We start from the raw sequence: 250,654 nt of genomic DNA, 5'->3' as shown, positions 1-250,654 counted from the left end.
ATAGCAGCACTGCACAGGCTGTTTCTTGAACATCTCCCCACTTGACAGCAAGGTGCTGCTGCTCTCCAGGAAATAGCTCTGAGCTACACAGGAAAACAAAGGGATTTTCTGCTGGAGACCCAGTCTGGTGCTGATGCACTTAAAGCTGTAGTGGAGGTGGTGAAACCACCTACACATGTCTCCATGAGGCTGGGATAGACGCCTGCCTCTGTTCAAAGTGCCCCTGAGGAGCTGCTCTGCTGCCTTTGGAGAGGCTGTTGGGAAGAGGAGCAAGTCTCTTGCTGGAAATGGGCCTCTGCAACCCAAAGGTTGGACCAGAGTCCAGCCTGAAGGACCGTGAGGAGCACACAAAGCAGCTGCCTGCAGGAGGTGGCCTGGGCTCTGCTCCTGCTCACTTGGGAACATCCCTTGAGCACTCAGCAGCTCTCCCTGTGCCTGCTGAACCCCAGACTGGCCTGGGAGCTTTGTTACTGGGATTTACTCCCTTGCAGTCCTGGAGGATGCAGGTTTGCAGCTGGATGCTGCTGGTCTAAGAGCCACTCCAGCCCCTGCGCTGTCGTAGCCATCATCCTGCTTGCCTGCCCAAGGAGGCAGTGGTACTGCCATGGGCTGTGCCATGTGCACTGCTGGAGCCAAGCCATGGCAGCTGGAGGCTGGGAGCAGCTGAGGAGTGGAGCCCCTGAGTCACAGCGGGATTTAGGATGGGCTTAAGTTGATTTTGGGTTGCACCCAGGGCCCTGCCCATGCTCATGTGTAAGGACCTGTGTGTAAGGATCTGTGCCAGAGCAGTGAGCTCTGGGGTGGAACTTCCCCCTGGGTTTGGCTGCGTTTCACATTGAATCCCTCCTGTTCCTGGGGTGGGCACAGTCCTGTCCAGGCCCTCAGAGCAGGTTTTACTCCATCACTTGAGCTCCTTTGGGGATGCTTTAACAGCTCTGGCTCTGAGCTGGAAGGGCTCAGCCTGTTTTCCTTGTCCTGCCTGTGTGTGTGTGTTGGAGCTGGTTGTTCCTAATTTATGGCAGTAAAGTGTAACAGATCCTTAACTCTGCAGCCGCAATGCAGCAGGGGGAGAAGGAGCTTGACTTGGAGCAAGGCTTTGTTGTTTCCCATTTCAAACCCACAGTTCTGGGGTTTCCCTTCCTCGCTGTAGAAGACATCCCCTCAACTGTCTGCGGATGGTTGAGGAGCATCAGATAGCAAATCCAGAGACACGCTCACTGCTCCCCTGTCCCTGCCCACACCTTGTTTGTGCTGCTTTGGAAATGAGCCTTTTATGCTGGGGGAAGATCCTAGGATCCCAGCCTGGTTTGGATGGAAGGGACCTTAAAGCTCCTCCAGCTCCAACCCCTGCCACGGGCAGGGACCCCTTCCACTGGAGCAGCTGCTCCAAGCCCCTGTGTCCAACCTGGCCTTGAGCACTGCCAGGGATGGGGCAGCCACAGCTTCTCTGGGCACCCTGTGCCAGCGCCTCAGCACCCTCCCAGGGAACAGCTTCTGCCTTAGATCCAGCCTGAACTTCCCCTGCTTCAGTTTGACCCCATCAGCCCTGTCCTGGCCCTACAGGCCCTGATGAAGTTGCTCATTCCCTGGAGCTCTCATTCCCTGGGATTTCAGCCTCGGCATCAAGCAGAAAGCTGCTGTGCACCTGGTTAATATTCATCCTGCAGCTCAGCCCTCTCCTGCTCTCTGCTGCTCCTTGTGCAAGCCTCTCCCACCGCGCAGCAGCACCGTGGGGTGATGAATGAGACACCAGCTCCTCATCAGCTCCAGCCGGTTTGGAGGCTTAGCAGGAGTAAAGTGATGGAAGACCTGTAGGAGAAATGGGAGCCATCAGCGCAGTGTCCGTTCTTTGGGTTGCTCCTGATCTTTGTGAGGATCTCAGCAAACCCTGGTGCAAAGGAAATGATGGACACAGGAGGGGTCTGAGGTGCTTCACTGAGAGAGACCTTAAGGGTTTTCCACCCATCCTCTAGTGCATCCCAGTGCCCAGTTCAGCCTCTGAGCTGGTGAGAACCAGACAGCACCAGGGACAGAACAGTGTTGGTCCTCCCACCCATCAGAGCAGAGGGAAGTGCTGGAACAGCCACGTGTAAGAACAGGTTTTGCCCCATCTCAATTCCATGGGTAACCACTGGGCACGTGAGGGCACAGGAAGGAGGAAGAGCAGAGTGTGAGGCTGCCAGAGCAAGGGATGAACCTGGTGCAGGGTCCCTGGCTCTGCAGCCCCATGTCCCGGTGAGCAGCCGAGATCGCTGTGCTCAGCACCGAGCTCCTGGGGATGTGAGCCCCTCTTCAGGCAGCTCCTGTGGGACCAACCCTGGAGCATCCCAATCCCAGAGCTATGAGTGTTGGATCTGCTCTGCACTGCCTGCTGCCCACTGCGGCTGGGCCATGTCCTGGGCACTGAGGATGTGGTCGTTCTGGTGCATTGGCTCCGTCCAATGCAGAATGGGTTGGGGGTGATGGGGTCTGGTTTGCTTGGTTGGGTTTGTTTTGGTTTCATGCATCTGAGGTTGGTCTGGTTGGATGCCCCATGGCCCTGAGGAGGCTCCTGCTGCTCCCTTGGCTCTGAGGCAGAAGCTGTTCCCTGGGAGGGTGCTGAGGCGCTGGCACAGGGTGCCCAGAGCAGCTGTGGCTGCCCCATCCCTGGCAGTGCTCAAGGCCAGGTTGGACACAGGGGCTTGGAGCAGCTGCTCCAGTGAAGGGGTCCCTGCCTGTGGCAGGGGTTGGAGATGGAGGAGCTTTAAGGTCCCTTCCACCCAAACCAGGCTGGGATTCCACAACCGAGGCCCTTACCAGAGCCTGCAGGGGCTGATGGAAGCTGCTGACAGCCTGAGGCTGGAGGTGGCACCGGGGGGGGGGGGGTCGGGATCCATCACAGGGACCCAGGGGAGGCCGTGTCAGGACCTCCCTGACCCCGGTTGCCAGCAGAGCCTCACCGGGGGCCGGCAGGAGCAGTTGCTTGGAGCCCACACTCCAGCATCGCCTCGAGCTCTGTGCGTGACTCATGAGCATCCTGCACTGCTCCCACTCATCCTCCGAGCAGGATGAGGCTCTCGCTGTGCTCCCTCAGGAACCATGGAGGAACGAAGCCCACGCTGCGCTGCAGGAACATTGAATCCTGCAGGAAACCCCAGCCAGAAACCTGCCTCTGCGCACCGAGCTGTGGGTATGAGCTGCCTGCAGGCACTGGGTCTGGGCTGGCATGGTCCCTGTCACCCCTCAGGGAGAAGAGACCTGCACCCCAAGCACCCCAACCGCCTGGCAGGGACTGAGGGAAAACCCAACAAATACGAGGCTGGGTAACTGCAAATGAATTGAAAGCAAGACAAAGCGAGGCACATCACTGCACAACACTGCACAGCACTGCACTGCACAGCACTGCACAGCACTGCACTGCACAACACTGCACAGCACTGCACAGCACAACACTGCACTGCACAGCACTGCACATCACTACACTGCACTGCACAACACTGCACAGCACTGTACTGCACTGCACAGCACTGCACATCACTACACATGACTGCACAGCACTGCACAGCACTGCACATCACTGCATTGCACTGTACTACACACTGCACTGCACAGCGCTGCATAGCACTGCACTGCACAGCAAAGTGTCCTCTCACTGAGTGATGGCTGCAGGGAGAAGGGAAGTGTTTGAGCTGCTGCCCTGAGCACAGGCAGGGTAAGAAGCACCTTTAGATGCTTTGGGGACAAAGTGTCTGCCCATCTGCTGCAGGGAACGGTCTCGAGCTGCCTGCTGGACTTCTCCTACTTGAAATGGGTAAGAGGGACCTGGCCCGGGGTCGGGAAGCAGGGATGTGCTGGATGGGAGGCTGAGCTTCCCTCCCTGCAAGAGAGGGACATGAGGGTGATGCTGCAAGGACCAGCAGGTCAGACCCTGTAAGTGCTCACACACTGTAGCCAAGGCCTCAGTTCCATGGGTCAGGGGGGGCCTTGGCAGTGCTGGGGAGAGGTTGCACTGGATAAACCTAAAGCTCTTTCAGGCTGACTCCATGGTTCTGTGATGGGTGCCGGTCGGTGCAGGCACCTTTTGAGTTCCTTGTGTTAAACACAGTCCAGACTCAGGTAATGTGGAAAGGTGCCTGTTTGTGCCCACCCAGCACAGGGACCTGCGGGTCTCTGCAGGCCCTGAGAAGTGGAACTGCAGGTGGTGCTGGCGGTGCAGGGGGTAGTGGAGGGATGGGGCAGTGCAGGGATGGGGCAGTGCAGGGATGGAGCAGTGCAGGGATGGAGCAGTGCAGGTGGTGGCAGTGCAGGGATGGAGCAGTGCAGGTGGTGGCAGTGCAGGGATGGGGCAGTGCAGGGATGGGGCAGTGCAGGGATAGGGCAGTGCAGGGATGGAGCAGTGCAGGGATGGAGCAGTGCAGGTGGTGGCAGTGCAGGGATGGGGCAGTGCAGGGATGGAGCAGTGCAGGGATGGAGCAGTGCAGGTGGTGGCAGTGCAGGGATGGGGCAGTGCAGGGATGGAGCAGTGCAGGGATGGGGCAGTGCAGGGATGGAGCAGTGCAGGGATGGAGCAGTGCAGGGATGGGGCAGTGCAGGGATGAGGCAGTGCAGGGATGGAGCAGTGCAGGGATGGAGCAGTGCAGGGATGGAGCAGTGCAGGTATAGAGCAGTGCAGGGATGGGGCAGTGCAGGGATGGGGCAGTGCAGGGATGGAGCAGTGCAGGGATGGAGCAGTGCAGGGATGGGGCAGTGCAGGGATGAGGCAGTGCAGGGATGGAGCAGTGCAGGGATGGAGCAGTGCAGGGATGGGGCAGTGCAGGGATGGGGCAGTGCAGGTGGTGTCAGTGCAGGTGGTGTCAGTGCAGGTGGTGTCAGTTCTGGGCCTTGTCAATGCTCTCCTCTGGCCAGGAGGTGCCTCCGTCGCTCCACGCCCGGTGCCGTCGGTGGCCGCTCGCCCGCAGCAGGGGAGCTCTGGGCACGCTGGGCTCCATCGCGGGCTCCTGTCCCGCTGGGCCCGCAGCGCTGCAGCAGCAGCCGAGGGAGCGGCTCCCAACCCCCCCCCCCCCCCCCCCCCCCCCCCCCCGGGGTCTGTGGTCACAGCGGGGGGGGGGCACATCTTACCCGGGAGGTGCTGGAGATGTGAGAGCATCACCGGGACAGAGACCCTGCCCTGAGCTGCACCCATGGGCACACAGGGACACACACAGACCCTGCCCTGAGCTGCACCCATGGGTACACAGCACACAGGGATGCTGAGCGGGGTCTGTCCCCAGGGCAGTGCTGTCCTAAAGGGGAAGGACTTGGGTTTGGGGGGGCACAAGCTGAAGGGTTTGCTGGGAGCTGCTGTCAGGGGCCACAAGCACCCCTAAAATGACGGCAGTGGGGACAAAGGTGAGGGCACCCCCAGCATTTCAGAACCATGGAATCATGGACTTAACCTGGTTGGGAAGGAGCTTCAGGACCATCCAGTGCAACCACCCCAGTACTGCCAAGGCCACCCCTGCCCCATGGCACTGAGGCCTCGTCTCCACGGGTGTGACCCCTTGCAGGGCCGGTGCCTGCAGCCCTGCCCTGGGCAGCCTGTTCCAATGCCTGAGCACCCTGTGGGGCAGGAATTGTTCCTCAGCTCCATCTAAACCTGCCCTGGTGCAGCTTGAGGCTGGTTCCTCTTGTCCCATCCCTTGTTCCTTGGGAGCAGAGCCCAGCCCCTCCTGGCTCCATCCTCCTGCAGGCACTTGGAGGGAGCCATCAGGTCCCCCCTGAGCCTTCTCTTCTCCATCTGAACCCCCCAGCTCCCTCAGCCCTTCCCCATCTCTCTTGTGCTCCAGGCCCTGCTCCAGCTCCATTCCCTTCTCTGGCCCCGCTCCAGCCCCTCAAGGTCTCTCTTGCAGTGAGGGGCCCAGAGCTGAGCACAGGATTCAGGTGCAGCCTCCCCAGTGCCCAGCACAGGGGCACAATCCCTGCCCTGGCCCTGCTGCTGCACTGGTGCTGGTACAGGCCAGGATGCTGGGGGCTGCCTGGGCATGAGCTGCTCATGCTCAGCTCTGTCCCCCAGCAGGTGTTGCTGGGTGGTGGAAGCAGAGGCTGGATCAGTCCCATCTGATGCACTCAGCACCGTCCCAGGGGGTAACCAGGCTCCTGGCTTGGGGAAGAGCCATTCCCAGGCTCAGGACCCTCCAGCAGTGTTCAGTGATGGAGCATCCCTGTGAGCAGTGTTCAGTGATGAGCATCCCTGTGAGCAGTGTTCAGTGATGGAGCATCCCTGTGAGCAGTGTTCAGTGATGAGCATCCCTGTGAGCAGTGTTCAGTGATGGAGCATCCCTGTGAGCAGTGTTCAGTGATGGAGCATCCCTGTGAGCAGTGTTCAGTGATGAGCAGTGTTCAGTGATGAGCATCCCTGTGAGCAGTGTTCAGTGATGAGCATCCCTGTGAGCAGTGTTCAGTGATGAGCATCCCTGTGAGCAGTGTTCAGTGATGAGCATCCCTGTGAGCAGTGTTCAGTGATGAGCATCCCTGTGATCAGTGTTCAGTGATGAGCATCCCTGTGAGCAGTGTTCAGTGATGAGCATCCCTGTGAGCAGTGTTCAGTGATGAGCATCCCTGTGAGCAGTGTTCAGTGATGGAGCATCCCTGTGAGCAGTGTTCAGTGATGGAGCATCCCTGTGAGCAGTGTTCAGTGATGAGCATCCCTGTGAGCAGTGTTCAGTGATGAGCATCCCTGTGAGCAGTGTTCAGTGATGAGCATCCCTGTGAGCAGTGTTCAGTGATGAGCATCCCTGTGATCAGTGTTCAGTGATGAGCATCCCTGTGAGCAGTGTTCAGTGATGAGCATCCCTGTGAGCAGTGTTCAGTGATGAGCAGTGTTCAGTGATGAGCATCCCTGTGCTGGCAGTGAGCTGAGCACTCCTCGCCCCAGGGACCAGCAGGATCCCAACCATCAGCCTCACAGCGCTCTGTGCACCATCCACCCCTGTGCCCTGGGCTGTGGGGCAGGACATGGGGCAGGAGCCTCCCTCAGGGTGTCCGGGGCCGCTGAGTTGTTTCCTTCCAACAAGTAGAAGTTAAAAGCAACCGAACTTTGTGTTTTCCTTCCCTCAGGTCCCTCCCTGGGAATAGCCCAATTAGTGCTAATGAAGCTGGGTGGTAATTGCAGCGCACACCGCAGGGGACCGGTGGGTGGTGATGCTGCCCACCCCCCGGCCTGACTGCCAGGGACCAATTAGTGTGTTTGCAGCTGGTGATGCTTCCCTGGGGATCGTGCAGCAGTTGCTTGGCTGTGTGTGACCTCCCTGCATCCCTGGGTCTGTGCTCTGCAGACACAGACCTGGAGCAGGAGCCCAGATCCACTTTACAGCCCCTGCTCCCCCAGTTATCAACTGCCCACCTTGAACCCGAGGGGAGCCTGAGCTGAGCTCTGAGGCAGAAGCTGTTCCCTGGGAGGGTGCTGAGGCGCTGGCACAGGGTGCCCAGAGAAGCTGTGGCTGCCCCATCCCTGGCAGTGCTCAAGGCCAGGTTGGACACAGGGGCTTGGAGCAGCTGCTCCAGTGGAAGGGGTCCCTGCCCTGGCAGGGGTTGGAGCTGGAGGAGCTTTGAGGTCCCTCCAACCCAAACCAGGCTGGGATCCATGACTGATGCAGAGAGCAGGAAGCAGACAGCATGGATCACATTTCTCTCTCTCAGTGTCCCCATGACCAGAGTTCAATGAAGCATCTCTTAGGGCATTGATGGCAGGAGCACTTTGTACCACCCCAGCACCCACAGCAGTGCTGGGCCTGAGTGCTGATAACCCCCCTTTCACTTTGCTGACTTTGCTAAGCCACATAACCAGGGTTTGTAAGGATGGGGATGGAAGGTTCTTCATCCAGGCTGGAAGCAGCCTGTGCTCTGTCCTCAGCACAGCAGAACGCTCCCAGCTTTGGGCTCACACTGCATGTGAGCTCCTTGTGGGTTCATCTAATCCCTGTCAAAGCCTGGGGAGGTGCCTGCCCCTTTCCCCTGCATGCATGAGGATGAGCAAGGAGCTTGTCTAAGGTTCTCTGCTGGGGGATTGCTTCTGTTCTGGTGCTGGGCACCTTCCTGGTAGACGTCTTTAACCATGTCTAACCTCAGGCCTCATAACCAAGATGTTGTAAGTACAATATACAATGGGCTGCCAGAACCTCAGGAGCATCTGGACAATGCTCACAGCCACAGGGTTCAGTTGTGGGTTGTCCTGTGAGGAGCAGGGAGCTGGACTCCTGATCCTTCCTTTCCAGCTTGAGGTGTTCTGTGATTCCTTGTTTTCCAGTGGCTGCATATCCGGATGGGTTGGAACTGGGTGATATTTATGGTTCCTTTCAGACCAAACCATTCTGGGATCCTGTGACTTATGCCAGTGTTGAGAAAGGTTTGGATGAGGAGAAGGGAGAAGGAAGCAAGGATGGGCAGATGCATCGCACTGTGCAGGGTACATTGGATTCCCTTATTCTGGAGCGGATCATCCCCATCTCCAAGTGGTGACACATCCGCACCACTCACTGCAGAATGATGAAGTGAGTCCCTTTCCTGGAGCAATCTGTGATCATTGCTGGCACTGGGAACTGTGGGATATGTCGGGAACAGGGAACAGCTCCCACTCCAGATTCTCTGAGCTCAGTGTAGGCAGCAGTGATGCTGCTACTCAGAGCAATGTCCCCATCCTGGGTGTCTCCTTCCCAGCTGATTCCTGCAGGGCTGGAACTTGGCTCAGCCCATTCCTTGCATTGGCCTTGGAATAACAGAGTCATAGAATCAGCCAGGTTGGAAAGAGCTTTAAGATTACCAGTTCCAACCACTCCCAGCACTGCCAAGGCCACCACTGACCCATGGCACTGAGGGCCTCATCTACACAGTGTGTGAACACTCGCAGGGATGGTGACTCCACCAGTGCCAAGTGATAGCTGGGAAAACAGGAGTGCTTTGGTCAAAGGGACAGTGGCTCAGCACCCATCAGGACTGGCCCATGGGTTTCATTCCCTTTTCCCTTTTAACCTCTCTGTCCTTACCTCCACTGTGGAGCCAGGCTGAGAGAGCTGGGCTGGGGCAGCCTGGGGGAGAGAAGGGGAGAGCTGAGAGCAGCTCCAGTGCCTAAAGGGGCTGCAGGAAAGCTGGAGAGGGGCTTGGGACAAGGGCCTGGAGGGCCAGGCCAAGGGGAATGGCTTGAACCTGCCCAAGAGAGGGGAGACTGAGCTGAGCTCTGAGGCAGAAGCTGTTCCCTGTGAGGGTGCTGAGGCACTGGCACAGGGTGCCCAGAGAAGCTGTGGCTGCCCCATCCCTGGCAGTGCTCAAGGCCAGGTTGGACACAGGGGCTTGGAGCAGCTGCTCCAATGGAAGGGGTCCCTGCCCATGGCAGGGGTTGGGGCTGGAGGAGCTTTAAGGTCCCTTCAACCCAAACTATTCTATGGTATGACACTGGTGTAGTGTAAGCCACTGCCATGTCAGCATCAGGCATCTGGTCTAGGTTTGCTTCGAAATCACTGGAGAGAGATGGACATTCCTGGAGGATAATGCTCTGTGCTTCACATCTATTCCATGATGGGATCAATCCTCTTCTGGTGGTGCCTCCTCCTCTCAGCATCTGACCTGTCCTTGTCAGCTTGTGGCACACGGAGCTGCACCAACTGCCCCAGCAGCTTCAGCATCCCTTCCTGGACCTGCTTCATCTTTAGGCCATAGATGAGGGGGTTGAGCATGGGAGGGACCATCACATAGAAATCAGCCACCAGGACTTGGACGTGAGGTGCTGAGCCGAAAGAGAACATCTGCAGGTACATGGAGAGAGGCCACCGATGTAAAGGAGCAGGATGATGGAAACATGGGACCTGCAGGTCCTGAGGGCCTTGAGATGAGCCCCTTGGTATGGCAGCCTCGCCACGGACCTGAGGATCATAGCATAGGAGAGGGCAATGAAGACAACACGTGCATGGTGAATCTGGGCTGAGAGAAACTGCAGACAGGACCATGATGCTCCAAGCATCCCAGCACTAAAGGGACAGGAGCAGCACTGACAGCCTCCAGCTGCCAGCTGCAGTCAGGAGGGTACCATTAGAATGGTGCCACCCCTCCTCCATGGAGACTGAATGCCAGATGAAAGCAAAGCAGTGTCCTGTCACAAACAGCAGAGTTTTACACCCATTTTCCCCTCTCTGGAGCCCATAACATGGGATTTGCTATCCCGTGAAACTGCAGTGGTGCAGGCTTGTGGGCATCAAGATGAGAACCTTCATTTCTTCCCTTTTGCCTCAAGTGATACTTGTCCTCACGGTTGTAACCATGTGGTTTTCTTCCCATTTGACATTACCTGTCTGCTCCTCCCACCCACAGCATCCTCCTCTACCTCCTGTGCTTGGCCAGAGAGCCCCTTATGGCCCCTTCATTGCATGAAGTTAGTACTTCCCATGACCAAGGGGTTATCCCTGGTAAAGACCCAGAGCACTGCAAGGCAATTCCTTTGAAGGCCTGAGCCTGAGCATCCCTCTACGCTGCTCTGCATAAACAGTGCTGGGGAAAGGCAAGTTAGACACAGTTTGTGCTGAATCTGGGGACAACTGCTGGAAATCCCACAGAGTCACTATGAGACTGGGTCAGCCACTGCAGAAAACAGCTGTTTGTGATGGTGCTTCTGCCAGCTTCATGTTGAGGGCTATTGATCACCCAGCTCTTCACCCCTTTACTGATGCTCCTCAGAGCTCGGGCTGTGTCAGCCCTGGCCTCGGAGCAGCGCGATGGAGACACGTTGCTGTTAGATAACTCTGTGATGATTAACTAAACTTGCCATCCCATCGGCAAATGAAATCAGGTTTGTTTGACAGCAGCTGCTTCCTGCAAATCCACCTTGATTGCTTTAATTTCATTTGATTCCAACCCTTTAATTCCTTATTGACCAAATCTCCTGCTAAGTTCTTGGGCGTTCTGTGGCCATTGACGTCAGGCAGAGCAATCTGCAGCTAATCACATCATTGCTCCTTCTCGCTGAAGTAATGGCCTGAGGAAGCGTCTGCAGGGACCACGGCATGCCAGGACTCACACAAGTTGGGCAGAAGAGGCCAAAGATCTCCTTGGCCAGCTCAGAGATGCTTTTCCCTTGTGCAGGCTCCCCAGCCCTGCTGCTCTATTTGCTTCCTGTTCCTAGCAGTACATTCATTCTATTCTAATGAAAACCCAGTGCTGCACATTGAGGTCACACCACTGGCTCCGTGGTGCCACCAGCTTCCTTCCCTGTAGCTTAAATCACAGAGTCATAGAATAGTTAGGGTTGGAAAGGACCTTAAGATCATCCAGTTCCAACCCCCTGCCATGGGCAGGGACACCTCACACTAAACCATGGCACCCAAGGCTTCATCCAGCCTGGCCTTGAACACTGCCAGGGATGGAGCATTCACAATGTCCCTGGGCAACCCATTCCAGTGCCTCAGCACCCTCACAGGGAAGAGCTTCTTCCTTATATCCAGTCTAAACCTCTGCTGTGTAAGTTTGAACCCATTACCCCTTGTCCTATCACTTCACTCCTCAGTTAGTGCTGGATGCAGAACCCTCTGATTGAAGGAGTGTTCCCTGCCCTCTCCCACAACACTTTATGTCTCCTTTGTCACATCTTCCAGTCTGAGCTCTCCCCATCTCAGCCCCTTCATCCCTTCCCTCCTCATTGCAGACACCCCAGGGGCAGTGGGAATACAGCAGCAGAGTGAATCCTTCATGGAACTACAGAGCCATGGAATGGTTTGGGTTGGAAATGACCTTAAAGCTCATCCAGTTCCAGCCCTGCCATGGGCACCTTCCACTGGAGCTGCTTGCTCCAAGTCCCCAGCATAAGAGGGACCTGGACCTGTTGGAGAGAGGCCAGAGGAGGCCATGGAGCTGCTGCGAGGGCTGGAGCAGCTCTGCTCTGGAGCCAGGCTGAGAGAGCTGGGCTGGGGCAGCCTGGACAAGAGAAGGGGAGACCTGAGAGCAGCCCCAGTGCCTAAAGGGGCTGCAGGAAAGCTGGAGAGGGGCTTGGGACAAGGGCCTGGAGGGCCAGGCCAAGGGGAATGGCTTGAACCTGCCCAAGAGAGGGGAGACTGAGCTGAGCTCTGAGGCAGAAGCTGTTCCCTGGGAGGGTGCTGAGGCGCTGGCACAGGGTGCCCAGAGAAGCTGTGGCTGCCCCATCCCTGGCAGTGCTCAAGGTTGGATGTTATAGGTTCATCCACACACACAAACCCAAGCTGACTCCTGCAGCAGTGTCTGGGTTTGGTTAAAAGGTTGGGATCTTCTTGTTCCCTTTCCTAACTCAAGTCCTGTATTTCTCTAACAAACACAGACCAGGTCTCTGCAGCTTTGGATCCACAGCTTCAGCTGAGAAAAGCTTCAAAAGCTTAAAAAACTACTTTAAAATACTTCCCATCAATTGCCTTTTCCCATCTGACTCATCCTGGGAATCAAACAGGGCAGGTACTGACATCCCACCAACCTCCCATCCTTTGGTACCCAGAGCTGTCTGCGTGCCCTGGCTGATGCCCATCCTGCCATAGAGGCACCCACCTTGCTCTCTGCTTGCTGCCACCATTGGGGATGCTCACACTGGGCAGAGAGGAAGCATCTCCTGTGTGCAGGGGCATCAATCACCCCAGGCAATGCCAGTGGGAGCCTCCTGCATGGAGACCCCCGGAGCACCCAGAGCTCTCTCCAGACACCCTCTGTAACAGCCTCAGTGGGGGGGTTGGAGGACACCAGCCTGATCCCAGCTCAGTTCCCTCTCATCTCATTCCCTTTGCAAGTGTTGGTGTCCAGAGCTGACCGAGTCAGGCAGGAATCGGCTGCAGGAGGTGTCTCCAGCAGTCAAACCCTCCCCTGTGTTCCTGCCTGGAGCAGTGCTTGGGCAGGTTCATCTCTGGCTGCGCTGGACCAGGAGCTGCCGCTCTCTCAGTGCATGAACTGTCCTTGCCCCCACCAGGCTCCCATTCCAACCAGCAGAAGGCTGAAATGGGCAATTTCTCCCCAGTAAAAGCAGTTTCAAGGTAGCACAAACATTCTGTCAAAGCTGCTCTCGAGATGTCAGGGAAAGTCCAGCAGGAAGTCACATAAACACCACAGAGGCAGGAAAACCAGTTCTGAAGCAAGGAATGACACATTCAAAGCTGCCTGGAAGCAGAAGGTGTTTCACTGAGTTTCATTGTTAAGCTAATGTAGAAATAAGGACCACGCACGACATTTTGGGTGGGATTCACCCCAACAAACATGGGTGGCTGCTGTAGACATGGTGCAGTCCATGCCTGGAGCTAGTCCTCCAGACTGCCTCCGTATCCATGGTCTCAGTGATTTTAGGGCAGTATTCATCCCAGCCTAAAGCTGACACCTGGAATAAGGCAGAGCAATGATGCTGCACCAGCACCTTGCAGTGCAGTGATGGGAGGGAGATGGTGCTGACCATGTGCACCCCTACCCTGGATGTGTCTGAGGAGGATGGGGACTGTCCCACTGCCTTGCTGTGGGAGGGAACACAGCATCTCTGAGTGCTTTCCTTCTGATCCCTTGTGTTAATGGGCACAGTCCCCCAAGTTCAACCCTCTGCTCTTCCACCACCATCAGATCCAAGTGAGGCTGTGGCTCCTCTCCTCAAGCAGAGGAGCATGAACACCTCTGAGATGAGGCCATTCACTTCTGCTGAATTCTCTCTATTTCATCACTGGTTTATCTTAAACATCCTAATGGGAGCTGTCATATAACATAATGGGAGCTGTCACATAACAACATCAGGGCAATCATAGAATCCCAGGCTGGTTTGTTGTGGAAGGGAGCTTAAAGCTCCTCCAGTTCCAACCCCTGCCATGGACAGGGACACCTTCCACTGGAGCAGCCTGCACCAGAGAAGTCTCTCTCAGCATGGCTGGATGCTGCAGTCCCTGATGGAGCCTGTGAATCCTGGCTGGACATAGCTGCCTGGCTCTGAGGGCTCAGAGGTGTCTGGGGTGCAGCAGCAGCAAGAGCTAACTGGGCTCAGGACACTCAGACCCATGGCCTGCTGTGCTCCAGGCCTCCAGGCAGCCTGGGTTTTGCTGTTCAGGTGCTTCTGGTCATCACCACAAGCAGACACAGGACAGGTGAGTGTCTCCAAACACACCCAGTGTTGATTCCCACATCTTCAAGCTGTGGCCACCAGGACACAGAGACCCCACCGAGCATCTCCCTGCTCCAGGTTCCTCAGCCCACTGCTGTGAATTGCTGCATGGACAGAACGCTCTGGAGAGGTTGGTTTGGGGATGCTCAGTTTCCATCATCACCCAGGAACGTGCAGGAGCTGCTCTGTGCTCACTGAGGATGAGCTTTTTGTGCAAGAGAGGCCCAGGGAGAGGAACCTCTGTGGCCACCGCATCGGTAGTGGTGACAGTTTCCCATTGCTGGCCCTGATAGGCCAACATGGACTAAAGAAGACAACACAGGAGACATTTCCCATTTGGAATGGAATCTGTATTGACACAATTATACCTGAGGCCCCGAAATGTCAGTTAAATGATCACAGGGATGCTGATGGCATCAGAACATCTCAAAACTCAAAGGTGGCTCTCACATCTCTGTATTACCTGGGAAGAGGGAAAGGAAATGGGACCTCATATTTGCTCATGCTCCCAGTCTCACATAACTCTCATCACAGAGCAGGGTCTCATCTGCCTATGGAGGTTCTCCCTCCTCCTCCCATTGCTTCTGTTCACCATGTGCACTCGATGGGAATGAAACTGGTGCTGCCTCTGCAGGGACTGATACAGCTGCACAACCAGTGACCCTGTGTCAGGCCTGAAGCTTCCTGGAAAAGAGCATTTTGAGCAGAGCCCCACGGATCTGCTTGGTCCTCATGCTGTAAATGATGGGGTTGAGCATGGTGGGGAGGGTGAGGTAGAGATCAGCCAACAGAACCTGTGCAGGCACAGACACAGTGCTGTCAAACAGCTGTGCACATATAGAGACTATGCCAGGGATGTAATAGAGCAGCATCACACAGATGTGGCACCCACAGGTGCTCAGTGCCTTCCGGCAGGATCGCTTCCCCAGGACAGTGTTAAGGATCATCCCATAGGAAGCAGCAATGAAAGCCACATCCGTCCCCACTATGAGAGAGGACCCAGCAACACTGTAAAGCTCACTGGGTCTGGGGTCTGCACACGCCAGCTTGGCCACGGCCATGTGCTCGCAGTAGGAATGGGGAATCACATGGGAATGGCAATAGGGGAGGTTGATCACCATCCATGATAACGGGACCATGAAAAGCTGGGCTCTGAGCACAATAGCCAGGCCTATGCGGGCAATGGTTTGGTGGCTCAGGATGGCTCGGTACCTGAGGGGGTGACAAATGGCCACGTAGCGGTCCGCAGCCATGGCCAGGAGCACTCCTGACTCCTCGGACGTGGTGGAGTGAACCAGGAACATCTGCACAAAACAGGCTGTGCCACCGATCTCAGTGGTGTTGAGCCAGAGCACACTCAGCATCTTGGGCACGATGGATGTCACCATCACCATGTCAACCACAGCCAGCATGGCCAGGAAGCAGTGGGAGGGCTGCCGCAGGGACCTGTCCACCCCAATGACCAGCAGCACTGCTCCGTTTCCTAGCAAGGCAATGATATAGGCTGAGCAGAAAAGGGTGCCCAGGCAGGAGGAGAATGCTTCCAGGTGGGGGATACCCACAAGGATGAAAGAGGAGCTGCTGTTGGAGGGATCAGGAGCCATGCAGGTGGATGTGGCTTTGTGCTTAAAGCAAGGGAGCCCACTTCTGACCCCTGCGATGCACACAGCCAAGGGGGAAATGAGGGCACTCTGGGTTGGTGCAAGAGCCAGGTCAGGATTCCAAACCCTTAGTGCCTTGTGTGCTACAGCAGCACCACAGCAGAGCATGTGTGGCTGGGGAATGGGTGAATAATGGTGAATAAATGGGATGTTATGGCTCAAGGTGGTGAAGTTCCTGTTTCAGGTGGTGCCACCAGGAATAACCAAGGGGCTGCCACAGTCCGTTGCTTGTGAAAGGCTCATTTCTGTGTTGGTTGCTCAGCTGATGCTTTGGAATGAGCCGCAAGAGGAGAGAATCAGGTCAGCATCCAGCTTCCCTCAGACAGTGCCTGGACCTGAGCAGCCGCAATGGGCACAGCACAGGGAGTTCCTCCAGACCTGTAAAGCAGAAAGCAGCCTCAGAAAGTGCCCTGGGCTGGTAAATGTGGTCACACAAGGGCCGTTTGCTGCCCTGTCCTTCAGCCATGAGGGACACCTGCAGAACCGGGCGGTGGACAGAGGAAAAGGTGAATTCCGGAGGTTTCATCTGATGGGAGGAGTCTGAAGCCAACAGAGGAGCAGCCTGGGCAGGTAAGGAGGAGTCCGAGCGCTGGGCAGCAGCATCTGTGCCCAGACTGGGCTCCTGCTGCTGCTGCTGCTTGTCCCCATGTGCTGAGCCCCCCAGACCCTGCCCTTGCCGGGATGATCCCACACCAGCAGCAAGAGGGGGGGGCCCTGGCTGACAATTCCCAAGCCGGGGACAGCATGGAGTGAATCCACATGTGCAAACCCCCACTGGAAGGTCACTGGGGCTGAACCGAACACAGGACAGGGCCAGGGTGGCAGCAGTGGAAGCAGCAGGGAGAGAGGTTCAGGGTGGGAATCAATGAGGTTTTGGGAGATAACTGAGGAAACAGCATCTGAAGGTCTCAAACAGAGCATCAGGATTTGTAGGCTTTGAACCCTGCACTGAGCTATGGCTCAGCCCCAGGGCTGGGGCTGCTGCAGGAGCTGCTGCCTGGAAAGCCTGGTCAGGACAGGAGCACTCACCTGAGCTAAACGGGTGTGAATGGGGACCCTGGTGATGGTCTGCACCTCCCACACGGATGCCTCGGGTACCGGGGGCATCCCAAGTGGCTCTGGACATCCAGGTAAGGGTCAGTGCAGTGACAGGAGCCTTCCAGTGCCTGAAGGGGCTGCAGGAAAGCTGGAGAGGGGCTTGGGACAAGGGCCTGGAGGGCCAGGCCAAGGGGAATGGCTTGAACCTGCCTAAGAGAGGGGAGACTGAGCTGAGCTCTGAGGCAGAAGCTGTTCCCTGGGAGGGTGCTGAGGCGCTGGCACAGGGTGCCCAGAGAAGCTGTGGCTCCGACATGAAGCCACATCCATGGCCACCTACCTGCAGGCACTGATGTGTGTCCGAGCCCAGAGCCCCGGGAGCCTCCAGCCAAGGCGAGAGGGAATTTGCTTCCAGAAGTCCCGTTCCACAGCAGGGGCTGGCACAGGAGGGTTCCAGTGTGGCTGCAGCCGTGGAGAGCCCTGACCATGGGATGTGGTGGCCTTGGCAGAGGGAAAGCAGCACAGGGCTTCAGAGGACGAGCAGAGGTTCCTGCTCAGCCTAGGGCTGTCACCTGCAGCAGTACATCAGCGTGGGCATTAATCCAGCCTCTGGGCATTCCCTACAGGCCAGCAGACGCAGGAGGCAGAGATCAGGCCATGTCCTCTGAGGAGATGGAGGCTGTCAACACTGCTTCCTCCTCTGTCATTACCTCTCCCCCCAGTGTCACCCCACTGGGTCCCAGGGTGCTGGTGCTCTCCAGAGCCTGGCGGTGCCCATGAGACCAATGCACAGGATGTAAACTGGGGACGTGCATCTCCAGTGGAGGAAATCCCTTTGGTTGTGCCAGAGAGAGCAAAACACTTTGCAAACTCTGTGTTTCCACTCTTGTCTGCACTCAGAACCAGCACAGCAACTGGGATGTCTCTTGAATCCCAAGCAGTGTCTGTGCTAGAAGTGGGGCAGGGAGCTGGGATCTCACTGCAGGTCCTGGGCCTTGCCTGCATCAGGCAGCTCATGGGGAGGAAGGATGCTATTGATCATGGAATCCCACACTGGTTTGTGTTGAAGGGACCTTAGAGCTCCTCCATTCCCAACCCCTGCAATGGGCAGGGACCCCTTCCACTGGAGCAGCTGCTCCAAGCCCCTGTGTCCAACCTGGCCTTGAGCACTGCCAGGGATGGGGCAGCCACAGACAGAACATCCCTGCCTGTCTTCTCAGGCACACAGACCTGATGATCCTTATGGGTCCCTTCCAGTTTGAGGTATTCTATGGTATGACTCTGCTGTCTCCTATCCAGGTACACTCGGTCCTGTCATTGCCAAGACACAGACACACGGGGTCTTCACCCGAGCCTTTGGGGTTATCTTGCCTCTCCTCCTGTGCTGGCCTCTGGCTGTTGTCTCCAGCCCTCCCTCCATAGCCTGGGAGCTACAAGGTAAAAGTTGAGCACATTTAGTTGCCATCAGTACGAAAAGCAAAGGTGGAGGAAGGGGAAGATCCAGAACTCTTTGAGGATGCAGCTCAGCAGGACTCTGGTCATCAACACATCTCTCCACTACAAACCAGACCTTCTAGTGCAAGATGCCCCTGCCCCTGTCAAGCGGTTGGAACTGGATGATCTTAAGGTCCTTTCCAACCTGTAGCAGCCCATGGCTCTATGACTGTCCCTGTTTTACAGGGAAACAAGGTTAAATCAGCTGCTGGCAGTGCAGGAATTAGCTGCATGTTTCTCAGGCACTTGTACCCTGCTTTCCTCAGTGCACCACAGACTTCATTCCTTGGCTTTCCAGACATTAGACTTCCTTGACCCCTAAATAGTTTAATCTCTTCCAAACTGCTTTGAGTCCTCCAGATGACACAAACCAAGAGGCATTTTAGTCAGTGCTATTCGCAAGGTAAGGGCAAACACTGCAAAGCCAATACTGGAAATGCTGCCAAGACTTGTTATTCCTTATGGTTCATTGCAAAGAGGACTGTCTGTGGCCAGATACCTTGGCTGTGAATCGAGGGAGGCAGAAGCCAGTCCAGCAGGAAATGTGTCTCGTGGCAGGGTTATTCATGTGGAAAGGCCAAACATCTGAGATCCTGTAATCCTGTGCTTGGAAAGAGAGCAGATCCTCCCTCCTTCCTCTCTGGCACAGGCAGCAGATCTCCAGTCCCATGTGCTGTTGGGCAGTGGTACCTGTACATCATCAGGTATAATAAGGCCACCAGGTTATTAAATAATGCTGCTCAACCACCATCAGACTCAGCTCTTAGAATCACAGAATGGTTTGGGTTGGAAAGGACCTTGAGATCATCCAGTTCCAACCCCCCTGCCATGGGCAGGGACACCTCACACTAAACCATGGCACCCAAGGCTCTGTCCAACCTGGCCTTGAACTAGGCCTAGGGTCTGCCTTCATCTGCCTGCGTCTGCCTTCCAAGACTTGGTTGATGTGGTCAGAGCATTTGCCATTCTTACTGGATTCTTTCATATATGTTCATTTCATGCTATCCCAGTCTTGTTCCTTTAGCAGGGTCTGGTTTCTCGAGTGCCCTTCAGCACAAGAAATGCCAAGCAATCAGCCTTGCTGGTTCAGTCTCTGACCACCCTATTTGGGTCATGCAAAGAAGCTGTTCCCACTACACTTGTTTCATCCCCCTTACACCACCCCTATACTCCCTGCATCCTTCTCTTGACATGCCCTGTGCCAGCAAAGGTACCCCCAGATCCTGCACACACACACAGTGACAGGCACCGACTGCTGCATCCTGTACAGAGCATCACACCTTGAGGTCTCTTTCATCTCCCCAAACCCAATCATGGACCTCTCCTCCCACCAGCCCAGCACAGCAGCAGTCACAGTCCACATACAAATGCCATGGTAGGAAGATGCTGCTGTTATTCTGCCTGGCACAGGGAGCAGCAGGGATGGGAGCAGCACTTCCAGACTTGCTGCTGCTCCATGGGCCTGTTGACACACTGATGAGTGTTTTCTTTCTGCTTCATTGGCACAAACAGCTGGTGAGTTGTATTTGTGCAGCCAAGGAGCAGTAACCGGTAAAGCCACAAGTTCTGCTCATTGCAGTAGTCAAATCCAGAGGATTTTTGAGACGAGCACCTTGACCTCAGCTTCCCATTAGATCTGTTACAAACTTGTTGTGAGTTATTTATAAAGAGTGAAACAGGTTAAAATCCCCTCAGAGCATGAGATGCTCAGGGCTGAACACAGTGAACACTGAACTGAAATCTTTAATTGCTTCCATACTGGTAAAGCTTCCCCTGACATTGTAAGGAGGGAAGAGATGTTGGTGCTTAAAGCTGAGACTTTAACTCTTTTCTCACTCATTTTTGCCAGATCTGCCTCTGCTGCTGAGCAACAACCATTGAATTTACCAGATAAGATACACTTAACATTGTGTGTGATTCTTAGACATGATCTCCCAGCCATGCAGCTTGAGCCCTCAACACCATACAGCCAACTCCTTTTGCATCCACATGCTGATGCAATGGGGCTAAAAGCCACCCAGTGCTCCTGCTCAGTGCAGCCTGCCATGAAACAAAGCTCCCTGGGTTTGGGGTTTTGATAGATTCTACATGTCCATGATTCCAGAGTAATCGCCCAGTGCATGTCCCTGCCCCAGTATAATCACAGAATGGTTTGGGATGAAGGGACCTTAAAGCTCCTCCATTCCCAACCCCTGCCATGGGCAGGGACCCCTTCCACTGGAGCAGCTGCTCCAAGCCCCTGTGTCCAACCTGGCCTTGAGCACTGCCAGGGATGGGGCAGCCACAGCTTCTCTGGGCACCCTGTGCCAGCGCCTCAGCACCCTCCCAGGGAACAGCTTCTGCCTCAGAGCTCAGCTCAGTCTCCCCTCTCTTGGGCAGGTTCAAGCCATTCCCCTTGGCCTGGCCCTACAGGTGTCCTGCCCATGTCCTTATATCCAGCCCCTCTTCACCCTCCCCTCTCGCCCTGTTTCCAGACCTGGGGGTGTGAAATGTGCCAACTGCTTCTGAACCTGTCCCGTTCCCCAGCACAGCCCCTGCCCCTGGCCCAGGGAAAGGCTCTGAGGGATCAGGGGGATCCCCTGTGCTGGTCCACAGGCAGGGCTCCTGTAGGGAACCCAAGGCACCAACAGGGCAGCTGATCACCCAGGTGCCATGAAACGCTCATGGCAGGATCCCCCTCAGGACACAGGGATGATCCCTGGTCTAACCTTGGTCTGTGTCCAGGTGCTCATTGCATTTTCTCTCAAGAGAATCTAACTTCTTGCATCCCACCCATGTACAAATCCGTGGCCCCAGATGAGGGCACAGGAACTAACCCCAGACACCTCAGTTCTGCAGGATGTACTGATCCCATTCAGATAACTCCCACCTCTTCTCACTGATCTTCCCATATTAATGACCTGAGACCTGGGAGAGGACTGTATGTATGTGCTGCAGCCCACTGCCCACAGCAAGCAGCGGGTCCTGCTTAGCAAGCTGAGGAGGATGCTCAGTCCAGAGGTCAGCATATGTAGCAATGGAAAACTCTCAGAGCAGTCAGCTTTGAGCCACTGAGCTGATGGTGAGAGGAGGTAATCAACATTCCTGCTTGAGATGCACAGGCTGCTGAGGCATGAGCTGAGGAACGCTCAGCTCCTCTCCCAAGAGCTATTGATGCTGCTGGACCATTTGACTGAAAGGGGTGGGGGGAAGAGGAACAAAACCACCTTGCATTGGTAGGCAACTGGGCAAGAGTGGGGCTGGGGGTGCTGACCCTCACTGGGGGTGATGCCCACTCCTCCATCACAGACAAACCAGCCTGAAGCACAGACCTGCTGCATGGACCTTCTCCCCCTCCCCAGCACAGGCAGAGCACTGACCCCTTCCTCCAGCCCTGTGCACACTGTGGGGTCGGGGGATCCGCTCCGGAGTCCATGGGGAGGAGCACAAACAACTGCGAGCACTGATTTTCTGCCCATCTTTTCCATTGTGGTTGTCCTCATGTGACTTGGACACGGTTTCTGTTGCCTGAGTGATGAGTTGCTGTGCGAGGTCTGATTCATAGGTCACTGCTGCAGATGCAGCACGAAGAAAGGATGAAATCCACCACATTCCTGCTGAATTAATCCATCTACCTTGTTATTTCCTCCAGGTCTCAGAATACAAAGTGAGCTCTGCGGCTCAGCTGGCATCTTTATGAATGTGGGCTCCTACCAAAGGAGATCCCTGTTTGCAGGCTCTAATGAATTTATGTGCCACAAGAGCAAGGTCTGGGCTATTTTACCAGTATCTCTGTGGCTCCTGCACCTTTGACTTGGCTTTTGCAATCAGAGCCCCCCAGATAAGAAATCCCCATGTCCAGCAGCTCATGTTTTATGGGTGGATCATTGCCCACGCTGGGTCCCTGCTTGCTCCCCCCAAGCTGTTCTCAGCAGCTCTTCTCTTCCTCCAGCACAGACATCGTGGCCAAGGAGAAGGAATAAATAGTGATTCTTCACACCTGTGGGAGGCTGTGACTTCAGCTGAGCAGGGAGCTGAGATGTGGGGCGTGCTGGGAAGGATGTGAACTGCGTTGGTATGAAGCTCCTTATGAAAGCACCATAGGCAGGGTAGTAGAGATGGGGGACTGGGGGAGAGCTTTGCAATGCTGAGTATCCTGGGCTGCGTCAGAAGGAGCGTGACCAGCAGGGCAAAGGAGCTGATCCTGCCCCTCTGCTCTGTTCTGGTGAGACCTCACCTGGAGCATTGTGTGCAGTTCTGGGGTCCTCAACATCAGAAGGACATGGAACTGTTGGAACAAGTCCAGAGGAGCCCATGAAGATGCTCAGGGGCTGGAGCAGCTCCTGTATGGAGACAGGCTGAGAACACTGGGGCTGTTGAGCCTGGAGAAGAGAAGCTGCGTGGAGACCTCAGAGCAGCTTCCAGTGTCTGAAGGGGGCTCCAAGGATGCTGGAGAGGGGCTCTTCATCAGGGACTGTAGGGATAGGACAAGGGGTGATGGGTTCAGACTGAAACAGGGGAAGTTCAGGTTGGAGATAAGGCAGAAGCTGTTCCCTGGGAGGGTGCTGAGGCGCTGGCACAGGGTGCCCAGAGAAGCTGTGGCTGCCCCATCCCTGGCAGTGCTCAAGGCCAGGTTGGACACAGGGGCTTGGGTGCCATGGTTTAGTGTGAGATGTCCCAGCCCATGGCAGAGGGGCTGGAACTGGATGATGTTAAGGTCCTTTCCAACCCAAACCATTCTATGTTTCTATGATTCTATGAAGTGATAAACTGGGCAGTAAATTTCAATATAGATTCATTAAATCTGAGCTGCTCTGGCAAAGCACAGCCCTAATTTTGTCCAACACTGTGTATGACCTGTCCATTCCCCTCAGAAACAGGCGTTATCTGAGTTATAACTGGAGTTAATAAGTGTTGGACTGAAAACGTATGACTCCTTGGGAGCATCAGAGTTGCACTGAGTCACTTCTTCACTCCAGACTCCTCCCCTTGCTACCACCACAGGTTCCCCTCAGGCCCCTCAGCAAGGTGATGGTTGTTGCAGGTCAGGCTCAGCACACAGCAGTTCCTCTCTGCTACTCCCTTCTTGCTCATTTCCAGTGGTCCATGGGCTGATCCACAGGCTGCAGTCCCGTCGGGGATGTACCTGCTCCAGTGTGGGTCCTCCACAGCCCCCAGTGGGAGTGCTCCCACCACCATGGGGCACCTCCTATTGCTCTGACCTCTGTGTTCCCTGTGCTGCTTCTCTCTGTTCACTCCTCTCTTGGTCTGACCTCTTCTGCCCTTTCCTAACTATGTTTCCACAAACACCTCTGACTGGCTCAGCTCTGGTGCAGGAGGCTGGACCTGGATGATCTTTAAGGTCCCTTCCAATTCTAACCACCCTATGACTCTGTGGTGGGTCTGTTACTGATGTAGCTGGATCATCTGTGTCTGGCACATGGCACATGGCACATGGAAGCCCTTCACCTCCCTCCTGGCCACCCCTGCAGCCCCTCTACAACCAAACCCTTCCCATCCACATCCAGTACCCCCTCAACACACACATCCTGAGCTGCTATTACAGCTTTGTGTTTGCTTTGTGTTTGCTTTGTGGTGTGTGGATAATGAGTTAATTTGTTCCTAACTCAGGAAATGAAGCTTTTAATCAGATTTGTGCTGGAAAATTCTGCTTCCACAAAGTGTTTGTCTGTTCCAGAGATAATCCCCTAAATTATAGGCAGTGAATAAATACCAGGAAGACACAGTGAAAAGTGAATGGTGGATGGAAGTGGTTCACACTGTCCGTCTGTCTCGTCCTGCCTGGGGTGCACTGGGATGCACTGCAAGGAAAGGAACAAGTCCCAGCTCAGTGTTAACTCCTGAAGGGCTCTGACCACATCCATAAAACCATCAGCGTGATGAGCTCGTGTTGCCTTTTATGACAGCACTAGTGCTTATTGCACCAAGTGTGTTTGCTCGACAATTTGCAGTCATAAAACATTGTTATTTGTGTTGTGATAGTGGCTGAGAGCCTGCCAAGGGCTAAGGCAGCACGGTGCAGTCAGAGCAGCACATTCCCTGTCTCCAAAGCCACCAATGCAAGCCAAGGGAAGTCAGGAGCTGGGTGCAGTTCAAGGGCAGTTCTATCACCAGAAACTGTCACTGAAATCAGCATCCTGCTCTGTAGCCCTTTGGTTCTCACCCTGAGGATGAGGAGGTTGAGCACAGCAGCACCAGGATCATAGGCTGGAAGGACCTCAAGGATCATCTGGTCCATGAGCTGCACAGAGGCACCCAGGAGGTAGAAGGCAGCAGGTCTCACACTGCAGAGGTTTCACAGAGCAGGGGAAAAGGGGGATTTTCTGAATACACATTTTTGCCCAAATTCTTTCTTTTTCCTCACCCAAAACTGCTTCACCCCCTTTGTCACACTCTGCTGTGTTCCCAAAGGTGAACACAGCATGAACACCATGTTCCCCATGGTGTCTGATCCCTGAAGAGCACAGAACTCGCTGTGCTCCAGGTGAGACCCATGGGGTTAAAGGCAGCTCCCCATCCCTCTGCAGTGCCTGCCTGCAGCACTCTGCACCCTGAGCTGCTCCTGGTCCCCAGCCCCTGTTCCCTGCTGTCCCCAGGTAAGTGCAGGGTGGGCTGCAGGAGGATGGCAGAACAGGGATGTTCTTCCTCGGCAAGGACAGTGTGTTTGAGGGCATCAGAACAAGGATCTGTGGGATTCTCTGGCACAAACAACAAAGCAGCATACTGGAAAGTGCTGGGAGCAAATTGCTTTAGTAAATATCACTTTTGATCTTCTATATGGGCTTGCTACAAAAAAACACCCTAAAAAACCTGACCTTGGTCAATAATTGCACATTTCCTTCATTCTCTCAAGTGTTGCACAAACAGGATGTGTAAATTCATTTCACAGAACCATAGACTGGTTTGGGTTGAAGGGATCTTACAGCCCATCCAGTTCCAAGCCCCTGCCACGGGCAGGGACACCCACTATGGTGACAGCCTGGGGCCAGGGAGCTCCTGGATGTGGGATGAGACCTGGAGATCAGCCCTGGGAATGAAGGATCAGCCTTGCCCATGTTGGTCCTGCAAGGCAGAAGCATCTGGACAGGATGTGGGGGGGATGGAGAGGGAGATGAAGGTAGAGAAAGATCAATGTTTGTGCTGAACTGAATGCAATCAGACGACAAAGAGGTAACATCTCCCTGCAAGATGAGAAGCAGCCGCGTTCTATGTGGCTCTGGATCGATTCCTTCCCTTTTAGTGTAAGCATAGCAGAATGTATAATGTTTCATAGTGTTTTATCAGCTAAAGCTGCAGGTCCATCAACCAAACCCCCCGATGGGAGGAAAATGGGTTTGTGCTTTCTGGGTGGCAAAGGTGAAATGGGAAGAAAGAAATCCAGAGGTTTGAATAAGACCAAGAACCTGAAGTGTTGCTTTGTCTGCCTGAAGCCATTGGGAAAACCAAGAGGAAACCACCAGCTTTCCTGGGCAGCTTCCCTGTCCCTGAGCACCAGCACCAGATGTGATGCTCAGCCACAGGAGGCTGGGAAGGCCGGGGAGATATCCAGGTAGTTATTCCAAACAGGCTTCTCTGCCAATGCAGTTGAATTCAGTGCATCCTAAAGGCACCAGCTGCACAGCTGGTCACAGCAGCACATCCTCAGCTCTTGCCAACAGAGCATGTCTCTATGCAGCTGGGATTCAGCTGTTTCACGTACAGGAGGAGCACAGAATGAGTGAGCTTTGTCCCGGACACACACGGATGCACTGGGACCTCACCTGCTCTCAGAGATGGGTAAGTGGAGTTTTGGCATGGCCAAAGGGTCAGACCTGAAGGGCAGCAGTGGGAGAGCAGCTCTGCCTGCATAGTGGTGCTGGGCTCACATTGGTGCTGGGCTCACAGTGGTGCTGGGCTCACATTGGTGCTGGGCTCACATTGGTGCTGGGCTCTTGGGCAGCTCATGGTGCAGGTCCTCAGAAACCACATTAGAGGAGAGAGTCATGTGGGGACAATCTAGAGCTGACTGTCTATGGGATGAGGGGAAAAAGTGCTCTGAAACTGAACCAGGCAGGGTGGGAAAGGGAGAACAGGGACAGCAAAAGAGGTAACTGAGGGTGTAAAGAAAGCCAAGGAGCTGGAGATCCCCTCTTGTCCTGGGGGGGGCATTGTACTAACCTGGAGAGGGGCTTGGGACAAGGGCCTGGAGGGCCAGGCCAAGGGGAATGGCTTGAACCTGCCCAAGAGAGGGGAGACTGAGCTGAGCTCTGAGGCAGAAGCTGTTCCCTGGGAGGGTGCTGAGGCGCTGGCACAGGGTGCCCAGAGAAGCTGTGGCTGCCCCATCCCTGGCAGTGCTCAAGGCCAGGTTGGACACAGGGGCTTGGAGCAGCTGCTCCAGTGGAAGGGGTCCCTGCCCTGGCAGGGGTTGGGAATGGAGGAGCTCTGAGGTCCCTTCAACCCAAACCAGTCCATTATCCCGCAGTTTAAAGGCTGGGGATGGAGTACAACTGGGGGAGACATGCTAAACACCTCAGTGCTCCTTCCTCTTTGTCTGCTGCTCTGCACAGCCCAGACAGTGATCCTGGCACTGCTCCGTTGTGTCTTTATGCTGATGTGATGCTTATGCATGAGGGCAGCTGCACAGGGGTTTCTGGCTATTGGAGCCTGTCCTCCCAGCTCCGCATGGGGTGTCTTGCAGCAGGGCTTTTATTCCATGACATTGTTATTTCCAGCCCCTCGACTCATCCGTTCTAGAGATGTCATCTTCCAATGGGACTGAATTCAGTCCCCTGACCTTCATCCTCACCAGCATTCCCAGTCTGCCAGAGCAGCTACTGGCTGGCATTGCCTCTGCTGCTGCTTCCTCCTCCTGCTCCTGAGCAGTGCACCTTGCTCTGGGTGATGCATGCAGACCACAGGCTCCGTACAGCCATGTACCACCTGCTCTCCATGCTGTCCATGGCAGAGCTGGGCTTGTCTCTCCCACCATGATGGCCATTTTCGGGTTGGAATCCACCTCCCTGTGTTTCGAGGCATGTGCTCTGCAGATGCACTTCATCCACTGTCTCTCTGGGGGTCCTGTGGCCTTGGCTTTTGACTGCTCTGTGGCTGTTTGCTCCCCTCTGCTCTACACCTCTGTCCTCACAAGCTCCCTCATAGTGAAGGCAAGGGGGGATCTTCATGTGGGGCATCTTCCTGGTGCTCCTGTTGCTGTCCTGATTCAGAAGATGCCTTTCTGCAGGACCTGTGCCCTGTCCCACTCCTGCCTGCACCAGGACCTGCTGGGGCTGGTGTCTGGGGATGTCCTGCTCAACAGCTTGTATGGGCTGTGACACTGACCAAGGGCCTGGAGTCCCTGACCATCCTCCTGCCTTATGGGATGGTCCTCAGGACCATCCTGAGCATCACTGCCCAGAAGCACGAGCCAAAGCTTTTAGCATGTGCATCTCCCACCTCTGAGCTGTCCTGATCTTCTACATCAGCTTGTCCATCATCCACAGGTTTGGGGAGCTCCTTACCCCCCTCACTCGCACCCTCCTGGTTGATGCTTATTTCCTGGTGCCTCCTGCCTTGAACCTACTCATGTACAGCTGGAAAACCAAGCAAATCCATGGAGGATCCTTGTCCTGCTCTGCTGGAGGGGGATCCAACAGCGGATCTAGTGCCAGAGGGGACCAAAGCAATGCCCCAAAGCCAAGTTCTCCTTTCTTTCCCCCCCAGCCTGCTGCTCATGGGCAATATCATCTCCTGGAGAAGATCACTCATTCTCCTTCACTTCCCAGGAGGAACTTGTCACCTCCCCTGCAGTACAGCCCCTTTCCTCTCCATGGGGAGATGGATTGTGGCAATTCCCACCATTCCTCTTTTGGGATGCCCAACCTCTCAGAGAGCCTGCAGGGCTGTGTGCCCTGTGGGAAGCTGTTCTCCCTGCAGGTGTGGAGAGTGAAGACTGCTGAGAGCCGCTTTGCCAAGAGATCCACTGCTGGAGCATCAGTCCTGGTCTCTGAAGGAACACAAACACTGTTGCCAGACTTGTGCTTTTAATTACAATATCCCCATGTTGGCCCATTATATGAAACAGTTCCCAGAGCTACGTGATGAGGCTTTCATTATACAAACAACGTGATTCACATCTTTGCAGCTATGGAGACAGAAGCTCATGGCCCACGGACTGCAACCTAAGGACACAGAGCCAGAGAAATGAGCCAGGTCTCATTGCAGGGCCTGCAAGGGGAGTGCTTGGGTTCTGCTGTCTCATGATATCAAATCCTCTGCTAAAACCCTTCACAGGAATCAGCCATAGACACACAAGGGTTTGGGTTGGAAAGGACCTTGAGATCACCCGAGACTGCCCTGGGAAACGCAGGGTGAGGAATTCTCTTTAGCATCCATCATTCCTGCAGCTCCCCTGACTGTCCCAACAGCATCCTCTGCCTGTCCCAACAGCATCCTCTGCCTGTCCCAACAGCATCCTCTGCCTGTCCCAACAGCAACCTCTGCCTGTCCCAACAGCATCCTCTGCCTGTCCCAACAGCATCCTCTGCCTGTCCCAACAGCATCCTCTACCTGTCCCAACAGCATCCTCTGCCTGTCCCAACAGCATCCTCTGCCTGTCCAAACAGCATCCTCTACCTGTCCCAACAGCATCCTCTGCCTGTCCCAACAGCATCCTCTGCCTGTCCAAACAGCATCCTCTGCCTGTCCCAACAGCATCCTCTGCCTGTCCCAACAGCATCCTCTGCCTGTCCCAACAGTATCCTCTGCCTGTCCCAACAGCATCCTCTGCCTGTCCCAACAGCATCCTCTGCCTGTCCCAACAGCATCCTCTGCTTGTCCCAACAACATCCTCTGCCTGTCCCAACAGCATCCTCTGCCTGTCTCCAATTCCCAGCTTCATTTAATCATTGACAGGAGCGTGTGTGTGCCCAGTGCCGCTGTTTGCTCCTCTCTGTTTGACTTTCCATCGCCAGCACCCAGAGCAATAATGTACACACCAATTCTGCTACAAGTGCTTCCCACATGTCCATCCTGTCTCTTATCTGCATTTGCTCAGCCCTGCACCTCCATTTGCCACCACACAATTCCCTTGTGCCAGCAAAATGCGTGAGCTGGGAACTTCACAGCAGCAGCTTTGCAGGCTGGCAAATACAGGAGCTCTGGTGCTGTGAGTAAATGATGCCCAGATGCTGCCTCACGTGCGTCTTATTCTGGTCAATATTTGTTTGGTAACAATCTCCTCTGTAAGTCATGTGTGAAAGGTTCCTGCTGGAGCAGCCAACCACAAACTGCCCCTGTGATGGATGCAGCTGGTTCTGTGTTAGCTGGGGTCACAGGGTTGGTCTGCCCAGAAGATGCTGCAGCAGCAGCAGAGCTTTCTATGGTAAAACCTCCTCTGCTGTGCAAGGCGTTAAAGATGGGCCCTAACTATGAAGAGTCTGCAGACAAACTGGGTCAGATCTGATGATACCACTGAGATACTTCTTTCTATTACCTTCAGTAACAACCACCCAGCTCCTCTGCTTCTGCATCTTGAGGACTTTGCAGTAAATCAGCATGAATGGGGTGACCCTGAGAAGGGCTCATTGGGACAATTTGCTTTATCTTTGGACTGGGACATGGACCAATGTTCTGACTGTGTTCAAGACCACAGAATCCTCTGTTGGTGCCTCCACACCTGTGTGTTTGTACATCACTGGCCACAGCAGCTTTTAGCTCCATGTAAACAGATTTCATACATTAATCTTAACCCTGAGAATGAAGTAGATCATGGGTGAATAGGACTTGTTAAGTACACAGAGTGGTACACCATTAAAAGGCTCACAGCTTGTCAAAGTGCTAAGGAAAAACCCAAGAATCCAGGTTCTGTGTTTCCCTGCATTCAGCTGGATTCAGTGTCCCAAACCTGGGCCTGTGTTCCAGCTCCCATGACAGTCAGAGGTCCATGAAGCCCAAGAAGCTGTGGAGCACATCTACTCTAAGGAGAGCTGAGATGCTCTCAAGGTTCAAATAAGGAAGGTTCAAACTAAATCCAAGCCCCAAAACCACATCCTGGGTAACAAACATCTTGAATTGCACCCAGTGAATGTGACCCCCTGGAGGTGTTGGCAGCTCTGCAGGTCGTGGCTGAATAAACCCTCAGCTTTGGCTCACAAGTGTCCTTCAAGGAGCTCAAGGTGGGTTTCAGGATGTGCAGAGTAATCCTGGTCTCCAGCTGTGGGAGAAAGTGAGGCTCATGAGGATCATGTTGCTGAGCCCGACCTTGCTGGATCACTGGCGGACATGGGTAGACTGTGCCTGGGAGCTGCTGCTGCTGTCACCAGGGGATGGCTTCCCTGTTCTCCTCTTTCTCCTTCTCTTTCCTCTTCCCCTTCCCCATCCCGTTCCCTTCCCCTTCTCCATCTCCTCCTCCTTTCCCTTCTTCTTCCCCTTCCTTTTCCTCTTCTCCTTCCCCTTCCCTTCCTCCTCCTCCTCCTTTTCCTTCCCCTTCCCCTTCTCCTTCTCTTCCCCTTCTCCTCCTTCCCTCTCAGCAACTCAGTTAAACATGGTGAGTCTTGGGGCTGTCGGCCCTACCATTGTATCTCTTCCTGCAGAGTTTATCCAGCCTCATTTAGAAGCCCATGAACACATTTCAGTGCGAGGGATGGACCAGATGAGCTCTTCAAGTCCCTTTTGACTGAATTGTCAATGAATTCTAGGATTGGCACAGAACAGACAGCATAAAACTGTAGCATCATGGCTTAGATGGTCCTTAGGGTGCATAGTTAGGTATTCATCTCTGCCTCCATTGAAGCACGCTGCATTACTGACTCAGCCACAGCATCCAGAAGCTATTCCCCAGCAACAGCAGCATCTTTAATCACCAGACACCCATTGTGATGAATTGGTCTCTGTGCTCTAATCTCCTTATTCTTGTTGGAAACTACACCCCCGTGTTGCAGAGGTGAAGAGAAGCTTCCATGCACACAGACAAGTTGTGTTTTGTCCTCAGACCCAGTCCTACCGGTACCCAGTGTCTGTCCTTGTGCTGCCTCATCTTCTGACCCCTGACATGGTGATGCTGACATCACAGACAATGTTTCAGAGCCCTGAAACCAGCACCTCTCCCATCAGTCTTCCCCACTTCCCACCTCTCCCCTTCTCCTGCAAGGACCTGTGCTTGTGCACAGGCTGGGGCAGCAGCAGGAGGGACCCTGAGGGCTCTGCAGGGCATCTGAAAACCGGGTTGTCCAAAAGGCAGAATTCTGCTCACAGATTTGCTTTCCAAGGGGATGTCATCCTCATAAGAACTGGAAGATCAATTAGCACCAATTCTAATGGATTTATTTCCTTTTGCTTCCACCTTTTGGTTTGGGAAATAGAAGGTGGAGGCTGTTTTTGAAGGTTTTTCTGCCTTGAGGAATTACTTCAGATTCACGTCTGATCTGTGCAGCAAACAACAACCTGTGTGTGCAGGAGCAGCAGCAGGGCTCTGACTCCACTCCACGTCACAGGTACTCGTACGTCAGTTACCAACTCCCCTTCATCCTTCCCCTGTCCCTTTTGGAAGCAGAGTCGTCTGACGGCATTTTCTCATTTGCCAGATGGGATTTCAAGCAGGTCGATGATGTCTCAGGGTTTATCCTGAAGGAATCATGTTGCAGAGCAGCAATGTAATGTCATTACTGCTCCGTGCTCAGGCTCCGCTGCTGTTACCCACATGCCAGCTGCAATACCTCCTTCAAGTCACGTCTGATCACCTAAACCCACAAACCATGTTGGTGAGACCAAACCCAACGTCTTCTCAAGCTCTTCAGAATGATGGTCTGGAATCTCTCTTTAAAGGTTCCAAGTTTAAAGGGGTAAAGACAAATGTGAAACTCCTGTGGGACATGCAGCACCTTGATCCAGATGGGGCCTGTTGGATGGATTGATTCATTGGCACAGGAAATCTTCCTGTAGAGCACACAGTGGCTGTTCCCACCCCCAGCAAGCACCTGGATCCATTTCATCCCACGTTAGGCACTCAGGGATGCACCTAAAGCAAAGTGATCTTTCCACATGCACTTTTTGGGCTCGTCTTTGGCAGAGCAGTGGTGTCAGCTGCTAATGTCATGTCCTGTCCTTCCTCTCCTTCTGGTGACCTCAGAGCAGCTCCAGTGTCTGAAGGGGGCTACAAAGATGCTGGAGAGAAGCTCTTCATCAGGGACTGCAGTGATAGGACAAGGGGTGATGGGTTCAGACTGAAATGGGAAGTTCAGGTTAGATCTAAGGCAGAAGCTGTTCCCTGTGAGGGTGCTGAGGCGCTGGCACAGGGTGCCCAGAGAAGCTGTGGCTGCCCCATCCCTGGCAGTGCTCAAGGCCAGGTTGGAAGGGGTTTGTAAGGAAGTCCCCACACAATGATGCTCATCCAGGAGCCAGGGCACTGCTGAGTTTGGGGACCAGGCACATTCTCATTGGGGTCACACACCAGCAGCGCATTTCACAGCTTTGCCTCCACATTCTTCCCCCATCAGGGTTAATTTATCACATCCCAGATGTTTGTTCAGGCAGCGTTATCCTGCTGGTGCAGGTTTGGGCCGCACTGTACACCATGCTCTGCATGACGCTGTACTCTAGCAACTTACATTCAGGTCATGTTGACCTACGCTCACCTCTGAATCACCTCTGCCTACCAGCTTTGCTTTACACAGGGAAATGAAATAGAGGGCTTGCAATGTTTGCAGATACCCCCAGGACTGTTTGATTTTCCACCCCACGCATTAAAAGCAGAGGCTCTGCTGCTTTGCGCAGCACTCCCTGTCCTCTGCTGCTTCTGGATCCCCACATCCTATTATCCACCTGATGCACCCAGCCAGGCATTAAATATGTCAATGTTTGCCCACACAAGGGCTCATTCCCTTCCTGGGCTGCAGCGCGGTGACCAAGGGTAGCAGCACAGGAGATGGGGTGGGTTGACTTCACTTCACCCAGGGCTTTGTGATGGTTTCAATCAGAGGCAGTGCTCAAACAGCCCGGTCAGCTCATCCTCTCAGCAAGCAGCCACTGCACAGGCTTAAACACAGGTTCAGCTCCACACAGGCTCCGCTGCCCTGCTCCATGCAGAGGACCATGGTGCAGTGAGGACCATGGTGCAGTGAGGCCCATGGTGCAGTGAGGACCATGCTGCAGTGAGGACCATGCTGCAGTGAGGATCATGGTGCAGTGAGGCCCATGGTGCAGTGAGGCCCATGGTGCAGTGAGGACCATGCTGCAGTGAGGACCATGCTGCAGTGAGGACCATGGTGCAATGAGGACCATGCTGCAGTGAGGACCATGCTGCAGTGAGGACCATGGTGCAGTGAGGACCATGGTGCAATGAGGACCATGGTGCAGTGAGGACCATGGTGCAGTGAGGACCATGGTGCAGTGAGGACCAGGCTGCAGTGAGGACCATGCTGCAATGAGGACCAAGCTGCAGTGAGGACCATGGTGCAGTGAGGACCATGCTGCAGTGAGGGCCATGGTGCAGTGAGGACCATTCTGCAGTGAGGATCATGGTGCAGTGAGGACCATGGTGCAGTGAGGATCATGGTGCAGTGAGGACCATGGTGCAGTGAGGACCATGCTGCAGTGAGGACCATGCTGCAGTGAGGACCGTGGTGCAGTGAGGATCATGGTGCAGTGAGGACCGTGGTGCAGTGATGATCATGGTGCAGTGAGGACCATGCTCCAGTGAGGATCATAGTGCAGTGAGGACCATGGTGCAGTGAGGACCATGGTGCAGTGAGGACAATGCTGCGGTGAGGACCATGCTGCAGTGAGGACCATGCTGCAGTGAGGATCATAGTGCAGTGAGGACCATGGTGCAGTGAGGACCATGGTGCAGTGAGGACAATGCTGCAGTGAGGACCATGCTGCAGTGAGGACCATGGTGCAGTGAGGACCACGGTGCAGTGAGGACCACGGTGCAGTGAGGACCATGGTGCAGTGAGGACAATGCTGCAGTGAGGACCATGCTGCAGTGAGGACCATGCTGCAGTGAGGATCATAGTGCAGTGAGGACCATGGTGCAGTGAGGACCATGGTGCAGTGAGGACCATGCTGCAGTGAGGACCATGGTGCAGTGAGGACCATGGTGCAGTGAGGATCATGGTGCAGTGAGAACCGTGGTGCAGTGAGGACCATGCTGCAGTGAGGACCATGGCACAGTGAGGACCATGGTGCAGTGAGGACTATGGTGCAGTGAGGATCATGGTGCAGTGAGGACCATGCTGCAGTGAGGACCATGCTGCAGTGACACTGCATGCCTCCACAATTCCTTCCAGGCTCCGTGTGGGCTCACCCTGTTATTCCCAAGGTGGTGTAGTGGAATCAGACAAGTTCCAGGGTGGATGTTGGAGCTGCAGACTGCAGTGCTCTGCGGAAGCTGATTTCTGATTGCAGCCACTGACCAAGGGGTTTTGCTTGAAGAGAAGTACGAGGTGGACGCTGAACACAGAAGCATCAATACATGAGAGCCTGGAGAGCTTGGGAGGGTTTTACCACAGCTGCTGCCTGGTGCCCTCATGGCAGGAGCTCGGCACAGGACCAAGAGCCGGTGAAGGTCTCTGCAGATGTGGCAGTTGCACAGTTACAGGAACAGTCACACCTGAGCTTCACCTCCTCTTGGTCCTGCCTTTCACAGGCTGCACAAAGCCTCACAGCCAGCTTAGATACCTCAAACACAGAGTGGAGCAGGCCTGGTGCTGACACCAGGCACAGCAGCAAGGGCATGGTCCCCTGTCAAAGCTACTTACACCTCCATGGTTGAAGGGGTGATGTTTGCAGAGGTGTCTGCAGCAGATCCTGATCCAGGGGACTCGTTTGTCCTCCCCTCTCCCATGCCCATGTACAGCTGCCCCTGGCCTGAGTCCTGGCCATGTAAGTCACTCATGCACGTACTGCAACCCAACCCGGAGCCTCCCTTCTCCATCCTTCACCAGGACTTAGGGACGTGGCTTAGGGGTGGATGTGGTAGTTTCAGGATTTGATGATATTGAAGGTATTTTCCAGCCTAAATGATTCTATGCTTCTGTGACTTCCCACCACTAAGCCTGGCCCCACAGCATCCTCCTCCAGCATCTACCCACACCTTTTGGGCCATGACTGTAGTCCTGCCCCCACCAGTTCCATCACCTTCAAGCACAACCCTCTCACACACCCAGAGAACAGGGATCAGCAACAACTGCCCCTGCTGCTGGATCTTAGGCTTCTCCCCCATCACATCCCCTGGGTGGTTACCTGGTGCCACAGCCTCATCCCTGGAGCTCAGAGGAGAGGGGATCTCCATCACAGTCCCAGAGGAGATCCCAGCACAGGAGAGCTGCCCACACTGGGGCTGTGTGGTCCTCTGGGGGATCTGAAAAGAAGTTGGTCCATGTCCAAGCTCCCTCCCCAGCTCCTTTCCTCAGAGCTATTTCTGCCCCTCAGTACATGGCTGACTTGGATCAATGTTGCTTCACTGCTGGTGATGCCAGAGCTGCCGGTGCCAACGCTGCTCTGTGGTAGGAAGTGGAAAGAGCAGCCTGCCAAGGAGCAGACATCCCTTCTGGGCTGCAATCCCCCTTCCAGGCAGCCACTGCAGCCAAAGGAGCCTGTGTGTGATCAAACAGCATTTGCCTTTTTGAAGCTATCTGAAGCAGTGGAGGATGGGACAAGGAATAGCTTGGGCTGAAAGGGCCTTCAGATTGCCCAGTCCCACCCCCTGCCATGTCCAACCTGGCCTTGAGCACTGCCAGGGATGAAGCAGCCCCAACTTTCTCAACCTGTCTCCATACAGGAGCTGCTCCAGCCCCTGAGCATCCTCAAGGCCCTAAGTGCCTACCAGCATCCCCTGCCCTGGACCTGACAGGCTGGAGCAATCCTGAGGGCACTGCTGGGCTGGCAGGAGGTGAAACCCTCACAGCAGCAGCCTTTGAGTCTCAGCATTCAGTTCAGACCCGTGTGTGGACACACAGACCATGGAATTCCTCACTAGGAAAAGAGGAAAGCCAGAACTGGTTCCAGGGTGGTGACTGGGGCTTGGAGCAGCTGCTCCAGTGGAAGGTGTCCCTGCCCCTGGAAGGGGTTGGAGCTGGAGGAGCTTTAAGGTCCCTTCAACCCAAACCCTTTCATGGTTCCATTATTCCAGGCTTTCAGGCAGCAATGATGCTCCTGTTCTCCTGGATCTTCCTCACCCCTTTCCTGTCTTTATTTGTGTTTCTCCACTGAATGTTCCTTTCCTAAATGCTATGAACAGGGTTTTATAAAGGCTATTACATGGGAAAACCAAGCTCCTCACCTTTTCCTTCCCTCCTTCCTATCCCTCCTCACTCTCCTGCCTGTGCTCATGCACTGAGCTCTGGCCTGCATAGGAGATGTGATCAGGAGTGACTCAAATTGTTGGCATTTCCAGGGATAGAGCAATGTGTGCTAAGTAGGGGCTGGGAAAGCAAAGGGGGTTAAGATGGGAAAAGAGACCAACAGATCCTGAGGCCTCTCCCTGTCTACACACATACCTGTGCTTCTGGGAAAAGGGATTAAGCAGAAAACCACTGGGAATGACTTGGTGGGAAACATCAGCTGCCTCCATAGCGGAGGTGCTCCAGCCCTGATCATCCTTGTGGCCTCCACTGGACTTGCTGCAACAGTTCCATGACAATGATTTACTGGTGTCCATCCTGGGCATGGTCTGGTTTACAACTACACACGTATCCTCAGGTCCAGTGGCTGCACTGACAATAGAAACCTCATAGGAGAACAGGCAAACCCATTAGCTCACCTGTGTCTTGGTTTGGCAGGCACAGAAATAGGGGTTAATAGTAATTTTACAGTAATCTAGATCCAACAGGGCCATCTGTGAGGGTATCCACTAATGTGTCAGTGTTTGGCTTGGTAATATTTAGCTTGGTTTTATTGTGCAATATTCCACGATTCTAATTAAACTGTCCGTGCCTCATGGGTCAGAGGGGGATGGATACAGCCTCACCTCTGTCAACCCCTCGAGGAGATGCTGCAAGCACTCTCTGCAAGGTTTATTGCTGTTTGCATTACTGACCCACTCTCACAACAAGGATGATGCGTTGCCAGCACAGCAGCGTTGCCAGCCATAAATCACAGCGAGCTGTGAACGTGTCGCCCAGAAAACCACCAGGAGCGAATCCTGCCGCTGGGAGAGCATCATAAATGGGGAAGGATCATTTCCTCCTCGCTCCATTCCCCAGTGCGGCGCACGCAGTCTGTGCGTGGGAGCTGGGGCTCTGCTGGCTCCAGGGTGATTGGGCAGGGTCAGACCTCGGGGTGAGTTATAAGTGCTGCCCTCCCAGTGCCGGGATGAGGACGTGGGTTCTTCCTCTGCATCACAACGGGGCTGTGCTGCCTGTGAAGGTCCCAAAGCCGCTGGGCCCCTGATGCTGTGCTCGGTAAGTACATGGGCAATGGGCAGCACCTCCATCACTGCACTCCTGTGGTCTATGGGGCTGGATGCCTGTGGGGAGATGTGTGTCTGAAGCACTGCTCAGAGGTCCACAGCACTCCATGGGACGCTCTGGGCTGGATGGGCTGGGGGAAGCGGGTGGCTGTGATTTCAGGCAGCGCTGGCACCATGGTGCTGATGGGGATGATGCATCCTCCATGGTGCCGCTCACTGGTGTGCTGTGGGCTTTGTGCTGTGGGCTCTGTGCTGTGGGCTTTGTGCTGTGGGCTCTGTGCTGTGGGCTCTGTGCTGTGGGCTTTGTGCTGTGGGCTCTGTGCTGTGGGCTCTGTGCTGTGGGCTCTGTGCTGTGGGCTCTGTGCTGTGGGCTTTGTGCTGTGGGCTCTGTGCTGTGGGCTCTGTGCTGTGGCTTTCTGCTCTTCCACCCTGTGGCCTGGCTCAGCTGCTGGGAATGGCACATTCCTGTCCCTGCTCGGAAAGTCAACAGAAACTTGGCTCTGTGGATGCTGCATTCCCAGAGCCCCTTTGCTGATCCTCCTCCCTTGGCTGAGCTCTCCCTTGGCTGCTTGGGTTGGCAGAGATGCAGTTGTGAAAACAGCAAAGTGTCCTCTTGGGGAAAGAGCAGATCTCTGAGGTTCAGCCTTCCCCAGGCTCCCAAGCCCCTGCTCTTGCCTATGCTGAAAGAACCCTCAAAGCACCAGCACTTTGCTTAAGCTGTAGGCGAAAATCAAAGTCAGAGACAGGCAAGAAACCAGGAGGTGGCTTTGGGGGCTGGAGCAGGAGGGAGAGCACCATGTCCTTCACAAGGAGCCTGCATCCATCCCTGTCTCCTTTCCCAGCAGCCTGGGGAGCACAAACATCTTGGGCAGGTGTTTTACTCCCTGTGGCAGGGGGCTTGGCTCGTCCAGAAGCAAACACTGCCCAGGAGCTGCCTTTAGCCTTTCAGGTATGTCCTGCACTGTCTGGAGGTCAGGGTTTGGCTGCAGTGTGAAAGGTGTATTTGCAGTACCAGGATAGTCAGCTGGGAGGTGTAACATATGTGTGTGTGCCATATGTCGTAAATACACATATAAATATATACAAACATAAATTCCCGTGCATGCTTTATATATATTTTCTATATTTTATGTATTTTATATATTTATATATATTATTTATAGTCACATGTATATATATGTGTATATATATACTCACACAGAGAAAACACAGAGGGAAAAGAAGCAGCTTGGAGTGGGATCCGTATCTGTAACACATAGGAGCATGTAACACTCCAGAGTAGCTGGAGTAGCTCTAACACTCCAGAATAGCTTAGGGAGGAGCAGAGGTAGTAGAACCCATTCCTAAATAGCTTCAAACAGCACAACAGGAGTTGACAGTGTCTGACAAAATGAGATTGCAAGCAGGTTTTCTCACAGGAGGAGCATCCCTTATGGACCCCGATGAGTTCTCACCAGTCTTTTCCCACTGTGCTCCAGCAGTCCCTCCTCCTTATCCACCTCCATCTTCCAGGAAAGCTCTTGAATCTTTGAGTGCTCTGATATGTGCCGGGTGCTGCTGGGAGAGAGGCAGTTAGGGACAAAGAGGCATGCACAGATTTGGGGGTTTCTAACACAGCCTCCAGATCCAGCTGGATTGCAGGAGGCCGCAGGTTGATTCTTGCTGCTCTGGTGCTGTTGGAGCGGCAGAAAGGGACAGCTCTGACCTTTGGAGAGCTCCAAGATGCCCCTTAGGACCAGAGGTACCTATGGACAGTTTCCTTCTGTCAATGTCAACTGTTGTCAGTGCATTAGGAAAGTGTTGGCTGCCCACCCACATCTGTGTCAGCTCCTGAATCATAGACCCACAGAATATTGGGGTTGGAAGGGACCTTAAAGCTCCTCCATTCCCAACCCCTGCCATGGGCAGGGACCCCTTCCACTGGAGCAGCTGCTCCAAGCCCCTGTGTCCAACCTGGCCTTGAGCACTGCCAGGGATGGGGCAGCCACAGCTTCTCTGGGCACCCTGTGCCAGTGCTCAGCACCCTCATGGGGAAGGGGACTGTGATCTGTGTCACTCCAGCAGCTGACACTGACTGTGGCCAGGGCAGTTCCTGACACTGATGTGTAACCTGGTGATGAAGTGGAGGAAATAAATTGACTTCAGGTCTTCCCGGGTTCCCATCAGTTACTTGGTGCTTCTGCCCTGGAGCAGGAAGATTCATCCTTGCTAAGCTGTGGGATTTATTGCTGTGTTGGAGTCTCGAGCAGGCTGAGAGGCTAATGGAGCAAAATTGTATTAGGAGCATCATACATACATCATGGATGATATGTGTGTTTGTTCAGAACTGAACTGTGTTAGAGTCAACCCTCCTGCTCATAACCGAGGCACTCCCTGGCTGCTTGTGGTCACTAAGAAGGTGCATTAAATCTGAAACCACATGTATTTCTCTTCCTTAATCAGCTCTGGTTTTGCACATTCACTGTTTCCCCATCTGCCCAGCCAGTCATTCTGTTACAGAAGGCAGAGAGGGCGCTTGGGAACCCCATCAACCACTCCAGCAGCTCAGCTAGGGTGCACTGTCATGTGTAATGTAGGAGCCTGGATTGTGTGGAGATGGTTGAATCCTCCAAGAGGACTGAAACCTCATTGATTCCTCGGCTAATCCAGGTTGGAGACACTTCAGAAGATCTCTAGCCCAGAGCTCTGCTCAAGGCAGGGCCAACTCTGAGGCCAGACAAGGCTGCTCATGACATCCAGTGGGGTCTTGAACACTTCTAAGCATGGAGATGCTCATCCTCCCTGTGCAACCTGTTCCAGTGCTTGACCATCCTCTTGGGAGACATTTCTCAACATATTGTGTCAATCTGTTCCTGTTGTCTCTGCCCTGCTGTGAACAGCCTGGCACAGCCCCTGAAGCTGCACAAAGGCTGCTCTTGAGTCCCTGCTAAGACTTCTCCTGGCTGAACAAGCCTCTTTCCTTGGTCTCTTATCCAGGGGCATTGCTCCAAACCTTACCCATCCCAGTGGCTTTCTGCTGGCCTCTTGATCTCTTACCCTAGGGCATTGCTCCAACTCCCATCCATCCCAGTGGAGCTCACCAGAGCAGACATCTGCCAGGTTTCTGTAAAGGCCTCACTCACCTCATACTGTTGATTCCTGTGTTGATCCCACCAGATCCCTTGTGCCCTTTTCCCTCCTATTCAGACCCAAAGACTTTCCATGGATACCTCCACATTGCTTCTGAGCCTGCAGCTTCTTGTGCTTTGACCTGTCATTAATGAAGTCACAGGCACCTCACAAGTGGGGTTTTGCTCCTTCATTCCCCTTCACCCAACAGCGAGGTGGATTCTGAGATGAGCATTTGCTCACTCAGTAGATCATCTCAACCTGTGCAGTCTGGGGACATCTGTAAACCAGAAACACTCCCCAGGAATCTTTTCACTTTTATGTATTCACTATAATGTATTTTTTCCTTTTAAAGAAATAATGCCCAATTCTTTCTCTCCATTTTATAGTTTAATGGTTAAACAAGAGTGTAGTCAGATGTGGCACTATGGTAGATGTACCAGTGTCCTAACCAGCATGGGTGACCTGCATAGCTTGGTGGGGAGGTGGAGGGATGTGGCACTTGTCATTACCCACTTCTGTACCCAGAGAGTCCAACTACATGGAGTTTCTGTTGTTGGTTTGTTTTAGGTATAGGTCATGTGAGAGCTGAGCTGGGATGGAGCATGGCTTACACACCATGGGGGAAGTCAATGCCTCATTCTATCAGCCCTCGGCTTTCTTCATGATGGGCATCCCCGGCCTGGAAGCCTTTCACCACTGGATCTCCATCCCTTTCTGCGCACTGTACCTTATTGCTCTATTGGGAAACTGCATGATCCTATTCATCATAAAGAAGACCCAAAGTCTTCACGAACCCATGTACTACTTCCTCTCCATGCTGGCAGTCACTGACCTAGGCTTGGCTTTCTGTACCCTGCCCACCACCCTTGGCATTTTTTGGTTCAATGTGAGAAGGATTGGGTTTGATGCTTGCCTCACTCAGACCTACTTCATCCACACACTGTCCTTCATTGAATCCTCTGTGCTCCTCGCAATGGCATTTGACCGCTTCATTGCCATCTCCCATCCTTTGCGACATCCATCCATACTGACCAAGACGACTGTCATGAAAATAGGTCTGGCAATCATGGTGAGAGGTATGGTCTCCCTTCTTCCCATCCCCTTCTTGCTCAAGAGACTGACCTACTGTGGGAAGACTGAGCTTTCTCACTCATTCTGTTTCCACTCTGATATCATGAACCTCGCCTGTGCAGATATAAAAGTCAATGTCTTCTATGGTATGATCATCCTCTTATCAACGGTGGGGATGGACTTCATCTTCATTGTGCTGTCCTACATCCTGATCATTAAAACTGTGGTCAGCCTTGCAGCCAAGGAGGAGTGTCTCAAGGCTCTGAATACATGTGTCTCCCACATCTGTGCTGTTCTAGTGTTCTTCATCCCAATGATCGCACTGTCCATGATCCATCGCTTTGGAAAGAACATTCCTCCTCTGGTTAACACTTTGGTGGCCTACACCTACCTTATCATTCCTCCTGCTCTCAACCCCATTATCTATAGCATAAAATCCAGCCACATCCGTGAGGCTTTGTTCAGGGCACTGTGGAAGAAGAGTGAATCTGACTGGTAGCTCCTGCACCAGCTCTGCCAGAAAGCACTAGTGGACTGGTTCCTTGGCCAGAAGCAGTGGACTGGTTTCTTGGTGCTCCATTCACACAGGTCACTCCAGGTGTAAGAACTGCAGACCCACTCCGATGCTGTCCCTCCCTAGAGCTGTGATCTTCCATGCTTTGTCCCAGCACGATGTCCCTTCCAGCAGCCTGAAAACTCCTGAAGAACAGACCCCAGTGATGTAGACAGAGGGAAGCCCCCATCAGAGGGAGGCAGTTAAAGTAAAATGGGCTGCATGGTTTTCTTGTTGCGAGTCAGAGAATCACAGAATCAACTTGGCTGGAAAGGACCTGTAAGATCAAGTCCAGTCAATGGACCTTTCAGATCAGTAAGTCATCCAATGGGGTGGATAAAGGACATGCAACGTGTGCTGTGCAAACTCTAGTAGCCAGATAACAGCGAGTAAGCTTCACTCAGACTCCCTTGCGTGGGGTCATCATTCCCTCACTGCATGCTACAGCATAGGCATAGCTAACCCGGGCAGCAAGCTCAGCAGGGCCAAGAGTTTGGAGCCACTTTGAATATCCCACTCATTGTCCAACTGGAAGCACCCCACAAGATGAAGCCCAACTCCAGAAGCATGGAGAGTTTTGTGAGGGTTAGGTCCTGTTAAGTTGGCCAACAGCACTCTCAGTTCTAAAGAAAAGCTCAGCCTTTATCTTTACCTGTGTTTTTGAAGTGTGGTACCATCACAGTGATGGAAACCTGCTGCTTTTGCATCTCTTTTCGATGTCGTTGAGTCCTCCCATGTTGCCAGATCTGAAGTTCCAGCCATTGTTTTGCATTGAATGTAATGTGTGTGTGCAACATGTTCAATAAACCACGTTTATTCATTGTGAAAAGGCAAAAGACCTGGTTAAGCCATTTGGTTTTCTGTCTGTGTGACACAGAGATACCAGGTTGGAATTGCTTAAAATCTTCAGTATTTGCTGTAGGTGAGCAAAGGATTGTATGGAGTGTGTATGAAGTATGTATGAAGCTTTGTATGAAGTATTGTATGAAGTAGGTCTGCATCAGGATGGTGCTTGGGGGGCTGGTGTGGTGAAAAAAGCATAATAGGAAGGGTGAACTTCTTGGCACTAAGGACCACTCCAGCCTTCCAGCTGGGATCTGCCAGGCACCACTGAACCCTTCAGAGGGATGAGATCTCCAGGGGTGGGAGGTGACAGCATGTCCCAATGTCCCATTGCCCTGCCATAGGATGCAGAAATGTTTCATGATCCCTGCCCCTTCCTCCCTCCCAGACAGAGTAAAGTGATCCCAAATCCTGTGTGCCTCCAAACTGTGGAGCTGTGTTTTTGTTGATCTTAATCCATGTTCTGGCCTGTCTTGATCATGGTGGACAATAAGAGGAAATGGTCCATGTTCACCTTGGAGGGGTGAAGCAGCAGCAGGTTTCAGGACAGGACTGCACACCAGAACTGGCCTGTCTCTGCCTGCTGCTCAGCTCTTCACACTAACCCAGGGTTAGTCTTTCTATTCTGCTCTACACAAACCAGCATCTGGAATGGAGACAAAAGAATAATGAGAGAGCATCTCCATTAGCAAATGGAAAGGGAGAAGGGAACATTCCCAAGGGGATGATTCCCAGGACACTGTTTGTTTTGTGTGAGTTACTTGGCTGAGGATCCCAGTGGGCCCTTGCACAGGGTGAAATACTCTTCAGCACATCCCCAGACCCTCTGCCTGAGCATCAACACTGCAGATCTCAGGATGGAGGTGCCTTTGCATTGATTTAGCACCCAATGGGAGCACACTTTGCTGCTGCCAGGGGGAGATCAACACAAGGGAACAAACAGCTCCCAGCAGAAAAGCCTAGAGAAGAGCTTTGCTGGAGCGATGCTTGTCTTGAGGACCCTCACACAGCCCTGCTCCCAGTCTGAAACCTTCCAGAGCCCCAGGGAATGCTCAGCCATTCCCTGAAACAGCAACAGCCCAAAGAGCCTCTGCTGCAGGAAGCAGAGGAGATACAGCACATCAGCACATGTGTGAGCAGACCTGGAGACCACAGTGGAGTGAGGCTGCAGATGTGGGGCATCTCCATCACCCACTTCAGCAGAGCTTCATCTGCTGCCCCGTGTGCTTCCCAGCCTGTGGAGCTGCAGGGGACGAGATTTGGGAACCTCTACATAAGGTATTGTCTTTTAGAAGCACATGTTCAAAAACCTTTGTGGCTGCCTCTGGGAACTGGGGTTTAACACCTGTGTGAGGGAAGAGAGATGAAACACTGAGAGCTGCTAATTCCTATTCTGTGAGGCCCTGAGATCTCCTCTTTGTGCCTTGGGATCACTGACAGTATTGCCAGAGGCACAGGAAGAGCAGTGTGAGACATATCAGAGGCACAGCAGAGAGGAGGAGAGGAGAGAAAGATGGGAAGAGGGAGGTGGATGGAAAGGGAGAGGGAGAGAGGAGGAAGGGAAGGGGAAGGGGGAGAAGGAGGAGGAGGAGGAGAAGAAGAAGGAGAAATAGAAGGAAAAAGGAGAAAGAGGAAGAGGAGCAGGAAGACTATTCCTGCCACTTCCATTTGGTTCCCACTCTTCATATCCCAGTCTTTTTCTGAGCCCTGCCCTAGGAACTCTCCTGTTACCCTCCTGCATGCAGAGCGATGCTGCAGACCCTGCTGGGCTCTGTGTCTGTGTCCACACTATAATTCAAAGAGAGATAAGAATAATCCTGTCCTGGAGACCCCTGGTGCTTCCTGTCCAGCCCCACAGCTCTTCCTCTTCTTTCCTAAGAACGAGGGCTTTACTTCACATCCAGTGGATGCTATTCTCTGCCCAGTGCTGCACACTCCTTCATTCCTGGGGCAGGGCAAGCTGGAAGCAGCCTGGGATGTCAAGGAGTGGGTTAACGGTGCAGATGACGGTGGGGTGATGCTCCAGTCATGTCCTGCTTACTTTAGTGCAGGCATCACTTGTATGATCCCAGTACAGCAAGTGCCTGCCCAGAGTGAGTGACGTGGCCAGGACTGAGCAGCACAGCTATGAGCAGGTTCAACTTTTCTGCTTACAGGTGATGACAAACAGCCAGGAAATAAAACCCCAAACTACACATTTGATCCAATCATCCATTAAGATGAATTCAATTTTGGTTGGAAAATGCTTTGAATTTGAGTGATTCCTTCTGGTTTTCATTTTTCTCTTCTCTTTTCCCTCTGAAGCAATAGTATAGTTTGGTTTATGCTTCTATTTCTGGTGAGGTAACATAGAGAAATGGCTGCATATTCAAATGGTTCCTTTTGAGGGGTACATACATTCCTCTCTCACTGCCACATTGCAGTGGATGGATGGATTGAGATGGTGCAGACAGTCCCATTGCCTGCTTCATCCTGGGAAACTGGTTTTAGGCCTATTTTGGTTCCCTGGGACAGTCTGGCCACTGTTGATGAGCATTTACTGGGATCAGCTGCTGTGGCTGCTGCTCATGGTCCTCCAGCTTGGGTAGGTTTGCTGTCTGAATGTGCTCACCTCTCTTTAAATGCAGTTACTGGGGTTTGTAAAGACACAGATCCAGTTTTCACCTCTACAGAAGGAAAGGTCCTTACAGAACCTGCCCTTCACCCCACTCCTCATCAGCAACCCAAACCCATCAGTCACTTCTGCATTTATTGATGCCAAAGAACTGAAGATGAACTGAAACATCCAGGGATTATCGACAGCCACATTCCCTGGATGCTTCCCAATGACCCTCATGCTGTAACCACACCTGGCAGGAGCTTGGCTCAGATTCTTGCTGGCAATCACTGAAGTGCTTTGTTCATTCATGGAAGAGGTTTGCTGCAGATTTCATCACTTGAATAGCTTCTAGAGGACTGTCAGTAACAGTTCACTTGCTCTGCATGTGAATTGCGTATTAAAATATAAAGCACAACTTATTTGTTATAGACTCAAGATGGAAACCCCCCCCCAGGGAAATAAATCCAGATTGCTATCTCAGGAGAAGGGCTTTGCCACAGACCTGCAGTAAGAAAGGTTAATATTGTTTTCATGGATGAATGTTACTTTAAAACCCGTGCATTAACAGCCTGCAGAGCCTGCTGTAAAACACTCTGCATCCCTGTTTTACATGGATAGGGGGGAAATAACCGTAAAGCTCAGTCATGTTGCAGACAGCAGTTATGTGCTTAGAATGACAGACAGGTTTGGGTTGAAGGGACCTTAAAGCTCCTCCAGCCCCAACCCCTGCCACAGGCAGGGACCCCTTCCACTGGAGCAGCTGCTCCAAGCCCCTGTGTCCAACCTGGCCTTGAGCACTGCCAGGGATGGGGCAGCCACAGCTTCTCTGGGCACCCTGTGCCAGCGCCTCAGCACCCTCCCAGGGAACAGCTTCTGCCTCAGAGCTCAGCTCAGTCTCCCCTGTTTCAGTTTAACTGTCCCTGTTTAAGCTCTCCCAAGCCAGGCTGGGGCTGGTGCTGCCATTGCCTCAGCCTTTGACATTCCAGCTCAATGCTTTCTAAATCCCAGTATTTAAACAGATGTGATCCCTGAGAGCAGAAAAGGACCTGGAGCAAAGGCTTCATCTCCCTGCCCGTTCTCCTCAGTACGCGGCACTCCTGGATGGTTTACAGGCACACGGTCAGGTGAATAATCAGATATTATTATCTTATTCCATCTGTTTTCAGGCCAAAGGGATGAAAATCCAATTGGTGTGTGCAGACAAATGAACACGTGTTGTCTCCCTGCAGCACTTGGGAGTGTTGGACCGTGGGAGGCAGCTCAGCCAGCTCCTCAGAGAGCATTTCCAGCAGGGCACATATGGAAAAGATGAAGGAGAACTGAAGTTTAACAGGAAACACCAAAAATCTGTTGGGTTTTTTCATGTTGCCCTTTATAAGTAAAATAAAAGTAGTTCAGCTCTTGGGTTTATCACTTAAAATGTAGATTTTAGTGTTCTGCATTTAGGAGAATCCAAGCAATTCTTGTTCAGATTCACATGCCAGCATTTTGTGGCTCCATGTGTTATTGTATGCAGCCATAATGGGCTAAAGGAATACAAGGGAAGCTCTCTGTGCTGTGGTAACTCAAAGATCCCTTTGGATTTCACAGGCACGGCCCTGTGGGATTCCCAGTCATGGGAAAGGGCTACTAAAGCTTCTGTCTCTCTTTCCCTTGCAGCAGGGGATGTGCTTTGGCATAGCATGACTGCTCTTCCCTTCACGTGCCATGCCCTTCCCCAACAGCTCTGACCTCAGCCCATCCTCCTTCATCTTGGCCAGCATCCCTGGGCTGGAGGCTGCCCATTTGTGGATGTCCATCCTCCTGTGCTCCATGTACATCCTGGCGGTCACCGGGAATTGCGTAGTGATGCTCATTGTGAAGATGGAGCCCAGCCTGCACGTGCCCATGTACTTCTTCCTCTGCATGCTGGCTGCCATCGACCTGGCCTTGTCCACATCCACAGTGCCGCGCATCCTCTGCTTCTACTGGTTTGACACCAGGGAGATCAGCTTCGGCGCTTGCCTTGCCCAGATGTTCTTCATCCACACCCTCTCGGCCATCGAGTCCACTGTGCTGCTGGCCATGGCCGTGGACAGGTACATGGCCATCTGCCACCCGCTGAGACACGCTGCCATCCTCACCAACACCAGGACAGCCAAGATAGGGCTGGCAGCCATGGCCCGGGGAGTCCTCTTCTTCCTGCCATTGCCTTTGCTGCTCCTGCCCCTTCCATTCTGCAGCTCTCGGATGCTGTCACACTCCTTCTGCCTGCACCAGGACGTGATGAACCTGGCCTGTGCCAACACCACCCCCAGCATGGTGTACGGGCTCACCGCCATCCTGCTGGTCATGGGGCTGGACGCCATCCTCATCTGCCTCTCTTACATCCTCATCCTCAAGGCTGTCTTGTGGCTGGCATCATGGAAGGAGAGGGTCAAGGTGTTCAGCACCTGCGTTGCCCACATCTGCGTGGTCCTGGCCTTCTACGTGCCCCTCATTGGGCTGTCTGTGGTGCACAGGTTTGGGAAGGACCTGCCTCCACTTGTCCACATCATCATGGGAAACGTCTACATCCTGGTGCCTGCTGTGCTCAACCCCATCATCTATGGGGTGAGGACCAAACAGATACAGAGGAGGATCCTGAGTTTAGTCCATATCTATGACAGAACTGCCCAGTGACCTGTGCTCTGCTGCTGCCTCCTGCATCCTCATACTAGACAATCTTGTTTTACACTTGGAGTCCTTCGTGCAGGACTTCTCTCTCTTTGTATGGCACATAGCACATGGCAGGAGACTGAAGTGCTGCCACAAAGACAAAAGCAAACAGCAGTTGTAAACTCCTGCCAAGAGTCTTTATGCTCACCAAGGCTGGAGAGGATCATGGAATAGTTTATGTTGGAAGGGACATTAGAGCTCATCCAGCTCCAACCCCCTGCAGAGGCAGGGACACCTTCCAACTAAAGCAGGTTCTTCCAAGCCCTGTCCAACTTGGCCTTGAACTGCCAGGGATGGAATCTACTACAGTGACCTAAACCCAACCCTGATCCAGCAGGTAACACAATGGGAAGGAAAAGGGGCTCAGCAAATTAGTAAGGACTTCTTGACTTTTTGCTTCTTTGTTCCCATATCACCCATAACAGTGGCAGAATTGAGTGAATGATACAGTGGGTTTGACTGGTTTTTGAGTGATAATTCATGGGTTTTGCATGATCATTCATGGTTTCCACTTGTGGCACATTCACTTTATGGAGGAGCTGATAGAGAAGGAGGAAAGAGGAAAGCAAAAGTTATAGAACATGTAAACCTGCACTGATGACAGCATGCACATGGAGGTCTAAGATTTGAAGTGATTTAGTGTTAGGCCAGCTTGTGCAGGGTTTTATCCAGTTGGGTTCTAAAAGCCTTCACAGATGGAAGCAGCACAACCCCCCTGAGCATCCTTCCTTTGCATTGCAAGTGCTTCTGCTGTCCCTGTACTTGCTGGAGTAATAAAAGCAAGTTTAGCTGTGAACAATCACTAAACCTTTCAAGAAGAAGAGGGAAATATGTGGCATGAACAACGAGTTGCATCAGGGAGGACAGGAGATGGGTCTAAGGGCTTCACTCAGGGGCTCTTGCACCATGTCCATAACTTCTAGGTGAGCTAAAAGAGGTGTCATACCAAAGGCAGACACTCTCTTGCCTCAGGGCCTCCAATGACACCAATACATCACGGGATTGTGCAGTTTCTCCCAGTTGCCGGCTGACACTGGGTACAACCGGAGTCCTTTGTGCAGGCTGCGCTCATGCAGCATCCACCACATCTTGTTAGAACCTCATCTGCTCAGTTAAAGCAACCTGTCGTCCACAGTGAGCACTTGGCTTTGGGTGCCTCCTGAGTCCTCACCTCCTGGGGCTTCGAGGTTATTCTGCCCCTGTCATTTTGCTGTGTCCTGGTTTATCAGAGCTGGGAGAGGTAAAACAGATTCATCAAATGAACCCAGTTTGTTCCTGCCGGGTGTGACTGGGGACGTGTGAAGCATTTCTCCAGGCGCATGATGGACCCAAGCCCTTTGTGGCACTGACAAATGGCTCCTGCTCATTCTCCAGGTGTTCCTTGGGGTTTTCTTTCCTTTTGTGCTGAGAGAAAGAATAATAAAGGAAAATGAATGAACCATCCCCAAATGTTGGGTTATTTTCCCTTGCCTGTTCCGCAGACAGTTAATGGAGCTCAGAGCATCGGGGCACAGTGAACTTCTGGGGAGAGATGAAAACCATGTGAGATCCTAATCTTCATCTTGCTTTCCAAAGTCCAGTCATGGGGACTGAAGCTGCTTCCCTTCCTTCCCTTTCCCCTTCCCTTTCCCCTTCCCTTTCCCCTTTCCCTTCCCCTCTCAGTTTTACCTGAGTTTGGCTGTTTCTTGCCTGAGACAAGCCCTTGTTGCCTCTGTTTGCCCTGGCAAACAGCTCAGCACTGCCCAATGCTTCTGTGGAGCAACAGGTGCTGATGGATCCATATGTGCACCACACACCATTCACACCAGCTGTTTCCCCGTCTCCTGGGCTGGACACCCTGTGGATGCTGGAGACTATCAGGTGTGATGCTTGTGCAGACATCCCACTCAGTGTGGTCCAGAGGTGTCTGCCGGCTCCAGGAACGCTGCACCCAGCAGGACAAGGGCTCCCAGTGGAAACCAGCAGGATACCTGCATCAGAAGTGCTCCCAAGGCAGAGCAAGCAGCTCACACTGGGATCAGGGCTGTGGGGGAAATGTGAGGTTCTAAACCTTAGCTAGTGCCTCTCTGTTCACCACTGACCAGCTCAGGTCGATGGTGGTTGATGCTTTTTTACAGGACTCAAGATCCCTCAATGTAGGCAAAAAGGGCTTCGTGTCTGTGAACTCTTGTGCCTTATCCCACACTCCCTATTGCCTACTTGTCAGCAAGCCTGTGCTGGAGAATCATAGGATCTCAGAAAGGTTTGGGTTGGAAGGTGTCCCTGCCGTGGCAGGGGTTGGAACTGGATGAGCTTTAAGGTCCCTTCAACCCAGCCCATTCTGTGATTCCATGACCCGATGAAATGGTTATGATCCTCATAGAAGGAAATGGGTAGAATTCAACTTTAAGCATTAACTTTTCTTCTGTAAGGAAGGTAAAACCTACAATAACCTTATATTAGCAAATGCCAGAAGTCCTCTGTAAACATAAAGCCTTTCAGACATACCAGCAACCCTCCCTGATGCAATTTCTTGGAGGGACCTGTCACAGATCATTGCTAACTGGGCTGCACTATGCTAATGCACATGAAATATCCCAATAAACAGGCAAACATGTTTTACAAGATCCCTGCTCTATGTCTGGGAGAGGCAGCAGGATGAGGGGGAGGTCAGACAACCCAAACTCAGTTAAGAAACTCAAGCACATTATGGTCCTTTGCTCTATTCTTAGCACTAACTGAAGGGCCCTGATGGATGGAGAGGACATCTCTGACTTGGCCCCATGCTCCTTGCAGCTCTCTATCTTCCTGAGCAGCCCTGGCTATCGTGGCCACCACGAGGAGCCTCCAGGCCCTGCTATCTCAGTGAGCTGGATCCAGTGGGGAAGCAGGAGGTGGAGCCCCAGGAAGAGGACACACACTTGTGCTGAAGCAAAGCAGATGTCGGGCTGCAGACACAACAGGAAATGAGACTTTTTGGCATGAATTCAGTAGAACACTTACATTTCAGTTCAGTTCATCCCTTTTCTGCAGATAAAGCAGAAGTAGCTTCACAGACCACAAGCGAGAGGCAAAGGGGAAGCCAGAGAAGGAGCAGTACAACTGCAGTTCAGTTCATCTAAGAGCTGTTCTCAGAGCACCCACTTCATAGAGCAGGGCTGCACCTCTCTTGTGGGCTGATGCTCACCCACTGGGGAGGTAGAACCTGGTTTTCTTAAGGCCTCACAAATGATGTTTGTTTCCTTTTCATCTCCATTAAGAACACAGGAGCTGTGTTCATGGCCAGTGTCCATCCATTCCACCACCCACCTCCTCCAGTGGAGGAGAAGGTCTTCTAAGAGATGCCTAACCCAAGGCAATTCCACAGGAGCCTCCCACTGACATTCACTCTTAATAGCAGGTTTTCATCACCCCCTTTGAGATAATGACTCAGCCAAACCAGCAGGAATCGGAGGCACCCAGTTCCCAGAGTCCTGGGTGATACAAAGATGTGCTCACTGGCAGCTGGGACTCAAGATGCTCAGATTTGGGTACAGCTCCACATTGAAGGAACAGTGATCTGCTTTTCCAGGCTGCTTCTCACACATCAGCTCTTGAGAATGTCAGATACTTTCATCAGTGGCTCTGCAAACCCTGTGTTAAAGTGACTATTAGTTCTAAAGGGAGGATGTGCCCTTCATGAAGAGGTTGTTACCTGCAGACCCTTCTGTCAGTGATGGCTGTACATTCACATGTACACCTCATCTACCTGATGGGGTAGACACCAGAGTGAACCAAACTTCCCCCCAGGCTGTGCCTGTTCCCCACTGTGGGGTCCCAACAACCCTCTGAGATGCTGATACCTGCACCCAGTGACTGTGGGGAAGGACAACCCTTGCCTGTTACATGCAGAAGTGGTTCCTGTGTGACACAGGGAGGGCCAGAGCTCTCCTCCCCTGGAGAAGGTGATGTGGTTACTGTTTACTTCATTGATGTTGGAAAACAGCACTTACATTGGTGCCCACAGGAACATCCAAGCCCCAGATCCTTCACTCTGGGGCCAGAGATGCTCAGATGCTGCCTGTTGGCAGCAGGCTGGTGGATGCTTGTTGGCTGGGTCCTGCAAAGTGCTGCTGCGCTATCTGGGTTCTCAGCTGCGCACAGCTCCAGCTCTCGAAGATGCAGAAACCACTCAGTGCAAAGGCTCTTCAATCAGGGCTTTGCTGCCAAGGTTATTTTAGGGGAGATGAAGAGCACCAAGGCTGATGCTCATGCACAGAAAGGGAGAAGATGAAGGTACAAAGAATAATAATGATAAAAAAGAGCTCTAAAACGAGAGTGAAGCTCAGAGCCAGCAGAGTCCTGCTCTGCAGCACCCACACAGCAGGGATGTGGGAATCTCAGCCTCAAAGCACTGGAAGCCACACTCAGGTGTCCATGTGAGGAGTGCCAATGCCAGAGCCCTGGTCCAGGTACCCACATGGTGCTCCTTCTCTTATTCTTCTATAGGACAAGGAAGAGCCGCAGCAAGGACCAGTGAACTCCCTTCATGACTCCCAAATCCAGGGGTGGGCTTTCTGGATGAGTCTGCTTTCACCCTCCATCCAGGATACCACCTCTTTTTGCCCTCTGGTGCAACACAGACAATACAGTATCACAGCACAGCTCTCTCCATCCTGGCACAGAGAAGCTCATAATTCAGTCATGAACCAAGTACTGTGTCCTTCCATCTCCATAAGCTTTCTGCCTTCTGGCTCCGTAGCTCTCCATGCTAAGAACTGTTCACCAAGGTAAGATGCCTTCTTGCTCTCAACAGACTCCGAAGTCTGGATCCCCATCACTGGAGTGAGGAGACGTGAAGACAGCTTTGGTTTATGGCATTATTACTTTCCTGTGAATCCTTTTGCAGGATCAGGGGGATCTCTGACTGGATGAAGATGCTGCATTAGGAAATGACCAACAGTAGCTTCCTCAGACCTTCTCCTTTCCTTTCACTGGGAATCCCAGCAATGCAATGTGGGAAGGTGTGCCTTGCCCTCCCTCTCTGCTGTCCATGCACTATTTCCACCCCGGGAAACACTGCAACCCCCTTTGGCATCAAAGCAAAACACAGCATCCATGAGCCACGCATCTCCCCCTGTGCGTGCTGGCTGCTGGCTATTGTGGAGCTCAGAGTGCTGCTCTTAGGTTCACAGGACACCAGGCTTGATCCCTGCCCCTCCCGATGTTCTTCATTTGGTGCTTCTCCACTTCTTATGGGCATTTTGGGCAGGCAGGATTCCCACTTCCCAGTGACTCCTGGGCTGCCGACCATGGCCAGGCCAGTGCTTGACACAGGAGCCAGAGGAGGTCTTTGTGAATGGGGTTGGCTTTCATGCTGCAGGTGATGAGGTTAACACAGGTGGGACACAAAGGCAGATGCTGGTCATGAGCACATGGCTGAAGGGGGCAGTATTATTCACGTACTGGTCCATCCATTGATGGGCTGACCATGGGGACATAGGATATGAGGACAACACAGACATGAGAGGGCTTTGGTCTGCTCCTCTCTGGACATGACCAGCAAACCATCCCCAGCCCTATCTTTGCAACCCTGGCACTGGTGAAGATGGAGGAGCACCTCAGCAGATGGCCATGTAATGACCAAAGGCCATGGCCAGGAACACTGGGGACTCCTTGAAGAAGGCATGGATGCAGAGCACCTGGGTGAGGGTGGAAGCTGATCTCTCCAGCCCCAACCCAGAAGACATGCAGCAGCATGGGCAGGGTGCACAGTCAGCCTGAGGTCCTTGGTGGACCATCAAAAGGATGGGCTGGTGGAGCCTTTGATGAGCAGGATGGTGCCATTCCCAGCACTACAATGAGGAACCTCAGACAGCAAGGGAAGAAGACCCAGCAATGGATATGAGCCATGCAGGGAATGCCCATCAGCAGGGAAGCCAGAGCTGCTGTTCCCTGCGGACATGCTCTGTGCTGATGCTCTGCCTCCCTTAAAGGCCCCTTTTCATTAGCAATCGGAGGTGATGCAGGATTTGATTTCCCAGGGCAACGAGAGCAGTCTGGTTTCTCAGCATGAAGATGTCATTTCTTTTCTCCTCCTTGAAGATGTGACAGAGCAGAGATGAGCACTTTGAGTTGCTGGGTCAGGTCTTTTCCTGCTTTATCTTCCCCAGGCTCCTCATCTGTATAGCAAATGATACCATCATCTATTGCACAGGGGCCACATCCCTGCATCTCTCAGCTGCTGTGAGCATCAGCACTGTCCCTCCCTGGCTCTCAGGGATGGTCTCTGCTTCCATGTGGGTCCCTCTCCAGTTCTCTGTATTGGATTCGCAGCCTTTCCTCTTCATTCCTTGCCTTTTCCACCCCTCTGCTCTCAGTCCCTAATGCACACAGCCTCACCCCATCCATGCAGGACACTGGAGCTTGGGGCAGCTGCTCCAGTGGAAGGTGTTCCTGCCTGTGGCAGGGGTTGGGACTGGGTGAGCTTTAGGGTCCCTTCAACCCAAACCAGGCTGTGGCTCTATTATTGGCAGAGGACAAGGGTCCCTCTCACCATCCCTGCCTCCGCTGGGCAGCTCTGTCCCCTGGAGCTCTGCACAGCCCTTCCCTGTGCCCACGGCTTGGACTGTGGCTCATCTCCTGGCAGATCCTGCTTGTCCTGTGCCTTCACCCTGTGCTACCCCATCACCTGCCCTTCAGTGGAAGGGGCTGCAGCCTTCTCCCTGTTCTGTGCCTGTGCAGCTCCCAGCACTGCCTCGACATGGAGCTACAGGAGCAGCAGCAGTTACTGCAGTGTCTCTGTCACCCACCTGGACCCCACGGGGACATGGTCACTGCTGCAAGTCCACGTTTGACAAAGCACTGACAACTCAGAGCATTGTCATCCCCCTTAGGAGACCATTTACTGTTCCAGTTGTTGTTGCTGTTGTTACAGCACACGGAGCTGCTCAAAGTGACAGGTATGTGTGTCACTGCTACAGCAGCTCCCATCCATAGCAGGGTGTTGCTGTTACAGCTCTCAGCTGTGGGTAAAGGCAGCAATGTGTGCACAAATCCAGCTCTCATTTCTTCTACACAACTGTCAACCAAAGGATTCCAATGCGCAGCCCACAGACACCTCAGGGAAACAAAGGCTGTGTGAATCATGGATCATGATGGAAAAGCAGTGCTTAGAGGGCTGGAGCTTTGAGCACAGGAATGGTGCCTTGTGGGGTAAGGAGTAAACTGCTCTTCCTCATGTGCTATTTATTTGCCAGGGTTTTCTGCTGCTCTTCTGGGGGCTGTGGTGGCTGATGGGGAAGAAGTTAAACTTCTCCAGCACTCGGGGAATTCACTTCCCATCTGCTGTGCAAACAGGAACGTAGCATTGTTCAATGGGGAACGTGGCATTGTTCAATGGGGGAATGTGGCATTGTTCAATGGGGAACGTGGTATTGTTCAATGGGGGAACGTGGCATTGTTCAATGGGGGAATGTGGCATGTTCAATGGGGGAACGTGGCATTGTTCAATGGGGGAACGTGGCATTGTTCAATGGGGGAACGTGGCATTGTTCAATGGGGGAACGTGGCATTGTTCAATGGGGAACGTGGCATTGTTCAATGGGGGAACGTGGCATTGTTCAATGGGGGAACGTGGCATTGTTCAATGGGGGAACGTGGCATTGTTCAATGGGGGAACGTGGCATTGTTCAATGGGGGAACGTGGCATTGTTCAATGGGGAACGTGGCATTGTTCAATGGGGAACATGGCATGTTCAATGGGGAACGTGGCATTGTTCAATGGGGGAACGTGGCATTGTTCAATGGGGGAACGTGGCATTGTTCAATGGGGGAACGTGGCATTGTTCAATGGGGGAACGTGGCATTGTTCAATGGGGGAACGTGGCATTGTTCAATGGGGGAACGTGGCATTGTTCAATGGGGGAACGTGGCATTGTTCAATGGGGGAACGTGGTATTGTTCAATGGGGGACGTGGCTTTCACTGTTCAATGGAGGCATGTGGCTAAACGCATTAGCACGCCATGAAGAATGGAATCAGGCTATTTCCAGCTGCCCCACTTCCCACACAAAGCTCCAGACATCTGTGCCTCTGCTCTCCCTTTGCCAGCTGAATCATGAGCTGGGTGAGTTAAATCAGCAGCTTTCTAGGGTGCTGCAATCATCTTCAACATGCAAATAGGTTCAAGCATTTGAGCCTGGGTGTACAGATGTGAATGTGCTCCTCATCCTCATCATTTGTAAATGTGCTCTGGATGTCCCACGGACATCTCTTATTCACTCTGTGCATCATTGGCCTGGGTGAGTAGCCATTAAACTGAGAAACTCAAGCCACAGGACTGCCCCAAGGATGGGCATCCTGCCCATCAGACCTCCTCTGTGAAGCACTTTGATTGCTCCACAGTGGGCACAAGGAAGGAATATTCCTCTTCTGCTTCTCCCTCCCTGTTGAGGCACACAGGCAACGTGTCTGCACACAGGGGGAGGATGGGTTTGCACAGCCAGGCTGGGTCTGTGCCATGGGGGAGGCTCCAGCCCTGATGGATGCTTAGCTTCTACCCAGAAGGATGAACACAGAGCCTGTAGACAGAGCATCATCCTTGCTCAGTCATGCTTTACAGAACCATCTGTCAGGCTCTCTGTGAGTAAGGACCAGAGGAGTCAGTTTCCCATCTCTGAGTGTGCTCAGCACCAGCCACTTCAGAGGCAGGAGCAAAACATCCCATTGGCACATCTGTGTTTAGTGAATGATCCTGGGAAAACACAGTTCTTAAAGCTTCACTTTGAGGCTTTAGATCTTGCCTGAAACAGGATCTGAAGAGCACCCACTGCTGTTTGGGTGTTGGTCCCCACACAAATGTCCATTCCCTCCTCCAGACACCAGCAGCTGCATCCCTGCAGTGTCCCTGTGTTCCAGCAGGAGACACCCGGGCTGTGGACAACACTGAGAGGAGATGGGTTGGGGGGGAAGAAACAGCGATGGGTGATGAAGATGTATGTGGGTAGATGGAGCAACAGGCAGCAAGGGCCGTGCTGGCCACAGCTGCCTGGGTGCTGAGGTGATGGGCTGGAGTGAATAGGGCCTGGGGCTCTTTTTCCTCACAGTAGCTCCTCTGCTGCTGTTTTGGGTTTGTCTCTGGTCTGAGAGGCACAGACATTGTCTGTCCAAGCACGTCTGTAACAGAACGTGCTGTGTAAAGGCAATGGTTGCTGCAGGGGCATGGAGCCGTTCGGTGCTGCTGCTGCTGCCTGGGGAAACAACATCTTGATTTACTTCTCAAGAGCAGTGCAGTGTGTTCTGCAGACCCCCAACAAGTACATGAGCATCCATCCTCCTTCCCCTTGGGAAAGCACCACAAGCAGATGGCGCGGATGGCTGAGCTGTGTTCTCATCACATCCCAGCCCCGTCTTCTGACACTCCTGACAGAGAATTCCCTCTAGAGGCATCGAATCCTTCCTTACACCATATATAACTCCAGCAGAGGCAGCAGAGTCACTCAAAGAGTATTTTTGTCTAATTCTAAGAAATGAACTGCCTTTTTCCCCTGCTCCTGTTATTTTGGCAAGTGTGGGATGAGGATGGATAAAAATAGTTATTCCCGATAGTCCTTTGGTTATCCTGCTCCTTCCACTGACAGGAAGCATCAAACAAGAATCCCTTTAAAGGCTCTGGGGTTTGGTTCACTCGTTACAGGTTTAAGCAGGAGGTTTGAGGTTTCCATCTCAATGTGCTGCAGCATTTAACAAGAGAAACCCCACAACTGTTTCCTAAGCACAGAAGGCACCACCGCAGCTCTCACTGTCCCAGCACAGCCACTGCCTCATTCTCGCTATTAACACCTATAAAACCTGCAAACAATGATTATTATGAGGGAAATGAGAAGTTTCATTTCCCATCCCACCGTCTGCAGACCTGGGGGCTCCGTTCTCATGATGGGTCTGCAGGAGGAGAGGTGGGGGTTAGGGTTAGGGTTAGGGTTAGGGTTAGGGTTAGGGTGGCATCTGATGGCTGAGGAGAAACACCATTTCCTAATGCTTTTCAGCACCAATATTCACAAGAACAAATCCTCCTCTCAAGGAATCTGCTCAGTAATTAGTCTGTGCTGTTGTTATGGAAATTCCCTTCCTTGCCTCCCAAAGCAACACGATGTGCTCATCCATCAAAGCTCTGCAGCACTGCCTTGGCTCTCAGAAGCTGCTGTGACAGAACAACCCATCAACCTGCTGGCTGAGCTTCCCATCATTCCAGGGCTGACATTCGTGGGCATTCAGGAGGTTTCTGTCACTTCTAAACTAGACCTGGGCTGTGCAGACTGCAATTCCTAAGCAGTGAGAGGCCACCAAAAGCCCTGGACCAGCCTCATGGTCACAGACCTTCGGTAACCACATTGCCTGGGTGTGAAGGACATCATCTTACCCCAGATTTCCACCTCGGTCTGCTCTGTTCATGGATACTGTGCTATCCTGTGGGGCAGCAAAGCAACCAAAGCCTCTGCCAGCCCTGCACAATGTCCTCTCCATGCTGGCCCTCACTGACCCTGACTGTGTCTCCATCACTCCAGGGGTGCTGTGGTCCTTGCCCATGGTGATGAGCCCCTACCCCCATGTGTTCCTGCTCTTCCTCACCTCCTTTCTCACCTCCCTGCACTCAGCAGTGCTTTTTGCCATGCCCCTTGTCCAGCTGATGGCCTCCTGCCCCCCTGGGGCTCTGACCATGTCAATGGGCACGAGGGCAGCCAACACAGGGCTGAGGCACCCACAGAGGAGCACAGTCCTGACCATACCCGGGTTCTCCATGTCCTCTGGCTGCCTGGTGACCAGGGAACACCTTTGCCTCCATCCCATGGTGACCTGCCTGCCCTCCAGAGATGGTGAACAACAGCATCTGTGTCCTGGACCTTGTTTCCCTCACTATGGGTTCAGATCTCCTCTCCATTTCGTTGTCCTCTGTTGTGGTCTGTGTGACACCTTCCAGCATTGCCTCCAGGGACAAGGGCCTGCAGGTTGCACAGTCTGAGCCTTCTTCATCCCAGAACTTGGAACCCTGCACAGATGTGGGGAACCACAACCTTCCACACTGATGGGAAAATCCGCATCCTCCCCCCCACACTCCAACCCTTTTACAGCATCCAAATGAAGCAGTCACAGAGGCACCTTCAGATGGTGCCTTTCCCTTCACAAACAAGCCATAGGTGAGAAAAGCCAGCAAACCTCTGCAGGCTCCGAGGGCAGAACCATGGGATAACGTGGTGGGAAGGGCACTGCAGGAGCCCGGCTCTGATTCCCTGCCCAAGGCAGGGTCAGCACACGCTGCCTGCGCTGCACTGACAGGAGCTGCTTGTTCTCCATGGGTCTGGCTCATGGGATGGGTTTGCTGAGCACAGGTGAGGTGAGGGCACGTTTTGAAGGATTCTAACCCAAAATAGCCATGTTCTCTGTGAGAACTCCAGAAGCTTCTATCAGGACTCTGCTGTCCCAGATGCTGTGAACAGCTCTGGTTGTCGGCCCCTTGTGCAGAGTCTCCATTCTTGGTTTACAACAGGATTTAAGATAAACACAGTCCTGACCATCTTCATGGCAGTTTTATTAATGTGCTGCATAATAAAATACCTAAAAAAGAGGAATTTGTCACCATTGTCCCAGTGAATGAACAGCAAAGCCTGACCCACAGCCGTGCTCTGTGCATCATGAAGGCTCCTCAGATGGGAGGAGGAGGGCCAGGCAGGGCAAAACGCAGCTACCAGTTACCATGGTGGGTTTTATTCACTGGCTGACACTGGGAACTGAATGCTCCATCCCTGGCAGTGTTCAAGGACAGGTTGGACAGAGCCTTGGGTACCATGGTTTAGTGTGAGGTGTCCCTGCCCATGGCAGGGGTTGGAACTGGATGATCTTAAGGTCCTTTCCAACCCAAACCATTCTGTGGTTCTGATTCTATTACAGTCTGCCAGGGGGGTCACTGGCACTGTGGGTGCATGGGATCCGGGCCTGATGGGTGCACGATAACCCCCTTGGGAAGCAGTGGATCCTTTGCAATCCCTTATTATTCCCATGCCCCCTCCTGAACCCTCCCTCACACAGACCCCTTTGCATGGGGTTTCCCTTCCCTGTCATGCACTGGCAGGGAGCGCACATGAGGGAGCACTCAGGGCCAAGGAAACTGCACCTGCAGCAGCCTCAGAGTCAATGAGCACTCACAGAGGATGGTGCTGCACTGAGAGCACAACCTCCCCATGCCCCATCCCAGCACAGACACAGGGACACTGCAGGAGTGCTGCTGGAGAAGGACTTTATTTGTGGTCAGCACCCAGGGAGCATCCCCTGCGCTCAGCAGTGCTGGTGGTGGAGCCGGAGCTCCTGCATCCCCGGAGGATGCTCAGTGGTACTTGCGCGCCAGAGCGTGAGCCACGACTCCCACCAGCTTCTGCCAGGCGAACTGGCAGGCAGGGGTGAAGTCCTTGGCGAAGTGGGAGGCCAGGACGATGATGAGGATGTCCCCGAGGAGCTGCAGGAAAGGAGGACACAGAAGGGTTCACACTGCAGGCCACGGCACAGGGACCGCAGCTGGGGGTGCCCTGTTGGACCCACAACCCTTGGAGAAGGCTCCTGCTGCACACAGCTCCACAGCCTCACCCTGTGCTCCTGTGTCCTTAGCTCTAAAGGGCTCCTTCCTGTCTGCAAGCTCTGCCTCCTTGCTCGTCCTGCTGCAGAGGACTCCCCCCCAGTCCTTCTGCTCCCCACACAGCTCCATGCAAACCACAGGCTGAGCTTCCTCCCTCCTGACTTCTCTCCCGAGGCCAAATTCCCCTCTGGAAAGGACCCTCACATGCTGCACATTCCTCTCCTTCCTCCTCAGCATCATCAGAGTGGCCCTGGGGCTGCAGGGATGGATATGGGGGGTGGTTATGGGGCTGCAGGGCTGGTTATGGGGCTGCAGGGCTGGGTATGGGGCTGCAGGGCTGATTGTTAGGTCTGGCTCTGAGGCTGCAGGGCTGGGTATGAGTCACTCCGTGTTCCCTGGGACTGTTACCACAAACACCTCAGCTTTTCCATAGAAAACTCTGGGATTTTGGGAAAGTTTCTTATGATTCCATAATTATAAACTCCTATTTGCTTCATTCTTTCAGAAGGGAAAAGAAAAACAAAAAGGAAACTTTAAAGTTATTCCCCCCATTCTGGGGATTTTAAAGCACTTTGGCCTGGGGACGAACCCTGCAAAATGATGGTTTTTTCTCTTTCTCTTTAGATGTAAATGAACAAAACGATCTGGTTTTACACGGGGGGGGGTCAGTGCACACTGGATGAGGCAGGAACCTGCTCCATGGATCTCAAGCTGCTCCTCTCACTGCAGGACCCACGATCTCTAGTGCTGTGCTGTGCTTCCCTCTGCCCCCTCCAGCCAAGCTGCACCTTCCCCTCTGTGTCTTCATCCCCAACCAGATCTCCTTCAGGTCTCCCAGGACCTCCTCCTCCCCATTGCTGTGCTGGGGCTAAAAATGGGGCTTTGGGGTCTGCAAGTCCCCGGAACTGTTAAAACCAGCCCCAAAGAAGCTGTCACCTCACATGGGAGCTGCCAGCCAAAGAGAGCACCCTCTGACAGTGCTGTGGGGTAACCCCCCTGCCCCATAGCAAAACCTGCCTCTCCCCACACGCCATCAGAAGGGGCTGGGGCTGCAAACGCTGCTCACCCTGAAGTTCTCGGGGTCCACGTGCAGCTTCTCACAGTGCAGCTCCGACAGCTTGGAGTAGGTGGCCTTGATGTTGTCCAGGTTCTTGACGGCCTCCCCGAAGGAGGTGAGAACCTTCTTGCCATGGGCACGGACCTTGGGGTTCCCGATGATGGCTGTGGGGCTGGACAGGTTCCCGAAGGAGGAGAAGAACCTCTGTGTCCAGGGGTAGACGATGAGCAGCCTGCAGGACACAAGGCAGGACACGTTAATGCTCCCGAATGGAAGCATCACAGCTCCTGCGCCCACGGTGCAGACCCAGGGCTGGACCTACCTGGCCAGGGCCTCGGCTCCGCATTCCTCCACGTTGACCTTGCCCCAGAGGCTGGCAATGAGCTGCTTCTCCTCGGCTGTCCAGTGCACCATGGTGGCGGCAGGAGGAGGACACGGACCCGTGGCTGTGCTGCGGACCCCACGCAGGCTTTTATCCCCTGGAGCAGCTCCTCCCCATGGGGCCATTGGCTGGGGGGTGCTGGGGGTCCCTGCAGGGGATGCTCAGGGTGTGGTGTGTGAAGGGGCCTCTGGTTATCCTGATCGCAAGAGCTTTATCCCTGCCCTTCTGTGCAGCATCCCCGACCAGTGTGGGCCCCTCGCAGGGAAAGGGCTGCAGGAGCCACTGCAGGGCAGTTCTAACGTGGGGCTCAGTGCGTGTGAGCCTGGAGCTGTGGCTCTCCCAAAGGCTGGATTTGCCTCAGCCTCTCCCAGCAAAACCATAGGATCAATGAACTGGGTTGGGAAGGAGCTTCAGGAGCATCCAGTCCAACTGGTCCCAGCCCTGCCAAGGCCACCCCTGCCCCATGGCACTGAGGGCTGTGAGCCCTTGCAGGGCCGGTGCCTGCAGCCCTGCCCTGGGCAGCCTGTTCCAATGCCTGAGCACCCTGTGGGGCAGGAATTGTTCCTCAGCTCCATCTAAACCTGCCCTGGTGCAGCTTGAGGCTGGTTCCTCTTGTCCCATCCCTTGTTCCTTGGGAGCAGAGCCCAGCCCCTCCTGGCTCCATCCTCCTGCAGGCACTTGGAGGGAGCCATCAGGTCCCCCCTGAGCCTTCTCTTCTCCATCTGAACCCCCCAGCTCCCTCAGCCCTTCCCCATCACCCTTGGGCTCCAGGCCCTGCTCCAGCTCCATTGCCCTTCTCTGGATGTGATGGATGCTCCTGCCCCTGGCAGAGCAAACCCTGCAGGTCCCAGCACTGCAGCAGAGCTCCAGTCTCCTTCATTCACTGGGACCTGGGGGCACTGCTGGTGTTGTTCAGAGGATGCTCAGGCTTCACCGCTGAAATCTGCCCTAACTCTGCAATAATGTGTGTGTCCCCCATAACTGGACCTGCTTTGGTTTACTGTCCCTTCCGGAGCTGGCAGAAGCTCACCCAAATGTTCTCCCTTCAGATGTGATAGGACCATCCAGGTGCTGTGCTGCTGGGCATGGAGCAACTATCAACCAGGATCAGCCTTTCCAGCCTGCTCCAGTGGAAGGGGTCCCTGCCCATGGCAAGAGGCTGGAACTGGAGGAGCTTTAACATCGGATTTTCTTCATAAGAAACCCCAAGAAACACACTCCTTGCTGGAAGCAGAGGGGTTGGATCCTGATCCCAAAGCACCTGGGGCAATCCACTGTATTCCTGTTGTTCTCCATGGGATTTGGGTTGGGCTAAGTAAGAGGTGCTGGATCTTGGCTTGGATGGGGTGTTCGGGTGGCCACAGCAGAGCTGAAGGGCTGACCAAGCTCCTCTCCAGACACCAGGGTTGCTTTCCTCCATGGGCCACCTCCTGCTAAGTGTCTTCTTGGCCTCCTACTGAAAACACAGGAACAAGAAGGAATATCAGTCAAAAGAAGAACTGAAAGAGACAATATCTCCTTTGCCCTGGAGCTGGGGACCTTTTCCCATGGAATAGGGATGAATGGTCTCTATCAGAGCTGCCTTTCCTGCAGGAAATGCAGTGCCTGCGGGCTGCTGAGCTGGAGCACGATGACAAATCACATCGAGCACCTTGCTGGGGAGAGAGCATGAAGGGAAGATGTCTCAGAGACCAAATGGGTGCAGGAAAAGCAGCACAGGGAGAGCACATCTCACAGGACCCGTTTGCTGGGCACAGGGACTGGGGTGTCAGCCCCTCACTGGGGATGGGGACAGGAATGATGCCATGGGCAGCACCAGTGGCACTCTGTCCATCCTGCCATGCTGGTGCTGGGGATGGAACCCCTCATCCCTGCTCCAATGGGTATCCTGGTGGGAATATGGACAGCGGGGAGAGCACAGCCCTCCTGCACTGACCTGTGGGGTCTCACCTGAGGGGCCTGCTCAGCTCACTTCTAGCCCATACACTTTGCTTGCAGGAGGAGAGCTGCTTGTTCAGGTAATTCAGTCTGAGGTCTGTCAACAGTCATTTCCTATGAAATCTGCAAAAACCTACCAGAAAACCCAAGAAAATTCACTAGGAACCTGCATTTTCTGAGTCTGGACACCTGCCCCTTGCTCCTGCCCAGACCCCTGCAGGGAGGAAACACTCTGGGATCAACTACAAACATCTTCTCCCCTTCCCGGTGTCTGCCTTGACACCAGGAGCTAAATCACAGAATCAGCTCATTTTATTAGACCGGATGACCTCCGCAGGTCCCTTCCAATCCCAACTGTTCTATGATCCTGTTCCTTTGAGCAAGAGAAGGGGCATTTATGGTCACCTTTAATGCCCTGCAGTGGGTCAGAGGCAGCGGGTGGGATGCCCATGGGTGTGGATGAAGCAGCAGTGGGACACGGTGCAGAGGGTGTTGGAGACACCGGCACATGGAGCTGTGCCACCTTTGTTCCCTTTAGGAATCCAGCACATCCTTTGAGCAGCACACTTGGTTCAGACAGTGCTGCCCATGCCAAGAACAAGCTCTGCCCTGGAGAAACCTGCTCTGCAGGCACTGGGCACCCACAGCACAGTGCACAGAGCATCGGCTGGTACCCACCTCCAGGGGCAATGGCAGGGCTGGACCCACAGCTGCAGCAGGGGCCATGGGGAGAAGGTGAATAAACAAAGTCTGGCCCTGTCTTGATAGCAAAATGCTTATCTCCAGCCGGTCCCACCCAGCGGCTGCTTGGCCACCATGAGTCAGCTCCTTGGCCACCATGAGTCAGCTCCTTTGGTGCAGGCTTTGGGCCAGGAGCAGGTTAAAGCACTTCATTAAAGTCTTTATTTACTCCCTAAAAACCAGGAATCCTCCAATTTGCCTACAATAAACACGCAGGTTTCACACCAGAACAGGGCTTCAAGGCAACCTGCCCAGTGCCTGACCGCAGGGACAGCAAGGCTGCACCTCCCCAATGCTCTCTAAGTGTCATTTCCAAAGGCAGATGCCACACAGCCCCAAACCCCCCCACAGAGCAAAGGGAGGGAGCCAAACACCCTCCCTGCTCAAGTAGCACCCAGACCCCCATGTCCCCCCCAGCCCTCGAGGCTCCCAAGGACACTGGGACTCAGCGGAGGCTTCACAGATGAGCTTTATTTGGCTGTTAGAAGCTGTTGGCTCCGCAGCATGGAGTCAGCAGTGCTGAGGCTGCTGCCAGGGCTCCGGTGCTGCTCTTCAGTGGTACTTGCGGGCCAGAGCGTGGGCCACGGCGCGGACCAGCTTCTGCCAGGCAGCCTGGCAGTCGGGGCTGAAGTCCTTCCCAAAGTGGGCGGCCAGGACGATGATGAGGATGTCACCCAGGAGCTGGGGGAACAAGAGCACCCTGGGTTAGCAGCACCCCACACATCCCCATGGCAAACACATCAGAGCCAGGGAAGCCTCTGGGCATCTCATAGGGTTGAAAGTGCCCCTGAGGTCCTCAAGATGGACATTAGGTTTGTTCCCTGCTCTCACTCTGAAGATCTGGGTCCTGCTGCTGCTGTGGGGAGGGTGAGCAAAACTGCTCCAGGACTTTAGTGGATTAAACCATCATCCCTCCCCTCTGGCTCTGTTGGGAGTTTTCCAGAGCAGAACTCACAGCTCCCGTTCCCCTTTTGCTTTCGGTATCTAACCCCCACCTCTCGCTCCTCACTCACGTCTCCTTCTCCTCCGTGCCAAGCTTCACTCTTGCTCCTTTGCTTTCCCTTGGCCACAACCTCAACAACTGCTTTCACTTTACTCCCCCTCCTTTTCCGCACTGAAACCACGTCCGTGTCCCCTTCCCATCTTCATCCCCCTTGCACCCTCCAACGGCCTCTCCATTACCCAGCACCTCCCAGCCCCGTTGATGCCTTCGCCCCAAGCTGCAGGTTGGTCCCTCCCCTGCAGCTCCCCCTTCCCCAGCCACCAGCCCCTGTTCCTGCACTGGCACACGCTGGGTCCATCCCTGCCATGGTGGTGGGACAGGAGCCATGGAGGGAGCCAGGCTCACCCTGAAGTTCTCGGGGTCCACGTGCAGCTTGTCGCAGTGCAGCTCGGACAGCTGGGCAAAGGTGGCCTTGATGTTGTCCAGGTTCTTGACGGCCTCCCCGAAGGAGGTCAGCACCTTCTGGCCGTGGGCACGGACCTTGGGGTTGCCGAGGACAGCGGCGGCGTTGGACAGGTTCCCGAAGGAGGAGAAGAACCTCTGTGTCCAGGGGTAGACGATCAGCAGCCTGCAGGACACAAGGCAGGACACGTTAATGCTCCCGAATGGAAGCTCCGCAGCTCCAGCGCCCACGGTGCAGACCCAGGGCTGGACCTACCTGGCCAGGGCCTCGGCTCCGCATTCGGCCACATTGACCTTGCCCCAGAGGCCGGTGATGAGCTGCTTCTCTTCGCCTGTCCAGTGCACCATGGTGCTGGGCTGAGGGTAGCGTGTGGCTGCCGCGGGATGGACGAGGTCTGGGCTCTTGCTCCCGAGGGGTCGCACGCTGGGACCGGCGCTGCCCGGCCTGGCTTTTATAGTGTGTGCCAGGCTCCTCCTCCTGCCCCACACCCCCAGTGCTGCGCCCGGGGGGGCCCCACAGCCCTGGCACCCGAGGGAGGGGACGTGGTGTCAGGGTGGGGCCCCAGGGCACGGTGCCCAGACCCACACGGGCCTGCCCTGCCCGGCCTCTGATTCCCAGCTCCCAGTGAAGGGACAGGAGAGGGTGCTCAGGCATCGGGACATGGAGCTGACGACCATTCCTGCCCCATAGGGTGCTCAGGCATTGGAACAGGCTGCCCAGGGCAGGGCTGCAGGCACCGGCCCTGCAAGGGTTCACACCATGGAGACCAGGCCTCAGTGCCATGGGTTAGTGGTGACCATGGGGCAGTGCTTGCACTGGGTGATCCTGAAGGGCTTTTCCACCCTGGCTCATTCTGGGAGTCTTCTCCACCCAAAGCCCCATCATGGTGAAGCTGGTGCCTCCTGATGGTGCAGACCACAATGGCTCCATGGGCGAAGCCAAGGACTGGGGCTTGGGGCTGTTGGGTTCTCCCTCTGAACACACCAGTGTGTGAGGGGCTGCTCCATGTCCTCCTTCAGGACGTGTCAGGCTCTGGGTTCTCCTTGTTCTTTCCTATCAGCTATTGAACACTTTGATAACTTGATTCTTCCCTGTGAGGGTGCTGAGGCGCTGGCACAGGGTGCCCAGAGCAGCTGTGGCTGCCCCATCCCTGGCAGTGCTCAAGGCCAGGTTGGACACAGGGGCTTGGAGCAGCTGCTCCAGTGGAAGGGGTCCCTGCCCGTGACACAGGTTGGAGCTGGATGGGATTTAAGGTCCCTTCATCCCAACCCATCCATGTTCCCATGATTCATGACCCCGGTTCAAGCCGGGGGTGCCCCAGTTCCCAGCCCTCACACCCAACAGTGCTGTGTTTACCATAGAGCCGCTCTGGAGCCTCTGCCTCCTCCCTGATAAGGCTGAGAGGGATTCACCGCCCAGAAACCTCAAACACTTCCTGAGCTGCTCTCGGTGCCTTGGGGATGCTGCAGCCCCAGAGGGGCAGAGCCTGGGGAGGGCTGTGGGGCTCTGCATGGCACAGAGGCTGCTCAGGGACACCCCTTTGCTCAGAGCTCTCTGTGGGCACTGAGCTGATGCTCTGTCCCTCCTGGACATGAAATTAATGTTCTTGGTGTGTTTTTTACCATAACACATAGTGGTGACTCTTACATTTAATAGTCATAGAATCACAGAATCCCAGACTGGTTTGGGTTGGAAGGGAGCTTAAATCTCCTCCATTCCCAACCCCTGCCCCGGGCAGGGACCCCTTCCACTGGAGCAGCTGCTCCAAGCCCCTGTGTCCAACCTGGCCTTGAGCACTGCCAGGGATGGTTCTCCAACCCATTCCATGACTCCACAATCAGTGTCCCTGCTGTTCTGAGCCTGAGCTCTCCTGTTTCCCAGGAGTTCATTGTATTTTGGAGCTTGGCTGCCCCGTTACTGTGTTGAGCTGATTGACTGTCCCCCAGTCTAATAACTGGGTGACACAACTGGGCATAGTTGTGAGCCTGACTCAGTCACACATGGGCTCTGCACCAAATGAATGTCCCAGCCAAGTAGGAACCATGGTTGTACTCTTAGGCTCCTGGCAGGAACACGCAGTAACCCTTGTCTGCATGGCACAGGGTGAGTGGTTCTGCTCTATCAGCCTCCAGCACTGACACGCTCCTGAGAGCGGATGCTGCTTGTGCTGCAAGAGTTCTCCTACCCCAAGAGAAACAAGCTTCATCCTGGTTGAGCTGCCGTGACCACAGTGCTTGTTCACATTGAAGGACTCAGCCTTGCAGGGCTGATCTCTCCCCTCATGCAGGATGGAGCCTGCTCCCTTGCCTCCTTGGCAGCTGTCATTACAAATCTGAGGAGCACAATGCTGTCTCTTATCTGCCTGCTCCAGATAACACTGAGTTCTTCCAGCAGATCAATACCATCCCTGCAGTTACTATAGCTTCAAATTGTGCCTTTTTTCCACCTCCTGTCTGACAGGGCAGCTCAGTCCAAGGTGTTTCTCACTAACAGGAGAGGCTGTCAAAGAATCAAAGCATTCTTACCAGTGTAATTGTGCACTGAAGGCACTAACAGATGCGCTTTAAGTCATGCAAGGAGGCTGTGGCAAAGCCTCGGGTGAGCTCTGCCTCCCTCTGTAAGGGGGACCTGGCCTGAAGCTGATTCTGTCACTGCAGCTCCAGTCCTGTCGGTCCATGCTTGTGCTTCCTCAGTTAACACAGACCTGAGAAATGAGGAGGCTGCAGTGCCAGTACCTGCTCTATGGACACAGTTTCCATGCTGTGTTAGCAGAGGAGGTGCCATCCACCCTGCACTGCCCCAGCACCATCCCATGAGTGCAGTTTCCAATGCTCATCCCATTCGTGAGGTGCTAACCAAGAGAAGCATCCAGAGGTGAGCAGCTCCTGGGGCTTGCTGAGCTTCACCTCCTCTCTCCCTCCTCTTCCAGCCCTGTCCCCACCAGCCTATGGGGCTCCTCACTCACTGCTGTGGCAGCAGCATCTCCAGAGCTCCCCATGCCACAGACAGAACATCCTCCCATCCAGGCAAGTGATTCCTCCGAAGTGCTTTTCACATCATCTCCAGCAATTACCTTAGTGCCAGAGGGCAGCCATCAGCTGGGAGAAAAGGGAGAATGGGATTAAATTCCCTATGAAAGACTTCCCGGGGCTCTTCACTTGTCACATCAGTCACCACACAGACACTGAGGCTGTTCAGCACACAGGCAATGGTCCCTAGGCTGTCAGAGGCACCAGCTCACAGCCGGATGAGGCCCCAGAGGTGCCTCAGGGATGTCAGTGTGTTCCCAGCCAGGACACCAGGAGGATGCACAGCCCCGTGTGCTGGGCACAGCAGAGGCACTTGCCAAAAGCAAAGGTCTGCGAGCCCCAATAGCCCAGACAGCCCCTATAGCCCATAGGGTGCAGACATCCCAGACATCCCTGTGCTCCAGCTGCAGCTTCTCCAGGATCCATCTCACCCGTTTTAGAGGAGGAAAGTTCATTTTAGCACATTCTAAGCAGTGCTCGATGTGCTGGGAGCAGGGACCAGGCCACCAGTGTAAGGATGCTGTGAGCTGCCAGCACAGCCCTGTCTGCTGAGGGGGCTGTTTGGTGGCACAGGGAGGGAGGGGAAATGTTCATCCCAACGGGACAGCTGGCGGCAGTGTCTGTTGCTGTCTCCATTCACAGGCAAAGGCAGATCCTTCCCCTGGTGCACCCACAGCAACACTTGGCAGCATCCTTACCCCAGAAGGAAAGCTGTCTGCCTGGATGGGTGTCACTGTCCTCCCTGGAGCATCCTGCCAGCAGGCTGAGCCCATTGGTGTGAGTGGAAGATGCCCATGGTCACTCTTCAGCTCATGGCCCCACACTGATCCATGTCCACTTCCATGGATGGGGACATTCCTTCCCACAGGAATCCCATCGATGGTAAAAGGCAAGAGACAAGCAGAGTTTATTGGTCACTGATTGCAGCAGTCCCTCACCAGAGCCCTTATCAGCAGGAGCAGTGGCAGCTCTGCCCAGCCCCCACTGCCTGGAGCCAGGCCAGACCCCACTCTCCTCCAGAACATGCAATCTCCTGTGTCTGGAGCAGCAGGGCTCGAGCTGCCTGGGTACCACTTCATGGCATAGAGTGAGTCATGGAACCACAGCCTGGTTTGGATTGAGGGGACTTAGAGCTCCTCCAGCTCCAACCCCTGCCACGGGCAGGGACCCCTTCCACTGGAGCAGCTGCTCCAAGCCCCTGTGTCCAACCTGGCCTTGAGCACTGCCAGGGATGGGGCAGCCACAGCTTCTCTGGGCACCCTGTGCCAGCGCCTCAGCACCCTCCCAGGGAACAGCTTCTGCCTCAGAGCTCAGCTCAGTCTCCCCTCTCTTGGGCAGGTTCAAGCCATTCCCCTTGGCCTGTCCCTCCAGGCCCTTGTCCCAAGCCCCTCTCCAGCTTTCCTGCAGCCCCTTTAGGCACTGGAGCTGCTCTCAGGTCTCCCCTTCAGGAGCCTTCTCTCGTCCAGGCTGCCCCAGCCCAGCTCTCTCAGATCCATTCCTGAATCACACAGAACAAGGTTTCCTCAGCCCGAGCACCATGTGTCTGCCCTTGCTGCTCTTTCAGTTACTCCTGATAAAGCACTGCTGGAAGTGATGTGCAGAATCCTCCCATTGCAGTGCAAAAAATCTCCCATTGAGCCAGTCTGGGTGAAGCAACAACCTCAGCTCAGCCCTGTTTACAGGCTGCCCTCACCCCTCCCTTGGATCATACACACTTCAGATACCTTGTTCTGATCAAGATGCACACAAGTCATGGCAGGAGCATCCTCATTGCTGATGCAGGAAGTGCTTTTGCTCAGCACTCACAGAACACACCAGCACAGGAACAGGAAGGGCTGGATTTGTGCCCCATCTGCTCCAGCTTCAGTGAACCTCCATGGATTTATCCCCTTGCACACAGCACAGGTTGGGAGGCTCAGGGCCAGAGGGGCCCTTGCTTGCCCTGCAGCTGCTCCTCTGCACCTGGGTGAGTTCAGAGGCACTGCATGGGCTGGGATGCACCCATCACTGTTTCAGAGGCCAGTATCCCCCAGGACCCATGGGAGCTCTGTATGTGATGGGCACCCCAGCATCATCCTGTGCATGATGCTCCAGCCGATCTCCCCCTTTCCCTCCCTCCTGCCCCACAGGAAGCCTGAAAGACACTGGAACACAGGAAGGATTGCAGAAAATGTGGGGTTTTATTGACTGTCACAGCCTCATTGCCCTGCAGGGGTTTAATGGTACTTGTAGGCCAGAGCATGGGCAACCACACCGACCAGCTTCTGCCAAGTGGCCTGGCAGGCAGGGGTGAAGTCCTTGGTGAAGTGTGCGGCCAGCACGATGATGAGGATGTCTCCCAGGAGCTGGAGAGGAGGAAGGGAAATGGGTCAGTGTGGTGCTGAGCACCCCTTCCCCTGCCAGGACCCCATCGCTGGGGGGGCCTGGAGGCTGTGACCCATTGTCAGTGTAGGGACAGTCCTATGCTGACAACAGACAGCAGCAGCCGCCTCCTCTGCCTCTTCCCACACCTTTTCTCCAGCTCTAGACGTTATTCCCAGACACTTTCTGTCTCCTTCCTGCTGTGAAGCCCCAGAACTATGTGGGCTTGGGCAGTGTGGGATCTGCTTCCCACATCCTGAAGCCAGGCTCGAGCAGAAACTGACCCAGAAGCTGTCAGCCCCATCCAGCCCTCTCCATCCCACCAGCCTGAACCCCCTTCTCTCCCACAGTAACATCTCCCCCCAGCACCCTCATCTCTTTTGCTTCACTCCCCTCCTGCTCCCTTCCCTCATGGGCTGACCTTGTCCCCACACTGAGACAAGTCACTTCTGTCTCTGACACCAGTCTGCATCTCTTCCCATTGGTTCCAGCCCATCCCACACTTGCTTTTCCCTCTCCTGCCCTGTCTGCCGGCCTTGGAAAAAGGGGGATAAGTGGTTAAAATCCCTGGGCTAGAAGGAGTCAGGGAGAGGATGCTTCAGCACAAGGAGACTTCCCTCTGTGCTCCCCATCCTCATCCCACTCAACCTCATGGCATCCTTCTGCTCTTCTCAAGCAGTGTCTGCAGGAGCCTCCAGGCTTTCAGAGCATCACCCCATGTCTGTCCTGTATCACTTGCCCACCCTGTCCCCCAGATCCCATCCAGGCCAGGCCCTTTGGTAACACACACTACTGATGCCTGCTGGAAACCCTCCAGGCACTGATGCTCTCGGGATGGATGAAGATCAGCCCTGAGCTCGGCTCACCCTGAAGTTCTCGGGGTCCACGTGCAGCTTCTCACAGTGCAGCTCCGACAGCTTGGAGTAGGTGGCCTTCAGGTTCTCCAGGTTCTTGACGGCCTCCCCGAAGGAGGTGAGCACCTTCTTGCCATGGGCACGGACCTTGGGGTTCCCGATGATGGCCGTGGGGCTGGACAGGTTCCCAAAGTTGTCAAAGAACCTCTGTGTCCAGGGGTAGACGATCAGCAGCCTGCAGGACACAAGGCAGGACACGTTAATGCTCCCGAATGGAAGCATCACAGCTCCTGCGCCCACGGTGCAGACCCAGGGCTGGACCTACCTGGCCAGGGCCTCGGCTCCGCATTCCTCCACGTTGACCTTGCCCCAGAGGCTGGCAATGAGCTGCTTCTCCTCGGCTGTCCAGTGCACCATGGTGGCGGCAGGAGGAGGACACGGACCCGTGGCTGTGCTGCGGACCCCACACAGGCTTTTATCCCCTGGAGCAGCTCCTCCCCATGGGGCCATTGGCTGGGGTGAGCTGGGGGTCCCTGCAGGGGGTCAGTCCCTCCATGGGGTCAGGTCCGTGTGAGGTGTGGTCTGCAGGGACAGCCCTGGCTCTTGATCAGCAGGCTCAGGACACGGCTCCCTCCTATCTCCTGCCCTGCCCTGCTGACCACAGGCAGGACCAGGTCACCCCATGGCCTGCGATAGGCACTGACCCATGGCCAGGAGCTGCTGTGAGGGCTGGAGCAGCTCTGCCATGGAGCCAGGCTGAGAGAGCTGGGCTGGGGCAGCCTGGACAAGAGAAGGGGAGACCTGAGAGCAGCTCCAGTGCCTAAAGGGGCTGCAGGAAAGCTGGAGAGGGGCTTGGGACAAGGGCCTGGAGGGCCAGGCCAAGGGGAATGGCTTGAACCTGCCCAAGAGAAGGGAGACTGAGCTGAGCTCTGAGGCAGAAGCTGTTCCCTGGGAGGGTGCTGAGGCGCTGGCACAGGGTGCCCAGAGAAGCTGTGGCTGCCCCATCCCTGGCAGTGCGCAAGGCCAGGTTGGACACAGGGGCTTGGAGCAGCTGCTCCAGTGGAAGGGGTCCCTGCCCTGGCAGGGGTTGAAGATGGAGGAGCTTTAAGGTCCCTCCAACCCAAACCATTCCATGATCCTATGTGCAAGGTTACACGCACTTTGCAGCAGCCTCACACCAGCAGCACCCAACCCTTGAGTCTCCACAGCATCTGCAGTCTCTCTAAACCCAAGGGACGTTTCTCTGATGTGAGGGATGCCCGGGTTTGAGCTGCAGCCTCCATGGACCCTTCTGCACTGGAGCACACTCCTGGGACACTGAGCTCCGCTGCTGGGGCTGCAGCTCTGGACACAGGGGATCCAGTTCCCTAAGCAGGCTCCTTCCATCGGGCAGAAGCCTGGAAAACATCAGCCTGTTGGTCCAGCCTGAGCCCTGTCTGGAGACCCACGGGTGTGCAGCCATGGGTGGTGTTAATGGAACAGAGATCACGTCCTCATGCTCCAGTGTTGAGTAATCCCTGTGGGATGCTGTGACTGGGGCCAGGCCCCTCTGCTCTGCTGAAGTGTGTACAGTGTGCACAAGGCAGAGGCTTCACTGGCCTCTCCCTGCTTGCAAGTTAAATTCCTTGCACCAGGACAGCAGGACATGTTACAACCCATCATAGAATGCAAGCTTGGAAGGGACCTCCAGGAGCATCTGATCCCATGAAGAAACCCCAAACCACACCAGGAACGTCCATTCCACCAGTTCAAGGTCTGCCCAAAGGCTTCAGTTTGTTTCCCATTGACCTACAGGGGTGGTTTTCAGGCTTCAGGTGAGGCTGTGCTCCCATGCTGAGGAACACAACACCAGGACACATGGGCTGTAGGGCATCCTCAGAGGAGCATGGACACTGGGTCTGTCTGGAGGCACTTTAGGAGGCTCCACTCAGCCCTGTCCAGTTACAGACCCATACTGGTGCATTGATCCCACTGGGGACACACTAAGCAGTGGCACGATGCCATCGCTGGGCCCAGTTGGGGCAGCTCAGGTCTATGGTCATGTCCCAGCTCAATGCCCCAGGGTGCTGGCATCATCCATGTGGGGGTGAACTGAGCCCAAGGCAATGCCCAGAGCCCTTCCCCAGGCAGTGGCTGCTCTGATAAGAGCCCTGAGCCAGGCTGCTCCCTGCAGATAAGGGCAGCAGCGCCCATCAGCCCCTCACCTCCAGAGACAGACACCATCACCCACCCTCAGCCCCTCTGAGCACACAGACACTGCCTGTGTCAGTAACGTGGGGCTCAAGGGGTGAAATCAAACACGTGCAATGCTCAATCCATTGCTGACATTCCCATCCTGCCCATGGCAGGAGCACAGCACTGACTGAAGCAGCTGCATGCTCAGCTGAGGGGACAGTGTCCTGCCATAGCCCTTCCAGCTATTCCTTCTCATCCTGCAGCCTGAATTCCGCTGCTTGCATTGAAAATGAAATCCAGGCTCCATCTAGGTCTATTATTAGGGGTGGGTTTGCCTCAGCTGCAGTCAGGGTCTCGTTTTCAGCTCTGCAAAGCTGAACTCTAAAAGAAAACACATAAATGATGCTTTTCTTCTGCATTCAAATTAGCAGCATGGGAATGTTCATGGAGGGGGGGCAGAGAGCTGGACGTGAGGCTGGGACAAGCAGGACAACGTCCAACAGAGGCGTGGAGCAAAATACCAACTGCAGCATTAAAACCAACCCGAAATGTGGTTAATGAATGCTGTTTCCTGCAGGAAACCAGGCAGAGACATGGCTCAGAATGAGCATCCTCAGGCCCAGGTCCCACGCTTCATCCCACTCAGGTGTGGAGTTGCAGGGAGCAGGACCACAGGATGGGTAATGATGGTCACAGGGAGCTGAGGCCAAGGGGAGGGCAGAGGACACAGGAGGCTGAGGCTGTTTTCATCAAGCCAAGCTCATCTGGTGCTGCTCCTCTGTATCGATCCCTTGTTAATGACTTGGTTTATACCCACTGCAATTCTTTAAGCTCTCTCAAGTCCATAGGACAGACACTATAAAACCAGGACTAATGGCAGGTGAATCAGCTGGATAATTGGGTTAGGGTCACACAGGAGACTCTGGATGTGGAGAGTCCAAAACAGCAATAAGCTGTTAGAGCCACCCTGTGCATTCCTACACGAGCTTCAGGCTGCCCCAGCCCACAGCCTCTGCTGTGCCCGCTCCAGCATGGGTGCCTTGATTTAACCTGAAGCTTCCCCTGGGCACAGCTCCTGCACTGACCCTGCCAAGGGATGCTCCAGGAACGGGGCTGGGGAGGACAAAGGGGCTTCAGCTCATGCCCAGCACCAGAGCAAAGCCTTCCCAAAGCCCGACACGAGGAACCAGAGAGCGGCTGCTCTAACACCACTGGGATGGATGTGGTCAGTGATGACTTTGGGCAGGCTGCTCTGCATCACCAACTCCCACAGCTTCCCCTGGCTGCCACTGGTGCTCTCCAGCCTGAAGAACCAAGGGAACACCTGAAGATGCAGACTTTTCCTTAGGAGAGAAAGGGGAAAGGGGAACAACCCAAACCAGGGGCACCAGTGGACATGTGGAGCAGACTGGAGTGTGCAGCCGGGTGTTAGTGCTGCAAGGAGACAGCTCCTGAGCTTCCAGCACAAAGACATTGCAAATCCCTCCTGTGCCCTAACATCAACCCGAGGGGAAGCTGCAGGTTCACTGGATCCCTGTGCCCTGAGGCGGATCCAGGTCCAACCCTCTGTACCCTGTGGGCACATGGAGCATCCCCTGCTCCGGCTGGATTTGCTGCCAGGCAATGACTCACTGACCCCACAGGCAGAGGCCTCCAGGGGTTAATTCACTTCAGAGCCTTTCACCTCATTGATCTGGGTTTGCAGGAAAGCTCCTGGGTCTCAGCCAGGACAAAATCCAAAGCACCTGGAGGTGGGTGCAGGAACGCGGAGGGGACCGTGGGTCATGGCAGATGTGACCTGACCCTGGTCATACTCCCCTGTGCCCACAGCGCTGCAAAGGGATTCCCCAGCACAGAGCCCTAGAGCCAGTGCAGTGACACAGGCTATGGGGGTCAGAGCACAGCGAGGGGAAGGAAGGAGAGGACAGGGTCAGGCATCAAGGCCAGGATATACAAGGAAAAGCTAAAGATTGAATTAAACAGCTTCTGAGGGGCCCCGAGCACCAGAACTTGAGCTTTTTTATCAATGTCTCATTGAAGCAGGTTTGTCCTGCCCATAACCAAGGGGATGGTTTGTTCTCAGCCCTCACCCTCACTGGGGTTTCCATCTGCAGCCACAGATTCTCTTCCCCCTTGTCCCATCACAGCCTGCTCCAGTGGAAGGGGTTGGAGCTGGAGGAGCTTTGGGTGCCTCAACCCAATCCCATGGTCTTTGTAAAGCTACAGAGCATGGAGCACACTCTGCTCCTGTTCCCAGAGCTCTGCTTTGCACTTCTCTGCTGGTGCAGCATCCCCAGCCCCAGCCACGCACCACAGCCACAACAGGGTATCAGCCCTGCAGAGGCTGGATGGGACCCCACCGCCCTGGCCGTGCCCAGCTCCCCTCTATCACCATAGGGCAGCCCATGGGTGCCCCACACCCTGCACGCCCCACACCAGATAGCTCCTCACCACCCTCGCTGCACCCCGAGATAAAGCTGTGCTGCAGATGGGACAGCCTGGCCCCTGCCCCTGCGTGTACCACAAATGGGCTCTATTGGTGGTGGTGCTGGGCTCCATCCATGGCACATGGGCCCTGTAAGGAACACCTCCATCCACACAGCAGCTCCCACGCAGCCTCAGCACCCTCCCAGGGAACAGCTTCTGCCTCAGAGCTCAGCTCAGTCTCCCCTCTCTTGGGCAGGTTCAAGCCATTCCCCTTGGCCTGTCCCTGCATCCCTCTTCCATCCTTCCCCTCCCCTCTGCTCATCCCCTGCTCTGCAGTGCCCAGGCCCCTGGAACACACATTTGGGGGCTTCCACATTGCTCAGTGACTGGGATCAGCTCCCACCCTCCTGAGCAGCTCTGCTGTGTGTGCTGTGCTGTGATCGCTGCCTTTGGGTGCCAGGCAGTGCTGAAGGAGACCCTGAGACCCTGTCCTGGGACACCTCTCACCTCCCCATGGGACAAAATGAGGAGAACTCCCATGGATTTACCCCATGGATACCAGGGCTGCATAGTTCATGATCCCATGGAAATCAGACCACAGTAAAGGTCCCTCCTGGGGTCCATCCAGCTGAAATAAGTATCTATAATACCTCAGGATAACAGCACCATGACTTACAGTGCCCTGGTCAGGGAACCTACAAAGCAAGAAGCCCTCAGGCAGTGACACTGCCCCATGGGTGACTCTGTCCCTGCAGTGCCCCTGTTCTGCTGTCTCTTGCTGGCAGCTCAGCTGAGCCCTGGCTAATCCAAACCCTGGTGCTGGTGATCTGCAGCATCCCTGAGGCTGTGCAGGCACAACCAGTGCCTGGAGCTGGTGCTGCTGCAGGGCTCCCACTCACAGCCACCAGCTCAGGAGAGCAGAGACTGGCCAGAAACACCCATTGCCCAGGGCTGGGCCTGGGGTGCTCTCAGTCCCAGGAAGGGAAGAGCCCCAGAGCTGAAGCAGAGCTGGCACAGGGGGTCAGGATCAGCCCATGGAGCACAGAGGGTCCAGGCTCACCCCTGTGCCCATGGGCAGGCTGGAGGCCATGCTCAGGACCTCAGGCAAGAGGCGTGAATCAGAACCATGGAACCCAGCCTGGTTTGGGATGAAGGGAGCTTGAACCTATGGAACCCAACCTGGTTTGGGATGAAGGGAGCTTGAAGCTCCTCCATTCCCAACCCCTGCCCCGGGCAGGGACCCCTTCCACTGGAGCAGCTGCTCCAAGCCCCTGTGTCCAACCTGGCCTTGAGCACTGCCAGGGATGGGGCAGCCACAGCTTCTCTGGGCACCCTGTGCCAGCGCCTCAGCACCCTCCCAGGGAACAGCTTCTGCCTCAGAGCTCAGCTCAGGCTCCCCTTGGGCAGGTTAAAGACTGAAGTTCCTGAGGTTTGTGCAGTGCTCCCAAGGCCCACATGGCTCCGGATCCAGGAGCAGCACCAGCCACATCCTTTGCTCTGTTGCCAACAGTGCCCAGTGCTGCCTCTTCCATCAGCCCTTGCCCGTGGCTGTGCCTTGGGGAGCACCCTCATACTGAAAGGTGAGGCTGCTCTGCTCCCCCCCCTCAGCTTCCCTCGTGTGTGGGCACCCATGGAGCTCGGGGCTCCCTGCGCAGGCTGAGATGAGTCTTGCTGCACAACAGCAGAGGATGCACAGGAAGGTGTTTGGTGGTTCTTGTGCTGGGCAAGAGGCAGACACCTAAACCCCAGGAGCCCCAGAGTAAGGGCAAGATGCCTCACTTCCCCCTCAGCATCCTTCCTCCAAGGAGCACGTTAGCTCCAAGGGTCTCCTGTCCTTAGCACCACTGCTGCAGGTGTAGCTGCTCTGCCTGTCATTGCTCAGCAGAACCCTCCTTTAACCGTGGACACCCACCCAAGAGGCCCTGGCACTGCATGGGAACCATGAGAGCCAGGCCCCATCCCGTCCAGGGCACCAGTGAGAGGTGTCCCTGTGAGCAGGGAAGGCTCTCACGGAGCAGCTGGTGCATTGCTAAGCTCAGACAAGGACTCTTCTCCTCCTGTCTGTGGCACAGGAGCAGCAGGGTCAGTAGCACAAGGGTGGTTACGTTCCCCTGATGCTGTTCAAGCAGTTGGTGCCGGCAATGGACAGAGACAGACCCGTTTCTGTGTTGGTACTTGGATTAGGGAGGCAGGAAGGGAGACCTGGCTCCAACCTGGCCCCAGACACTTGTTCAAGTAGGAAAAGTGGCTCTGGGAATGGGGTGACACCTGGAGCAAACCCTTTGTAGCCAGTGAGTAGCTGTCCGAGAGCTGCCTGCCCCACGCACCCCCGAGAGCAGCCCCTGCCCCAGGTGATGCACCAGAGCCTGTGCTTGGGGCAGAAGCCCCAGATGCCCTCCAGAAACCCTGGTGTTGAGCAGCTCATCCCAGCACCTCTGTGGTGCCAGCACTGCCAGGTGGTTCAGGGGCTGGCCTGGACGTGGTTCACAGCACCAAGCCCTCATCCCAGCACCATGTACCATGCATCTCCCAGAGAGCCCCAACAACACCATCTCTGTGGGACTGAGCTGAAATGAAGCTCAGGGGATGTCCCATAGACCCTGTTTCACCCCAGCCCAGAGGACACTTTATTCTGAGGGCCCCTTTCAGACATGGGATCCCAGACTGGCTTGGGTTGAAGGGACCTTAAAGCTCCTCCAGCTCCAACCCCTGCCAGGGCAGGGACCCCTTCCACTGGAGCAGCTGCTCCAAGCCCCTGTGTCCAACCTGGCCTTGAGCACTGCCAGGGATGGGGCAGCCACAGCTTCTCTGGGCACCCTGTGCCAGCGCCTCAGCACCCTCCCAGGGAACAGCTTCTGCCTCAGAGCTCAGCTCAGTCTCCCCTCTCTTGGGCAGGTTCAAGCCGTTCCCCTTGGCTCCGGCACCAGCAGCGCCCCGAGCCCCGCACCCGCAGCTCGGTGCTGAGTCACGGCCGCCGCTCCCGGCCGGGCTGCGGGGGGCGATAACTGCGGCACAAACAGGAGCGGGGGGGCCGCGATAAGAGCCGGGGGCAGCGCTCCCGTTGTGCTGTGTCAGAGCCGTGACGCAGCAGAACCGGTGCCGAGGCCCGAGCGGCGGCAGGAACGGGGATGGGAATGATGGAGTTATCCCTGCGCACCCGCACCCGGCTCCAACACTGCCCCCCACCTGCGGGCAGAGCCGCGGCAGGATCCGTGCTCCCAAAGGGGTGCAGGGGCAGAGAACCATGCGATGGTTTGGGTCCGAAAGGACCTTAAAGCCACGGCAGGGGTTGGAGCTGGAGGAGCTTTAAGGTCCTTTCCGACCCAAACCATGACTCTGTAGACCCTCCCTCTGCTGCTTTATCCCCTGGTACAGGCAGAGTTGTTCCTGCAGGAGGCTCTCCCACCGCCCCTAACGCTGCATCACAGGCAGAGGAATCAGGAGCTCAGTTCCCATACTTGGATGTGCCCCTGGCTCCAGGTACTGCTGCTGCAGATGTTCCTGGTGCTGCAGCACTGTCCTTCGGGAAGGGGCTCTTTGTGCTGCTTTGCTGTTCCCTGTGCCCACAGCTGGTGCCTGTGCCTGCAGGGTCCATCCCTCCCTTTCCATGTCCATGCAAATTGCATTGTCCATGTGTAGCTGTGTGGGATTTCCAGGCTGGAAACTTGTTCTGGTTCTCTACATTTACCTTGGGAACAGAGCAACAGCCACTGCTCCTGGGCCACCATCCCTGGCTGGCATCAGTCTGCTGCTGAGTGTCTGCCTCCAGCCTGGATTGCTCCCTTGGTCAGCAGGGGCTGTGATGCTGCAGTATCAAACCTCCATCACAGACTCAGTGGTTCAGGTCTGTAAGTACCATTTCCCCACTGGAGTTCTTCCTTGCAATAAAACCACATTCACCATCTCCCCATGCACTCTCTTTCTCATTGCTGCCTTGCTGGGGACAGGGGAAGAGACAGCCCAAGGAATACAGCACTAAATGCTCCTTCAGCTACTGAAATCTGACCATCCTCATGCACTGGGAGGCTCCCGAGCTCAGTGCTCAGCATCAATATCCCATTTCCCTTCCCCACCGAGGCCATTAAAGCATTTTGTTCCCATAATTTCCTCCAGGCACATAAAATCTTCCCAGGGCATTTATTTTATTAGTGTGTTGTTTTCAAAAGGCTTCATCCATCAGTAGTAAAACTGATGTAAAACCCATCCCAGCACACAGGGAGATGCTCAGGAACCTTCTGCTTCTCACAGGAGCCTTCCCGAGGGCTGAGATCATCCCAGACTGGTTTGGGTTGAATGGACCTTAAAGTTCATCCAGCCCCAACCCCTGCCAGGGCAGGGACCCCTTCCACTGGAGCAGCTGCTCCAAGCCCCTGTGTCCAACCTGGCCTTGAGCACTGCCAGGGATGGGGCAGCCACAGCTTCTCTGGGCACCCTGTGCCAGCGCCTCAGCACCCTCACAGGGAACAGCTTCTGCCTTAAATCCAACCTGAGCTTCCCCTGTTCCAGTTTGAACCCATCAGCCCTTGTCCTGTTGCTACAGTCCCTGACACAAGGTCTCTCTTCTCACTGTATCTCCTTGCTGACTGCCCTGGATGTTGCTGTCACATTCAAGAGAGGCCTGGGGGTCTCCATCCCTTTTTGACAAGCTTCTCTTGCAGCACATGGGGCTTACCAGTTATAACCAGTCCCCAGAAACCCCCTTTGCCCTCCTGCACAAGACTTGCACTCTAAAAGCCTCTGCTTGTGTTCAAAGGTTGGCAGCCTGGATGAGGATGTCCCTGCTCACTGCAGGGGCTGGACTGGATGAGGTTTGAAGTCCCTTCCAACCCAAACCATTCCATGATCATACAAAGCTGATGGAGCAGCCGTTCCTGCAGAGAGCAATGCAGACCTCTCTGGGTGCCAAGTTTGGAGCCACCCAGCCAGGCTGCTGCTCGAGGCACAAGCACAGGGCATAAGATTGGGCACAGCAGAAACTTAGGGCAATTGGCATCAACCTCTGCCACCTCCTGCACCTTCAAGTGGAGCCTGCACCGGGAACTGTAGCTCCTGTAGCTGAGCCTCTTGGCTCTTTGTGTCTCCTCCTTCCCTCCATGTGCTGTGGGATGAGCAGTTCCTCTGGGGGAGCAGAGGGAAAGCTCCAACCCACTGAACCTGCAGGCCCAGCTCAGTCCATGGGGCTCATTCTGTCTTTGGGGTTATCCACAGGAGCTGAACAGGGCCATAAACCTGGAGCTGGGACAGGGAAGGACAACGATGCTGTGGGGTGGAAGCTTTAGGGGTTGAGGAAAGAATGGTGATATCCTTGCAATTGTCTGAGCAGAGAAATGGGTGTTTAATATATAGATAGATCAGGTGTTTTTAATGGAATGGTTCTGCAGTTACTTCAGTTGCTTCCAAACCTGTGGAACCCATGGTAGATGGTCCTTCAAAGACAGAGGTGAGGACCAGTGTTAGGCCTGAGGAGAAACCTGCAGGTACTGTGGGAAGGCAGCTCTAGAGATTATGGTCCCTGAGCGATGTCCCCATCCTTCCTGGCAACATGAGCTCACAGAAGGGAAGGCAGTTCCTTCTCGCCTCCCTGTATTTCCAGTGCCAAGAGACATCCTTTTATATGATCCTCTTGGTATTCCAAGGCCAGGTTGGACACAGGGGCTTGGAGCAGCTGCTCCAGTGAAGGTGTCCCTGCTCATGGCAGGGGTTGGAGCTCGAGGAGCTTTAAGGTCCCTTCATCCCAAATCATTCCATGATTCCACGATTCCCTGAGCCTGGGAGCACAGCGGGACCAGCGCAGCTGGAGACGGGTTCCCCCTCCAGACACGAGCTGCGGCAGCGGCTGCTGGAGCTGTGGAGCCGGATCCTGCAGGATCCCATTCCCCTTCCGCGGACCTGCCCCCCCGGGGCCAGCCCCATAGCGCAGCTCGCGGCTTCCCTCTGCTGGGGGCCGCGGGATGCGGGACTCGGGATGCTCCCGGTGCCGCCGAGCGCACGGTGCGGAGCGGGGGGGGCAGAGCTCCTCTTGGACCCCACAAATGAGGGGGCAGACCCATGGGGCCTCCCGGGCTGCCTCACACCACACACACCCCGGTTAAGCTTCAATCACAGGGACCTGCACCCCCCAATGGAGCTGCTGCGTTCCAGGGGTGCCTGAGCTTCCTTTGACCCCCGTGTGTGCTCCTCAGGCGTGGGCACCAGTGCAGAACAGCAGAGGAAGCCCTGGAAGCTGCTGGGCGATGCCAAAACCCCCGTCCCTGGGACTGGAGCAGTACAGAACCGATTCCCAGGCTTTAGAATCAGGGCTGCTCATGCCACAGGGATGCCAGAGGGGTTACAGGGGTTGAGGACCTTAACAGAAACCATGAGCACTCAGAGCCACTCTGATCTGAGGTTTATGTGCTACATCTGCGCTGGGGCTGGGCAGCCCTGAGGATGCATGTGCCAGGAGCAGTGACAAGGACTCATTGCCCATATCCTGATCTTGATACGAGCTTGAAAATCTGCTCCTGGAATGTTGATTTTGGTCACAGTTTTCCTGAGAAAGAAAAGGAAAAAAGAAAGGAAGGAAGAAGAAAGGGAAAGTGTCTGGTGGAAACAGAGAAAACATCTGGCTGGAGTCAGCCTGTCTGGTTTGAGTCCAGCAGATCCAGTGCTTCATTTAAGGTGCCCAGGTCTGACTGCTCATTGGATCATGGAATGGTTTGGGATGAAGGGACCTTAAAGCTCATCCATTGCTCCAGGTGTTCTCCAGACACCTGCCTGATGTCCCTATGCTGCAGTTATGTGTGAGTCCCAGCAAGGGGACCCTGGAAGTGCTCAAGGCCAGGCTGGACACAGGGGCTTGGAGCAGCTGCTCCAGTGGAAGGGGTCGGAACTGGAGGAGCTTTAAGGTCCCTTCATCCCAGATCATTCCATGGTTCTCAAGGCTGCAGCAGCTGCTGGGTGCACAGGGAGGACTCTGTAGGCTGGGTCACTGCAGGGTTGGTGGGTGCACATCTGGTGCAGATGTGGCTGAAGGAGGCCAGAGCAGGGAGCTGCGGCACCGCATGGGGCAGGCAGCCTGCCTGGTGGCCAGCAGGGCAGCAGTGTGGGTGCATGTGAAACAATCCAGTCCCTGCCCGTTTTAGACTCAAATTGCTGATGAGATTTCCTGCTCGATGCTGCCTCAGACTCAACTGCAGCACTGATGAAAGAGGGGGAATGAGTGGAGAGCCACAGACCAGAATCTGGGAGAATGATGGACTTTGAGAGGCTGAGAAACGAGAAGGGAGGAATTACTCAGTCACTCTGTGGACAGTGAAAGCATCAGCTGAGGTGGGAACCCTCAGGAAATGCTCCTGCCTTGAGCAAGAAGCAGGGGGTGGAACTGGATGAGCTTTAAAGTGGCTTCAACCCAAACCATTCCATCATTCTATGATTCAAGGGGAGGTCTCGACCATTTATGTCTTGTCCTTAATCCTACCTCTGTCCTCCAAAGCTGAGCATCAGCTCATCCTGGAGGAACAGCCTGTGCAAAGCACGCTTGAGCCTTCCCATGGCTCATGCCAGGAGGTGGCAGAGGCAGAGCCTTTGCTCAGGACTCAGTGAGTGCACCCATGGTGTAATGGGTATGAAGTGCTGGGGAATGGGACACTGCAGTACCAGCAGCAGAATTAACTCCTCCCTGCTCCAAGCCCTGTTTGGTTGGTTCCATGGAAGCAGAAACACATGGTAAGTTCATAGGTTAACCGTGCATTAAAGAAGATCCCCAGTTCCCTGTGCATGGGCTGATGGCTCATCCTGAGCACAGCAGGTTTGTGTCCTGGAAACACCAACCCCATGATGCCCATAGAGAATCCCAGACTGGTTTGTGCTGAAGGGAGCTTAAAGCTCCTCCAGCCCCAACCCCTGCCTGTGGCAGGGACCCCATCCACTGGAGCAGCTGCTCCAAGCCCCATCCAGCTGCACCTCTACCTTTGTGCCCAAAGCCCAGGGCAGACCCATGGCAAAGCCAACCTCATGGTGGTCTCCAGCTCAGCCTGGGGTGATTCACCCAACAGAACCCCCCCTGAGGGCCTCCCTTGGCAGCTCACCTGCAGCCCCATGCACTGGGCTCTTGCAAGCACCCATCTCGTGCCAGCCTGTGCCCCTGCCTGCTGGTTAATCTTTAACTCCCCTTTGTACCCACTGGGAGTAACTGTTCTCACTGATAACCCTTCTGCTCCCATGTCCCTGCTGAGCTCAAGCACATTCCTGGTCCTCCTAGCACAGTATTCATTGAGATATTCAGGGCTCTGCTCCAATGTTTAATCATTGAAGCATTTCTCCCTTTTCCCACCAAGGAAAGCAGACACATCATTTCCCATTAGATGGCACTGGAAGAGGAGATGAGGTCTGGTTCAAGTATTCATGCAGTTATATTGCTCAGTTCTCTCATGTCTCCTCATTAACATCTGCCCTGTGCAATGCAAGAAGCTACCTCTGATTACACTCATGGCCATCTTCCAGCTGGAATTCCAGTGCCCAGGGCTTAGGGTTACCCAAGTGACACAACCTGAATGCTCCCTGCTGCTGTGAGCTGTGGGACTCCATCACCACCACAGGGCTTTGCCCAGGCACCCGGGGATTAACCCAAACAGCCTGGGTTTAAGAAGAGCTTTGCTGTTGGTTGTGGGAAGAACAAGGATGGTTGGTAGGAATGGGATGAAGCTTTGCTGATGTTGTCAGTGAATTGCTGCACGGAGGAGATGAAGGTGGCAAATGGATACCAGTAACAAAGGCCTTGCTGAACTGGGAGGGTCAGAGTGGACCCAGTACTGAGTGGGTGGGGAACCATCCAGCCCCAACCCCTGCCACAGGCAGGACCCCTTCCACTGGAGCAGCTGCTCCAAGCCCCTGTGTCCAACCTGGCCTTGAGCACTGCCAGGGATGGGGCAGCCACAGCTTCTCTGAGCACCCTGTGCCAACATCCCACCATGGTCATAGTGAATAAAGAGGGTTGTGCCTGAACACCCCTGTGAAAACAAGGAAAGCTCATCTCAGAGCTGGGATTCAAGGCAAGCAGCAGAACAGCATCAAAACACCAACGCCTGATCTCATAGGATGCTAAAAGCTGCCTTTGACAGAAACATGGGATACACGCCAGAGATCTCGGAGCCTTCTCCTCCAGCTATATTTAGTTGTGAGCGTTGCTGCCTTTCCGACTGGAATTGCAGCTTGGAAGCTTTTAAAAGGGTTTCTGGCTGCGGGTTCATCTAATAAAAGACAACCAGGAGCTAAATCTGTCTGACATTCACATCTCCATGCTCACAATGCTGTTTTATAGCTGCAACAAGCAGTGCCCCTGCTCACTCTGCAGCCTGAAACAGCCCTACCCATCACTTCCCACAGGCACCAGAGTCTTCCTTGGGGAGCTGTGTCCAGCAGTTCCCTTTGCACTTGCTGAATGCTGACATCAAGGATATGCTTTGGATATCCTTCAAGGGTATGCCAACCAAAGCATGTTGACATCAAGCATAAAGCTTAGGAAGGAGCTGCTTGTGTTCCACATTCATTTCCACCAAGGTCAGTCAGGGAGGGAAGGGATTCAAGTCTCATCTCCCATATTCCTCCTGCCATGAGATGAAACAGGGCTGGAGACCTGAGCAGCAGCATCAATAACCTGGAGAGGATGAGGTTTAACATCTTGTTCTCAGTTGAGCCCTGAGGCACAGGGACTCCCTGGGCTGGGAGATGTTCCTCACTCCAGAGGCTTTCCCTGGGGCATCTGTTCTCCAGACTGGCTAAAACTGTCTCACGTAATGAGTTAGGACTGTTCAAAGCCACAGGTGTTGGGGGGACAAGGCCCATGAGGGCACAGTACCTGTGAGAGCTCTCCCAGCAGCAATGAGGAGTTTCCCCCCATGGTCTTACCTGAGTGAGTAGTGTTCCAATAAACTATTGTGAAGCTGCCAAGCATCATCCAGAACACTTCAGTGTGGGATAACAACCAAGCACAGCAGAGACATCAGGAACTTCTCCTCCCTGTATGCGAGTTCCTTGTAGCAGTGATGCTCTGAACTTCTCCAGACCTCCACGAGGATGCTGGTTCTTGTCTCTGGTCTGTACCTGTCCCATCAGGTACCGCAGGCAGACAGCGAGTTCCTCACCTCAGTGGGGCTACAGCTACACCAAGGAAAGGAGAAATACAAACCTGGACCTGCACGACTGAATTCCCATTGAGTTCCCATGAGCCAGGCAAGGGAGCGATCGTGGAATCTCAGAGTGGTTTGTGTGGAAGGGACCTGCTCCAAGCCCTGTGTCCAACCTGGCCTTGAGCACTGCCAGGGATGGGGCAGCCACAGCTTCTCTGGGCACCCTGTGCCAGCGCCTCAGCACCCTCACAGGGAACAGCTTCTGCCTCAGAGCTCAGCTCAGTCTCCCCTCTCTTGGGCAGGTTCAAGCCATTCCCCTTGGCCTGTCCCTCCAGACCCTTGTCCCAAGCCCCTCTCCAGCTTTCCTGCAGCCCCTTCAGGCACTGGAGCTGCTCTCAGGTCTCCCCTTCAGGAGCCTTCTCTGGTCCAGGCTGAGGCAGCCTTCAGGCAGCTCCAAACCACTCCAGCACATGGAGCACAGCAGTGAAGGAGCTGTCAGTGCCCAGGTCTCCATCTGCCCCCGAAGCTGCATCATTCCTACCCCCTCAGACTCCTACATTACAGATCCCCACCCCCCAGCTCTCCAGCAGCCTTGTTCCACCCCAGAGCACTTCCACCTCCTCCATAGGACACAACCTGGGCACAGCAAGGCTGGTTCAGAGCAGTGGTTTATTGTCATCCCCACCCCTGAGGGAGCTGGAGCAGGCTGAAGGACCAGACCTCGGAACGCAGCAGAGGACACTGGAGCAGCACAGATGGGAAGCAGCTCCTCCATCAGAGCAAAGACAGCATCACTTTAGCACGGATGGTGAGGAGATCACTGCCTCCGTCAGCAGCTGGAAACAGAGGCAGATAAAGGTGCAAGAGCACAGCTCATGGAAGCCCTCACTGGGGTGTGCACCCAGTCTGGACAGAACCATGTTCCCTGGACCAGCTGCTCTTGCAGGGCAGCAGCAGCAGCCCTGTCCCTCTGGCAGGGGTCATGGGGACCCCCAGGCATGGGATCCACAGCTCCCAGCTCCATCCAGGAGCACCACAGTGGCCAGAGGCAGCAGGACCAGCACAGGCCATGGCAGAGCAGCCTCAGCTCCGCTGCTCTCAGGAGCCGCAGTCTCCATCCCACCAGTTCTCTTCTTCCATGCATAGTACTTGGCCACAACCACATTGGGGTTGCCGTGGGCAGGGTCAAACCACATCTGGATGCAGCGCCCGCTGCCCCTCTGCTCCGTGCTGTACCTGTACGAGTTGGACCAGATTTTCTCACACAGATCCTTTGGCCGGGGGAAGACTTGGCTGAAGGGTCTGCACATGGAGCCCCAGGGGCAGCGGTTGGTGCCTGGGGACACACCACAACAGGAGACAACAGCGTCAGCAAGGACCTTCACCATTTCACCTGTGGGGATCAGGTCACCAGCACATCCCTGCACACTGCCTGATTCCACAGCCTTTTGGTTCGCAACCCCATAGGCAAACAAGAGCTACATATAGAGCCACAGCCTGGGCCAGGGATGAAGGAACCTTAAAGCTCCTCCATTCCCAACCCCTGCCAGGGCAGGGACCCCTTCCACTGGAGCAGCTGCTCCAAGCCCCTGTGTCCAACCTGGCCTTGAGCACTGCCAGGGATGGGGCAGCCACAGCTTCTCTGGGCACCCTGTGCCAGCGCCTCAGCACCCTCCCAGGGAACAGCTTCTGCCTCAGAGCTCAGCTCAGTCTCCCCTCTCTTGGGCAGGTTCAAGCCATTCCCCTTGGCCTGTCCCTACATCCCTTGTCCCAAGCCCCTCTCCAGCTTTCCTGCAGCCCCTTTAGGCACTGGAGCTGCTCTCAGGTCTCCCCTTCCCGCAGCAAAGGGGCAGGATCCCCTCCCTGAGCTGCTGCTCACGCTCAGGGGATGAGCCCAGCACACTGAGCTCACACTGTGTGGGTCACTGTGTGGGTCACGGGGGTCTCCCATGGAGCAGTGATGGGTCCAGACTCCAGCCCTGCACAAGCAGCAAGGCACAGCCAGGGTCTCTCTCCACTCCTCCCACCAACCTGTGGCCCAGTTCCAGCCCTTGTGCCAGTTCTCCTTGCAGGTGACATAGTCCTTGCAGTCCTCCCACCACTGCTCACAGTCCTCCCGGCACAGGGGCACGTGCAGGATCCTCTCCCGACGCCAGCTGCTGTCGGCCTGCCAGGGATGGGACCACACTGGTGCTGTGACCCTTCAGAGGTAAGGGGCAGGATCTGCCGCACCCCAGACACCCCCAGAGCCATCCCTTGAGCCCCAGAGCTGATCCCAGCACAGCTTCAGCCCCAGCCTTGACAAGCAGCAGCTCTCCCATCACTCAGGGCCATCCAAGTCCTTCAGCTCTTCCCACCCACCAGGAATGTCCACAGCATCCCCAGGAAGCACATCCCCACACACCAGGGTACATAACCCATCATCCGGCCACCACAAGCCCCATTGATCCCACCTTGTCTATCCACGGCCCCAGGTTGGGGGAGCACTCGTACAAGCAGGTGTCCTGGATGAAGTGGCGCTTGCAGCGCGGGGGCATCACCCCACAGTGGTCCCAGTTGAAGTTGTACAGGTTGGACTGGTCCCTGTGGGCCTCCAGGCTGGTGTTGGCCGTGCAGCAGGCGTTGTCCTTCCAGGGAGCACACTGCAGAGGAGCAGGGCACAGGCTGGTCAGGAGCCAGAGGATGCTCAGGCACCAGCTCCCGGAGCTGGGGACATAAGAGGCTCTAAAGCTGGCAAAGAGCAGACAGCAGCATCTGTCCTTGCCATCCTTCACCTCCTTCTGACCTGGAGTACCACAGCTTGGGGAAGGGGAACCTTGTGGCTAAAGGGGGCAGGGGGGACACTGAGATGTTTGACTGCTCCTACCACAGCCATTGGTGAGGAGAGCACCAAAACCCAGTCCTCAAACCCACCACAGGTTTTCTTCCTCAGGCAAATGATTTCCAAGCACAAACCCGGCCCCATATCATCTGGGGAGGGGGATACAGGGGCTCCGACAATCCCACCCAACACATCAGCAGGGTCTTACCTGCTCATAGAGCATCCCCTCAGGGCCAGGCTTGGTCTTGTGGTGCTTGGCATCCATGCAGACATTCAGCAGTGAGTCCCTGGCAGGTACCACAGTGCAGGCAGCCAACAGCAGGAGCATCACACATCCCATCCCCATCCTCACAGAGTCAGGGAGCTGATGGAGCTGCAGGAATGGGACAGGGACAGCACAGGAGAGGTTTGCCACAGGCAAACATGAGGCTCTGTGGGGGCAGACACTCCTGAGGACACACCAGAACATCAGCAACCCACAGCACCAAGTGCAGGGCTGAGATCAGCCACACGTTATCCTCTGAGCAGCACCACAAACGGCCCTTTTAGTGCTGGGGCTGCTCAAGTGTTAATCTGAACCATCCCTGATGGGGAAGTGATGCTGTGACCCCTTCAAACTGGGTCCTACTGCACTGAGCCACCCCATAGAGCTTCCAGCTCCCAAACCTTCTGCACCCGGACACTGCCGGCTATGGGATGTCTTCAGTGAGAGGCTCAGAGGAGGGTGAAGGCACCATCACATCAACACCTCGTGCAGGTCAGGAGCTGCACTGTGCTTTGAGGGGGTGTTAAAGGGGAAAGTGTTTCCTTTGGTTCATGGGGACCTTCAGAGACCCACACCCGAGGTCCCCAAAGGAGACCAGACTTGAGCAATAAGACCCAGGTCACACAACCATGGCTCATCCTCCTCTACCCTCAGAGGCCAGTAGGGCTTCGAGTCATTTAGTGACAAAACCATAGAATCACAGAATGGTTAGGGTTGGAAAGGACCTCAAGATCATCCAGTTCCAACCCCTGCCATGGGCAGGGACACCTCACACTGAACCATATCACCCAAGGCTCCATCCAACCTGGCCTTGAACACTGCCAGGGATGGAGCATTCACAACCTCCCTGCGCAACCCATTCCAGTGCCTCAGCACCCTCACAGTAAAGAATTTCTTCCTTAGATCCAATCTAAACCTCTGCTGTTTAAGTCCAGAACAAACCCCACCAAAAACCCCCAACCCAAACCCCACAAACTGTCCAACCCCCCCTGAATAACCCCAAGCTGAGGCAGCCACCCCCCCCCCTTCTCTTACCAGCAGGGCACAAAGGTCTAAACCAAATTACCCTTTAAGAAGTACTTTGCAAAACACAGGAGGAAGTCAAAGCATTTACAGCACTAAAATAACATAAACCAGCCCAGGAGGCAGCAATTACAGAGCTGAGGATGCAGCCACAGGCAGCAGAGGACCAGGAAGCAGCCGCCCCACATCAGAACCCGACCCCCATACACCTAAACCCCCATACACCTAAACCCCATAACCCAGCACCAACCTCAGAGCCCTCTGCAGCACCTCAGCACCACTCAGCCCAGCAGCTTCCTGGGGCAGCTTTAATGGGGCAGCTCCTGACACAGGTGCTGGCACTTGGAGCTGAATGAGGTTTAACCTCTCCCAGCCCTCGTTACCTTGGGAGCAGTTGTTTTGGGGATTCCTCCAGCCCTTGCACCAGCAGCAGCCTCGTGCTTGGGAAGCAATCCAGGGTTTCCTCCCAGGGAGGGCTCTTATCGGCCCTGGCCACTCACAACAACCTCTTTTCCTCTGCTCCTGTCCTATGGGTTCTGATTTGCACCCTTGCCCCAAGGAGGGGCACATCCAGCACCCAGCACTGGATGAGCTTTGGAGGTGCCTTCCAACCCGGAGCAGTTCTCTGATGGTGTGAGCCTGCTTTGGGGGTGAATAACGACCCCACACATTCATTCTGACCCAGACATGTGCTGCTTTAACTTGTCATTAACTCTCTCATCAGAAGCAGATCTCCCCCCCCCCATCTCGGAGCCTTTCCCATCTCCCCTCCATTGCCTCTCCCAGCAGAGCCACATTCTGCTCCCCCTTTTCCCAGGGCAAAGCCTTTGCTCCCAAGGCACCAGGACTGCAGCCGCAGTCCCAATGCTCAGCATGTCCTGGCCTTGGCCTTGGCCAGGAACTGCTGGGGCTGGTTGTGTGGGGGAGTGCTGGGCACTGAGTGCGTTGGGAGCCTTCAGGACAGTGACAGCTTGTTCCTGGGTGATAACCACTGGCCACCAGCCCAAAACCTCCTGTCTGGAGGCTCCGGAACCCACAGGACATCCTGTGTTTGTCTCAATGGCTTCTTTCTAACCTCCTGGGTTGTGGTTGATGCCTCAGCCCTGCCTGGAGCACTGAGACCCTCTACAACAGCATTTAAATGCTGTTTGTTTGAGGTAGCAATAGAGAGAAAGAGAGGGTGAAGGAGACAGAATCAGGAATCATGGGATGGGCTGGGTTGAGGGGACCTTAAAGCTCCTCCAGTTCCACCCCCCTGCACTGTATCCTCATACATAAGGGCATGGGTGGGTACATCCACAGTGGTTCCATACAATGATTTTCCTTGTGCAACCCATCTCCAGGGCATGGGATTGAACTGCTTTGGATGCTTCTTCCCTGGGGTCATGTTTGGGTGAGCAGATGCTGGGGAACCACCCCAGGGTGTGCTGAGCACCCCAGGGCCTGCATCAGCAGGGACCTCAATGTTCTCACCTCCGCATCACTGCTCAGTGCCCCGGAGACCACAGCTCTCACTGGAGATGCTGCTCGTGTCCCACGCGGCTCCCACTGCCCCTGTGCAGAGCCATGAGTGTGTTGTTGTGATCAGAACCTCATTAGGGGCTAAAAGCAAACACACTCCACGTCTAAAGCCAAGAGGTAATTGGTAGTGTAGTCAAAAACAGGCTTAGCACAAGGATCAGTGAGTCCAGAGCCAGTTACTGAGGAGAAAAGGGAAGAAATTGACATTTTCCTACAGAAAAAGAAGTTGTAGCTGTAACAATAAAACTAACAGTGATAAGAATGATGATGTTATGGACACACTTCCCAGTTCCCAGCTGTCAATGAGCTGATGCTCCCACCTTCCCCTTTATCCTCACAGGGACCCAGATGGGTTTTGAGAAGAGGCAACAGAACCAAGCAAAGGCCGATGACAGTTTCCATGCAAGGAGGAGCTGCTTGAACCAGGACCTTGGGCCTGGAGGAGGGATGGGGAAGGCTGGGGAGGGACCTGTAACACCTTGGGGGGGTGGATGGAGGAGGATGCTCCGGTGTAATCACTCACTGGTGCTTCAGGAGGCATCAAGCAAGCAGCAGGTGGCAAATTGAAGCCCAATTACAGGAGATTTTATCAGGATTAAGCTTCGGAATGTTCAGTCAGAGCCAGCAGCAGCACAGCTGAGCGGGGACATATCCACAGGAGCAGGGCTCAAACCCATTAAAGGCTGTTCCACACCAAACTGCTACTGGCTCAGGAAGAGCTGGAGCCTCAGATCGATGGACATGGGCAGAGAAATGATGGCTCCCTGTGGAGGGGCTGTTCTTGCCCCCCAAGCACTGCCCAGGTCACAGCATCCCGAGGCAGACCCTTAAAATGCTGTTTACTTGAGGTAGCAATGTAAAGAGAGAGGATGGTGTAGAGAGAACCATGGAATCTTGGCCTCATTTGTGTTGAAGGGAGCTTAAAGCTCCTCCATCCCCAACCCCCTGCCCCGGGCTCCGTCAGCAGCCGAGTTAAACAGAGGAACAGGTGGATGTGCATTGTGGGGCAGGGCAGGGGGGTCTCATCCCGGTGCTGGGAGAGCGGCAGGAGCAGCCCAGGGATTGTTGGGAATGAGCAGAAGAGAGATGAGACTGAGGAGAAGGAGCCCTCGGGGTGACTCCAGAAAGGGAAAGGAAAGGGAGCGAGAGATCATTGATTTCCTGAGGAATAATGAGAGAGCATTGATGGGGCATGGGGCTGGTGCCAGGGAAAGAGCAGCAGTGAACGTGGATTTATTGGGATCAGATTGTGACAAAGCCATCTCCCCTTCCCGTGGATGGGAAGCCTGTTGTGCTGGGATGGAATAGAGAGGGAATTGAACCTGCCTGGGCTGAAGTTGTGCCTGGGACACGTTTCACACATTCAGAAGCAAGGAAGGGGGAGGGAAAGCAAAGCTCATAGGAAAACAGCCTTTTCCAAAGCAAAGTTCTCAATTACCCACTGTCAAAATGCAGCAAAAGTGGCTTGAAGGAAACTTCTCGTTCCTGCAGTGATTCATGATTGTCTTCACTGAGCTTTTAAGGGAGCAGCAATTTCCTTGGGTCTTGTCGTGTAATTTGGGGTGGTAGATCTAATCTTGCAGAGAAGACCTGGCCTTTCATCACTGCATTCCATGAGCACATTCCAGACTGAGGCATTATTATCCCACCTATTTGTCATGTCTGGTGTAGCTCCAGCATCCTGGTGTTGGGACTGGGAGATGGCTCATGAATTAGGCAGGGGAACAAGGCAGAAAGACCACAGGGGAAGGTGACATTCAGAGCATCCTGACACACTAGATGGGAAACCAGGAATGCCATTAACCTGCTGGGAATGGGAGTGTTTATGTCAGTAAACACCAGTATCAAACTGCTTGGGACTTCCTGAGGGAAACTCCTGTGTTCCAGTTTGTGCCCATCGCACTGGGAAGAGCCAGGCTCTGTCCTCTTGCTGCCCGTTCTCATGTATGGCTGATATCCCTCCCCTTTAAATACTGGGACATGGGGATAAGGTCTCTTAGGAGCCTTCTCCAGGCTGCCCCCGCCCAGCTCTCTCAGCCTGGCTCCAGAGCAGAGCTGCTCCAGTCCCTTCATCACCTTGGTGGCCATTTGCTGGACCCAGTCCAGTCTGTCCATGTCTCTCCTGTATTGGGAAGCCCAGAACTGGACACTGAATTCCAGACGTGGCCTCACCAGTGCTGAGCAGAGGGGAAGGGTCCTCTCCACCACCAGTTTTCCTCATCCCAACCCCAGCAGCAAGGAAGAGCTGGCTGGAAGTGTCCACATCACCAGCAGTGCCTAGAGGTGACTATGTGAAGACCAGTACTGGAACTAAGAACCAACAGCTCCTTGGTCTCATCAAGGCTGAAGTCACATTTGCTTACTCCAAAACGCAAGAACAGACACAAAAGGGCCTTTTGGAGAGGTGAATGACCCAAAGAACTTGAGAATAATGGAAGAAACCTCCAAGTATTCCTGGATGAGACAGGAGGTGATGGGAGGACATTCTGGTATTCCCATAACTGGGAAACAAAACTAAATCACCCACAGCTGTCTCTGCAGCAGTGCTCTCTCACAGAGGAGGCAGCTTTGGCTTATCCCACAGCAGCAGATGTGGTGCCTCTATGGGGAGGAGCTGATGTTGGCAGAAAGTGACCCCAAAACCCTCCCCCTGGCAGAGCAACCTGAGCCCATGCTCCAGGGGTGCCCTGAGCAGCACACTGGGACAATGACACCTTCATCCCTGTGCTGATGCCCTTGGGGATGTTCCTTGCTCAGCTGCTCACTGCTCACTCCTATGGGGCTGGGGTCCCTCAGGGTCCCCAGGTCCCTTCCCCTGACCTGCTCCATATGGGCACATCCCAGCCTGTGCTGTGCCCAACCACAGAACCCACCTCTGCTGCCCACAATGAGAGTGAGTAACACTTTGTGCCTCTGCCTTCACCCACTGCAGGGTCCTGAGGCTGCAAAGCCCCTGGGTCTCCTGTGGGTGACCGTGTGGCACAGTGGAGGATGCAGCCCTGGTTCCCACCGCACCATTAAGCTGCCACCATTAAACGAATGATAAAGTCATGATGAATTAACTGCACTTTGCTGTAGAGATAACAGTCAATGATAGATGAACCTGCAGCTGGAGCCGGCTCTGACTCAAACATCAGCTCCCTGGTCCCCAAGAGCTTCAAACAGGGAAACGGGGCAGGATTTACTCACAGTTTGTTCATCAAACCACAGCCCCAATGTGTTATCTGCAGGTGATGAGAAATGAAGCAAAGTCCTGCAGGAAACTCTCAGGTTCCACCTCAAAATACTAAGGTATTAAGGCATTAAATGTCTTTAGGGCTGATTTCAGTTACAGGAACTCAAATGAAAAGGGTGTTTTCTGGCAGTTAATGTGACCAGCCCCATAACTGACTGCATGGGGTGATACTCTGCAGCCTGGGGCCAGGTCTGCAGCTCTGCTCTGGGCAAAGCATCACCCTGACACCACCCGTTGCTGTGCAAAGTGATGCCCAAGAGATGTCTGAGCTCTTGGGCAGATACTGCAGGACAGCAGCCACCCTGGGGAGGTTTGGTTGGGATCTGAGGCAGAAGCTGTTCCCTGGGAGGGTGCTGAGGCGCTGGCACAGGGTGCCCAGAGCAGCTGTGGCTGCCCCATCCCTGGCAGTGCTCAAGGCCAGGTTGGACACAGGGGCTTGGAGCAGCTGCTCCATGGAAGGGGTTGGAGCTGGAGGAGCTTTAAGGTCCTTTTCAACCCAAACCTCTCTGTGATCCTACTGAGTCATAGAATTGAGTGGGTTGGAAAAGACCTGCAGACAATCAAGTCTGACCTTACCCCATCCCCACTAACCCATGTCTAAGGTGAGATGAGGTCTCACGGACAGAAGGCTGCAGCACACGACTTCACATGCACCCTGCTGCCTTTACTGTGTGCTGAGGTGGAACGCAGCCGCCCGCAGAGGAGGAGCCGCCATGGGCTCACCAGGACTAGCTGGTCATGGCATCTTCTTTGCCTGCCGAGCCTTGGCCAGTATCTCAGCTGCTGTGTGGAGCTCTCCATCCGCGTCCAGCAGTGCCTGCAGGTTTGCACCCTGGTCCTTGAAGCCCATGGCGCTGAGCTGCTCCATCTGCTGCTCAAACAGGCTCTGCAGCTCCTCCTCGTCCATCTCCATCTCATCCTCTGCTCCCTCCTCATCTGACACCACACTGGCCTCGGTGCACACTGGTGACCCATCCATGCTCCGCAGGCCCAGCTCCATCCGCGCGTCCTCGATGCTGTGCAGGAAGTCCGGAGCCTCCACGGAGAGGGTCTGGAGGCCGAGGTGGATCTGCAGCAGCGCCTGCAGCGCCCGCGGGTTCCGCAGCACGGACGCGATCTCTGCCTGCTCCAGCTCCGGTGGCAGCTCCTGCTGCTCCGGTGGCACGGAGCTCCCATCACCGGGTGCGTGTGGGCTCAGCACCTCCTGCGCGGGGCTGCCGGGCTCTGCCAGCGCGCGGCTCAGGTTGTGCATCAGCTCCGGGCTGCCTGCCAGCCTCCGGACCATGCTCTGCACCACACCGGAGTTGGGCACCGCGGCCCCCAGGTTCAACACCACGAAGCTCTCGGCAGCTCTGTGTCCGGGGAGCTCCTGTGCGGTGCCTCCGGCGCTGCCGGGCTCCGGAGCCCAGGGGTTGGGCAGGGGGCTCCGGTTCTCGGTGTGTGCCGGCAGCCGCTCTCTGCTCGGCGAGGGGCGGCTCTCTGGGGCAGCAAAGGGGTTTTGGACCATGTGCTCCTCCACCGCATCCAGGAAGGGCTCCTCGACCTCGCGGTAGAGCTGCTCCAGAGCGCTGTACCCGCCAGGGATGCTCTCGAGGTTGCTCATGGCCAGGTCCTGGTTCCTTATCATCTCCTGCATGACCGCGGGGCTGCTGAAGGCCTCCAGCATCTCCCTGATGGTGTCAGGGTTACTGAGGATGTGGCCAAGCTCAGGGTTCTCCTCCGCCAGCTGCTGCAGCTGCGGGTTGGACATGATGAGCTCCCTGATGAGGTCGGCACCATCCATGGGGCTCTGCAGCACCTCGGTGAGGAGGGTGGGCATGGACACATCCTCCTCCTGAATGCTGCCCACCAGGTCCAGCACGTCTGTGGAGTCCAGGCCCAGGAGATGGACGCCTATCACCCCGAGGAGGAACCCCATCAGAAACGTGTTGTTCCTGATGGTGGTCAGGTCCAGACCAGAAGTGAAGATCCTGGACAGGAGATCCTCCATGGTCTGTACCACGACCTCCCGGCTGGACGCCAGCATCTCAGACAGGTTGTGATGGATCAAGCCTGGGTCCCACAGGTCATCCACACTTCCCAGGCTGGAATGGCTGCGGCTGGGAGCTTGCACCAGCGTGGTCACCGTCCCTTGCTGTGCCAGGCTGTCTGCTGGTCTGTTCTGGGACCTGATGACCACATGGATGCTGACCCCATTACAAACCCCGTGCTGGCTCAGCGTGTCCTGATCCTGGAGGACCTTCCCAGCAAACACCAGGACCAGCAGCTCTGGGGGTGCTTGGAACCGCTTGGACACCTCTTCCTTGAGCTCCCGGATGGTGCTGTCCTGAGCCACCTCAAACTGCTCCTTCTGCTTGAGGGTCTTCACGCTCACCCTGATGATGCCCGAGGGGTCCGCGGTGCCGCGGGGCTGTTCGGGCTGCGCTGCCCCTCGGCCGGCGGACATCGTGGCTGGGGAGCGGGGCCGCGCTCTGCTCGGACGGCGCCGGCCACGGGGGGCAGCGGTGGCGCAGGGATGGGAGCGCTCTCCCCGCCGGATGGTGCTGAGCGCACCCACGGACCCCCCCACTGAGCCCCTGCCCGGGGCAACGCCGCGGAACCCCCTCTGTGACATCACACAGGAGCTGCGGGAGCTGCGGGGACAGAGGAGCCCACGGGGGAGCAGGGGCTGGAACAGCTCCTGTATGGAGCCAGGCTGAGAACATTTGAGCCTGGAGGAGAGAAGCTGTGTGGAGACCTCAGAGCAGCTTCCAGTGTCTGAAGGGGGCTCCAAGGATGCTGGAGAGGGGCTCTTCATCAGGGACTGCAGTGATAGGACAAGGGGTGATGGGTTCAGACTGAAACAGGGGAAGTTCAGGTTGGAGATAAGGCAGAAGCTGTTCCCTGGGAGGGTGCTGAGGCGCTGGCACAGGGTGCCCAGAGAAGCTGTGGCTGCCCCATCCCTGGCAGTGCTCAAGGCCAGGTTGGACACAGGGGCTTGGAGCAGCTGCTCCAGTGGAAGGGGTCCCTGCCCGTGGCAGGGGTTGGAGCTGGAGGAGCTTTAAGGTCCCTTGGAACCCAACTCCTTCCCTGACTCTGCAGCCGAGGAGGCAGCTCCAAACCCAGGGAGCTGCTCTGCTCCAAGGGGGATGTGGCAGTGCCCAAGTCTGGGACCAAACTGCCCAGGTCAATGTCCCATGGTCAATGAGTCACCAGCTGAGCCGTTAACATCCGCAAGGCCGTGCATAATGGGCAGTAGCTGGCGGACTGGGGGGATTTATGTCTGTGATGTGGTTAAACGTTACCTAAATAACCACAGGAGATGGAGCCAGAGCTTGTGGCTTTGAATCCCACTTCCTGCTCTTGAGGGACTCTCCCATCCCCTGAGCTCAGCTCAGCTTTGGGCAGCAAAGTCCCTCTTGAGGAGGAGGGGGGGACTTGGCTGCTTCCTTCAGCACATCCCTGAGCACCTGTGAGCAGTGAATGAGCTCCTGAGGGTGCAGGGAGAGGAGCGGACGTCAGTGGAGCCGCAGTGAGGAACACTCTGACCTCAGTGGAGGCTTGGGCAGGCTCCTCACGGTTACCAGCACTATGGGGGAGTCAACCCATTGCCTCCTGGCCTGTCCCTACATCCCTTGTCCCAAGCCCCTCTCCAGGTTCCCTGCAGCCCCTTCAGGCACTGGAGCTGCTCTCAGGTCTCCCCTTCAGGAGCCGTCTCCAGGCTGGACCAGCCTCATGGATCTTGTCTCACCCTCCAGCACTTCCCAGCACCAAAGGCTTCTTTCCATGGCCTTTACCAGCACAGACACTGACCACCCCTGCAGAGCACCACAGAGCACCTGACAGATGCTTTGTCTTCATTACATTAAAAGAGGACCAAGAACCAGCCCCAGCTGAGCACAGTGGGATCAGAGCTCTGCTCTCTCCCCATGGGCTCCCTGTGGCACAGCTGGGACCTCCCATTGGCCCCTGGGCTGAGCATCACCCAAAGTGTGCCCTCCTCCTCCTCATGCTCCTTCCCTCGGTCCTCAGCATCTGCAGAGCCACCTCCACTGCAGCCTCCATCCCTGCACAGGAGCAGGACTTGGCCTCCACCTCTGCCCAATTCTGTCTTTGCAGCCTCTACAACCCTCATTAGCAGCTGTTTTATCCTGGTTTCTGCAGCACTGGTAACAGCCGCAGAGCCATCAGCGCCCACAGCCCACCAGTGCCTGCCGGATCCCATAGGGATGGATGGAGAAGGCCCATCAATCCCTGCTGGATCCCACAGGGATGGATGGAGAAGGCTCACCAATCCCTGTCAGATCCCACAGGGATGGATGGAGAAGTGGCTCTCAGAGGGGAGCAACCCCTGAGAGAGGAGTTTGCAGATCCCAACCTCCATCAGCATCTGATTTACTCATCATTTATTGATGGCTTTGCTACAGTGAGGTAGGTTTAATAACATCTGAAGGTAAGGAAACGCTCGGGGCTGTGCTCAGGCCCTAGGAAGCTTCACCTCCCGCGTGTGGAGCTCAGCAGGAGATGAAATGATCCTGCAGCAGCTGAGCACCACAAACGGATCCTGGTTGCCATTGATCCCATCCCTGCCCTTTCCACTCTTTATTGATCAAGTCTCATATTCACTTCTCCACTGTTTCACTTGGAGCTGATGCCAAATGGAGCCCCTCAAATTTCTCTGTAGTCCCATTTTAGATGTAAGCACAAGTCAGAGACTTGTTCCTGTTTGTTTCTATCCCAGTTCTGCTGAGCCTTGGGTCATGGGATCATGGAATCATGGAATCCCAGAGTGGTTCAGGCTCCAACCCCTGCCATGGAGCCAAGAGAGGAGGAAGGAGCCAGGAGGCAACGGGGGCTCTGTCAGTTTGTGGCCTCAGCCACAGTGACCATGGGATGTGGGGTCAGGCTCCTGAGCAGAGGAAACGGGGCCTGGTCTCCTCCAGTGGCATCACCAGAAGTGATGGGAAGGGGAACACACAGGGGCAGGGTGATGGGGACAAGGAAGGACATGTTCTGTGCCTGCCAATGAGCCTCAGCACCCAGCACTAATGGTGGCTCTGGCCCCACAGTGCCAGCAGCATCTGCCCTGGCTTATGAAGAGCCCCTCCAGGGACAATCATCAGGGGCACCTCGGGAGCAGCCCCAGTTATCACCTGCACCACGTGCATGGGCACAGCTGGAGGCCAGACAGGCGCATGGGGCTCCTTGTGGTGCTGCACCACCATGGAAGGCAATGGTCCCATTGAGAAAACAGCTTCGTACCCAAGAGCTTCCACTCTCACTTGGGTTTAAACACGTCTGTGGGTGTAGTCCCTGCTGGAGAAGCTGCTGCTGCTCTCCAGAGCTTCTCAGAGCTCTTCATTACTGGCACCATTCAAAACAAGGCTCTTATTTCTAACCAGGATCTCTGCCTCCATCTCCCTTCAGACGCCTCCTCCAGAGCATCACAGCAATGCTGAGCACCAGAGGCTCTCTCCTAGGCTCCCACCCACAGTGACAGTGCCTCGGAGCTCTCTGCATCCTCATGGCTTGAGCCTTTCCTCCTGCACATCAAGACTTTCTCTGTGTCTCCTCCCTGCAGCCTCTGCTCAAACCAGAGGCCAGGAGCCAGCACCGGAGCAGGTCTGACCCCTCCAACACCATGACTGGCATTAACCTGCTCCTCTCCGGCCGTCTGAGGCTAAAACACATCGTGGGTTAGAACCAGCCCCAGGAAGGGCACCCGGCCCAGAGCCACCAGTTCATCACATCAGGGAATCACACTGGGTTGGGAGGGAGGCAGCTTAAAGCTCCTCCAGCCCCAACCCCTGCCAGGGCAGGGACCCCTTCCACTGGAGCAGCTGCTCCAAGCCCTGTGTCCAACCTGGCCTTGAGCACTGCAGGGATGGGGCAGCCACAGCTTCTCTGGGCACCTTTATGGAGCAGAATGTCCATCAGCACTGTGCTGTCAGGACAAGAAACCAACAGGTCCCATTGAGCACATGCTGCCCAAGTCAATGCCATGCGGAGCATGGGACAGGACAAGCTCTGTGCTCTGGTGATGGGAGGTGGGCAGGGGGGAGGATGCTGCAGCTCTTCCATGGTCTCGAGGAGCTCTGGTCCAGCCCAGGCTGCAGGAACCAGGAGCCTCCTGACAGGTCTGTGGCTGCTGCTCTCAGTGTCTCCATTGTCCTCCGTGTCCTAACCAGGCATCAATCCCCACCATGAAGGGCTGCAGAGCTCACACCCCTTGCACCAGAGACCTGGAACTCTGACAACGTCCCCTGAGGTCTCCAGAGCTGCCTCTGCTCCCACAGGTCCCCATGAGCATGGAGCAGGGTGCATGGGACACACCAGCAGCGCTCAGTGCACTGAGGTGAGCGTCCTGCCCTGCTCACTCATGAGGTGCACCAGAGCAGAGCTTTGGTTGGCATGGACAGCACTGCTGGGGAGGAGAGGTGAGGAAGAGCTGCTCCTTGCTGGTCACGTTGATGATGGTGTTGAACTCAGCCCTATGGAGGTGCCCGGAGCTGTCCCTGCTGCTCCTCCTGCCGTACCTCAGTGCTCCCTCTCCATGTCTGAGGCAGGAGGTCACGGAGCTCAGGGAGAAGGTTATTGGTGCAACTGGTTCTCCATCGAGGAGAGAAGCAACTGAGGTCAGGGAAGCTGTTTTGGTGTTGGAGCAACAAAGCAGAAGGTGATCACACCCACACCCCACACACCAGACATAGGGGCACAAACGGATCTTGAGGAGGAGCAGACTTCACCCTGAGCTCAACACTGAGCACAGCGCTGCTGCAATACCCTGTGGGGTGGGGGGGGTCCCTTGGCTCACACTCGAGAGGCTTGAGTTGAGCTCTGGACATTGTGGTTTGGGGGACACGTTCCACAGGACAATAAACCCTTTCCTGGCCCCCCAGGGCCCTTCAGTAAACACCAGCACAGGAGGTTCCCCAGCAGTGGAAGCTGTCCCCATGCAGACAGAAGGACAGAGCATCCTCTGTGCCACGGTCCATGTGCCAGGCTCCCATGAGGTGCTCACCACCCAGGCACTGAGGTCACAGGCGAAGGAACAGGCACGAAGCTGCAGACTCAAACCCCATCGGCAGCAGTGGTGGGAACACAGCAGATCCAGAGCCTTGGTGCTCCTGGGCTGAGCTCAGCCCAGGCTCTGCCTAAGGGACCGTTCAGCAGGAGCATGTCCAGGAGGAACCAGGAGCAGTGAGGGGGTCAGTGACCCGAGCCCACGTTCCCAGGATCCCACCACCCTCAGCTTCTCCTGAGCACCTCCTGCTCCCACACAGCGCTCAGCACCTCCTCCCGCAGGCAGGACAGGGACACCTCCCCATGGGGCAGAAGAGGCGGGTGACGCGCTCCCGGATCTGCCGCGTCCTCACCCCGTACACGATGGGGTTGAGCATCGGCGGCACCACGACATAGAGGTTGGCCAGGAGGATGTGGACGTGGCTGGGGACGTGGTGGCCGAAGCGGTGCGTGAGGAAGGAGAAGAAGGCAGGCACATAGAACATGAGGATGACGCAGAGGTGGGAGCCGCAGGTGCTCAGGGTCTTGACCCGCGCCTCGGGGGACGGGAGGCGGAACACGGCCCTGAGGATGAGCGCGTAGGACACGGCAATGAGCACCACGTCCAGCCCCGAGGACAGCAGCGCCGTGGTCAGCCCGTACCACACGTTGGCCCTGATGTCAGCGCAGGCGAGGCGCGCGATGCCCATGTGCTCGCAGTACGTGTGGGGCATGACGTTGTGGCCGCAGTAGGGCAGGCGCTTGAGGAGGAAGATGGGGGGGAACATGATGCAGAAGGCGCGGATCACCGCGGTCGCTGCCATCTTGCCGATGACCGAGGGCGTGAGCGTGGCCGCGTAGCGCAGCGGGTGGCACACGGCCACGTAGCGGTCGAAGGCCATGGCCAGGAGCACCGAGGACTCCACGATGAAGCTGAAGTGGGTGAAGAACATCTGTGTGACGCAGGCATCGAAGGAGATCTCGCGTGCGCTGAACCAGAAGATCGCCAGCATCTTGGGCACGGTGGTGGTGGAGAGCATGAGGTCGGCGACGGCCAACATGGCCAGGAACAGGTACATGGGCTCGTGGAGGCTGCGGTCCGTGGCGATGATGAGGAGCAGGACCGCGTTGCTGAACACAGCAGTGATGTACATGAGGCAGAAGGGGACAGAGATCCAGACGTGGGACTCCTCCATGCCCGGGATGCCCATCAGCACGAAGGTGATGGGGTCAAAGCTGCTGTCGTTGAGCTCGTACATGGTGCTGCCGGGCTCAGGGCCAGCTCTGTGCAAGAGAAGGGACAGCTGAGGCCTGCAGAGCCGGTCTCAGCCCATTACACATACCCAGGTGAACAAGATACAGTCTTCAATGTCTGTTCACCCTCCATCCTGAGCCATTCCTGAAGGCCAAAGCATTGATTCGCTGTGTTTGCATCACAAAGAAATCCACTCATTCGATCCTATCAACCCTACAAACTGTCTGCAAGGAAAACATCTTCTCTGTGCCTCCATTTGCACCACAAACCAGGCCGGGTGCTCCCCATTACCACCTCCCCATCACCACCTCCCCTTTGCCACCTCCCCATCTCCACTGCCATAAAAGGCTTCTCAAAGTCAAAGGAGTCAAAGAGGGGAGACTGAGCTGAGCTCTGAGGCAGAAGCTGTTCCCTGGGAGGGTGCTGAGGCGCTGGCACAGGGTGCCCAGAGAAGCTGTGGCTGCCCCATCCCTGGCAGTGCTCAAGGCCAGGTTGGACACAGGGGCTTGGAGCAGCTGCTCCAGTGGAAGGGGTCCCTGCCCGTGGCAGGGGTTGGGAATGGAGGAGCTTTAAGCTCCCTTCACCCCCAGGCACTCTGTGCCTCCATGACACAACAGTGCCTCTGTTCAGGTCAGTGACCAGGTCACCTCCAAGAGCTCCTGTATGAACCTTCAGGGTAGGAATGAAAACTGCACTGGGACCAGCACTGAGAAGTGTCTGGAATGTGGCTCCCATTGAACCCCCACCTCTGAAGGCTGTGACCATCCCAGAGCCCCCTGTAACACTTGGACGTGATGCTCTTAAACGTCTTTCCAACCTCATTGATCCCATGATCCTGCACTGGACACGTTACTCCCCATATTCCCACCTGCACAAACACGTCCACCTCATTGCAGACACCACAAAGGGCTTTTTGTTCCTCTCCCCATCCCACAGGGACCCCAGAGACACAAACACCAAGGGGGAAAGGAGAGCACAGGGCTGGAATTCCTTCCCATGCCCAGACTTCCTGATTGACCTGGAGCAGCTCTCCCACCTGGGAGATCCCTGCCTTTCCATAGGGTCCCAGCCTGCTTTGGGTTGGAGGGACCTTCAGCTCCTCCAGCTCCAGCTGCCATGGGCAGGGACACCTTCCCCTAGAGCATATCAACAGGACCTGCACCTGCACTTCCTGGGATATGGAAGCATCCTGCTCACAGGCTCCTCTATTCCCTTCCACTCTTCCCACAGGACGAGGCATCACTGCAAGGGGGGGTCAATGGAAAAGAACTCACCAAGGAGCAGGCCGAGGAGGAAGGAGGAAGCTCAGCCCCAGCTGCTGGGGTCACAGCTCTGCCGCTCCCAGATCCCGGTGGGAACATCAGCCCCACAGCCTGGTGGAGTTTTAAATGCTCAGTGCATTAACCATTAACAGCATTAACACCTCCCGCCCGGCTGCAACATTCCTGCTCCGGCATTTGCATTCCAAGATGCTTTGCTCCATCCCCACCTGGGCACCAGCCTCTGAGCACAGGCAGGGCTCAAAGGGGCACGACCAGCCTGGACAAGAGAAGGCTCCTGAAGGGGAGAGCTGAGAGCAGCTCCAGTGCCTAAAGGGGCTGCAGGAAAGCTGGAGAGGGGCTTGGGACAAGGGCCTGGAGGGCCAGGCCAAGGGGAATGGCTTGAACCTGCCCAAGAGAGGGGAGACTGAGCTGAGCTCTGAGGCAGAAGCTGTTCCCTGGGAGGGTGCTGAGGCGCTGGCACAGGGTGCCCAGAGAAGCTGTGGCTGCCCCATCCCTGGCAGTGCTCAAGGCCAGGTTGGACACAGGGGCTTGGAGCAGCTGCTCCAGTGGAAGGGGTCCCTGCCTGTGGCAGGGGTTGGAGCTGGAGGAGCTTTAAGGTGCCTTCCAACCCAAACCATTCCATGATTCTGTGATCTCTGATGTTCAGGATGTCTTTTATCCCCATGTATGATGAGCTGAACACACTTCACCTGCACCAGCACAGGGAGCATCCATCAGTGCAGCAGCAGAAGAGTCTCAATACCCAAGGCTGTGAACAAACACTTTATTTCCCACCCTAGCACCAAACGCAGGCTCCGTGAGGCGGAGCTGGAGGCGCAGGGGCAGCTGAGGGATGGGGACCGGGCCAGGCTGCAGAGCTGGGAACCTCCTGGAGCTCAGCCCTCAGGCCGGGACCTGCCCCCGGGTCAGGGCAATCCCAGCACAGACCCAGCCGGGAAGAGCTGGGATCTCACCGGTAACCGGATCAGGAGGGCCCTGCCCGGGAGCGGGCGGGGGCTGCTGCCCTGGGGGGGCGGAAACTGGGACCTGCTCCTGGGATCGGGCTCCGGTTAACGGGAGAGGTGAGGAGCTCCCGGAGGGATGGACTGACCCGACCTGACCCTGCGGGCAATGGGGCAGCCCCGGGGGACTCTGAAGGGGGATCCCGACTCCCCCCACGGCTGCTGCAAGCTCCTTCCCCCCCAGGCCCACTCGTGGCTGCCATGGGAGGGCTCAGGGATAGGAATGCCGCAGTAATGCCGCAGGAGCAGGCTCTCGGATGGGTCACACGGCCCCCGGCCCCCCGTGAAGCGGGACTGGGGCTGCTCAAACCCAGCTGGTTGGGATGAGCCGTGCCCGGGCATCACCGGACACCGTCCTCAGGGAGAGGAGGAGCCCGGAGGGGATGAAGGCTCCGGAGCAGCTCCCAGTGAGAACGTGCTCGGGAAGGGCCCGATGCTGCCAGGGCGGCACCGGCTCCGCACCCACACCCGGGAGCAGGGGACGGGGCTGGGGGAGCTCCGGGACCCCCGTTCAGCCCCAGCGGCTCCGGGATCCCCGCTCGGCCCCAGCGGCTCCGGGACCCCCGTTCAGCCCCAGCGGCTCCGGGATCCCCGCTCGGCCCCAGCGGCTCCGGTCTCGGCCTCAGGCTCAGTCCGGCCCTGAGCCCCTCCCGGCTCCGAACGGGGCAGCGGCAGCCGAGCAGTACCCACCGGCCCTTCCGGAAGTGACGTCCATCGCCCGCGCCCGCCGGGAGGCAACTTCCGGCGCCCTCCAGAATAAAAGGCTCCGCGGGGAGGCCGCGGCCTTCTTTTCTCCGCGCGGTCCAAGATGGCGGACACACAGGTGGGGAGCGGCGGAGCCAGAGCGGGGCCAGAGCGGGGCCCGATCCGGGAGCACCGGAGCCCCTCGGGCCGGGGATGGGAGCGGCCTGAGCCGTGCGGGGGGGGTGGGTGGGGGTGGGGAACAGGATCCTCTGGGTCTGGGTCAGGGTTCCCGGTGCCGGGTTGGGGTTGGGATGAGGATCCCGGTGCCGGTCGGGGATCGGGGGTCGGATCCCGGTGCCGGCCATGACCGTGTCCGTGTCCGTTGCCCGCAGACGGAGCGCGCGTACCAGAAGCAGCCCACGATCTTCCAGAACAAGAAGCGGGTGCTGCTGGGCGAGGGCGGCAAGGAGAAGCTGCCCCGGTACTACAAGAACATCGGGCTCGGCTTCAAGACCCCCAAGGAGGTGATGTGGGGCGGGGAGGGTCCTGGCACCGCCCCGGTACCGGCTCTGGCTCCTGCACTGGGGACCGGCCCTGCCCGGTCCTGGTCCTGCCCCACATCTGGACCCACCATAGGGTGGTTGTGGCCGGGGGCAGGTCCCACTCTGAGCCTGGTTCAGCCTCGTCCCATGGACCCAGACCCCTCTGGAGCCTCCTCCCCTCCTGCAGCTCAAGGCTCCCACCCAGCTCAGTGTCACCTCCGCATTGACCACATGTGGTCCTGGACGTGTTCCTCATCCATGTGCTAACTCCTCTCTCTCCGCAGGCCATTGAGGGCACCTACATTGACAAGAAGTGCCCCTTCACGGGCAATGTGTCCATCCGGGGCCGCATCCTCTCGGGTGAGTGGTGGTTCCTGGAGCAGCAGCACCCATGGGTGCTCAGCTCTGTCCTGAGCTCCGGGCAGCCCCAGGGAGGTCCTCGGGCTGCACATGATGTCTTTCTCTCACGATGGTCTTCCAAGCCCCTGGTGAAGGGGCTCTGCTGACAGTGCCATGTGGCTTTGCTGATGCCCAGCCCAAGGACCTGGTCCTGCCAGATGTGCTGCTGCCCTGGGCAGATGTTGGGGTCAGGCAGTGCAGGTGTGAGGGAGCATGGCAGGGTCTGCTGAGGGGCTGAGGGAGAAGTGATGTGGTTTAGAATCAGATGTGAAGTTTGGAGCCTGGGGGTGAGGAGCAGGAGAAGCTCGTCCATTGTGGCAGAGACCTTGAGAGCCCCCCAAGGGATCGGCCAGAGCTTGTTCTGGAGGTGAGGGAAGAGAAACTGGTGGGTGCCGAGAGCCTTGGGTTGTCCTCATCCTGCTGATCCATGGAGCTGCTGCGAGGGCTGGAGCAGCTCTGCTCTGGAGCCAGGCTGAGAGCTGGGTTGGGGCAGGAGTTGGAGCTGGAGGAGCTTTATGGTCCCTCCAGCCCATCCCACTCCATGACTCTGTAACACTGTGTCCCTGTTGTCCCAGGGGTGGTGACCAAGATGAAGATGCAGCGCACCATCGTGATCCGCAGGGATTACCTGCACTACATCCGCAAGTACAACCGCTTCGAGAAGCGTCACAAGAACATGTCTGTGCACCTCTCACCCTGCTTCAGGTACCTCCAGGCCCCGGGGGAGGTTGGGGGTCACCAGACTGTTCCTACACTGCTGAGCACTGCCTGGCACCAGCCCTGAGCCCACCCCTGCTGTGGGACCCCAGCGAGTGCCCCCCTCCATGTGGCTTCATGGCCACGTCTGAGCCAGAACCTGTCCCCAGTGGTGATGTTCAACCTCACGATGGTCTTCAGAGCCCCCAGCACGGGGCTGCTGACAACGCCAGTGGCAACTGCTGAACTGGAGCCAGGTTCTGAGCAGGGCACAGATAAGGGGGTGGCTTTAACCTGCCCCAGGAGGGGGTGGTGGGGAGTTAGGGAGTTCTTCACCAGGACTTGGTGGGACACTGGCACAGGGTGCCCAGAGCAGCTGTGGCTGCCCCATCCCTGCAGTGCTCAAGGCCAGGTTGGACACAGGGGCTTGGAGCAGCTGCTCCAGTGGAAGGGGTCCCTGCCCGTGGCAGGGGTTGGGAATGGAGGAGCTTTAAGGTCCTTTCAACTCAAACTGTTCCATGATGATCCTGTGTTCCTCACTTAAAGGCTGGGGATGGGCTCAGAGCTGGTGGGTTTTGGAGCTGGGCTTCCAGAGCAGCCTGACCTGGTGTCACAGCTCCCCTTGTCCAACTGCAGGGGTTTGAGCATCCTCCAGGCACCCCTGTGTGACCAGGAGGGAATCTCCCATCACTGAGGGCTTCCCTTCCATGCTCATCCCTCAGCCTCTTGAGCCTCAGCCCAGTGGGGAGCAATGAGCTCCATGGCAGCTGAGGTGGCCTCTGGCACAGTCACTGGGAGCACTGGGCAGCAGTGCCCAGAGGCCGTGGGGAGGGGGAGCAGCTGCGAGCCCAGCAATGTCTGTGCAGGGACGTGCAGATCGGGGACATCGTCACGGTGGGTGAGTGCCGGCCCCTGAGCAAGACCGTGCGCTTCAACGTGCTCAAGGTCACCAAAGCTGCAGGCACCAAGAAGCAGTTCCAGAAGTTCTGAGGCAGCAGCTGCAGAAATAAACGTGATGGAAGGTCCCTGTGTGTGGTGGTGCCAGGGGAGCAGCACATGGGGACTGGGGGGATCCATCAGAGCCATGGAGTGGGGCTGGAGAGGAGCTCAAGGGTGGGCAGGGCTTGGAGCAGCTGCTCCAGGGGAAGGGGTCCCTGCCAGGACAGGGCTTGGAGCTGGAGGAGCTTTGAGGTCCTTTTAACACAAACTCCTCCATGATCCCAAGTGCTGCAGAGGCTCCATCGCAGCAGCTTCTGTATCCTGATGTTCCCATCACCCAGATGGGATCCCAGCAAAACCACTCCTGGTTCTCCAGCTTGAGGGCACCAGGAGGCTCCTGTCCTCCTTGGGGAGGCTGAACTGGGGCTTCATCCAATGGAGCAGAGCAGAGATGTTCCCCCTGGGAAGGTTGGGAAAGGTGCTGTGGCCATAAGAGCCATGGGGAGACCTCTTGGAGGCCTCTGCTGACCCTCATACGGGTGTGAGGCACACGAGGTGTCACCAGAAGGGCTGGGGGTGTCCACACAAGGTGTTGCTGTGAATGTGTCTGGGTCCCTGTGAAACCAGCCCCATGGAAGGAGAACCAGGGGTTGGATCCGCATGGACCAGGGGTCCCTGTGCTCTGCCCCTGCCTCCAGTCATGGTCCTGCCTGCAGGATGTGCTCAGGCAGCTCCTGCCATCCCAACCCCATTTGCTCCACATCAAGTGGTGCCACATGGAGCATCCAACCTGCTCTGATGGGATTGAGTCCCAGGGTCCCCCCCAGAGCCCCCCCCCTGGGTCCTGCCCTGTCCCTCCCCTGCTGCTGCTGCTCCCAGCCCTGTCCTTGGGCAGTGGAGCCCAGTGCGTGGTGTGGGAGATCATCATCATCCTCATCCTGTTCCTCTCCTTGGAGGGTGTTTCTGCACCCAGATGTGTCCCTCTGCACCCCAGTAACCACCCTACCCTGTGTCACACCCCCCATACACACCTTCCATGTCAATACCCCCCCCATGCACCCCTTTTGCTGCTTGGAGGTCAGCCCCACACCCTGTTACCAGGTCCCCTTGGCGTAGGCAGCAGCCGACACATCCTCAACAACCAACCAGCCCCTTTATTGCCCCTGGGTCTGACCCCCAGAGCCCCCCATGCACCCGCCCCACACCCCTCCCAGGGCCCCACACCCCCCAGCGCGCCCCATGAGCGCCGGGGCTGCAGCCCCACGGAGGGGTCAGGGTCCTGCCCTGCTGCCCCCGGCGCAGGGGTCAGAGGGGGGGTTCACTCTCGGGGGGCTGGCACAGGAAGGGGGAGGTGACTGCATGGGCCTGGGCGATGGCTGCCAGCTCCTTGAGGAACTCACTGAAGATGACTGCGCTGTAGACCCCGTTCCGCACGCGCAGCGCGGGGCTCTGCCGCTCGCCCCACGGCCACGGGCCCCCCCCGGCCCGCGGCCCCACGGCCGGGCCCAGGCGCAGCCGTGTGGGGCTGGAGCTGGGCCGCAGCAGCAGCTCCCCCAGTGACGGCCGCCGGCTGCGGGCTGGGGGTGACGGTCAGGGGGGAGCACAGACACCCCCACACCGCAGACAGCGCCCCGAGCACCCCCTGACCCACTGCGGGGACCCACAGTGCCCAGACCCTGGACAACACCATGGCCCCATCTCATATCCCCACATCCCCCGTCCCATATCCCCTCAAGATCCCCATGCCATGTTTCCATCCCTTAACCCTTTCCCATGTCCCCATCTCATATCCTCCCATCCCACATCCCCCCCATCCCATATCCCCTCAAGATCCCCATACTATGTCTCTATCCCATATCCCTTTCCATGTCCCCATCTCATACCCTCCCATTGCACATTCCCCTATCCCATCTCTCCCACCCCACATCCCCATCCCATGCTCCCACCCCATCCCATCAGTGTCCCCACCCCACATCCCCATCCCGTGTCACCTCCGGGTCCCATCTCATCCCCCCCCATCCCATTCCCACGTCCCCATCCCCATCCCGTGCCCTCACCCGGGGTCTCGCTGCGCCGCGGGGGGGTCCCGGTGCCCTCGGTGCCCTCGAGCCGCCCGATCAGGAACTTCTTGGCCTTGAAGAGCAGCACTGGGAAATCCTCCTGTGTGGCCGCGAACGCCTCGATCTTGTTCTTGACGGAGCCCAGGACCTGTGGGGGGAGCGGAGGCCGCAGTGGGGCTGGGACCCACAGCTCAGCCCCACACCAGCCCCCCCGTGCCCCATGCCGGTACCTGCAGCAGGGACTTGACGCTGGGCTGGAACACCATGTTGGTGTTGAGCAGGAAGGAGCGCAGCAGGGGCTGGGGGTAGCAGGCGAGCTGGGCCACGAGCCCTGTCAGCAGCACGTTCACGTACAGGGAGTTGTGGGGCATGTTCTCCAGCTTGGCCAGCAGAGCCGACACGAAGGGACCTGCACCGGCAGCAGCGGCTCAGCCGGCACCGGCACCCGGAGCCGCTGGCACCACCATGAGGCTGGGGGGCCTCATGGGCAGTGGGACCCCCCCCGTGAAGGGCTGCATGGGGCAGGCCTATGGCCAGTGTGACCCCCTGGTACAGCCCCATATCCCAGCTGTGAAGGGCTGCATGGGGCAGCCCTATGGCCAGTGTGACCCCCTGGTACAGCCCCATATCCCAGCTGTGAAGGGCTGCATGGGGCAGCTCCATGTACCCATATCCCAGCCATGAAGGGCTGTGTGGGGCAGGCCTATGGCCTGGTACAACCCCATATCACAGCTGCAAAGGGTGATTTGGGGCAGCATCGCATCCTCTGTCCCACCAGTGAGGGGCTGGTTATGGGGCAGCCCCATCACCCCATGGCCTCACCTGTGAAGGGCTGGTTGGGGGGCGGCCCCACAGCCCGTGGGGGGGAAGCCACTGCTTGTGCCAGCGGATCCGGAGGCCGCGGGGGGGGGCTGGTGAAGCTGGTGAAGGTCTCCTCCTCCTCCTCATCCTCCTCCTCCTCATGCGGCACTTTGGGCTCCGTGTCCCCCTCATCCCCTTCGTCCCCATCGCTGCCATTCCTCATCCTGGCCTCGAGTCTCTGCAGCTCCTCGGTGAAGGCCTCGATGGTGCCACCGTTGGGCTCCGCGGGCGCGTTGGCCAAGAGCTCGTCCAGCACCGAGTCCACAGCCGGCAGCGGCTCCCGCGGCCGGGGCCTCCCCTCGCCCCCGTCCTCCTCCTCCTCCTCCTCCTCCCGCTGCCGCCGCCGAACCTTCTTCACCACCACATCACCCTGGGGCCGGCCCGGAGCCGCCGGCGCGTGCGTCCCGTTCAGCACCGGCCCCGGCTCCCGGCGCTCGGGGCTGGGCTCGGCCGTGCCGGTGTCACCGGCGCCGCCGCCGGGGGGTCCCTCCGGCAAACCCCGTTTCTTTGTCCGTGGGGACGGGGGATGTGGGGCAGGGGTGTCCGTGAGCCCGTCCCCATCGCTCCGCGGCTCCTCGCCGTCGTACGGCGCTGACCACACGCGGCAGGCCCATGCGCAGCGGTCGATGCTGTGCTGTGCATCCCGCAGGTATTCCAGGTAGTTCCCGTCCAGCTCGGACACCTCATCCCAGCGCCCGGCGCGGTGCCCGGGGCTGCCCGCGGGGGTGCCGGGGGAGCGCGGGGCTGTGCCGCTGCCGTCGCCTGCCGCGGTGTGCTGCCGCATGAAGAACGAGAGGCGGGATGGGGTGGACGGCTTCGGGGCTGGGGCTGTGTCCGTGCTGGGGCTGCCGGGACCTGTGCGGAGGGCAAAGGGACTCAGGGCTGGGACTGGGGGGACCTGGCAAGCCAAGGAATACTGGGCTCAGCATGGGAATAAAGGTTGACCTGGCAGCCCAAGGACATGGGGACAGCACAAAGGCAGCTCAAGGCTGGGACATGGGGTGAGCTGGGAGCCCAGGGGACACAGGGATGGGACATGGGTTGACCTGGCAGCCCAGAGGACACAGGGATAGGACATGGGGTGACCTGGCAGCCATGGGGACACAGGGATGGGACATGGGGTGACCTGGCAGCCATGGGGACACAGGGATGGGATATGGGTGCCCAGGGGACACAGGGACCCTGGTTCCGTACCCCTGCTCCAGGCAGCCGGTTCCTGGTCGCGGTGGGGCAGGGGGGGGCTCTGGGGCTGGCAGCACTGCGGGATGAGGGACAGGAACTTGGCGGCTGTCCTGCCGTAGATGTCCAGGTCTCTGACCGCTCGCTTCTGGCTCAGCATGAGGTGGCTGCAGGGCAGCAGGTACCTGGGGGGCACAGACGTCAGGGGACACGTGTGTGGGGGGAACACGCATGGGGGAGGACGCATGGGGGGGACATGCATGTGGTGGCAGGACAGGGGGTACCTGAGCACCAGCTGCAGCATCACGTCCTCACAGTTGAGGCTGAGCAGGGTCCGGAAGAGGCTCAGGGACACCATGCAGAGCTGGGGACAGCGCCACATCAGGGGACGCAGTGGGGCAGCCCATGGGGGAGCGCCATGGGGCAGCCCCACAGCGGGGCAGGGCCATGGCTGGACAGTCCATTGGGGTGTCCATGGGGTAGCCCTGCAGTGGGGCAGCAGCTCAGGGCGCTGTGGGAGGTTCTGGGGCAGTGTGTGGGGCAGCCCCTGGGGCAGCCTCGGCACTCACCCGGGCGTTGCTGTTGATGCGGGCGATGAGCGTGTCCAGGATGGTGCTGCCGTCATGGCGGTGCAGCAGGAGGAAGCGCAGGAAGGTGCGGAGCAGAGCCGGGGCGCTGGCGCTGCGCAGGAACAGCTCCAGGTACGCGGTGCTCGCCACCGCCTCCTCCACCGACGTCTGCGGACACAGCACCGTGGGGCTGCGGCTGGCCCCGCACCCAGGGCAGGAGCTGTGGGGTGGGGTCTATGGGGCAGGGTCCGTGGGGCTATGGGACTCACCTTGTGCAGTGCTGGACCCATGACGGGCACCAGGAACCCATTGTGGATGTATTCCACCAGCTGCTTCTGCACCAGGGGATGGGCGACCTGTGGGGCACGAAACCAGGGCATGGCCATGGCCAGACCCACGGCAGAGCCATGAGCCCCACAGTGGTCCCCAGACTCAGGGCCCTCCCCAGACCCCCCTGCGATACCTGGAGCACAGCATTGCAGAACTCGAGGCTGTTGATGAAGAGCACAAGTGGAGCCACCCCCAGCCAGTCCCGGCGCCGCAGCCGGTGCCATTCATCACCCGGTACATCCAGGCGCCGCGGCAGTGACGAGTACAGAGCGCTCAGCCCCGCGGCCAGCACCTGTGGGGACACAGGACAGGCATGGAGACCTGTATCCAACACCTGCGTCCACCACCTGCATCCAACACCTGCATCCAACACCTGCATCCAACACCTGCATCCAACACTTGCATCCAACACTTGCATCCAACACCTGCATCCAACACCTGCATCCAACACTTGCATCCAACACTTGCATCCAACACCTGCATCCAACACCTGCATCCAACACTTGCATCCAACACCTGCATCCAACACCTGCATTCAACACCTGCATCCAACACCTTGCATCCAACACCTGCATCCAACACCTGCATCCGACACCTGCATCCGACACCTGCATCCAACACCTGCATCCGACACCTGCATCCAACACCTGCATCCAACACCTGCATCCAACACCTGCATCCGACACCTGCATCCGACACCTGCATCCAACACCTGCATCCAACACCTGCATCCAACACCTGCGTCCAACACCTACATCCAACACCTGCGTCCAACACCTGCATCCAACACCTGCATCCAACACCTACATCCAACACCTGCATCCAACACCTGCATCCAACATCCCATCCCGACATCACAACCGAACACCTTCATCCAATCCCCACCCCTCCATCCTCTCCATCTCCATCCTCTCCATCTCCATTCCTCCATCTCCATCCTTACACCTCGAATCCTCCATCTCCAAGTCCTCCATTTCCAGCCCCTCCACCTCCTCCATCCCTTCCATCTTTATCCCTCCACTTCCATCTTGTCCATCCCTATCCCCTTCACCTCCATCCCCTTCATCCCCATCCTTCCACCTCCACCTCCTGTTCTCCATCCGTACCGGGCAGAAGTAGGAGTTGTCGGTGATGGACTTGGCCACAGCGTGGTTGTTGGCTGACATGGCCATGATGAGGAGCAGCGCATCCCTGGCCTGCTGCCCCAGGACACCCTCGTGGTGGATGAAGGGCACGAGGAGCGAGAAGATGATGATGTTGGGGGGTCCCTGCTCGGGGGGGCTGTGGAAGAACAGCTCCAGGATGGAGGGCTCCTTGGCCACGCAGACGCAGAGCTGGTTGAGCAGCAGCACGAGGCCGTGCTGCAGCGCGGGGGCCGAGGGCTGCGCGCAGAGGCGCAGCAGGCGCAGGAGCGGCGCGCGCACGGCTCCGTGCCGCAGCACCGCCTGCCGCGCCTGCGCCAGCAGCACCTCGTAGAGCCGCAGCTGCTCCAGGCGCTGCTCCTCGGGGAAGCCGCCGCGCGTGTGCCAGCGCAGCAGCCGCGCCAGCACCTGCTCCTGCGCCACGAACGCCAGGATGGGCCCCGGCTGCGCCGCGCGCGGCCGCTCCTCCGCCAGCAGCTGCAGCATCTGCAGTGAGTGGTTCCGCACTGCTGCCGCGTCATCCGGCGTCGGGGGGCAGCCGCCGCGCTCCAGCACCCGCAGCACCTGTGGGATGGGGAGCGCTGAGTGCCGGGGTCCATGGCCCCTTGTGGGGTGGGACATGACGTGACACACGGCAGTGGGGTTGGGTGCCAGAGTGCCCATCCCGATGGTGGTTCGTGTCTCCTTCTGGTGGTGAACAGGATGACAAGTGGTGGTGGCACTAAGTGCCATGGTCCCCATCCCCCTGCCATGTCCCCATGGTTATGACATGGCACAAAGTATGGCAGCAGCATTGAGTGCAAGGGTCCATGTCCCAGTACGTTGGCGGTGGGACATGACATGACACACAGTGGTGGCATCTGGTGCTGGGGTCCCTTTCCCATGCCATGTCATCATGGTGGTCCATGTCCCCATGTGGTGCTGGGACATGACATATGGCGGCGCTGTTGGGGTTCCCATCCCCATGCTATGTCCCTGTGATGGTTCCTGTCCTCATGTAGTGGTGGAGAGCCCTGACATGACCTGCAGTGGCAACACTGGGTGCCAGGGCCCATGTCCCCATGTGTTGGCACATGACAAGATGCCCACTGGCCACACTGAGTGCCGTGTCCCCATGTCCCTGTGCCGTGTCCCCATGTCCCCGCAGCTCACCTGGGCCCAGTGGTTCTTGAAGACCATGAGGCAGGTCTCGGGGTCGGCAGTGACAGGGCTCGTGGCACCGGTGCTGCGGGGGGGCCTCTGCCCGCTGGCCCGCGGGGTCAGCTTGGACAACCAGCTCATCCGCTCCATGGCCAATGCGCTCACCAGCACCGGGACGGGGCTGCCAATGCGGGGACACTCACCCCATGCTGGTGGCACACGGGGCTGCACTGCGGGGACAGCAGTGGCTCAGAGACCACAGGGACAGGGCAACCCCATAGGGCCCCCAGCTCCATTGCTCCATCCCCATCCCTGTCACTCCAACCCCATCCCAACACCTCCATCTCCTCCATCCCCATCCCAACACCTCCATCCCCTCCATCCCTGTCACTCCAACCCCATCCCAACACCTCTATCCCCATCTCTGTCACTCCAACCCCATCCCAACACCTCCATCCCCTCCATCTCTGACCCCGGCACTGCTCAGCAGCACAGGGAGCACTGGGACACAGGAGCCGGTGCCACGGGGCAGGTGGCAGCCCCATGCCGGGCCCGGCGGTGATGGGATGGCACAGCCAGGTGAGCACACGGTGCCAGAGCACCAGGGACAGCACGAGGGAGGGGATGGGCAGGTGCCAGGGGTGTTCCCAGCCCCGCACTTTGGACTGGGAGCGGCCGAGCCCTGGCATGGGGGAGCTCCCAGCACCCAACCAGATAACGGGACAAGCAGGACAGCCACCCCAGCTCCATCCCCTCACCTCCACCCTACCGGCTCTATCCCATCCTATCACCTCCATCCCAACCACCTCAATCCCACCGGCTCCATCCCGGCTCCATCCCAACACGTGTCCCTGTTGCGAGCCACGGCTCTGGCCTCCTCCGTGCTGCCGGGTGATTCCCGGTGCCCACCGGCACACAGACACCGGGACGAGCCCCGGCACAGCCGGGAGTTACCGGCCTCATCGCAGCCCCATGCGGGCAGCTCTGTGCACATCCCCGTGCCGGTGCACCCGTGCCCGCAGCAGGGTTCCGGTAGCCCCGGAAAGGCCGTGTCGGTCCCCGTGTGTGCCCGGGGCCGGTACAGGCCCGGTGCCCCGATACGCGCGGGGGCCGGTACCGGATCCCGCCGCCGCCTACCTGGGGTCAAGGTCACGGCAGCTCCGCCCCGTCAGCGCCGGCCCTGAGGGGATCGAGGAGGGGTCGGGCGGACGCGGGGCCCGGCCCCGAGCCCCGGTACCGAACGCGGCCCGGTTCGGCTGCGGCGGCGCGGCCCAGGCCCGGCCCCGCTCCCGGCCCCACCGCGGTACCCCCGGCCCGGGCCCCCCTCCCGCAGCCGGGTCCCCTCCCGCTCCCCGCCCGCAGCCGCAACCCCAGCCCCGGCCCCGGCCCCGGCCCCCGCTCCCCCCCCCCCGGCCCCGCCGCTCACCGACCGCCCCCCCCGCGGGCCGCACACCATCGCCGCCATCTTCCCGCCGCCGCCCGGCGCGCCGGACGCGCAGGACACGCCCACCGCAGGCACAGGCCACGCCCCGTGTCAGAGTGGCCACGCCCGCTGTCAGATAGGCCCCGCCCATTGCCTGCTTGGACACGCCCACCTGTGCTGAGGCCCCGCCCAGTTCGTTCCGTGGGCGGGGTCAGGCGGGGCGTTTCTGAGCGTTCATTGGCTGCTCTGAGCAAGGGGTGGGGCCAGCCAAGGGGGCGGGGCCTGAGCGCCGTGTGGTCGGGTGGGTTGAGGGACGCTGGGGACGGGAACGGGGAATGGGATGGGAACAGGGAACCCCTAAACCGGAACCCCCCTAACGGGAACCTCCCTGCACCATGAGCCCTGCACTGCCTGAACCGGGCATCCCTTGCACGGGGAACCCCCACAATGGGAATTCCCTACACCGGGTACCACCTGCACACAGCTACAGCGGGAACCCCCATTCAAAGGGCATCCCCAAAACGGGCACCCTCATCAGGGGCACCCTGGGCTCTGCTCCATCACCTGACACAGGTACCGGGAGCTGCTACCGCAGCTGGAGCAGCCGCAGCCATGGGCACCGGCTGCATCCTCAGGCACCTCCGGTGTCACCGCAGGGACCGGTGTTGCCAGGGCGCCGGCGGCTGCGTCACGCTGCCATGGGATGAGCTCGGTGTCACTGCTGGGCTGCAGCACCGGTACCGAGAGCAGGAACCGAGACCTACGGCACGGGATGAGCAGCACCGGGCACCGGCTGTCCCTGCGGTGGCTCCGGCAGCATCACCAGGGGTGAGCAGCAGCTGGGTGGGTGCTGATGATGGGGTGGTGAAGTCAGTGACCATCATAGGGTGGCCCCTGATGTCCTTCCGACCCCCTAGTACCCCCAAGCCCCACCACAACTGGACGCTGGACCCCTCCGGTGACTGGTATTACTGGTGGATCACGGTCATGGTGCTGCCCATCCTCTACAACTGCATTGTCCCCATTTGCAGGTGATGGGGGGCACACAGGGGGTGATGGGGTTCCTGGTTCTGATGGCACCGGGGTGATGGGGTTCCTGGTGCTGGTGGCACCAGGGTGATGGGGTTCCTGGTGCTGGTGGCACCAGGGTGATGGGGTTCCTAGTGCTGGTGTCACCGGGGTGATGGGGTTCCTGGTGCTGGTGTCACCAGGGTGATGGGGTTCCTGGTGCTGGTGGCACCAGGGTGATGGGGTTCCTGGTGCTGATGGCACCAGGGTGATGGGGTTCCTGGTGCTGGTGGCACCAGGGTGATGGGGTTCCTGGTGCTGGTGGCAGCGCTGACAGTGCCAATTCCAGGTTGTGCTTCCCGGAGGTGCAGGACCAGCTCCCAGGGCTGTGGCTGGGCCTGGACACCCTCAGTGACGTGTTGTACCTGGGGGACATCGGTGTGAGGCTGCACACGGGTGCGTGACCCACAGGAACCCCCACTCTGCCCTGCTGCGACCCACAGAGTGACCCATAGTGCCCCACACCTGCCCCACAGCACCCCACATACCTCCAGCCCCATCCCACACCTGCCCCTCACACCACCCCACACCTCCCCACACCTGCCCCACGCCACCCCCCCCCACCATCATCCCATAGCCCCAAAGCCCCCGCGCTGCCCCCCCCACCGCTGCTCTCCCCCCGCAGCGTTCCCGGAGGACGGGCTCCTGGTGCGGGACCGGAGCCGCATCCGCCGCCGGTACCTTTGGTCCTGCTCCTTCTGCTGGGATGCGGCATCGTCGGCACCGCTGGAGCTGCTGTGGCAGCGCCCGGCGGCTCGTGCCACGCGGTGGCTGCGGGCGCGGCGCCTGTGCGAGGCCTGGCAGCGCCGCGAGACCCGTGCGGCTCATCCCGGTGCCCTGCGCGTGGCCGCGCTGCTGCTGGGTGCCGTGGCCGCGCTCCACGGCCTCGCCTGTGCCTACTACGCGCTCTCGGTGCACCTCGGGCTCGGCTCTGATGCTTGGGTCTGCCCCAGCGGCACCGGCACCTGGCGCCGGTACCTGCACAGCTTCTACACGGCCACACTACTGCTCGCCACCGTGGGGGACACCCCGACCCCGCACCGCGTGCCCGAGCTCCTCTTTGCCACCTTCAGCTTCCTCCTTGGTGTCATGGCCTTCGCCACCATCACCGGCAGCATCGGTGCCGTGGCGGGTGCCACACGTGGAGCCTGGCACCGTGATGCCGCAGCCGCGAGGCGGCTGCTGGGGCCTGGTGAGCTGCGGCGGCGCCTGCAGCGGTGGCAGCCGGAGCCGGCGCTGGCAGCACAGCAGAGCACCCTGCGAGCGCTGCCGCCGGTGCTGCGCGAGGAGCTGGCGGCAGCCGCGCACCTGCAGGCCCTGAGCCGCGTTGGGGTGTTCCAGGCCTGCGAGCGCGGTGTCCTGCGGCGCCTGGGGCTGTGCCTGCGGCCTCAGGCCTACGGCCCCGGCCAGCCCGTGTGCCGCCGCGGCCACGTGGGACGGCACATGTTCTTCATCCGCAGCGGCCGCGTGGCCGTGCTGGGCAACGACGGCACCACCCCTGTGGCTGTGCTGGGCCAGGGCAGGTACTTCGGGGAGCTCAGCCTCATCCACATCCCAGGTGAGGGGGGCAGGGGGGGCCCTGTGGGGCAGTGTGGGTCAGCAGTGGGTCACTGTGTGGGGCAGCAGTGGGGCAGTGTGGGTCACTGTGTGGGGCAGCAGTGGGGCAGTGTGGGTCACTGTGTGAGCCACTGTGTGGGGCAGCAGTGGAGCAGTGTGGGACAGTGTGTGGGGCAGTGTGTGGGGCATTGTGGGTCACTGTGTGGGGCAGCAGTGGGGCAGTGTGTGGGGCAGCAGTGGGGCAGTGTGGGGCAGTGTGTGGGGCAGTGTGTGGGGCAGCAGTGGGGCAGTGTGGGTCACTGTGTGGGGCAGCAGTGGGGCAGTGTGTGGGGCAGTGTGGGTCAGTAGCTCCCGCTCTGCAGGGAACCGCTTCGGGAACCGGCGCTCAGCTGACATCGTGAGCGTGGGGCACTCGGAGCTGTTCGTGCTCTCCAAGCAGGACCTGCTCCAGGTCCTGGCCGAGTTCCCGGGCGCACGTGCGGCGCTGGAGGCCGAGGGTCGGCGGCTGCTGCAGCTCACGGGGCTCATGGACACCAAGGCTGAGGCGGCGGCAGCAGCAGCTGCACTGCGGGCACAGGGGCTGGAGGAGGCCCTGGCACAGCTGCGGCTGCGGGTGGCGGCACTGGTGGCACAGCTGGAGGCCACCGAGGGCCACCTGAGGCTGCGGGTGCAGCGCCTCGAGCAGCGCCTTGAGCAGCGGCAGCAGCAGCGGCAGCAGCAGCGCAGGGATGCAGTGGCCAGGGGGGCACAGTGGGGACAGGCCAAGGGGCAGAGCCCTGGTGCAGCGCCCAGGGCACAGGGTCCTGCTGGGGCTCAGGGTACCCCCAGGGCACAGGGTCCCAGTAGGGCAGCCAGGGCACAGGGCACTGCTGGTGCTCAGGGTCACCCTGGCACAGGGGGACACCCAAAGGTGCAAGGTCCCAGTGGGGCAGGCAGGGCACTGGGTTACCCCAGGGCACAAGGTCCCTCCAGGGTGCAGGGTCCCAGTGGGGTGCAGGGTCCCCCCAGGTCATAGCATCCCTCCAAGGCACAGGATCACCCCAGGCCATAGCATCCCCCATGTCACAGCATCCCCCAAGGTGCAGGGTACCCCCCAGGTCCCACCTTTGCCCCTTCAGCTCTGGGGTCCTGCGGGTGTGAGAGCAGTGTGGGGGGACCTAAGAGCTGGAGCCTGGTAATGGCAGAAAGCATCAGGATGGGATGGGATCAAGATCAGGATTGGGATGAGGACAGGAGGGAGATCAGGAAGGAGACAGGGATAAGGACAAGGATGGGGACAGGGATGTAGGATGATGACATGGGTTTGGGACAGGGATGGTGCAATGGGGATAGGAATACTGGATGGGGATGGCAGTAGGGATAAGGACAGAGATAAGGACAGGGTAAGATAGGGACAGGAATAGTGATGAAGGTAGGGATGAGGGTATGGGTAGGAATAGAGAGGGATCAGAACAGGGACAGGGGCAAGGACAGGGATAAAGACAGTGATGGGGATGAAAACAGGATAGGGACAGGGATGGGACCCTCAGGCAAACCCACAGGAGACACCATGGGAGCCACCAGTGATGGACTCCACAGTGATGGTCACACAGGGATGGACACACAGGATGGACACATGGTGTCAGACACCACAGGGATGGACACATGGGATGGACACATGGGATGGGCACAGGGTGTCAGACACCACAATGATGGTCACACAGGGATGGACACATGGGATGGACACACAGTGTCAGACACCACAGGGATGGACACAGGATGGACACATGGGATGGACACATGGGATGGACACACGTTGTCAGACACCACAGGGATGGACACACAGGATGGACACCCGGTGTCAGACACCACAGGGATGGACACACGGGATGGACACCCGGTGTCAGACACCACGGTGACGGTTGCCACCGCCCTGGCCCCGCCCCCGCCTGCGCCGCCCCCGCCGCCGTTCCCGGTCACTCTCCCGGTCTCCCGGAGCCGAGCGGAGCTGCCGCCCGGGGCCGCGGTGATGGGCGCGGGGCGGCTCTGACGGTGCCCGCCGCTGCCATGGACCCCCCGCGTCTCAACGAGTCCCTGCAGGAGCTGCTCTGCCGGCCCGGCCCCGGCCCCGGCCCCGGCAACGGCTCCGCCACCGGCAACGGCTCCGCCTGCGACCTCCTCCGCAGGGGCCTCCGCGGGCCGCCGGCCCCCCGAGGTGAGAGCGGGCGGGAGGGGACGGGGGGGACCCCGCGGTGCCGCCGTGAGCCCCGGGGGGGGGCGGTGTTTCCCGGTGCATCCCAATGCATCCCGCTGTGCCTCCGGTACTTCCCGGTGCATCCCAATACATCCCTCTGTGCCTCCGGTACTTCCCGGTGCATCCCGTTCCTCCCGGGGCTTTCCTGTGCATCCCAATACATCCCGCTGTGCCGCCGGTACTTCCCGGTGCATCCCGCCGTGCCTCCCGATGCATCCCAATGCATCCTGCCGTGCCTCCCGATGCATCCCAATGCATCCCGCCGTGCCTCCCGATGCATCCCAATGCATCCTGCCGTGCCTCCCGGTGTTTCCCGATGCACCTTGCTGTGCCTGCGGGGGCTTCCCGGTGCATCCCACCGTACCTCCCAGTACACTCCAGTGCTTCCCGCCGTGCCTCCCAGTGCCCCCCGGTGTATCCCAACACATCCTGCTGTGCTTCCCGGCGCATTCCCTGTTCCCCGCTGTACTCCCTTGCACTCGCGGTGCCTCCCGGTGCGCACTGGTGCCTCCCTGTGCATGAAGCTGTGCCTGCCGGTGCCTCCCGGTGCGCTCCCTGCTCCCCCCGTGCCTCCCATCCCCTAATGGTTCCCCCCGGTGCAGCCCCAGCACCGCTGCATCACCGCAGCCCCTGTCCCCAGTTCCATGCATCCATCCCGGTGCACTCCCTGTGCTTCCCGGTGCTTCCCTGTGCATGTTTCCGTGCCTCCTGCTGCACCCCAGTGTGCTCCCTGTGTCTCCCGGTGACTCCTGGTGCATCCTAACGCATGCTGCCGTGGCTATTGGTGCACCTCAGTGCACCCCCAATTACTTCCCCGTGCCTCCCGGTGCCTTCCAGTGCTTGTTGATGCCTCCCGGTCTTTCCCAGTGCCTCCTGGTGCCCCCTGGTGCATTTCCAGTGCACCCCAGTACACCCCAGTTCACTCCCGGTGCCTCCTGTCAGCCCCATGGACGGCGCTGGGTGCCTACGCCGTGCCCCGGCTGACGCTGTGTCCCGGTTGTCCCGGTGACCCCGGCCGGTTGATGCGGTGCCCTGGCTGACACCGTGTCTGGTTACTGTGGCTGATGCTGTGTCCGGTTGTCCCTGTGCCCTGGCTGCGGTGGCACCACCAGAGCTGGACGTGGCTCTGCGGGTGCTGCTCTATGGGCTGATCTTCGCGCTGAGCGTCGGGGGGAACGCGCTGGTGGTGGCCGTGCTGGTGGCCAACCGGCGTCTGCGCACCGTCACCAACTGCTTCCTGCTGTCACTGGCGCTGAGCGACCTGCTCCTGGCACTGTGCTGCATGCCCTTCAGCCTCCTGCCCGCCATCATGGGCTCCTTCGTCTTCGGGGAGGCCGTCTGCAAGCTCATGGCTTACCTCATGGGTACAGCAGCGCCAGGAGCGTGGGCTGGGGTGGGATGACATGAGAATGAGATGGGATGGGGATCAAGTGGGATGAGATGGGATGGGAATGGAAGGGATGGGATGGGAAGTAATGGGATGAGAGGGATGGGATGGGATGGGAAGTGATGGGATAACATGGCAGGGGATGGGATGGGAAGTGATGGGATGAGAAGGATGGGCTGGGAAGTGATGGGATGGAAAAGGATGGGATGGGATGGGAAGTGATGGGATGAGAGGGATGTGATGGGAAGGGATGGGATGCTGCATCCTGCTTGTTTCATGTCTTTACCAATGGTGGAGATGAGGGGATTGAGGGCACCCTTGGTCAATGTGAAGATGACACCAAGCTGGGTGGGAGCTTTGAGCTGCTGGAGGGGAGGAGGCTCCACAGAGGGGTCTGGATCCATGGGATGAGGTTCAACAGGCAAAGTGCCTGGTGCTGCCCTTGGGCCTCAACAACCCCACAGAAGGCTCTAAGTGGGAGGCACAAAAAGGACCTGGAAGTGTTGGTCAACAGCCAACAAGTGACCCCCCCCGTGCCCAGGGCCGGACGAGCCCACGGGGACACGGTTGGGTGGTGGTGGTTGGAGCGGGTGACGCCACAGCCGTTCCCAGGCCGCTGAGGCGCTGCCTGTTGGTGCCGCAGGGGTGTCGGTGTCAGTGTCCACGTTCAGCCTGGTGGCCATCGCGCTGGAGCGGTACAGCGCCATCTGCAAACCGCTGCAGTCGCGGGCCTGGCAGACGCGGTCGCACGCGTGTCGCGTCATCGCGGGCACGTGGCTGGCGGCGGCGCTGCTCATGGTGCCCTACGCCGTGTACAGCACCACGCGGTCGGCAGCGCGCGGCGCGCGCCCGCTCACCACCCAGTGCACCCACCGCTGGCCCAGCGAGCACGTGCGCCAGGGATGGTGAGAGCCGCGTGCAGGGATGTGCGCGTGGGGCAGGGGGGGCAGTAGGAGCGGGATGAGATGGGGGTGGGATGAGTGGGGTAAATTGGGGATGGGAGGGGATAATATGAGATGGGATGAGATGCGATGGGGACAGGAGGGGATGGGAGTGAGTTAGGATGGGGATGGGACGAGTTGCAGACAAGATGGGATCAGATAGGGGCAGAATGATATGGGATGGAATGAGATGAGGTGGGGGTGAGCATGGGGATGGGATGAGGCATGAGTGGTGCTGCATCCCCAGGTACATCCTGCTGCTCCTCATCCTGTTCTTCATCCCGGGTGTGGTGATGATGGTGGCCTACGGGCTCATTTCCCGCGAGCTCTACAGGGGCATCCGCTTCGAGCTGGACATCAAGGGGGACGCCGCAGGTGAGGGGCTGCTCGCACAGACCCCAGTGGGTCCCAATGATGCCATGGCCACGAGCGTGTCCCTCCTGTCCCACAGCTCACCATGGCGGCGGCGGGGATGAGGCATCCGCAGCCTGTGACGAGGGTGATGGGTGCTACCTGCAGCTGTCCCGGCCGGGCGCTGCGCTGGAGCTGAGGGCGCTGGGCGCGCAGCAGGACCGTGCCCGTGTCAACAGCTCAGAGGCCAAGCTGGTGGCCAAGCGGCGCGTGATCCGCATGCTGGTGGTGATCGTGGCCATGTTCTTCCTGTGCTGGTTGCCCATCTTCTCGGCCAACACGTGGCGCGCGTTCAGCCCGCGCGCGGCTCAGCGGGCGCTCTCGGGGACGCCCATCGCCTTCATCCACCTCCTGTCGTACACCTCGGCCTGTGCCAACCCCCTCATCTACTGCTTTATGAACCGGCGGTTCCGTGCCGCGTTCCTGGCCACGTGCTGCTGTCGGCACCGCGCCTGCCCACGCCACGCACGCCACGATGAGATGGCCGCTGCCACCGCCAGCGCCTCACTCTCCAAGTTCAGCTACACCACGGTCAGCAGTATCGGCCCCCCATGAGCCCCGGCAACACCGGCAGCACTGGCAGCATCCCTATCCACAACCTCACCCCCATCCCTATCCCCATCCTTGCCCTCATCCTCACCCCCATCCACTCTCACTCCATCCCTATCCCCATCCTCATCCCATCTCATCCCCATTCCCACCCCATTCCATCCCTGCCCCAGGTTGGCTGTTCAGAGTTTGGGGGTTCCGGAGCCCCTAGCTCCAGGTCCCCCCACACTGATCCTGGCTCCAGCTGGAATAAACTCACCCTGTGCCAATGCTTCCCACTGCACTCAGCACAGCCGGTACCAGGGGCCTGGGGATGGAGTGGAATGGGGAGAGAGCAGCAGGGGTGGTGGGTCCATGCCCAGCGTGGGGAATGACTCTGTATGGGACAGACACTGCACTGGCACTGGGATGCACCACGTGTTTTCCAGCTGTGTCCTACTGGCACTCCCACTGCTCCCGGTGGCTCTGGCCACACTGTGTCCAGCGGGAGCGGGATTGGACGGATACCTCCCGCACACACATGTGACATGCATGTGTCATACATGTTTCACAGCCACACGCATGTACACGCACCGGGGGCAGTAACACCTCCCTCCCGCCAGGGGGCGCCACCCCACACAGCCGCTGCTGGACTACAGTTCCCAATACGCCGGTGAAACACAGCGCCAGCCACGCCCCCGAGGCTCCGCCCCCTGTCAGCGGAAGCCCCGCCCCCTGTCAGCGGAAGCCCCGCCCCTATCACGGGAGCCCCCCCCCCCCGGCGGCGGCGTCCCTGGGCCATGGCGGCCCCGGTGCGGCCCCGGCCGCGGTGCTGCTCGGTGCTCACGGCTCTGTCCCTGGCGCTGCTGCCGCTGCCGCCGGTGTCTGCGGGGCCTCGGGACCCGCTGCTGGCGCTGCCGCCGGTGTCTGCGGGGCCTCGGGACCCGCTGCTGGCGGTGGCGCCGCGCTGGGGCTGGCGGAACGTGTCCTGCCCCGTGTGCCGGGCGCTGTTCGGGGCGCTGGACGTGGCGCTGCAGGTGGGGAGGAGCGGGGATGGGGACGGGACGGGAACGGGGACGGGAACAGAAACGGGAACCAGAAGGGGAACGGGACAGGGGGACTGGAACCGGGACACCGGGTCAAGGGCACCGGCACCGGGACAAGGGGGCAGCTGCGGGGCCACCGGGTCCGAGACGGGACCAACAGGGGCGGCACCGGGACTGGGACAGGGTCAGGAGCGGGGCGGGGACAGTGGGACCGGGGACACTGGGACCGGGGACACCGGAATGGGGACAGGGACGGGACACAAACTGGGGACGGCGGCACCGGGTCTGGGGTCAGCGACAGGGACTGGAACGGGGGCACCGGAAGCGGGACGGGGACGGGGGCGGGGACAGGGGCGGGCAGGGCTGGACGGGACCGGAATGGGGACAGGGGCAGGGCGGGGGCACCAGGGCGGGGGACAGGGGTGGGAATGGGACGGGGACAGAGCGGAGCTCCGGGACCGGCGGGGGACGGAGACACGGACACGGGGGGGGACAGACGGGACGGGATGGGCGGGGCTTCGGTGGGAGGTGGGGCAGGGACGGGTCCGGACGAGCCGGGACCTCGTGACGGGGCCGGGACGCTGACTTGTGACAGGCACGGGACAGGGATGGGGATAGGGACTGGAACAGGGACGGGACAGGGATGGGGACAGGGACGGGACAGGGATGGGACAGGGACGGGACAGGGATGGGGACAGGGACGGGACAGGGACGGGACAGGGATGGGGACAGGGATGGGGACAGGGACAGAGGGGATGGGAACAGGAGCAGGGAGGGGGCACCGACAGCGGGGATACTGGTATAGGGGCAGAGACGGGGATGGAGCAGGGACACTAGGGCCGGGACAGGGACATTGGGATCCGGACAGGGGCAGACAGGATGGGGAGGGATGGATCAGGAGCCAGGACAGGGCTGGAGCACATCGTGGATTGTGACAGGCACAGGACCGGGATGGGCATGGGAATGGGATGGGGACGGGGACGGGGACGGGGACAGCTCCACACAGAGGGATGGTGCCAGGTCAGACACAGGCTCCTTCCCCAGAACGGGAACTGGGGCCACAGGAATTGAAGTCCCCCAGCACTGGGGTTCCAAGCCAAGGGGCTCGTGGTGGCCGTGGCTGTGTTGGGTGCTGGCATCGACTGGGTGGTGACATGCCCTGAGTGATGGCATCCTGTAGGTGATGACATCCCGCAGGTGATGGCATCCGTTGGGTGATGGCATCCGCTGGGTGATGGCATCCGTTGGGTGATGCAGTCTGGTGACCGGTCGGGTGTTCCCGCAGCTGGAGCCCACGGTGTCACGCGTCGGGCACGTGGCGTCGCGGCTGTGCCAGGACCTGCGCCTGGCACGTGCCGAGGTTTGCCGCGAGGCCGTGCAGCTCTTCCAGCGGGACGTGGTGTCGGCCTGGGCGCGCTCGGTGCTGCGTCCGGCCGAGGCCTGCGGGCTGCTGCTGGGGCCGCGCTGCGGACACTGGGACATCCTGGGCGACTGGAACGTGTCCCTACCGGACACCCCGAAGCCGCCGGTGCGGCCGCCGCAGCCGCCGGCCCCGGGCGCTCCCCGCGAGCGCATCCTGTTCCTCACGGACCTGCACTGGGACCGGCTGTACGCGCCCGGCAGCGCCGCCGCCTGCCCCGACCCGCTCTGCTGCCGCGGGGCCGCTCGTCCCGGAGCCCCCGGCGCCGGCTTCTGGGGGGAGTACGGGAAGTGCGACCTCCCCCTGCACACCATAGAGCTGCTGCTGGAGCAGCTCCCGGCGGCCGCGCCCGTGGCCGCCGTCTACTGGACCGGGGACATCCCCGCGCACGACGTGTGGCAGCAGAGCCGAAGGGACCAGCTGCGGGCCCTCGGCACCGTCACCGCGGCGCTGCGGCGGCGGCTCGGCGCCCTGCCCGTCTTCCCGGCCGTGGGCAACCACGAGGCCACGCCGGTCAACGCCTTCCCCCCCCCGTACGTCCGGGGCAACCAGTCCGCAGCCTGGCTCTACGATGCCATGGCCCGGGAATGGCAGCAGTGGCTGAGCCCTGACGCGCTCCAGACCCTGCGGTGGGACACGGGATGGGATGGGGATGGGGATGGGGTTGGGGATGGGGATGGGATGGGGATGGGGATGGGATGGGGATGGGGATGGGGATGGGGATGGGTTTGGGGATGGGGTTGGGGATGGGGATGGGGATGGGATGGGGATGGGGATGGGGATGGGGATGGGGATGGGGATGGGGATGGGGATGGGTTTGGGGATGGGGTTGGGGATGGGATGGGGATGGGGATGGGGATGGGATGGGGATGGGGATGGGGATGGGGATGGGGATGGGGTGGGGATGGGATGGGGTTGGGATGGGGTTGGGGATGGGGATGGGGAGGGGGATGGGATGGGGTTGGGGATGGGGATGGGGAGGGGGATGGGATGGGGTTGGGGATGGGGATGGGGTTGGGGATGGGGTTGGGGATGGGATGGGGTTGGGGATGGGGATGGGGAGGGGGATGGGATGGGGTTGGGGATGGGGATGGGGTTGGGGATGGGGTTGGGGATGGGGTTGGGGATGGGGATGGAGATGGGGATGGGATGGGGTTGGGGATGGGGATGGGATGGGGATGGGATGGGGATGGGGAGGGGGATGGGGATGGGGATGGGGGGGGGTGAGACGGGGGCACCACAGCGACCTGGGCTGGGGGATTCCAGGCGGGGGGGACTGGGGGTCATGGGGCTGGAGTAGTTGGGTCTGGGCGTGCAAGGGTGAGTCCTACTCTTGGGAGAGGTGAGGGTCCTGGGCTGGGGGGGATTGTGGGGTTCAGTGGGGAGACTCTGAGGTGGGAGGGCACAGAGCAGCTTCCATGCTGAGGTGGGCAAACGGGGTCCCAGGTTAACAGGGTCTTGGAGGGCTCAGGTTGGGCACAGAGGGGTCACTGTGGGGCAGGGGGGTCACTGTGGATCAGGGGGGTCACTGTGGGACAGGGGGGTCACTGTGGATCGGGGGGGTCACTGTGGGGCAGGGGGGTCACTGTGGATCAGGGGGGGTCATTGTGGGGCAGGGGGATCTCTGTGGATCAGGGGGGTCACTGTGGATCGGGGGGGTCACTGTGGGGCAGGGGGATCTCTGTGGATCAGGGGGGGTCATTGTGGGGCAGGGGGCTCCCCGCTCACGTCCCACTGTTCCCCCAGGGCCGGGGGGTTCTACACGGCCCAGGTCTGGCCAGGGCTGCGTGTGGTGTCCCTCAACATGAACTTCTGCTCCCAAGCCAACTTCTGGCTTCTCATCAACGCCACGGACCCCGCGGGGCAGCTCCAGTGGCTCGTGGGGGTCCTTGCAGCTGCTGAGCGCGCAGGGGACAAGGTTGGGACGGGGATGGGCACTGGGGGGGTCCCTGTCCGCAGCGGGTCCCGGCACCCCCCGGCTCCCCTCTCCTTGCCATAGGTGCACATCATCGGGCACATCCCTCCAGGCCATTGTCTGCGGAGCTGGAGCTGGAACTACTACCGCATCGTCAGCAGGTGGGGGGGGGCTGTGCTGGGGGTCCAGGCACTGCTGTGGGGTCCCTGTGTGTCACACACATCGTGGTGCAGGTTCGAGGGCACCATTGCAGGACAGTTCTTCGGCCACACACACGTGGATGAGTTTGAGCTGTTCTACGACGAGGAGACGCTGACGCGGCCGGTGTCCATTGCCTTCATAGCCCCGAGTGTCACCACCTACATCAACCTCAACCCCGGTGGGTGCCAAACCCTCAACACACCCCCATGGTGCCGCCACGTGATCATGGACATACCTTGATACTGACCATGACCCTGACTTGGGATGGCTTTTGGCCATCATGGTTACCTTGATTATAGCCATGACCTTGACCAGGACCATTGGCCATGACCATTGCCATTACCTTTGCTATAACCATTACCTTGACAATGTTCGTTACCTTGACCATCGTGCCCATTGGCCACGACCTTGAGCATGATCATTACCTTGACCGTGCCCACTACATTTGGCCCTGACCATGCCAATGCCCATGTCTCTGCCCACAGGCTACCGCGTGTACGTGGTGGACGGCTCCTACCCCGGCAGCTCCCATGCGGTGCTGGACCACGAGACCTTCATCCTGAACCTGACGGAGGCCAACGCGCCGGGGGCTGTGCCGCGCTGGCAGCTCCTGTACCGTGCACGTGAGACCTACGGGCTGCCCAGCGCCTTCCCGGCCGACTGGGACCGGCTGCTCCGGCGCTTCCAGGACGATGAGCGGCTCTTCCAGCGCTTCTGGTTCCTGCTGCACAAGGGTCACCCTCCGCGGGCACCGTGTGGCACCGGCTGCAAGGCTGCATTGCTCTGCGCCCTGCGCTCCGGCCGCTCCGATGACCCTGCCCTGTGCCGGCCCCTGCGTCCCACACTGCCCTTCGCACGCATCCAGCAGCTCTGGCGCCAGCGGCGGCTCTGCTGAGCACCAGCATGGAGGACACAGGACATGGGGTGTGGGGTGCAGCCCATGGGATACAGGACACAAAACATGGGGCTCTGCTGGGTGCTGGGACATGGGGTGTGCGGTGCGGCCCATGGGATACAGGACATGGGGTGTGGGGTGCGGCCCATGGGATACAGGACACAGGACATGGTGCTCTGCTGGGTGCTGGGACATGGGGTGTGGGGTGTGGCCCATGGGATACAGGACATGGCGTGTGGGGTGCAGCCTATGGCATACAGAACACACGACATGGGGCTCTGCTGAGCTCCAGCATCCAGACATGAGATGCAGGATGTGGGATGCAAGACATGGGGCTCTGCTGAGCTCCAGCATCCAGACATGAGATGCAGGATGTGGGATGCAAGACATGGGGCTCTGCTGAGCTCCAGCATCCAGACATGAGATGCAGGATGTGGGATGCAAGACACGGGACATGGGGCTCTGCTGAGTGCTGGGACTGGGCACCAGGGCATGCGACATGGGACGCCCCATCAATAAAGGTGTGACAGACCCAGCACCTCCTCATCAGCATCCACCTCATCCTTCTCTGCATCCCACATCCATCCTCAAGTTCATCCTCATTGTCCTCATCCCCAACAGGCCACAGGATGTCCCATCTCCCTCCCAGTGACATGGATACCAGTACCAGTGTGGTGCAGAAGTGACACCAGTACAGGCACCGGGAAGGATTGTTCCGGCTGGCGCACTCCAGGATGGAGCAGGATGGGACAGTGCAGCAGCACAGCACAGTGTGGTGTGGCACAGGGCAGCACAGTGGGTGTGTGGTGCAGCAGCACCGCGTGGCATGGACAGATTGGCGCAGGGTGGCACAGAATGGCACAGCATATTACAGCATGAGGTCGTGTGTGTGGCACAGGGCAGCAGGCAGTGAGGGAGCAGTGCAGTGCGGCACAGCTCCACATGGCACTGACAGCTCTGGTGTGGCACAGAAGGGACAGAGCAGCACGGGACATTGTGACAGGGCACAGATGGGACAGATGGCACAGCACCAGCAGCAGGACACAGCACAGCACCAGCAGCAGGACACAGCACCAGCACAGCACCAGCAGCAGGACACAGCACAGCAGCAGGGCACAGCACCAGCAGCAGGACACAGCACAGCAGCAGGACACAGCACAGCACCAGCAGCAGCAGCACAGGGCAGGACACACAGAGCAGGACACGCTCTATCCTGGGGCAATCCCATGGTCCATCACAGACACACACGGTAAATCACGCTCTAACATCGGTGGTGTTGTGCATGGCACAGCCTGCTCGGTACAGCTCGGTACAGTCCGGTACAGCCCCGCACAGCCGGGTACAGCCCCGCACAGCCCCTCACAGCCCTGTACAGCCCCGCACAGCCCTTCACAAGCAGGTACAGCCCTGCACAGCCCCTCACAGCCCTGCACAGGCCCACACAGCCCCGCGCAGCCCCGCACAGCTCGGTACAGCCCCTCACAGCCCTGCACAGCCCCGCACAGCTGGGTACAGTCCGGTACAGCCCCGCACAGCCCAGCCTGGCACAGCAGAGCCCCCACAGTCCGGTTGGGGCCGCTGTGTGCGGGGCTCACCCCGCAGTGCTGCCGGTGCAGCCCCGGTGTTCGGGTGTAGCTCAGCAGCGCTCAGCTCGCTGGGGTTGTGCTGTGCCTCGTGCTCTGCAGCGGGAGCGGCACCGGGAGCCGGAGCAGCAGAGACCTGGACAGGGAATGGGAAAAGGACATGGACAGGGATGGGACAGGAATGGGGACGGGGATGGAGAAAGGGACAGGGATGGGGATGGGGACAAGGACAGGAACCGGGACAGGGACAGGGGCTGGACCCAACCCATCCAGAGGCCGCTCTGCAGCTCAGCCGGTCCCTGGCACAGAACCAGGGCTCACCGGGGGCCGGGCAGGGCCAGAGCCGCTCAGGGGTGTGGGGCCATGGATCGGGCACCGCAGCAGGAGCAGGTCCATCCCCCAGAGCTCCAGGTTCTCCATGCACTGGTCCCAGACCCACATCACTGATGTCACGTTGTGACCTCCATCACCTCCATCACCTCCATCATCACCACCATCTCCATCATCTTCATCATCGCCATCACCTCCATCATCTTCATCACTGCCGTCATCTCCATCCACTGCTCCATTCACTGAACTGCTCGTCTTAGTCCACACGTGTGGGAACACACAGCACAGACCATCCCAGTGCAGCAGCCCAGGGCACCACAGTGCAGCCCAGTGCAGCCCCGTGTAACCCAGTGCAGCCCAGTGCTGCCCTCTGCAGCCCAGTACAACCCCGTGCAGCCCAGTACAGCCTGGGGGGTCCTTCTATGGTCACCCCAGTACAGGGCCTGCACCCCCGGCTTCACCCCAGTGACACCCAGTGAAGGTGGAGACCCCCCTGCACTGCCCCACACAGACCTCCCAGCCCCATATCCCCCCTGCCATGGGGCTGGCACTGCTGGGGGTACTTCCAGAATACTTTATTTTGTACATAGAGTTTGTCAGCGTGCGGCCGCCCCACAGAGCCCCATAGAGACCCACAGAGCCCCACCAAGCCCCATAGAGCCCCACCGACCCCATAGAGCCCCACATGGACCCACCAGGCCCCACTCGGCCCCATAGGGCTTCACCAAGCCCCATCAGGACCCACAGAACCCCGCCGTGGGGCAGCAGGCACGTGTGGTCGCCCCATACCTGGGGCTCAAGCCACGGGGGGCAGCTCCCATGGGGCAACCCACAGCCGCCCCTCAGCCCCCAGCAGCGGCTCCCTCAGCCCCCCCAGGTCCCCCAGCTGTGGGGCTGCAGCCCTGCTGTGGGGTAGGAGGAGGGGCACAACCATGGACCAAGGATAAAGTGCACGTGAAGGCCGGGGCGGCATCTGTGGGGCAGCCCCAGCCAGTGCCATGGGGCAGCCCCAGCCTGCACCATGGGGTGGCCCCAGCCCGTGCCATGGGGTGGCCCCAGCCTGTGCCGCGGTGCTACTGCAGGTAGCGATAGGCCTTGAAGCAATGGTTGCCCGAATCAGCCACCACGACGTGGCCATCGGAGGTGAGGGCCAAGCCCTGCGGCCCATACAGAGGATCTGCTGCTGTGTTGATGTAGGACAGGAAGGAGCCCGAGGAGTCAAAGACCTGCGGGGACAGGGACAGGCCCCAGTGCCCCCAGTGTCTGAAGTGTCCCCACGGCTCAGGCAAACCCCATCTCCATGGGCACCCCTGCCATGGGGTCCTGGACCGTGTTCCTGATGTGAGGAGCCCACTCTGGGGCCACAAACCCCATCCCTGGATGGGCTGAAGGATGGGATGAGGATAGGGATGAGGCTGGGATGGGGGTGATGGGATGAGGATAGGGATGAGGCTGGGATGGAGGTGATGGGATGAGGACAGGGATGAAGCTGGGATGGAGGTGATGGGATGAGGATAGGGATGAGGCTGGGATGGGGGTGATGGGATGAGCACAGGGATGAAGCTGGGATGGGGTTGATGGGATGAGCACAGGGATGAAGCTGGGATGGAGGTGATGGGATGAGGACAGGGATGAGGCTGGGATGGGGGTGATGGGATGAGCACAGGGGTGAAGCTGGGATGGAGGTGATGGGATGAGGACAGGGATGAGGCTGGGATGGGGGTGATGGGATGAGCACAGGGATGCAGGTGAGTATGGGGCCACGGGGTCAGTACCTGGATGCGGCTGTTGCCCCAATCGGCCACGATGATGTTGCCATTGGCGTCCACGGCCACCCCAGTGGGGGCGTTGAACTGGCCATTGCCCTCCCCGTGAGAGCCGAACTTGAACAGGAACTCACCATCTGCGTTGTAAACCTGCGGGGGGGTCAATGCCAGGCACCGGCACCGCACATGGGACACAGGACACGGCACCGGCACACAGGACACGGGATGCAGGATGTGTGACACAGGATACAGGACACAGCACATGGGACATGGGATATGGCACACAGTGCAGAGGACGCATCACACACGACGTGGCACACAGGACATGGGACACGGAACATGGCATGCGGCACACGGCATGCAAGGCATGGGACATAGGACACCAGGCATGGCACATGGCACACAGGACACCATTACTCACCTTCACAGAGTGGTTGTGGAAGTCGGTCACCACAATCTCATTCTTGTTGTTGACAGCCACAAAGTGGGGCCCTGGGGGGACAGGGACAGTGAACACCATGGGCAGCCAGGGGCAGTCGGGGAGGACATAGCAAAACCCAGTGACCCAACAGAGCCCAAACCTGAGCCTGGAACCCAAAACAGCCCAAACCCAGAACCACAAACAGAACCTAAACCATGAATCCAAATCCCAAATCACAGCCCAGAACCTGACTCTGACCCTGAGACCTGAACCACAACTGGAACCCTGCCCAGAACCACCAAGAGCCTGAGCCCAGACACTGAATCTAGAGCTCAGAACTCAAACCTGGACCCTGAGCCCAGCTGCAGCCCCTGGCCCTGCCCCATGCCCTGATACTGTCTGGGGCTGTCCAGAGCACATGGTGAGGGGCACATGGTGATGGACATGTGGTGATGGACACTTGGGGATGGACACGAGGTGACGGACACATGGAGATGGACACGTGAGGATGGACACGTGGGGATGGACACGTGGGGATGGACACTTGGAGATGTACACCTGGGGATGGACACATGGAGATGGACACTTGGGGATGGACACTTGAGGATGGACACATGGAGATGGGCACTTGGGGATGGACACATGGTGATGGACACATGGAGATGGACACGTGGGGATGGACACTTGAGGATGGACACTTGGGGATGGACATGCACTGAGGTGAGGAGCACAGCATGGCTGTGGCTCATACCTGCGAACTGCCGCTCGGCTGTGCCGCGGCTGCCGAACTTGGTGACCAGTTTGCCGTTGGACTGGAAGATGAAGACGCAACAGGCCTTGTTGTCCACCACGATGATGTGCCCATTGCGATCCACAGCAACGCCCTTGGGCCCCATCAGCCGCCCAGCACCCAGCTTGGTCTGGGACAGGAAGAGGGCAGGAGTCAGGGTCAGTGTGGGGCTGTGTCCCCCTCACTGCTGTGTCCCCCTCACTGCTGTGTCCCCCTCACTGCTGTGTCCCCCCCTCACCTCACCTTGAACTTGCCCTCGGGGGAGAAGATGCTGACCCAGCGGTTGTCGTAGTCGGCGATGATGATGTCCCCGTTCATGTCGACAGTGACACCGGTGGGGCGCTGGAGCTGACCAGGGGAGCGGCCCCGCACCCCAAAGCGCAGCCGGAACTGACCCTCATTGGAAAACACCTTTTGGGGGTCCCCAGGGGAGGGTTAAGTGGGTCAGGGACACATGGAGGGGCCGGGGCTGTAGTGGGTCCTACCTGCACACACTGGTTATTGCTGTCGGCCACCACGATGCGGCCGCTGGAAGAAGTGGAGATGCCCTGGAGGTTGGTGAACTCACCCTTCTCCCGGCCTCGGCTTCCTGCAGGCGGGGGAGCCACGGGAGTCAATGGGGGTCAATGGGCATCAATGGGCTCAAGGAAGGTCAAGGGGGTTCAAAGGGGTTGAGGGGAATCAATGGGAGTCAGTGGGCATCAACAGGCATCAAGAAGGGTCAAGAGGAGTCAACAGAGATCAGGAGGTCAGTGGGATCAACAGGGTTCATTGGACATCAACTGAGGTCAATGGAGATCAAGGAAGGTTAATGGGAGTCAGTGGGGTCATGGGGCTCAACGGGAGGTCAAGGGTGGTCAGTAGAGGTCAATGAGACATCAGTGGGGCCAACAGAGATCAAGAGAGGTCAGTGGGTGTCAGTGGGAATCAATGGCAGTCAATAGAGGTCAAAGAGGGTCAAGTGAAGGTCGAGGGAGGTTAAGGAGGGTCAAGTGAAGGTCGAGGGAGGTTAAGGAGGGTTGGCGGGGGTCAACAGAGATCAAGAGAGGTCAATGGGCATCAATAGGGGCCAATGGGCATCAGTGGGTGTTACTGGGGGTCAATGGGCATTAATAGCTGTCAATAGTTGTCAATGGGTGTCAATAGGTGTCTGGTGGGGGGGTCAAAGGCAGTCAATGGTGGTCAATGTCAGTCAATGTTGTTCAGTGGGTGTCAATGTCAGTCACTGTTGTTCAGTGGGTGTCAATGTCAGTCACTGTTGGTCAGTGGGTGTCAATGTCAGTCACTGTTGGTCAGTGGGTGTCAATGTCAGTCACTGTTGGTCAATGTCAGTCAATGTTGTTCAGTGGATGTCAATGTCAGTCACTGTTGGTCAGTGTCAGTCACGGGGCCCCACCGGCGCTCACCCACACGGAAGATGAGCTCGTCCTCAATGGGGTTCTCCTTCTTCTTGCCGGTGCTGTACATGCTGGAGGGCCTGCGCACGGCCTTCTGCCGGATGTGCCCCCCGCTGCTGGGGGACTTCACACGGCGCTTGACGTCGTCGGGTGACGGTGGCACGTCGGAGGCCTTGACCGCGCGGGCGCGGAAGGGGCTGCCGCGGATGGGCTGCCCGTAGAGCAGGATGGAGAGCAGGAAGTCGCCCTCGGCACGCGGCGTGTACAGCAGCTCGTAGGTGCCGTTCTTGTTGTCCTGCACCTCGGCCTCGGCCGCGGCCCCGTCCGGTGCCGTCACCTGGAAGCGGAGCCGGGCGCTGCCGCTGCGCACCAGCTCACCGTCCTTGTCCTTGGTGGTGACGCTGAGGGAGGCGGGCTGCCCCACCACGGCGTGCCGCAGCCCCTCGCCCGTGGCCACCGTGTGGTGCGCGGTGGCGCTGGTGGTGACCAGCGCGCCCAGGTTGAGGATGGATTTGCGCAGCCCGTCCGTCTCCACCAGGTAGTCGAGCTGCGCGTTCTGCTGCGGGTGCTCGGGGAAGTCGCGCGCCGCCAGGTCCCGCAGCCGCTCGCTCATCTGCTTCTGCACCAGCAGCACCTCGGGGGCTGTGCCGTGGCGCAGAGCCTGCTCCGTGAACGCGCAGCTGCTCAGGATGCTCTCCTGGCCCCGGCGCAGAGCCTCCAGCTGCGCCTGCAGCACCTGCGGGACCAGCGCGTCACTGCAGGGCAGGGGCACGGGGACATGGGGAGAGAGGGACATGGGGGCATGGGGTAAGGGCATATGGGACATGGGGGCTTGGGGATATGAAGGCATGGGGCCACAGCAGTGCAGGGTATGGTAACATGGGGGCTTGGCAGCACAGGGCCATGCAGCACAGGGGGACAGTTGTGCAGGGACATGTGGTGTGGCAGCACAGCAATGCAGGGACCTGTGGCACAGGGGCTTGGTGGCACGGGAACAGGCAGCATGAGAGCACAGCAGTGCAGGGGCACAGGGGCACACCAGCATGCAGGCTTGGCACTGTGGGAGCATGGACACTGGCAGCACCCCCAGTGCAGCCCCCCATGCAGCTCCCCCGTGCCCCCCCCCCGCACCCGGTGCTTGGCCCCACAAGCGGCCTCCAGGTCGCGCAGGAGCAGCCCCCGTCGCTGCCGCAGAGCAGCCTCCAGCTCCTCGAAGGTGCCCCCGATCTCGGCCGCGGCCTCGTCCCGGCGCTGCAGCAGCTGTTGGCTGATGTCCGACACCAGTGCCGCGGCCGCCGCCAGCTGCGGGAGCCTGCGGGGACAGCGGGAGCCGGGGTGAGAAACACAGCGGGACCTCAAACACAGCGGGACCCCAAACACAGCAGGACCCCAAACACAGCGGGACCCAAACACAGCGGGACCCCAAACACAGCGGGACAACAAACACACTGAGACCCCAAACACAGCGGGACCTCAAACACAGCGGGACCCCAAACACAGGGGGACCCCAAACCCACGGGGACCCCAAACACAGCGGGACCCCAAACACACCGGGACCCCAAACCCACTGAGACCCCAAACAGCGGGACAACAAACACAGCGGGACCCCAAACACACCGGACCCCAACCCCCAAACCCCCAAAACCCCCCGGGTGCCCCAAACCTCCAAACCCACCAGCACCTCCAAGCGCCCAAGGCACCGAACCACCGGATCTCCCGGACCCCCCAAACCCACCTGATCCCGGACCCCCCAAACCCTCCAGGACCCCAAACCCAGCGGCATTCACAACCCCTGAACCCACCGGTACCCCAGGACCCCCCGTACCCCCCGGCCCCCCCCGGCCCCGGCCGTGCCTGCTGCGGACGGCGTCGAGCTGTCTCTGCAGCGCCGCCTTGTGGTGCTCGACGGCGTCGCGCAGGGGCGCGGTGCCGTGCTCCCGGTGCTCGCCCTCGGTGCACTCGCGGCACACCGCGGTCTCGCACGGCTCACAGTAAAACTCCATCACCTGCGGGAGGGGAACGGCGCTGACCCCATGAGCCCCCACAGCCCCCATGAGCTCTGCCAGGTCCCCACAGCCCCCCTGAGCTCTGCCAGGTCCCCACAGCCCCCCTGACCCGGCTCTGATCCCTGCAGGCCCCACACCCCTCCAAGCCCCCCCGGACCCATACAAACCCCCCTGGACCCCTACAGCACCCAGAGCCCCCGCAGACACCCCCCCAGATCCCCTACATGAGCCCCCCAATCCCTCCAGCATCCCCAGAACCCCTCAGCCGCCCCCAGTCCCCATGGCCCCCCCCCCGGCCTCTATGGCCCCTTCTCCCCTCCTGGACCCCCAAAGCTCCCCCTTGAACCCCTGCAGACCCCTCCAGCTGCCCCTGGGCCTCCCCCTGCCCCCCCAGTGTCCCCGGTGCCACCTCTCCGTGGTGGTTGGGGCAGCAGAGCGGGGGTGCAGAGCCGGTGCCCAGGGGACCGGAGCCGGGAGCCGGACCCGGTGTGGTGCTGTCGGGGTCCCGCTGCAGAACCTCCATCAGGTTGGTGATGAAGAAGTTGTTCTGCAGCGCGGGCACCCCCCGCTCCGGCAGGATCGAGGTCTGGCGGCACACGGGGCACGAGAGGGACAGGCTCTGAGCGGGGATGTAGTTCTGGAGGCACCTGCATGGACAGACAGACACACACACAGGGATGTAGTTCTGCAGGCACCTGCATGGACAGACAGACACACACACAGGGATGTAGTTCTGGAGGCACCTGCATGGACAGACAGACAGACACACAGGGATGTAGTTCTGGAGGCACCTGCATGGACAGACAGACACACACACAGGGATGTAGTTCTGCAGGCACCTGCATGGACAGACAGACACACAGGGATGTAGTTCTGGAGGCACCTGCATGGACAGACAGACACACACACAGGGATGTAGTTCTGCAGGCAGACAGACACACAGAGATGTAGTTCTGCAGGCAGACAGACAGACAGACACACAGTGATGTAGTTCTGCAAGCAGACAGACAGACAGACACACAGGGATGTAGTTTTGCAGACAGACAGACAGACGGGATCAGGGCCATGTGGGAGGAGCAGAGGGATGAGGCTGAAGGACAGATGGACATCGGGATGGATGGATGGACAGGCGGATGCAGCTCTGCAATGGGGATGGATGGACAGACAGACAGATGTGGGTCAGGATCCACAGGACGGGTGGATGGGGAGGGGTCAGGGCACACAGGGACAGACAGACAGAAGGGATGGGGTGCTCGGGGCAGCAGCAGGGGGTGGGGCTGGCAGCAGGATGGACAGATGGACAGGAGGGATCCCACTGCCTGTGGAGCAGGAGCAGAGGGATGGAGCCAGAGGCACAGACGGACGGATGGACAGACAGGAAGGATGCAGCTCTGCAGGCACCTGCCAGGGACAGACGGACGGACAGCAGGGATCAGGGTGTGCGGGACAGCAACTGAGGGATGGGGGGATGGATGGATGGATGGACAGACGGACAGACGGATGGGGGGATGGATGGAGGATGGATGGAGGGATGGATGGATGGATGGATGGGCAGACAGATGGAGGGATGGATGGACAGACGGATGGAGGGATGGACGGAGGATTGATGGAGGGATGGATGGACAGAGGGAGCGATGGATGGATGGACAAATGAAGGAGGGAGGGACAAATGGATGGATGGATGGAGGGAGGGAGGGATGAAGGGATGGATGGATAATGGATGATGGAGGGATGGATAGAGGGACAAATGGAGGGATGGATGGATGGAGGGAGGGATGAAGGGATGGAGGGATGGGTGGATAATGGATGACGGAGGGATGGCCAGGGCAGGAGCAGAGGGGTGGACAGTGGCACAGGGGGATGCAGCTCTGCAGGCACCTGGGCAGGTACAGGCAGGCGGACGGACAGACGGGGGGCAGGGCTGTGGGGACAGAGGGCCCAGGGGCTATGTTGTGGCATAGCGGGGTGCGGGCAGACAGTGGGACTGGGGGCAGGAGGGGAGGGCAGGGGGGGCCAGGCTGGGCTTGGGTTCAGGGTGTCTGAGTGTCTCTGGGTCATTGCACTGAGCCTGCAACAGGGACAGGACCCCCAAACCCCCCCAACACCGGGCTCAGGAACAGGCTCCCATGTGAGCAGGGCCCCACATTAGTGGGGAACAGGGGGGCTCAGAACTGAGGAGGTTCTGGGGGTGCAGTGCAGTGTGTGCAGTGAGGGCACAGTGCCCAAAGGGGCTGCAGGAAACCTGCAGAGGGGCTTGGGACAAGGGCCTGGAGGGCCAGGCCAAGGGGAATGGCTTGAACCTGCCCAAGAGAGGGGAGACTGAGCTGAGCTCTGAGGCAGAAGCTGTTCCCTGGGAGGGTGCTGAGGCGCTGGCACAGGGTGCCCAGAGAAGCTGTGGCTGCCCCATCCCTGGCAGTGCTCAAGGCCAGGTTGGACACAGGGGCTTGGAGCAGCTGCTCCAGTGGAAGGGGTCCCTGCCTGTGGCAGGGGTTGGAGCTGGAGGAGCTTTAAGGTCCCTTCCAACACAAGCTGGGATTCTGGGATTCTATGCAGTGCAGTGGGTGCAGTGCAGTGGGGTGCAGTGGGTGCAGTGCAGTGGGGTGCAGTGGGTGCAGTGCAGTGGGGTGCAGTGGGTGCAGTGCAGTGGGTGCAGTGCATTGGGGCACAGTGGGTGCAGTGCAGTGGGTGCAGTGCAGTGGGGTGCAGTAGCCCCAGCTCATTTCCTGCAGCAGGGACAGGCAGAGAACGCTGCAGGGATGCAGTGCAGTGCCATGTGGATGCAGAGAGGTGCAGTGGGTCACAGAGGGGTGCAGTGCAGGAGCAGTATGGGTGCAGTGTGGGGCCCAGAGTGTACAGGAGCCCCCAGCTTCCCCCTGCAGGAGCTGGGGGGGCACAACAGGGCCGGGAGCAGCTGAAGGCATGAGTGGGGGGATGCAGTGGGGGCAGCACAGCCCAGGGAAGCAGGGGGAGCAGAGGGTCCCAGTGGGGTGCAGTGGGGCTGCAGGGGGTTCCTATGGGGCCCGGGGGGCTCACCTCTCGCAGAAGGTGTGCAGGCAGGGCAGCACCTTGGGGTTGCGGTACCGGTCCAGGCAGATGCTGCACACCAGGAACTGTTGGTCGATCTGCCGCACCACGGGGCTGGCGCCGGCCTCGCGTGTGGCCATGGCGGCGGCAGCGGCCCCACGGCGGCCCCACGGCGTCAGCCTGCAGGGACGGGCAGTGGGCACCCCACAAACCCCACAGCCCCCAGCCCCACTCACCCCTGGCCCCCATGCTCGGGGGGCTCCCCCTTAGCCCCGCCGTGCCCACAGCCTAGCGCAGCCCCACATGTCCCCATGACCCCCAGCTCTGCCCTGCACAATGCATTGGGGTGAGCAGCATCCTTATCCCCCCCCTGCCCCATGGCGCCTGCTGCAGGCCCCATGGCACCTACCCCACAGCCCCATGGACCCACTACCTCACCCATGGCACCAACCCCCTTGTCCTACAGCACCCACCCCCTTGCCTACCATACGGCATCCCCTGTCTGCCCCACGGCGCACACCCTTCGCCCCACGGCACCCGCCCCTTCTCCTACGGCACCCACTGCCTGCCCCACAGCATCCCCGCCTGCCCCACAGCACCCACCCCTTTACCCTACAGCCCGCACTGCCTGCCCTATGGCACACATCCTCCCCCACAGCATCATACCCCTCCCCTGACAGCCCCACACCCCCTACCCCTCCACACACCCCCCCCAGCCCCACACCAGCCCCACTGCGGCCGCTCGGCGACTCAGGCCCGGACCCAGCCCCGCCCCGGCCGCCATTATGGGACCGGCTCTGAGGTGCTGGGGGGGGGGACATAGACACACACACAGCGCCCCACATCTCCCCATAGCGCCCCACAGCCCGTGCCCATTGCCAGCCCCACAGAGGGCACTCACCCCACACGCAGCCCCCAGCGCGCTGCGGCCCCCGGCGCATCCCGAACGCGGCAGGGATGGGCAGGGGAGGCCGGGACGTACCATGGAGGAGCGGGGGGGGAACACTCGCTTTGTCCCCTCATTTACTACACGGGATCTCCCCCTCCGGTGACCCACAACTTGGGGGGCAGACGCGACGCTTGCGTCGCGTCTGCCCCCCAAGTTGTAGGTCACCGGAGGGGGAGATCCCGTGGAAAGTGTGGGGCGAGAAGCGCATCCCCCCCCCTCGCACACAAATGGTCGCGCCCAGTGCCTCCGCAGCCCCACCGCATCCCGCGGTACCCGCCCGTCGCCACGGCAACAGCATCCCCCAAAAGATGGGATGCGGGAAGAGGGATGGGGACGGGATGGGAGCGATGGGGAGGGGAGGAGATGGTGTGGGGTGAAGGCAGGAGGAGAAGGGGATGTGGGGGGCACATGGGGTCATGGCTGCAATGGGGACCATAGGAGGACATAGTGGAGCCACTGGGGTCCCAATGTGTGACCCCCCCAGTGTGTGATCCCATAGTGAGGGGGTCCCTGCACATACAGTGATGAGCAGCAGATGTGGGGCACAGGACTCCTGATCTCCCTGTCCATGCTGACAGCTCCGGCCCTGCCTCACACGCTGCCATCCTGGGCTCATCTGGGCACTCCTGGGTATTAGACCTTCCCATTGTCCTCACTGGATCCATCAGATCCCATTATCCTGCTCTACCCAGGTCACCCTGCTCGCCCTTCCCGAGTGCAGCCCCTCAGGTTGTTGCCACCCTCAGACTCCTTCAGTTTCATTCTCTCCTTTGAATGTCACACCCTTGATCCCAACATCCACATGATGCTGATGGAGGAGAACCAGAGAAGGGAATGGAGCTGGTGCAGGGCCTGGAGCCCAAGGGTGATGGGGAAGGGCTGAGGGAGCTGGGGGGTTCAGATGGAGAAGGCTCAGGGGGGACCTGATGGCTCCTCCAAGTGCCTGCAGGAGGATGGAGCCAGGAGGGGCTGGGCTCTGCTCCCAAGGAACAAGGGATGGGACAAGAGGAACCGGCCTCAAGCTGCACCAGGGCAGGTTTAGATGGAGCTGAGGAACAATTCCTGCCCCACAGGGTGCTCAGGCATTGGAACAGGCTGCCCAGGGCAGGGCTGCAGCCACCGGCCCTGCAAGGGGTCACAGCCCTCAGTGCCATGGGGCAGGGGTGGCCTTGGCAGGGCTGGGAGCAGTTGGACTGGATGATGTTGAAGCCCTTTCCCATGCACTGGTCCTATGGCTCCACATGGAATCAGTGGGGAACTTCTCAGTGCCCCAAGAGTGCTTCTCAGTGCTCCTGCACACACCAATGGTCCATGAACCAGCAGCTGATGGAAAACTGCCTCTAGGACCAGGAGCACCAGGAGCAGCAGTGACATCAGTAGCAGCAGCAGCTTCCCTTCAAATCATGGAATGGTTTGGGTTGGAAAGGACCTTAAAGCTCCTCCAGCTCCAACCCCTGCCAGGGCAGGGACCCCTTCCACTGGAGCAGCTGCTCCAAGCCCCTGTGTCCAACCTGGCCTTGAGCACTGCCAGGGATGGGGCAGCCACAGCTTCTCTGGGCACCCTGTGCCAGCGCCTCAGCACCCTCACAGGGAAGAACTTCTTCCTTATCTCCAACCTGAACTTCCCCTGTTTCAGTCTGAACCCATCACCCCTTGTCCTATCACTGCAGTCCCTGATGAAGAGCCCCTCTCCAGCATCCTTGGAGCCCCCTTCAGACACTGGAGCTGCTCTGAGGTCTCCATGCAGCTTCTCTTCTCCAGGCTCAACAGCCCCAATGTTCTCAGCCTGGCTCCATACAGGAGCTGCTCCAGCCCCTGAGCATCCTCGTGGCCTCCTCTGGACTTGTTCCAACAGCTCCATGTCCTTCTGATGTTGAGGACACCAGAACTGCACACAATGCTCCAAGTGAGGTCTCATGAGAGCAGAGCAGAGGGGCAGGATCAGCTCCTTTCCCCTGCTGGTCACACTCCTCTTGATGCAGCCCAGGATACGGTTGCTTTCTGGGCTGGGAGCACACACTGCAGCTGCTCATGTTCAGTTTCTCATTGACCAACACCCCCAAGTCCTTCTCCTTGTGCTGCTCTGAATCTCTTCTCTGCCCAACCTGCAGCTGTGCCTGGGATTGCTGTGACTTGAGCTTGGCATGGTTAAACCCCATGAGGTTGGCATCAGCCACCTCACAAGCGTGTCCAGGACCCTCTGGATCCCTTCCCTCCAGGGTATCAACTGCACCACACATCTTGGGGTCGTCGGCAAAGATGTTGAATGAGTTCAGGTTCAACCCCGATCCCTGAGGGACACCTCTTCCTTTCCCTTCCCCTTCCCTCCCCTCCCGTGCTCCCGATGCAGGGGGAGTCCTGCAGCTCCATCCCACTGCTGGTGGCTCTGCCCTGAGGCTGCACTGGCTCCAGGCCCCGCAGTACAGGGACTGCTCCTGCAGCACCCGGTGCTGGCACAAAGCTGGGTGCTGCCGGGCCGGGGTGCTCAGCAGCTGCAGCACCCGTGGCACTGGGGGTGGCTGCACCCAGAGACCTTCCCCTGCCCCAGCTCTCCATGGGCTGTTCCTGTGCTGGGGCTGGAGCAGGGCTGGGAAGTGGGGCTGGGAAGCAGCAGCAGGGCTGGGAAGTGGGGCCGGGAAGCAGCAGCAGGGCTGGGAAGTGGGGCTGGGAAGCAGCAGCAGGGCTGGGAAGCAGCAGCAGGACCCTGTTGACACATCAGTGGCAGACATTGGGGGTGAGACACTTTATTAGCATGAGGAAAACACTCCTGAGAATCCAAGGCCCAGGGCTGGAGCCAGAGCCCAGCACGGAGCCACCAGCACCAAGTGTGGGTGGGAATCCCCCACTGGAGGCACTGGCGCTGCCATCCCCTTCCCACTGCCACCGGACAGGCCTGGCAGCTGCTGACACATTCCTGATCCCGATGGAGGGTCCCAATCCTGACGGAGGCCGCAGACCCGCATGGCCATGTCCGGAGCAGCAGGAGCTCCAGCTCAGTGTGGGCAGGCTCAGCCCAGCACCAGGCCTGGATCCATCCTGGGGCCACCCACCTGCTACGTGCCCGTCCTGGGAGCCGCCGGGGGGTCAGGGGGGGCTGCGGGAAGCGCCGGGTCTTGGGATGCTGAGTCAGCCGCACGGCGCTGCAGGATGCCTGGCATCAGAGCCACGTAGGAGCGCATGAGGCGGTGGTTGGAGTGCACCAGCTTGGAGGCACAGCTGTCCAGGCAGGATTCCTGCAGGATGGCAACCGGGATCAGCAGGTTGAGGAACAAGAGGGAAACAGGAACCATGAGATCAGGGAATCAACAATCAAGGACCAAGGGATCAGGGCCGGAGGAACAGGGGATCAGGGCATCCAGGACCAGGGTATCCAGCATCAAGGACCAAGGGCTCAGGACTAAGGGACCATGGGAATGAGGATCAGGGGATGAAGGATCAGGGGGTCAGGGGCCTGGGACCAGAAGATGAAGACAGAGAATGAAGGAGCAGGGGAACAAGGATGAGGGCCAGGGGCTCGAGGACCAGGGAAAGGAATCAGGGGATGGGGAATGAGGGGATCTGGGATGAAGGACTGGGAACAGGGTCCGGGCACCGAGCGCGGGGTTCCCGGGTCCCACCGCACCTCACGCCCGGTCAGCAGCCGGTAGTTGAGGTTACAGACACAGTGCCGGAAGCAGAGCTCGGTCATGCGGTTGTACACCAGCAGGAAGTCCCGCAGCTGCAACACACGGGCACCGGGACATCACCCACCGGCACCGGGACATCACCCACCGGCACCGGGACATCACCCATCGGCACCGGGACATCACCCACCGGTACCGGGACATCACCCACACCGGCACCGGGACATCACCCACCGGCACCAGGACAGGCACCGGGACATCACCCACACCAGCACCGGGACATCACCCACCGGCCCTGCGACATCACCCACACCGGCACCGGGACATCACCCACCGGCACCAGGACAGGCACCGGGACATCACCCACCGGTACCGGGACATCACCCACACCGACACCGGGACATCACCCACATCGGCACCGGGACATCACCCACCGGCACCGGGACATCACCCACACCGACACCGGGACATCACCCACCGGCACCGGGACATCACCCACACCGGTACCCGGACATCACCCACACCTGCACGGGGACATCACCCACACCTGCACGGGGACATCACCCACCGGCCCTGCGACATCACCCACACCGGCACCAGGACATCACCCACCGGTACCCGGACATCACGCACACCGGTACCGGCACATCACCCACACCGGTACCCGGACATGACCCCCCCCCGCGGCCGCATCACCCCACACCGCAGCCCCGCTCCCCCCTCACGCTGCGCAGCTGCTGCCGCTGCTCCTCCGCCACCGCCTCCATGCCCCGCTCCGATCCCCGCTTCCGCCGGCGTCACCTCCGGCCCGGCTCCCGGCGGCCTCCGCCTCCCGTGACGCAACGTCCGGCGTGTCCCGGCGAGCGGAGCGGCAGCGGCCGCGGCCGAGAAGGTGGGGGGGGAACCGGGACGGGAGCGGGAGGGGGCACAGGCACCGGTACCGGTACCCGCAGCCGAGGCCGCAGCGGTGCCTGCCCGGGGGCAGCGCCGGCCCCGCGTCCATCGGGGGCAGGAGGGGGCCGGGGGGCTCCGGCCGCGGAGCACGGCCCGAGCGCGGCGGGGCCGGAGCGGGGGCACCCGCAGCGCGGAGCGGTGGGGCCGGGAGCGGGGGGCACCGGAGGCCGCCTCGGAGCCATGGGGCCGTTCCCCGGTGTCCCCTCGGCCGTGCCCCCGGCCCAGCGGGGACCGGAGCGGGCGGGGCGGCCCTGCGGGAGCTCTGGAATGCGGCCGGACCGGTCCGGGCACTGCGCGGCCCCCCCGGTGCCGGCTGCGGACGTGGCTCCCAGCTGAGATCCGCCGGGCCTGGCGCCAGCGCTGACCAGGGGCAGCTCCATCACCGGGGAGGGGGGAGCCCGGACATGGAGCGCTCCGGGAGCGGCGGCTGCGGAGGCTGCAACGGGACCCGAGTCCTGGAGCTGCGGGAGCGAGGCCAGAGGAGGGCACGGAGCGAGGGCTGGAGCAGCTCTGCTCTGGAGCCAGGCTGAGAGCTGGGCTGGGGCAGCCTGGACAAGAGAAGGGGAGAGCTGAGAGCAGCTCCAGTGCCTAAAGGGGCTGCAGGAAAGCTGGAGAGGGGCTTGGGACAAGGGCCTGGAGGGACAGGCCAAGGGGAATGGCTTGAACCTGCCCAAGAGAGGGGAGACTGAGCTGAGCTCTGAGGCAGAAGCTGTTCCCTGGGAGGGTGCTGAGGCGCTGGCACAGGGTGCCCAGAGAAGCTGTGGCTGCCCCATCCCTGGCAGTGCTCAAGGCCAGGTTGGACACAGGGGCTTGGAGCAGCTGCTCCAGTGGAAGGGGTCCCTGTCCGGGGCAGGGGTTGGGAATGGAGGAGCTTTAAGGTTCCTTCAGCTTAGCCCAGGCTGTGGCTCTATCCCAAGGGGCTGCAGTGCTGGGCAGCAGCTGCAGAAGCCCCTCTGAGGGCTCCTTGGTGCACCAGGAGCTGCCCTGGTGGATGCTGCCCTGCACCATGGGGAGGTTGTCTCCATCTGGACCTGCTGCCAATCTCCATTTCTGTTCCCTGCAGGCCTTGAGGATGTCAGACGGGATCATGAGCAAAGCAGCCACCATGGAGATCCCCATCAGCAGCAACGGAGACACGGGCAGCCTGCCCGAGGACGATGGCCTGGAGCAGGTTCAGGGCTGGGGTGTGCTGGGATTGCTGGATCCCTGGTGTGTTCCGTGCTCTCCCTCACCTCCTGCCTTTGCTCCAGGACCTGCAGCAGGTGATGGTGTCAGGGCCCAACCTCAATGAGACCAGCATCGTGTCGGGCGGCTATGGGGGCACAGCCGAGGGCATCATCCCCACCAGCACCATGAAAGGTACTGGGGGTTGGGGCTGGTGCCAGGGAGGGTGGGAAGCAGAGGTCCCATCACAGGAAGATGGGCTCAGCAGCATGTCCCACTGCGTGGTTCTGCCTCCATACAACCTCTCCATCCCAGGGTGGTGGCTCTTGCTCCTTCCTCCATGCTGGGTCTTTGTTCTGCTGCCAGGAGCACCTGGGGCTGCAGCTGGTGGTGCTGTGGCTGGGTCCTCAGCTCCTTCCTTCGGTGCTGTGGAAGGCTTGGGTGTATCCTCCCCATCCCTGGGTGGATGAGGGGCTCTGCAGCTGCACTGGTGCCTGTGCTGGTACCAGAGAACCATGATTGGCTTCTCCATGGCTCTGAGCCTGGTGCTCTCCACTCTCCACTTATTCCCTCTTCTCTTTGCTCAGGATGGGTTGTGGGTGTCCTGCCTGCAGGACACAGGGGCAGGACGTTCAGGTTAAATGTAAGGCAGAAGCTGTTCCCTGGGAGGGTGCTGAGGCGCTGGCACAGGGTGCCCAGAGAAGCTGTGGCTGCCCCATCCCTGGCAGTGCTCAAGGCCAGGTTGGACACAGGGGCTTGGAGCAGCTGCTCCAGTGGAAGGGGTCCCTGCCTGTGGCAGGGGTTGGGAATGGAGAAGATTTAAGCTCCTTTCCAACCCAAACCAGTCTGGGATGTGATGAGATGTGCAGGCAGAAGTGCCACAGCCCTAATGCTCTGCAGACCCTGCGCCCTGGGTGCAGTGCCAGATGCTGCTGTGGCTCAGTGAGTCTGTGGTGCTGCCGGGCTGTGCCATGGTCCCCATGTGCCCTGGTCACCATCCCCATGGTCACTGTCCCAATGTCACCATGTGTCCTGGTCACTGTCCCTGTGTCTCCATCACTCCGACCCATCCGGTGCTCGGCTCACCGGGTGCAGTGACACTGGCTGGGACTCTGCAGCCATGTCCGAGTTCATGTCACACTCATTGCTGCTGTTGCTCTGCCTGCTGCTGCCCTGTCCCCATCCTTGCCTGCCCCTGTTCCTGTCCCTGCTCTGTGCCCATCCCTGCCCTGTCCCTGCCCATCCCATTCCACCACCGTGCTGTGCTCCCGCTGCTGGCCCCTCCGTTCCAGGCTGTCTTGTCCAGCCTCGTGCAGCCCGAGGAGCATCCAGTGTGTGCCCCAGCGCGGCCGCTGCCCGCAGGATGGCTGACCCCAACCAGGCTGCAGGTACCGCGGCTGGGCCCTGCCGGCCCGTCCTGGGTGATGGTGCTGCCGTGGCTCCGGGTCCTGGTGCTGTGGCACCGAGGTGGGACCTGGGCAGGGAGGAGCCCATGTGTGGCGTTCCCATGCTGCCAGTGCCATTTGTGCCCCAGTGAGGATGAGGATGGGCAGGATGATGCTCGGGGCAGCACCAGGACCCAGGGGGATGGAGCAGAGGCTGTTCCTGTGTGAAACTTCATGACAGGGCTTGGAGGAGCAGGTCCTGTGCTCGGTCCCACCGGGAGTGGGGCTGGAGCAGGCAGGGGGTGCTGCTCCCCACGAGGGCTCTGTGCTTCTGGAGACCCAGTGCATGCGGAGCTGTCTCTGTTGCAGGCTCGGGGCTGCACCAGGCACATCCCAGCCCTGCGGGTGGAGGGGAGGAGATCGTGCGCGGCATCGCTGTGGAGAAGTTTGACATCGTCAAGAAGTGGGGGATCAACACGTACAAGGTGAGGGCTCCGGAAAGTCACGGCCAGGGTAGGCTGGGATGTAGCCAAGGGGATCAGGTGCAATAGGCAAAGGGCTGGTCCTGCACTTGGGAGCACAGCCACCCAATGCAATGCTCCAGGCATGGAGAAGAGTGGCTGGAAACGGCTCATAGGAAAGGACTTGGGGATACTGATTGATGGAGCTGAACATGAGCAGCTCATGCCCAGGCAGCCCCCAGCATCCTGGCCTGGATCAGCACCAGTGCAGCAGCAGGGCCAGGGCAGGGATTGTGCCCCTGTGCTGGGCACTGGGGAGGCTGCACCTGGAATCCTGTGCTCAGCTCTGGGCCCCTCACTGCAAGAGAGACCTTGAGGTGCTGGAGTGGGGCCAGAGAAGGGAATGGAGCTGGAGCAGGGCCTGGAGCCCAAGGGTGATGGGGAAGGGCTGAGGGAGCTGGGGGGTTCAGATGGAGAAGAGAAGGCTCAGGGGGGACCTGATGGCTCCTCCAAGTGCCTGCAGGAGGATGGAGCCAGGAGGGGCTGGGCTCTACTCCCAAGGAACAAGGGATGGGACAAGAGGAACCGGCCTCAAGCTGCACCAGGGCAGGTTTAGATGGAGCTGAGGAACAATTCCTGCCCCACAGGGTGCTCAGGCATTGGAACAGGCTGCCCAGGGCAGGGCTGCAGGCACCGGCCCTGCAAGGGTTCACACACCAGAGATGAGGCCTCAGTGCCATGGGGCAGGGGTGGCCTTGGCAGTGATGGGGATGCTTGGACTGGATGATGTTGAAGCTCTTTCCCAGCCTGGTTGGTTCCTTACCTCCCAGGTGCAGGAGGGTGCATTGGGGCAGCACTTCCCCCCCATCCAAACCTGTTCCTCCCGCAGTGCACAAAGCAGCTCATCTCGGAGCGGTTCGGCCGTGGCTCCCGCACAGTGGACCTGGAGCTGGAGACACAGATCGAGCTGCTGCGGGAGACCAAGCGCAAGTACGAGAGCGTTCTGCAGCTGGCTCGGGCCCTCACCTCCCACTTCTACAGCCTGGTGCAGACGCAGCACGCGCTGGGGGATGCCTTCGCCGACCTCAGCCAGAAGTCACCGGAGCTCCAGGTATCGACAGAGCTGAGCCGCGCTCCCTGCTCTGCATCCCCTGCGCCACCTCCATCCCCTGTGCTGCGTCCCCTGTGCTGCATCCCCTGCACCACATCTCCTGTGCTGTCCACTGTGCTGTGGGTCCCCGTGAGCCGCAGGTCCCCTGCAGCAGCCTGGGTGCATGAGGATGAGGAGGACAGTGGCATTATCCATGAGCTGTGCTCAGTTATCCATGAGCTGATTCTGGGCTCTCGGATCCTGGTTCGTGCCATCCCGGCCCCATGTATCCTGTCCTGCAGGAGGAGTTTGGGTATAATGCGGAGACACAGAAGCTGCTCTGCAAGAACGGGGAGACGCTGCTGGGTGCCGTCAACTTCTTCGTCTCCAGTATCAACACACTGGTCAACAAGACCATGGAGGACACGCTCATGACGGTCAAGCAGTATGAGACAGCCAGGTAGGGTGTAGCTGCAGTGCTGTGAGGTGCCGTGGGGCAGGCTGGGGCCGCTGAGGTCACAGCCTGGCTCTGAGCCGTCCTCCATGCAGGCTGGAGTACGACGCGTACCGCACGGACCTGGAGGAGCTGAGCATGGGCCCGCGGGATGCCGGCACCTTGAGCCGCCTGGACGCAGCCCAGAGCCACTTCCAGAGCCACAAGGACAAGTACGAGAAGCTGCGGGCGGACGTGGCCATTAAGCTCAAGTTCCTGGAGGAGAACAAGGTGGGGACCTCACCAGGGCTTCGGGGGGGCTTTGGGGTCTGGGTTTTCTGGGCCACTTCTGGTGGAAGTGTTTTTGGAGGCTGCATTTGGGAGTCACCTTTTGGGGCTGCCTTTTAAGGATCCTTTGTTGGATCTGCCATTTGCTGCTGCCGTTTGGGGGATGGCTCCTGGGGGCTTTTTGAGGCCTCCTTTTGGGAGCCGCCTTTTGGGGATGGTTTTGGGTGTCTTCTTTTGGATTCTGTGCTTTGGAGTTGCCATCTGGGGGCTCCTTTTAGGTTCAGCTTTTTGGGGCTCCTGGAGGTGCCATTTGGGGCCTTTTTGGGTCACTCCTATTCGGGTGCAGCCATTTGGGTTCCACCCTTTTGAGGCTTCCTCTTTATGAATGGCTGTTTTGGGGGGGCTGTTTTGGGGGGGTCACCCTCTGGGGGCTGTGCTCTCGGCTGCCACCGGCTGGTGCCGGCGGTGACCGTGGTGCCCTGGCGGTGCCGCAGGTGAAGGTGATGCACAAGCAGCTGCTGCTGTTCCACAACGCCATCTCCGCCTACTTCGCGGGCAACCAGCAGCAGCTGGAGCAGACGCTCAGGCAGTTCAACATCAAGCTCAAGCCGCCGGGCGCCGAGAAGCCATCGTGGCTGGAGGAGCAGTGAGCATGGACACAGATCGGGATGGGGCCCTGGGAGCCGCCGTGGCCCCGGCCCAGGGAACCCCCCCCCGCACAGGGACCCCTCCCCGCCGCGGCCGGGACCCCCCAAACCCCCCCGGTCCCTCCTGCCCGGCGCAAGCGTCTCAGGGTCCCGGGGGTGGTGGTGCTGGGGGGCTCCGGGATCATCCCGTGTTCCTCTGGGTGAGCCCCATGTCTCCCCCAGCCCGTGGGGTGCTCCTGACCCCCCCGGGCACTGATGCTGCTCTGGGGGCACCCGGGATCTGAAGGACCCACAGAAACACACGTGTCCCCTCCCACAGGACACACGCACACGTCCCCATAGCAGAACACACTGACACGCGTGTCCCCTTGTCACAGGACACACGCACACGTCCCCATAGCAGAACACACTGACACGTGTGTCCCCTTGTCACAGGACACACACACACGTCCCCATAGCAGAACACACTGACACGTGTGTCCCCTTGTCACAGGACACACACACACGTCCCCTCAGCCGAACACACTGACACGTGTGTCCCCTTGTCACAGGACACACGCACATGTCCCCATAGCAGAACACACACGCATGTCCCCTTGTCACAGGACACACACACACGTCCCCTCAGCAGAACACACTGACATGCATGTCCCCTCCCACAGCACATGCAGAAACACGATGCCCCTCCCCGCAGAACACACACACACACACATGTCCCTTCTGCAGGACACTGACACATGCATGTCCTCCTTCCCACGGGACATAGAGGAACACGTGTCCCTTCTGCAGGACACAGAGAAACATGCATGTCTCATCTGCAGGACACACAGACACGTCTCCTCTCACCACAGGACACATAGAAACACGTATGTCCCCTCCCTGCAGGACACACACGTGTCCCCCCGCAGGTCACACACACACATACACGTGTCCCCCCCGCAGGTCACACACACACACACACGTGTTCCCTGTGCAGGACACACACACACACACACGTGTCCCCCCCCCGCAGGTCACACACACACACGTGTCCCCCCACAGGTCAGACACACACACACACACGTGTCCCCCCACAGGACACACACACACATATGTCCCCCCCGCAGGTCACACACACACGTGTCCCCCCCCGCAGGTCACACACACACATACACGTGTCCCCCCCGCAGGTCACACACACACATACACGTGTCCCCCCCACAGGACACAGGTGACTCGTGTCCCCTTGGCCCGGTGCTGGTGTCCCGGGGCCGCAGCACCGGGGCCGGGCTGGGCACGTTGGGCCGGGCTCTCCCGGCTGCACTTGGGCACTTTCTCCCGTGAGCCCCGCTCGGGATTCCGCTGATCCGCTCTGCCCCGGGCCCAGCCTCTGACACCCACAATAAACGGTACCGAGCAGCGAGTGGGGCCGCATGGGATGGGATGGGATGGGGGGGACTCCAGGGACATGGGTCCTGGGGCCGGGGGTTCTGCACTGCCCCACCCGACCGCAGGGGCTGCAGTGCCGGCACAAGGACCCGTTGTTGGTCCTGGATCTGGGGAGCTGTGACCGGGGCTGGTGCTGGACAATGGGGGCACCACTGAGGCTCTGTGAAGCATTTGGCACCAGGTGACACGAGTTAGGTTGGAGCACTGAGCTGCTGGAAGGGAGGAGGCTCCACAGAGGGTCTGGATCCATGGGATGAGGTTCAGCAGGTGAAGGGCCTGGGCCTGCACCTGGGACACGAGGACCCGGTGCAATGCTCCAGGAATGGGGAATAGCTGCTGGAAACTGCTCATGGAAAAGGGCCTGGGGATACTGATTGATGGAGCTGGACACGAGCAGCTCGTGCCCAGGCAGCCCCCAGCATCCTGGCCTGGATCAGCACCAGTGCAGCAGCAGGGCCAGGGCAGGGATTGTGCCCCTGTGCTGGGCACTGGGGAGGCTGCACCTGAATCCTGTGCTCAGCTCTGGGCCCCTCACTGCAAGAGAGACCTTGAGGGGCTGGAGCAGGGCCAGAGAAGGGAATGGAGCTGGAGCAGGGCCTGGAGCCCAAGGGTGATGGGGAAGGGCTGAGGGAGCTGGGGGGATCAGATGGAGAAGGCTCAGGGGGGACCTGATGGCTCCCTCCAAGTGCCTGCAGGAGGATGGAGCCAGGAGGGGCTGGGCTCTGCTCCCAAGGAACAAGGGATGGGACAAGAGGAACCAGCCTCAAGCTGCACCAGGGCAGGTTTAGATGGAGCTGAGGAACAATTCCTGCCCCACAGGGTGCTCAGGCATTGGAACAGGCTGCCCAGGGCAGGGCTGCAGGCACCGGCCCTGCAAGGGGTCACACCTGTGGAGAATCATGGAATGGTTTGGTCTGGAAAGGATTTTGAGATCATCCGGTTCCAACCCCCAGGGGATCCCAGCGCCTGTGCCCAGAGCGGGTGCTCAGCCCCGAGGGAGCCGCTGGGCTCCCTGCAAACCCTCACCCGCAGCAGAGCCCCACGGAGGGTTCAGCGGTGGTTCCGCAGCCGAGCGCCGGTGGCTCCGCGGCCGAGCGCCCGCAGGGGGCTCCGAACCTGCGGCTCCTCCGGCGCTCAGCGGGGCTGCTGCAATCACCGTGCGGTAAAACGGAGCTGTCCCCGCGGTCCTGACCCAGCGCACGTCCCCTGGCAGCGGGGAACAGCCCAGCGCTTGGTGGGCTCTGCTGCACACTGACAGGAGGAGCCGACATCCAAGGATCCAAAGGCGCCGCCGCCATGAACGTGTGGCCACCACAAGCCGGTTGTCCCTGGGGTAACTTCGGACAGCTCCTGCCTCAAACCCCAAAGGCAGCAGGATCCTGAGCCGCTGCTTTCACGGCTGTATTCGTACAGAAAACCAACACCAACCGAGCTTTGCCCTTCTCCATAGTTGGTTTCTGTCCCTCCTGAGCTCCCCTTGGACCCCTGCGCTGCTCTTTGGCAGCGGCACCGCCCCACTCAACCTCCTCACCTGCTGCTGCCCCCGGAGCGAGAGCCCCCCTGGAGCTCGCCCCCCGCCTCACGGGATAAGAGCAGCCGAGGTCCCCGGTGCCGTGGGTCAGTGATGGCCTCAGCAGTGCTGGGGAGCGGTGGCACCAGGGGATGCTGAAGCTCTTCCCCAGCGCAGCTGATCCGATGGTTCAATCCCAGCACCCGTCGGTCTCCGGGACTGTGCTGGGCTCCGGGTGGGTGTCAGGATTAAACCCATCCCAGGGCGCAGCCGGTGCCCCGGCTGTGGTGGGAGCTGGTTCATTCCCACCGGCATCTGCCCCTCCGGTACCTGCTCCTGCAGCGCCGCAGGGACCCGGCCGGGAGTGAGGGGGGGACACCGGGGTTCGGGGGGGGGGAGAACCCGCAGCGGGGCCGGGACCAACCCCGAGCGGGACAAAGGGACCGGCCCAGAGCCCTCCTCCGTTACCGCTGCTCGGGGCGGGGCCGGGGGCGGAGCTCCGTAGCCACAGGTGCCGTTGTCCCGTCCCGGCCATGAGCTCCCCGGTGCCGCCGCCGCCGCCGGTGCCGCCGCCCCCCCCCGGCGCCGTCGCCGGGCGCGCGGCTGCGGTCGCTGCACTGGGATCCGGTCCCCGCCTGGCGGCTGCGGGGCCGCCGCTCGGTCTGGGCCCCGCCGCCCGCTCCGCTGCCGCCGCTGGACCTGCCCCGGCTGCGGGCGCTGTTCCGGGAGCCCCGCGGGGCCGTCCCGGGGCAGCGCCCGGTGCCCGCGGTGAGAGCCGAACCCCGCACCCCGCGGGTCCCTCCCGCACCCCCTGACCCCCCCTTGCCCCCCCCAGGCAGCGCTGCTGGAGCACAAGCGGAGCCTCGCCCTCGGCGTCTTCCTCAAGCAGCTCAAGCGGTGAGCGGAGGGCCGGGACCCCCCCGCGCCCCCGGGGCCGGTCCGGGGGTCACCGGTGCCCAACGTCCCCCCAGCCCCGTCGAGCAGATTGTGAGGGACATCGAGGAGGGCGTCGGGGCTCCCTATGGGGCAGAGAAGCTTCTGGAGCTGTCCCGGCTGCTGCCCAGCGCCGCGGAGGTGGGAGCCGGGGTCCGAGGGGATGCGAGGGGCGGGGGGGGGGTTCCCTGTGCCCCCTCCCCGAGCCTCGTCCCCGCCCGCAGGTCGCCCGGCTGGCAGCGCACCCCGGCAGCCCCCAGCAGCTCCCCGAGCCCGAGCGCTTCATGGTGCTGCTCACCCGGGTGCCCAGGTCGGGGGGACACATGGAGGGGAGGGTCCCACGCACGGGTGGGGGCCGCTGCTTTCGGAGAGGGATGGTGCCACACACTGGAGTGGGAGCACACACTGGGGAGAGGGTCCTACACACCGGCGGAGTTGCCATACATTGGGGGGATGAGGGATGGGGGTGTCACTTTGGGTAGGGCACACACTGGGTCCCATTCGTCAAGGGGGTCCCACACATTCGGGGGCTCTCATGAATTGGGGGTGGTTTCCAATGCATTGGGGGGTTCCCACACAGTGGTGGTTCCCATGAGCTGGGGAGGGTCCCATGCTTTGGGTGTTCATTCCCCCATGCCCCCAGCTACGCCCAGCGCCTGGAGCTGCTGGTGCTGCAGGAGGAGTTCTCGCCCCGGCTCCGCGCCGTCCGCGGCTCCATCCAGACCCTGGCGGCCGCCAGTGCCGGTGAGCGGCCCCGTGGGGTTGGGGGGCACGGGCTGCGCCCCCTGTCCGCTGCTCACTCCCCGCGACTGCTGCCCCATAGAGCTGATGGAGTGTGAGGAGCTGCACCGCATCCTGCACCTCATCCTGAGCGCCGGCAACCACCTGAACGCGGTGAGTGCGGGTGCGGGCGCTGCCCCAGCGCTGCCGGGGGGGCTGCTCTCACCCGTGTACCCCCAGGGCGGCTACGCCGGCAGCGCCGCCGGCTTCCGCCTCGCCTCGCTGCTCAAGCTGCCCGACACGAAGGCAAACGAGCCCGGCATGGACCTGCTGCACTTCGTGGCCATGGTGAGCACGCAGCGGCCGCCCAGGGACCCCCATGGGGCCCCAGTGAGATCCCGGTGGCTCTTGCCCATGTCCTGCTCAAGGTCGCTCCCGCGGGATGCGCTGCCCGGCGCAGGGGAGGATGTTGTTTATTCACCAGCTGAGGTCCAGCACAGTTCTTCCCATGCTCTGCCCATAGAGAGATAGTGCTGAGTGTTCTGCAACAGTGCTGGGATGTCCTTGCCTCTCACCATCACCCCAGCCCCTTATGACCCCTTCTCATGGAATCCGGGCTTGGTTTGGGATGAAGGGACCTTAAAGCTCCTCCAGCTCCAACCCCTGCCCCGGGCAAGGACCCCTTCCATGGAGCAGCTGCTCCAAGCCCCTGTGTCCAACCTGGCCTTGAGCACTGCCAGGGATGGGGCAGCCACAGCTTCTCTGGGCACCCTGTGCCAGCGCCTCAGCACCCTCACAGGGAACAGCTTCTGCCTCAGAGCTCAGCTCAGTCTCCCCTCTCTTGGGCAGGTTCAAGCCATTCCCCTTGGCCTGGCCCTCCAGGCCCTTGTCCCAAGCCCCTCTCCAGCTTTCCTGCAGCCCCTTTAGGCACTGGAGCTGCTCTCAGGTCCCTTGGAAGCCCATCAATGCCCCTCAAGTGTTCCTGTCTCTCCTGGTGTGTCCTGGTTCAGCTCACTCCGGCAGGGGGTGTCACCTGCACCATGTCCCCGGGCTGTGGCCCCGCTGACGCTGTGGCCTCCCCCGCAGGAAGCTGCCCGGATGGACGGGACCCTGCTGGAGTTCCCGGACAAGCTGCGGCACCTGGGCCTGGCCTCGCGGTGAGGGGGGGGGGGGGGGGTCCCGGTGCAGCGGCCACGGGGGCAGCGGCGCCTGTGCTGACCCGAGCGCTCCTCCCGCAGCATCGACGCGGCCGAGCTGGAGCGGGAGCTGCTGCTGCTCGCGGGGCGGCTCGCGGGGGCGCGCGCGCTGAGCGCGGCCGCGCCGTTCGTGCGCGCGGCCGAGGAGGAGCTGCGCGCGGCCCGGCGCGCGCTGGAGCAGCAGCAGCGCGCGGCCGCCGCCACGCTCGAGTTCTTCTGCGAGGAGGCGGCGCCGGGCGCGCTCCCGGCGCTCTGCGCGCTCCTGCACCGCTTCGCGCTCGCGCTGCGCGCGGCCGCCGGAGACAACGGGCGCCGTGCGCAGGCGCAGCTCCGGCGGCAGCAGCTGGAGCGCGGGAAGCGCCACTCGATCGCGTGCTGCTCCGCGCGCCCCGACCCCGGCCCCGAGCGCCGCGCGCCCCTCACCCCGCAGCCCCCGCGCCGAGGCTCCGAGCCCGGCCCCCCCCACCGGGACCCCCCCGGCTCTGAGCCCCTCCCCCCCCAGCGGGACCCCCCCGGCTCTGAGCCCCTCCCCCCCCCACCGGGACCCCCCCGGCTCCGAGCGCGGCCCTCCCCAGCGGGACCCCCCCGGCCCCGGCTCCGGCCCCAGCCCCGAGCCGGCCCCGGTTGCTGCCGCCCCCCGGCAGGGCTCGGCTCTGCTGCGGCTCCTGCGGCGCCTGGCGGCGGGGCCTGGCCGCGGGGTCCCCCCCAGCTGAGCTCGCGCTGTTTTCCTGTCCCGGGTCCTTCCCCCCCCACCCCAGCGATTGACAATAAACGGTGAGAGCAACCCGGGCTCCCGCATGGACAGCGCCTCCCGCCCATGGCCCCCGCACACCCCTGCGGCTGTCACATCCCCTCTTGTCCCCGCACAGCCATGGCCACATCTCACCCCTTCCATCGTGTCCCCAGTGCTGACCCATGGCCACGTCCCCACCCGGCACTGTGCCCTTTGTCACTGCTGGTGCTGGTGGTCACACACATGGACACTGCAGGGGGCTGCAGACAGCCCAGGGTGGGCCCAGCCTCACTGGTACCATCCTCAACACCCCTGCAGATGGAGGATGCTGAACAGCCGCAGGGAACCTGCTCCAGCACTGCTGGGGTGGTTGTTCTGAATTGAACCATGGGATGGTTTGTGTTTGAACAGACTTTCCCCGGGGGCAGGAACACCTTCCAACAGCTCCATCTCCCTCTTCTGCTGAGGGCTTTAAGGTCTCTTTTAACCCAACCCATTCCATGAGATCCCAATTCCACACCCAGCCAATTGCCGGGCCCAGAGAACAGAGGCTGGAGCCCAGGCTGTGGCTCTCCAGGCAGATGCCACAGGGGCAGGGGCTGCTGCTGAGGCCAGTGCCTCCGGGAATGCTGGTGCCATCCCACAGGAGCAGAGCTCGGGGGGGGGCTGGAGGAGGAGGCCCCGATTACAGAAATAAATCGATATATTAGTGTATACAAAACATGCTGCTGTCCCCCCGCGGCCTCCACACATATAAATAACACCCCGGGGGTCAGGAGGGAGATGCCTGCGTGGGGCCCGCCCCACCGGCACCGGCCTGGCCTGCCCGGGCTCACTTGAGGTCCACATCGAAGTCCAGCACCAAGAGCTTGGTCTCCTCGGTGCCGTTGCGGCTGCCCACGGCACAAACCAGCTTCGTGTTGGAGGCGCGGATGCGCCACACGACGCCGCCGCTGCCGCCGCTCTCCAGCGCCACCAGGTTGCGCACGAACTCGCCCGTCTTCAGGTCCCAGAGCTTGACGGTGCCGTCGTCAGAGCTGGTCACCACGAACTTGGAGCTGAACTGCAGGCAGGTCACGGCGCTCTGGTGCTTGCTGGGCCCTAGGAGCAGAGGGACCACGCTCAGAACCGATGGGGGTGCCGGGACCGCTGCAGATCGGCTCCAGGCCACCCCGAGGGAAGCCACACAGCAGGGCCCAGGAATGTGTCCATGGTGGGGTTGGAACTGTCTGAGATGGAGACTCCACAAAGCCCTGTGCAGCCTGTGCCCAGGCTCTGCTGCCCGCAGTGGAAGGAAGTTCTCCCTCACATTGTTCTTCATCGTGTTTAAGGGAGACTCAGGTCAGATATAAGGAAGCTGTTCCCTGGGAGGGTGCTGAGGCGCTGGCACAGGGTGCCCAGAGAAGCTGTGGCTGCCCCATCCCTGGCAGTGCTCAAGGCCAGGTTGGACACAGGGGCTTGGAGCAGCTGCTCCAGTGGAAGGGGTCCCTGCCTGGGGCAGGGGCTGGAGCTTTAAGGTCCCCTCCAACACAAACCAGGCTGGGATGCCAGGAATCATTCTATGATTCTATGAAACTTGTGGTTTAGTTTATGGCCATTGCTCATCCTGTCACTGGGCACCACTGAGAAGAGTCTGGCACCACCTTCTTGGCACCCAACTTTGAGATATGGATCTGTATTGATGAGATCCCCTCTCAGGCTGCTCTTCTCCAGACTCAACAGGCCCAGTTCTGACAGTTTCTCCCAGAACAGAATCCCAGAGTGGTTTGGATTGAAGGGACCTTAACCTTTATCCAGTTCCAACCCCATCCCGTGGGCAGGGTCACCTTCCACTAGAAGATAATCTAGTCTTTTAGTTCTGAGACGTCCCCTCATCAGATATGCTCCAGACCCCTGACCATCCTTGTAGCCTCCACTGGACCCCTTACAGTAGCTCCTTGTCTTTCTTGTCCTGAGGAGCCCAGCACTGGACACAGGACTCCAGATGTGGCCTCACCAGTGTCAAGAAAAGGGGGAGAATCATCTCCCTCAACCTGCGGCCACACTGCTCCTGATGAACCCCTGGATATTCCTGTCCCTCCTGCCCCAAGGTCATGCTGCTGCCTAATGGTCAGCTTCTCATCCACCAACTCCACAAGTCCCTCTCGGCTGCACTGCTCTCTAGTAGTCAGCCCCAGCCTGTGCTTGGACTGTGGGATCCCTTAGTCCCATGCTCCCCCCACAACCCCATTGGGAACCCGCTTGGGCAACCTGTGCCTTGCCCCATCTGGCAGCCACACGTGACCCCAGCACGCAGCAGGAGGAGCTGCCCCATTCCAGCACTCACCCTGCAGCGTCTGCAGGCACTGGCCTGTCTTGATGTCCCAGATCTTGACGGTGGAGTCGGCATTGCCGGACACGAGGATGTTGTCCCGCAGCTCCATGCCGCTGGTGAGCGACTGGTGCCCCATGAGGGTGTGCAGACAGTTCCCGCTCTCCACGTCCCATACACGGATGGACGTGTCCAGGGAGCCGCTCACAATGTGCGTCCCATCGAACTGTCAGAGAGACACAATCAGCATAGCCTGAGGCAGGGGAAGGGGCAACACCAGCCTGCGGTCAGGGACAGGGCATGGCTGCTGGAGAGACATCCTCATGTCCCCTGCAGTGAATCTGGGTGTGCCTGTGACTGGCAGAGTATTCAGAGAACTCAAGCCTGAGTTGGGTTGGAGAGAGCTTAAAGCTCCTCCAGCTCCAACCCCTGCCAGGGCAGGGACCCCTTCCACTGGAGCAGCTGCTCCAAGCCTCTTCCAAGCCATTCCCCTTGGCCTGTCCCTCCAGGCCCTTGTCCCAAGCCCCTCTCCAGGTTCCCTGCAGCCCCTTTAGGCACTGGAGCTGCTCTCAGGGCTCCCCAGAGCATAGCAGAGGGGCAGGATCCCCTCCCTGAGCTGCTGCTCACGCTCTGGGGGTGCCCCCAGCACACGGGGGGGTTCTGGGCTCAAGCGCTCACTGAAGCTGGGTCATGGGGAGCTGCTCCTCACCCAGCCCCCCAGGGCCTTCTCCCTGCGGTGCATGTGTGGTGTCAGGGAGCAGGGCAGAGGGCTTCCCCTGCAGGGATCAGACACACCCTGTGTGTCCCTGGGACCATCAGTGGGAGGAACAGGGGCTCCAGGGTTTTACCTGCAGGGAGTAGACGCGGTTCGTGTGTCCCTGCAGTGTGTGGGTGCAGCTCTCACTCTCGGGGTCCCACACCTTCACTGTGTAGTCGTAAGCGCCGCTCACCACCTTGTGCCCATCGTACTGCACACAGCGCACGGCAGCCACGTGCCCCATGAGCACGTGCAGGCACTGCCCCGTCTCGATGTCCCACAGGCGCAGTGTCGCATCCCGAGAGCCGCTCACCACCCTGTGAACACGGAGCACGAACACGTGTGACCTCAGGCGATGGAGACAACCCCACGGGGCAGCTTTTCCTCCCGAGGAAACCTCCTCCCACACAGCCACAGATCCACCTCTGTGCCCACACCACAGCCCAGCCCAAGCCCCACATCACAGACCTACGGACTGGGTTGGGTTGGAGGGACCTCAAAGCTCAGCCAGTTCCAAACCCTCCCAACGGAGCAGGCAGCTGAAGCCTTTACCTGTTGCCGTGTAGGTGCATGCAGCGCACGGTAGACGTGTGCCCGTAGAGCGTGTGCACGCACTCGCCCGTGTCCGCGTTCCACACTTTGAGGGTCCGGTCTGTGGAGCCGCTGATGACGACACTGTCCCTCATCTGCGATGACCACACACCACCGGTGTGACCCACCAGGGTCTGCACGCACTGCGAGGGGCAGGATGGGGACACTGCCTTGGGAAAGGCTCCACAATGTGGCAAAGGAGCAGCAGAGCACAGTATGCCCCCAGCACAGCATCTGCAAGCTTCCTCTCTCAGTGATCCACTCCCCACACCAGACCCCACCAGAACCCTCTTCAGGACATGGTCCTCTGAACCCAGCTGAGTTTCCTGCCCTCCCTGCATCTCCAGGAAGATGCTCCACACTTGCTGACTTGAACTGAAAGCACAAGCGTAGCCAACTCTTGCTCATTCAGCACTTCACCATCAGACTGGTGGCTCCTGCAGCCAGAGGCGCTGTCAGATCTCCTCAGAGACAGAACAACTCATGGAACCAACCAGGCTGGGAAAGAGCTTCAACATCATCCAGTGGAACCATTCCCCAGCCCTGCCAAGGCCACCCCTGCCCCATGGCACTGAGGCCTCGTCTCCACAGGTGTGAACCCTTGCAGGGCCGGTGCCTGCAGCCCTGCCCTGGGCAGCCTGTTCCAATGCCTGAGCACCCTGTGGGGCAGGAATTGTTCCTCAGCTCCATCTAAACCTGCCCTGGTGCAGCTTGAGGCCGGTTCCTCTTGTCCCATCCCTTGTTCCTTGGGAGCAGAGCCCAGCCCCTCCTGGCTCCATCCTCCTGCAGGCACTTGGAGGGAGCCATCAGGTCCCCCCTGAGCCTTCTCTTCTCCATCTGAACCCCCCAGCTCCCTCAGCCCTTCCCCATCACCCTTGTGCTCCAGGCCCTGCTCCAGCTCCATTCCCTTCTCTGGCCCCATCCAGCCCCTCAAGGTCTCTCTTGCAGTGAGGGGCCCAGAGCTGAACACAGGATTCCAGGTGCAGCCTCCCCAGTGCCCAGCACAGGGGCACAATCCCTGCCCTGGCCCTGCTGCCGCACTGGTGCTGGTACAGGATCTCTATCAGACAAAATCCACTACAAGGCCTCTCCCACCCCCCACTCGGGCAGGACCTCACCTCGCCTGTCACAGCCGACCACACTTTGAGGGTGTTGTCATCGGAGCCACTGACGATGCGGTTGCCACAGAACTGCAGGCAGGTGATGACGTGGTCGTCATGTCCCTTCAGCACCTGCATGGAGAACACCAGGAGCGAGGCTCAGAGCCTGGTGTAGCATCTGGTGGCTACTGCTGGGGGCTACCCAGGGACTCAAAACGTGGCCAGACCCTCGTGGCTCTGAAGGCCACCTGGAGCTCAGAGCCAGCATTCTGGCCCAGATCATCTAGAAATCAGACTCACAGAACAGTCTGGGTTAGAAAGGACTTCAATGCACCCCTGGATCCTTTTCCTGCTCTAAGCCTGGAGCATTCCACAGGGTTGTGACCCGTCAGGACCCAGCCCTTTGTCTTGTTGAACCTCATCCCCTTGGCCCATCAATCCAGCCTGTCCAGATCCCTCTGCAGAGCTTCCCACACATATTTCCAGGTGGATGCCTGTGGCTGGTGCCTCCTCAGGACAGGTCAGACCTGTCTGCCTCTTCCTGAGGCACTCTGACAATTCCTAGTGTTGTTCTCATCCAGCTGTCACAGATGTTTCTCTGCTACTTCCTTTGTGCTCCAGCTTCCCACAAGGGAGAGCTCTGGAGCCTGGTTCTCACCAGGACACCCTGAAGCACCCACCTTGGGGGCTCGGAGCTCCCCGCTGCGCCAGTTCATGTCGATCTTGTGCTGCCGCATGAAGGCAAATTTCCAGGGGCTGTACATGAAGCCAGGGCTGAGCAGACGCCGCTTCCGCAGGTTCAGGGGCTCCTCGATGCCTGTGTGAGGGAACCACAGTGGGATGTGACACAGGACACGGTGGGGGCTGTGGGAGCTCCGGTGAGCACACGCTGGGGGCTGTGGGCTCCCCGGGGCTGCATGGATGAAGGACTTTACCTTCCTCACGACACTTCTCCCTCCAGAGCAGGTTGTCTTCAGCCAAGACCCTCCAGTAGCGACAGGTCTGGGCAGCACGGAGCAGGTCCCGAGGCTCCAAGAAGGAGAGGACATAAAGTGCCAGCTGCAGAGAGGACACCAAGTCACAAGGGCACTGGGAACTCCAGGAGGCTCCCATGGCTGGTGATGGGTGCCCAGCACATCCCTTGGCTCAACTCACCTCCTTGGGCAGCAGGGAAATGAAGTCTCTCTGGAACTGGGGCTCAATGACCTGCATCATGTACTTGATCTGGGAGGGCTCGCAGCGGTCGATGAGCTCATCCAAAGCAAGCAGCTTCTCTGGGCCACTCCACCGCTGAGGAGAGAACATAGGTCACGCTGCCTGCACCCAGGGCAGCCCTCACCCACCCCACAGACACCAAGCCTACAGACAACCAGCATGGGCACGAGGGGCTAGTGGGTCACTGGACCAGGACAAGGCGCTGCTACCTGGACCTCCAGGTAGAGCAGAGCCAGAGATGGGGTTGGATGCTCCAAGAGTCATGTAAGAGAACACGGATGTCGTTTGATGGTGGACAAAGCAACAACCCTCAGGTTGAAGGGAAGCAGGAGGCAGGCCAACACTACCCTGTGCTCCCTCACCTGAGGCAAAACCTCACCAAACATCCACCCAAACCCCTGGGTGAGAAGGGCTCCACGCTGATGGAACCCGCAGGGCTTGGTTCCCCTCCTGCACCAAACCCCAAGCTCCCAGCATCCCTGTGGGAGCCCTTTAGCACCAGCCTACCTGGAAGGTGCGGAGCCAGTCCTGCAGCTCAGGCGGGGGGGCCACCGAAGGGATGCAGCGGCGCCGGGCTGGGCCTGCCTTGGTGTTGCGCAGGTCCCCAAAGGTGGTGGTGGGACTGGGGGTGCAGGGCCCCAGCGTCCTGCACCGCAGCAGGGAGACACCACGTCAGCACAGCCACACCATGCCACGGGGTCCCAGAAGAGAGCAACAGCAACCCAGCCCCACCAGCCAGGAGCCTGCACGGCCTCCTGCCACTGGTAGGACATCCCAATGGCTGAGGGTGGCTCTGGTAAAGGGACACTCAGATGGCTGAGGGTTGCTTTGGTAGACCAGGTCTCCCCTCCCCAGGTGAGATTCAGGTCCATCTCACCTGCTGTACTCGGAGCCCTTGCGCAGCTTCTTGCCCGGGGACAGGGCTCTGCCATCCAGGCCATTCTCTGACTTTCTCTTCATCTACAAGGAGAACACAGTTAAACCCTTCCAGGGCAGCACGTTCCTGCCCAAAGGAGACCCGCCATGGTACCACCATGACGGCATGCCCGGAGCTGCTGAGGTCACCAACCCCCAGAAGAGCCCCACAGGCCATGTGCCAGTGCCAGCTTCAGCCACCAGTGCCAGCCTTTGGGGTGAAGCTGCAGCCTGGGGCTGTTACCTTGGGTCGCACATGCCGGAGGAGGCCACCATCCTCCGTCCTCTGCAGGTAGTCAATCCAGCGCTCGCCAATGGTGTAGTAGAAGTAGACGTTGCCACCATCTTCCCCCTCCTCGCTGTAGCAGCTCCCCTCCTCCTCCTCTTCCTCCTCGTCCTCCTCCGGCTCCCTGCAGCCTGTGGAGCTGAGCGGCTCCTGCTCCTGGTGCCCGCCGGAGCCATCAGCCTCCAGCCCTGGCCCTGCGCTCCCGGCGCGCTCCGGCTCCCAGGTGCCCGCAGCTGCTGCCTCCTCCTCAGCCCCTGTCTGCAGCGGAAGGAGGGTAGGGTCAGGTCTGGCTCTGCTGCTCCAGGGGTGCCCTGGGGCCAAGGGGTGGAGGAGCTGCCCTCTGCACTGCAGAGCATGAACAGGGAGCAGGGAACTGACTGTGGGAGTGAGGCGTTCTCAGGGGTCATGGGCACACTCTAAGGACAGGCCACATCCCAGCTCCACAGCTGCAGCGAAACTGAACCCCCCCCACATCCTGTGTTCAGCTCTGGGCTCCTCACTGCAAGAGACCTTGAGGGGCTGGAGCAGGGCCAGAGAAGGGAATGGAGCTGGTGCAGGGCCTGGAACCCAAGGGTGATCGGGAACGGCTGAGGGAGCTGGGGGGTTCAGATGGAGAAGAGAAGGCTCAGGGGGGACCTGATGGCTCCCTCCAAGTGCCTGCAGGAGGATGAAGCCAGGAGGGGCTGGGCTCTGCTCCCAAGGAACAAGGGATGGGACAAGAGGAACCGGCCTCAAGCTGCACCAGGGCAGGTTTAGATGGAGCTGAGGAACAATTCCTGCCCCACAGGGTGCTCAGGCATTGGAACAGGCTGCCCAGGGCAGGGCTGCAGGCACCGGCCCTGCAAGGGTTCACACCTGTGGAGACAAGGCCTCAGTGCCATGGGGCAGGGGTGGCCTTGGCAGGGCTGGGGTGGTTGCACTGGATGAGCTCACAGCTCTTTCCCAGTCCAGCTCAGTGTTTCCATGACTCCAAACTTCCTTGTCCTACCTGAGGCACAGGAGCTTTATTGTCCCCCTGCAGAGCAGGGGTCACTCTTGTTTCTTCTTCACTGCTTTGTCTCCTCCTGCAAGTCATCCGCTGGCTGTTGAGCTCCAAAATGCGGGTGGTGATGCCCTTGACAAGGAGAAGGTCATCCAGCGAGCTGAAACCTTTCAGTTCCTGTGAGAAGTAAAGAACCGAGGCAAAGCTGAGAAGCGCAGGGAGCAGCAGGGCCTGCTCGCTCACACCCTGGTCTCCTTCCTGCTGGCTCAGAGCTCCCAGCCTGTGCCTCTTGTGACCACCAGCTCCCTCTGAGCCTTCAGGGGACGGAGGGTTGAGATGCCATGTACAGGAGATACGTTTGTACTGCCTGTGCTCGCTGCTGCTCCCATCCAAGGGGAGGAATGCCTTCTCCCAAACCAACCCTTCCCATGTAAACCCTCCCAGCTCCCTGCCCTGAATAAGAAGCAGCCACAGCACCAGAGCTGCCACTGAGCAGGGGAGCAGCAGACCAGGAGCACAGCAGGGACGGGGACTACTGGTGAAAGGCCCAGCATAGAGAACATCCACTATGATGACTCACACAAAGAGGAAGGGTCTGACCATTCCAAATCACGGAACTCAAGCCTGGTTTGGGATGAAGGGAGCTTAAAGCTCCTCCAGCTCCAACCCCTGCCTGGGCAGGGACCCCTTCCACTGGAGCAGCTGCTCCAAGCCCCTGTGTCCAACCTGGCCTTGAGCACTGCCAGGGATGGGGCAGCCACAGCTTCTCTGGGCACCCTGTGCCAGCGCCTCAGCACCCTCCCAGGGAACAGCTTCTGCCTCAGAGCTCAGCTCAGTCTCCCCTCTCTTGGGCAGGTTCAAGCCATTCCCCTTGGCCTGGCCCTCCAGGCCCTTGTCCCAAGCCCCTCTCCAGCTTTCCTGCAGCCCCTTTAGGCACTGGAGCTGCTCTCAGCTCTCCCCAGAGCACAGCAGAGGGGCAGGATCCCCTCCCTGAGCTGCTGCTCACGCTCTGCGGGTGCCCCCAGCACACGGGGGGTTCTGAGCTCCAGCGCTCACTGAAGCTGGGTCATGGAGAGCTGCTCCTCACCCAGCCCCCCCAGTCCTGCTCCTCAGGGCTCCTCCATCCGGCATCCAGCACACATCACCCGAGTACCTCCTGCATCTGCCCCCTCAGTGTAACCGAGACACGGCTCCGGTGACCACCCCTGCCTCAGCCCGTCCCGTTCCACCACTCCCGCCGGTGCCCCAGCCCCTTGCCCGACCCCGCTCCGCCACCCCCTGCCCGGCAGAACCCAGCCCAGCTCCAGCCGCTCCTCTCTCCGGCCCCTCCCTCGCTGCCCAACACCGGCCCCGGTTCCAGTCCCGCCCAGCCCCGGTGACCGCCGGTGCAGACCCGGCCGGGCACTGGGGAGCGGCGGCTCCTCCGGCCCTCGGCTCCCGGCCCGGCTCCTTCCGCCGCCGCTGCGCCCCCGGAGCGAGCAGCCCCCGCGGCCGGGCCCGCCCCGCTCCCGGGCCCCGTCCGCACCTCTCTCTTGCGCACGATGCCGCGGGCGCGGCGGCGGCCGATGCCCTGCAGCGCTCCCTGCAGCTCCGCGGCGCCCGCGCGGTTGATGTCCAGCGGCCCCGCACCGGGGCCCGGCCCCGACATCCCGGCCCCGCCGCCTCGCAGGCCCGGCCGCTCCGCGCAGGCGCCGCTTCGCCCCGCCCACCGCGCCGTGACGCCCCGTGGAAACAGCGCGCTCATTGGTGGCCGCGCCCCCGGGACGCTGACGTCATGCGGAAGAGGCTGTTTATTGGTGCCGGCGGGGCGGGACCGGCGCTACCGGCGCTTGTAGAGGCAGGGCCGCAGGCGCAGCCCCGGCGTGGGGCGGCCACGGGGGGACCCGGTCTTGGAGAACTCGAGCAGGTAGAAGAAGGCGCTGGAGAGGTCCTGGGGCGGCACCGTCACCGTCACCGACCGGTACCGACCGGCACCGACCGGCACCACAGCGGCAGCCAACCCCGCGCGCCCAACACTGCCCCAGCCCCAGCGCACCACAGGTGCTCAGCACCACCCAGACCCCGGCACCCCACACCTGCTGCACCCCAAGCCTCCATGTGTCACCTCAAACCCAGCACTCCCTCTCCTGAGTGCCCCAACTCCATCCCAGACGGCAGATCCCATCCCTGCTGTGCCCAGTGTGCCCCAACCCAAACCCTGGTACCCCAACCCAGTGCACGCTGAGTACCACAACCCCAGCCCAGACTCCCTTTCAGACCCTGGGTGCCTCAAACCTGCTTCCAGCCCTTAGCACCACATCCCCCATGTGTCCCAAGTGCTCCCAGCCCAGACCATGACCCTCAGTGAGCCCAGCTCTCCATGCTCCCCAACACCACAGCCCCAATGGGTCCCAAGTCCCCCAGACATGCTCCCAGCCCTCAGTCCCTGCATGCTCTGAGCCCTCAGCACCCCCAGACCAGCTCCCCTGAGGACTCACCTTGGAGATGCTTTTGAAGCCCAGCTGAGCCATGGCGCTCATGAAGGCTCGCATATCCTCAAAGCGGCTGGCCACCTCGGCCACCATCAGGGTACCCCTGTGGGACACCCCAGCCCTCAGGGGCAGCACCAGCACCTCCTGGCTCCGCTAACACCTCCCGGTGCACCTGGTTCTGCTTACCCCAGCTTCAGCACCCGGTTGGCCTCCTCCAGGATCTCCTGCAGGTTGGTGCCCATCAGCGCCAGGCAGAACACCGCAACGTCCACTGACGCGTCTGCCAAAGGCACCTGTTGGGCACTCCAGGGACGCACGTCCCAGGAAGAAGATGAGGACGGCAACAGGGCTGGGGCAGCCCTTCCACAGCCTGCTAATCCCAGGCTCCTGGATCACCCGGGCATCGCTGCTGGAGAGCTGGAGGTTTCGCAGTGCCCCAGACAGACACGTGCTCCCCGAGGGGGACCCCCGACTCCCCTCTCCTGCCCCACAACATCCCCCCCAGGCACCTTGGCCATGTCGCAGACGGTGACCTCCGGGCTGAGCGGCACCAGGTCAAAGGAGTGAACTTTGTTCTTGATGCTTTTGGCGAGTTTGCAGTCCCCGCACCCGAAATCCGCGACCACGAGCGAGGATGACCTGGGGGTGGGAGCGGGGTCAGGGCGCTGCCCGCGGGGCGGCCCCGGCACTGCCCGCTGGCCCCGGCTCACCGCCGCCGCAGGGCACTCGCAATGCGCTGCACCGGGTTCTCGGGCCAGCGGCTCACTTGCTGCGTGAAGCCGCGGTGGTAGATCTGGAAGGCTTCGGGGTCGTCCCGGAAGAGCTGCGCCGCTTCCCGGCTGCTGGACGTGTAGAGCTGCTGGTTGATGTACCGGAACCGGGCGGCCAGCAGCCGCTCCTCCATGCGGGCACGCAGAGCCGCGGCCCGGCCCAGCGGCGCCGCTGCCGGTGCAGCCGGGTCCGCAGGGAGCTGCTGCTGCTGCTGCTGCTCTTGCTCCTGCTCCTCCCGGCGCCGCTTCAGCCGCTGCCGCCGGCTCAGCCTCCGCGCCGCTTTCGCGGGCTCCTCGTTCGGCCGCTCCCCGGCCCTGTGTGCGGGTCCCGGCCCCGCTGCAGGCGCTGCCCCGCGGCCGCTGGTACCTGTGTCCGGCCGCTCCCCGGGCCGCCCCCGCGGGGTCTCGCCATCAGCCCCCGGCCGCCGCCGCTTCCTCCTCGCCGCCGTGGGGCCCTGCGGAGGCCGAGCTCCAGTCACCTTTCCCCGCCCAGGGACCGGTCCCGGCCGGCCGCGGCCATCGGGGGCGCCGCGGGACCCCCATAGATCCCGGTCGGGGCCCTCGCGCCCATCGTCCCACTCTTGCTCTGCGAACATGGGCCGGGACCACGTGCATCCCCCCGCGGCGCCAGAGCGGCCCCGGCAGCACCAGCGCAAACAGCGCCCCCAGGCGGTGGGGAGGCCGAGCAGCCCCGCCCCCTCAGCCCAGCTCGCCCCGCCCCCTCAGCCCCGCTCGCCCCGCCCCCTCAGCCCCGCTCGCCCCGCCCCCTCAGCCACTCTCGCCCCGCCCCCTCAGCCCCTCTCGCCCCGCCCCCTCAGCCACTCTCGCCCCGCCCCCTCAGCCCCGCTCGCCCCGCCCCCTCAGCCCCGCTCGCCCCGCCCCCTCAGCCCCGCTCGCCCCGCCCCCTCAGCCCCGCTCGCCCCGCCCCCCCCCCCCGCCCGTTCCCGTCGCCGCGCCCCCCTCGCCGCTGCCGGTGCTCGCTGCCGGTGCTCAGTTCCCGCCCCCGGTTCCCGCCACGCCCCTTTGCCGTAGCGCGGCGCCCGTCCGGCAGGGGGCGCTGCGGTGCATGGGCGGAGCCCACCCGCGGTCCCGCTCCCGCGAGCCAGCGCCCTTCGGCGAGCGGAGCCGGTGAGCGGCGGGGACCGGAGCGGAGCGGAGCGGGGCGGGGGGGGAGGGGCCGGGAGCGGGGCCGTGGGCCGCCGATGGCGCCCGCAGCGCCGGGCGGGGCGGGTGCGGGAGCGCGCGGGCGGCGGCCGCGGTTGGACGGCTCGGGAACGAGGCTGGGCCGGGCTCCGGTGCGGCGGGGCTGGGAGCGAGGCGGGACACGGAGGCGTTGGGGGTGGAGGACGGGCAGGGACCCATTGAGGACGGGCAGGACCCACTGAGGACGGGCAGGGACCCACTGAGGACGGGCAGGACCCATTGAGGACGGGCAGGGACCCATTGAGGACGGGCAGGGACCCACTGAGGACGGGCAGGACCCACTGAGGACGGGCAGGGACCCACTGAGGACGGGCAGGACCCATTGAGGACGGGCAGGGACCCACTGAGGACGGGCAGGACCCATTGAGGACGGGCAGGACTCACTGAGGACTGGCAGGACCCACTGAGGACGGGCAGTGACCCATTGAGGACGGGCAGGACCCATTGAGGACGGGCAGGACCCACTGAGGACGGGCAGGACCCATTGAGGACTGGCAGGGACCCATTGAGGACGGGCAGGGACCCACTGAGCAGGGACAGAGGCACCGGCCCTGGGGCTCTCGGGACCCGCAGGACGTGGGGCTGGGGCGTGGGCAGAGCTCCCCCCGTCCTCGCAGCACTGAGCCAGGATGACACCGCCGCTGCCCCGGCGGTGCTGGAGCCTCGCAGCTCTGTCTCCTGCATCCCTCACCCAGCCCCACGGCTCAGCCGGGTCCGTCCTGCCCGTGTTTAACCCCTCACTGGTGTCTGTTGGGGACATCGTGCTCTGTCCGTGCCTGCACCCTCGCTGTGGGACTCGCTGAGCGCAGCCCCACGTCCCTCGATGCTGCAGACCCCAGGGAAATGGAGGCACGGCCGGACCAAGGGGTGTTGCCAGAGGGCTGCTGTCCCCGGGGGGTTAGTTCTGCAGCCGGGTGCTCTCTTTGCTGGTCTCCGGTGGTTTGAGGGGACCCTCTGTGGTCCCAGGGGAGCTGAGGCTGGGCAGAGACAGGGCTCAGGATGGTCCTGAGCTGTGGGATCCCATGGGGGTGGTGCTGGACGCTCCCGGGCCCTGCGGCCGCCGGCTGAGGCTGTGCCCGGCGATAAGCCCCCGGTGCCAAATGTGCTTCCTGGTGACACCGCAGCCCTGAGCTTCCCCTGCGGCGGCGGCTCCGGCCGGGCCTGCAGCGCTCCCCCCGTGTTCCATAGAGCTGAGGAGGGAGCAGGAGGCTCCTGTCCCGGGGGATGCCGTGTCCGGGGGCTGTGTGCGGGACAGGGGGGCAGCGAGCCCCGTGTGTGCCCCGTGTGCCCACATCCCCGTGTCCCCATAGCGAGAGCCGCAATGGACGACATCTTCACGCAGTGCCGGGAGGGCAACGCGGTGGCCGTGCGCCTGTGGCTGGACAACACCGAGAATGACCTGAACCAGGGGTGAGCGGAGGGGGGCGGGGGCCGGGGCCGGGGCTGGGGCTGGGGCTGGGGCTGGACTTAGGCTCGCTTCCGCCCCACTCCGAGTCCCGGGTGGGATTCAGCTCCTCCCCGCCGGGAGGAAGTTACGGCATCGCTGAGGCACGGACCGAGGCTGCTTCTCCTCCGGCCATTTGGGGCCGGGACTGCGCTGGGGGAGCTCGGGGGATCCCCCCGTCCCTGGGGTGGGGAACGGGGCTGGGTGAGCAGTTCCCATGGGAGCACGGCCCAGGGTTGACAGCAGGGCTGGAGCAGTGAGGGATGCTCCCACCCATCCCACCGGTTCCGTGCCCCTGTGTCCTGCCCGGGTCTGTTCTCCTGCTCCCATAGGACCTCCCATGTTTGGAGCTGACACCTGCATCACTGTGGGCAGGCAGGTTCCTGCATCCATGGCAGCATCTTCCCTGAGCTCATCCTGGACAAAGGACCTTCCCATGGTCACATTTGTGCGTCCCTTCTGGGGGTCCCAGTCCCATGGGTCATGCTGAGTACTTCTGGGGTGTTTGGTTGTGTCACAGAACCCCAGCCTGGTTTAGGCTGAAGAGACTTTAAAGCTCCTCCAGCTCCAACCCCTGCCATGGGCAGGGACCCCTTCCTCTAGAGCAGCTGCTCCAAGCCCTGTACAGTGTGTGCCAGGGCCCTGCCGGGGTTGGGGTGTCAGGTGCAGAGGGAGCCAGGGGTGCCATATCCCCGCTATGGGCCCTGGTCTCCTTTTAAGGCCCGGCTGGTCTCCTCCTCCCTTACTTGGCCAGGATGGAGCAAGGGGCTGGTGGAGGCGGGATCCAGGCTCTGGCTCCTGCCAGTGTCTGTGATTCATGGGAAGATGGGATTTGGCCTCCGGCTCCAGGGCCCCACTGGGGATGGGAGAGCGCGGGAGGAGCCGTGTGCCTGCTGCCCCCGCAGGGATGACCACGGCTTCAGCCCCCTGCACTGGGCCTGCCGCGAGGGCCGCGCCAATGTAGTGGACATGCTGATCATGCGTGGGGCGCGCATCAACGTCATGAACCGCGGCGATGACACCCCCCTGCACCTGGCTGCGAGCCACGGACACCGCGACATCGTGCAGAAGGTACCTGCAGCACCGGTACAGGAACCGGGCTGGGCTCTGGGTCAGGGAACCACAGAACCAAGCTGGCTGGTTGAGAGCAGGAGCATCCATTGCAACCGCTCCCCATCACTGCCAAGGCCACCCCTGCCCCATGGCACTGGTGTGAACCCTTGCAGGGCCGGTGCCTGCAGCCCTGCCCTGGGCAGCCTGTTCCAATGCCTGAGCACCCTGTGGGGCAGGAATTGTTCCTCAGCTCCATCTAAACCTGCCCTGGTGCAGCTTGAGGCCGGTTCCTCTTGTCCCATCCCTTGTTCCTTGGGAGCAGAGCCCAGCCCCTCCTGGCTCCATCCTCCTGCAGGCACTTGGCGGGAGCCATCAGGTCCCCCCTGAGCCTTCTCTTCTCCATCTAAACCCCCCAGCTCCCTCAGCCCTTCCCCATCACCCTTGTGCTCCAGGCCCTGCTCCAGCTCCATTCCCTTCTCTGGTCCTCCTCCAGCCCCTCAAGGTCTCTCTTGCAGTGAGGGGCCCAGAGCTGAGCACAGGATTCGAGGTGTAGCCTCACCAGTGCAGGGGCACAATCCCTGCTCTGGTCCTGCTACCACACTGGTGCTGATCTAGGCCAGGTTGTGGTGGCTTCTTGCTGTCTGGGCACAAGCTGCTCATGCTCAGCTCCATCAGTCAGTATCCCCAGGTCCTTTTCCTCCAGGTCGACCCAGGGCTCTCTCCCCATTGTCACCTCCTGGGTTCCTTGCCATGAAGTTGCTGTATTCCCACATCTGAGCTCCTTCACCCTTCCCACAGAAGTCCCTCCTCACCCTCAACTTGCTCCCAGCTCCAGACCTGGCCAGTGCCAGCGCAGGTGATGTGCTGGTGCTGTTGCAGGGCCTGGTGCTGGCATGGGGACCTGCTCTTGATTGACAGCAACTGTGGTCCTTCCCCAGCTGATCCAGTTCAAAGCAGACATCAACGCTGTGAACGAGCACGGGAACACGCCGCTGCACTACGCCTGCTTCTGGGGCCATGATCCAGTGGCAGAGGTGAGTGGAAGTGCTTGGACACAGGTGGGGCAGGGGGGCAACGAGGCAGGAGGCTCAGTGTGGCAAATGCTGATGCTTCCTTTCTGCTCCCGCAGGACCTGGTGGGCAACGGGGCTTTGGTCAGCATCGCCAACAAGTACGGTGAGACACCCATGGACAAAGCCAAGCCAGCGCTGCGGGAGGTCTTGAGAGGTAGGGGGTTCCCAGCACGGCGCGGCAGCCTCTGTGCCCTGCGCCGGCAGCGCCGCCAACCCCTTGTCCCCTGCAGAGCGCGCCGAGAAGCTGGGGCAGAGCCTCACCAAGATCCCCTACAAGGACACCTTTTGGAAGGGCACCACACGCACGCGCCCCAGTAAGGCCAGAGCCCTTCGGCTGGGCAGGGCGCTGCTCCCGGGGCAGCACCCGGGAAGGTCGACACCCGCAGGCTCCATCCCCTCCTTCTCCCGCAGGGAACGGGACTCTCAACAAACTCGCTGGAATCGACTTCAAGCAGCTCATCCTGAGCCAGAAACTCAATGAGAACCAGTCAGGGGAGGTGCGTGGCTGGGGGAGCTCTGCCTCCAGCACAGTCCTGCTCCTGCTCCATCCCCGCTGGGCACGGATGCCTCAGGGGGTGGCAGAGCCAGGGCAGGGCTGGCCAGGCGCTGCTCTCGTGCTGTGTCACTGTCACCTCATGTCACTGTGGACCCATCCTGAGGACCCCATAGCCCCAGGAAGGGGCCGGAGGTGCTCGGGGACCATGGGTCACTCACAGTGGTGTCTCCTCTGGTGCCTGCAGCTGTGGAAGGGGCGCTGGCAGGGCAACGACATCATCATCAAACTGCTCAAAATTCGGGACTGGACAACTCGGAAGAGCCGGGACTTCAATGAGGAATACCCGAAGCTGCGGTGAGCACCAGCTGTGCCTGCTCCGGGGCAGCAGCGCTTGAGGCAGGGCTCCGGCATGGGCAGGACATGGCACAGGAGCCATGCAGGGGGGCTGTGGGCAGCACCTGCCATGCCCAGGGCTGATGCTTGCCCCCCACAGGGTGCTCAGGCATTGGAACAGGCTGCCCAGGGCAGGACTGCAGGCACCGGCCCTGCAAGGGTTCACACCCTGTGGAGATGAGGCCTCAGTGCCATGGGGCAGGGGTGGCCTTGGCAGGGCTGGGAATGGTTGGACTGGATGCTCCTGAAGCTCTTTTCCAGGCTGGTTGGTTCTATGATTCTTTTGCAGGATCTTCTCTCACCCCAACGTGTTACCGGTGCTGGGCGCCTGCCAGGCCCCCCCAGCACCACACCCCATCATCATCAGCCACTGGATGCCCTACGGGTCCCTCTACAATGTCTTGCACGAGGGGACAAGTGAGTGGCCATAGGGTGACAGAGCTGGTGGCTACAGCCGGTCTCCCTGTCCCTCTGGCTCCAAGCCCAGGGCAGGCTGAGCTCGGTCCATGTCCCAGGTACTCTCCCCATGACATCAGCCCCTCCCTCCCTGCAGACTTTGTGGTGGATCAGATGCAGGCAGTGAAGTTTGCCTTTGACATCGCGCGGGGCATGGCCTTCCTGCACACGCTGGAGCCGCTCATCCCGCGCCACCACCTCAACAGCCGCAGCATCATGGTAAGGACCGGGGTCGCACCGCGCAGCCCGACCCCTGCAGGCACGGGCAGGGCCCCTCTCACCGCTGTGTGCCCCCAGATCGACGAGGACATGACGGCGCGGATCAGCATGGCCGATGTCAAGTTCTCCTTCCAGTGCCCAGGCAGGATGTATGCACCCGCCTGGGTGGCACCTGAAGGTGAGTGCCTGGCATCACCTCCCCTGGACCTTCCTCACCTCCCAGAGCCACAGAACCAGCAGGTGGGAAACAGCTTCAGGGTCATCCAGTGCAACCGCTCCCCAGCACTGCCAAAGCCACTACTGCCCATGGCACTGAGCCCTCATCTCCACAGGGTGTGAACCCTTGCAGGGCCAGTGCCTGCAGCCCTGCCCTGGGCAGCCTGTTCCAATGCCTGAGCACCCTGTGGGGCAGGAATTGTTCCTCAGCTCCATCTAAACCTGCCCTGGTGCAGCTTGAGGCCGGTTCCTCTTGTCCCATCCCTTGTTCCCTGGGAGCAGAGCCCAGCCCCTCCTGGCTCCTCTCAGGCAGTTGCTGCTCATGTTCAGCTCCATCAGTATCCCTGGGTACTTTCGCATGAGCAGTTTCCAGCCACAATTCCCCAGACCTGGAGCAGTGCAGGGGGTGGCTGTGGCCTGAGCACAGCACAGGACCCACCCAACCCTGCACTGGCTTCCCTGCAGCCCTGCAGAAAAAGCCAGAAGAGATCAACAGGCGCTCGGCAGACATGTGGAGCTTTGCTGTGCTGCTGTGGGAGCTGGTGACGCGGGAGGTGCCCTTTGCAGACTTGTCCAACATGGAGATAGGCATGAAGGTGAGGAGATGGTTTGGCAAAGGGCAGGGATAGCCAGGAACAGGCAGCCCTTGGGGAGGGCAGCAAGACCCACTGGCAGGGAGCCCATTATCACCCCCCCATCCCAGAGGTGTTTGCTCTGCCCACCCCACAAAGGGCCTGTATTTGGGATCCTGCCCCTCTCTCCCCCTGCTCAAGGTGGCCCTGGAGGGGCTGCGTCCCACCATCCCTCCCGGCATCTCCCCACACATCTGCAAGCTGATGAAGATCTGCATGAACGAGGACCCAGCCAAGCGCCCCAAGTTCGACATGATCGTGCCCATCCTGGAGAAGATGCAGGAGAAGTAGAGGGGATGCCCCCCTGCGCTGCCACGCTTCCCCTACCACCCCCAAGTGCCTTCTCTAACCCAGTGCCGGGGGGAGCAGGGACCATCCCCCTCCCGCACCAGCCACGGACACGGTACAGACACCACTGCCCTTGCTGGGGCCATGCTGCCAGCTCCAGGCACTTGCAGCACCAAGCCCAGGGCAGCACCTCTGCCTTCCCCAGAGCTGTGGGCAGCCAGGTCAGGAGGCCTGGCCATGGGCTCTGCTGCCCTGGGACTGGGCAGGGTGCTGGAGCTCTCCTCCCCAAGCAGTCAGGGGGCTCTGCCTGCTGCACACCCCGGCTTTGCGCTTCACTCCCTGGGTTTCCATCCAGGGCATGTGGAAAAGCCGCCAGCATCCCAAATAAATGTTTGTTACGAAGCTGCTGTGAAGGGCGCTGGGGGTGCAGGGAGGGTGGGAGATGGACAGAGGCTGCCAACATTCCACAGGGTCTGGGCTCTGCGGCTATGCCAGACCTCCCCCAGTGCCGGGAGGGAGGCAGCAGGGCCATCAGCACACTCCTCCCATGGGGGACAGGCCCAAGCTTTGGCTGCAGGGCTGTGCAGGACCCAAGCATCCTCTGGAGAGTCGAGAGATGCTTGGGTAGGAGAAATGTGGGCAGCCATAGTCCCACCACACCTTCCCTGCAGCCCCCTGGGGCAAGGATAAGCCTCCTGGGAAGGGCAGAGGATGCAACTGGAACGAGTTGCCAACCCCTCCCCTTCCAAAGGCACAGCAGCAACCTCAGGCACTGGCAAGCGGCTTGTGCTGTTCCACTGCAGGCAGGGCAGGACACAAAACACTGCCCCACCAAAACCCCTGTGTTTAATGGCAGAGAAGAGACCTGAAGTTCCAGTGACAACCCCTCAGTCCTCATGTGAAATAATGGGGCTTTTTCACGTTGATGCCGTACTCCGCAAGTGCTGGTGTCAGGTCTTCCATGGTCAGCGTGTACTTCTTGTCCTGCAACAACAAGGAGCCCTGTCAGTCCCAGCTGGGGCTCCTCACCCCGAGGAAGGTTTTGGGCATGACCTGCACAGGCTCCAGCACCATGAGCAGCAGCACACCAGGCTTTGGGCATTCACAAGCTCCTACGTTTGGTTTGCTCTGAGCCCTCAGTGAGCAGACAGAGGCCGAGTACTGCTCCATGTTATAAAGAGAAATCCCATTGGGACTTCCTGAGGCCCTGACCCATGACAGATGATGACTGGGAGAATCCCCGGAACCAGCCCTGTGCCCTGTTCATGTTCCTTCCCAATAGAATCCCAGACTGCTTTGGGTTAAAGGGACCTTAAAGCTCCTCCAGCTCCAACCCCTGCCCCAGGCAGGGACCTTTTCCACTGGAGCAGCTGCTCCAAGCCCTGTGTCCAACCTGGCCTTGAGCACTGCCAGGGATGGGGCAGCCACAGCTTCTCTGGGCACCCTGTGCCAGCCCCTCAGCACCTCCTAGGGAACAGCTTCGGCCTGAGATCCAACCTGAACTTTCCCTGTTTCAGTTTAAATCCATCACCCCTTGTCCTATTGCTACAATCCTCAGAGTCCTGGTTGCTGTCAGAGGCAGAACATGGCACAAGGTGCAGCTGTTCACACATTCCATGAAGCCTCCAAAGCCTGTTACATAAATCCTGCCCACCTCATTCTCTCACAGCCCCACAGCCTCGGGCTTTTTACGTGCTGTTCCTTCAAAGTCACAGCAGGTTGAGGACATTCTGCACGTCCCAGTGCTCACCGGGGGCTCTTTGAGCCCGTCCAGCCCCAGGGAATGCTTCCTCCATCCAAGCAGCTGCTCCCACCTTGCTCTTGCTGCGGGAGCTGCCCGAGGCCGTGCCCTTCATCTTGCAGTGCTGCAGAGCGTCGTTGGCGATGTCCGAGATGAACTTCTGCGCAGCCAGAGAGATGAGGCGGATGCTGCGGGGGGAGACGGGACCAGAGCTGCTGAGGGAGCCACGGGGAGGACACCCCTGGGGCTTGCAGCGCTGCCGGCCACCCCCTTCCCCCGGCCACTCACATGCGCGGGTCCGAGGCCTCGAATCCCGCTCGGTTCAGGTAATACCCGGTGACAGCGTCTGGGATCTGCAGCAGAGAGAGGTGAGAGGAACGGGGCCGCCCCCGCCGCCAGCCCCCCCCGCCGCGCCCGTACCGTCGGTGTGTAATCCTCCAGCTGCATGAGGAAGTCCACGAGCGGCGTGGTGGACACCACCGGCTTCACGTCCCCGTTGGCCACGCCGGGCGGCACGTAAACCCCGTTGGACATGGTCCCCTCAGGCGGGGCCGCGGCCACCGCCGCCGACACGGGGCCTGCGGACACAGCGCTCAGCGAGCGGCCGAAGCCTCCGGGCCTGCCCCGGCCGCCGGCTCCATGACCCCCGGCCGGCGCTGCCCCGGTGCCCGGCCGCTGCCCTCAGCCCCCCCGCTCCCGGCCCGGCCGCGCTCCCCGAGCCCCCCCCCGCGCCCCGACCCGCACCGCACCCCCCACCGCGCCCGGGGCCGCCCCGGGGCCGCTGCCGGGGCTCGCTTTGCTGTCGGCGGGAGCGGGCGGCGCAGGGGCGGCCGGAGCCGACGAGTCGGCCTCGGCGCTGCCGCTCATCGCCTGCCGCCGCGCAGCACCGGCACCGCCCACCGCGCCTGCGCACAGCGCGCCGCCGCATTGGCTCCGCCCTCTCGTCCCGCCCACCTCCTCACCCCATTGGCCCCACCCGCGTCCCCGGGCACAGAGTCGGACGCACGGGTGGGGCGCGGCACGTTTATTGGTGGCGCCCCCTGGCGGCGCCGGTCAGCAGCGCCCGCAGCAGCCGCGGGAAGTTGGGGGAACCGCAGCCGGTGACCGGGTCCCAGCCGGGCCCGGCGCAGAAGCCCTGGCCCTGCACGGCGCCGTCCAGGCAGGACACGTGACAGCCCTGCGTCACCTGCGGGGACAGACGTCAGCGCACCGGGCACCGTCGGCCCCGGCCCCGGCCCCCCCCCCCCCCCCCGCAGCACACGTAGAACCGACCGAGCGCGCCCCCGGCCCCAGCACCGTGGGAAAGCAGCTGCACGCTCCCGGCCCTGGGAGCAGCACCCCCTGCACGAGCCCCCCCCGGCCCCCAGCAGCCCCAGCCCAATGGCCACTTCCCCCCCATGGCCCCCAACCCTGGCCCCACAGGCCCCCTGCAGCCCCCCTGCAGCGCCCCTGCAGCCCCAGCTCCCCAGCACCCACCATACACCCCCTGCCCAGCTCACATCATAGAGTGCGTCTTCATGGCCCTGCTCCCGCAGCTGGTACAACGCGGGGTTGAGGAAGCCAAGGGGTGCAAGCCCCTGCTGCAGCCGCCGGTCGTTGATCAGAGCCACCATGCCTCCCACCACCGGCGTGGATGCCTGCAGCACGAGTGAGGACATGGAGCAGATGGACGCGAGCACCTCAGCACCCGGCAGCTTGGCCGCAGGTCCACATCCTCACCGAGGTCCCTGACACCCAGGGCAGCGGGATGCGGTTTGTCACCACCCAGTAGTTGTCTGAGAGGGCAGCCAGGTCAGGGTAGGCTCGGCCACTGCTGTTATAGTAGGAGCTGGGTGGCAGCTTCGGAGTTGAGTGCAGGAACTTCCCCACGGCAGCGGCCTGGAGACAGGACAAGGGCTCAGCTCCAGCCTCTGGAGCCCCCATCACCTCACTGAGTACCCCAAGTCCCAGCTGCAGCCTCAGCACTGCCTCACCTGGTACTGGGGCATGGGGAAGACATTGCTGAAGCCACCGCCACTAATGTAGTCAGTCACCTCAGCCGTCACCAGGAAGGGGTTCTTGAAGGCTGTTCCACCCACAGTGGTGACATAGGGGCTGTGGGAACATGGGGGGCACTGCAGGGTCACCCTGCACACCAGTCACTCCCAGCACTCCCAGCTCCAGTCTCTGCGTGTCCCCAGGCAGGTCAGTGGGGTGACCCCCAGGAGTTCCCATGGCAGCTCAAAACCAGCCCCACGCTGCCACTGGCCTGGGCTGGGGCTCAAAGCAGCAGCAGCAGAGGCTCTGTGAGGAGCCCCAGGCCTCCACAGGACCCATGTTCTTCTTCCCACACCTACCTGGAGGCTGGAAAGCTGGGCCGGAATGTGTGGTTCCCACTGCGCACCCTCCTGCACCCTGCACCATCATCACCTGCTGGCACAGACGGATGGTGTTATCCCAGACAGCATTCCCGGGGGATCCTGGCTGGCCAGAGCCAGAACATCCCAACCATGGAACTCCTCAGGGCACTGGGAGGCTCAGATGAACTGACACCAGCACTGGCACCAGCACACACCAGAGGCAAAGAGGATGGTCAAGCCACGAGCAGCCGCCTTCATGAACTCCACGTTGACGCGTTCCATGTAGGCCACCGAGAGGCTGTCCTCGTCGTCCCCGTAGCTCACGGAGTGCACCCAGGGCAGCGAGGACATGTTGCTGAGCAGCAGCAGCCAGGCCAGGAAGGGTTCCTGGCTCTCATGTCTCCCTGCAGACAAACATGGAGAAAAGTTCAGCTCCTTGGACCACAAGACTCGAGGGGACATGGGACAGGAGGGGGTGAGCACAGCTCAGCAGCACCACCAGCACCTGGAGCTGAATCTTACAATCACGGAATCACAAAATGGTTTGTGCTGGAAGGGACCTTAAAGCTCCTCCAGCTCCAACCCCTGCCAGGGCAGGGACCCCTTCCACTGGAGCAGCTGCTCCAAGCCCCTGTGTCCAACCTGGCCTTGAGCACTGCCAGGGATGGGGCAGCCACAGCTTCTCTGGGCACCCTGTGCCAGCGCCTCAGCACCCTCCCAGGGAACAGCTTCTGCCTCAGAGCTCAGCTCAGTCTCCCCTCTCTTGGGCAGGTTCAAGCCATTCCCCTTGGCCTGGCCCTCCAGGCCCTTGTCCCAAGCCCCTCTCCAGCTTTCCTGCAGCCCCTTTAGGCACTGGAGCTGCTCTCAGGTCTCCCCAGAGCACAGCAGAGGGGCAGGATCCCCTCCCTGAGCTGCTGCTCACGCTCTGGGGGTGGCCCCAGCACACGGGGGGGTTCTGGGCTCAAGCGCTCACTGAAGCTGGGTCATGGAGAGCTTCTTCTCACTCAACACCCCAAATCCTTCTCCTCAGGCTGCTCCATCCGGTCTCTGCTCCTGGAGGGATGATTCCACCTCCACCTGCCCAAGGCCCCTCATCCCTCTCGGCTGCTCACATTCTGCTGGGAGGGCAGAGCTGCCAGGCCTCAGGGCAGCCCTGCTCATGTTCAGCCAGTTTCTGATCTGGAACAGATGACACCACAGGCCCTGCTTGTGCAGGCTGTTTTGCAAGCCTGGTTTTACAATTCCTTCCCCTCCATCCTCCGCACTGGCAGATGCAACCTTCAGTCCCAAAGAAGCAGAAAAGAAACCAGTAGTACAGGGTTGCTGTGCTCTCGCCCCTTGGAGCAGAGCGGGGTAATGCTTTACACTGTGCACTTGAGGTGTGGAAGTGCCTGTTACAGGATACTCACAGTTCACATCATCTCAAAAGCAGCTACACAAACCAATGCAATGATTTCCCTGTGAGCCATCAGATACCAGCAGGGGCCCCAACTTTGGAAGCCCACAAGGTCCCTCGCTGTCATATGTGGGAAAGCATTTTGCTAGGCTCAACTCAGCAACATGAGCTGTGGCTGCCCCATCCCTGGCAGTGTTCAGGGCCAGGTTGGACACAGGAGCTTGGAGCAGCTGCTCCAGTGGAAGGGGTCCCTGCCCGTGGAAGGGGGTTGGGACTGGATGAGCTTTAAGGTCCCTTCAACCCAGTCCAGTCTGGGATGACAATTCCATGGTGCACCACAGCAGCTCATGTGTGTCTGGGCAGACACCAGCAGAGTGATGCTCCCTCACCATGGGCACTTGTGCTGGTGCCACAGCAATGGGATGCATGAAATCAGTCACAGAACATCCCTGGCAGGGGATCAGTACCTGCATTGCTGAAGACCCACGTGGAGATGTTGGCACCTGTGCTCATGATGTACTCCACATCCAGGCTGGCCTCCAGCCCAGCCTTGCCAATGCCCTGGTGCCCAACGACTCGGTCAACCTGAGTGCGGTGGGGAAAGCTGCTGCCAAAGAGCTTCATGAACTCGGCCACGTCAGCCTGGTGGAAGTACTGCTCCAGGAACTGCGGGACAAGGGCAGGACATGTGGCCTCTCCTTTCCTCTTGAATAATCGAGTTGTTTTTCTCTCTCCCCACTTAGAAGATGTCTCAGAGGTTCCACAAAGCTTGAGCCCACCAAGTGCTCCCACCAGCCCTTGAAGAAGCCCCCCCGCTGCCCTGGGACCAGCACAGCAGCAAAGTGCTGGAGAAGCACCAATGGGTGAAATTCCCTATGGAATTCCCTACCAGCTCCACCAGTTACCTGAGCACAGGCCTGGCTGTTGTTTGGCAGAAGCCCAATGTCTCCCTTTGTCATGTTGTATCTCTGACGAAGGATGGAAGGTGTCACTCCCAGGTGGAAAGCTGCTCTCCCTCCACGGTGCTGCTCCAGCTCCTTCTTGATCCAGGCCCTGCTGATCATCTTTCTCTCTGCAGGGAACCGGTGCAGGCCTCCCACTGGCACACAAACAAGCAGGAAAACAAGTGGCTGTTAGAGCCCAGAGCTGCAGCAGGATGGTATCCTGGTCCCTTGGCTCACCCTTCACCATCTTCACTCAGGCTTCATGTCCCACAGGGGTTGCCATCCCCTGCAGGACCTGACGGGAGGGGGGAAGCTGGACCCAGGCACAGGCTGTTTTTCCAGAGAAGCTGTGGCTTCAAGCTCCATCCAACCTGGCCTTGAACACTGCCAGGGATGGTGAATGCACCAAGCCCCTCAGGGGGGCCCAGGGGCAGCCTGAAGGACCTGCTCCTGTCCTCTGGAACGCTGCAGTGCTCAGTCTCAGCTGCTCAATGCTGTAACCTCCCTCCCACCAGGCAGTGAGAGCTCAGGGCTCTCCGTGCAGGACGTACCGAAGTCAAGGTGCTCCGCCAGCTCCGTGGGGACTGTGTAGGGGTGTGGGGAGCGCACGACGCTGTGCTGCCCCTTCACGTACCGGTGGAACTCAGCCCCTGGCAGGATGCGCTCGGCCGTGCTGCAGCACAGGGACAGCCACACACAGGGTCAGCTCCTGCCCCCGGCCCCCAACCTCCCGCTGCTGGGACCCACAGCACAGGCAAAGCAAAGAGCTCCATCCATACCTGACCAGCTGCCCTCACCAAACCCAGCCAGAGCTCTGCCCCCTGCAGCTCTATTCCATGTCCTGCAGAGGGGACTCTGCAGCCCCACAGAAGGCAAGAGCAGGTATGTGGCTTGCCCAAGCCCCTAACAGACCTGCACGCCTTGTTCCCAACATTGTGTCACTGGCTGACTCTCCCAGCACTGGGACTGGGCATCCAAACAGTCACGTTACAGCCATGGAGCCCTCAGGCCCAGGGAGACAAGGGGCTCAGTCCTCCACTGTAGAGCCCAGGGAAAGAGGAAGCTGCAGCAGGAAGCAGGTCTGTCTGCTTCTGTCTTGGTGGGAAGGGCAGCCATGGAATCACAGAATGGTTTGTGCTGGAAGGGACCTTCAAGCTCTTCCAGCTCCAACCCCTGCCAGGGCAGGGACCCCTTCCACTGGAGCAGCTGCTCCAAGCCCCTGTGTCCAACCTGGCCTTGAGCACTGCCAGGGATGGGGCAGCCACAGCTTCTCTGGGCACCCTGTGCCAGCGCCTCAGCACCCTCCCAGGGAACAGCTTCTGCCTCAGAGCTCAGCTCAGTCTCCCCTCTCTTGGGCAGGTTCAAGCCATTCCCCTTGGCCTGGCCCTCCAGGCCCTTGTCCCCAGCCCCTCTCCAGCTTTCCCGCAGCCCTGCTGGGGAGGGGAGGGTCTCACCTTGCTGCCATGCGACACTCCAAGAAGTCCATGGTGGTGACACTCCTGCAGGTCTCAACGCCGTGTCCCTGCAGCCACTTCAGCACCACCATGAGCGTGGCTGTGGACGGCTGGACGAGGTCTCGCACGCGCTCCAGGGACAGGTACTGTCCTGCGAGGCAGAGCAGAGCGGGGCTCAGAGCACCGCCCTGCAGGGCACTGCTGCTGCCGCGCTGCGCTGCAGGTGAAGCCGTTACCGTATCGTGACGAGCGCGGGTCCGACACAGCCTCGACGAGCCGGGCCAGGCGGCGCAGGCCGCGCTGCCGCAGCGCGAACGTCAGCTGCACGTCGTGGCCGGGCTCCACGCGGCCGGTGTGCGCCCAGCCCGGGGGCACGCTGCGGGCGGGCAGTGAGCGGCAGCCGGGCTCCCGCGGCCCGGCCCCGCCCGCAGCCCGGCACCTACCGGAACGGCTGATCCCGCTCCAGCTCCGCTCCCGCGGCGCAGCTCCAGGCGGCCGCGCACAGCACCAGCGCGGCCGGCACAGCCCGGTACCTGCAACAGGCGGTCAGGGGGCGGCGGCACCGGCGCGGCCGGCACAGCCCGGTACCTGCAACAGGCGGTCAGGGGGCGGCAGCACCGGCGCGGCCGCGGCACACTCGGGCATTGCCGGGGGCCCGTCCGTCCTCCCGGACCCCATCCCCTCCGCACCGGAGACCACCCCCCCCCCCAGCTCTCCCGTCCCCGTCACCCCCGTCCCAAGCCCCCAGCCCCGGTACCCCGGCGCCATCCTGCCGCCTCCCGCTGCAACGACCCGATCACGTGTGCGGGCGCATGATTCCAGTCACATGAGGAGGTCCAAATCGCTGTCACGTGATGGGCAGGGCCTGGGACCCGGCAGGCGGGGGTGGGAGCGCTCGGGGCGGGCTGGGGTCACGGCCCCGCAGTGGGGGTCGGTGCCGGGGCCCGGGGGGGCTCCTCGCGCACGGTACCGGAGCTCTCCCCCCCCCCCCCCCCCCCGAGCTCCCGTGTCCGCTCTCGGGGCCGCTGGAGCCCGGGGGGATGCCCGGGCAGGCGATGGAGCCGTGGGGCTGCCGCGGGTCCATGATGGGGTCCCGGCTTGGGGGGCAGGGGCCGTGTGGGGCTGGTGTTACCAGGCTGGGTCCCGTTTAGAATCCCAGCCTGGTTTGGATTGAAAGAGACTTTAAAGCTCCTCCAGCTCCAATCCCTGCCTTAGACCTAACCGGAGTTTCCCTCTTCCGGTTTGAACCCATCACTCCTTGACCCATCGCTACAGTCCCTGATGAAGAGTCCGTGTTCAGCATCCAGTTCAGATCCCCAGGTCTTGTTAGAGGAGCTCAGGCTGGGGCCAGTCCAGCAGCGCTGGGTGTTTGTTGGGGGAAGCAGCCCCTGGCAGGAGAGAAATGCACTGGAGCAACAGGGCTGGCGTAGAGAGGGCTGCAAGTCTCCCCTATTCTGTGAGCCTGGAAGCTTAATTTGAGGAGAAGCAGCAGGGAAGAATGGGAATGTCTAAGCTCCCCTCTGAGCCTGTTGCTGTGTCCCCCTGGCTGTGGGGCAGCAGAGCTGTATGGCAGTGCCTAGGCTGTCCCCGCTGCACAGGGTCTGTGCATCACCAGTGAGTCCGGAGGAGCCTGAAGCACCGGGTGGGTGGCAGAGCGTGTCTGACATCCCCATGTCCTGGCCCTGCTGCTGTTCACACCACAGCCACGGGGAAGCCACGAGCCCAAGCCGTGGGCCTTGGTCAGGAGCACCAGGGGGGACAGGGCTGTGGGAGGCTCAGGACTTGGAGCCTGTCGGTCAGTCCCAGGCTCGGTGTGAGGTGCCGGTGCCCTGTGCAGCAGGAGCCGTGTGTGCACGGTGCTGAGTGCCTGCAGCAGCCTCTGTCCAGCTGGCACAGCAGCAGCCGCCACTTGGCTCCCACTCCCGTCTTCCTGTGCTTGTCCCATCGGCCCTGTTCCCACACCAGGAGCTCTCCTAATTGCAATCACAAGAGTGGCATTATGGTACTTGCAGACCTTGGGGTTGGGAAGGTTTGAGCCTTTCCTGCAGTGGAGCTCTGGAGTTTGTGGTTCTTGCACCGCAGAGCAGATCCTGGTGCCCATGAGCAGTGCTGGGGGCTCGGGGCGGCCGTGGGACAGAGGGTGCTGTGACCCCAGCTGCCCCGGCCAGTTTGGCTCAGCTGCATGCAGCGGCTCCCACAGCTTTCCTGCTTCTGCAGAGCAGGGTCCAAGCCAGGAAGAGACGGACAATGGGAAAACCACCTGCCAGGCCCAGGCTGCGCATCCAGAGCAGCTGCTGCCTGGAGGAGCCCCAGCGAGGCTCTTGCCTTGCCGCAGCACGAGGCAATGCTAAGGAGGAATTGGGCCGGGGCTGGGATCACAGCTGGGCAGGTGAGGTCCTGGCCTGGGGCTGAAGCAGCCCCACTGTTCTCCCTGCTCTCAGCCCTGTGCTGCTCTTCAGCTGCTCCCCGTGTCCAGCTCAAAGGTGGAGATGCCTCATGCCTGGATGGGCAGTGCCTGCTGCAGATCTTTGTCTCTGCTCCCTTTGGGTAAAAGAAAGTACAGTAGGGCTAAACCAGCATCTTTCCTCTTCACAGAACATCCCTCAGTGTCTCATGGATGCTGTGACCTCACCCTATGTTCCTCAGGCTCACCCAGTCCCTGCCTGACCTCCAAAAGTGCTTCCCCTGCCACTTGAAGCTAGTCCTTGTGTCCACACCACAACCTGGACAGCCTGGAGTGGTGGGAACCTCATGAGTTCAATAAGGCCAAGGCCAAAGTCCTGCTCCTGTGTCAGGGCAATCCCAGCACAGACCCAGGCTGTGGGAGACAGAATGGAGCAGCCTGCGGAGAAGGACTTGGGGTGCTGGGTGAGGAGCAGCTCCCCATGACCCAGCTTCAGTGAGCGCTTGAGCCCAGAACCCCCCCGTGTGCTGGGGCCACCCCCAGAGTGTGAGCAGCAGCTCAGGGAGGGGATCCTGCCCCTCTGCTGTGCTCTGGGGAGACCTGAGAGCAGCTCCAGTGCCTAAAGGGGCTGCAGGAAAGCTGGAGAGGGGCTTGGGACAAGGGCCTGGAGGGACAGGCCAAGGGGAATGGCTTGAACCTGCCCAAGAGAGGGGAGACTGAGCTGAGCTCTGAGGCAGAAGCTGTTCCCTGGGAGGGTGCTGAGGCGCTGGCACAGGGTGCCCAGAGAAGCTGTGGCTGCCCCATCCCTGGCAGTGCTCAAGGCCAGGTTGGACACAGGGGCTTGGAGCAGCTGCTCCAGTGGAAGGGGTCCCTGCCCTGGCAGGGGTTGGAGGAGCTTTCAGGTCCTTTCCAGGTTCAGCCATTCTATGAGCCTATGATTCTAGGACCCCTCTGCTCTGTGCCCATTCCTGGCAGATGCCAGCACTCCTCTGAATGTGCTGCCCATCGCGTGAGCTGCATGCAGCCTTGGGACTCTCTGGTCCCAGTGGCTGGAAGCACACACAGTTCCCATGGATGCAGGTCCCTGTGGTTTGCAGCAGCTGGAGCTGGGGGTGAGCAGGGATCTGTGTGTGGTGAGACTGTGGCCAAGCCACAGCAGGGCAAGGTCTGGGCATGGTGCATGCAGGGCCCAAGACACGGTGCAGCACAGGAGGTTCAGGGAACAGAGCCCCGTGCCCAGCCCTGCTGACGGGAAGGGCTTTCCCCTGTGCCGGGACGTGTTGCTGCCCCTTCTGGGGCCCGGTGAGGACACGGCTCGGGGTGTGCAGGGACGGGCATGGGGACGGCACCAGGCGCTGGCTGCAGGGCAGGGTCGCGCCTGGCAGCTCCTCTGCCGCTGCCCTGCACCGCGCAGCCCTCGCGGGTCCCGGCAGCCGCCCCGTCCCGGCGCTCCCGTCCTCCCGTCCCCGGCTCCTGCTGGCTCTGGCTCAGCAGCTCCTGCTGCAGCCCGCGGGGATTCGCTGCGCTCGGCCTTGACGCCCGTGGAGCCGCCAGCTCCGGCTCCAGCTCCGGCTCCGGCTCCAGCTCCAGCTCCGGCTCCAGCTCTGGCTCCAGCTCCGGCTCCAGCTCCAGCTCCGGCTCCAGCTCCGGCTCCGGCTCCGGCTCCAGGCAGGGCGTGAGCAGTTCACAGGTTATTCATGGATGTGTGTGGCCGAAGCCATCACATTGGCTTGAGAGAGCCAATTGCTTTAACGAGCAGCTGCTGCTGGGCTGAGGTGCTGGCCTGTGGTGGGTAGGGGACAAAGGGGCCTCAATACCCAGTGAATCATGGAACCATGGAACAGTTTGGGTTGGGAGGGACCTTAAAGCTCCTCCAGCTCCAACCCCTGCCATGGGCAGGGACCCCTTCCACTGGAGCAGCTGCTCCAAGCCCCTGTGTCCAACCTGGCCTTGAGCACTGCCAGGGATGGGGCAGCCACAGCTTCTCTGGGCACCCTGTGCCAGCGCCTCAGCACCCTCCCAGGGAACAGCTTCTGCCTCAGAGCTCAGCTCAGTCTCCCCTCTCTTGGGCAGGTTCAAGCCATTCCCCTTGGCCTGGCCCTCCAGGCCCTTGTCCCAAGCCCCTCTCCAGCTTTCCTGCAGCCCCTTTAGGCACTGGAGCTGCTCTCAGGTCTCCCCTTCTCTTGTCCAGGCTTCCCCAGCCCAGCTCTCAGCCTGGCTCCAGAGCAGGGATGCTCCAGCCCTCACAGCATCAGTGCACCTCATGTGATGGCCTGAGTCCGGGACACTGGCAGTGGTGGCTGGGCAGCACCTGCCCCAGGGACCAGAAGCTGTCACAACACAGCCCACGTGCCCCAGTGCATCCCTGCACTGCCACACAAGGAGCTGCACAAAGCCAAGCACAGGGCACTGCTGCTACCTGTGTGCCAGCAGCTTCTGGCCCTTCTGCCCAGGGGCTGCACAGGGCGAGCCCGGAGCAGCAGCAGCGATGTTCATCTCTGTACAAACAAGTGTGGTTTATTAAGGCATTTCTTGAGGAGTTGGCACTTGGGTCCAGGCTGTGCTGGGCGGCCACGTGCGGCCGAAGCGCAGCACCCGATACATGCAGCTCAGCGCGACACGATACAAAAGGTACAAACAAAGTAGAAAACAGGAGTCATATTACAATGTGTAAAAATAAATAACTGGTGACAGGGCTCCTGGCAGGGCCTGTGGCTGTGCTCCCCAGCCCATGCTGTGTGACACTGGGGCTGTGCTCCCCAGCCCATGCTGTGTGACACTGCTGCTGTGCCCATGGTGTGTGACACTGAGGCTGTGCTCCCCAGCCCATGCTGTGTGACACTGAGGCTGTGCCCATGCTGTGTGACACTGCGGCTGTGCCCACGGTGTGTGACACTGGGGCTGTGCCCACGCTGTGTGACACTGGGGCTGTGCCCATGGTGTGTGACACTGAGGCTGTGCCCATGGTGTGTGACACTGAGGCTGTGCCCATGGTGTGTGACACTGGGGCTGTGCCCATGCTGTGTGACACTGGGGCTGTGCCCATGCTGTGTGACACTGAGGCTGTGCCCATGGTGTGTGACACGGGCTGTGCCCATGGTGTGTGACACTGGGGCTGTGCCCACGGTGTGTGACACTGTGGCTGTGCCCATGGTATGTGACACTGCGGCTGTGCCCATGGTGTGTGACACTGGGGCTGTGCCCATGGTGTGTGACACTGCGGCTGTGCCCATGGTGTGTGACACTGGGGTTGTGCCCACGGTGTGTGACACTGCGGCTGTGCCCACGGTGTGTGACACTGCGGCTGTGCCCATGGTGTGTGACACTGCGGCTGTGCCCACGGTGTGTGACACTGGGGCTGTGCCCACGGTGTGTGACACTGGGGCTGTGCCCATGGTGTGTGACACTGAGGCTGTGCCCATGGTGTGTGACACTGGGGCTGTGCCCATGGTGTGTGACACTGGGGCTGTGCCCATGGTGTGTGACACTGCGGCTGTGCCTGCGGCCATGCTCCCCAGCTCATGGTGTGTGACTGTGGCTCTCCGGCAGACCTATCCCTGCTCCAGTGCTCTGGACATGCTGCTCGGCCACCCCGGCCCATGTGGGGCTGGGGAGTGCTTGGCACCCTTGGTGCTTCCCACAGCGAGCAGGGATGAGGAGTGCCTGCCCCAGAGCCTCCATGGGCTGTCCCTGTGCTGAGGAAGGCAGAACCATCCTCCCCTCCCACAGTCACCCGAGGTGCTCTGTGAGTTCCAGGCATGGCCCAGCAGCACCCCCAGAGCCATCACTGCTGCTGCAGACCTCTGTATCTCACAGTAGCGGCTGGGCTGGGACCTGCGGCACAGAGTGGGAGGTGGAGGGCTGAGAATGATGGGGCTGCAGCCACTGATGGTGAGAAATGGAGAGGGAGAGAGTGGACAAAAGTGATGGGTTCTGGCTGCTATGGTAAATCTTCTGGGGCTGGGGTTGCAGCCGTGGTGCTGACGTGCTTTGGGCTGAGGCTATGAAGTGGGTCTGGGAAAAGTGTGATAGGAAGGAAATTCCCCTAGCCCCTCTTCTTAGGTGGCTGTGTGTCCTCCCTGACACCACAGCCATGCTCACACCCAGGCTAACCTTGTATCTAGGGCAGCCGGTGTGCCCCATGTGCCTCGATCCTCACCCTTGCTCTGCACCCATGTCCATGTGTGGGTCACAGTGACTGTGAGCATCCAGGACACCAGGGCTGCACCCCAGGGCAGGGGCCACCCACTGGGACCTACCATGGGCTGTGGGGAGCTCTGGCTGGGGGCTGCCCCACGAGTGAATTGACACTGGCTGCAAGGCTGGTTGTATGAGTGGTGCCATGGTGAGGATGGGGACCAGCCCCATTGAAGCGTGGCTCTATCCCATGCTCACGTGTGTGCTGGAGTGGTGCTGAGCAGCCCCAGGGCCTAGCTTCTGTCCTACCCACTTTTTGGAGGTGTCTCTGGTGACAGCCTGTCCCGGTGGCCACGTCACAGCCACAGTGCAGGGCTCCAGGCAGCGTGGCTGCATGGTGTCCCACACTGTGGCTACCTGATAACGTGCTGGCTGCCATTGTGCCAGCTTCAGGCCATGCGGCTTTTTGGGGTGCCCCTTCCCACCCTCCACCCTGCAGCTGAAGGGCTGCCACTGGTGTCACTGTGTGGTCACATTGCTGCCTGTAATGGGGTCAGCTCTGCTGCAGCTCTCACTGCTCCTGCCAGCCCCACAGCACCATATGCCTGGTGCGTGAGCAGTGCCCGTGTCAAAGGGAGCTGCAGCCCAGAGGCACCTGGCCTGGGAGCAGCTACCCCGGAATGGGGCTCCTGCGCTGAGCAGGGCACCTGCCTCCCAGCCCAGGCCCTGAGGAGCAGGGCTCTCCCACAGCCCTGGGAGGGAGATCCCCTAAAAGGGTCACCTGTAGTGGTAGGAGATGGAAGGGCTTGAGAGACCCCAAAGAATGCCCTTTCCCCACAGCAGCCATGGATCAGCAAGCAGAAAGGGGGCACTGCCTTCTCCTCGCACCCCAGCTTGGCCTGGGATGGGTCTCCCCTCACTATGGGGAAGCAGGTTCAGCCATCCCCATTCCACAGACAGCATGTCAGGCGGCTGTGGCTGTAGCTGCCCTGGGAGCATCGCTCCCCAGCCCCGGAGCCCCTGCAGGCAAGGGGCCAGCAGGGCTGGCGCAGTGTCCTGCTGCACTCAGGCTGCTGTGCAGCTGGAGCCACGTCTGCAGTCTCTTAGGAGCACCCGTCTGCTCCCAGCCTCTCAGAGCACACAGTACCATGGAGCACCATCCTACCAGGTGCTGATCTGAGACCACGAGCAGCAGGAGGAACCATCGCCCTTGGGTGCTGGCACCAGCAGTCCATAGGGCATCAAAACCAGCACCGAATCTGCCAGGCTGCAGGGACAGGAGCCAACAGCCCCAAAGCACACAGGAACCCACAGCCCACGGGAGCTCTGGGCCAGGCAAGGTGCTGGGAGAGCAGGATTAGCACCCACAAAATGCAGCCTGGGGCTTGGCCTCGCTCCTGACCCCACATGGCTGCGGGGGGGGCAGAGGAGTCCATGGGCCCAGGTCTAAATCCTGAGCTCAGCCTCCTCGGGAGGCTCCAGCGAGTGCTCAGCGCTGATGGCAGAGGCAGAAGGCCCCTGGGAGATGCCAAAGGGCGAGACCACGGGGGAGCGGGCGGCCAGCGGGGACAGCGAGGGGGAGAAGCTGGGTGACATGGCAGAGGAGGAGATGGAGCCCTCGTGGCTGATGGGCGAGCGGCGCAGGGAAGATGGGTGCGGGAAGGTCCTGCCCGGGGGTGGCTTGGGGGGCACAGACTTGGCACCTGGGTGGGCCACCGAGGTGATGAGGGGTGGGGGGTCGATTCGGGGCTTGGGCTCTGCCTTGGGCTTGGTTGGGAAGGGCTTGCGCAAAGAGCTCTCATCCTTGAGGCGGGCGATCTCTGTGAAGACGCTGGCCAGCGGCTGGAACTGGGGGCACCAGTTCAGCAGGTAATCCCAGTTGTAGCTGCCGCGGAGCTCCTCATCGCTGGCCACAATGGCGGTGAGCGAGCCCTCCACAGAGGGCTTGCCATCCTCTGGGAAGGTGTAGTCCTGAGGCTGGGAAGAGACACTAAGGCCGCAGCGCACACCGAGGAAGGCGCTGCCGCCTCCATCCTCGCGGTACAGCGGTGGTGGCCCCGGCAGCAGCAGCCCGGAGCCCTTCTTGCTCTTGAACCACTGGGTGCTCTCCAGGGCAGCCGGCTCGCAGGAGATATCAGAGAGCTGGTCGGCATCTTGCTGGATGCCGGAGTCGGGGCCGCGGGCAGAGATGTGCTCCTGCATGGAGGCAGTGATGCTGGCCACACGCGGGTACTCGTTGATCATCCGGATCTCATCATCCTCAGCGGCTTCAGCGGAGCCTCGGCCGCTGGAGTGCGAGGGGTCCAGCGAGCCGCCCCGCGTGTAGGGCCCTGCCGGCTCGCCGCCGTATCCCGGCAGGGCCTGGTGGTAAATGTGCTCGCTCCCGGGCAGTGCCGGCTCCTCGCGGCCGAGCTTCTGCAGGGATCCGCTTGGCACGCGGCCCAGCGGCCCGTCCCCCTCTGGCTTCTCACGGCCCCGGCGGTGCCGGGAGCGGACCAGCGCCAGCACAATGGCCACGGCAGCCAGCACCACCACGACCCCCAGCGAGGCAGCCACTGCCACCAGCAGCAGGTTGAGGTCGGGAGCCAGGCCAAAGGAGGTGTGCGTGACATCGATGGTGACCTGTGCCGAGGCCGAGCGCGAGGCGGGCAGGGGGCTGCGCGCCTGCACCTCCAGGCTCATCTCGCGTGGCTCCCTCTTGGCGCGCCCGGCCCCGGCCTGTGGCTGGCTGTCCACGCGCAGGTAGATGGTGCCTGTGGTTTGGTTGATGGCAAAGTACGGCGAGGGCTTTGCCAGGGAGTACAGGACGACACCGTCAGCTCCCTCATCCTCATCTGTTGCCAGCACCCGCCCAATGCTCTGTCCTTTGCGGGCTCCCTCTGGGACCTCGAAGTTGAAGGAGGGGCTCAGGAAGATGGGGTCGTACTCATCCTCCCCTGTCACCAGCACCCGCACAGTCACTGTGGCAGAGGCATTGCCAGCATCCGTGGCCCTGACTAGAAACTGGAAGGTTTTGGCTCGTTCATAGTCAAAGGTAAGGCAGGAGCGCAGCTCCCCAGAGCTGCTGTTGATGGCAAAAGCATCACGGCCCTCAGCCATGCTGGGCTCCCCCACTGGCTGTTCCAGCACCGTGTACCGCAGCTCCCCAAAGACACCAGTGTCTGCATCGACAGCACGCAGCGTGGTGACCAGTGTGCCAGGAGGGAGGTTCTCCCGCATGCTGGCACTCAGCACCTCCACCGGGAAATAGGGCTTGTTGTCGTTGACATCCTTCACCTCGATGGCCACCGGTACCAGCGCAAAGTGCCCACCCGGCACATCTGTGGCCTGCACCACAAGCGTGTGCACCGCCTGTGCCTCCCGGTCCAGTGGCTGCGCCAGGCACAGGGCCCCAGTACTCTCATGCAGCTGGAAGAGCCCGTGCTGGTCCCCTGAGCTGATGGTGTAGTGAATGTGACCGCGGGGCCCCGAGTCAGCGTCGTGGGCCACCAGGCGCAGCAGCTCGGTGCCAGCTGGTGCACTCTCACTCACCGCTGTGCGGTACTCGGCCCGCGTGAACACAGGCGGGTTGTCGTTCACATCCTGCACAGTGATGAGCACAGGCACAGTGGTGCTGCGCTGCGGCAGGCCCCGGTCTGAGGCTGCCACTGTGAGGTTGTAGACTGGAATGGTCTCAAAGTCCAAGGGCTCCACTAGCACCAAGGCTCCCTGTGTGCGGAGGTGCCCCCCAGCCCAGGCTACCCGGCTCTCCACGCGGAAGGCATTGCCACCGTTGCCACTGACAATGGTGTAGTCAAAGCCAGCATTCTCCCGAGAGACATCCGCGTCGCCAGCTTCCAGGGTCAGCACTGTGGTTCCTGGGCGCAAGTCCTCAGGGATGCTGGCGTTGTAGCCTGGCTCCTGGAAGCTGGGGCTGTGGTCATTCACATCCAGCACTTGGAGCTGCACCGTGGCCCAGGAGGAGAGGCTGGGTGAGCCATGGTCATGGGCTTCCACCACCAGGTCCAGGGTGGGCTGACTGGCATCAAACTCCAGCTGCCGGAGGGTGAAGAGGGTCCCTGTGAGGGCACAAAGAGTCAGCATGAGGGAGACACTAGGGAAAGGGCACTGGGGTTGTTGGCTGGAGGCACAAGTGTCTGGGATGCTCCAGTGGGAGTGTTCAGGGGCCACAGCTGCCTCACCGGCCACTCCAGACAGTGACCTGGTGAGGGGCTGTGCCCAGGCCAGCATGGGGCACAGCCAGAGCACCCCACGGGATGGATCCCACTCAGCAGCCAGCACCACGCACCATTGCTGGGGTCGATGGCAACATCGGGGCTGGGCACGGCCAGGCGGAAGGTGACATCCCCGTTGGTCCCTGCGTCCGGGTCAGTTGCGCTCACGGTCAGAATGATGCTGCCTGCAGGTGTGTGCTCTGGCAGCGGCACCTGCAAGAGGAGGAAACCCCAGCCAGTGCCTGATGCCCCAGGCTGGGAGCCAGCCACTGGGGCTGGGACGGGTCAGGGCTGGCCAGGGCAACAACAGCCAAGGTGGCCCAGCTCCGCGCTGGCCAGAGCCTTCCCCCTCTCTGCACTAGAGCTGGCACACAGAGGGCACCTGGCCCACATGCACAGCACCTCGCCTTGTTAGTGTGACTCCCAATCAGCTTCAGCAGCCGGTTACTGATCCTTTTCTCTACTTTGCTACTCTGAAGAGCTCTTTAATAGCTAATGTTTTCTCCACAGAAGGTATTTCACACAAATCAAAACAGCTCTTGTCTTTCTGGAGTGCCAAACACATACCAACAGACAATCCAATTGGCCTGTGCTCTCACAGCCTCAAAGCATTTCTGTGGCTTCTCATCTCCTTGCACCTCTGCTCCAGAGATGCAGCACACTGCATCAATCAGTCCTCATTCAGTAACCTGCTTGGGGGGCCTCAGGCCAGGGCTTGCCAGAAACACTTGTCCAGGTTGTGACCCATCTCCCACCACTTCTATCCTTCCCACTGAAGAAAAAGAGGGGCTTTGGCCAAGGGCCTGTAGGGCCAGACCAAAGGGAATGGCTTTAACGTGCCCGAGGGGAGATTGAGCTGAGCTCTTAGGCAGAAGCTGTTCCCTGGGAGGGTGCTGAGGTGCTGGCACAGGGTGCCCAGAGAAGCTGTGGCTGCCCCATCCCTGGCAGTGCTCAAGGCCAGGTTGGACACAGGGGCTTGGAGCAGCTGCTCCAGTGGAAGGGGTCCCTGCCCGGGGCAGGGGTTGGGGCTGGAGGAGCTTGAAGGTCCTTTCCAACACAAACCAGGCTGGGAGTCTATGAATCTATGATGTATTCCAGCATAAACTGTCTGCCAGCGGCTGTGCAGTGGCTGATCCCAGTGACACGTGTCTGGTGTCAGCCTCCTAGCTACACCACAGAGACAGCATGAGGAGTGTCAGGGTATGAATGGGAGCCCAGGAAGAGGTGGGCCAGGACAGGCTCAGACCCCAAGCAGTCTCTGTGCCTTGCAAGGCCAGGTAGGAGCCACAGAGGGGTTGTGCAGAACAGACCCTGTCACTGGCACACCTCTGTGTATGGTACCTGATAGAAGCCCTGGCTGAAGGTTGGCGCGTTGTCATTCACATCCTCCACAATGACAGTGAGGTTGGCCTCGGTCTCGTGGCGGCTGTCGGAGGCTCGCAGGGTGAGAGTGTACTGGCTGCGCTGCTCATAGTCCAGCGGCCCCGTGAGCGCAATGTGCCCACCGTAGCGCAGCACACTGAACGTGCCCACAGCATCCCCATCCAGCAAGAGTGTGTAGGACAGTGCAGGGCCCGAGTCCACATCATTCCCAGTCAGTTGGGCTATCTGGGTGCCCAGCAGAGTGTCTGTGGAGAGGCCAGGCATGAGCAAGCAGAGCCCCCTCCTCAGAGAGCAACTGACTCTTGCTGGGAAACCAGCTCAGTGCAGAGCCTGAGCACTGGGGACAAGAGCAGTTTTGCCCAGAGAAGCTGTGGCTGCCCCATCCCTGGCAGTGCTCAAGGCCAGGTTGGACACAGGGGCTTGGAGCAGCTGCTCTGTTGAAAGGTGTCCCTGTTGGAACTGGATGAGCTTTAAGGTCCCTTCCAACCCAAACCATTCTATGATACTATGACAGAGACACTGGGGGTGACAGGGAAGGTCTCTGGAGCTGGGCTGGGCAGGCTGAGGTTGGCACAGGGCACACAGTGAGCAGGCAGAGGAGGTGTGTGCAGCCACAGCTCCTGCAGCACTGGCCAAGGCCAGGGATGAGCTGGGAATTCAAATGGTTCCCTTGGGACACATCTACAGCGTCAGGGCAGTACTGCTGCCAGCTACACTGGGCAGTGCCAAGGGACTTTGGGGGAGCTCTGCCTGTGGGGCAGCATGAGCCAGCCCTGGCAAGGGCAGGGACAGGTTACCCTGGGGCTTCTTCCTGACCCTCGGGTGTGCATCGTACCTCACCCTGTGCCATAGGTGCCACGTTACCTCATGGGGTTGAGCTGCACTTACTCTCTGGGACCCGCACCTCCCAGGGAAATGGGATGGTGGGGCTGTTGTCATTGACGTCCATCACCACCACAGTCAGCGTGGCTGAGCCCACCAGCGGCGGGGTCCCTCTGTCCATGGCTGTTACCACCAAACTGTGGGTAAGCACAAAGGCACAGCACACGGTTCACAGGCATGTGGCATGTGTGTGAGGGGGCAACGCATGCATGTACTGCATCTGGAACATGTTGGGGGGATTCCTTCATGTAAGCACAGGCTGAAGGGTGTGTATGTGGCAGAGGAACAGTGCACAGCATCTGGTGTGTCTGGGGCAACAGATACATGCAGAGCATCTGGAAAGCATGTGCAGGGCAATGGATGTGTGCACGAGTAGAGGGCAGGGCAGCGGATGGAAGCACATTTGAGGTGTGTGTTTGGAGGGCAGTGGGTATGTGAACACACAAACAACCTCTGAATGTGGGCACAAGCCTTCGGAGCATGTGGTGGGCAGCAGGTTCATGCCCAGCCCTGGCACGGGCACAAGGGACAGAAGATGCATGGATGGAGGCTTTGGCAAGGGGAGGGAGGGAATGCTCCCCCAGCAGGAGTCAGAGACCTTTGCAGGGGATGATGCAGGCAGACCATGCTGTGGGGTGCAGGCAGGGAAGCAGCTGGAGTATTGTGGAATGCACAGAGCCTCTCTGTGGAATGGTGATGGGTATGGGAACGGAATGAATGCCCTAGGTCTCCCCATGCCTGGGCAGAGAGACATGCAGCCACTGGAGCATGCATACTGGGGGGGGGAGGACATAGCCTGGGGGAATGGCAGGAGCTGTTCCTTGCGTATGAACCACGAATGTCTACAGAGTAGGGGAAGACCTAAATTCATCATGTGTGTGCTTGCCATTACCTTACATACGTGTGGCTAGACTGGCTGATGTCTGGAGTGTGTGCACGTGGTGAGGTGCCCAAAGGGCCTGAATTGACTGCAGCAGGACTTGCAAGAGGGGTCAGGGCAGTGCAGAGCCCCTGGAGCACAGTGGCAGGGCAGAAGGGTGCAGTGCAGGGGAGTGGGAAGGGACTGAGCATATGGGGCCTGGATTAAGCAGGCAGGAAAGGGGATGGATGCAGCCACTGAAGAAACCACTACACCCCTTCACAATCTTCTCAGCTTTACAGAGCCAGGCTGAACAGAGCTCTGGATCATCTGATGGCCATCTGTCATGCCTTCAATACCATGTGCTCCCCATGCTAACACTAAGCCTAAATTCCTGCTGTTTGACAAAACCGTCGAACAGACAGGGCTGAGACAGCTTTGGGTGGCACTGAGCAGCAGAGCATCAATCGCTGCTTGATGCCAGCATCTCTGAGGATGCTGCTCCACAGCTATCCCCTCACACCTGTGGCACAAGTTAGTCTGGCTCCACTCACCGGGTCTGAGACCAGATCTCCCTGTCCAGGATGGCAGCAGTAGTGATGGTGCCAGTCTGAGGATCGATGTGATACAAGCCTGTCATTGGCAGGGACTGGTTGATGGCATAAGTCACCTGCCCATTTGCTCCCTGATCCAAATCATCTGCCAGGACCTGCAAAGCCACAGGAGAGGTTTGGGAGTGTGGTTGTGGAGCCTTGCAAGCCACAGCCTTCCAAAGGCTGGACCTCTCCATGGGCACCAGCCCCAGGCCCATGGCGCACCCCCTAACCCCAGCAGAGAGGCAGGCTGGGGGCTGATGTCTCTGTGTGTGTGTCCAGGGATACCTGGATGACGGGCGAGTCATAGCTCTGTGACTCCCAGATGAATGCCACATAGTTCTGCAGCTGGAAGCGTGGCAAGTTGTCATTCACATCTTGCAGGTTCAGGTTTATGGCCATGAAGCCAAAGGAAGCTGCTGTCTCTGCCTGGACCACCAGGCGCAGCCGGGGGCTGGCCTCAAAATCCAGACTACTGGAGTCCTGGACTGAGATGGCACCTGGGAGCAGAGGACAGCAGGATGGGGCAGGTGAAGAGGGGGTGAGAGACGCATCAGCCACCCCCCTTCTTCTCTTTCATTCTTTCATTCCCTTGCACTCTGTCTATCCCTCTGCTCACCCAGCTATTCTCAGACACAAGCAGCACACCCAGCTCTTCTGAGCCCTCTCCAAACCAACAGCCTTCTTGCTAGTGGCAGTGATCTGCCCTGCACCCTGCACAGACAGCTTGTGCTTACATTGCAGCATGCAACAGCCCTCCCACTATAGAGACACCATCTGATTTATGGCCTGTTTCAAAAAGAGCTGCTCCATGTCAAGCCCCATGTTGCTGCACAAGCTCCAAGGTAAAGTCATCTTACTGCAGCTATTGGTCTAGGCCAAATCCTTACAGACAAACTGCACGAGATGCCAGAAATACAAAGGAAACAGTCAGCAGCCTTCTGCCTTCCAAAGAGCTGTTCCTGCCTGGGATAGAAGCAGCAGAGTCTGAGGTGCTGCAGTATGGGGCTGAGGATGCTCCTGTGACATTCCCTGCTCTTGTCCACAGCAGGCACCTAAGTATGTTCTCCAACTACTAACAGCCTGTGCTAACAGCCTCTGGACAACGACAGGTTAACAGTGTTTAGTACATGTCCAAACACTAACAAACACTATTTACTGGTACAGAGCCATGGCCTGTGTTCCTGTGCCCTTTAGGGGGGCTCTGGGCACAGGTTGCCTCCCACTTGTCCACTTGCCACTTGCCCTGGTGGTCTTGTTGCCGTACCTGAGCTGGGCTGGATGAGGAAAGCCTTCTTCTCATTGCCGCTGACAATACTGTAGGTGATGTGTCCGGATGAGCCCCCCATGTGCACGGCCTGGATGCTCGCCACAGCAGTGCCTGTGGAAGAGTGACACTGAGAAGGGGCAGCAGTCAGGGAGGTGTGAGGGCAGCACGTGCTGTCCCACAGGAGCACAGCTCTGCCCGAGGACACTGAAGACGCAACTTTGGGCTGGGAGCCAGAACTCATGGGCCTGCCCGTGGTCACCTCCATGGTCTCACTGTGATCCCTGGGGCCCTTCCAGAGGTAACTGGACATGCATGACTGGAGCAGTGCTCTGACCCCCAGCAGTGCTCTGACCCCTCAAGCAATCCCACAGGAACTACCACCCTGAACAGCCTGGGCACTGGTCAGACCCCGCAGTCCCTTGGGTCTACCCAAAGCATAATGGGGCTCCCCAGGACCAGGCAGTGCTCCCTATTTGAGCTTCCCACAGCACTGCCAGCCCAGCACCCACCTCCCCTCCTGTCCTGCCCTATTTCACCCCAGCGCTTGCTGGACACTGCCCAGGCGATACCTGGGGCAGCATTTTCCGGCAGAGCCACATCACTGGTGCTCCGGGGAAAGCGCAGCCCACGGAAGGGCTCTTCCTGCACATGGATCACCACCACCCCGGTTGAGGAGAGTGCCGGCTGCCCCAGGTCTGTGGCCAGGATGAAAAGCGTCCGCTGGCGCTGGCTGAGCGAACCCAGGGGCTGCAGCAGTTGGATATCCCCGGTGTAGGAGTTGATGGCGAAGGCAGAGTTGGGGGTGGCAAGGCGGTACAGGATGGAGGCATTAGCACCCGCATCCCTGTCCTCTGCCCTCATGGTGGCCACGACCTGCTTGAGTGGTGTGTGGCGGGACAAGTTGACAGTGAGTGGGCTGTGCAGAAAGGCAGGGGCATGGTCATTGACATCTCGCACAGTGACGGTGACACGCACAGCTGCGCTCTTGGGCTCCCATGGCGCCAAGTCCACAGCCTTGGCCAGGAAGCTGTAGCTGGGCTGGTGCTCCCGGTCCAGTGCCTGGGTGCTGCTGATGCGCCCACTCTGCGGCTCAACCTGGAACATGCCAAGGGATTCGTTGCCCAGGTAGTAGGAGACCTGCCCATTTGTGCCCTCGTCTGGGTCATGAGCCACCAGCTGCAGCACCAGTGCACCGACAGGCAAGTCCTCTGGCACCTCCACCATGTAGGCAGCTTGAGTGAAACCAGGAGTGTTGTCATTGAGGTCCAGCACCTTCACGTGCACGGACATGGTGGCACTGCGTGGGGGGGTGCCATGGTCTTGCACCACCACTGTGAGGCTGTAGGAAGCAACTTGCTCCCGGTCAAGAGCACGTGCAGTGGAGAGGACACCAGAGACTGGGTCTAGGCTGAAATCCTGCCCAGGGTCTCCATCTGAAAAAGAGAGGAAATAACAAGACTATAACCTGGTCTAATGGAAGGTGTCCCTGCCTGTGGCAGGGGATTGGAACTGGATGAGCTTTAAGGTCCCTTTCAACACAAACCATAGCTATTCTATAATAACTAGTATAAGGAAGGGACCTGCCCTATGCTGCCCAGAGAGGACAGCAAAAAATCCATCCCAGTGTGGCCTGGCAGGGAAGGTACAGTGAATTCTTCTCTGTACTGCCCCAGTGGGATTGAACCTTGTTGGTCCAGCTCTGTGTCACTTTCAGAAATGGCTTCAACAGCTTACAGGCCAGAGCTTCTGCCATAGGGAGTCCCAGATAACACAGGGCATGATCTCAGTAAAGAGATCGCACTCAGCAACTTCTAAATTCAACAGGTCAGAGCAGCCAAGGGAGGTATGGAACTAGTTCAAGGCTGGGGCACCAGACAAGAGCCTGGGGAATAAGGAAGTGCAGCCGGTCCAGATCCTGGGGGGCTTTTTACTCAGGGCAGAGAAACTGGAGGGTTGAGAAGTGGCAGCAGCTACACGTGGTCTGGAACAGGAGAGAACTGAAGAGGAACAGGAAGCACCATGGGTGACGCAGGCAAGCTGGGGCAGCTGCCAAGAGGAGCCACATTGCTCTGGTGGCCTCACCTGCCAGGCGGTATTCCAGGCGCCCATTCTCGCCTCCATCGGGGTCCGTGGCCCGCAGGGTGTAGAGTGCCACATGGCTCTGGTTCTCTGGGACCTCCACAGAGCAGGACTCGCTTTCAAGGTGTGGTGCGTGGTCATTCTCGTCCCCTACTGTTATCCGCACAGTTGCCTTAGAGAGGTTGGGGGGCAGGCCACCATCCCGAGCATAGACTGCAGGAACAGAGCAAGAGCACTGCAGGCTGCGCTGCTGATGAGGAGCTGCTATCAAGGCTTTCATGTGCATATCCACACAACCCCAGGGGCAGCCAGGCATGGGATCATCAGCATTCCTGTATGTTCAAACCACCCTGTGTGCCCCAAAACCCCCATCATGCTCGTGTCCTGCCCTCCCCCAGCAGTGGGGAGCACCCATGCAACCCCCTGTGCTCCCTACCCTATGTCTGGTGCACTCCTTGTGCCCCAGCACAGCCCTACCCATCAGCACATGTTGCTCCTGCTCCTCGCGGTCCAGGATGTGTGTGGTGGTGATGAGCCCTGTCTGTGGGTTGATGGAGAAGGGCCCCCCAGAGAGACCCCCATAGGACACCTGCCCATTGGCACCTGCATGGAAAAACATGGTTTGAGCAGCCCAGCAGCAACCCCAGAAGCCCCTCATTCAGCTGCAGCTCTGAACCTGCCTCCTCCCATGCTTCCCACCCAGGTGTCACATATGCTATGGGAAATGACCTCACCCCTGGCAGGTAAAGCTGGAACAGAGAGGTATGGTGGGAGGAAGTCCCAGCCCAGCCCAGCTTGTGGAAGGGCACATAGGCCAAGAAACCCCCAAGGAACAAAGGCCACTGTTCTGGGGAGCAGAGGGAATCACAGTCCCTATTCTCATTGTCAGCTTCTCTCAGGATCCAGCCCATTACTCATGTGCAGGCCAGGAGATGATCCATCCCTGCCGTGGTCAGTGAGGCTCTCCAAACCGGGTGCGAGAGAGCAGAATGCACCTGGTCCTAGGTGCTGCATCTCCACAAGGGCCCCTGACAGAACTGGCCAGCCCATCCTTGCCCTGCATCCTCACCCAGGTCCCGGTCTGTGGCCAGCACCTGCAGCACAGGGCTGCCAGCCGGCAAGTTCTCCATGATGTGAGCTTCATACTCGGGTTTCTCAAAAGTGGGAGCCTCATCGTTGACATCCAGCACCAGCACGGCCAGCAGCTGCGTGGCAGAGCGGCGCGGGAAGCCGTGGTCCACGGCCACCACCGTCAGGTTGTGCTGCACCACCTCCTCCCGGTTCAGAGCCCGCACGATGGAGAGCGCACCTGCGGACATGGGGAGAGGGGTGAGCTGGGACCATGCGGCATCACAGCTCCCAGAGCAGAGCTACAGCAGGACTGCCAGCACTGGGGGGAGCCAGGGACAGGCAGATCTCAAGGACTTGGGGGTCTTGGGTGAGGAGAAGCTCCCCATGACCTGGCTTTGGTGTGTGCTCGAGTTCAGACCCAACCCCGTGTGCTGTACTGCAGCCCCAGAGCGTAAGCACCAACTCATGGGATGGGATTCTCCCCCTCTACTGTGCTCTGGGGAGACCCCACTTGGAGTACTGCATACAGTTCTGGTGTCCCCAGCATAAGGACATGGAGCTTTTGGAGCAAGTCAATAGGAGGTCATGAGGATGAGCAAGGACTGGAGCAGCTCCTGTATGGAGCCAGGCTGACAACATTGGGGCTGTTCAGCCTGGAGAAAGGAAGCTGCATGGAGACATCAGAGCAGCTTCCAGTGTCTGAAGGGGGCTACAAGGATGCTGCAGAGGTACTCTTCATCAGGGACTGTAGTGATAAGACAAGGGATAATGGGTTTAAACTGAAAAAGGGAAGACATTGGCTGGATATTAAGAAGTTCTTCCCTGGGAGGGTGGTGAGCACTGGCACAGGTTGCCCAAGGGAATTGTGAATGCTTCACCCCTGGCAGTGCTCAAGGCCAGGTTGAACAGGTCTTGGAGCAACCTGGTCTAATGGAAGGCCCTTCATTAGGGACTGTAATGGTAGGACAAGGGGTAACAGATTAAAACTCAAACAGGGGAAGTTTAGATTGGACATAAAGAAGAAGTTCTTTACTGTGAGGGTGCTGAGGCACTGGAATGGGTTGCCCAGGGAGACTGTGAATGCTCCATCCCTGGCAGTGTTCAAGGCCAGGTTGGACAGAGCCTTGGGTGCCATGGTTTAGTGTGAGGTGTCCTTGTCCATGGCAGGGGGGGTTGGAACTTGATGATCTTAAGGTCCTTTCCAACGCTAACTGTTCTATGATTCTATAAGGTGTCCCTGTCTGGGGCAGGGGAGTTGGAACTTGATGATCTTAAGGTCCATTCAAACCCAAACTATTCTGTGATTCTATGATTTAAGAGGGACAGCAGTATCATGCCAACCAGATGCTATGCTGAGGATCCTAAACATCCCACCAGTCTCCCCCCTCCAGGTTCCCCAGCCCTCACCCTCCTCCTGTGCACTGTGCTCATCCCCCAGACGTGTGTATCCCTGCATGCTCCTCAGCCTGTGTTCCCAGTGTCCCTGCTGCCCACACTGCATCCTCCTGGGCCCTCACCTGTGCTGGGGTTCAGGTGGAAGCGTCCATCACTGTTGCCTGCTCTCAGCGAGTAGCTCACACGCCCATTCTCCCCCAGATCCTTGTCCTGGGCCACCACATGCAGTGCCACAAACCCTGTGGGCTGGTCCTCCATGATGCTGACGGCAGCAGGCGAGAGGAACACGGGCGCGTTGTCATTCTCATCGGTCACAAACACGCGGGCAGTGACAGCCGCCGAGCGGCGCTGGCTGACGTTGCGAGCCTGGTCCGTGGCCTCCACCACCAAAAGGAAGGAGGCAGCAGCTTCCCGGTCAAGGCTCTGGCTGAGGGTGAGCAGCCCCGAGCGGCTGTCGAGCTGGAAGGGAGCCCCAGGTGGCTCCTGGTGCAGCAACGCGTACCGCACTTGGCTGTTGGGACCCACCCCGTCCCTATCCAGTGCCTGGAAGGTGAAGATGGATGAGCCAGCCTGGGTGTTTTCAGGCACCACGATAGTGATGGGGTCTTCAGGGAAGGTAGGTGCCTGGTCATTGCAGTCCTGCACGTGGATCTGGACCAGCACCAGCCGGCTGGAGGGGTATCCATGCTGAGTGTCCTCAGCGCTCACCTGAAGCACGTGCCGTGCCCCAGCTTCGTAGTCTAGTTCCCGGGCAGCATAAATCTCCCCTGTTACACTGTCAACCACAAAGGTGCCATCTCCACCACCTCCTACCAGCGTGTAGGTCAGCTGTCCTCGCGCAGGGGCATCTGGGGGTGCCACCGAGCCGATCACAGAGCCTGGCTTGACCCCCTCAAGAGGATGCAGGGTCAGCACAGTGGCATCAGGCCGCGGCAGCACCCGGGAGGATGGCAGTACCTGTGAGAAGAGACAGTGGTGAGGATGCTGTGTGCTGGGGTTCCTATCAGGGAGGCAGTGAAGAGGGGCCTGCACAGAGCAGGAATCGGGGGGCAGGGTCCTGTGGCCTAACAGATGAATAACAGCCTGGAAAACATACTGAGCATAAGCACAGGTTTGACAGGGTGGAAGCTGAGCATCACTGTGGGAGCTCGTGTGGGTGCGGACAGAACTGCTGATGGGCAGGGGAGCCTCAGGGGGATCCCATCTAAGTGTATCAATACCTGAAGGGAAAGTGCAAAGAGGATGGAGCCAGAATCTTCCCAGTGATTCCCAGTGCCAGGATCAGAGGCAACAGGCACAAGCTGAAGCACAGGAGATTCCCTCTGAATATAAGGAAATGTTTCCCTGTGAAAGTGACAGCTCTGGCACAGGTTGCCCAGGGAGGTGGTGGAGCCTCCATCCCTGGAGACACTCAAAAGCCACCTGGACATGAGCCTGAGCAACTGACTTTGGGTAGCCCTGCTTCAGCAGGGGTGTGGATAAGATGATCTCCAGAGGAGCCTTCCCACCTCACCTATTCTGTGAGTCTGTGTTTGGTTAGATACCGCAAAGGCAACAGACAACAGTAGAAACAATTCTGCAAAAGATAAGCAAGAGTGGGCAAGAAGAGAGGTAACACTCATCTGTTTGAGACATAACCCAGCATGACCTGAAGAAAAAGAAATACTCTTACTACTTTTATTACAGATACTGAAGTTAATCTGGGGATGAGGTGCACTTGTGGGTGGGAGAGACATGAAAAGCCATAGTGTTATCTGAAGAAAAAATGTACTGAAGTGCACTTGTGGGCCTGCTTGAGCGAGCCCAGAGGAGGCCACAGAGATGTTGTGAGGGCTGGAGCAGCTCTGCTCTGGAGCCAGGCTGAGAGAGCTGGGCTGGGGCAGCCTGGACAAGAGAAGGCTCCTGAAGGGGAGATTTCATGGCAGCTCCAGTGCCTAAAGGGGCTGCAGGAAAGCTGGAGAGGGGCTTGGGACAAGGGCCTGGAGGGCCAGGCCAAGGGGAATGGCTTGAACCTGCCCAAGAGAGGGGAGCCTGAGCTGAGCTCTGAGGCAGAAGCTGTTCCCTGGGAGGGTGCTGAGGCGCTGGCACAGGGTGCCCAGAGAAGCTGTGGCTGCCCCATCCCTGGCAGTGCTCAAGGCCAGGTTGGACACAGGGGCTTGGAGCAGCTGCTCCAGTGGAAGGGGTCCCTGCCTGTGGCAGGGGTTGGAGCTGGAGGAGCTTCAGGGTCCCTCAAACATAAACCAGTCTGGGTTTATATGATTCTTTGTGAAGGAGTTGGGGGAAAAGAGAACACAGCAATAACATCAGCCAGGGTGGTATCAAAAGTAGCTACTGCCAAGTGAATTGCTACATGACAGGGATGGATATCAGCACTGGAGGGACACTAGCCTGGCAAGCTGACATCAGCACTTTCAAGGCTGTATGTAGTGGTTTAAGCCCAGTTGGCAACTCAGCCATGCAGCCACTCTCTCACTCCCCACCCCCACTTCCTGCCCCCTGCTCCAGAAGGTATGGGGAGGAGAATCAAAAGAATGTAACTCCCATGGGTTAAGAACAGTCCAGTATCTAAGGTATAATACAAACCACTGCTGCTACCACCAATAACAATGATAAGGGAAATAACAAGGGAAGAGAATACAACCGCTCACCACCTGCCGACCAATAGCCAGCCTGACCCGAGCAGTGATCTAGCCCTTCTGGGTAACTGTCCCCAGTTTATACAGTGGGCATGACGTGCTGTGGTATGGAATACCTCTTTGGCTAGTTTGGGCCAGGTGTCCTGTCTCTGCTTCCTTCCAGCTTCCCTTCCTCCCTGGCAGAGCATAAGGCTCAGTGAGTCCTTGGTCAGAGTAAACAACTGAGCAGCAACTAAAAACATCGGTGTTATCAGTGCTGTTCCCAGGCTGAAAGTCAAAAACACAGCACTGCATCAGCTACAAAGAAAGAGAAAAATAACTGCTGCTGCTGAACCCGGGACACTGTACAACAACTTCAATGAGAAGAACAGTTGCAGACATGGCATAAAGAGGAAATGGTATAAAACATATGTGGAATGGCTGAGGGCAGATGTGCCAGGCTAACACCACGCTTCCCTCCCTGAGACAAGGAAGATGCAGTGTGTCGAAGCCTGGGTGTTACCTGGGCTGTGATGCAGTAGCACATGGGAGAGACTTCATTAAATTGAAAAGAGGCAAAGGATGAATGTGGCTGTGTAACAGAAAAGACTAGAAGACTGTCTGGCTCAAGGAGTGTGATTAGCAGACCTTTGCAGAGATGACTCTTGGGGCTGACACTTCCTGCAGATAGGTACAAGGGCAAAAGAAAGCTGAGAATGTTATGAGCTTGTTGACAATGTTAGAGGGCACTCCTGTCAGACAAGCTGATCAAAACTGCCTTGGGAACTGCAAGAACAGGGCCAGGAGATGTGAACTGGTGTACTGCGCCTTGACTGGGGGGAAACCAGAGTCTGCTGCAAAAGGGAGCTCATTACTAACAACAGGGAAAGGACTTGGCTTTCTGGGCCAGTGACAGTGAGTGCCAAAGTGATAATGATGTGAAGAACACCCTGCATGTCAGGAACACTGTTTTCAATACATGCTTGGAAGAATTATAATGTCTTTATACAGGGATCTCTAAGGACTTCTCTGCCACAGCGTATCTAGGATAGTGTAGACTGTCCAAGTCTGGATAAAACATACGTGCTTACTAGGACAAGGTGTAATGGGTTCAATCTCGAACAGTGGAAGTTCAGGTTAGAGATAAGGAAGAAGTTCTTTACTGTGAGGGTGGTGAGGCACTAGAATAGGTTGCCCAAGGAAGTTGTGAATGCTCCATCCCTGGCAGTGTTCAAGGCCAGGTTGGATGGAGCCTTGGGTGACACAGTTTAGCGCGAGGTGTCCCTGCCCATGTCAGGGAAGTTAGAACTAGATGACCTTAGGGTCCTTTCCAACCCAAACCATTCTATGATTCCATGATTCTACTATCAATGCTGTTGACTGCTTTGCAAATGACATCACGCGCACTGGCAGCCAGACCCATCCCTTCCCATCCCAGGTTCTCCATAATTTTAGGACTGGATCAACAGATGAGCAAGGGCAGAGGGTGCCCTGGGATGAAAATCATGGGGAAGGAGGCTGTGGGTTGCTGGATGGTGCCCTCCAAGGCGTGATCAAGTGGCAGATGGAGCTGTGTGCTGGCTACCTGAACACGAATGCTGGCTGACGTGCTGCGGGGCACCGTGCCGCGGTCGCTGGCTGTCACAGTGAAGAGGTACTCAGCCCGGTCCGAGCGGCGCAGGACGGTGGCAGTGCGCAGCTCTCCGGTAGCCACGTGCAGGGTGAAACGCTCTGCCCAGGCTCCTGCAGAAAGGTGAAATGCTGTGGGGAGAGGCACACTGGAGGGAGGGCAGGGACAGGCTGGGCTGGAGGAGGGAGCCTGGTGTGCCCACCATTGCCCATAGGGCTGATGGCTCCAAGGCAGAGAGCAGCATCAGACAGTTCTGCAGCTCATACCTGTCAGTGAGTAGATGACGGTTCCATTCTCACCCTCGTCGGGATCCTTGGCCTGTAGGGAGGCGACTAGAAGTCCTGATGGCTTTTCTTCCAGCACCTGCAGCACAGCCAAGGGATCAGCAGTGGCACAGGGAACCATTCACAATACCCCCCAAACCCTGATCACGGCACAGACCTGCACCTTCCTACACCAGACCTGCCCCTCACCCACGGCACAGATCCCCCTGGCTATACCTGAGGCTGGACAACATGGAGAAGTCCACATCAAAGCTGGCGAAGGGAGTTTCTGTCTTGCCATCCCTCCTTCCACTCTGCCATGTTTAAAAACCAGCTTAGCTGTGTTGGGGCACACTGCAGCACTGAGTGGCAGGGTGAAGGAGGACACTTTCGCCCATGTGAGGTCCAAAGCCTTTACAGCTATGTAAATCCAGGGCTCCATGACAGTCTTGATTTCCTCAGCTCCCACCTGCCAGCCCAGGGAGGTTTGTGACCTCTGGAAGTGCAGCTCTTCCTGGGCTGGGACACCTGCACTCCTGGTGCTTCTCCTCTTCTCTCTGGTTCTAGTTAGTGCTCCTGGGCTCTGGCTGTGGCACTCAAGACCACCACCTTCTGCCAGTGCATCACGATACCACAAAGTCATCAATTACACACATGCTCAGCTAAGCCCACGTTCCGAGGTGAGCTACCAACCTTCCTGACAGACACCACACGTGACAGCACTGCATGCAAACACCCTTCCCGGATAGCCATGGACACATTCCCATCACTGCCCCTCCCCACCCCATGCCTGCTGGCAGGCCTGTCTCTCCTCCAGCACAGACTCCTGGCACCTACCCACACCTCACTGGCAGAGCAGGCTCCCCACCTGGCACGGACCCTGCAGTCCCTTCCACACCAGAAGACATGAAATTCCATCCTCTGAGCACACCTCACAGCACAGATCATCCTTGCAGACCCAGCTGTGCTCGGTGATGCCCATGTGCTCCCACCTTGACACACTGGTGAAAGAGATACGTGAAACCTGAGCAGAATCCCAGGAAAGAGGCTGCAAGCTCATGAGAGGGGCAAGTGTTAATGCTATTGCACAAGTCGCACATGGGAAGACTGGAGGAGCTGGACTTGTTTAGCCAGGCCAAGCAGTGATGTGACTGCACTCTGGAAACACTATGGAGAGGGGAGGGAAATTCCAAGGACGGAGAAAAGCTATTTAAGCAAAAACACAATATTGGCACAAGAACAAATGAGAACAAAATGGTCAGAAATTAGTTTAGGCTGGAAATTAAGAGCTGGTTTCTGACTACCAGATCAAGGAATCTGGAACAGCATTTCACAGCAGTGATGGAGGTGGAAGACCTTCTAAATATAGCTGGACTGGCTATGAAAAGGAGTGTCTGTGGGGACAACTCCAAGTGGAGCCATGCTTAAGAGGTCCCTTCCCCCTCTCTGTATCAGGCTGGGGCAGGGCCTGCCCCCAGTGCTGTCCCTAATAGCCCTCCACCAGGGGCTCTTGCTTTGTGTGCGTGGTCACACTCCTCTTCCATGAGGAATCCAACTCCATCCGAGGAAAGCAGTGACTCAGCAGAGGAGCTCAATGAGCAGGCTCCATGCACAAAAGCCATTTCAGATGCACAAACAGAGGAATAAACAGCAATAGGAGTGGTCTTGCCTCTGCAAGAACCTCAGCCTTAATGAAATTGCAACCAGGCAGTCTTGTCCAGGTCAATGCCCACCCACCAAGAGGCTGTTGCAAATACCAGCTTGATCCAGAGATCACAAAGCCATCTCAACCACTGGTGTACCTCTGACTGTGGCTGGCAGTGGGTAAATGGAGAAGATGCAAGAAATAGGGTATGCATGGAACAATCCTCCTGTGAAACCTGCCCAGCTTCCAGCAGCCTGTGGCTAAGTCACTTCCTGAGCCACAGATCATATTTTTGTTCAACAGTCTTTGATGGATTTGTTTCTTTCCATGAATTCATCTAGTTTTGAACCCATGCAACTTTTGGCAATGATTTCCCAATCTAATGATGCTCTGCAGGAAAAGTACTGCCTTTGTTTAGTTCAAACCTGCTGCCCAGTAATCCCGAGGAAGCTGCCTAGGTCCTGTGAAAAAAGCAACTTGTAATTTCCCCAGTACTTCCTCTGTGCCATTCACTGTTCGCCTCTCTTATACTCCTGCAGTTTCTTCCATGCCAAAGAATGTTCAAGTCTTTTCTTTCTGTATGGAAACTATTATCTACTGGAGATGACATTAACATCCTTCTCTGAACCTTTTCTAGCACTGCTTATTGAGTGGAATGGAAGCTGGGCAGAGAGCATGTGCAGGCTTTGAGATGTAGGGTGGTGATGTTTTCTTTCATTCTCTGTTCCTTCTCTAATAAAACTCAGCATTTGATTTGCCTCTTTGACTGCAGATAAACCCAGAGCTGATATTTTCACAAACCATTCACAGCAATGCTTCAGTCTTCTCCCTAAACTCAAGCATCCAGTTCAGAGCCCACCACTGTGTAAGTGAAATTCATATTGCTTTTTGCCATGTCTATCATTTTCCAGTTAGTGACCGGGAACTTCATATTTCCTAACTGAACAGCAAACCGAGATCCCTCTACAGTTCTTCACAGGGAGCCCTCACCTGTATGGCCATGAACACCAGCAAGTGATCACCTCTTCTGGAGGATGCATGAAAATGCTGCACAGCAAGGACACCAGCACCAGTACCAGGCACCCACCAGTGACACAACCCCACTGGGAAAACAGAGCACTTCTACATTCTCTTTCCTTGTGATCGTTTCCTGGGAGGATCACTTACTATTGTGGTTCCTGTGTGAACCCAACTGGTCCTGATAGGGGTTATCGATGTACTCATCCTGCAGTGGGAGACACCCCTAGAGCTAACACCTGAAGCGAGAGGCTGACATAGAACCTTCCCTCTGCTCTGACTGTCAACAGTGATATGAATGTATGAACACATCACTGAGCATGTCTGCAAGAATCATTCAGGGCAGGAAGGGAGAAGGAATGACCAGGGAAGGCCAGATGAGTCGCAGTGTCCCCAGGGTCCTCTGCCAATGGCCACCAGCGATCTGCCACCACAGTCCTGCCTGCACATGGGTCCTGCCTTTGGCACATGGCTCAGGCAGGACCCATGACAGAGGAAGCTGGTGTCATTGTGAGGTTTTAAGCCTAGCACAGTGCAAGAAGTGGCCTTGTGCACACTGTCTTGAGTGCAGCAACATGCAGAGCATCCTTCCAGCTGCAGGCTGTGCCTACTCTGTGCAGAGGAGATGAGCACAGGGCCTCCACTGCCCATCCTGGAACTCACAAGTGTTGCACACTCAGCAGCCCCACATCTGCTGCATCAAATCCAGCAGCAGCTTCTCCCTCAGCTCTGCTCCCAGTCACACAGGGACTTGTCCACAATCTTTCTTTGAGCCCCTGCGCTCCCTTCCTGTGCCCATGGGGCTGAGCAAACACAAGACATTTGGTAGGGCTTCAGCAGCAGTCCTCAAATCCCTGTTAAATCTTACAGGCTGGGAGCTGCAAGACTAGTTGGGTTTTCCTCAGATGCCTGTGTCCCTACAAGAGGGCAGCAGCCAGCAGACACAGCACCCATGCATCTCTCCATATACCACCATGTGGCTCTGGAGCTGCTCCCACCTCTGTTCATCACCCACACCATGGTCACAACATGCTCCGGAGCCCTTGCCACATGAGCCACTGCACAGGGGCCACAGCACAGCAGAGGCAGCCAGTTCTTACCCACTGCTGCTGAGCAGCATGGTCAGAACAGGCCTGCAGCATGCACAGGGGACCACTGCCACCACACAGTACTGGGAGGGAAAGCAGGGCTGGGACCCACAGCAGGATCTCAGAAAACCCCTGTGAGCTTCTGCCCTCTGATCAGTCCCGTTGGTCTCAAAGCCTTCTGCAGTCTCCTGCTCTGTGCACAAGGATGTCTCTATTTTCCAAGCACATCTTAACACATCTCAACCAGACTCACCAGAGTGCCCTGCCTGCTGCATGGATGCAACTTGTGCCTGCTTATCTCCCACCCTGAAACTCTCCTGGATGTCCCTTCCCCCCTCCTTCCCCTCCACAGAACTGCCTTCCCCAAACCCAGAGGCTGTCACACTGCTCCCCTTACCTGCACAGGCAGCTCCTGACCACTGGCCACATGAAGGAAAGTGGGAGCATTGTCATTCTCATCCAGCACAGTGACATAGATGGTTCCTGTGGCACTGCGGGGTGGTGCTCCCCCATCCTGCACGATCACCAGGAGCTGGTAGCTGGACTGCTGCTCCCGGTCCAGGCTATGCTTGGTGCTGAGCTCCCCTGTGAGGGAAAAGGAGGGACACAGCTCAGCCCCAGAACTGCTTTAGAGAAAAGCCCAGCACCACAGGGGTAGGAAGATGAATATTCTGTTGGGGCACTGGCCTGGTCTACATCACTTTGGACCTGCCTTGGGCCTCCTTCCCCCCACCCCAGCCTGGGAAGTCAGCAATCTCCTCACCTGTCTGTGTGTGGATCAGGAAGTTGGGATCGTGCTGGAGCAGGCGGTAGGTGAGCCGGCTGTTCTGCCCAGCATCCCGGTCACTGGCCATCACCTGCCCCACACTGCTGCCAGGAGCCTGGTTCTCAGGCACGGTGAAGAAGTAACGCTCCTCACTCAGCCGGGGGCTGTTGTCATTCTCATCAGTGATGCTGATCCGTACAGTGCTGGTGCCAGTTTTCCGGGCTTCCCCCCCGGCACCGCTGCCTCCCGCCGAGGCCAGCACCGTGAGCACGTACAGGTCCCGTGTCTCCCGGTCCAGAGCACTTTTGACATAGAGCCAGCCGCTCTCGGGCATGATGCCGAAGCTGGCAGCATCCCCATCTGCACGCAGGTGGTAGGTGAGAGTCACAGATTCTGCATCGCGTGCCAGAGCCCGGACCTGCAGGAACCGTGTGGACACAGGGACACCTTCCTGCACCTCCACACGGTAGGTGAGTGTGTCAAAGATGGGCCCATTATCATGCTCAGCTTGCACATGCACCAGCAGCGTGAACGTGGAGCTGAGCTGGGGCACGCCACTGTCCCGGGCCAGAATGGCCAGCCTGTATGTTGTGCTGGCTTCGTACTGCAGGGCCCCCATAAGTCGTACTGCTCCTGACAAGCGCTCCACGCTGAAGGTGCCATCACCTCCTGACACCAGCTCAAAGTTCACCTGACCATTGGCACCACTGTCACGGTCCTCAGCCTGCACAGTATACACTGTAGTCCCAGGTTCCGTGGCCTCTGGCAGCAGAATGGAATCAGAGGGGGCTGGGAACACTGGCACATTGTCGTTCACATCCGACACAGAGATTTTGACACGTGTGTTGCTATAGGCAGGAGGTGAACCACTCCGGGCCTGGACATCCAGAACGAGGACTGCCTGGGACTCATGGTCAAGAGGCATGCTGGTGCAGAGCTGCCCGGAGGCAGAGTCGATGGAAAAGTAGCCATGAGGATCCCCCGAGGAGATGGAATAAAAGATGTCATCAACATGGCCTGTGGACAAGCATAACCAAGGACAGGTTGGACAGGGTTTGGAGAAACCTGGTCTAGTGGAAGGTCTCCCAGCCTGTGGCGTGGGGTTGGACCTGGGTGACCCTACTAATCAGCAGTAGTGATTTGAGTACCCATCTTGCCTCCTCACTCCCTGCAAACAGCAGCATGGTTGGGCAGTGCTGTCTGGGGCAGACTCTGGTCGGGAGGTGCACAATAACAACATGCGCATGTATGCACAGATACAGGTGGGAGAGCATGCACTGAGCTGAGTGACAATCACCTGGGTGCACATAGGGGCATGCATGCCTCTGTGTGGGGATGGAACTCCTACAATGGGGTTACTCTGTGAGGAAGTACGGTGCTGGACCTGCAAGATTATGCAGGGACAGGGAAGGCGACTGTGCATGAGAGGGACAAGTCCATACCTGGAGGGTTCTGTGCCCGGACAGCCCCCACACTGGCGCCTTGCAGCATGTCCTCGGGCACTGTGAAGAAGTACTGAGCTTGCTCAAAGACAGGGGGTGAGACGGTCCCCTCCACGATGCTGATGTTCACCCGGGCGTTCGGCTGTGCCTGCAGGCCCCCACCGTCTTGTGCAGAGATCACCAGCTGCACCAGGGTGTTGGCTTTACCACTCAAGGACCATGAGAGGGAGATGACACCTAGGGAAGAAAGCAGTTCAGAGGACACTGTGCCTGCACCCCTGCCTGTTGCCTGGCATCAAGGGAACAGGCCAAACCATGAGCTTGAAAAGAAGACCTAAGGGGCTGCAAACAATCTGCATCACAGGGCAGAGCTCAACACAGAAGAACTGGGGTAAAGAAGAGGAACTCTCCTGGGAAAGCCTCCCCAAAACCTCATTTCTCAGTCTGAAGCCTAGCCCTGAGCTAAGCAGTGATGAGGGCTGCCGGAACTGAGCCAGAAGGCAGGTGCTGGGAGAGGGAATGGAAGGAATAGGGTTTCCAGTGTGGGGCACAAGGTGAGGGTTATCACATAGCAGGTGGGATCTGGGCTGTGGAGAGGTCTTGGAGGAGATGTAGAACTGGAGAAACATCCTCCACAGGCTCTACAAAAGATGTGGCCCTGCATTAGGATGGCTGTTAGGTCAGTCTCATCCCAGTAACATTCTGGGTACTTAGGGACAGTGTGGAGAGACCCCAATGCCTGTGCTGAGCACAGAACACCTTCCTGTCCTGCTGATAGCCCCTGGCACCACATGCCCATGCACTCACCTCTCCAGCAGAAATTGCTCTGGCTTTGATGACCAAAGCAAGGCAGAGCAGATGCAGCCAGAAGGTGGGACTGAGTGGGACAGAATGATAGGGAAGAAGAGTAAATGGAGCAGGGGATAGGAAGGAACTGAGCAGGGAGAAGAAAATAAGCAGGATACAGCCCGATGGGACAAAGTGAGCAGCATGCAGGAGGAAAGGTGCAGTGAGTCAGGGACCGGAAATGATGGAGAAGAAGGAAGATGTGAGAAATGAGGAATGAAGCAGAAACAAGAGGTCAGAGACTGAGCCTGGGAAGGGGCTGCCAGAGCCACAAGAAGCAGAGGCAGCTGCTGTGTAGCAGGGAAAGGAACAGACACACCCTGCCCAGATGGGCAAGCAGTGACCCTGGGGCTGGCTTTCACCCCTGCTCCCATTGCTGCCTGCTCTGCCTGCCCCCGAGCTTGCCCTCACCGGTGTCCTTGTTGAGGGAGAAGAGAGGGGGTGAGTTTCCCAGGACAATGCGGTAGGTCACTCTCCCGTTCAGCCCCTCATCCTTGTCGTGGGCAGTAACACGCAGCACAGCTGTGCCTGGCATGCTCTGTGTGCTGATGCTCGCAGCATACTCCAGAGGGTAAAAGACCGGCCGGTTGTCATTTATGTCCTCCAGGAAAACCTTCACGTACACCATGGAGTTCAGGCCACCCTGCGGAAGGACCAGATCAGAGCTGGTGCAAAGAGCAGAGGCAAGGATGACAGCACCCTCTGCACAGTGCTGAGTTAGCAACATTGCATCCCTGTGGCCTCTCCAGCACTCACCCCATCAACTGCAGTGATGGTGAAGTCGTAAGCAGACGTGCCCTCATCACGATCCAGAGGCTGCACAGTGCACAGCTGCCCCGTGTGCTTGTCAATGCTGAACTGCGTGGGGACAATGCTGCCGATGCCAGAACCAATGGAGTAGGACAGGGAGCCAAACACACCACTGTCTGCATCTGTGGCTGTCACCTGGAGGAGGAAAGGAACTACATGAGCAGCGCTGGTATCACAGAGACCACCAGCCAGATCCAGCCCATCACCACTCCACAACCAGTGCTGCCCTTTGCCCCATGGTCAGCAACCAGCGCACATCTCCAAAGCTGGCCATAGTAAAGCAGACTGACAGTTACCTCCTCAGCCCTGTGATTCTTCTCCCACACAAGCCACACATCCTCTGCAGCCCTCCTGGAAGAGGACAGGTCCTCCCAGAGCTCATTAGCTGCAGGCAGTGCCCAGGCAGTGCTACAGGCAGCCATGGGGCACCAAGGAGCAGCCTGTGCTGTCCTGTGCCACTAAGGGGACACAGAGGTAGGGGAGCTGCATCATGCTTCTGTCCACAGTGCTGCCCTGGGTCACTGCACTACCGGAGTACCTTGTCTCAGGTGATACCTTCCTTCTTGCATCCCTGGGGACACATCCATGACCCAGGTGAACAGACTTGCTTTAGCAAAGGCAAAGGCCATATGGAGGGGGTGCAGAAAGGCCAAGGATCGAGCAGCCAAGCATCCCACTGCACCCAGCTTGATCAGCCAGGCAGGGACAGCCCTGGCCTCTGCTCCATCTTTTCTGCAAATCACAGACTAAAATCAGAGAATTAAAGAATCAACTGGGTTGGAAAAGAGCTTTAAGATCACCCAGTCCAGCTGTTGCCCAGCACTGCCAACACCACCACTAACCCATGTCTAAACCTGCCCTGGCGCAGCTCGAGGCCGTTTCCTGTTGTTCCGTCCCTTGTTCCTTGGGAGCAGAGACCGACCCCCACCCCACTACAACCTTCTTTCAGGTAGTTGCAGAGAGCAATAAGATGCCTAAGACAAACCCAGGAAGAAAATCGTTCCCTTTTCACCATGGCCCTTCCCCTGCCTTCCCCCCAGAGATCTGTGCCCAGCATCCCTGGGCTCTGAGGACGGTGACCAAGGATGGCATCGCCCTGCGAAACCCATGGGAGCAACCGGAGGATGAAAACCTCCTGGTGGGGCTGCCGGCAGCGCTGGGGCAGCAGAACACAGCTCGTGAGCCGGGAGGCAGCTCCGCACCAGAACAAAGCTGGGGGCCGGAGCCAGGAGGGAGGCGGCGGGGCCAGGCGCGGGTGAAGCGGAGTTCAGGCCTCGGCAGCCGCGGCTCCTCCCAGCAGCAGCGCTGGGGCCTCGGCTCCCGTGAGCGAGCGCGCAGGAACGCGGCACCCGCGCCAAGGAGAGGGCCCGGCCGGGGGCTGCAGCAGCGGTCCTGGGGCAGGGATGCACCTGAACCAGCCCAGCACCAGGGACACTGAGGGACCGCACAGAGCAGGGCAGGGATGCACCTGAACCAGCCCAGCACCAGGAACACTGAGGGACCGCACAGAGCAGGGCAGGGATGCACCTGAACCAGCCCAGCACCAGGGACACTGAGGGACCGCACAGAGCAGGGCAGGGATGCACCTGAACCAGCCCAGCACCAGGGACACTGAGGGACCGCACAGAGCAGGGCAGGGATGCACCTGAACCAGCCCAGCACCAGGGACACTGAGGGACCGCACAGAGCAGGGCAGGGATGCACCTGAACCAGCCCAGCACCAGGGACACTGAGGGACCGCACAGAGCAGGGCAGGGATGCACCTGAACCAGCCCAGCACCAGGGACACTGAGGGACCGCACAGACCCTGACACCTAGAGTCCAGATGCCCCTGTTTGTAGACCCAGCCAGATGAGGAGTGAGAAGGAAGTCATGGTGAATTGTTCCTACAGTTCATAGAGCAAGTCCAGAGGCCACAGAGATGCTGTGAGGGCTGGAGCAGCTCTGCTCTGGAGCCAGGCTGAGAGCTGGGCTGGGGCAGCCTGGACAAGAGAAGGCTCCTGAAGGGGAGACCTCATGGCAGCTCCAGTGCCTAAAGGGGCTGCGGGAAAGCTGGAGAGGGGCTTGGGACAAGGGATGTAGGGACAGGCCAAGGGGAATGGCTTGAACCTGCCCAAGAGAGGGGAGACTGAGCTGAGCTCTGAGGCAGAAGCTGTTCCCTGGGAGGGTGCTGAGGCGCTGGCACAGGGTGCCCAGAGAAGCTGTGGCTGCCCCATCCCTGGCAGTGCTCAAGGCCAGGTTGGACACAGGGGCTTGGAGCAGCTGCTCCAGGGGAAGGGGTCCCTGCCCAAGGCAGGGGTTGGATGAGCTCTAAGGTTCCTTCCCACACAAACCATTCTAGGATTCTATGATTACGTCCTCTGTTGAATACCTACTTCTAATCACTGCTACTACCCCTGAGTCTGATTGTGTCCTTGTAAGACCAAAGCATGGTTCTCATAAACCTTCTGTACTGATACCGGGGGGGTGGACCAGGCAACCCATCCACTTCCTGGATAAAGCAGCTGCATTGTCAGAGTGTTTTCTGGCCTGTACTTTCCTGTTCTATTCTGTATGATCCCATTCCCCAACGGGAAATCCTTTGCCATGAGGGGATAAAGGCTGCATGGATGCATCCTGCTTTGCATATGGGACAGCAATCAACTCCTTGGTCTTGGAGGAGAGTGAGCCTCTGGGTCCTGCAGGCCATCCTGCTCACGTGCAAGACGAGGAGGCACAGGGCAGTGTAGGGTCAGTACTCCTGCCTGCCTTTTGGCCCTGTTAAGATGTGCTTGGCTGCAAGCATGCTATTTCTCTGGAACCTGCTGCAGCTGTGCACAGCACATGGAGCATTACTCTCCCTCTATGCCTTTTCCTCTCATTCTGCCTCCCACATGCTCCTGGCATAGTCTGGCCTTCACAGAGCCTCACACAGAGCCCACCCAACCCAGGGCAGCACTGGTGTACCCTATCACTGCATACTCTGTGAGCCATGACCAGGTCTGGCCTGCAACAGGCTGCTGCACCTCTGCCATGTACCATGGCACACCTCATCCCTACCTGCCTTTCATATGCTACACAGCTTCCTCATGCCCCACAACTCCTCATACAGATGTTCCCATGGGCACTAGGACTGGTACCTTTCTCTTACCACCCCTAGTGAATGATCCTTCCCCTTGCATTGCCAGGCTCCTCCACCACTCCCCATACAGGATACCCCTGGCTATAGAGCAGTGCCCCACAGTTCTGCTGTGCCTGTGCAGAGCCAGGTCCTGACCGTGGGCTGGAGAGCACGGCCTGGGCTTGAGGCACTCGGGCACTCCTCACACCTGCCTTCCCCTTGCAGGGCAGTGAGTGAGGCAGCACAGAGTGGCCTCAGCCTGCAAGCAGAGCCCTGGGCTGGGGCCAGCTGGAGATGGGGATTCTCCAACAGTGCAGGGTCAACTAAAATGTGGAATTCCTGGCTTCAGGGCACAGTGATAGCGAATTGTACAGACTCAGAAAGCAACCACCTGTGTTCACAGAGGAAAATTGCTAAAGGCTTTAAACTGAACAGCAGCAATGCTGGGCCAGGAAATCCCTGAGTTGAAGCTGCCAAGGAGGCAGCAGAACCTGAGAGAAGCCTCTGGATCACAGAGCCTGGGTCTCACAAAGAATTTCAGCTTCCCAGGCCAGGCAGGGTGACACACAGCTGTATCTGCTGTTCACGAGCAAGGCTGGGGATGCAGTAATCACTTGGCTGTAGTAACCATGCAGTAGTAGTGCTCAGGATCCTGGACCTCAAGCCAGACTTCAGCTTCTACAGGGAACAGGTAGGTGGGAGGGATCCCATGGGAGGCAGCTCTGAAGACTAAGGGAGCTCAGGAAAGAAGGCTTCAGGACAGACACTCCAGCAGAAGAACAGTCTATCCCAGTACTCAGGAAAAAAAGAGACATATCAGCAGATGGCCTTGGCTAAGCAGGGATCTTAGGGCTGAGCTGTAATGCAAAAGGACAGCATATGGGAGGTGTGCACAGAGGCACATTGCAAAACAGGAGTTTATAAACACTGCCCACGCATGCAGGGATGCTATCGGGAATGTCAAAATCCAACAGGGTTTGATACTTGCAAAGAAAATTGAGGGCGCTAAGAAGAGCCTCTGTCACTGCATTGGTGGGAAAAGGCTGAAGTGCCCATTTCGGAATGCAGTGGGTCATTGAGTGACAACAGACACAGATAAGACTGAGACACTTGATGCCTCCTCTCCGTCAGTCTTCACCAGGAAGGTCTGCCAGGCCTCCCTGCTTTTGAAAGGGTTCAGAGAACTGTCAGACAGGGATGAAGATTAAGTCAGGATTTCTGGACTAAATTTTATCCCTATGAATCCATGGGACCCAACAGGCTGCATCAACTGATGCTGACAGAAATGGACTCAAAGGGCTGCTCTTTTGAATATGGTGGGGATCATGTGAGATCCCTGACAACTGGAAGAAAGCAAATACTGCACCCCACCTTCAGAAAAGGCCAGCAGGATGATCTACACTCTTGTCTGCCACACATCGTCCCTGTGAGAACCATAGCACTAGTCTTCTTGGAGCATGTTTTTGGCCACATGGAGGAGCCTGGGAGGGGAACAGCCGGCACATATTGACCATCCTTCTTGCCTTCTGTGATGCAGTGATGGGGTCTGGGGTTGAAGGGATGATGGCTGGGGATGACAACTGCCTTGGCTTCTAGAAGGGTTTCGACACCTTCTCCCACAATCCTCCTATCCAAGGGTGGGTAAAGCCCAGGTCGGAGGGTTGGGCTCACAAAGTGGGGGTTCATGAGCTGTGTGCTCTGTCTGGCAGTGGGTGACAAGTGCAGCAGCACAGGGCCCAGCCCGAGGCCTCTCCTGCTCCACACCTTCAGCAATAAGCCAGTGCAGGAACAGAGTGCCCACTCGTGGAGGGTGGAGATGGAACCAGCCTGGAGGCGAAGTGGCTGACAGGCTCCAGGACAGGACTGCAAAGCCAGGGTCGGGCAGGAGGGAGGCGCAGCCTGACAGAACCTGCAGAGAACTCAGTGAGGACAATGCTGAGCTCTGCTCTGGGAAGCAGAACACCCCTGCACCAGGCCAGGATGCGCTCATCCTGTTCTCTTACCCTCTCCTGCGGCACTGCCTTGGCTTCACTGCTCCCCTGCACTAAGCCCAGGCTGATCCCTAGCACTTCCTGAACTTTTGTCTTGGGTGATTTCACAGTCCCAGCATGTGCAGGGTCCCTCTTTCATACAGCTCTTTGCACTCCTGGATCCTAGCAAGCATGCCTGTGCTGGCACAGTCTAAGTTCCCAGGTGATACATAGCCAAAGGGAGAAAACACTCATTCAGGAAGGGAGAAAGAAGCATGAATCAATCCGTTTCCCAAGGCCCATGAGACATCCACTGTATTTGGATCCACTGTATCTGGAACAAGTTTATATTAAGGCAAAAGACAGCAGTGGCCAGCAGGATCCTGTGCCCTTCAGGTTAATGTTTCTGTCCTAGTTCATTCTTGAGTCCTAAACAGATAGGTCAGCAATTTGAAGGTTACTGGGAAATAGGTTGTATGTTTGATTCTTGTTTCCTCCTTAAGTCAGACAAGGAAAATAAGAGAATACAAGAAAGAGCAAGTGACACACTGTGCAGCAGCACAAACCAAGAGCTTGGCTGCACAGGAAATCCTGATGGAGGGGAATTAAGATTTTGCTTACTAAATAAGTGAAGCAAGAGGAGGCAGAGGCAGGGGGAGGCCAGGGAGGATATGCCACTTCAGTGTGAGGGACAGCCTGAACCAGAAGTGGTTCAGATCCCGGTGCTGCTGAGGGAAGCAGACAACCTAGAGATCCAGTTGGAGGGCAGGAGTTGGAGGCTGATTCCAGGATCAGAAACCAGCAACAAAACTGTATTTCACTGAGACATTGCCAACAATGTCTAGCACAGGCTGTTGTTCACCAGCGCTGCAGCAGGCCCCAGAGCAGGACAGGGACAGGGGCCAAAGGCACTCAAATGCTGGCCGCTGCTGGGTGGGCAGTGAGCCCTTATAGACAATCCCAGCAAGATGTTTTGCACACTGGGAGCCTCTCTACAGCTACAGAAGTTGTCTGCAAGCACTAGAAAAAGGCTGACGATGTTCTCAAGTCTATATCCATGACAAACAGTGAATATTGAGAGACAGGATTAGCCAGATACGGTAAACTTAGGAGTATGAAGACAGTCTTGTGAATGCTTGTATGTACAAGGCAGGAGCATGCTAACTGAAAAACACACCACAGTGCAAAATGTTAACTTCAAATAGCTACAGTTCAGCACAATCACCATCTATGCTCCAGGGAGGAGGGCTGGGAAAGGCCTAAGGATGAGAGGCAGAGGGAAAAGGGACAGGACAGTAAATGCAAAAGGAACTGCACAGAGGTAGCATAAAGCTGGGAAATGCTATGGTTGATTTTGCATTAAAAATCATAGAATCATAAAACAATTTGGGTTGGACCTTTAGAGCTCATCTAGTCCATCACCTCTGCAATGAATAGGGACATCTTCAACCAGATCAGGTGGTTAAAGTAAGAGAAAATCTATTCCTTCCTACACTGGGTGCAAATGAAATGGCATGTTCACCTTGGGAGCCAAGACCGTGGTAAGGAACCCAAGGGATGAACTTGATGCTGTGTTTTGTCTTTGATAGGTATAGAAGAGGCTGCTACCACAGGCTGGGGGTAGGGCTCAAGGAATACACCTGGGACATTTTCTGCTGAAATCACTAAGTGATCACTGAAATGACATTAAAACATGTGTGTCTGCATTCAGTTCCCAGCTGGGTTTGGATCTAACAGGGGATGTCAAAGTCAAGAAGAAGGGCTCCTCTACATCCTAGGTAACAAAAGGAAGGCTAGGGAAGTTGTAAGCCCACAGGCAAAGCAGATGGGGGACACAGGACATGTAAAAGATCGGGGTACTTAATGCCTTCCTTCCCTCAGACTTTACTAGTAAGTCTGGGTTCCGGGAGTCCCAGAGGCTGAGGCAAGGAAGATGCTTCCTTGGTTGAAGAGGATCAGGTTAGTGAATTCTCAGGCAAACTGGACATACATAAGTCCACGGACCCTGATGAGATGCACCCACTAGTGCAAAGGGAGCTGGCAGATGTCATTGCAAGGCCACTCACAAGAATCTTTGCTCAAACATAATGCTTGGGAGAAGTGCCTGAAGACTGCAGGAAAGTAAATGTCACTCCTGTCTTCAAGAAGGGTAAGCAGGAGGACCCAGGTAATGACAGATCAGTCAGGCTCACCTCGGTAGGGAATATGAGGGAAAAGCTAACCCTGGAAACTGTTTCCATGCACATGAAGGACAAGAAAATCATCAGGAGTAGACTCCATGGCTTCACCCACCGGTGAACTTGATAAATGACTGGCCTGGAAGACGAAAGAAAAGCAGTGGCTATTGTCTACCTGGACTTCAGTAAGGCCTTTGACACTGACTCCCATCAACTACTCACAGATAATGAAGGAGCTGGATGAGCAGACAATGGGGTGGACTGAAAACTGGCTGAATGGGCTGGCCCAGAGAATGGTGGTCAGCAGCACAGCATCTGCTTGGAGGCCAGCAGCTAGAGGTGGAGCCCAGGGCTCAACACTGCGTCCAGTCCTGTTTAACATCCCATCAGTGATCTGCACGATGGGCCACAGTGCCCCCTCAGCACATCTGCTGATGACACCAACTGCGAGGAGTGACTGATAGGCTGCAGGGTTGTGCTGCCATCCTGAGCAACAGCAAACTGGGCAAACAGGAACCTGTTTCACAAGTTCAACAAGGGGAACTGCAAAGTCCTGCACCTGGGGAAGAGCAAACCCATGCAAGAGTCCATGCTGGGGGCCACCAAGTGAGAAAGCAGCTTGGCAAGAAAGGGCCTGAGCATCCTGGTGGACACCAAGTCAAGTATGAGCCAGGAGTGTGGCCTTGCTACAAAGAAGGTGAATGGAATCCTGGAGGACTCCTGCCAGGAAGCTGAGCGAGGTGAACCTTCCTTCTGCTCAGCACTGGGGAGGCCACAGATGGAGTGCGGGGTCCAGTGTTGGGCTCCCCAGTATAGGAGAAAGATGGACATACTGAAGAGAGTCCTGTGAAAGGTCACCAAGGTGATGAAGGGACTGGAGTGTTTCTGCTGTGAGGAGAGGCTGAGAGACCTGTGACTGTTCAGACCGGAGCAGAGAAGCTAGGGGAGGGATATCATCCATACATGAAAGAGGACAGCAAGAGGACAGGGCCAGGCTATTCCCAGTGCAACAGGCACAAACTGGAACCAGGAGCTTCCCTCTGAACATCACAAAGCCCTTTTTCACAGTGCAGGTGACCAAGCTCTGGCACAGGTTGCCAAGTGAGGTGGTGGAATCTCCATCCTCGGAGGTACTGAAAAGCTGCCTGGACATGGTTCTAGGCAACCACCTCTGGATGGCCCTGCTTGAGCAGGAAGGGCTGTGCCAGATTACCTCAAAAGGTCCCTTCCAAACTCAACCATTCTGGGATCTCCAGCCAAAGGCCCTCCTGAACCTCCCCATTTAGCTACAATCCTTCTGAGAGAGCTGACCTGCACCACAGTCCAGACAGCAAAGTGCAGCAGCATCTGCCTGCCCCTTCTTCCCTGCAGGTTTGGTGAGAAGACTTCACTTGTGTACCCTGTACCTACTCGTAGCATCTGGGCAGAAGAGCACTTCATGGGAGTGTGGTCTCCAAAGCAGAGTAGAAGTGGATGACAAAGAGCAGCAAAGATGGCTCAGGGTTAGGCAGAAAGAAACCAGAGCACCAGTCTTGGGGAGCTGTGGCTGCGGTGAGGGAAGAAGCCAAGTGTGCCTCTTCCCACTGCATGGAGAAACGGGGGAACAGAGGTGGGAATCGAGGCTTTGTTATCCCACACCCTCCTCCAAGTCCCTCAGCAAGACAGGAGGAACAAGTGGAGCCAAGGCATCACAAAGCTCTTTCCTTCCCCAGGGATGGGGATGGATGGAGAAGCACAGCCCCACTCCGGAATCCTCAGCTGTAGCAGTCAAGGCTTCTTATTCCCACAGACCCATCTAGAGAACAGCGTCAGAGCCCCCAACCACAGTCAACCTTTGTGCTCCCAGCCTCACTGCTGACCCTACCCAGCCCACGGCGTGGGGAGCGATGCAGAGCTCCTCAGCAGCTTGGGCCTCACGTCCTGGCCACCCTCCCTCCCCAGCTCCAGCGCGCAGTCAGCAGCAGGGAGCGCATCTGGAGCCCGGCCCTGGCTGGGGCTCTGCTCCGCACATGTTCCGCTGTGGCTTTGGCAAACATCTGGCTCTGGGCTCCCGCCCCTCCAGTGACGGCTCTCGGTGGGAGAGGAGGGGAGGCTGGCGCCAGTGTGGTCAGCGCTCCCACGCACGGCTCCCTCCCCCGGCGTGTGCCCGCCCCGCCTGGCACCGCCGCTGACCGGCAGCGGCCGCGGCTATTTCAGGAGCCGGGCCTGGCTCCGGGGCTGCCCCCGACCTCCAGCCTCGGCCCCGGGGGAGCGAGCGGGGTCAGGGCTCGGCCCCGGCCACGTCCCGCACGCGCGGCCGAGGCGGGGGTCGGACCCTCCGCGTCCGCGGGGAGCCGTCGGCGCTGCCGGCTCCGCACAGCCCAGCGGCTGCAGGGCAGGGTAACGGCCGCGGGCAGGGCTGCCCCAGCCGCACACCGCAAGGGATGGAGAACGGGGCAGCCGCTGCCGCCAGCACTGCTGGCAGATGGGGAGAAGCCCCCAGTTCTCCAGAGGGGCAGCAGTTTAATCACAGCCATTGGCACAGAGGCAGGACTGTGCAGGGCGAAGCTGGGAAATGGGCTGCAGGAGCCTGGGAGTGAGCGCTGCTCCTGAGAGCCCGAGAGTCGCTGAGCCGAGAGGCACTGAGGCACAGAAGGACAGGGAGCAAGGCTCAGACACGGGCACTGTGGGGCAGCAGGGCAGTGGAATGGGAGCTGCAACAGGGAGCTACAGGGCACTTGGACACGGAGCAGAGAGTGCTGGACTTTGGTAGCTGAGCAGGGCAGAAACCTGGCCCTCCACAGAGGAAGGCTGCTGAAGGTGGGGGGCTTGAGTAGGGCAGCAGCAGAGCAGGGTGCGAAGTGACAGGGTCAGGCCATGGTATCCTGGGGGGCACTGATGCTGAGGACTCCAACCCAGGGTGTTGGGCTGGGGTTTGCCTGTGCAGAGCTCATAGAGCAGATCTACACCATGAGATGGACACGGCTGGGCAAGACACACGGATGAGAGCGGGGCTCAGGGAAGCAGGAGGTGGCACGTGCCAGGGAGGGTGCCCAGGGGCAGGGAGCAGGAGGAGGCCGGAGTGCCCGTGTAGGTGAGCAAGGACTGTGGGAGCAAGAGGAGCTCCAAGGCCTGGCGCTGGAGCAGAGGTGAGGGAGAAGGGGCAGCTGTGAGGGGGCCGGGGCTGGCGCAGAGGAAGGAGGGAGCCATGGAGGGGCTGAGGGGAGGAGCGGAGCATGGGGGGAGCGGAGCGCGAGGGGCTGGGGCCTCTCGGCTGCAGTGGAAAAGCTGCTGCAGCTCCAGGGGAAATGCTACTTGAATTAATCATGGCGCTGGCTGCTGTGCCAAGCCCAGGAGGAGGCTGCTGGCAGCGCGAGGAAATAACTTTCACAGGAATTTGGAACAAACGCAGCTCTTCTGGCGGTAACAGCAGCATCACCTCCCCCACAGCCTCCCAGCGGCTCCCCCTGTCCCTGCTCCCCAGCAGCCTCACCCCTGGCTCCCTGCTTCTTTCTGAGGAGGGGGCTGCCTGATGGATGTCGTGCAAAGGCCTGAGAACAGGTTAGTGCCGAATCCCTCACCCCAAGGAAACGAATGCACACGTAACATCCTCCCCACACCTGGCCGCTCTCTTGGGCACCAAAGTCGGTCAGTGTTAGTCCTCTTGCTGTCCCAGTCCCCATGTGTGGCTATTCCTGGGTCCTCTCACATCTGCCCCCTCCAGTAGCAAACCCCAGTGCATCAGGATTATCTGTCAAGACTCACAGTGGATGTGGCCTAGTGTAGCCTACAGCACTTCATGCAGGTCTTCCTATCTGGGGCACAGCCCAAGAGACTGTTCCAGTGCTGTGCATGCGGCACAGCCAGTCCCACAGAACCACCACTTGGTACTCAAGCTTCAAAACTCATCAGGCACACCCTAAAAACACAAGGAGTCTATGGTAGGTGTGTTGCTTGTTCCCCAACAACTGTGTGTATAGATGCAGAGGATATACGTAAACCCTGGTTCCAAAATCATTAATATTGGATCTGTGCAAGAATCAATAATCCATGATCTCACCTCCGTCACATTTCTGTCAAATCGCCCTGTGCTTACAACATGGGTTTACACAGCTCTTTGTGCTTTATGCTGCCTGCCAGAGGACAGAAAATACTTGATTTAGCATGAAAAGTCAGAAAGGCCCAGAAAGGAGGTATCTGACCATGCACGCGGCTTAATGGTACAAAGTCTCTAAGTTTAAAACAAATGTAAGGCAACACCTGAATGTATACCAGAACACTGCTCCCCATCATGTAACCACAGCCTTAGAATGTAGTCTGATGACTCCATTAGCTCATGGTCACAGAGAGAAGAGTCAGTGACTGAGAAAACCAGCCAGGGGCTATCCTTTGCTCTTGTTTCCTGCTGATGTGATGTTCACCAGCTCTCTGGGCATCTTCTCCACTGGTTTTTCTCTCTCATCTCAGACTCAAACTGTGCATTTGCTATTTCCTTTTCTTACTGCTCATCCAGAGTCTGCTGCTGTGGAACCTGCCCTGTGATAAACACCAGCAATAAATAAAGATGTTATGAGTTTTTCGTTCTCAGGCCAGCAGCATGCTCTGCTCATCTCTGCACACCAAACACAGAGTGACGGGGCACAGAGGAGGGGGAGACTTCCAATGTTCCTCAAGTCTCTCTGATCATCCACATGGACTCCCCATTTCCCCATCGTTCTGTCCTGCTCACGGAGAGCAGACATCACCATCTCAATATAGACCTGGTCCTCACAGGTTGTTTTTGCTTAAAAACATGGCAGATGGAGAACTGAACCATTTGGTTCTGTGCTGACCTTGGAGGCTGTCCTGTGTCCTGCACATCACGCTGTCAGGATCTGCCCATGGCCTAAGCTCTCATGACCATCATGTGGGTCTTTAACGCCCAGGCCAGAATGAGCCTTGATGCCTTCAAGATGGAGTCAAGCGGGCACATTGCACACGAGCTCTGGGGTGGCTGACACAGCTGACATGGGTGACCCTGTGGGACGCGGTGCTGGCTGCTGGCCCTGTGGACCCTGACAGCACCTCTAAGCCCTCCTGTTCAGGGCAACAGAGGTGGACTTTAAAGGCTGGACTTGATGGTCCTTCACAGCCTGGTTGAGTCTGTGCTTCTATGCCCGCGGCTGAGGGGCGGCCACACTGGGCACATGTGCTGTGAGACGTGGGCTCCGTGCCCCGGCTCTGCCCAGCGCCCCGGGCTGGCTCGCTCCTGCTGCGGCCCGGTGCCGAGCCGGCAGCCTCGCAGCCTCCTTTCCCATCCTCTCCCGTTTCCCGGCTCAGAGGAAGCAGCAGCAGATGTGTGAGCTGTTTGCTTTGTGCCGAGGCCACGCGGGAGTTACCTGCGCTCGGCCGTTTCCAACCGAAACACAGGGGCTGAGCCAAGACCATCGAGATCCGGCCAAAGCCTCAGTCACCGCCGGGCCAGCACCTTCCCCTGCGCGGCTCCGGCCTCACCGTGGCCAGGCAGCTTCCGGTGCCATCCCCGTGGCCCCGCACCATGCCGGCTCCTCCGCAGGCCCCGCTCTGCTTCCCCTGCTCGCTCGCAGGCAGGAGCCCAGCCGCCATCTCCGATTGCATTTCCAGAACGGCTTCCCACCCGGCAAGCGGCACTGAGCAGGAAGGCACGGAGGAGAGAGGGGGGCCTCCCTTCGGGGGCTGCCGCAGCCAAGACGTCCCTGCACACGCCTGGGGCCTCCGTGCTTCTCCACTAAACCCACCCCTCACCCCTTCCCCATCTCTGCCCCTAGCCCTGTCCCTGTCTCCATCCCCCCCACCTCAGACATGTGCACAGACCAAACCCATGTCGTCCTCCACCCAAATCTGCCTCGTCTCTCACCCACTGCTTCTGCCCAGAATTCCCCCCAGTCCCACTCTGACCCATCCTCTACCCCGCAGATCTGCCCCATCCTGCACTCGCCCCTGCCCCATGTTCCCTCTCTATTCTGGCCTTTGCTCCCACCCAGTTCCTTCTTCTCCCACACTCTTATCCCATGCCCTGCACTCACCCATTTCACAAGCCCCTCTCCAGCACTCCCATCCCATCAGTCCCCTCCATTGACACACCCTACATGTCCCACACTCACCAGCCCACCATGCCCCAGCAGTGCACCCACAGCACACCCACAGACTGGTTTGTCTCACCAGCTCCCCTTCCTCCTTCAGGCACATCTCCCAGAACAGGCTGCAGGAACTCATCTTGCCTTGTCCCATGGATTCCTGCTCCCCCACACACCCTCCTCCTAGCCCCATAGGCACTGCTCACCACTGTGTCCCAGAGCTCCTCACAGCCCCAGCCAGACACCCAGCACCACACCACCCCAGCCCAGAAGTGCCCAAACCTCACTGATGCCTGGCCCACCAGGCAGCCTGAGGGTGCCTAGGCTGCACCACTGCAGTGGCTCCCCAGGCCAGCCCCAAGCCCTGTGCCCAGCCTGGCTGCATCCCGGCCTCCAGCTGCCCCCACACTGGGGCCCAAGCTGCCATTGAAATGGCAAATGCAGGAACAGACCAGAGACAAATACAAATGTCACCATTGGCACAGCTCAGGATCACAGAACCTGTGGAGGGGGAGGATCTCCCCAGGCTTTGCCTCAGACCATAGAGCTGATGCAGCACGTGCCTCACCTCGGATCCTTAAACAGGGGAAGTTCAGGTTGGATCTCAGGCAGAAGCTGTTCCCTGGGAGGGTGCTGAGGCGCTGGCACAGGGTGCCCAGAGAAGCTGTGGCTGCCCCATCCCTGGCAGTGCTCAAGGCCAGGCTGGACACAGGGGCTTGGAGCAGCTGCTCCAGTGGAAGGGGTCCCTGCCCAAGGCAGGGCTTGGAACTGAATGAGCTTTAAGGTTTTCCTAATTCTATCTCTCAGGTCCTGTTTCCAATGTAATAGAACTGTACCAGCTGTGCAGAAACAGTGCCAGTGTTCACAACCAGCCTTACAAACACTGATGAACCCGGGCTGCAACCTCACAGGGTGGAGAGAGAACACAGCAGCTTCCCAGATGTCTCGCCCATATTCCTGAGCACCATTTGGAGTGGCCTGGCTTGCAAGGCAACTCCTTACTTGTGCAAGCCAGGCCTGGCACAGTGAGCCCCAGCCTTAGGTGAGGTCACCCCCGTGCTTTGCACAAACGACATCCTTGAGGTGTGCCCAGAGCATCAGTGATGCCACCCGGTACTCGCATGCATAAGGGGTGTAACAGTGCTCTGCTCCACTCCTGAGCACACAGATCTCTGTTCCAGCGTTCCTCATGCAACTATTGCCCATCTAAGCCATGACAACTGCACCACAGAGCCCTCAGTGGCAGGTCCCCCATCCCAAGCCTATCGCAGCCCTGGCAGTGCTCTCCTCAAGCTTAGCTCCTGACAGTTGCACCTACCTGTAAGAAGCAGGTCCCAACAGGGGTGTTCTCCTTCAGGGACATGTTGTAGAAGTTATTCCTGAACACTGGCTCGTTGTCATTGACATCCTGGAGGGCCACACGCACCACAGCTGAGGAGGAGAGGGGAGGGGTTCCCCTGTCTGTGGCCAGCACTGTGAGCTGAGGCTGAGGATCCTTCTCATAATCCAGTGGGGCAGCAGTGGTGATGATCCCTGTTGCAGGGTCAATGGCAAACCAGCTGGAGTGGACATCCTGGCCATGCACAATACTGTACCGCACCTCCCCATTGGGACCCTGGTCCTTGTCACGAGCTGTCACCTGCAGCACAAAACTGCCTGGGTACACAACCTCAGGGATGCTCTGTTTGTACTCCTGCTGGTCAAAGAGTGGAGGGTTGTCGTTGATATCCATCACTTGCAGCACAAAGGCTGATTCTGCCCGGAGAGGAGGAGTTCCTGAGTCAGTAGCTGTCACTCGCAAATCGTAGGAGTCTCTTTCTTCCCGATCCAGAAGCTGGTCCACACAGATCAGGTAGATGATATTGTCCTTGGTAGTGAGGGCAAATTTGCCATCCCCTCCCTCCAGTGTGACGTTGACATTGGAGTACTCACCATAGTCTGGGTCAGAAACAGAGATGCGTGCCACATACTGGCCAGGCTGGGCTCCCTCGGAGATCTGTGGGGAGCCATCCTCACTCAGGAAGATGATAGTCATGGTGGGCTGGTTGTCATTGTAGTCACGCACATGAATAGTGACAAAGGCTGTAGTGACCTCAGGATGGACAGCCTTGTCCCTTGCCTGTACCACCAGCTCGTGCACTTTCCTTACTTCGTAGTCCAGACCCTTGTTGAGCTTGATGACTCCAGTCCGGGAGTCAATGGTGAAGTACTGGTCAGGATCGCTCTGCCGACGGTTGATCTCATAAATCACATCCCCATTGTCACCTTCATCTGCATCAGAGGCAAAGACCTGCAGGATGCTGCTGCCAGGTTTCAAATTCTCTGAGATGAGAGTGTGATAGCGGCTCTGGTTAAAGCTAGGAGCATTGTCATTGATGTCCTGGATGGACACATCCAGCGTCATCTGCGTGCTCCGGGGGGGAGAGCCACCATCGTAGGCTTCCAACAGCAGCGAATATGATGAACGGTTCTCCCGATCCAAGACGTTGCTGACTACCAGGTCCAAATAAAGGACCCCGTTGGGTCCTCGACGTGTCTCCAGGCGGAAGGCCTGCCCCACATTGTCTCCCTTTATCACATAGCCCTGTGTATTGAGTAGGCCGCTGTCAGCATCAAAGGCTGGGTCCAAGGGAAATCTGCTGCCAATGGGTGTGTGCTCTGGGATCTGGAAGGTGCTGTGTTGTCTGGGAAAGGCTGGAGCATGGTCATTGATGTCATTCACTTGGATGTTCACTTCTACTGTGATGCCCTCTGGGGTAACAGCAATGAAGCTGTAGTGGTCTCGAGTCTCTCGGTCTAAGACACGAGCTGTTTTGATGATACCGGTGTTCTCATCTATCTCCAAATCAGTGGTGACACCACTGCCCTCCTGTGCAGAGATGAAATACATGTAGGCACTGGTTCCTGGAGGCAGGCCAGCACTGATGTCCCCAATGATGGTGCCAGCTGGCTGCTCCTCATCTATTTGTAGATCCAGGGTGCCCAGGACAGCAGAGCCTTTCCCTGCTCTCAGGCCTCCAAGAATTAGCAGCTCCAGCAGAAGCATGGCTGACCCCTTCATCTGTTCCATTGCTAGTGACTTGCAGAGCAGAGGGTGGCTTGATCTCCTTTAATCCTGCATGGAATGCAGACCAGAAGATGCTGGTTAAGAAAGAGCAGCAAAGGAAGGACAGGGATAAAAACAGTGAGGAGGGAAAGCCTGTCACGTATGTGCCACCCCATTGCTCTGTATCACCTACCCCCTTGCAAGGGCTGAATGTGAAAATGTGTCAGAGCAGAGGGTGCCCAGAGTGACGGCCTGGGACAACACCAGGTCAGACCTGGTCAGCCAAGCAGGTCACACCTGAAGGCTGCTGAGGTTAACAGCTGGAAGCCCATCACACAGGCTGTTCTTCCCAGACACCTGCCCACTGGCAACACCGGGGCAGGATGTTCCTGTGCCTTTAACAGCTGAATGCTCCCTGTGAGGCTGGAGCTGACTGCAAGGGGACAGAGATCTGGGGACAAACAGCAGCCCTAGCACCTCTCCACCCAGAAAAAAGCTGGTCTTAAGCTGGGAGAAAGCTCAAGAAGCAACCACGTTGAGACACCACCCCCAGCCACCACCAGTAACATGCCTTTCAGCACCACAGATCCACATGCCAAAAAAACCATGAAGGGCAAATCTGGTGTTCCTGGGAGGCAGCAGCTAAACTGGAGCGGGCTTACTTCCAGTGAACAGTAAATCAGAGTGGCTGTATTGCAGAGGATGTAACCAAAGCTGGGAATGCCCAGGACAAAATCAGACAGGGCCCATTGTTTGGCCTGGCACAGAGATCTGTGGATGCCCTGAGCGGGTACCATGGAGGGTGGTGGCACTGCAGCAGGAACGCAGCAGCTGCTCTGGATCCCTCCCGGTCCCACACCCTCCACTGCTCACTCTCCTCCTTTGTCTCCTCACTGCTCCTGGCTCGTTCTGGCTCCTTCACTTCATTTCCCCCTGCCGTAGCTTCATTTCACTGCAGCAGTGGGGGAGGGACGAGCAGAGAGAAGCAGCTCCCTGCAGCCACCCCAGTGCTGGACATGCTGGACACGCTGGGTACACTCCCAGTGCTCACAGGCTGTCAGCCCCCGAGGCTCTGCCCGCCCTCCCCAGGAGCAGCACCAGGGATCCGGTGAACAACACCAGCCCCAGCGCTGCTTGCAGCCCCCGGCAAGCGAGGCTCAGTGGTCTGCGGGGATGGCGGCAGCATGAGCTCACACTTGGACTCTCTTGAAAGTGTTTGCTGCTGGTCCCATAACCACACTCAGGAGCCGCTCATGGCAGAGGCAGGACGGCAGGAACCTCCCTGTCTTGGACGATGGAGGTGGCTGACATTGCCTATTTTGGGGACTAAGATTGTCAGCCCTTGATCAAAAGAACCCTACAGCACTGTTAACCCTTTCCAGGGGACACAGGATGATTATTCCTGGGCTCTCTTTCCTACCTCAGGTCAGCTGCTTCGATTGGTTTTCCTTGTGGAAATCCTGGGTTAGCAACAGAAAGAAAAAGTATTACAAAGTGTTTTCTGCATTACAGAAGTGTTTGTTTGCTTCAGTGGGCATCCAGTGTCTGAGGTCTGTGGCAAGTGAGAGCACACACTCTTCTTGTACCTGGCATGTATGAATACTCCCTATCTCTCAGGAGCAGAAGTCAAAAGAAGATAACTTTTATCACCATGGGCTGTGAGCGGTGTCTGCACGAGCTCAGTGGACCCAGCCAGGTCTGTGTCTCTGCTGGAGACAGTTAAATGTCCCCAGCTGGACGGGTAACAGCACACATCCAGAACAGGTAGTGCTGGAGAACGGGCTCCAAGTTTGCTTCTGTGATGAAATTGCACCACCCTAACTGTGCCCTAGCTGCTCAGGTCATAGGAAGGTGCTGGGCAGAGGGTTTAAAGCCTTGACAGAAGGTCAGACAAAAACTAAATTCAAAGGAGAGTAGGAAAGCAGCTAGAGGGGCAAGGCTTCCTGTGGCAATCTCAGTGGCTGAGGAGAGGATGAAGCTGAAAGATTTCGGGTAGTGCCTGGAACAAATCAGGGCACAGGTACAAGGAAACCCCCACGTGGTTTGATGAGTGATGTGGCTCTTGAGAAGCAGAAGGGAGTGCAGCAAGGACAGCTTCCCACAGGGAGGGCAGAAACCTGGAAAGCTTAATTTGGGGAGTGTGAGAAGCAGCTGAGAGCACTGTGGCAACAGGGATTTGAAATTAGGGTCCTTGGGGTAGGGAACCAGTGATATGTGCTCAAGGCCAGGTTGGAAGAGGCCTGGAGCAAGCTGCTCTAGTGGAAGGTGTCCCTGCCTGTGGCCGGGGGTTGGAACTGGAGGAGCTTTGAGGTCCCTTCCAACCCAAACCAGTCTGTGAATCTGTGATAAAAGTCTGTGCAAACTTCTCCATTTCCATCCTCCCCAGACACAAGTAGGTTGTTTCAGAGCCTAGCTACCTCTCTGCTAAGAGATGCAGCCGCCAGGGTTGCAGCCACTGGTGGCAGCCCCCTGCTCCTGTGAAGGCTGCAGGCTGGGGTCACAGAGGAAGGCAGCAGTGACCTCAGTGAATGCAGAGTCACCACATCCCAACAGCTGCTTCCAATTAGCAGAGAGCTCAGCACTGGCTGAAGTGGTCCAGGCCCAGGCTGTGTAATGTGAGCGGGCGGCCCCGTCCTCGCTGTCCCTCCCACCCCCGGCACTAAGTCTCTGCGTCAGAAATGGCAGCAGAATCCTCTGAAGGAAACTGCTGTGGCAGAACCTGTCCAGAGAGGTGCCTGAGGTCCACAGCCATGGTAAGGAAGTTGACAAGAATGGCAGCTGAAATGGCATGAGTTGCACCATCAGCATCTCCCAGCCTAGAGCTGATGGTCTGGGGCACCAGGAGAGCCCAGTTTGCATCAGGGCACCAGGAGAGCCCAGCTTACACCAGGACATCAGGAGGGCCCAGCTAAGCCTACACTTAGCACACAAACCACATATGGGAAAACAAAACAAACAAAAAAAGGATCTGGAATCACAGAGGGACCAGCATACATCCCTGCTTGCCAGTGGTACCTCTCATCTCATGGCAGCCCTAGCAGGCCCACAGTGGCCCCAGAAGAGAAGCTGGAAAGATGGCACCCACTGTGCATGCCACAAACAGATGTCAGAATGCTTGCTGTGCAAATGCTCCATCAAAGCTGCAGATGCTGCTGATGCCATATCCAAAGTCTCACATGAGAGGCCATGAGTCATGTAATGATGTTTTTTTGAGACTCCAGTCCAGTTGAGGAAGGATGCAGAAACCCATTTAATCTTTGCTGAGCACCAGTTACTGACCTGGAACATGCTTTTCCCTTCTACATTCACAGAGATCTCTCTCTCAAGAGTTTCACATTATCACCTCTCAGAGCCAGCCACAGCCCAGGCTTGCCTGCAGTCCAGCCTTAGGCTAACAACTCTTCTTCAGCCTTTACTCTCTGCCACTACCTACAGACACCCTTTCCATGCCTCCTAGCCCTTCCACCACCACACACCTGGGCCTTCAGGACCAGCACCCTATTGTTCACTTCCAGCCCAGCCACATGGCCTCGTTTCCCTCTGATACCAGCTCTGAACAGTGACCAGCCTTCCATGAGGTGACCATGCTCTCAGTTAAGCTCCACTGCATACCTGCACATCCCATTTCTGTGCCACACCAGAGCTTCCTGCCTGTTGTCCTGCCTCTGGAAACACTCCCCCCTCAAAGGACACTAATAAAATCTCCTCACGCATTAGCCAGTTCCCACATTCCTGCCCACACGCATCTGACCTGGCCCCTACCACACCATGTGCCCATCTCAGAGATGCCGCAGGGCCGTGTCTGTGCCGTGTCCACGGGTGCCCCAGGCTGTCAGGGGTCTCCTTCCCCCAGAGCTCCCGGACCTCTCTCTCCCCCCGGTCCCCCCGGCGCCTGGGGCTTCCCAGCCGCCCCAGGCACAGCCCTGTCCCGGGCACATCCCCATCCCCGACGTTGCGCTCAGTGAACTCTCGGTGCCGCAGCTCTGCCAGCCCCGGTCCCCTCCGCTCGGCTCCACAGCCCCCCACTGGCGCCTCCGCGGCTCCTCCGAGCTCCCGCCCCGCGGCAGGGCTTCCCCTGCGGCCACCCCCGCGGCAGCACCGGTCCCGCACCCTCCCCGTCCCTCTCCTCCGCTGCCAGCGCCGGCCCCGCTGCCGTCGCGCCGCGGGCGAGGCCGGTCCGGCCGCGGATCCCTGGTGCTGCGCCGCCGCGGGCGCGTCCCCCCCGCCCCCCCGCTCCATTGTCTGCGCTGCGGAGGCAGAACAAAGCGGCCGGTCCCGGTCCTGGTTCTGTTCCAGTGCTGGTCCCGGTCCCGCTCCCAGTCCCGGGCCTCGGCCTCGTCTCGGTCCCGGTCCCGTTCGGTCCGGCCCGGCCCGCCTTGCGGCGATGCCGCTGTGCGGAGCACCGGGCGAGGGCGCGGGGCAGCCGGAGCGGATCGGTGCCCGGCGCTGGCACTTACACCGCGCGTCCCGCGCTGGCTGCGCTCACATCCCGCAGAATCCGGCTCCGCCGAGACGTCCCGCAGCCGCTCCGGTGTCCCGGTGTTCTGGTGCCACGCTCGCTTCGGTACCGCCGGCCGCTCCGGTATCCCCAGCGCCGCGGAGCGCTCTTTTGCCGCGGCCACCCCGATGTGTCGGTGCTACCCGGTGCCGCAGCCGCCCCGGTCGCCCCGCGGAGCGCTCGGCTTCGGGTCGGCGCTGGCTCGGCGCGGACGCTCCTGCTGAAACCCGACCCAGCGCCGCCCTCAGCCCCCCGCTCCCCCCGCTCCCCCCATCCCCGCCCCGCCACCGGAGCGCGCCGGGGGAGCGCGGCCTCCGAGCGGCCCCGGGCTGGGGTCCGGGGCGGTGGGATCCCGTGGCGGGACACGAAGGGTCCGCGGAGCAGCGTCGGAGGGAATGGCTGGAGCCGGGGTAAAGAGGGATGGGGAGAAAGCAACGGGCGCCAGGAGCCCGGGGAAAGGGGAAGGGATAGGCAGGAGAGATGGCAGGGCAGTGTTGGAATGGGACACGGCAAGTAGAGGGCTGGGCAGGAGATGGAGGGGGGCTGTGTGTGACAATGGGGGCACTGGGGCCACGGTCGCAGAAGCACAACCCGTTCTCTGCTCTCTGTTCCTTCCTATGCAGAGAGCCCAGAGTCCAAGTACCTGTAACCTGTAACATGCCAGCACCTTGGCTCACATCAGGGCATCCAGTGTCCATGTGGAAGGTACTATCTCATCTGTAGTGCCTGCAGTGCAAGTGGTTGGGTCTCACCAGTCTATGATGAGTCAAACCAAGACTGTGGTGAGTGATAGTTGAAGCTTCTGCACCAGTGGCTCCTGCTTGGCTCAGCCTGGCCGCTTGAACTGTTTTTTCCTGCTCCAGCCAGGACAGGTCCCAGAAGTACTGGTGTGTGGATTGGGGGCCACTCTGCTTCCAGGCCAATAATCACTGCTGGACCTTCTTTTATTCTAGCTTCTTAGTAGAGAAGCTGCCATTGACTACTGGCTATGACAGTCCATTGCTAAGATCTGTACTATAAGGACCACAGCTCAATCTGCTTCCTCAAGAAAAAGTCTAGGTTCTTCCATTAGTGACAACCAATTCAAACAGAGAATACGGACAGGCTGGATCAATGGGCCAACACCAGTGGTATGAAATTCAATAAGGCAAAGTGCTGGGTCCTGAACAACCCCATGAAATGCTCCAGGAGTGGGGAAGAATAGCTGGAAAACTGCTCATGGAAAAGGACCTATACTGAAGTGTTGATTGACAGAGCTGAACATGAGCAGCTTGTGCTCAGGCAGCCAGAAGCCACCAGCATCTTGGCCTGTACCAGCACCAGTGCGGCAGCAGGGCCAGGGCAGGGATTGTGCCCCTGTGCTGGGCACTGGTGAGGCTGCACCTCAAATCCTGTGTTCAGTTCTGGGCCCCTCACTCCAAGAGAGACCTTGAGGTGCTGGAGCGGGGCCAGAGAAGGGCAATGGAGCTGGTGCAGGGCCTGGAGCACAAGGGTGATGGGGAATGGCTGAGGGACCTGGCAGGGGGGTTGGCCTGGAGATAAGGAGGATCAGGGGAGATGTACTGCAACCTTTCAATGCTTAAAGGTGGCTTATAAGAAAGATGAGCAGGACTTTTTAACAGGGCCTGTAGCAATAGGATAAAGAGTAATGGATTTAAACTAAAGGAGAACAGATTCAGACTAGATAAAAGAATGTTTTACAGTGAGGGTGGGTTACAGGGTGCCCAGAGAAGCTGTGGCTGCCCCATCTCTGGCAGTGTTCAAGGCCAGGTTGCATGTGGCTTGGAGCAATTTGATCTGGTTCAAGATGTCTCTGTTTGTTGTGGGTGCTTGGACTAGATGACCTTTAAAGGTCTCTTCAACCTTCCAACTTATAACCTGAGGATGTATGGGCTGAAGGAACTGAGCAGTAGGTGAAAACTGGCTGCACCTCTGGGCTCAAAGGGTAGTTGCAAATGAGGCAAACAACTTCCTGCACTACACAGGAGAAGGGTGAGCAGCAAATGAAGGGAAATAACTATCCCCTCAAGCTGGGAGGTGGTGAAGTCACCCTGAAATCCAGTGTATATTCCTGGCCCTGCTATTAATGAGGAATACGGAAAAACTGTAGCAGATAGGTAAGGGCCAGGCACACATGACAGGTTTATAAAGAGGCACTGAAGAAGCTGGACTTGCTCAGGCTGGTGATGAGTAGCTTAAGGGGCTTCTTAATGGCATCTTACTGCTACTTTAGGATATGTTAAAAAGATGATGGCACCAATAGAACAGGAACAGTGGGTACAATTACAGCCTGGGAGATTCAGAGTGAACATTTGGGGAGGTGTTCTTCACCCTGGAAAAGGCTACCCACAGAGGCTGATCTGACCTAGTGTTATTGCCAGTGTGTCTTCAAATGAAAGGTTGGACTATGTGTTCCAGACACCCCTTTTAACAAGAAGGGCTGTCCACAGTGAATCTGTGAATTTCATTCCATTTCTGCTATGCCACTCCTTAATAATAGCTTTTTACTTTTATGATGCTCTGGGCATGCTCTATACTCACGATGTCTCTTTATTTGTGTCACTGAGAAGCACTTTCAGTGTATTTTGGTTTTCCCTTTGAGATCTTCACTGGAAGAAGTTCAACAGGTGAGCTCCAAACCTGACCCTACCCACACCACGTGTCTGTTTGAGCACAAACTTTTCAGGTTTCTGCTCATTTCCCCCCCAGTCTTCTACATCTTACAGTTTTCGTATCAATTTATCTCTTCTCATTTGAATAAGTAATTTCTCATGTGCCACTGTAGCACTGCAGTTCAGATACTGACCAAGCTTCTTTCCTGGCCCCTCAAAAATCACTTCTAAAGAAAGCTGTCTAATGTGCACTCTAGCAAACCTGCTGCATTTGATCACATTTGCCAGTTATTGTCATGCTTTCAAATCATCATTTCCCTTTAAAATCTGCCCTGAATCCTTCATACTACTGCAAGCAATCTGCATTTTCCAGGGACATTCACTTCACTCCTCCTTTCTTCAGTAACCTGTGATGTTTGTCATTCTTCAGCCCCAGGCACTGCCCCAGATCATTAAACAGCCCTCCTCTCAGGCTTGCAGCTTGTACACAAGTCTTGTTTCTATTTAGGGATGAAAATCATAGAATCATAGAACCATAGAACAGTTAGGGTTGGAAAGGACCTTAAGATCATCCAGTTCCAACCCCTGCCATGGGCAGGGACACCTCACACTAAACCGTATCACCCAAGGCTTCATCCAATCTGGTCTTGCACTGCCAGGGATGGAGCATTCACAGCTTCCCTGGGCAACCCATTCCAGTGCCTCACCACCCTTACAGTAAAGAATTTCTTCCTTATATCCAATCTAAACCTCTGCTGTTTAAGTTTTAACCCGTTACCCCTTTTCCCAGTAAATACAATTTACTATATATTCTTGATCCCCCTTGGCAAAAGAGGGGTGAATAGCCCCTTACCATGTGCTTGGCCTTCAGAGAGATCTTCAACAGTCTTTCTGACCTTTGAAGCTGTATGTGGACTGATAGAAAAATGTAAGTTAGCCTATACCTTCTAAGAGCAACTAAGATACAGAAACAAGAGCAGAAATCTGCTATTCAGCTGTTTAGGGCAGAAGGTTACTTACGGGTAGTAGTAAATGTTGGGACAGGACTGCCATATCATGCCTTTCAATAGAAATTAATAACATGGAGACCAGAGTGTGGAGGAGGGGGCACATTGTGAAGGTGAGTCTGGATTCATCAGTGCTATGGTGAACTTGAGAAATGGAAACAATGTAGGAGCCAGTGAAACCAGCAAAGGGAGTCAGTAGTGACTGGAGCACAGCTGGGAGGCAGCACAGAAAACACACTCTCTGCATACTTTGTGTCGTCCTAGAGCTACAGTCAAAAGCTGCACTGTAATGAGATGTTGTGCTCTCTCTCCTGTTGTTCTTCTGCCACAATGACCCTGATCCAGGAGTCAAGCACATCCCCACCCTGACTGGACTCTCCATGTTCTCACCCTCATCCATAGCAGGTGGGAAATGGTCTGTCAGTTTAGCACCTTCCTGCTAGACGGCAGGCTGCTCCTGATCCAGACAGGCGCAACTAGCAGGGAGCTCGGCCCTAAGTTGCTCGCAGGCTTCCACGCTTGCAGGCTGAAGCCTAGCTCAAAAGTCCCAAACAGGAAATCCTTCTGGGATGTATTTAGGCTCTGATTCCCGGACATTCACAGCAAGCAAAGGCTTCCTGCATTCAGAATGAAGGTTAAAAATAAAAGAAGGCAGGCACCTGCTAGGAACATCCATGGCTGGGAGTAGGAGAAGGAAGCACAGCTCTCCCTGAGACAGGAATAAGGGCTTTTGGGTGAGATCCCAAGTTTGCCTCTGCCATTTGGAATGCCCTTGAAAGCCATGAAATATAAAGGAGTTGCAAAAACATTTCATCTGAGAAATGGGGCTTTGCAGCTGTGTACTCAAAGCCTGGTCAAAGGAAATACTGCTGAAGGTAATCTGACTTAGATTTGAACTTTACAGTGGAAGAGCTCTGCATCTCCTGCTTGTCAGGATGGACACAAAGCTCCTGTCACATAAAGGTCCTGCAACAGGCACGTTTCTGTGTTACAGGGTTTGTTCATGAGCAGCCTGGAGCCCTGAATGCCAGATCATCTCCCTGTGCTGCATGTGGTGGGCAGTTAGGGTACAGCATGTTGAGTTTTTGTCTTATCTTTACCTTGGAAATGTGCTGAAGCTTAGGAGTGTTGGAAGCAGCTGGACTGAGTAGTGGTCTTAGCATCACACTACATTATGCCTGAAAGAAGGATGCTGAGCCATCACCTTCCCTTGCTACCCATCTTTCTCATGGTAGCCTGGTAAGGACTCCCCACAGCCTATTTTCCATGGCTCTTTTTTGTACAGTTCTAAACGCCCTGAACACTCAATTATCCAACTTGCCTCCTTTTTTTTAGAGGAATTCTCTAGCACAGCAAAACCTGTGAAGCAGTTGGGCTCAAAATGTTGCTCCTTCCTGCCTCCTTGTCTTCAACTTACATTACATTACTTACATTTACACCATCCATCTTGAAGGCTGGGAGATGCTCATCATTTCACCTGTCCCAGGCCTGGACTTGTTCTTAATTTTACCAGTTCCTTGCATTCCCAACCAGCAGCTGTCTTGGTAGTTTAGCATGGGACTTCTCAACAAGCTCATTTGGTATTACTGTAAGTTATAGCAGCATCTAAAGGTTAAGACTTCAAGTGCAGCAGTAAAACAATTCATGCCCAGAAAAGAAAACAATCAAAAGTGAAGACAAGTGGGTAGATACAACAAGGAACATGGAAGGGTAAGGCTGCAAGTGTGATAGCAGCTGTATTCTTTGCAGGTACTTCCTAAACAGCAGAGCAGAGGCAGATTTTAAACAGCAGGAAAAACAAATCCAGGGCTGCCAGCTGCGTTATTCCCATCCCTCACAGAGGGTTCCACTGAACACGGGAGCCCCTGTCATGCTCAGCAGATGTGCACCTAACTAATTCTTCAGGTCCTCCCGTAATGAAGACTTCACAAACCTGCCAGTCCATTGATTCAGTGCTAATTTTTCTTTGCTATTATTTAAACCCATTCTTCCTTGTACTATCTATCTTGTATATTCTATCTTGTACTATCCAGTGTCATGAACACTGGAAATAGGTTGTTCTCTTTGCAACTGTCTTTCACAGATCAAGGTGGTTTTCATATCTTCTCACTTTTCTTCAAGTTAAACTGCCCCAGAGAATTTAACCTTCACATCCTGTATTTTCTCAACCTCCAGCCATCTTCTCTGGACTTTCTCAGATTTGTCTACATTCTCTGAAGAGCCCTAAGACTGGTCACAGTACTGTGGCTAAGGGCCTTATCACAGCAAAGCAGAGCCAGGAATGTTACTTCATGTATCCTGCCAGTCATATTCCTGTTTATACCATCTCATATGATGTTACATTGGTTTTGCAACAAAATGCCCATAGCTGATTCATATTCAACCTGTGGGTCACTATAAACTAAACACTGAGAACGACAGTATAGACGTTTGTTTCTCAGTCTCTATCTGCACATCTCATTATTCCTACCAAGTGGATAGTCTTCCTGCAAGGAATAATAATAATTTTAATATTTCTATCATCAATGTTTGTTCAGTATCTTGACTAATAATCTGTAAGGAAGTATGGACTGACCAAAGAGAAACATACAGAACAATAAGGAAATTATATTACTGCAGTTTTAGTGATGCTAATTTAATGTTCAATATTTATAAAGACTGTAGAAAACTCAAAGCAGTCAGAGTCATAAGAAGGAGTCAACATCAGTAGAACAAGTTTCCACATGGAGAGCTTTAGAAAAATTAAAAATACAAGTGATTTCTAAGGGTCTGTAAGAAAGAATGTTTTTTTCACTGTGTATGTTTCAACCTAGCAAACAAACAGGAGCATTGGGGTGGAATGGCCATCATACAAACTAAAAGTAAAGAGCAACAGTTCAGCTGAAGGAGGAATTAATCACTAGAATAACTAAGAAAAAGGCATAAGAGGTCCCTAGCAGTCCAGGTTGTCCATCTTTGGCTGAACAGGGTACTGAGCCATCTTGTCTCTTTCCCAAGAGAGGTTGGACCAGATGATCCTTGATGTCTCCATCAAGACCCACTCCAAGCTGTTATTCTGGTGTTCATGGTCTTTCTCAAGAGATGTGCTAGCTCAGCAGATGTTACAGGGTTTGAAAAGCAGTCCCTCATTGAGGTTCTCTGAGTTTTGTGGTTCCCAAAAGGCACCCAGACCTAGTGGCTGAACTGCCCTGTGTAAGCAGACGTCTTCTAGAGAGACAACTAAACTGTGTCAAACCAAAGAATGATTTTTATGATGAGAGATTGGAAGATGACAATGAAACCATCTAATACATTTCAGTCTGTGAGCCAAGACAAAACTGGAATCAGCATTTCCAGAGCAGGGAGTTGACTGAGCTGAGCCCTGTGCTACTGACGGCTCTACTTCCTGTCCTGGCTTCTTCCATCCTCCTCTTCTGGAAGCACTTCGTCCACGTTTCTGCACCAGGGTGACCTCATTTGGCAGCAGCCTCTGCAAACATAACGCTGACTGAAGCACACCATTCTCATAGGTGCCTCTTAGAAAGCTGCTCACCAAGGCCTGGACTTCCCCCCTGCTAGCAAACAAGTTTCCTTCTATTCCCCTGAAAATCAGCTGGGAGGAAGTGAGATGGGGAGGTGGTTTCCGAAATCCTGTGGATTGTGATTACAGACAGTCTCAGGACCCAGGGAGTGGGGGTGGGGAGCACAGAAGCTGCATCAGGAATCCAGATTATTTTCATGAGGTGAACACATGCTTCTGATCAGCAGAATTCACAAACATATACAAGCCTGATGGCAAAGGGCCTGTTGGTGCTTTTGAAGGGAAGAAAACAATTTGAGGAATATCCCTTCCCAAAGAACATGGGTTTTGCTTTGGAGGAGCTTTCTATATATAGTGAGGTGATTATTTCAGAATGGAAAATGTTTGTTCAGGAAGGAAAGGCTCTGAGATCAGCAGAGTCGAGTCTCACCCACAAGCTAGCGACTCCACTAGACTCTTCTGCTCAGCAGCAGGGAGCTGGGAAGAGTCTGCAGGGGAATGGGACTGTCCGGAAATCCCTCACCTACACCTGAGTGCTTACCTCTGGAGCATGGGGTCAGGCTCTGGGCTGTCACAGAGGAGCAGGATGTGGAGGAACATCTGAGGATTCCTACAAGAAAAACACAAATGCAGAAGGTCTGTCCCTTTTGCCTTAGACAAATGAAGTTTATCATCCAGCCAATGCACACTGGGATGCAACAAGAGATCCTACCAATGCACTCTACTCCTGCACATGCCAGCAAGCAAACTGGCAACAGCGCACACTGACCAAACAGCCCGTTCTAAATATGCTGCAGGCATATATAGGGTTTGAACTGCACTAAATAGCCCTGCCACAAATAGGCACCGGAAGCTGCGGTTCTTGAAGTAGAAAGGGTGACACCAACGCACACTGCTAACCCACCGACAGGAAGGAGGAGGAACTGGTGTGATACATCTCCATCTAGTGGACATATGTGGGTTACACAATCTTAATCCATGGATAGTCGTTAGCTGCAGCATTGCTTATGAGCCCAGACACAGACCAGTTTGTATGCTAAACTTACAGTGTATAAACTATTAACCTCCCCCCCCAGCCATTAACTTTCAGTTTAAGCTGCTATAATGTACATAATTTAACACAGAAGTTACCATTAGGTAACATCAACTGCTCTAATCCAATTCACAATTCAAAAAACATCCCATAGGTTAAGAATACCACACACTTAAAAAAGCTACAGAGATCTCCAGGTTAAACCCTAGCCATGCAGCTCCTCCACAGAAGAGTCAGGCTGGAACTAACCATCAAGTTGATTCTGCTTTACATAACCCTTGAGGGACATAACTGACCTTGCAGAATGAAGAAAATGAGTGTTGCTTATGAGTCTTAAATGTTTATGATTCTTAAATATCTAAAAATAAGCCAGGCCACTGTGAGGCTCTGGGAGAAGGAAGAAAGGAGAGGTAACTCACGAGGAATATAATGATCTTATACAAGCAAGAAGATAATGGGTCAGGAGAACCAACACCCACCTGGAGTCAAATCTGGCAAGAATTGTGGAGTGCAGCAAGAGAGGCTTCTGCAGGTGTATCAGCAGCAACAGGAAGACTAAGGAAAACATGGGTCCACTGCTATTAGCACCTTGGTGACAAAGAACACAGAGAAGCAGCCTTCAGGAATCCCTGTTGTATAAGATCGCTGCATTTGTCAGGCACAATTTGCACTCAGTGACACTCTGTTGGCTGTCACCCATCACCTCCTTATTGTCCATGTCTTTAGCACAGTTCATTAGCACAGTCTCTAGGAGGATCTTCTCCATGATCTTGCTGGACACTGAGGTGGGTCTGACCAGCCTGCAGTTACCCAGATCTTTCTTTTTCCCTTTTTAAAAATGGGGGTTATGTTTCCTCTTTTCCAGTCAGTGGGAACTTCTCAAATATGATGGACAGTGGCTTAGGAAATTCACCCACCAGTTCCCGCAGGACCTATGGATGCATCTCACCAGGTCCCATAGACTTGTGCACTTTCAAGTTCCTTAGATGGCCTCAAACCTGATATTCTCCTAAAGGGGCAGTTCTTCATTCCCCCAGTCCCTGCCTTTGCTTTCTGCTACTATTATATATTATCTGTCATAATAGAC

General features: G+C 58.6%; 24 protein-coding genes, 2 non-coding genes and 1 pseudogene across 33 annotated transcripts; 12 read left to right on the top strand and 15 right to left on the bottom strand.

The window, feature by feature from the left end:
• Window positions 1-14,754: 14,754 nt before the first annotated feature.
• Window positions 14,755-15,690, bottom strand: LOC101875409 (olfactory receptor 52I2-like). The gene has a single exon (XM_005140201.2). The coding sequence runs from the start codon at window positions 15,688-15,690 to the stop codon at window positions 14,755-14,757; it is 936 nt and encodes a 311-aa protein (XP_005140258.2).
• Window positions 15,691-27,011: 11,321 nt separating this feature from the next.
• LOC106023405 (olfactory receptor 51E1-like) lies at window positions 27,012-27,917 on the top strand (annotated as a pseudogene).
• A 13,449-nt stretch (window positions 27,918-41,366) lies between these two features.
• LOC101874553 (olfactory receptor 51G2-like) lies at window positions 41,367-42,341 on the top strand. The gene has a single exon (XM_034074532.1). The coding sequence runs from the start codon at window positions 41,367-41,369 to the stop codon at window positions 42,339-42,341; it is 975 nt and encodes a 324-aa protein (XP_033930423.1).
• A 5,203-nt stretch (window positions 42,342-47,544) lies between these two features.
• Window positions 47,545-49,094, top strand: LOC101874381 (olfactory receptor 51E2-like). Its single transcript, XM_034074527.1, has one exon. The coding sequence runs from the start codon at window positions 47,545-47,547 to the stop codon at window positions 48,496-48,498; it is 954 nt and encodes a 317-aa protein (XP_033930418.1). The 3' UTR covers window positions 48,499-49,094.
• Window positions 49,095-60,870: 11,776 nt separating this feature from the next.
• LOC117438970 (hemoglobin subunit epsilon) lies at window positions 60,871-62,590 on the bottom strand. The gene is made up of 3 exons (XM_034074414.1): window positions 62,496-62,590; window positions 62,183-62,405; window positions 60,871-60,999 (listed from the first exon to the last, which is right to left on the bottom strand). The coding sequence occupies exons 1-3, from the start codon at window positions 62,585-62,587 to the stop codon at window positions 60,871-60,873; spliced, it is 444 nt and encodes a 147-aa protein (XP_033930305.1). The 5' UTR covers window positions 62,588-62,590.
• Window positions 62,591-65,685: 3,095 nt separating this feature from the next.
• Window positions 65,686-67,076, bottom strand: LOC101868611 (hemoglobin subunit beta). Its single transcript, XM_034060042.1, has 3 exons — window positions 66,896-67,076; window positions 66,583-66,805; window positions 65,686-65,915 (listed from the first exon to the last, which is right to left on the bottom strand). The coding sequence occupies exons 1-3, from the start codon at window positions 66,985-66,987 to the stop codon at window positions 65,787-65,789; spliced, it is 444 nt and encodes a 147-aa protein (XP_033915933.1). The 5' UTR covers window positions 66,988-67,076; the 3' UTR covers window positions 65,686-65,786.
• A 4,809-nt stretch (window positions 67,077-71,885) lies between these two features.
• On the bottom strand, window positions 71,886-73,475 carry LOC101874896 (hemoglobin subunit rho). Its single transcript, XM_034060041.1, has 3 exons — window positions 73,210-73,475; window positions 72,897-73,119; window positions 71,886-72,014 (listed from the first exon to the last, which is right to left on the bottom strand). Exons 1-3 carry the CDS (start codon window positions 73,392-73,394, stop codon window positions 71,886-71,888), a joined length of 537 nt encoding a protein of 178 aa, XP_033915932.1. The 5' UTR covers window positions 73,395-73,475.
• Window positions 73,476-88,575: 15,100 nt separating this feature from the next.
• On the bottom strand, window positions 88,576-90,762 carry LOC101880113 (folate receptor gamma-like). The gene is made up of 4 exons (XM_005139770.2): window positions 90,625-90,762; window positions 90,049-90,237; window positions 89,627-89,762; window positions 88,576-88,931 (listed from the first exon to the last, which is right to left on the bottom strand). Exons 1-4 carry the CDS (start codon window positions 90,760-90,762, stop codon window positions 88,576-88,578), a joined length of 819 nt encoding a protein of 272 aa, XP_005139827.2.
• Window positions 90,763-97,196: 6,434 nt separating this feature from the next.
• LOC117437915 (ubiquilin-1-like) lies at window positions 97,197-98,906 on the bottom strand. Its single transcript, XM_034072721.1, has one exon. The coding sequence runs from the start codon at window positions 98,904-98,906 to the stop codon at window positions 97,197-97,199; it is 1,710 nt and encodes a 569-aa protein (XP_033928612.1).
• A 4,781-nt stretch (window positions 98,907-103,687) lies between these two features.
• Window positions 103,688-104,721, bottom strand: LOC101871374 (olfactory receptor 52B2-like). 2 transcript variants are annotated; one of them, XM_034060001.1, is made up of 2 exons: window positions 103,789-104,700; window positions 103,688-103,732 (listed from the first exon to the last, which is right to left on the bottom strand). In XM_034060001.1, the coding sequence occupies exons 1-2, from the start codon at window positions 104,698-104,700 to the stop codon at window positions 103,688-103,690; spliced, it is 957 nt and encodes a 318-aa protein (XP_033915892.1). The 2 variants fall into 2 exon arrangements, with proteins under 2 accessions (XP_033915892.1, XP_033915893.1); XM_034060002.1 differs by having other exon boundaries at window positions 103,726-104,721.
• A 2,987-nt stretch (window positions 104,722-107,708) lies between these two features.
• On the top strand, window positions 107,709-110,326 carry RPS11 (ribosomal protein S11). Its single transcript, XM_034060003.1, has 5 exons — window positions 107,709-107,803; window positions 108,057-108,188; window positions 108,491-108,566; window positions 109,181-109,310; window positions 110,168-110,326. Exons 1-5 carry the CDS (start codon window positions 107,789-107,791, stop codon window positions 110,289-110,291), a joined length of 477 nt encoding a protein of 158 aa, XP_033915894.1. The 5' UTR covers window positions 107,709-107,788; the 3' UTR covers window positions 110,292-110,326.
• Window positions 108,652-108,743, top strand: LOC115945923 (small nucleolar RNA SNORD35). Its single transcript, XR_004080110.2, has one exon. It is a non-coding gene; the product is annotated as a small nucleolar RNA SNORD35 (small nucleolar RNA).
• LOC117435897 (small nucleolar RNA SNORD35) lies at window positions 109,469-109,556 on the top strand. The gene has a single exon (XR_004549432.1). It is a non-coding gene; the product is annotated as a small nucleolar RNA SNORD35 (small nucleolar RNA).
• A 1,136-nt stretch (window positions 110,327-111,462) lies between the features above and the next one.
• Window positions 111,463-119,138, bottom strand: FHIP1B (FHF complex subunit HOOK interacting protein 1B). 4 transcript variants are annotated; one of them, XM_034060159.1, is made up of 13 exons: window positions 118,948-119,010; window positions 118,659-118,701; window positions 117,534-117,751; window positions 116,346-116,945; window positions 115,373-115,531; window positions 115,179-115,265; window positions 114,910-115,077; window positions 114,625-114,704; window positions 114,356-114,525; window positions 113,123-114,016; window positions 112,531-112,709; window positions 112,298-112,448; window positions 111,463-111,817 (listed from the first exon to the last, which is right to left on the bottom strand). In XM_034060159.1, the coding sequence occupies exons 3-13, from the start codon at window positions 117,669-117,671 to the stop codon at window positions 111,546-111,548; spliced, it is 2,898 nt and encodes a 965-aa protein (XP_033916050.1). In that variant the 5' UTR covers window positions 117,672-117,751; window positions 118,659-118,701; window positions 118,948-119,010; the 3' UTR covers window positions 111,463-111,545. The 4 variants fall into 4 exon arrangements, with proteins under 4 accessions (XP_033916050.1, XP_033916052.1, XP_033916051.1 ...); XM_034060161.1 differs by having other exon boundaries at window positions 118,975-118,992; XM_034060160.1 differs by having other exon boundaries at window positions 118,952-118,971.
• Window positions 119,139-119,556: 418 nt separating this feature from the next.
• On the top strand, window positions 119,557-122,709 carry CNGA4 (cyclic nucleotide gated channel subunit alpha 4). Its single transcript, XM_034072718.1, has 5 exons — window positions 119,557-119,975; window positions 120,302-120,408; window positions 120,638-121,570; window positions 121,932-122,319; window positions 122,688-122,709. The coding sequence occupies exons 1-5, from the start codon at window positions 119,557-119,559 to the stop codon at window positions 122,707-122,709; spliced, it is 1,869 nt and encodes a 622-aa protein (XP_033928609.1).
• A 2,177-nt stretch (window positions 122,710-124,886) lies between these two features.
• Window positions 124,887-127,135, top strand: CCKBR (cholecystokinin B receptor; the record flags this gene model as incomplete). The annotated part of the gene is made up of 4 exons (XM_034072715.1): window positions 124,887-125,166; window positions 125,833-126,094; window positions 126,378-126,505; window positions 126,582-127,135. Coding segments are annotated over 4 exons (1,185 nt in total), but the record flags the coding sequence as incomplete, so codon positions are not given.
• A 723-nt stretch (window positions 127,136-127,858) lies between these two features.
• Window positions 127,859-133,064, top strand: SMPD1 (sphingomyelin phosphodiesterase 1). 2 transcript variants are annotated; one of them, XM_034060199.1, is made up of 7 exons: window positions 127,859-128,106; window positions 129,401-130,164; window positions 131,282-131,453; window positions 131,535-131,611; window positions 131,684-131,829; window positions 132,137-132,570; window positions 132,673-133,064. In XM_034060199.1, exons 1-6 carry the CDS (start codon window positions 127,870-127,872, stop codon window positions 132,544-132,546), a joined length of 1,806 nt encoding a protein of 601 aa, XP_033916090.1. In that variant the 5' UTR covers window positions 127,859-127,869; the 3' UTR covers window positions 132,547-132,570; window positions 132,673-133,064. The 2 variants fall into 2 exon arrangements, with proteins under 2 accessions (XP_033916090.1, XP_033916089.1); XM_034060198.1 differs by having other exon boundaries at window positions 132,137-133,064.
• Window positions 133,065-135,128: 2,064 nt separating this feature from the next.
• TRIM3 (tripartite motif containing 3) lies at window positions 135,129-144,817 on the bottom strand. The gene is made up of 12 exons (XM_034073251.1): window positions 144,765-144,817; window positions 143,873-144,043; window positions 141,249-141,486; window positions 140,688-140,839; window positions 139,965-140,145; window positions 138,843-139,569; window positions 137,922-138,025; window positions 137,680-137,847; window positions 137,398-137,566; window positions 136,647-136,717; window positions 136,235-136,375; window positions 135,129-135,685 (listed from the first exon to the last, which is right to left on the bottom strand). The coding sequence occupies exons 2-12, from the start codon at window positions 144,001-144,003 to the stop codon at window positions 135,533-135,535; spliced, it is 2,235 nt and encodes a 744-aa protein (XP_033929142.1). The 5' UTR covers window positions 144,004-144,043; window positions 144,765-144,817; the 3' UTR covers window positions 135,129-135,532.
• A 2,714-nt stretch (window positions 144,818-147,531) lies between these two features.
• Window positions 147,532-149,238, bottom strand: TIMM10B (translocase of inner mitochondrial membrane 10B). The gene is made up of 3 exons (XM_034073271.1): window positions 149,161-149,238; window positions 148,435-148,530; window positions 147,532-148,045 (listed from the first exon to the last, which is right to left on the bottom strand). The coding sequence occupies exons 1-3, from the start codon at window positions 149,200-149,202 to the stop codon at window positions 147,866-147,868; spliced, it is 318 nt and encodes a 105-aa protein (XP_033929162.1). The 5' UTR covers window positions 149,203-149,238; the 3' UTR covers window positions 147,532-147,865.
• Window positions 149,239-149,244: 6 nt separating this feature from the next.
• Window positions 149,245-155,369, top strand: ARFIP2 (ARF interacting protein 2). 2 transcript variants are annotated; one of them, XM_034073260.1, is made up of 8 exons: window positions 149,245-149,327; window positions 150,453-150,560; window positions 150,640-150,748; window positions 152,308-152,423; window positions 153,289-153,510; window positions 153,792-153,949; window positions 154,039-154,213; window positions 154,705-155,369. In XM_034073260.1, the coding sequence occupies exons 2-8, from the start codon at window positions 150,462-150,464 to the stop codon at window positions 154,858-154,860; spliced, it is 1,035 nt and encodes a 344-aa protein (XP_033929151.1). In that variant the 5' UTR covers window positions 149,245-149,327; window positions 150,453-150,461; the 3' UTR covers window positions 154,861-155,369. The 2 variants fall into 2 exon arrangements, with proteins under 2 accessions (XP_033929151.1, XP_033929160.1); XM_034073269.1 differs by lacking the exons at window positions 149,245-149,327; window positions 150,453-150,560; window positions 152,308-152,423 and having other exon boundaries at window positions 150,677-150,736.
• A 2,959-nt stretch (window positions 155,370-158,328) lies between these two features.
• Window positions 158,329-161,357, top strand: LOC115947188 (FH2 domain-containing protein 1-like). Its single transcript, XM_034072710.1, has 9 exons — window positions 158,329-158,563; window positions 158,631-158,869; window positions 158,953-159,038; window positions 159,372-159,472; window positions 159,552-159,622; window positions 159,689-159,796; window positions 160,535-160,605; window positions 160,687-161,016; window positions 161,147-161,357. The coding sequence occupies exons 1-9, from the start codon at window positions 158,329-158,331 to the stop codon at window positions 161,355-161,357; spliced, it is 1,452 nt and encodes a 483-aa protein (XP_033928601.1).
• A 705-nt stretch (window positions 161,358-162,062) lies between these two features.
• LOC101867943 (F-box/WD repeat-containing protein 7-like) lies at window positions 162,063-171,282 on the bottom strand. The gene is made up of 13 exons (XM_034074525.1): window positions 171,060-171,282; window positions 169,541-169,711; window positions 168,511-168,810; window positions 168,229-168,311; window positions 167,859-167,997; window positions 167,292-167,426; window positions 167,072-167,195; window positions 166,817-166,953; window positions 166,155-166,268; window positions 164,998-165,179; window positions 164,537-164,762; window positions 163,704-163,914; window positions 162,063-162,478 (listed from the first exon to the last, which is right to left on the bottom strand). Exons 1-13 carry the CDS (start codon window positions 171,276-171,278, stop codon window positions 162,210-162,212), a joined length of 2,310 nt encoding a protein of 769 aa, XP_033930416.1. The 5' UTR covers window positions 171,279-171,282; the 3' UTR covers window positions 162,063-162,209.
• Window positions 171,283-171,306: 24 nt separating this feature from the next.
• Window positions 171,307-173,431, bottom strand: RRP8 (ribosomal RNA processing 8). The gene is made up of 5 exons (XM_034074526.1): window positions 172,716-173,431; window positions 172,515-172,644; window positions 172,192-172,298; window positions 172,012-172,108; window positions 171,307-171,464 (listed from the first exon to the last, which is right to left on the bottom strand). Exons 1-5 carry the CDS (start codon window positions 173,369-173,371, stop codon window positions 171,354-171,356), a joined length of 1,101 nt encoding a protein of 366 aa, XP_033930417.1. The 5' UTR covers window positions 173,372-173,431; the 3' UTR covers window positions 171,307-171,353.
• A 324-nt stretch (window positions 173,432-173,755) lies between these two features.
• ILK (integrin linked kinase) lies at window positions 173,756-180,649 on the top strand. 2 transcript variants are annotated; one of them, XM_034060139.1, is made up of 13 exons: window positions 173,756-173,903; window positions 175,289-175,388; window positions 176,328-176,493; window positions 177,414-177,509; window positions 177,605-177,701; window positions 177,778-177,861; window positions 177,959-178,044; window positions 178,288-178,397; window positions 178,726-178,853; window positions 178,990-179,111; window positions 179,190-179,289; window positions 179,793-179,923; window positions 180,101-180,649. In XM_034060139.1, the coding sequence occupies exons 2-13, from the start codon at window positions 175,300-175,302 to the stop codon at window positions 180,248-180,250; spliced, it is 1,359 nt and encodes a 452-aa protein (XP_033916030.1). In that variant the 5' UTR covers window positions 173,756-173,903; window positions 175,289-175,299; the 3' UTR covers window positions 180,251-180,649. The 2 variants fall into 2 exon arrangements, with proteins under 2 accessions (XP_033916030.1, XP_033916029.1); XM_034060138.1 differs by having other exon boundaries at window positions 173,771-173,890.
• A 385-nt stretch (window positions 180,650-181,034) lies between these two features.
• On the bottom strand, window positions 181,035-182,870 carry TAF10 (TATA-box binding protein associated factor 10). Its single transcript, XM_034060111.1, has 5 exons — window positions 182,738-182,870; window positions 182,409-182,566; window positions 182,277-182,341; window positions 182,062-182,176; window positions 181,035-181,231 (listed from the first exon to the last, which is right to left on the bottom strand). The coding sequence occupies exons 1-5, from the start codon at window positions 182,853-182,855 to the stop codon at window positions 181,142-181,144; spliced, it is 546 nt and encodes a 181-aa protein (XP_033916002.1). The 5' UTR covers window positions 182,856-182,870; the 3' UTR covers window positions 181,035-181,141.
• Window positions 182,871-182,997: 127 nt separating this feature from the next.
• TPP1 (tripeptidyl peptidase 1) lies at window positions 182,998-188,937 on the bottom strand. Its single transcript, XM_034060110.1, has 13 exons — window positions 188,879-188,937; window positions 188,565-188,654; window positions 188,358-188,497; window positions 188,122-188,272; window positions 187,219-187,340; window positions 186,629-186,822; window positions 186,191-186,389; window positions 184,543-184,731; window positions 184,325-184,397; window positions 183,962-184,082; window positions 183,708-183,866; window positions 183,488-183,625; window positions 182,998-183,174 (listed from the first exon to the last, which is right to left on the bottom strand). The coding sequence occupies exons 1-13, from the start codon at window positions 188,887-188,889 to the stop codon at window positions 183,013-183,015; spliced, it is 1,749 nt and encodes a 582-aa protein (XP_033916001.1). The 5' UTR covers window positions 188,890-188,937; the 3' UTR covers window positions 182,998-183,012.
• Window positions 188,938-193,026: 4,089 nt separating this feature from the next.
• On the bottom strand, window positions 193,027-241,578 carry DCHS1 (dachsous cadherin-related 1). Its single transcript, XM_034073312.1, has 21 exons — window positions 241,355-241,578; window positions 235,170-236,966; window positions 220,477-220,665; window positions 220,132-220,363; window positions 218,875-219,111; window positions 217,430-218,449; window positions 217,064-217,251; window positions 212,920-213,016; window positions 212,609-212,766; window positions 208,531-209,365; window positions 207,012-207,251; window positions 206,420-206,545; window positions 205,946-206,155; window positions 204,433-205,296; window positions 203,861-203,974; window positions 202,882-203,093; window positions 202,555-202,709; window positions 201,148-201,278; window positions 200,218-200,504; window positions 198,951-199,089; window positions 193,027-198,720 (listed from the first exon to the last, which is right to left on the bottom strand). The coding sequence occupies exons 2-21, from the start codon at window positions 236,919-236,921 to the stop codon at window positions 196,109-196,111; spliced, it is 9,798 nt and encodes a 3,265-aa protein (XP_033929203.1). The 5' UTR covers window positions 236,922-236,966; window positions 241,355-241,578; the 3' UTR covers window positions 193,027-196,108.
• Between the last annotated feature and the right edge of the window lie 9,076 nt (window positions 241,579-250,654).

Source organism: Melopsittacus undulatus, chromosome 2, assembly GCF_012275295.1.
Source record: "Melopsittacus undulatus isolate bMelUnd1 chromosome 2, bMelUnd1.mat.Z, whole genome shotgun sequence".
Taxonomy (NCBI): domain Eukaryota; kingdom Metazoa; phylum Chordata; class Aves; order Psittaciformes; family Psittaculidae; genus Melopsittacus; species Melopsittacus undulatus.
Note: the sequence above shows the minus strand (reverse complement) of the source record. Positions and strands in the feature narration are given on the sequence as shown.

Bases quoted from the DNA above. Each gene is read 5' to 3' on its own strand.
- LOC117438970 (XM_034074414.1), bottom strand. From the start codon at position 62,587: ATGGTGCACTGGACAGCCGAGGAGAAGCAGCTCATTGCCAGCCTCTGG. The intron at 62,406-62,495 runs GTAGGTCCAGCC...TGTGTCCTGCAG, and splicing joins GGAGCCGAGGCCCTGGCCAG to GCTGCTCATCGTCTACCCCT. The intron at 61,000-62,182 runs GTGAGCAGCGTT...CCTTTCCTGCAG, and splicing joins TGGACCCCGAGAACTTCAGG to CTCCTCGGGGACATCCTCAT.
- LOC101874381 (XM_034074527.1), top strand. From the start codon at position 47,545: ATGCCCTTCCCCAACAGCTCTGACCTCAGCCCATCCTCCTTCATCTTG.
- DCHS1 (XM_034073312.1), bottom strand. From the start codon at position 236,921: ATGGAACAGATGAAGGGGTCAGCCATGCTTCTGCTGGAGCTGCTAATT. The intron at 218,450-218,874 runs GTATGGACTTGT...GCTTGTCCACAG, and splicing joins CCGGGCACAGAACCCTCCAG to GCCATGTTGATGACATCTTT. The intron at 206,156-206,419 runs GTAGGGCTGTGC...CTGTTCCTGCAG, and splicing joins GGAGCAACATGTGCTGATGG to TCTATGCTCGGGATGGTGGC.
- RRP8 (XM_034074526.1), bottom strand. From the start codon at position 173,371: ATGTTCGCAGAGCAAGAGTGGGACGATGGGCGCGAGGGCCCCGACCGG. The intron at 172,299-172,514 runs GTGCCTGGGGGG...AGTGCCCAACAG, and splicing joins CCGTCTGCGACATGGCCAAG to GTGCCTTTGGCAGACGCGTC. The intron at 172,109-172,191 runs GTAAGCAGAACC...GGTGTCCCACAG, and splicing joins AACCGGGTGCTGAAGCTGGG to GGGTACCCTGATGGTGGCCG.
- LOC101871374 (XM_034060002.1), bottom strand. From the start codon at position 104,700: ATGTACGAGCTCAACGACAGCAGCTTTGACCCCATCACCTTCGTGCTG.
- LOC101868611 (XM_034060042.1), bottom strand. From the start codon at position 66,987: ATGGTGCACTGGACAGGCGAAGAGAAGCAGCTCATCACCGGCCTCTGG. The intron at 66,806-66,895 runs GTAGGTCCAGCC...TGTGTCCTGCAG, and splicing joins GGAGCCGAGGCCCTGGCCAG to GCTGCTGATCGTCTACCCCT. The intron at 65,916-66,582 runs GTGAGCCTGGCT...TTGTTCCCCCAG, and splicing joins TGGACCCCGAGAACTTCAGG to CTCCTGGGTGACATCCTCAT.
- TIMM10B (XM_034073271.1), bottom strand. From the start codon at position 149,202: ATGGAGGCGGTGGCGGAGGAGCAGCGGCAGCAGCTGCGCAGC. The intron at 148,531-149,160 runs GTGAGGGGGGAG...CGTGTGTTGCAG, and splicing joins AGCGGCAGCAGCTGCGCAGC to CTGCGGGACTTCCTGCTGGT. The intron at 148,046-148,434 runs GTGCGGTGGGAC...GCCATCCTGCAG, and splicing joins GGCTGCTGACCGGGCGTGAG to GAATCCTGCCTGGACAGCTG.
- LOC101874896 (XM_034060041.1), bottom strand. From the start codon at position 73,394: ATGGCCCCATGGGGAGGAGCTGCTCCAGGGGATAAAAGCCTGTGTGGG. The intron at 73,120-73,209 runs GTAGGTCCAGCC...TGTGTCCTGCAG, and splicing joins GGAGCCGAGGCCCTGGCCAG to GCTGCTGATCGTCTACCCCT. The intron at 72,015-72,896 runs GTGAGCCGAGCT...CCTCCTCTCCAG, and splicing joins TGGACCCCGAGAACTTCAGG to CTCCTGGGAGACATCCTCAT.
- LOC101875409 (XM_005140201.2), bottom strand. From the start codon at position 15,690: ATGGCTCCTGATCCCTCCAACAGCAGCTCCTCTTTCATCCTTGTGGGT.
- LOC115947188 (XM_034072710.1), top strand. From the start codon at position 158,329: ATGAGCTCCCCGGTGCCGCCGCCGCCGCCGGTGCCGCCGCCCCCCCCC. The intron at 159,623-159,688 runs GTGAGTGCGGGT...GTGTACCCCCAG, and splicing joins CCGGCAACCACCTGAACGCG to GGCGGCTACGCCGGCAGCGC. The intron at 161,017-161,146 runs GTGCTGCTCCGC...CTCCCCCCCCAG, and splicing joins GGGAAGCGCCACTCGATCGC to CGGGACCCCCCCGGCTCTGA.
- RPS11 (XM_034060003.1), top strand. The intron at 108,189-108,490 runs GTGATGTGGGGC...CTCTCTCCGCAG, and splicing joins GCTTCAAGACCCCCAAGGAG to GCCATTGAGGGCACCTACAT. The intron at 109,311-110,167 runs GTACCTCCAGGC...ATGTCTGTGCAG, and splicing joins CACCTCTCACCCTGCTTCAG to GGACGTGCAGATCGGGGACA.
- LOC101880113 (XM_005139770.2), bottom strand. From the start codon at position 90,762: ATGGGGATGGGATGTGTGATGCTCCTGCTGTTGGCTGCCTGCACTGTG. The intron at 90,238-90,624 runs GTAAGACCCTGC...GCTCCTCTGCAG, and splicing joins AGGGGATGCTCTATGAGCAG to TGTGCTCCCTGGAAGGACAA. The intron at 88,932-89,626 runs GTTGGTGGGAGG...GTGTGTCCCCAG, and splicing joins GGGCTGGAACTGGGCCACAG to GCACCAACCGCTGCCCCTGG.
- FHIP1B (XM_034060158.1), bottom strand. From the start codon at position 119,095: ATGGGCGGGGCCTATCTGACAGCGGGCGTGGCCACTCTGACACGGGGC. The intron at 116,946-117,533 runs GTGAGCTGCGGG...CCCATCCCACAG, and splicing joins TCAAGAACCACTGGGCCCAG to GTGCTGCGGGTGCTGGAGCG. The intron at 114,017-114,355 runs GTACGGAACCAG...CCCTCCGCACAG, and splicing joins ACCGGCTGCCTGGAGCAGGG to GTCCCGGCAGCCCCAGCACG.
- SMPD1 (XM_034060199.1), top strand. From the start codon at position 127,870: ATGGCGGCCCCGGTGCGGCCCCGGCCGCGGTGCTGCTCGGTGCTCACG. The intron at 128,107-129,400 runs GTGGGGAGGAGC...GTGTTCCCGCAG, and splicing joins CGCTGGACGTGGCGCTGCAG to CTGGAGCCCACGGTGTCACG. The intron at 130,165-131,281 runs GTGGGACACGGG...CTGTTCCCCCAG, and splicing joins GACGCGCTCCAGACCCTGCG to GGCCGGGGGGTTCTACACGG.
- CNGA4 (XM_034072718.1), top strand. From the start codon at position 119,557: ATGGGCACCGGCTGCATCCTCAGGCACCTCCGGTGTCACCGCAGGGAC. The intron at 120,409-120,637 runs GTGCGTGACCCA...CTCCCCCCGCAG, and splicing joins CGGTGTGAGGCTGCACACGG to CGTTCCCGGAGGACGGGCTC. The intron at 121,571-121,931 runs GTGAGGGGGGCA...CCCGCTCTGCAG, and splicing joins CAGCCTCATCCACATCCCAG to GGAACCGCTTCGGGAACCGG.
- TPP1 (XM_034060110.1), bottom strand. The intron at 184,398-184,542 runs GTGTGTGCTGGT...CTGTGCCAGCAG, and splicing joins GACCATCCTCTTTGCCTCTG to GTGATGATGGTGCAGGGTGC. The intron at 183,626-183,707 runs GTGAGGATGTGG...CTCGTGCTGCAG, and splicing joins CCTGGGTGTCAGGGACCTCG to GCATCCACGCCGGTGGTGGG.
- ARFIP2 (XM_034073260.1), top strand. From the start codon at position 150,462: ATGTCAGACGGGATCATGAGCAAAGCAGCCACCATGGAGATCCCCATC. The intron at 150,561-150,639 runs GTTCAGGGCTGG...CCTTTGCTCCAG, and splicing joins AGGACGATGGCCTGGAGCAG to GACCTGCAGCAGGTGATGGT. The intron at 153,511-153,791 runs GTATCGACAGAG...CCTGTCCTGCAG, and splicing joins AGAAGTCACCGGAGCTCCAG to GAGGAGTTTGGGTATAATGC.
- LOC101867943 (XM_034074525.1), bottom strand. From the start codon at position 171,278: ATGAGCGCGCTGTTTCCACGGGGCGTCACGGCGCGGTGGGCGGGGCGA. The intron at 169,712-171,059 runs GTGCGGACGGGG...TACTTCTCACAG, and splicing joins GCATCGTGCGCAAGAGAGAG to GAACTGAAAGGTTTCAGCTC. The intron at 164,763-164,997 runs GTAAAGGCTTCA...CCGTGTTCACAG, and splicing joins ATGCACCTACACGGCAACAG to GGTGGTGAGCGGCTCTCGGG.
- ILK (XM_034060138.1), top strand. From the start codon at position 173,842: ATGGGCGGAGCCCACCCGCGGTCCCGCTCCCGCGAGCCAGCGCCCTTC. The intron at 173,891-175,288 runs GCGAGCGGAGCC...GTGTCCCCATAG, and splicing joins CCGCGAGCCAGCGCCCTTCG to CGAGAGCCGCAATGGACGAC. The intron at 178,854-178,989 runs GTGAGTGGCCAT...CCCTCCCTGCAG, and splicing joins TGTCTTGCACGAGGGGACAA to ACTTTGTGGTGGATCAGATG.
- TRIM3 (XM_034073251.1), bottom strand. From the start codon at position 144,003: ATGGCCACACGCGAGGCCGGCGCCAGCCCCGTGGTGCGGCAGATCGAC. The intron at 141,487-143,872 runs GTGAGCCCCCCG...CTGTCCATGCAG, and splicing joins CTGCACACCTTCTGCGAGAG to GTGCCTCCAGAACTACATCC. The intron at 138,026-138,842 runs GTGAGCGCCGGT...CCCCGCCTGCAG, and splicing joins CGAGCTCATCTTCCGTGTGG to GAAGCCGAGGCCGGGAGAAG.
- TAF10 (XM_034060111.1), bottom strand. From the start codon at position 182,855: ATGAGCGGCAGCGCCGAGGCCGACTCGTCGGCTCCGGCCGCCCCTGCG. The intron at 182,342-182,408 runs GTACGGGCGCGG...TCTCTGCTGCAG, and splicing joins TGGAGGATTACACACCGACG to ATCCCAGACGCTGTCACCGG. The intron at 181,232-182,061 runs GTGGGAGCAGCT...TTGTTGTTGCAG, and splicing joins GCTCCCGCAGCAAGAGCAAG to GACAAGAAGTACACGCTGAC.
- LOC117437915 (XM_034072721.1), bottom strand. From the start codon at position 98,906: ATGTCCGCCGGCCGAGGGGCAGCGCAGCCCGAACAGCCCCGCGGCACC.
- LOC101874553 (XM_034074532.1), top strand. From the start codon at position 41,367: ATGGAGCATGGCTTACACACCATGGGGGAAGTCAATGCCTCATTCTAT.